The 259099-nt window shown below is 42.8% G+C and overlaps 4 protein-coding genes across 9 annotated transcripts; 1 reads left to right on the top strand and 3 right to left on the bottom strand.

The window, feature by feature from the left end:
• Nucleotides 1-11807: 11807 nt before the first annotated feature.
• On the bottom strand, nucleotides 11808-51311 carry RNF130 (ring finger protein 130). 2 transcript variants are annotated; one of them, XM_035105641.2, is made up of 9 exons: nucleotides 49968-51309; nucleotides 37720-37911; nucleotides 34350-34600; nucleotides 28314-28385; nucleotides 26152-26234; nucleotides 24649-24745; nucleotides 23834-24038; nucleotides 21054-21147; nucleotides 18660-18842 (listed from the first exon to the last, which is right to left on the bottom strand). In XM_035105641.2, the coding sequence occupies exons 1-9, from the start codon at nucleotides 50224-50226 to the stop codon at nucleotides 18827-18829; spliced, it is 1269 nt and encodes a 422-aa protein (XP_034961532.1). In that variant the 5' UTR covers nucleotides 50227-51309; the 3' UTR covers nucleotides 18660-18826. The 2 variants fall into 2 exon arrangements, with proteins under 2 accessions (XP_034961534.1, XP_034961532.1); XM_035105643.2 differs by lacking the exons at nucleotides 18660-18842; nucleotides 21054-21147 and adding an exon at nucleotides 11808-14329 and having other exon boundaries at nucleotides 49968-51311.
• A 14882-nt stretch (nucleotides 51312-66193) lies between these two features.
• FLT4 (fms related receptor tyrosine kinase 4) lies at nucleotides 66194-162990 on the bottom strand. Of its 3 annotated transcripts, none has more exons than XM_035105644.2 (30): nucleotides 162588-162990; nucleotides 131381-131477; nucleotides 126315-126589; nucleotides 117981-118093; nucleotides 116478-116640; nucleotides 115108-115247; nucleotides 113604-113775; nucleotides 112457-112574; nucleotides 110825-110979; nucleotides 107598-107760; nucleotides 100549-100690; nucleotides 95681-95789; nucleotides 93291-93650; nucleotides 92465-92611; nucleotides 90640-90771; nucleotides 90226-90332; nucleotides 89094-89229; nucleotides 88210-88314; nucleotides 84842-84955; nucleotides 83396-83484; nucleotides 82252-82408; nucleotides 80684-80778; nucleotides 79630-79752; nucleotides 78714-78825; nucleotides 77803-77902; nucleotides 77373-77478; nucleotides 76549-76688; nucleotides 74454-74574; nucleotides 73495-73580; nucleotides 66194-70455 (listed from the first exon to the last, which is right to left on the bottom strand). In XM_035105644.2, exons 1-30 carry the CDS (start codon nucleotides 162643-162645, stop codon nucleotides 70236-70238), a joined length of 4155 nt encoding a protein of 1384 aa, XP_034961535.1. In that variant the 5' UTR covers nucleotides 162646-162990; the 3' UTR covers nucleotides 66194-70235. The 3 variants fall into 3 exon arrangements, with proteins under 3 accessions (XP_034961535.1, XP_060127624.1, XP_060127625.1); XM_060271641.1 differs by having other exon boundaries at nucleotides 66194-70452; XM_060271642.1 differs by lacking the exon at nucleotides 162588-162990 and having other exon boundaries at nucleotides 126505-126589; nucleotides 131381-131402.
• A 14897-nt stretch (nucleotides 162991-177887) lies between these two features.
• Nucleotides 177888-195073, bottom strand: LOC118080416 (zinc-binding protein A33). 3 transcript variants are annotated; one of them, XM_035105647.2, is made up of 8 exons: nucleotides 193632-194921; nucleotides 193194-193469; nucleotides 191973-192068; nucleotides 186658-186891; nucleotides 184808-184827; nucleotides 183201-183316; nucleotides 182674-183038; nucleotides 177888-182589 (listed from the first exon to the last, which is right to left on the bottom strand). In XM_035105647.2, the coding sequence occupies exons 1-8, from the start codon at nucleotides 193656-193658 to the stop codon at nucleotides 182497-182499; spliced, it is 1227 nt and encodes a 408-aa protein (XP_034961538.2). In that variant the 5' UTR covers nucleotides 193659-194921; the 3' UTR covers nucleotides 177888-182496. The 3 variants fall into 3 exon arrangements, with proteins under 3 accessions (XP_034961538.2, XP_034961537.2, XP_034961536.2); XM_035105646.2 differs by lacking the exon at nucleotides 193632-194921 and adding an exon at nucleotides 194943-195073 and having other exon boundaries at nucleotides 177888-183038; XM_035105645.2 differs by having other exon boundaries at nucleotides 177888-183038; nucleotides 193632-194919.
• A 39109-nt stretch (nucleotides 195074-234182) lies between these two features.
• On the top strand, nucleotides 234183-251526 carry LOC118081541 (neuropeptide Y receptor type 2-like). Its single transcript, XM_035108035.2, has 2 exons — nucleotides 234183-234429; nucleotides 249533-251526. The coding sequence occupies exon 2, from the start codon at nucleotides 249585-249587 to the stop codon at nucleotides 250743-250745; it is 1161 nt and encodes a 386-aa protein (XP_034963926.1). The 5' UTR covers nucleotides 234183-234429; nucleotides 249533-249584; the 3' UTR covers nucleotides 250746-251526.
• The last annotated feature ends 7573 nt before the right edge of the window (nucleotides 251527-259099 follow it).

Genomic DNA, 259099 nt, shown 5'->3' with positions numbered 1-259099 from the left:
GGGAAGTAGGGCTGCATTGCTGCTATACCCTTTCGACCTGGGAGTAACACCCCCCTCCCCTCTGAAGTCAGTGGGGCCTTCTCATGAGGAGACCTGTCTAGGGTGGCACCGTCAATCCCGTTGCACCTGGCGAGACTTGGGAGTGTGTCGTGTGGTGGGCAAAACTGTGTGACCCCGCAGAGAAAGGCCTTCGACATCCGGGTATTTCAGTTGTTGCAGCTTGGAATCTGGGCCTTAAAAAAATTATTCCCGTTTTTGAGTTTGGGCTCAACCGAGTGTGGCATTTTGCAGACACGCCTGCCCTGTTAGCTGCTTAGGAACCAACGCCCTACTTGTTCTAATGTCATGGACGCACCAGGGCTAAGCTCAGCTGTTTTGCTACATGAGAGGAGGGGCAAGATGGCCACGGCCCCAGCTCCATTCCAGGCTGGAAGAGTTCGCTGTTGGCAGAGGCGCAGTTCAATTGCCCCTAAACAGCAGAGTCAGGGGGGATACAGGACAGCCTACCTGGCACATCAAGCTCTGCAAACACCCTGCTGTTTCTCCCTACCCCTAGTTGGGGTCTCTGCCTCACTCGGCTAATGGCAGGACCAGCGCTGAGTATCATATGCAACCCTAGTCATTTCTTCATGTGATAATAGGAACCCACTTTTAAACCAGAGTCTTCTGACACCAGAGAACGTCCCATCCCCATTTCACGCTGCTGAAGGTCCCACTCCAGCAGTGCATGCCAAATCCATTTGTTCTTCAACAGGCTTGTGCTGCACTGTTTTTTATTTTAAAGGGCAGGAAGATGGTGGTTCTTAGGGCTAAGGGTATTTTAGAAAACACTGTCATTCCACAAGGAGCTCAACATGGGCCTCAGCCATCTGAAATAGTAGGTAATGCATGTGTAGAAACTCACTGCTTATGGGCATGCATTTACAAGGAAAAACACGAGACTGGGTGCACTTACCTAGTAGTATGTGGCACTGAACTCAATGGGACTTAATTCTGAGTAGGTATGTCAGATTGTGCTATCAAGGGTGGTACCGTGTTTCCCCTTTTTTAATACGTAGTCATAAAGTAAGCCATGGCAGGGTTTTTATGCATTCGGGAAATATAAGACATACCCCAAAAATAAGACGTACCTTCTTGCTTTCCTTTAGAGCCTCGAGAGGCTTGAAACCAGTTGGGAGGGGGTGCATGAATTGAGCGTGTCACCAGGCGAGCCGCGCTGGGAGCCTCCCCGCTCTTCCCAGGACTTTTTTCCACTTGGGCCGAGCGCCCGGACGGGAAAACCCCTCGATGTCGGGAGCCCTGCTGGCCCCTTCCGCGCTGCCGGAATGTTGTGGGGCCACATGGCCCAAAGCAGAGCGGCGGCGGATGACAGGCAGCGGCAGGAGCCGCGCCGCCGAAACGTTCTGGGGCCGCATGGCCCGAGGCAGAGCGGCGGCGGGTGACAGGCGGCGGCAGGAGCTGCGCCGCCGAAATGTTCTGGGGCCGCATGGCCCGAAGCAGAGCGGTGGCGGATGACAGGCGGCGGCAGGAGTCGTGCCGCCGAAACGTTCTCGGGCCGCATGGCCCAAGGCAGAGCGGTGGCGGGTGACAGGCGGCGGCAGGAGCCGCGCCGCCGAAACGTTCTCAGGCCGCATGGCCCAAGGCAGAGCGGCGGCGGGAGGCAGCGAGAAGTAAAGGGCAGAACCGGGCAAAAGAGCTCGACACTTGTGTGTTGGTTCGCCCTGGTTCCCGCAGACCCCTTTCCGGCAGAAAAATGGCAGGGGCAACCGTGGTGGTGGCAGCGTTAACGGCGCCAGGAGGAGGCGGTGGATGCAGTCTGAGGCAAGGCGCTGCTCCGCTCGCCGCCTGGCTCAGCTCGTTGAAAGGGAAGGAGGGGAGCCAAGGAGGGAGAAAGCAGGGCGGGAGAAAAGCCTTTCCTCTTCGCTAAGTCCTGCCATCTCTGCCAGAACTCGGGCAGCGGGGGAAGCGGAGCGCTCGCGGGAGGCGAGTCGTCTGGGGCGTGTGAACACGACGCTGTGGCGGAGCGGAGCGCTGTTTTATCGGTGCTGTTGGGTGCTGGCGGGGAATTCCAGGTCTCCCTGAATTCCGCTCACAGCCCCTCCCTGCTCTCTCTCCGGTAAAAGGAAGAATGGGTGGGGGTGAGCTAACGTATGTGTCATGATGGTGGCTGGTGTACGTGTGAATCACTTTGCTGAAGAGCCCAGGGCAGAACAGAGACCAAGGAAGAGCGGGTCTCTCCCCCCCTCTGGCACTCCGCCCTTTGGGTCTTTAGGTTTAGCTCTGCACAGATAATAATAAGGGTAACCCAGGCAAGAGGGGAAATCGCTGCGTCTCTTTCCTCTCTGCTGGTGCCGGGTAAAGCTCCCAAGACCTCGTGTTGTTGCCATTGTTTGGCTTTGGGTTTCCTGCCTTCATTTGTAGCGCTGCTTTCTTAAAGCAGTGTACAGTTCTTACTAGCCGTAAGGAGGTACTTACAGTAATAATAATAAAAAGACACCCCCCGAAAATAAGCCATAGGCTTATTTTCTTGAGTAAAATTAATATAAGACGGTGTCTTAAAATGTGGGAAACACGGTAGTGGATGGAACTTCTAGAGATCCTGGGCATGGAGTTGAGCATCTGAAGAGAGCTATCAACTCATGCTAACAAAAACATTTTAAATGGATGTTGGGAATATCTGAATAAGCAGAGGAACCGGTATCAGAAAATCAGAACCATCCTTGCTTAAATAGAAGCAATTAGAGCATATGGAATCACAACTGGAAGGAAAAGCAGTCATCTTTCCATAATCAGGCAAAAAATAATCGCAAATCATATGACAGGAGCTGGAAAGGGTAGCTACAGGAAATAGTTGTAGAATAGGGCCATCCCCACTTTGCCTGGGCCCTTACTCCTTTAACAGTAATAATAGGAATTAAAGGCCCAGCAAACAACAGAGACAATGCTGCTCTAGAATGATGCCTCATACACCTGAGCTTCATGTGTTCAAAACCTGGGAAGGGGCAATGAATAAATATTCCGAGGCACAAGGCAATCTGATCTGAGGGAAAATTCATTCTTGATCACAAATACAGCACCATTGCCACCTGAGCTCATTCACTGCCACAGGCAGCATTTAGGTTTTGGCACACTACTACAAAAAACACTGTGTGGTGGTGTGCTAGTTTGGCACTGCCCAAAACTAACCACATGGCTGGCATGAGAACTGGAAACCACCAGGTTTCATTTAGGAATGAAGACAGGACTGAAATGAAAGTTGATTCCATCCAATGACCTGTCTGTGACTGAACATCTTTGATGTGCCAGCACCCCTCCCACCACTGCATAAACAAACAAACAAACAAACAAACAAACAAACAAACATTACATATATAGGAAGCACTCATGGAACAGGAAAAGTACCTTTTCCCCTCACCACGCTGTCATCAGTAGCATGGGCAGATAAATAGTAATAATAATAAAGGGCTAGCATGGTTTGTGCTGAATTAGAGTCAGTGTCTGATGCCATATTCCCTGCTGAACGACTGAGGCGACAGATGCTTTTACCTCATTACCTGTTTTAGAGCACTGCAATATCTATTAATAAGTTCTCATTCTTCTGAATGTAGTGGCACCTACACAGTTATTTCTCCACAACATTCCTGAGCTGCAACAACCCATTTTGTTTTAGTGCTTATTACAATTCTTGAAGCACAAAGGATTGCTCACCTTGTTGTTTTTCCTGAAGCTACCGTAACTTACAAAAGGCATGGATAAATCTTCTGAAATGCCTGGTGTTCACTTAAATGTCTCTCTGCCAGAATGACTGCATTTGTCAGGGCAATTCACAAAACAAAGCAGTAGATGGATTAAACATATCCCTTGGGATACATTAAACTAAGGCTATACACTATCCCTGATAAAATAGGGGAAAACATTTAAATTATATTTTGTGTTGCATATTGGCAAAAGCCACAAATCTTGGGCTTTATATGCAATCCTGTTCCTATCTCTAGCTATGCAGTCCCAGAATTGGTCTCTTTTCTGCCCTTTTCCTGAATAAATATTAGCTGCCATTTGTTTTAAGACTACTGAGACAATAACCGCATCATAGATGCACGTTCCAATCTGCTTCTGAGCTCAATTCAAAGTGTTGGTGATTCCCTTTAAAGCCCTAAACTGCTTAGGTATGAGATACCTTAAGCCAGAGGTTCCCAACTCACCCCACCCTCCATGGAACACTTAAAATATTGCTAAATAGGGTCTTAGTCAACAATTTAATAATTCTATTGTAACAATTGTAATGCAATGTGCTAGATGTGCTAAATTTTATTGCTTATTTTTATTTTAGTGTATTATTTTAATCCCATAGAATTAAAATTATTTACAATAAATATTAATATTAAAATCAAATTAATGGCTGTGCCATCTCCAGTCTTCAGCCACAAATCCACAGACATGCCTGAATGAGGCTCATAGACCACTAGTGGTCCATAGACAAGGTTTAGGGATTGCCCCTCCTTCCTATATTATCTTGCCTTACTATTCTTCTTAACTGCCTGCTGTAAAATAGCTGAACACCACAGAACACAAAATTGACTATGTGAAAGTACAGTTTGTGAAGTATCGTGAGATGCGAATCAGGCAGATGGGCTTATTTTTAATTTGTCCACTGGTTCCTTATCTGCCATGTGGTCACATGATATCTAAGTATAACAGGAAATAAAATGCAGGAAGAGCCATCTGAGATACCTAGAAGATAATTTTCTGTGTGTAGAAGATTTCATCTATTTTCTTGAAGCACTGGAGAACAGGTATCTCAGACTGTCTCACCAGTTGTGAAATTCTCACAAATACAGAGCTCATGGAACACCACTAAGCAGGCATAGGCTGTTTTTAAATAGCTTTTTATTGTAATGTATTACATTAGCAAATCCTAACGTAAAGGTATACACTATTAACATATCAGCATATACCACATAGCTACAATACAGTAGTATACTTACATCAAAATATGTAGACTAAGAATTTTTGTGGCTGCCAAGCTACAGCTTATCACACAGTTTTTAAAGTTTAGATTGTCAAGAGGGTGGCATACTGCCTGCACATGCCTAGATTAGAAACAAGGCAAATAATCCTTTTTACTTTGCCAGACCTCTAGTGGCTTGTTTGTATTTTTCGGCTCTCTGTTGTTCATACTGGTATAATTCACAATATGGCAATGAGGAATTCAAATACATAGGCCCTGCCATTGTATTTTACATACACGCTGTTTGATAGTTTAATCACTTTCACTCATCACATTGCAAAAGACCTGCTAAAAGTTATTCTCACTGCATTTTGTGCATAGTTAGTCTTGGCCTGTACCTGGGGATCCTGAGCAGACACATGAGCCTTACGTACACAGTTATCCACTTAATTTTCTATCTGGGCTAACAGTCTGAATTCAAGACTGCTGGTTGCAGTTACATGAGCTCAAATCGTGATTAAGCACATCCACTGAACTGTGTGCTGATACAAATGCAAACTGTTGGTTCAGCATAACTAAATATCCATACAAATAGTTTCTATGGATAACCACAAACCTAAGGATTGCATGCATAGCCCTTAATTGGCACAAAAAGGGAATCTAGCAGATATCCATTTATTTTGCTGCTAAGTTGACCGAACAACTGGGATACCGCTAGCTTTGTGCACTTCAGAGAAGTATTTTCTCCCAACATATAAGGCTTAGTGCAGCAATTTTAATCACCAGAGTGAGCAATGTGCAGATGTAGAGAAGAGAGGAAAGCATGACAAATGTTTAATTCTGGTGGCAGCATTTCCTCTTAAACCCACAAGTGTTGATTTCCACAAATATCCACAGATTTTCTCCCCCCCCCCTTTTCTTGGCAAGGCTCCTGTGGTTTCAGTTGCTGCATGACAGGAAGGAACTTAGCAACTGCAGCTCCCCCCACCCCCAAAATGACTACATCTTTATGCCAAGAGAAGTTGTACAAGTTGCATTTTAGCCTGGCATGCAGCTGTGAAAGGCACAGGAACTCTTTCAGAAAAAAGCTGGCAAAGCCTTCATATACAGCAGGGGTGGTGTAACTACCCCTGACCATTAGCCATACTGTCCGAGACTGATTGGAGCTGGATTCCAACAATATTTGGAGAGCTACAGATTAGCCATCCTTGATATACAGTGTCTGGATAAAGCCCAGGTATGAGGGTTATTCATCATGCTCCTGCTAATTATAACCACCACCATAGTATCTAAGACAGCACAGCCTAACTACCACATAGCAAGTGTCTCTTCTCTCCAGTTCCCAGAACTGAAAGAAACTTCACTGACCTTGGAAGTGGGGCAGGCAGAGCCATTCCAAAATAGATTATATGATAGAAAAATGGCAACTCTTTTCTCCAAGCTACGGAGCTGAGTGACAGTTATTTGACATGTGCTTTTTCTTAATGCAGACCAACCTCATCAGTGTGTTAACAAATGTGATAGCTGGTGTGTGTTTTTTAGGTTCTTATACCCTCTTACAGGGATTGTCAGAAGTGCTCAAATTACAGGGAGCTCGGAGAGGGCCTGGTCTCCTTCACTACTGTTTTTGGGAGAGTGCAGGGGGCCCAAGATCTGACTAAAATTGGGCAGTCACAGGAGTTGAGCCTTGTGGGTTTTATAAAGGACCATTATTCCCCCCCCCCAATAATTTGAGCAGATCTCAACATAATAAGAACATGGTTTTAGCGATCTAGATGCTTGATGGAACACAACTTCAATAGCTGGCATTTGCTAAAATCCCATCATTGACAAAACTGGCAATTCTAATGGGAGAAATCATTGACCCTTTATACTAGCGTAGACATACTGAACTCATTGGGACTACACCAATTTAGTGAGTCAGCAGATCATCCCTTTAAAATGCCATTTCACTGTATAACATTTAGGAGAGTTACAAGCATGGCCCATCAAGCATAAGTGAACAAACACTAAATAATAAAAAGAGAGGCAGACAATCAGAGTACAGATACAATAACAGATCACAACGCTTTAGCCAACATGGTCCAGTACACCAGAGGGCCTGACCTCTATAAGGAAAACTGGGAAGATATATAAGCAAACAAGCGAACAAACAAACAAACAAACATGTAAGCAGTTACATAGCACCATCCATGCAAGCTTGCCATTCTTAATAAATATTAATGAATGAAGTCTCACACTATTCCTGTGAGGTAGGTATTATTACCATATTATATATGAGGAAACAGAAGCATTGAACATAACTTGCTTGTTTAGCGCTTGGATGGAACTAGATATTTCCTGTTCAAAAACTCACTTGTTTCCCGCCTGGTGCATGTGAATCCCACACCAGATCATCATCTTTTTACTGAACTGATAGGAAAGGGTGCTAAGCCCCTCCTATAGCAAATGCACAGGTGTGCTAATAGCAATACATCATGTACATTCTGCTAATCCTGCTAGTTTCAGAAGACAGTAAAAACTGAGTTTACTGCAGGTCAGTTTTAACTGATGTCATCCCTCTGTAGTCTAAGCTGAAATATCAGGGAACCTATACTTTAAATAGCCACGTGACAGAAGGGAACTCAAGAGGTGCAGCTCCCCCACCCCCCACCACTGCAACTGTATACTAGGATAAGCTTTACAAACGGAGCACTGCCAAAAACAGGCTGTGCGGTTCAAGTGGCACTGTTTTAAAGAGAAGCAGCTATCCTTGTTACAACTGCACTACCCATTAGTGCAGTTGTGCTGCTTCAGTAGAACTATAATACACAGTTTTGACTGCACCAATCAACTGCAATAAATAAATACAATCTAAGAGGGTGTGAAGCCCTTTCCACACATATGGGAGTGACAGGAGGGTAGACAAGCCTTCTAACTGCAAATGTTTTACAGGCGAAGTACAGCTTGAAAATGGAACAATAAAACCAAACTACTCACTTGTTAGCTGCTAAATTTTGTACAGAAAGGATTATGCATACTTCATTTACCCCAATAGCACCTAGTTGAAGGCCATCCATAATATGCTGATTTCACCAAATAATTAATAGGTCAGTTGAAGAAAAGGTTAAGGGGGGGGATACAGCATTGTTTGCTTGAAAAGTTGCTATACCCGGTAAATATGTTTTTCTTTCCTATATAGGCCAAACAATAGGACTAAACGAGTTTCCATTGTTTAAACATCAGATGAATGCCTGGAGAGCTGATTTACCCCCCTTCTTCCCCACTAGATGTCACTGTAAACAACTGGACGTTATGGAACAATGATGCAGATGCTTTTTAGTTATTTTGTTTAATCTTTGTAAATTCACATGGGGCACATCAATGCAGTCTTGCTGCGACAACCGAGTCTTTGTATAGGCCTGCATGTTTTAAATATGTTGATATGCCCTCTGGATAGAGGTGGGCTCATAACAACTGTGAAAAACAGTATTATTGGGTGTGGCACACAAGTTAGAACATGAATCAGAAAGTGAGCAAGGGAAATTATTAAGTAGGAGGAATAATTAGGAAGCAACAAGGAGTGGAACAAGTTACTAAGGGAGTCTGTCACTGGGCATTTTTAAACAAGGTTAGAGAAATATTTTTAATGGTGGTTTATATGTAAATACACTTATTTAGGAGTAGATTAGATACCTTATGACCCTCCAGCTCTAAAATTGTACAAAACAAGCCTACCAGCTTCCTTTATCACAACCAATAAAAACACAGATGCCAAGGGAAAGTGGTTTGCCTATGGAAGGAAGAACACTAGCTGTCTAAAGTCCACAAATGAATAAAAATGCTCATCTTTAAAAGTGGGAAGGCACCAACTTTTACAATTCTTTTCCATGCTCATGCACTTTGCTGATTGCATTAGTCAATGATTATTTTTAGTCCAGGCTAGACTGAATACACCCTTCTCTTTTTGGCACAAAGGTGACAATAGTTGGATAGGGAGAGACTACAGATCTCTAGCTAAATTAACAGCCTCTCAAAACACACACACACACACACAAAACCACAAACCCTTCCCAGGATTCTGTGGGGAAGGAAAAAAATGACAATAGTGGTATAAAACAGACTTTCATTTATTTGTAGGGTGGCTATGTCAATGGGTTACTATTCTGCCTAACTAAAGTATTTGCACTCCTAAATCAACAAACCATTTGTCCAGTTACTGTTTTACCCACATTTTTGCCCTCACTGCAACAGTCTATTTGTATGTGTATGGTTCCTATTCCTATTCACATTTTTAAAAATCACATTTTCTTAGGGCTGTTTGTCTTAATTGTGTGTGCCTATCTCCTAGGAATTAAGTGAAACAGGCTTTTAATATACAGTACAGGCTTTTAAAAACAATTTGTGGATAATGGACTTGTTCATATATTAGCCATCAATCCTGTGAATACACTGGAGAAAAAGGTGCATATCAGCTTGGATAGCTCAGTTGGTTATGTGGTGGTGCTGATAATGCCAAAGTTGCAAGTTTGATCCCCATCTGGGACAGCTGCCTATTCCTGCATTGCAGGGCGTTGGACTAGATGATCCTCAGGGTCCCTTCCAACTCTGATTCTATGACTTGACATGCCCTATAACTATCCCTCCTCTCCCTCCCACCCCTGCCCCATGAACATAAGATGTGTCTCATGCAGAGGCAAGGGGAAATCATGTATAACTGGTTTGTGAAATCAAGTTGTGAAATTTGGGCCTTTTAGTGAAATGTTCGCTGTATGTGATGCGTGGTTTTATGTGGTGGCTGAGAAGAGCACATGTCTGCTCCTCCACAATGTGAAAATGCCTGTTAAGTGTGTGGACCAGACCACAGTCTGTCGTTGCTACAATTTCCTCCAGTTGCAATAATAAACCTCAGAAAAGTAACAGGAAAAGGAGAGGACGTAGCTTCTATCAATTGCTAAACAAAGCGACACTTAAGAATTATATGCATTCTTAACTAGGTAAATTAGTTATCATACACATATAGGGGGAAAACACAGAGCAAGGATTAACTAATTAACTAATCTTTCAAATGAACTGCCTGAAATCTTTGGGAGTGTAATAAATTTAGAAACAGACATGCCCCACCCCCGTGCCTGCATTACCTGTTTTTGTGTTACCTACAATAAGTAGCCACACCCAGATATTAATAAAATGCATGCTCTCTAGAAAGTTGCAGAGCAGGACCCAGTCTCTGTAGTTGGCTAGGGGTATTTTGTGCAATGCTGGATGGCAAGGCACATGAAGAATCCCTTTTGGAAGAGCCACTTTCTCACATTTTTTCCTTACATGGGATAAACTCAGAAGAAAAAGAAAACGTGTATAGCACAATTCCTGCATTGGGCTGAGTATTTGCTGCACTTTTTAAGTGAGAAGACTGAACAGCCATTTCACATGTAATATAAACATCTTTAAAAACTATGCAAGCTGTTTTTTTGCTTGGTGTGCAGCCAAATATAAGCAGGATGGGAGTTTTAAAACTTGTGTTTATGTACAAGCTGATTTCCTCAGTTGTCTTTTTATTTTTAAAATACTGTTTTTCACAGAGATATTACAACAGTGTCAATGGCAAAATACTAGTGGGTTCACAAGACCAAATCCATCTCAACCCCACCCTACCCACCCCAAATTTGGGCTGATTAGGTACAAACATTCTAGTCTTGAGAATGAATCAATGTGTGCTCACATCATGGGCTGACCTGTGTTCAAAAATCTTGATTATTATTATTATTATTAAAAAAGAAAAACCCATCTTGGGCTAAATAAGAGAGTGAATGATACTGTCAAGATAAAATATATGCCCCTGAACCTAAGTCACCATTGTTCTTAAAGGGTGAGACATAATACTTAAGTTAGCAGCTCAACCCCCTCCCCCACTGCATTCTCTCTCAGGATAGCAAAATATTTTATGCTTGGGAAGAAGGCCCAGTCTTGATGACATCTACTTAAGGAATCATTGAAGTTTAAGCAGCACTAGGCTTTTCCAAAGGGTGCTTTCTTGTGAATTCTGGGGGCTGGTTTGTTTGCTTTTACTGTTCAGAGGGGTACTACAATTTACAGCTTAGACAAAAGCCACATTTGAAAAGCTACAATTGAAGGCTTTTCTTGATTGCTGCCCATTCATAAGTTATCAGGACACAGAATATGCTCCAGTGGCATCTGTCAAGTTTCATCATGAGCCAAGACATGTTGAACGGCCACAGTAGGGCACAACATTCCGAGTCAGACAGATAACTCAATAGTAACTAGTTTGTTTAAGGATTCCATGTTTCCCTTTCATTGCTCTATTTTCTTAGCTTCAGACACCAATGCCTCAAATACCAAAGAGAAATATTAGTGTAGTGGCCAGCTGTAGCTCACTGAATTCTGATTGCCCTGCCTCATGTTCTAGAAACTAGAGAGGGCAGAGCATAGTTCAGTGATAAAACATAGGTTTCACATGCAGAAGATACCAAGCTCATCCATGGTAGCACCTCTATTTTAAAGCATTTGGGGCAGCAGGCCTGGGATCTGGGGCAGCTGGCAGCCAAAACAGGCAATATGTTGCTAGAGGAGCCAATGATCTGACTCTATAGCAGCAGCTGTTTATGTTCAAACAATAGATCTCTCCTTGATTTGGAGAGCAAACATTGTTTATATCTAGTAAACAATGCCCTAAATCATAAGTTTCCTTATTCATCTCTACAGAATGATTCCAGCTTGAAAATCAATTAAGTTAGGAGGAGGAGGAGAAGCCTGGATCTTGCTGAAAATGGTATAAATTTGGTTAAAATAGTGGCCTGTTAGAAACATGACTATGTCTATGATATTACCATTCACCCGTCAAAATGCAAATACAAAGGAATGTAATTACACTTTAATCCCATTGAAATCAGCCACTGACTGAACTACATTTTCTCTGGAATGGGCCCTCTGTGCACAAAGAATTGTTGGTATTTTTGCTTCCAATTAGCATTTTCTAAAAGTTTATCCAGTTAATATATTTTATTATCTTTCAGGCTATGGGCCTACACAGTGACCTTTGAACATTCCACAACATCCTGCCAAACATCCAGTCTTAAATACTTCAATGTTATGGCTGTAAGAATTCAGTAAAGTTCAGTAACAGTTCAGTTTTAAAATTAACTTCAGCTAGTTAAAATTTTAAAATCAGGTAAACTACTGTGATTTATGACATGTGAATAATTGCAGATGTATACAGTAGTTAATAAAAGGGATTGGGCAGGGGCAGAACCTGTTTTAGGCTTTTTAAAATCAAGATTCTAGGTATGCACTAAAAACTCTGCAATACGAGAGCACTTTACATACACTTCTTTCATAATATGCTGTCTTGCCATCAGAGAAGTGTATGGTATTGGCAGGAAAAATGAATGCTAGACTTTGTGTGTCCATTTAAATAATATCATTGTAATCATGAAATCAGTATTACTGATCTTCTCCACTAAATCATCTAACTTTCATTCACAATACTTCAAGACTGTGCTTTTAAACAGATTTTGTAAAGAATCTCTCACAGTTCAGTGGAGTACATTAAAACTTACCTGGCACATATAACAAACAAAACGGCTGCCAGTGCTAAGTCCCTAAGCTCTGTATCACCCAGTTAAGAATGATCAGACACGCAATATGGCCATCTCAGCAACACAGAAAGGGCATTCCTGCTAACGAATAAAGACTTAGGTTCACAGAGCTACTTTCAAGTCTTTGCATAAAACTTTCAGCATCACAACATTTCAGGGCAGGAGAGATCTTGTGAAAGCCCACTTTCTGCAGGAGAAAAACAAGACAATTTTTCATGTGTAAGCTGCCTGAATGGAACGAGACACCCACGCAACATTCCTTACCTTTTCTTTTGGTTTTTAATTTCTTCAACAATCAAGATTCATAAGAGCATTAAGCTTGTGTCCACACTACAAGGATACCACTTCTATCTCTACAGCAGCTCGGATTTGCAATGGGGGGAAAACAACTATTCTCAATCGTTACATTTTATGCAGCACCCACAGTAGGAAAAGCTACTTTAGATGCACCATCGCATAATTTTGTTCTGAATTGCTATTTTTTTTTGCTTAAGCAACACTGCCAACTACTTAAAAAAACACCCTATAGTCTTTGTTCTTTTAGCTGTCCATTTTTGCATCAGTTGGAAAGTTTATTTCCTACAGCCACTGTCCCATTCTAGTAAATATGGATTTACTCCTGGATGTCAAAGTAGCAACTGCATTTCCTCCATACTGGATTCATACTGTTGATGTCCTCTGGAACAGGTGTAGCTTCAGAAAAGTGTTTGTTGCTTCATAATTAGTTATCTCAGGTAAAAACGTATGAAGGATGCTTCCAGTTCTTTCAGTATGTAACACCAACGTACGGTAAGTGGCTTTTTAAAAATCAGAGTGAAAAAGTACACACCTTTTAAAAAAACAAGCAACAACCTATTTCTGATTCCTGGGTTCTTCTTAAGAAGTCTTAATCTAAAGATCAAATATTGGTTTTATAAATTTCAGCAGCAGCATCAGTCTGAGATTCCTTCAGCAGGAAGGCTGTAAAAATGGCTGTTTTTGTTTGTTGTTGTTTTTTGCATTCTTTCTAAGCAGCTTTTGTTCATATTTAACCGCAGCAATGAAGTAGGAACCCTCATCCCCCACCCTTGAAAAATCCTGTACGGATATTGCAGGCTGTAATGCTGCTGTAACGTTGGCTTCTTCTGCCATCAGCTTGTTAAATGGAAAGCTGGAACATTAATACATTTCTCATAAATCCCTTTGGAATGGGGATGTTCAGTGTAAGATCAAGGTTAGAATGAAGAATAACTGGAGCGCTTTGGGCATGTAGCCTACCACCTCCTCCATCAGGCAACTAAGCTGGCAAACACTGCAACTTTTTTTTTTTAAAAAAAGAAGAGAAATATCATGTGCCTACTCAAGAGAGGTGACTGTTGTACAAAATTAAAACTGAGAGTAGGGCAAAACCTCTAGCACACCAACACCATCCCACTGACACTGCTAATGACAGCTTGGTCACTCGGCAACCTCCAACAGCCGACTTTGTGCACACACTTCATCCGTTTACAGATGTCATCCTTGGATATTGCCTCAGCTGAGCTTCACCTTTGCAGCCTGGCAGCCAGGCACATGTTCTGGAAAAGGCAGCTCTTCTTCAGACAAAGGACACCCATGGAAGGAGTACACAACAATAGGAATGAGAAACGGAAAAGGAAAGGGGAAAGAGAGCAAAGCAATAAGAATGCAGATCCCCTTCAGGTCTTGTTCTCATCATACATGTCCAAGACAGGTTCAATGGAAGAGAAGTCATTCTCATAAACCAGGCTCCGAGGAGAGAGGGAGTTACGGTGAAAGAAGTGGCCACCTAGGAAAGAAGCAACAATAAAAAGAATCCTATTAGGAACGAGGCAGAAAAAACGAAGTGACTTTGCTAACAACAAAGTTTACACATTTCAATCTACTCATTTATACCAAGCTCACAGAAATGCAAAAGAAACATCAGTTTTAAAAAATTAAATAAATAACCATCGTTATCTGGCTATGTGAATTATTGGAAAATTAGAAAGACCTCTCTTTTTCCAGTAATAAACCCATTGCATAATTCTGTATGGACATTGTAATAGTACAGGTTTAATAAATTCTCGGCTGATGACATGTAGGTGTGATCTTTGGATGAAGGGCATTATACAAATTTAATAAATTAAATTAAATTCAAGGTAGCCTTTGTATGAAACAGTTGCCAAGAAGGGTCGCAAGGCTTGTGTGCAGAAGCATGCCACTTGTGTTTTGTGTTTCTGTTACATATTAGACACCTGGAAAATAGAACTTCTGCAATGTATCCAGATCTCTTTCATCGGTCACAGTATGAACAACTGCAGAGGGAATGCTCCTCCCCAACCCTGCATGAAAGAATATTTTGCTCCAACTGCCTGTTACTTGGGACTGCAGAAGCGCACTTTGCCCCTTCCCCGACACCAGGCAGATGGCCTATGATCACAAGGCAGGCAGTGACAGTCCTATCTTTAAACATATGTATAACGCTTAAAAAGTTTAGGTGTAGTGTTAAATATTAATACCATCTATCCTTTTACATCTGTTCAATAATCTGGTTACAGATCTGCCTCGTGTCACATTTGCCTATCAAGTTCTCTCTCTATTCGTTTCCTTCAACACAGACTGTCCATTTCCTCTTTTTTATTTGGGTCATTTCACCCACATTGCTCTGTACTCACCAATTCCTTGTAAGCTTCCAAGACATTTCTACCATCCCTCTCATCCAAACTTTTACCTTAGTAACACTCCCCCCCCAAAAAAAAGGCCCCACAAAGAAGCTGCTTATGGTACATCACTGGAGTAAGATGCTGGATAAAACAGATTTCTGTCTGCTGCAGTTAGTTGACTGACAGTCTAAATTGATTTCTATCAGAGGTTTGCTTTTCACTGCTGTGAAAGCAGCAGTATGGACTAAATTTAAACACAGCCATGGGCTTTTTGACTACAAATTGGTTCAATTTTCCTGATCTCTGTGATGAAGACTATATGCCTACTCTCAGAGTGCACTAAGAAAAAGCTGTCATCAAATCTTGCTGTTACTAGCATGAGGAAGGCAAACACACGTGTTATGTGCTTATTCTGTTGCCTTAAAGCAATCTGAAGCTTGCTTATAACTATAGTCTCTCCCTGCAACTCCAATTGCCGAAAATGGAGCCTAGTAACGGACATGCTGCCTTGCAAATTGAAGGTTCTCTTGCCTTTTGACTGGGTTTCAAAAGACAAGCCCATATCAAGAGATGCGAAAAGGACTGACCTACATACATTTTCCCCTTCTCCCATTCATTTAAAAATTCTTAGCTTATATGTTTGCTAGCAACTTCACTACATGCAATGAACAAAACAGAAATCTAGAAAAACTGACCAGGTTCACTATGCTCATGTTTCAAACGTTACAAAACTGGCTAATAACATGTACATGCAGGCATTCAACATATAAAGAACACGTTTTTTGAGCTTTTCAAAACAAAAAAAGGCAAAACAATGTTTTGAAAATTCATGTGGTACTCCCTTCCTCCTCAATTTGACTTTTTCACATTTTCTAAAGCAAAGTCACTTCCTTATTTGTGACATTTCTCTGAACGTTTCAAAGACATTTTGAAATATTCTATTATGGAAACGTTAATACACTTCATTTCTAATTACTAAAAGCTGCTTTCTCAGCTGACGGCTTCCTGACAGCTACAAATTAAGCTACTATTTTAATATAGATGTTGGCTGCTTTCCCAAGTTCAAGAAGTACTTTTAAATCCCCAGCCCCAATATTTCTTAAAAAGCATCATAAAAAAAGGAACGCCAGCTCCTTTTTTGATAGCTAGAAATGCAAACTGGCTTATTTTAATTAAACACAGTACTAAATTCAAAAGTAGGTTAAACTTTGATTGAACAAAAACACAAAAGGTTCTGGCTTTGGCCAGCTTATGCCTTTTTGTCTGCCTGATTCAATAGTCAATCTCATTAAGTCTGACATTAGCTTTTGGCTGGAAATCAAGAGCCCAACAGCTCTACATTCACTAACAAGGCCGCTGTGGATTTTCTTTATAAAGAGCTGAATGATTCTTACTCTATGAGAAAAAAAGAAGAAGAATGTGCTGTGTTCAATGGCTTGGAAGTGCAAGCAAGCACTACTACTGAAAAAGCAGCAGGGACATGAGATTTGGTGTCATTGACCCGATTTGAAATGGAAGAGCTTGCTGTGGAAGCAATCCTATACACCATTCATTTCCAATCACAATAGCTGAACACACTTTCACATTAGTGTTCAGTTTTGATTCCCTAAGAGAACAATTTATGATGCAGAAGTAGCAGAGAAGGGACAATCAGGTAGTTTGCAAGGAATAAATTTTATTTAAATAAACTTCTTTTCCCATCTTTGATAAAGTTAAATTTAGAATTGTCAGGGGCAGTTCTGCCACACCCTGAAACTGAGGTCTCCCTGCAGGAGGAGCAGAAATTGCCCAGTTGATCCCGATGCAGCCAGTGATTCTAAAGGGCCACTGGATCTGTATATCCTTGCCCGAATTCCTGGCCTGTTCGCAATACCCACCCAATCCATTTTCTCCAATGCCACAGGAGAAGAGTCAAGAGAGAAAATAGTATGTATAAATGCATGTATACCTATACACATTATACACCTATTCCTTTATTGATACATCATGTTTTTGACAAACACTCCATTTAACCCCAACAACAATGAAAGCTATCTAACCAGACAATTTCTTCTTTTCCTGAATATTTTGTACAAACAGCAGAGAGCTGAGGTAATTTAGCTTGTTCAAGCTTAGATTTTGCAATAATTTATCTAAAAACAGACCACAATTGCCAGGCTTTATATGCAGAAGTATTAAGGAATGAAAAACGGAAGACAAAACCATGTCGATGCCATGTTGTTGAATCTTGTATGAGAATAAAAAAAATCAAAAAATGAAACAACACAAGCAAAATGTGTATGTAGCCATAAAACAGAATATATCCGATACTTAGTATTTCCAGTTGTAATCTCTGAACAAATTTGGAGTCATAATTATTTAAGTCCCAAATACGTATTGCAAGTGGAGTTTCACTTATGGAAAGGTGATTGCTCACCTCTTCTTTCCCACTACAACCCCCAAAAAGCTACCCTTGAGGACTGAGATACCTTCAGAGCATTATTGAGATACAATACAGTGAGGTGGAACAAGGGAGGATTAGGAGAAATCAAGCCCTCCTTCCTTTAGCAAAAACTACTTCCCATTTACGTTAGTGTTTCATGGAAATCCATAAAGTGAGTGCCATTTTCTAATTTATAGGTCAGCTTTGGCTTGTATACTAAGTTAAGCAAGTTCACAGAAGGAATGTTTGCTACCCTGACTTCTGAAAAGACTCTGTAGAACAGGCACCCACAAACTCGACCCTCCAGATATTTTGGGACTACAACTCCCATCATCCCTGACCACTGGTCCTGTTAGCTAGGGATGATGGGGGTTGTAGTTCCAAAACATCTGGAGGGCTGAGTTTGGGGATGACTGCTGTAGAAGATCAAAGGGCCCTCTTGAACAATATAAAATGGGGCATGCTGGGCTATTAGAGGAGGGAAAGAATGGGAAACTTTACTCCTAGATAAGTTAACTTATCTTAGGATCCGACCTCAATTTTAGGCAATTTGTCCTCTCTGCAGCAGCACCAGGCCTGCACTCTATCTCCAACATTTATCCGATGAAAATAGTGACATCCTATTCCATACCCTCCAACATTTATCTGATCAAAATAGGGACATCCTAAGGAAAAGCAGGACATTCCAGGATGAAATCAGAAACTGGAATGGCTTCTGCAAATCCAGGACTGTCCCTGGAAAATAGGGACACTTGGAGGGTCTGCATCTCGTTGTTTAAGAGGGCCTTCTTGACTTTTCAGAGCAGCTTTCTGGGGAAGAGCGGGCATGCTGGCAGAAGGAAGGGACCTGCTGGTAAAACTTTCCTCCTGCAAACTTCTGTGTTAACTTTTAGTTCACGGAATTAAGCCTTGAATTTACAGGAGAAGTATCAGATCAAAATCTGATTCACGTCCATACATTGAATACAACTAGGTAGAAAAATTCACTGGATGGGGTGTGTGTGTGTGGGCACTTTCCACTGACAAGTGTATAATAAAATTCAATCTCAGAATAATTTTTTATGATTGACCTTTTATTGAGTCTTTTGTAATACAAAGCTTCAGCATTAGCAAATTATGAAAATAGAATGTACAAAACATATGCTTGTGTTACATGATCAAGAAATGCTACATAAAAATAAGCTGCTCTCTCTCCAAAGCGAATAGTCAAAGTGTTTCTTCAATACCATTCAGTTCTGTGGGAAAGTAAAAGAGATTATCAGTAATATTTTATTGTTGCTGTTTAATGCACAAATGTTCAAAATAAATTATGAGCAGAATATTTTCCCCATCTACCAAGTAAAAACAACTTGCTAGTGCTTTCAGTCAATGGGAAGGAAGGCATACAGCTATTCCTTTTTCACAAGTGGCAAATCCATAGATATTACAGTTAAAATAGATGGTTTATAAAAATGGGAAATAAATTATGAATTCTAGCTACCACCTTGACCTCCACACCATGTCTAATTTATTTACTAATTTATTTATTTTTTCGGGGGGGGGGGTGAAATAAAGAAAAATACTGTATGTGGACACAATATACAAATTTCCCTGGCTTCCTATTATACTGTGTCATGTCCAAAATACAATCTCTGCATCTCCTCCACCCAAAAGATCAGAGATAGGGCACTATAACATGTTCTATTTGGGATGCAACGTGGCAGAGAACAGAAAATGTGGGGAACTTGCACATCTTGTTCCAGCATGGCAAAGTAATGACTGAAAGTGGTTTTGGATATCTGTAGTATCTATTTGTGCAAGCATCATTTTTTACTTTTAGATACAAAAATCTAGGACGAACCTTCTAGTTTAATGCAGCTATTACCAGTAGGAAATATTGTGTGAAATCCCTAAAAAATATTGCAGTCTCTTTTCGGAAATATGAAAGCAGGCAACCAAAATGCTACATGAGTAGGTTGTAAGATTATTCCAGACCAGGGTGCTGGTGAACTAGTCAATTATTGTAAAATATGTAGCCTATAGACCTCATTCATATGGCAGTGTGTGAGAGCAAGCTCTGTGTTCATGCTGCTCACCACATGTAGCGAGAACCATAATTTATGAATGTACATTTGCTTGCAAATATATGTTTGCTGCATAATTTGTCCTCCTTACTTGCAGCAGACTGATCACAGGACAAGGAGCTACTAAGTACACATATGTTGGTGAACTCTTAGTTCACTCTAAATACTCGTCCTTAAGCTCTCTCCTATACTTCACTTCATGTAGGATGTACATCATTGTTGGATCTTTATCTCCCTGAGCAATCTTAGACCAGGCTATCTCAAGGATAGTTATGGTAGTTTCCATATAAACCTTTGAGATGTGCCTTGGAAGCCCTGCTCTCTCTGTGTGTCATTACCTCAGGCCATTAGGTTGGTGAACACAAGATTCAGTGGCTGTGTTTGCACAAATTCAGGCTTAATCTGTTTCATGCACTTGTACACAGCCCCTTTGCTTCAGCTTCACTTGTCTCTTCATGTGAGTAAGGAAACAAAGAATCTACTGTTGACCATAGCTTCTCTGGTTTGCAGGTAACAGGAAACTATGGTTAACTCTGGCTTCCTGATTTGTTTCCCAGCTTGCACAAAGAAATAAGTGAAGCAGGAGCAAAGAGGCTGTGCACAAATGCAGGAAACTCATGCACATCATACAACACAAGCCAGCACTTGCTTGGTGATGAGACTGTGCTGGAATCAGGAATTCAAGAGACGCTCCTCTAAACATAAGCTAAGAAGGTTTTCCTTTCAACAACTATTTAAAAACATACAGCACTAAGCCTTAACTTGATTCTTCATTGATTGCTGCTTTTAAATTTTTATCAGGAATTGTTTTTAAATTTGTGTTTTAGTGATTAAAATTATTTGTTCTATTGAATTTTTCATTGCAAGCTGCTCTTGGTTCTCTGGGAGCAGAAGAGAAATATTAAATAAAAAATAGCATCCTTACTACTCTCTGTGGCACTTCCCTTAAGCTTCCCTATTGGAACATACTTCCTGAATATAATTCCTATACAAATAAATAACATTCAGTTATCTAAATATGAACAGGCACTATCTAGGCTTGTTCACTCAAGTCCATATAGGCAATGATCCTTACAATTCTCCCTTAATGGTAGGCTTGCTAATATAAACTTAACCAAACAGGGAGTGCATTGCACACATATCCACACACAAAATGAATAAAAAGCAAGAGTGCCAGAATAGAAAGTAAATTTAAATGTTAATGCACATTCCCCTTTAAAAAATAAAAAAAATGTACCTTCCCTTTGGAAAACATATCCTCAGATGTTCTAACAATCTGATATTGCAACTTATCCCAAATCTCCTTCCTTTTAACTCTTCCATTCATTTCTTTACAATACTGCCATATGTGTAGGCACACTCACAATCTGAACATTTACTTACTCATTAGCATTTAAGCTAGCTGTGGCTTTGATGATCATGTAGCAAAGTGTAAGGGCACTCAGGAGGCCAAAGCTGGCAATAATAAACCATTCTTCTGTTGACAAAGGAAAGGGAGGAAATCACTCGTGGAAGGCTTATGTCAAATCGATGGCAACTGCCCTCAAAGATCAGAAGCAGAAGACAATAATTCTACTCATGAGGGGCACCAGGAAGTGAAGCTCCAGAGGAAAGCAGAAGGCAAAGAAGGTACTAAATGGAGGAGGCCAGCAAACAAGGTTATGGGGAGAAGTGAGAAAAATAGGAATGATACAATAATATTGATCACAGAGTCCAGACATTAATGATAAATGATTAAAGTAAAATGCAAAATAAGGAAAGCATAAGCAATTTTTTTACCTGCAGTTAAGGAATAAGACTACTTCCAAATGAGACCTGTATTAAAACAAATATGACAGCACACACAGAGACCCTGTATCATCTCTTCCACTCCTTTATCCGCAAAAAAGTCCTCTAGCACTTTTAAAAGGTAGAATTCAGCAGGGATTCAATAATAATGCAAAATGAAGTACCAGTATAATTTTAGTCTAAAAATATCACACAAAAGTACATCTTAATTTTTTTAAAAAGAATGTATTTTTTGGACATCATTTCTAATGGTGCATTCTTTGATTTTAATTTTGTGGCATAGGAATGTGTGCAATGTACACAAACTAAAATAAATCAGAAAAGTTTTCAGATGACTGTGCTTGAAATGTTGCATGAATTTCTTCTCCTTTATCATGGTCTCCATTTTAAATGACTAGAAAAGCAACAGGACTCAAGCCAAGTTAATATGCTTGTTTTTGAAGGTGGATGTATAGCTGTACATGTGTATTTCTTGCAACCAGCAGTATTTGTACACTGAGATTTAACCTATGTTAAATGCACAGTTATGTGGATATGAATATTAAGTAAGTCTTTCCGGTCAATGAAAAGAGTTGTCAATCAATTCTTAGACATGTTCTGGGCCTGCAAGCAATAATCAAAACCAACAACAATAGGCTGGGTACATTACCACTGCTCATTCTCAAGATGGTCAAAGTCACTATAAGATATATATCCCACTTTTAGATTATAGAACCAGGACTGTAGAAAGTATTCAATAGTAAGTCTCAATTTTCAGGAGGGATATTTTACTGACAAATGAAATTCTTCACACATAGCAATATGATAACACAGCAAACCCAACTTCTGTGGGAATATAACAAAGCAAAACCTGCCAGCACCAATTCCATGCCTGAAGTTTTTAAACAAATGTGTGGGAGGTATGGGGAATGTTAGGGGCAAAACCAACTCTTTTGTCAAAATTGGCAGTCTCCCATACTACAGAGTGCTAGTATATGTCACATTGGCCCAAATATTTCTCTTAGTTACTGGTCAAATAATATGCAAATGCTTCTGCTCAGGTGTTTTCACATATCTCCAGGTTCCACCAATTCATTTATAGTGTATGAAAGACATTTAGTTAGTAAAACTTCACATAACCATCAAGTCTGCAAATACAGTGGTACCTCGGGTTAAGAACTTAATTCGTTCCGGGGGTGCATTCTTAGCCTGAAACTGTTCTTAACCCGAGCTACCACTTTAGCTAATGGGGCCTCCTGCTGCCGCCGCCGCCGCACAGTTTCTGTTCTCATCCTGAAGCAAAGTTCTTAACCCGAGGTACTATTTCTGTAACCTGAAGCATCTGTAACCTGAGGTACCACTGTAGAGGACCTAAAGAAACTTTCATCCTTATTTGTTGGAGTGCATACTGCATTTTCCCCATAAAATAGTTTTACCTGTCTCTTAGACAGCAGACCCATGCAGGGCAGGGCGGGGCAGGGCAATCAGATACACTTGCCCTGGGCCTCAGAGCACTAAGCTGGTCAGGGGCCCCAGCCAGGGACCGACTGCTTTTTTATTTGAGTTTATTCTAACAAGACTTCCACCCCAGGCCTCAGACAAGTTCTGCACAGGCCTGCTAGGCAGAAAGAAAGAAAAACCATGTGTTGCTACTGATCATGAGGCAGACCAAACAATGCTTAGCACCAGGAAATATGAAAGTTCTACCCTTGAGGAGTTGCAGCTGAATGGAACAAAGTAAGGACTACACCGCTTCTCTGGGGCTTAGACTGTGCAAAAGAAGCAGAAGTAAAATTCTTATCTATATATCCAGTAAGGGTTCTTTAGCTTTTAGGACCTGGTACCGGTACTATGTCTTCTTTTTTGCCTAAATCATACTCCAAACAGCTAGTTCAACACAGATCACTGTTCCAGAGTTCATTTAATGCAAGGTTGTGTTCACAGATAGATTGTTGATTTGGCATATGTGATTTTCATAAACAATTGACATATGTGATTTTCTGATGGCACTCAAACTATAAACTGTTTGAAGACTGCATCAAGCCCAAAAATAATGATAAAAAGATGGCAAATATAATTGGACCAATCTAGATCCAGTCATGATGATTTGCAAACATAATTCACTGACAGAGAAAATTGTTAAAATACTTAACCATCTTAACTGTTAGCCATTTAAATAATTGACTTGTATAATCTATTTTCTTACTTGGGAATTAATTTTGAAAAAGATTTTGCTAAAGCTATTTCCAAGTTCATTGTCTTGATGTTCAATATGAGTCTTTTTCACTGTCACTTAGAACTAACAGAAAACTTTCATGCATGTTATAGTAATAGAGCATAAATCTGAAAGCAACATGAAACCTACAATGCTCAAATTAAAACCAAACTTCACTTACTAGTTACAGCAATATTGATCTCTCCTGTCCTTGGAGTCAGCTCCCCATCCTGTGGAAACTGTGATATTCCAGAAGTACGCAGGGGCTCAAGAGTGAGTGAGGTGTCACTGGTAAGGTCACCAAGAACTGATCTCCTGTTGCCTAGTTGGCCTCTGGTGAGCCTTTCCATGTCAAAGGCCATATTGTCAGCACATGGCACATTTGTCTGAAAACACAGCATTGGCAAGTTAATATATTTCCTTTTTGTAAGCTTCTGGCAAAATCATAAACACTTCAGAGATATTGTAAAATGTCTGCAGAAGGCTATCTGAGGGATGCACAAGCATCCAATAGTGACTAATGATGAAATGTAATTCACAGGAAGAAGCAGTTACTGCTGAGCAGCAACCAGTGGGACAGGGACTGTCAGCAGTCAGCCATACATCCAAATCAAAGGATTCAGTAATCCCATCATAAATTGTTCTGATGATAAATTGCATGAAGAGACAATTCCAAAAGTAATAGTGAGAGGCAAATATACTTGAGAGGGTATAGTTGGTAGGTCCAAACACAATATACTAATGGGAAGGCAGACACCCAGGGCTTGCACAATGCTGACACCAATCACTCTGTGCCTCTATTGAAATCCTTTTGCACCCAGTACCAAGGATGCTTCCAATATTTAGAATTGGAACAGCATTGCAATTTCATGCAAGAAAGGAAGAATGGCTAGTACCCTGGAATTCTGGTCCTCTCGTAAGTGACTTTACTGATTTATGAACATTTTGGAAAGGAAAGCTCTACATTCCTCATTGTTTAAATAAGACTTGACTCACCACAATTCCCAGAGCCTTCAAAATGTTCAGTTTACACATAGGACAAGTGCAGTGTTCACTGAGCCATGGATCCACACAGGTTTTGTGGAAAACATGTCTGAAAACAGAGCAGCAAAACAAATGCTAGTTGCAAAACTATTAATAACACCAGACATACTGGAGAGATCATAATAAGAACAATTATTAGGAATTTTGAACAATTTATTTTGGAAATTCTAATAAATTGGCAATCATCCTTTAGTTGGGTTTAATATACAACTCCTTAATAGGAAAGCTACATTTAAATCTTCTGAGAATGTATGGATTGCATATTTCACTTATAACTTCTGCTTGTGTTACATTTTTGTACAGAACATACCAATTTCAGGGGTTTTAAGTAACAGTCACACACATACCAAAACGTCATTTAGTTCCTCTTCCATTTTAGTGTGTGTGCATATAACAAGGAACATGGAAACTGAACTGGGTTATTTATGCCGTTCAATGCCCATTCCTTTGCTATATATTAAGATGACCACTCAAAAGATTCAGATAAAGACAGGAGGACACAGGACAGAAGGAAGAATAAAAAACTTCATGTGCATTTGTTAAAACATTTTATAGAACAACTGCATGATGTCAAATCCTTGAAAGTTTTGATATACTAAAAAAGTATATAGATCAGAAAAATAATACTTAAATAATTATGAAGGGAAGAAGTCAGGTAGTTTTATAAACTAAATACAGTAATACCAAATGGACTTAATAAGGGAAGTGAATGGATGTCAGATTTGTAATAATCTGAGATCCAACTTCATTGTAATTATTTAACATGTTGTGCCACTGTTAATTTCATGATGTATTAATATTCAAATGCACTAAATACATTTTAGTCTAAGTCTTTACAGATTCTAGCATTTCTTATGTGCTCTGTAGTGAAAAAGAAAGCCCCTTTCCTTCTCACATAGATACCACATACATTCCCATTGCTTCTGTCTCCTGCTTCCCAAAATAAAATGCCTTTCTGGCCAATAAAAGAAGTGGTGGCCACCACCCTACCTCTCCCTTTCCAGGCCACTGCGCAAACTAGTTCAAACATCCTCCATAGCGCTTTCAAGATTTCCTTCAAAGAGGAGGGGTTGCCTTCACAACCAATTAGAGTAGAAGGGGGTGGGCCTTCCCAGCTACAGGAAGTACTCTGCAATATGAAGGCCACACACAGGTCCCATCTTCATTCAGATATCAGTTTGAGCACCTTGGGAGTCACCAATAAAATTCTTCATGGGTACCATGATTGTCTTATTTGACTACCACCACATCTATTCTTCTAATTGACAAACCACTTTCTTTTCAGGCTATACTAAGCATCTTTCACCACCCAGGCCTTTTTGCATAGTTCTCTCACACTATTCTAGGAAATTGTATGCACACAAAATTGCAAAAAATTAATACACAAGTTCTAATGCGTTGAGTGAAGCCAAGAGTGACAAAAAGGATAATGGACTTAAGAAATTAGTGGCTTACTTGCATGGAAGAATGCGGACAACATCATTCTGCTTGTAACTTTCAATGCAAACAGCACAATGATCGAAGTCTGGATCCGTTTCCTAAAATGAACAAAGTGAATATTCAACCAATCTCTAGAGCAGACAGTCACAGAAAAACAAGGGTGAAAGTCATCTGAGCTGGAGGACTTAAAAACATGCTTACAAAGTGTGTGTTTCATATGTTTTACACCTCAATGTCAACAAGTAGGTCATGACATTTGGATCAAACTAGAGACCAGCAGTTAGAATACGGCAGGGGTGGCCAACTCCCAAGAGACTGCGATCTACTCACAGTTAAAAACTGGCAGTGATCTACCCCCCTTTTTGGGTTCAGGTCAAAGTAGTTGAGCTTTTTTTAGGGAGGAGGAGGGGCTTAGGTCAAAGTTTTTGAGTGTTATTTTTAGGGAGGAGGAAAGTGCCGTTTTGATGGACTGCAGAGCGAAAATATTGAGCTTTTTTTAGGGGAGCCATAGTTGTTGAGCTTCTTTGGGGGGAGCCAGTGAACTACCAGTGATCTACTACAGACGTCCAGTGATCTACTAGTAAATCACGATCTACCTATTGGACGTGCCAGGAATACGGGGCTGAATATCTGTGTAATTTCTTCTGCTCCTTCCAATGGGGGAAAAGGGGTGACAGCTCAGGAGTAGAGCACCTGCTCTGAATGTAGATGATCCCATGTTAAATCCCTGGCATCTTCATTTACAGGACCAGGTGATGGGATAGACCTCTGTCTGAGCCCCTGGAGAGCCACTGCTAACCTTGAGCTAGCAGACCACTGGTCTGACTTGGCATAATGAAATTTCCTACATTCTTACGCATTGCCAAATATAGTAACAGGTGAATTATATCCTGTAGTAAGACACGTGACCTGGTTTTGTGCCGAGACATGTTGGAAGTATGGTGGTACCATTCACATAACAAAAACTAACACAGAGATATCAACATTTTCAAATGTAGAGGGTCCATGGTTTGGGGTTTGAGAAACAGGAGTTCTGCAGTACTTAGCTAATTGGGAACCACTGTTCTAGAAGATTAGAGGGGACCCTCCCACCCTTTCTCATTTTTCCTCATGGTATTATACTCTTCCCTTTTCTACATATATACCGATGAAAATGAAAAACTGCTATATGGGTAAGGTGCTGTTATTCAGCTTCCTAAGCATCAACACTTTTACCTGTATAGGGTTTAATGTTTTACTCTGTTTTTATATATGCTGGAAGCCACCCAGAGTGGCTGGGGCAACTCAGTCAGATGGGTGGGGTACAAACAAAAAAACATTATCTACATCAGGGATGTCCAACCGGTCGACCGTAATCGACAGGTAAGATCCCTGGATGTTCACGGGCGATCACTGGATCCCTATCAATAATAGAATAATAGAATCATAGAGTTGGAAGAGACCACAAGGGCCATCCAGTCCAACCCCCTGCCAAGCAGGAAACACCATCAAAGCATTCTTGACATATGGCTGTCAAGCCTCTGCTTAAAGTCTCTGCCCCCCACCGCCCTTGCGCCCTCCCTCTTTCTTTGTTTTTGTTGACGAGTTTTGACACGGAAGTAGGCATTTTCATTGTGTCCACTTGTTATCGTTGTTGTTGTTGTAGGTGAGCGCCCCCCTAAAAAAACCCTCAACAACTTTGCCCCCCTCTAAAAACTTTGGTCTCTCCCTCCACTGATAATGGGTAGATCACTGCCAGTTTTTCTTATACTGGGAGTAGATTGCAGTCTCTTGGGTGTTGGACATGCCTGATCTACATCATGCAACATCTTGCAAGGAACATTAAATGCAAAACCTCAGCTCACGATGCTTGGAGGTAAAGAGTTTGATCTCTTATGTAGGCCTTGATTGCATCCCAAAGTATAGCTGCTGAAATGCCAGGAATATTATTACGTTTTTAAAAAGTCCCAATTCTTCCTTGCATTACCATACTTCTTGATTTTTTTACACAATAAACCATTTAATTTCAAGCGTCATTGTCTTTCTTGAATTTAATAAAGTGCTAAATATACATATGTAAGCACACTCCACAAACCAAAAGGATTGGGATAAATTGAGGGGAAAACAGACTTGCACAGATAAGCATTAATACTGTTCTCCAGAAAAATGTGACTAACATTTCATTTGTGTGACTATACCTTATCCCCTTTCTTCACTGTTCTTGTTGTCAATTTACCAACAGCTTTTTTTGCTGCATCTCCAAGACGACGCTGAATAAAACACAGAGAGAGTTATTAGATGTTAGAAAAACTGTGCTTCTTCCTCTTAAATCTCCTTTGGTTATATACTAAAATGGTGATTACAGCTTGTTCACTATACTCTGAAGAGTACCAGGTGCACAGTTCACGTTACTTTCAAAACTAAAGTCTCTTTGGGCCATAAACATCATTTTATGGGAATCCCTTTTAGTTGCAAGCAAGAACGTCTATGCTTAAAGTGCAGATTCACCTTCAACAATATTATCCAAGGCAATTGAGAATGGCCAGCCGCCAAGTGATTCAATAGATTTCTGAGACAGGTCACTTTGAATAGAACAAGCTCACATTTCCTTGCTTCAGTAACCAGGACTCCCAACAGGAGGATTAGGTTTATACAGTGAGGATCAAGCAATGTGTTAGCGTTTTTGCTCTTTAAGCTACTGTAATTATGTTGTTATTTAGAAGAGTATGCCATTACAGAGATGTTTCCTGATATCATCTTGTAGCTATTCTGGAAACATCTGAAACCAGAAATCTCCGAAAGGGAGTTTTTTTTTTAATTTCTCAAGTTTGTCAATAATATGTAAGGAGAGATTCAATTTTGTGTTAATCTCTGCTAGATGTATTTCTTTGCTTTATAGTGGGATGGATCCTGAGTGCCCTTTCAGCAAACAGAAAGGCACCTTCCATCTATGGAAAGGCTCCAGATACAATGAAGCTACCTACTAGAATGGGGAGGGGGACTTGCACCAATTTCCCCTCCCCCCTTCAGCCCTTTGCACCATCTCCCATTCTGTTCCAAAGGGTGCCTAAACCCTCTAGATCAGCTTTTTAGGGGGCACAAGGGAAGGAGGAATCAGCAATCAAAAGAACCATATTTCAAAGTAACATATGGAAAGGGTCAAATAAGAGGCCATTCCAGTGTTTGCATTCAACTGGAAGCTTAGGATGATGAAATGGAGAAGGAACAAGTGGACCATTCAGAACATATTCATTCATTGTGCTAAATACTTTGGCCTGCTTCTGTTTGTTTGTGCCTCTGGGTGTCTCCTACATTATCCAAGTATGTATACAGTATTTTATTTTTCTCATTGTCCATCAAATATGAGAAAAATAGGAAGCTCATCGGCATGGTATAGTTACATAGGCTATAAAGAGAAAAGCTAAAAGGTCCCAAAATCAAGCGTTTTCAGTATACTTCCACTCCTAAACATTGTCATACAATGTACAAGTTTCAACACATTAAAATCCAGCCAGCCCCTTCATAAGCCAATTGCAGGTCTCCTGCAACAAAAAGCTAAGTAAGACTGCCCTTTGTATGCTTCAATCAATACAGCAAACAAGCCAAACAGTCTCTTACTAATCCAATATTATATGGATGGTACTGTGAAGTGAAGAGAACCATTTACACTCCAACTCATTTTAATGCAAAGTTGCTTACAAAATTAGAAGTACACTAAAGGAAACAGAACAGCTGAAAGCCCAATTTAAAATAGTAAAACCAAAAGATCAACAGCAGTAGAACCTGCCCCAGTGGTAAACATCACAGGTATCATTTGAAAAGGTTTTATATATTTCAGTCAGTCTCATAATGGGATAATGGTCATCCCAAAATGGCAAAGAGAAGTATCATTTATTAATTTCCATTGTTTCCCCTAACCTAAGACATTATAAAATTTCAAAGCTGGCTGTTTTAACTACATATTTGGTTCAATAATGACCAAAAAGTTCAATAGTTCTGCTCACTCAAGGCAGCAATGTAGAATATATACTTTGCCAACTACTAGCTGTGAGTACAGACCAAGCCCAGTCTATTGCTAAATGCTTTCTTTGATTTCAGAATACATGTGAGTTGTAAAATGCATTATTGGCATATCAAAGCAAGCTTCATGATATTTAACCTTTTTCAGAAGCAGTAGTTTACTACCAAACTATTGTGTGAAGTCAGCAACAGACTTAAAATGCACAGTTATCCTATCACTTAGCAGCTGTTCCCCCCTATATAAAATAGCTAAGCTTTTCCAATTGTGCTCTAGCTGTTGCTACCTCTTCATAAAATTTTAATAAGACAAGCCTTTTAAACCACATAAAAGTTTTATCAAGTTTCTCCTGGCCTTTGTAAAATTCTGAAGGAAAAAGGTCTAAAGACTTTTACTTAAAGAGCAACTGTTCAGGTGTGGATTTTTAAAATCCAGAAATAGCTAATGTACAGGATTGCTACTTTGTCCAATCAGTTGCCTATCTGTTATGCTTCTCAACTGTCAAAAGTCTGGAATACAAAAGTAATGAAACAACATAAACTCACAGGTTATGAAGCAGAACAGAAAGTATCTCAGAACCTCCTCTTCTATGGGTGTTTCAAGTAGAACAGGGCAAAGTGACTATGCTTATCTGATAAAAGCTTCATTGATATAATTTCAACTCAAAGAAAATTTAAATATTATTGAAGCACAGTCGTACCTTTGATCCCAAACGCCGTGCGAGTCGAACGTTTTGGCTCCCTAACGCCGCAAACCCAGAAGTGAGTGTTCTGGTTTGCGAAGGTTCTTTGGAACCCGAACGTCTGATGCGGCTTCCGACTGGCTGCAGGAGCTTCTGGAAGCCACGTCTTGGTTTCCGAACATTTTGGAAGTAGAACAGACCTCCAGAATGGATTCTGTTCGACTTCCGAGGTATGACTGTACAGAGCATGGGTTGGCAAACTAAGGCCCGGGGGCCAGATCCGGCCCAATTGCTTTCTGGATCCAGCCCGTGGAATCACTGTGTGGATCAGCATGGGAATTCTGATCGTTTGGGCTGCGCCATTCCTCCCCCCACTGTGGTGATGGTGCCTCCTCCCTCTCTCCTCCTGGCCTCTCCCCGCCCTGCCTAGAGGAGGGAGGGGCCTGGGCTTTGTTGAGCCGCGGTTGGCTGAGTGCCATTTTAAGCAGCCCCTCTCTGGAGCCAGCCCTTTTGCGCCACTCATCATCCCTCCGCTGCTGCCAGCCCCTGCCGCTCGCAAGGCACAGGTAAGCAGCCACTGGGGCTCATCCGGTGCTGTGGAGAAGGGAGGGGAGAGTCAGTAGGGGGGATACCCCCAAATATAGACTGACCTGCCTAACGACAAATAATTACAATTACAACAAATAAAGGCTTGACATATCTTGCTTTGCATGTCATGCATCTATCTCATATATTGTTTTCACCTTTTAAGTTGCTTTACTGTTTTCACTTTTTAAGTTGCATTACTGAAATAAATGCACTTTTCAACGATATTCTAATTTTCCGAGTTTCACCTGTATATATAGCTTATTCCAAGCTGAGATATACTTTACACACACCCAATCTTCTCCCCATCGTGTGCATCCTACCAACAGGACCCTGCAGTCATCTCTCTGTTCTTCCCTGAACCCACAGAAACTGCTGGGTTCAGTGAAATTTTACTCAGAGTATACATACTGAAATGGACCTGGCTTAGTCATGTTCATTAATTTCAATGGGTCTACTCTGGGTAAAACTTAATTGACTACTACCCTGTTGGGAATGGTAGCTATTTGCTATATCTTCTCCTTTCTTAGTATTTAGAAGAAATGCCTATATGGCTAGAACAGAGCACAGCTTTTAAGTCGTTTGGACTAGTGAATGTTTGAGAGGAACAAACAATAGAGTTGCATAACAGTTAAAAATTATTAGTTTTGCATACCATCATGATTCTTTGAATTTATGCTCCTCTGACTGAAGTTAAATATTAAACTAAAATTGCATATTCATATTCATTTTGTTTTTCCATGAAATTATTATTTTCACATACTGTTCCTTATTTCCCCAATATGTATAATTTGCTGTTGATTTCTTTTGGATATTATTAAGCTTGTAACTTTCATAAGCTGAAATGTATTCACTGGCCTTCTGCTGATGTATTTAAAACCAATATTTTGAAACAATGTCTGGCTTCTCAGGTCCTGTTTGGGCACTACCCTTTTGTTCTACTGGGGCAAATGAGATGTTAAAATGATGTTCTTAAAGACCTCATTTCAGAATCCAGGCTGAGAAAAATCTTTGCCCTGCCTGGCAATAGGAAACAGTGAGCTACCATTCAATCAAAAAAAATTCTTCTTTTCCATAGCTCTGTAGACCTTGTTTTCAGAACCCCCAAATAAAGGCACACCTATATTCCCCCAATGCAATTTACCTACAAACTTAAAGATGAATGAGAAACACTGAGTAGTTACACACACACCATAAACAAGCAATCACTCAACAATTTATATTAGAACAGAATATTGTTAATAATTGTTGGCAATTTACAATGCTCCCAACTGGAGGAAAATGTCTGCATTTCAACTTCCAAATGGTTTATAGTATATTACACTGGAATTAATTCCTAACAAATGACACACTACATTTCAGAAAGATGTTTAAGGTCTAGTCTTCCATTACTTAAGACTCTCAGACATGTGAAGATTGTCCACATTTTTTAAAAAACAGCACATTATGGGAGTAGTGTTTCTAGGACTAAGGTGAAAATATTATTATTTTGTAAACTGCTTTGAGCTTGATTTTTTGTGGAAAGTGGCATACAAATAAAATGAATGAAATGAAAATGAAGGTTACAAACAGCAGCAGTTTAGTTATGTCTTATTTATTTTATTTATATACCATCCTCAATAGATCTAAGGGCAGTTCACAGAATACAGTAGGAAAACAAGTAAATGATAATAATTTTAAAAACCCAGCAAAACAAGAACACACCCTTTCCTACAGACACACTTAAAAGGCTATAGAATATTGATAAGCCAAAGTCCTGGTTGAAGAGGAATGTTGCTCAAGAGATTTCTGGAATCTAGAGGAAACTTACATAGCTTAGCTTACAAACTAAAACTAGAGGTAGTGATTATGTTCACCAACAGAGAGAGCAAAGTAATTCTTGAAGGCTGCCCTCAGTGATATTAGAACCAAGCAACTTAGTTTGGCTAACCCCAACACTGTAACGTAATTCTCATTAACTGAACCCCAACTGCCTGGGATAACACTTATGACCATTCCCAGTGATACCTGGGTGTCATAACCTGGGACCCAGGTGAATGTCATGACCTAGGGCAGATGTCAAGACCCTCAAGTCAGCACAGCACAGCATGCACCTATGCTCAAATCCTCTGTCACTATGCTTACACAACTGACCACAGCCTGCTAAGTGCTGAGTCTGCATAAACAGGTTCTCACAGGCACAACCACAACTTGTTGCCAAGCTACCGTATATGGAGATAAGAGCATATTTTGAACACACATAAAGATATCCAGTTAGGATAGTTAAACTTTTGCCATAATTGCATATTTTTCTGAAATGCTATAAAAGCTCTGTGAATCCTTCATTTGAGCGCCCAGTTTCTTTTGGGAGTTATCCAACCAGGTCTCTATTCACACTGCAGCATGCAATAAATCTGAACTCTTTCCAAGCGCGGCACAGTATTTGTGTTCTTTTGGCGGGAAGAATCTGCATTTTTATTTGTAGGTACCTCCTTTTTAGGTAACACCAGAATACTTCATTTAAAAAAAAAGAAAACAAAAAGTAACAGATCAGGAAAGTAGTTCAAAACAAGTTGAACATTCACCTAAGTTTAAGGGTTTTACATGAAATATTCCCTTTCTCCCCTACTCCAGAAAGTATTACTTTTGTCTTAAAAATAAAAATGGGTCAACATTTTGTGCAGGCCCATTTATATTCCCTTTAATACTGTATAATTTCATATGATAAAGACCTTCTGCAAAATACAGAAATATATTTTTTATCACAATATGGAACAGCTCACATGTTGCATGTATTAACTTTACAATTTAATTACAAGGGAAAATTAATATCCCACCCTTCCATTGTAGTCATAGCACTCAGGATGGTGTATAGTAGTTAAAGGCAGTTACAAAAAACATTTAATAAAAATCTACCTACATAAACGAAAAACCCCACACATTTGATATGAAGAATCAATAGATAGTTACCTGGTTCCGATCACGTGCACTTGTATATCTGATCTTCTGGATGAAGTAAAATATTAACCATGCTGAAGAAATTATCATCAAAACTATGAATGATATTGATACAAAGACAAGAGAACCACGGCTAAAGTTTTTGTTTGGATAGCGAGTTCCAACTGCTATTGCAATAATGACAGACATATTTTTCTCCAAGTAATTCAGAATCTCCTTAACCTTCAATTCTGTGATCATGACAGTGACAATGTCTCCAGTTCCTATCAAAAGAATAAGCAGAAGAAAACAATGAATCAACATCTGACATAACATGTATGTTTATTAAGAAGCAAATCATTTGGCTGTACATATACATTTAAACAAGCAGGTCTATCAAAAAGCTGATCCCCAATTGTAAAAAACAATATGAGATTAGCAGCCTCAAATTTTAGAAAATTAAGAAAGCAACATTATTTTACAAGCACTTTTTTATATGCACATCTCTTAACCAGCATCTGTTCACAATGATTTAATTTCAAAAAACACACATATGAACTATTCATGCTGATATCTACCAAGTATAAAGCAGTGAGACAAAAAAGCACCTATTTCCTCCTAAATATAGCAGTTTAGTTCTGAGGCTAAAGGAAGCTCAAAAACATTGAAAAGAATTGGCCAAGCTATACCTTCACCCATGAGTAAATGAAAAAATCACATTCCTTCTTGAGTGACCTAGAAGGTAATCAATGCTCCACTGGGCCAAGTATACAGGACAATATCCAACTAAGCAACTGAGTCATACTCAGAGTTAATCTTATGAAATTAATGGTCAACAATTTTCTGCTGATATAAATGAGTCAACTCCAAACATAACCAACATTGGATATAATACACAATCACTAGCTAGCTAAAGATTTAGTGACGGTTTTTGGTTTTCACTCAATCCAAGAAACAGAACTGAAAGTCCCAGAGTAAAATTCAATGAAACCATCCAGCAGCAATAAATAAAATGCAATTTTAATGGTAGAGCTTATTGGGCAAATTGAGCAAGAAAACTTAAAATAATGTTGTGTATATATATCTCCTGTGTACAGCATATCTCTGCCTAACAGATACTGGGTGAAAACAATGGACAACTCTGCCACACTGATTGTGAGCTATAAGAGCATTTTGTTTGATTACTGCTAGAGACAGAATGCTGTACTCAAACAATTGGTCTGTCACAGTTCTCTTGCTGCTCATCTACTCTAATCTTAATTTTTTAACAATTGCCACAAATAACCTAGCAACTATATTTTTCTCCCTTACACAAATCCAGGTAACATTAATTTAGAAGGCAACCATGGGAACTAATAAGTATTTTATACCTTTCTTTGATGCTTTAATGTAGCATTCAGGGACTATGAACTTGAATATAATGCATCTGGTCACAGGTCCACCTAGCCAGTAATGTCTATTTTATGCATTCATGCTTTTTGAGAAGCCCACAATTGGTGTTCAGGTACATGCTGGCTCTGAATCTGAAGGTTTGCCCAGAGCTAAAAACATATCACCAGAAACAAATAGCCTACTTGAATGTTGTCCATTACTGGACGCCAAGTATTCTATATTTTATTGCATTTTGCAGTGGAAAAGCTTCTAGCATTTATTGCTTACTTGACTACCCCTATTACATTAAGGCAGCTTAGCTGATCAGACAGTGAGGGGCAAACAAGCAGGTTTAGAAAGAAGCAGGCCAGGGCTGAAGGTTACAGCAAATCCAATGGCTACCTCAATACCAGCTCCCAGGGAACAACAGGAGAGAACTACTGACTTTGTGGGATTAAACATGTACAGACTAAATTATCGCCATAGAAATGCCATTACAAGCACAACATCCCAAAATATATACAGTAAATGGTTCTTGTATTGTACTCACAATCTAGTACCGTAACTATTTAACACATGGAATTATTAAATTATGATACAGTACATTCAGTATCATTAACAATGGAATACCTATAAAAGTATCTCTTTCAACATGAGGTCTTTTCATGTAAGAATAACTTCTAATTCTGAGGAGGGGGAGACTCTGACAAATTTTAACTTTGGTTGTTGCTGAACAAAAGTCCTACTCATTTAGTGATGTGCTTCCTCCAGTTTGCAAGCTCAACCTGTGTAAATATGCTTCCACAAAATCTCAATCAAGTTTCTGTATCACAAACACATCATCAACCCAAGGAAAGTGATTTTTATATTGAAAATGTGTTAAGTAGTTATACAATTGTGAATGCAAGCATTGTTTATGCGTATTAGTAAGTGTAAATGTGTTTGTGATGCAATTTCTGCTGGTGGGCTTTCCAGAGGCATCTGGTTGGCTACTAAAGGAAACAGGATGATGGATTAGTAATCTTATCACAGCTCATCTTATATTCTTAGAGATAAATAGGGTCCTAGGAACAGGTAACTGAAACGGGAAAGTAGAAAAGGAGAAGAATTATAAAAGCTAAGCTGGAAAAGATAATGTATAAAGATGAGAGGCACATGGCTAGGAGCACAAAAGTATGGAAAGCTGAAATTCAACTATTGATATGAAATACATAGCTAAATCTTTGGCTGCAGTCTTTATTTTAATATAAAAGTGCATATAAAAGTACTTGCTTCCTTGATCATTGGAGTGTGTTTGCACTGAAGATGACAGGGCTGTATTCTGTAAAAACAGTGTTATTTACAACAGCGTTCCTGGGTTTAAGTTCAGCCAATATGGTTTCATGTGGGGTATAACTAAAAATTAGATTAAAGTGTATGCAACTAATACTTGGCTGAGCAAGATTTCCAACATTATTAACCTATGTCTATGAAGTATGCAACTGAAGATTTCCCTTTGTCAGAGAAATAGTATACCTATTATAGTTCAACAGCGCAATACAGGCTCCAAGTCTTGCATTTTCAGATACTCTGCTAATGGAAAGCTGTCATAAAGGGTTTCTATAGATCATGTGTCTTTTGTAGAATGTTTGAGCACAGTTAATGCAATCATGCAAATATGCATTGGAAGGGATTGTTGCACAAACCATACTCCATATACTTATCCTTCTTCCCATCTAGTTTCTGTTACAGACTTTAAGCACATTGTTTTCTTCTCTATCACAAATAAAGTAGACATGACAATATGCTGTGGTCATGCAGCTAGTGGAGACTGCAAGTCTCAGCACTTTTCCCAGCACTTTTATAAATCAAAGAATGAATGACCAACTTCCACGCTTGATAATCACAAAAAAGACAAAATGCTGTTAACTATCCACCATGATGTATCTGAACATATCTAAAAACAAATCACAAATACTTTTAAAAGTCTTACAACATAAGGGAAATAAGGAAAAAATGAGGAGAAAGGAATATCTGATATCTTAGCCTTTACCTGGATGAGTCATGGTGACAGGCTCCTCACTTGACATATTATTGTAAATTACCACAGCTGAAGCATTATGTAAAGCTGCCCGTAATATTTTTTGTTTAAAGGTGCAATTTCCTCGCTGCAGTAGGGCAACCCACTGCTTGTTTGTAGGAACTGGAAACCGAGTTCGTGGATCACAGCCTAAACGATCTGAAACTAAAAAAAGGAAAGAGATGCCAGTTAAAGTTCGTTGATAAAAATATCTTAAAAAGCAGATCACTGGCTAAAATTATTCTCTAGTCATGAGACCAGAACTATTTGCAGAACCCAAAGCAATGTTTAAGCTAAATAATAATTTGCAAGTGTTAACCATATTTGATCATTATGATCATTACATTTAAAGATTTTTTTAGTTCCAGAATACCTACTAGTGAATATTTTCAATATCTGGTCAGAGGAATGGCAAAACGTTAGGATAAATTTGTTCATGTACTACTGTCATCTTGAGTTGCACAAAATTTATGTATATATTTAGAATCACAGAACTGCAGATTTGAAAGCAACTCAAAAGGTCATCCTGTCCAACCCCTGCCCGGAATGTCAGAATCACAGATGGCCATCCAACCTCTATTTAAAAATCTCTAATAGCTTAGTACTCCAATTGCTTGGTATAGGGACGCAGGTGGTGCTGTGGTCTAAACCACTGAGCCTAGGGCTTGCCAATTGGAAGGTTGGCGGTTCGAATCCCCGTGACGGGCTGAGCTCCCGTTGCTCGGTCCCAGCTCCTGCCAACCTAGCAGTTCAAAAGCACATCAACATGCAAGTAGATAAATAGGTACCGCTCCGGCGGAAAGGTAAACGGCGTTTCTGTGCGCTGCTCTGGTTTCGCCAGAAGCGTCTTAGTCATGCTGGCCGCATGACCCAGAAAAACTGTCTGTGGACAAACGTCAGCTCCCTCAGCTAGTAAAGCGAGATGAGCGCCGCAACCCCAGAGTCGTTTGCAACTGGACTTAACTGTCAGGGGTCCTTTTACCTTTCATCAATTGCTTGGTACTTGGGAGACAGTCCTATTGTAAAAGCTAGCTTATAAACTAAGAATATACAGTATAGAGGACAGAGCAAAAAAAGACTTTTATTTGCTATAGTTTGGTATGATTTTATTAACTATGTCAATGATTAGAGGGATGGTATCCGCAATATACAAACTACTACTCCAAAACCCCACGAAATCTCTAGACGCAATAAAAAAACAATGGGAAGATGACATAGGATATGAGATTGACCCCACTCAATAGACCAGAATGTGGTCTAAACCCCACTTTAAATCCATATCAGTGAAAAGAAAAGAACTCACTCTGAAACTCACCTACAGGTGGTAGCTAACGCCAAGAAAATTAGCACTAATACACCCAGGAACCTCACCAAAATGCTGGAGAGGGTGCACCTCCACAGGCACATATCTCCATATGGAGTGAGTGCCCCAAAATCCAACTATTCTGGACAACATCCATACGAGAAATAAGTAAAATAACCAAAGAAGTACTAGAAATCACCCCAGAATTGGCCCTACTAAACATCTTCCAAGACAATAATGCCCACTTACACCACAAAGAACTCACAACCCACCTACTTTCAGCAGCCAGAAACATCATAACCAGACACTGGAGAGACCTATCAGGAGTAAGCATGGACAAATGGTACCAGATAGTATGGGAAACAGCCTTACTGGAAAAATTAACTACTGGGTAATAAGCTGAAACTGACATGGGGACAAATAGGAGAAGACACCTTCACCCCAGTATGGATCCCCTTTATCCACAGCCCAACAAGGTAATGACAAAAATTCACCAACAGCATACAAATCAATATGGCTAACCTAATCCAAAACACCCACCGACCCCACTCACACATGAAAAACACATGAAAAGACCATCACAGCCAACCACAAATGAACAATCACACCCTAGGCCAGGGGTGTCAAACTCAAATTCATCGGGGGCCGCATCAGCAGTTTGGTCACCCTCAAAGGGCCGGTTGTATCTGTAGGACTATGTGTCCACTCTTTATTATCATAAATTATTGTCACTGCATTCAATTATTACTGTTTTTTGTAATAATGTAAGTAATAACTAGCTCTGAAAGCAGAAACATAGTCAGAATAATGGCAAGTAGATATTCAAATGTACAATTATTGTACAATTTATTGAAAAATGATTTTTGGTAACTGCACTGGGTGGTGGAGGCTCGCTAGGGTTTCATGCAGGACCTTTGCAGAGCTACTAGTACCTGGAGATGCTGGGGTCCTTCTGCATGCAGGACAGATGTTCTGCCAGTGAGCCACCACCCTTCACCAAAGGGACTGGCTGAGGTTGACTCACTGAAGCTGCTCTCCTGGTTCCAGGGTTTAAGGGCCAGAAGTATAAAGCAGCATCCTATGTTTCTGAGGAGAGGGAGAGGGAGGGGAGGGGAGGGGAGGAAGGAAGGAAAGAGGGGAGAGAAAGAAGAGTAGGAAATAAGGAAGAGAATAAAGAAGGAAAGAAAAAGAAAAAGGGAGAGAAGACGGAAAGGGAGAAAGAAGGAAGGAAGTAGAGGGAAAGAAAGAATAAGAATGAGGGAGAGGAAGAAAGTTGGGAAGGACGGAAGGAAGGAAGGAAGGAAGGAAGGAAGGAAGGAAGGAAGGAAGGAAGGTAGGTAGAAAGAAAGAAAGAAAGAAAGAAAGAAAGAAAGAAAGAAAGAAAGAAAGAAAGAAAAGAGGGAGCAGGAGGGAGAGAGGAAGGAAAGAGGTGAGAGAAAGAAGAGTAGGAAAGAAGGAATAAAGAAGGAAAGAAAAAGAAAGAGGGAGAGAAGACAGAGATAAAGAAGGAAGGAAGGAGAGGGAAAGAAAGAATAAGAACGAGAGAGAGGAAGAAAGAAAGGGAAGGGGGGGGTCGCCGCCTTGATTCAGCGCCAGAAAAGAGCGCGAAGGGACCCAGGGGCAAAAAGCATTTCCCCGGCCCCAGCTGTTTGTCGCGCTTTGTTGGCACGGCGCTTCAGCAGCAAGGTCCCACTGCTGGGTCCTGCTGGCTGGGGCGCTCGGCGGGCCACATGACGAGGTCTGGCGGGCCGGATTTGGCCCCCGGGCCTTGTGTTTGACACCAGTGCCCTAGGCCAACCCCAACCTCTCTCATCACCAAAGTAACACAAGCAAACAACAGAGAACCTGCACAAGCAACGCTGACAACAAACCCTACATATATTAAGTAAAATAGAAACATTGTCATCCCACCCACCTTCCCTCCCTGTCCACCTCTTTCCCCCTTTTTCTTCCCAATGTCTCAACAAATGAAACAGATTTGTAAAAATGATACATGGAAAAAATACAAGAGACATTGCACATAGTTTTTTTTAGTAATGATTTCTTGATTTACAAAAGTATGTCAATGATTTAAAAAACATGAGAAAGATCCCCCCCCAAAAAAATGTATACAACTTGATATGGCTAATTCAGCAAGATGTAATGGTCAATCTTTATGGTAGCTTTGAATCAGTACAATGTCCAATTGTGCCCCTACATGTATCAGAAAGGCAAACAGGCTGGCAATCTCTGTCCTCTTCATAGCTTCTCATAGAATCTTCCAATATTTACTGGAACTAAGGGATACTACCATACACCTTCAGTGCCAGACTCATCAATCAGCATTGTAAAGGACACAGACAACCATGTCAGCAAGTTTAATTGTCAATAGTTGTCCATTATCATCTGTCATCTATGATCAGTTATTTAGAATCCATTTCTAATGTATATTTTTCCCAAGCTGAGGACTCTGAATATATATGCTGGAAAGTCTCCATGGCATAATGAAAAGCAATTTAAGAGTAATTTCAAGCTTATACAAATCACTTATTTAAAAATATGTGATCTGAAGTCATTTATGTCATTTCACAATCGTACAAAAGGTCACTATATAAAATGTTTTCGCTTTTCAATAAAGTGCCAAATTCCATCAGCCTTGTCTATTTCAAATTGAAAACCACCCTCCACCTTAGCTCACTCAGAATGGATTCTTAACTTCTTGGGTGCAGCAAATTTGCTATGCTTTCCAGTTTTTCAAAGATTTTCAAAGATCATTTGGATCATTTAGAGCTAAGCCACTTAAACTTAATATTCCCTCTGATCTAACACTGCATGCAAAACTGCTATCTAAGGTCTTGTCTTTCAAGTTGGTTAATTCTTTTTTATTCAGTAGTGGTGTTCAATGCCTACAGCACAGGTGATGCTATAATACCCAAATACTCAACAAGTTGCTGTAATGCTCCAATACTCAACAAGTAGTGGATTATTTGGAGAAACTGGTCTGTCCCACAAAACATGCAGAAAATAGGATTTCACCATCCTATTAAGTATCCTTCCTGGTCCTTCCAAGAGCTTGCAATGAAGTATGCAACTGCTTATTTTCTGGTAGCTATTGTACCTGCTAGAAGCAAAATTTTCTGCATTTTCTATGTGTTACGTGTGAGAAACTTTTGAAGTTACACATGGCTCACTTGCTTAGTTGTGCTAATTAGAGAAAAACAGAAATCCCCAGGTGTCATCTTTTGAGCTACAGGAAATAGACTCTGCAGAAAAGCATGTAAGCTGAAGCAAAACTGTGCTCAGACAGTTGCATATTTATTTATTTTTGAAGTAATTTCAGTCCACAGAATTTTGGAGCATAATCCACCCCAAAGGAGAATCTAAATCTCAAAGTGGTACAGTACTTTGTTGTAACACTGCAACACATTGGTTACCAGCTAGCAGACAGTGCTGATCAGATGCTTCTTGTTACAGATGGCTCTCTTGACTTTTATCCACAACCGAGATGTACACATTATATAAATTTCAGGGGTGGAGGGAATCTAACATGCCTCTAACTAAATTGCAGGTGCACTTTTCTGTAAACAAGTTTCCCTGAAACACCTTTTCTTGACTACTTAAATACAGACTCATCCTGCCCATGTGACAATCTGTATTACTTCAGATTACAAATGGATGGATGAAATTGAGAATGTTCACATATTACAAAAGTACACAAATGGGTTGGTAAAGAATGCTGGTCACCAATGAAAGGAACCTGCCAGTGAAATGAAGCAAGATGACAATTCCCCTCCCCACTACAGGTCCCATGCCACCATCTGTTTGAGGATCCCTAATCCCCTGAAGCAGATGGGGTCGGGGAAGCAGGGAGCTATGAGAGGGAGGAGAATTGCCCCCCTCCATTGCCCCCTTCCCCATTCTGCTAGGAGATTCCTTCTAGAGTTCTAATCATCCATGGAGCTCACTGGGTGACCTTGCACCAGTCACTGTTTCGCAACCCTATCTCACAGGGTTGTGACGGTAAAAAGGGGAGAGAAAGAACCATATACATCACTATGAGCTTCTTGGAAAAAAAGGTGGGATATAAATGCAATAAACAAATAAAAGAAACATCTAATCTGAGTTGATATAACTGAAGTTTGGTACAGATATTTTTTAAAAAATAAACAAGCTAGTAAATGCTGGTTTGTTCATGTCCACAGAATGGAAGATGGCAGCATCCCAAAGCACCAGGCCTGTTGACAGACCAACTCTGCATTACAAAGATGACTGCAAATGTGACATAAAGGCTGGCAACATCAACCCTGCTGTGTGGGAATCCCTTGCATATAACAGCAGTGCCTGGAAACAGACAGTTAGGTTGTGTATCCACAGCAGTGACCAGAGAAGGAATAGGACCTCTGAGAGGAGCACAGAGAGAAGAAACGCCTTGGTGGACCTGCAGCAGCACAACTGGGTGCCTTCATCTGCCTGAGCTGTAACAAAACACATCTCATCCATACTAGTGTCTCTACAGCCATAGCAGGTGCTGTAACTCTCCGATTTGACTTCACCCCCAAAAGTGCACTCCTCCATTGTCCCCCGCAGATGCTGTACACCAAAAGAAGTAAACTCCTGATACTGTACAATGGATTTGATGTAGGCATTTCCTTAACACAGCGATGTTGTTCAATTTTAAGCTTATTTGGAAGTACGGTACTGTAAAACTGCTGCAATGGAACTTATTTCAGTGATGGTTGTATTGCATGGAAGTATTAGTTTACTCACTGTCTTTCAAAAAAGAGAAACCAGGCGGACCATAAATGTGCAAACATCCCACTATCACAGTGGATTTACAAGGTAATATTTTGTTGCAGGTCCACTTGTGTTGCAAAAATGCTGTATCAGTATAAAGAGAAAAGGCAGAAGCAGCACTAACACCTAGCAGCATACATTGCCTTCCCCTCACAATTACATTATCAAATTAACAATTTCATGTAAACATTCAGGTTAATTCCCTGATGAACATATTTTGTTTCCTCTCATTCTCAGTTTTACCACAAAATTGGGGACATGTATTAGATTTAACGGAATGTGTGTTCTCTGAAAAAAAAAAGTTTTTGAGAACTCATTCCTATTTTACAGGAATGTCTCAAAAATGTTGATTGTTGTGATTCTAAGCCAAGGATAGGGAACCAGTGCCTCTCCTGGTGTTCTTGGATTCCCATCAGCACTAGCCAGTATGACCAATTGTCAGGAAATAAAAGAGTCCAATAAGCTCCCCATCTTGACTGAAATTCTTCCGACAGATGCAACACAGATTTCCCTCAGTTATCAGTTTCAGCAGTCACCCAAGTTCTGGCTACAACTGAAATTTACTGAAGAATACGGAAGTACCATTTGCTTAATTCAAAGAGGAAGCAGCAGTGACTGCTCAGCAGTTATTTGCTTATAGTTAACAAATTCATTGTGCAACATCTTACTCTTTCCCTCTCCAAAGTGCTTGAACTGAAATAAATGCTTATAACATCCACCTGCTAATATCAAAAACCTTGCCCAAAGTATCAAGCAATATGACTACAGTACATGTGGTAGTTTTCACAGCACTGTGGAGAAAATATGTCCTAAAAAGCTTAGAACTAGAACACGCATTTATAAATTGAAACAGTTTTAAATTAGGCTACTTTGGAATTGGATGGGCAATATCAGAACATTTAGTCACCTGAGGCTCAAAGTACTTGTTAAGAGGAGTTCTACAATCCTTTCATCCTTGTGCTGGTTAAACACAAATCAGCCTGGGACAAGATGGCAGGGGTGGGGAGCTGCTTAATTCTTTCTCATTCAGTAGTTGTTTTAACTCAATATCATACATGTTCAGCTCCTTTTTAAGTTGTGAGAGAAAAGATGCAGGGTTCCCATATGTTTTCCCCCTATGGAAGAAAAGTAGCTTGGGGAAGGCAGTTGTGAGCAAAATGACCAGAGAGGAAGGGAAAACAGTTAAGCAGGTCTCCCCAGGCACCTTTTCCCACAGACACAAATTTGCCCCAAGCTACTTTGGGAATAAAACAAAAGTAGAAATGACATTTGTAATGTATATAATTTTTCCTCTAAGTTTTAATGTATCTTATGTGGGGTTTTTGGTTTGTCTGTCTGTCTGGTTTTAAGTTGCTCTGGGTTGCCCAGGGCAAGATAAAGTGACTAACAAATTCAATAAATAAGAGGAAGAAGAGGAGGAAGAAAAGATAATAGAATTTACTTAATATAGTTAAAATCTATGATACATAAATACTTTTAGCATAGTTTTCTCTTGCCAACATGTGCATGTGAGTGCAAATATTTCTGCTTCTGAACTATATTATATGAAAAAATGGGATCAGATCAATGTGACCAACATTTTAACAATCTTCACATCACCCTCAAACCACCCTCCATTCATATCACATAAGAAGTATAAAATATTCACCAGCTGTGTTCTGTCATCTCTTATGTTCTTTTTATCTTCACTTCTCACTTCCCTCTGTAGCCCCCTAGCCTCGTGCTGTGCCCCCCCCCCATTTGTGTGATTTTCACCTGCAGCCCCCTTGGAATATCATGGGGCCTCCCAGGGGGCCATATGGCCCCCAGTTAGAAAACACTGGTCTACACAAATAGCTGCTCTCTAAAAATCCACACATCCACGAAAAACAACTAAGCTTCAATGTGGTGGTTCTGCTACAATACTGCTTACTTCTGACAAAAACACCAGTTACACCCAGGCCAACCCAGAACTAGCTTCAGCTGTAATTTTTGCAAAATAACCCACTCCAGTTCTATTCCAGTAAAAAATCTTCACAAATACCAATACGTTTGGGGCCTTTATAATTTTCTTTTTCTTAAAGAGTATCTCTGTTATCTAATCTTGGAGGTAATGGTTTCCTTCAATTTGAATAAAGTTTTCCTTAAGTTTGATTTATTGAATAAAAACTATCTGATAACATTTTAAAGATTTTTCTGATACATAACCATTTATGGATTAGGATTCATCACATCACATATGATTCAAATTATTTTTTCCAGAGTGAACATTAGATATTGTCTAAAATACTTTTCCAAAGGAAAACTATTTCAGGGAATATCTAATGTTTTCACAAAACACAAAAAAACCCTGTTTCAAAGAACAAGCAGTAGAGATCTGCATCACATTTAACAGCCTTCCCCAACTTGGTACCCTCCAGGTGGAATGAGAAATACATACAAGAACACTATACAGTACAGTCATACCTCAGGTTGTGAACGTGATCCATGTGGGAGGCATGTTCGCAACCCGCAGTGCTGCGTCTGCGCACGCGTGTGACGCGATCCAGCACTTCTGCGCATGCGCGAGTGCCAAAACCCGGAAGTAACCCGTTCTAGTACTTCCAGGTTCAGTGTGGTCCGCAACCCAAAAACGCGCAACCTGCAGCATTCACAATCCAAGGTATGACTGTATAAAATTATTATAATAAAACAGCAGTAAAAAGACAGAACTTTACCTGGAAATGGAAACATGCAAATAATCTTAATACTCTTACCAATTGCAAATGCCTTCACAACTAGAGTTTATTCATGAAATTCAATTCAGTCACTTTACTGAAGTGCAAAAATTTCAGTCCACTACAACACACATAGGCACAATCTTTACTACCTACCCCAAAGTTCAGAGACAGTAAATTTGATGACAATGTCATTTACCTCAAGAACTTGGACTTCTTATGGAAATAAAAATGATCTAGATGGTATCTATCCTTAATCACAATGAATGTGATATCATGGTTAGACTAGGATCTCTGAGACCAGTGTTCAAAACCTCACTCGGCCATTAAACTAAGTGGCCCAGTCTCAACCTCTCAACCTAACTTCACATGGTTGTGTCAATTGAGTAAGAAGGGAGAGAAGCATGTACACCACCTTCAGTTACTTGGAGAACATGGTATATAAATGCTTTAATAAATACTAAAGACCCATTCTTCTCAGGCATAGTAACAGATCAAGAAACGTGCAAGTGCCAGCCCATCTCCACCTGACACTATGCATCTGCTCCTATGCACAGGACTCAATCTTTGCTTTACCACCACAAAATGTCACTTGAACATTTACTGTGGATGTAGAAGGCTGCATTTAGCAGATGTACACAACACACTGGCAAACAATTTCAAGTGCCTTTCCTACCCTTACTATGTATCTTGCTATGAAGCACCCAATCAGTGTGAAGAGTGTATTCATTTTCAATTGACTCACAACAGTGAATGCATGATATAAAAGGGTCACCTGGTACAACTATCGAGATCAGACATATTCAGGTTAACTGACACTCAAAATACTAAAAATAAGCTACATACAGCAGCTTACATGCCTATTCTAAAATGTGTGACTTCAATTTCACTCTCATATTAACTGCTTAAAGACAATGCATCTGATATAGAACAGCCTAAGTAGAGCAACACACAAGGAAAAAAATAAGGGGTAAATAGTTAATGGCTGCTGTGTATTTAGCTTTCCCAGTAAATGATCATCAGACCAAATTTTAATGATTATTTTAAAACTGCAGTAATTTGGAGGGGTGGAATTTCATAACCTATAATGCTGACTAACTAAAATTAGTGGTTTTCTATTTTAAAATAAAACAACTTTTCTAGCAGTCTAAAAGCTGTTTAGCCACACTATTTTCCATTCAGTATCAGAAAAGTAACATACAAACAACAGATGAAAGAATTGCTTTAAAACAGTCTTAAAATTATTTAAATAAAATAAAGCCAACTGGAATAGGGATTCAGTTAAAAAAAGTGCCCCTAAAAATTATTCAAGTTCTGGCTTTTTTAATTCCACCCCTCCCCCAAATAAGGAGAAACCTATTCCTGTGATGGAAAGAGGAACTGATGGAAAGAGTGATGGAAAGAAGAAGAGACAAAATAGATAATTTCCAGAGACGTAAACTGTCCTTCAGAGGCACAAACTGTTCATAAGAGAGGTGTGAAATGTCAGTAATTTGTGGACCTCATACTCACAGCCCACTCTTCCCAAATGGTACAATGCAGGAGCATTCTGTGTCCTGCTTTTTATTTCTCAATTGCTGTCCACGTACAAGATGCTATTCACCATGGTCCCCCACCTTTCAGTTTGGAGAACTCTATTTATACAGACTTTAGAGTTATCAATACGTTTATGTCATTCAGTTCATGTCCTGCAGACTCTGTCTGGCTAGAGTTGGCGACTGGATACAGACAAGCTAACTAAAGCTGAATCCAGATAGATAATTATGGCTGAAATGCTTTGTGCCCATGTCTATTCCTTGGACATTCAGATATACCTGAAACTAAATTGTACTATCAATAGGTCCTTAACAGTCAAGATAACACAAAATGAAGAACATCTATAACCTCAAACAACTATGTATTGTTTTCTATTAAATTTGTTCCAAATAATATTTTTAAATGTTTAGGGCATGTCATTCTCAGCATGCATGTAATGTTAGTTTCAGGGGACAAAAAAGGAAACACCTACAGTATTGAAATGAATTACACAAGGTTTTAAGCAAACTGTTAACATGCAAAGAGCACAAAAATAGAAGAAAATTAAAAAGAAGGTGAGGTATGAAGAAAAAATAGGAAGTAGAAAATAATACAGGCCTAAGCTTGCAATACTATACACATACCTGTATACCTAGGAGTAAGTCCTACAATGAGACTTGCTTATGAGCAGACATGCATAAGATCACATAACTCAGAGTGCTGACAATTAACTGCACAGAAGTACTAAATTAGAACCTATTCACCACTTAACGCTTAGGCTACATGTATGTCCAAATAGCAATTTTAAAAATTAGTTCCATAGCACTTTCCACTTTACAATAGCTATAACACTGCATACTTAATGTATGTCTTATGCTTACATTCCAGAGCAACCATTTTTTCTAAGCAAGTTTTCAACTGTGACAAAAAAATCAAGCTACTGCGTATAAGGATCTGATAAATATATACAAAGCACTCTTATACAACTTAAAACAAATCTTAAGCATCAATTTATGATATCAGGTAGAATAGAACTTTATTGCTCCAAGGTCCTTCAGAACTAAAAAGGTACCCAAGAGACTGTCAGGTTGAGATTTTTTAAAAAAAAGACTTACCCATGTATCTAAATTAATGTAATAGTAATTAATGGATTAACTTTCAAAGGACTAGGAAAAATATTCTTTTTATAGAGAGCTGCTATTGGCGGGATTGCCTGTTCTAGATGGAACTTCACTTTAAAGCAACATATTTATAGACTGACTGGCCTTAGTCTCAGCTTTGTTTTCGAGGGCCAGATGGCACCCACAGTCAGATTGCTTGCAATTAGTTCCCTGATATGTTGCTTACCTCCTTAGAGGGAAGAACCTTGCCACTATTATCACCCAAACCTGGAAGGCTGTAGAAATTTGCAGCAGATGCAGAAACCATCACTCTTGCCTGTTGGCTGAAACTAGTGTGATACCATAGTAGATTCTTATGTGGGAGGCTTAGAATCAATCTTGCGTTCAATGCCCTTGAATACTCACAAAGAGCCATTTCACTCACACATTACATGGCAACAAACTCAGATTTACTTCTGAGGGGCAACTTGACAGGCAGCTCCCAGCAGGCTGAAAAGCAGTGCCTATGATACATGTGTTTTCAACATGTGTGTATGTATTTTAGGTGTACACCTAAAAAAATGTGTAAAATTGTACTAGGCAAAGGTAAAGGAAATTGTACTACATTCACCCAAATGTACTTCACAGGTCAGTCCACAAACTGACTTTCATAGTTACAGATTGCTTAAATAAGGAATTACTGAAACCCAACCTGAACCAATGGGCAAAGGGTTTGATAGTTTTTGTGAAAATTTTTAAAGTGCACTGTAAGGAAAGCTTAACAAACCAAAGCCTCATTTAAACTAAAGAGAAAGAACCAAAGGAAATCCTTACCTCCATTGATTGGCAGAGGTGCCAGAAGTTGACCTCTGACAGCTACTTTGGGAGAATCTTGTCCATAGCGCCCACGCTCAAGTATCAGCAAAGTAGGTGTTGAACGATCAGGACTCAGTACAGTCACATTTATGAGGGCTGTATAATATGCTTGACTAGCATTATCTGCACTAGCTGGAAGAGCGTAACAATTAAACAGGACCAAAATGGGCACAGAGGATAAATAGCTCCAATAAGGCAAAACCCACTTTAGGAACATTTTCAGCCCTGAAAAATGTAAATTTTATCTTCAAAACGTCTCTTGAACAAAATATTATTGTGTGCATAAATGCATGTTATTCCATATCATAATAAAAAGGAATTAGAATCGCTAAAAGAAGCAAGAGAGCCACCCTGGGTGCCTAGTCCTTTCCATACATTCAGCCACTGGAGGAAGCTTAAAATGATATGGATGGTGGGGGAAAGGAGATTTTTAAATATATATATATATCGGGTTTTCAAAGGTAGAAACGAATCAGAACGAAGAAGCCGGGATAATAACCTAAGCGCTACAGCAGCTGCAAGGAAGACGACACACAACAGCTTATTCGAAGGAGACGAGGAAAGGGGGCCACTGGGATCCAAATGCTATAAAAGGAGAGGATGGGGCTCCAGAGGCCGAGCAGTCCGTCATTCGATTCCCGAAGAGAGGGACAGCTCTGGGCCTGGCCGCTCGCCTTCTGGGGCTTCGCTTTCTGCCAAGGAGATGGATGAAGAGGTGGGCAGAGAAGCGCAGGTGGCGGCGGTCGCTCCGGCGGGGCTTCGTATCTCCGGGGGCGGCCGCGGGGAAGGAGCGGTCGCCAGTCTAGTCCGAGGGGGGGGGGGGAAGCGGTCACTTAGCGTCGCCGCTCCACCCGAGGGGCACAGAGAGACAAGACAGCCTGCGGCTTGGCAAGGAGAGCGCTTCGGTGCCGCTGCTTCGGCCGCCCCGGAGCCTTCGGCCCTCCTCAAGCTTGCTGTCGGGTCCCGAGGAGCAGCCCAGTTTCGCGCGCAGCCTCCACAGACTCTCCCCAGCCCCAGGCGATCGACTGCGGCGGAGTCAGGAGCCGCGGAAGCTCCATGGAGGCCGACTCGGCTTCGGCCGCTTCGTGGGTCCCTCCTCTTCCTCTTCCCACACCACCCCCCTCGCTCAGTCCGGCCGCGCGACCAACAGCCGAAAGGGAGCTCGCGGCGCCAGCAGCCCCACCCACCGAGCAACCGTCAAGCCTTTCCCTTTCCCCCCTCAGCTTGGAAACAACCGCAGCCGGCAGCGCCCGGGCGGGTTCTTACGGCGGAACCACCAACTGCAACCTGCTGGGTAGTTTCTCGCGCCGCGTGCGCAGGCGCACTGCGCCAACCCGTTGCTCGCCCTCGCCCCCCCCCCCCCACGCACCGCCACGAGGAGGTGGGAGGGAACTCGAGTGAAAAGTCACACCCACTCCTAGGGGAGGGTGCGCGAGCGTTACAGGACTGAGGCAGCGGAGGCGGGGCTAGTTTAAAAATAGTTGGGTTGCGCTGGATTCAGAGGGAGATGCGGGAGCGTGGTCGCTGTTCTTGGGAAGCTGAACAGTCGAAAAGGTAAACGCTCAGGGACAGCTCTGCCTGCAAACCAGCTCCACATCTATATGTATCTTCTTCATATTGCTTTACGGCACCCCCCCCCCCCACACACACACATTGGACACTGAGGCAGGACAGGTGTGTATGTGCTCCCAACAGAAACTGCCGTCAAGCAAATCACTCCTTCTCTCAGTCCGTTTACCTCACACCGGCCATTCCATTTCCCAGGCATAAGCCCCCTTTTCCTTCCCGGATTATAATGTGCCTTCCACACGTTGACATAATAGTTCACTACACTCCTCCCCATCATTTAAGGAGGAAATTGCCTCACAAATTGACTTCTCTGATGAGAGCTAGAAATCCCCTCAGGCTTCTGTCCCGGACCCAAGTCCCCTCAAGTCTGCATAATTCACCTTGCCTTGCTCGTCTGACGGTGGAAGGGGCAAGCTCAATGCTAAAGCTGCACATTCAGAAGGTCCTGGGTTCAGCCCCTTTTCATCTCCAGGTAAGGCTGGGAAATATTCCTTTCTGAAAGCCTTGCAAAGATTTTGCCAGTTGGTAGACCAGGAATACATCCTTCTGATATGCCTATATATTAAGTTCTTTGTGAGTGCATAGTGTAAGCACGTCTCTTCTAGTTCCTTTTTAATAAGTTAAAACCTCATATGCCAAGTTCCGGTAGGCTACATTTCATTGGTGTTAAATGTGGCTTAAGCCATATCCTGATAGATATTGTCCCACTGGCAATATGCTGGCCAGGCAGTGGATTCACAGAAATGTCAAGCTACAGAAGCTGCCTATTTACCCTCTGCCAGTCTATCTATATAGCACCTTCTGCTCTGTCCCTCTTGATTCATAACATGCGAAAAGGTTGGTATTAGTGAAAATGGTCCTTCAGATTACTTGGATCCAATCCCTCTAAAGTTTTAAAAGTTAAAATTGGCAAATTGGGCTTGGAAAGCACACCAGCAACCAGTGCAAGTGGCACAATAATGGTGTCATATGACTCAAATGCTAGGACCCATAAGGATTCATGTGGCTACATTCTGAACTAGTTAAAAGTTTCTGAGTCATGTTAAAGGCAGCCCCCCCCAATCCCCCACATTTCAATAGTCAAGCCTAGCTTGCCCATGAGAACTTTCCAGAGGTTTCAGTTGGTGCACCAGCAGATACACCATATACATAAATAATACCACCACATGTAACAATGGTGAATTAGTTGTAATTTTGTTCAGATGCAATATGGAACATCCCATTCATGTGAATCTATCTGAGCCTTGAGATTAGTACGTATCTAAGGTCTTGCCTTGGCCCTGCCATTAACAGAAATACAGAAACAGGGTCCTCTCAGGTGGCTCCCTGACTGTGTATCTCACTCCCTAGTGAGATTTGCCAGCCCCCTCACTCACAGACTTTAGGTTTTATTAAAGGGCAGCCTGAGTCTGAAGGCCTTTTAACTGTCTTATCGGACTCCTGTTTTATAAAGCTGTTTGGTTTCCCTCCCCCCTATTGTTTGCTATAGTTAATTGGTTTTAACTTGTATTTATTCCAATTTTATTGTTTAAAATTGCTTTCTGAAGGCTTTTTGCTCTGAAATGTGGGTACACAGATAAATAAAATAAAATGCATGAAACCACTCCGGATATTTATGTCCTCAGAAATGGATGCCACAAAAAAATCCAAAAAGAAAACTCAAAAGCAACCTTCCATCTAACATTTATGACAGTTAAATGCACTGTTTTATTTTTTATTTTTAGTATTTGTTGCAGAAAATATTTGTGTTTTGAAGCAAATAACCACCTGTCTGCTCTGCAGAGACATGTCCTGCCTAGTTACCGTATTTTGGTAGCAGCAATGGAAAGCCCCACATTGAGAGCAATTATTAATCTTTAGCAGTGTGGTTAAATTTTTCCTTTTGGAGAAGTTAATGTGTTTGTTGTGAATGATACACTTGGTCACCAGTGCGAGGAATCTAGAAGAAAATTGCATTGTGCTAGTGCTAGTTTAATTTTTCCTTTAATGAGGGCCAAGATTACCTCCTCTTCTTGGGTGGCTTTCAACAAATGCAGTACACATTGTGAGTGCTTGTGAGAGCAAACACTGACCCACAGAGCCCACTAAAGGCATATAACTTGTGGATCTGAAAAATCCTCAGAGATGTCATTTATGAAAAGCTCTATAGAAATGTCAATATAATACAGGAAATGTTTTTGAAGCGGTAGCTGAATGTTCTGCTTTCACATCCCATTCCCCCCCCCCCCGCTTGGGAAATGCTAGGTGATGAACCACAGTGGGTCCACTAATGGCCTTTTAAGCAATCTGCAAAAACTCTTCATCCTTTACTCAGGGGACTATGCAGGAACAAAAATGACAAATATTCACATTTCACTAGTGTCCTTCACAAGAAATATTTACTGTGTCTGACCATGGGCAGATTGCTTGACAACGTTTAATGTTTTCCATGCGTCTGCTATTGAAAATAATACACTTATTTTAACAAAAAAATGGGTTCCTGCATTTATTCTGTCACAGGAACCAGGAGACAGCTCTGTGGGAAAACAGCTTGCATTTTATAGCAAAATTAGAACAACCTTATTAGTTCACGTATAGCCCACTTGCATTTGCTTTTACTTGAAGCTATAAGAAAATAATAGAGCAATAATGGACCGATCCATTTTCTATCATGGTAATATATTCTATAATGAGTGTTTGTTACTGGACATTCCATCTTGTATCTGAATTCACACAGGTGACTGTGACCAGCTGCAGTGCCTAGCAGATCTTGCTAGATCCTTCTGACTACAATGAAGATTTTTATACCTGTTACATACTATAGGTGGTCAGACTCTTGGTCCATCTAGCCTATTGCTGAGTATTCTGTCTGGGAAAAGTTACAGGTAGGTAGCCGTGTTCTTCAGATACACACTTCTTCAGATACACTTCTTCAGTGTATCTGAAGAAGTGTGCATGCACACGAAAGCTCATACCAAAATAAAAACTTAGTTGGTCTTTAAGGTGCTACTGAAGGAATTTTTTTATTTTGCTGTCTGGGAAAAGTTATTTCAGGTCCCAGAAAGAGATTTTCCCTATCACATTATTTATTTTCCATCTGGAGGTGCCAGGGGTTAAACCTTCCACATGTAAATTATGTGTTTTATAACTGACGTGTGGTGCCACCCAGTATCAGAAAAGCACAGAAACAGGCCTAGCTAAAATTATTGGAATCATAGAATCATAAAGTTGGAAGAGACCGCAAGGGCCATCCAGTCCAACCCCCTGCCAAGCAGGAAGCACCATCAAAGCATTCTTGACATATGCCTGTCAAGCCTCTGCTTAAAGACCTCCAAAGAAGGAGACTCCACCACACTCCTTGGTAGCAAATTCCACTGCCTAACAGCTCTTCTTACTGTCAGGAAGTTCTTCCTAATGTTTAGGTGGAATCTTCTTTCTTGTAGTTTGAATCCATTGCTCCGTGTCCGCTTCTCTGGAGCAGCAGAAAACAACCTTTCTCCCTCCTCAATATAAATAAAAAAAATTCCTTCAGTAGCACCTTAAAGACCAACTAAGTTTTTATTTTGGTATGAGCTTTCGTGTGCATGCACACTTCTTCAGACATCCTTTTATATCTTTGAACATGGCTATCATATCACCCCTTAACCGTCTCTTCTCCAGGCTAAACATACCCAGCTCCCTAAGCCGTTCCTCATAAGGCATCGTTTCCAGGCCTTTGACCATTTTGGTTGCCTTCTTCTGGACATGTTCCAGCTGTTCTATTCTGCTGTTTGGAATCAGTCCTGTGCACATGGCACTTTTCTGCATATGGATGGGCATCCATGATGTTTGATGTGAAGATAATGTGGACTTGGCTGAGCTATCTGCACATTTGTGTTAAGAAACGTACCATTAACAATAATTTAAGCACGTGAAATATCTCCTGCCAATCTTTTCTGATTTTTATTGCCTTTACACTCCTTTTCAGTATGCAGGCGTGCTTTTTTCCAGGATACTCCATTACCTATCAACAAACATCCTCACTTGTTTTCTTAGTTTGCTGACATTTAGGCAGAGTTCCCTGGTTTGGACATAGTAGGAAACTTTGACTTAATACAAACTAGACTCTTCATACCAAAGAAGCCAGTGCACAGTTGGAGAATGGATTAGCAGAGGAGAAGCATTAATTCCTGATGGTTGTTCCTGGCTTCATAAACCATGCCTTATGATGCTGGAAAGGCTCGATCAAACTGTGCAAATAAAAAAGGGTTACAAAACTACAATCCAGAAAGGGAAATTGCAAAATATCACCTATGCCTCAGGCACCAGAACAAAAGTACTAGTTATACAGAAAATGCCTTGCTGTTCCGCTATGATTGCTCAGAACTGGTCTTGTGCCTTCATTGTTGTAGAGAAATTTCACAGTTCTGCAATGAATAATATCTCCCAATCAAGTGTAACTTTATTGACAGCTCAGCTGTACTGTAAAATGACACCACATCAGTGGAGTTGACAGTGTTCACTTTTATGCAAAGCAGAAAATACTTTGGAAGAATGCTGCTTTTCTAAATGTGTAAATGTCACGGTAGCACCTTGTGTCCCTCATGCAAGCAGTAACACCAGAACTAAAATCAGCAGCAAAAGCTGCCTGCCTGTCTCCTTGAAATTCCTTCCTATGCAGAATTTATTAAATCTGTCTATAATATCAGCAGCAGGGGATAGAATAGCAGCAGAGGTGAATATAGAGCTTATGAATATCTAGAGAAGGGATGTAACGAATATCACAACAGTTTATATAACAGTTTTCACTGCATTTGGTTCCACTGGGTGACTGCTAAAGTTTTAGAAATGTTTTGGAGATGTATACAGTATTTTGTTTTGTGCTATGTAAATCTCTGAATAGCGGGATGTTCCAGGGAAATCTTATTCTATAGAGCAGTTTACTTTTGGCTAAAGTAACACTAGAGACTTAGTGTGGAATTTGTAATAAACTGCCTATTTACAAATGTACAAGCTGAGCAGGTGGGAAACAAGTGGACAAAATTATAGACTCAAGACACCATCATCCCAGCACACTATTACTGTGTAAAGATCAGTTCTACTGGTTGGCACCTTTTTGTAACATTTTGTAACCAATTTGCATTATCCATGGATTGGGTCAGAGTCAGAAGATTTTAGCTCTCTTGGTACATCCATTTTTCACACAGATTGAGCAAATACAGCCTCCCTCCAAGAAGGTGTGTCTACCTACAGTAGACTAAATAAAGGGGAGCAAGACTGACAGTAGCGATTAGCCAGTAAGGAAATATTGTATTTACTCGAATGTAATGCACATCTCTTATGGCCAAATTAACATCGCGAAAATTAGGGTGCACATTAGATTTGATGGCGCATTTACATTTGCCAGCAAATACATTTTTGGTTTCAAGGTTTTGAAAATTGAGGTGCGCATTGCGTAAATACAGTACATATTGTTCACTATCTACTATCAAACAATTAGAACCTAGAAGGAAAGCTCTAGCTCTTTGCTTAGCTCAACCGCACAACACAGCTGTAACACTATTATTTACAGCAAGTGGAAGCTGCAACAAAATGTTGCTGTCCAGTGCTCCAGCCAGTTAGTCACCTATGCTCCCTTCCAGGATACTCCATTCCAGTTCCCACTCTCCCTGGTCTTTTACACACACACCCCAATACACAAAAATTTGGAATGAAGGGTGATTTTAAATGCACTAAATAATAACGATATTCTGTGGAGCATAGGAAGTTGCCTTATACCAAGTCAGACCATTGGTCTGTTTAGCTCAGTATTGTTTACACTGACTGGAAGCAGCTGGCTAGGGTTTCAGGCAGGGGACATTCCCAGCCCTACCTGGAGATGCCAGTGAATAAAACTGGGACCATCCATATGCAAAACAGACACTCAGCCACTGAGCTACAACCCTTTGCTGTGACCATTGAGCATGATCTCAACTCCTTGGGGTTTGGGGTTGGTTGGCCTCAATAGTTTATTTTCTTTTTGTTCCTTTGCAATCCTCCTGGTTCTCCCTCCCTCTTGCTTTCCAGCAGCTTTGTTTTGGCTACAATCCTAATGACACTCACAGCTTTTTAATGTAATTCTTCAATGTGCTTACCGGTATGTACACAGATGGTGCTATATTTGTATGAAGTAAATAATTATATGACTATTTTGTTTCAAATGAGTCAAAGCACCTTATCAAGTCAGTCCAGCCATTCATTAAGAAATCAAAATGAGAAACAGGTACAAAAACACTGGGTGCATTCATACAACAAACCAGACAACTTGATGTACCGCTATTATTCAGAAGTAAATCTGCAGCACAGCTATACAATATACAAAAGCACAAACACTCCTGCATGGGCAAAGAGAAATGAAAGTAAATCTTACAATGGGAAATATTTTCACATACAGTACAATAGCATCTTGTGTGCAATTACTTGCGCAATCTCAACCTTGTATGGTTGAAAACTGGCTGGTTGAAATCCCACAAATTAATTGCACGCAAGGTGAAGAGCTTAAAAGCTCCTTTTGTGTTGAGTTTTCCTGGTGGAAAGAGCTTTTAAGCTTGCATACTAGGTTCTGGGATGCTCTTGCAGGAACTTGGAACATTTCTTTATTATTATTATTTTTAATCTTTATTGTCATTGTCCCCTTGCGGGATCAACGAAATTACTCGGTTGCTACATCCACTCAGCATTCCGCATAATCCAAAATTACAAAACCTAATTAAAAACAGTAAATGTAATACAAAATAACAAGTAAAATAAGATGACTTCAAAGTCCAGGCTTTCCATTTAAGGCCAGAATTGCTCTAGAGAAGAAACTGTTCCTGAGACGCCTCGTTCTTGCCTGCATTGTTCTATATCTCCGTCCCGATGGCAGGAGCTCAAAGAAATGGTGACCAGGGTGCGTTGGATCTCTTGATATGTCTAGTGCTTTTCTTTGGCACCTGGTGGTGTAGATTTGTTCTAAGGTGGAGAGTGAGCAGCCAATAATGCTCTCTGCTGTTTTAATAATTCTACACAGCCCTGCTCTGTCCTGGGAAGTACAGCTTCCGTACCACACACATAAACCGTACGTGAGCACGCTCTGTATGGCACAGTGATAGAAGGCAAGCAGCAGCTTTTGTGGAAGATGGTTTTTCCTTAAAATTCTCAAATACAGTCTCTGCTGCGCCTTCTTCACAAGCCCCCTTGTATTAACACTCCAGGACAGATCCTCCTGTAACTCAATGCCTAGAAATCTAAACGTTGTTACCCTCTCCACACAAATTCTGTCAATCAAAAGTGGCTGGTCCTTGTTCTTCTGTCTCCTAAAGTCCACCACAAGCTCCTTTGTTTTCTTTGTATTTATGAGCAAGTTATTAACTCTGCACCACTCTGTCAGCTGCTCCACCTCATCTCTAGAGTCCGTTTCACCCTCCTTATCAGAGATGAGCCCGATCATGGTTGTGTCATCTGCAAATTTGACAACCCTATTTCAGAGCTGGCACAAGAGCATCCTACCGGTAGAGCCCACTAAGCAAGGCAGAGAGCTTTTAAGCTTGGAAGGTACAGGTGGTTGCATGGAGGTAGTTCAGAACTACATGAGAGTGCGTATACTCGCTATTCTTGGAACATAACCCCCCCCCCCATACACAATTGTACTGTCTTTCTAATCAGGCAAGGGAGCATTCATTAGTGTTTATTACATTACATACTTTTAACTGGTGAACAAACTAAAGTCCTTAGGAAACAAAACACACAAATCAGTGGCAGATCTTTTGACAGAATAAAAAGAACTGAACTCTTCTTGACCCTTCTGTCCTTTAATTTCTTAAATCCTACCACACATACTTAATTCTTAGACCCCTTCTCTCTTTATACTAGGGCAGACCCCAGTCTCTTGGATCCAGTTTCTTCTATGTTGTCTTGTTCCACCTGCCTCTCTTCTTTTCCCCAGGTACAGCTTTTATTTCCATTAAGACCTTGTCATCCAAGAATCTCTCTGTAATCATCTTTTCTCTAGCTTGCATGAGCTCAGATTCTCTATGCCTCATCCCTAGTATCGTTTTCACTAGAGGAACATGAGTGCGCCTAAATGCCCAGACATCAGAACACTAGGAGATTCGGCAGAAATTAAATGACTCCACAATATTTTCTTTTGAAGAAGCATAATTCCTCTACGCTTTATGAACAGATATGATAAGTGGATAGTTCATAATAAAAAGTAGAAAGGTATATAGGCCATAAAAGGTTTTCCTTGATGCTAAGGATAAGGAGAAAATGAGGTCTATAGCATTTAAAGAGTTGTCTGGGAATACAGTAAATGTAAAATAAAATAAAATAAATAAACCAAGGGTGGCTCATGTGCTTTCCATTTACTGACAATCTAAAAGATAGCTTTAAGAGATCTTTTTGACTAAGAAATCCACATATCTGACACTTCTGACAAGCAATAGTGTGCTGTGCATGAGGCTCTGTGTAGAAGTAGCTGCTAAATAGAGAGCTATGATTCTTATTAATACGGTATATATACTGCGTATATGCCAAAATGGCTCCTAAACGGTTTACAACAATAAAATCAATACATCATTAAAACACACAATAACAATTCAATGCGCACCAAAACATCCTTAATTAAAATATGCAATAAAACAAACAATTAAAAAACTGTTTTTAAAGCATTTTTAAAAACCAAAGCACAGTTGAAACCATCAAACCAGAAGTTCAGTTCAGGGGAATGCTTGCCTAAATAGATGTGTCTTCAGGAGCTGGCAGAATGCCAATACTGATGGGGTCTCTTATATATCAACAGGGAGGGCATTCCACAACATTGCTGCTGCCAGTGAAAAAGCCCATGTTACCACAAGTCTGTAATTATGGCAAAACTAAATTGGTTCCTTCAGCCGATCTTAGTGCCCTTGCTAGGCAGTGAATAAGAATACCTTTTTCAGTTAACCTGGTCAGCTTATTTAGACTTTCTATGTAAGTATCTATCAAATTAACACTTTCTGAAACAATATGCAAAACAAAGCACAGCTTCAAAATTCACACATCCAAATTTAGCATTACATTTTGCCAACCAATATTTACAAAAATGCATGTATTAGGGGAAATTACTTGCACAAATGTGTACATTACTGAAAACTGTGTACGATTGTTTATTAGGAGAAATTCACACTAAAATGCTGGTGAATTTTCAAAATTTTCAACAAGTTGCTGCAAAATGTGGAGAACTGGATTTAATATTGGAAAAATGAGAATCTGAGACGTGAAATAGACAGATTCTTCCATCCCTACTCTGAACCAGCTGCAAAGGAAGGCCAACAAAGATTGCACTACAATAGTCCAGACAGTTTACCAATATATATGCCACAGTGACCACATTATCCATGCCCAGGAAAGCTTTGCTACCATAGCTCACCTGTTGGAAGGAGAAATGGTGTGTGTTGGATTGAATTATCCCACCCCAAACTGGTGGATGCTGCATTGCTGCAGTCCAAAGGAACAGTGCAAATGACTCTAGCATTCAGAATTGTGTGTTGGATTAAAGGTCTCACATCACCCTTTTGCATATGCAGGTGAACCAGACCAGAAGTAGTTTGCTCACCCCCACCAACACCACTACACTGAATACATCTATGTCAGTTGTTTGTGTGTGTGCACACATTTTGAACACAGGTGTGTGTTGAAAAATGCTTACTTCATCATCGCTTAGGTTTTCTGAACAAGAACAGCCATATTCTGGGGTATATTTTACGGCTGATTTGTTTAAGCTGGTAAGTACATGAGTTAAGTCATTCAAATTTAGTGTGGGACAGTTACTGGTCCAGATGTGTGTCTAGTAAAAACAACTGATTCTGATTTGCAAGTTTCAGAGTGATTTGCTGATTGTAATACTGATCAGTCACTAAAGCCACCTTGTGTCTGTCACACACAAAAGCACACCCTTGTACACTTCATAAATTAATTTGGAATAAGCACTGCCCATTATGTTCAAAGCTACGAAGGACGTGCAGTTGTACTTTGGTTTGCGAACACCTTGCGACTCGAACATTTTGGCTCCTAGATACCGCAACCCCGGAAGCGAGTGTTCCAGTTTGCGAATGTTCTTTGGAACCTGAATGTCCGACACGGCTTCCACAGCTTCTGATTGAGTGCAGGAAGCTCCTGCAGCCAATTGGAAGTTACGCCTTGGTTTTTGAACGTTTTCAGAAGTTGAACAGACTTCTGGAATGGATTCCGTTCGAGAACCATGGTATGACTATAATACTAACCCCATGTATCTGGAGGTAAAGGTAAAGGGACCCCTGACCATTGGGTCCAGTCGTGACCGACTCTGGGGTTGTGGCGCTCATCTCGCGTTATTGGCCAAGGGAGCCGGCGTACAGCTTCCAGGTCATGTGGCCAGCATGACAAAGCTGCTTCTGGCGGACCAGAGCAGCACACGGAAACACCAGTGGGCTAAGCCCTACTGAATTCATTACAGCTTCTCAGATGACCGTTAGGATTGCGCTGCTACTTCTCATTAGACACATGCAGGATTACACTACAAAGGGATTATCAACAATGCTTTGAGAGGATAGAAGGCATCCATACTGTTTAACAGGTCTGATTGGGAGTACAATAACCAGGGTTTTATAGCCCTAATCATACCAGTCAAAGAATGCTAAATGCTACTCTTTCACCATTTTTAAGTGTGCTAACAGTAAATCATACATATTAATTAATGTTAATATGTTTGTTTGGTTTTAGCCCACTGCATGTAATCAATCTGTGTTTAGAATTCACAAGCAGTCTAACATTCACATTCTACAGTAGCTGCAACCTCCAGACTACAAGGGGAGACCTACATAGAGTGCATTGCAGTAATTCCATCTTGATATTACCAATGCCTGGGCTGCTGTGGTCTAGAAACAGTTGCAGTTGTGACACCAACCACAGCCGGGTAAAGGCACTTTTAGCCACACAGCTCATCTGACCTTCCAGTGACAAAGCAAGATTCAGGAGCACATCCAATGTACCTGCTCCTTCATGGTATAGTCCCATCAGGGCAGGCAATTGACTGATCTCCTGGATCCAGAAGTCATTCACACACAGAGACTCCATCTTGCCATGATTCAGACTCAGTTTATTAGCCCCAATCCAGACACTGGGCCAGGGCTTGCACAGCCACTCCTGTTTACAGAGAAGTAGAGCTGACTGTCATCAGCCTACTTATGAGACACAGGGGACCAAGACTCCTAGCTGTCATGATTTGTTTTAAAATCAACCCTTTTAAGGAGTGTTATTATGAAGCAAATCCTGTAGACACTGTTCTAATCAATTCCATTGTGAGAAATGAGCCTTCTCCCATCTTTCAATGTTTGTAGACAATTAGTGAAGCCAGAGTTAGACTGATGAGTGTTCTAGATAAAATTAAAGTCATATACTCACCAGGGAAGATCAAAATAGTTTCAATATGAAAATGGAGAAAGGACTTTCTGGTTTATTTTGAAGCCGCTTTGAGATCATCCTGGTGAGTGTATGACTAATTTATCTCTACATTCAGACAATGGAAAAGAAACCTCGTTTCATCTTTCTAACTCAGGTCCAATTTAATGAGAAGCTCCCCCCCCCCGGCTAAGTATGAAAACATTTTTAAAAACCTTGTGAATATATATAAGGTAGTTACTAAATTCATATTAAAGGTGTGGCATCATGATGGGATCTTCAGTACAACCTGTCCTGCTTCCTTAGCCTAGTTTGAGTTGAACGTGTACTTCAGAAGGCAATAATGGATTTGCCAAGGAATGCAAGTGGTAGAAGACCCAACATTCTGGAGAATGCTTGGCAACCTTTGCCCACAAACACATGACTGTCATAAGGCTTCCTCTTACTGCAATAGTTCCTGTTCATAACAGCGTAGTATTGCTGTATCAAAATTAACACAGCAACAGTAAAACAAAGTACATTCTGGAACTGTGCTTGGAATTCTATTAAGTGCTATGGAAATATGGATTTTCTTTAAATTCACATACATCTGGTTATATTATGTATGATATGGGGGAGTGCATCCTGTCCATTTTACAGACTGGAAAATGAGACTAGAGAAGACTTATCCCAAATCAACACAGGGTATCTTTGGCACCAAAGAGGCCTGACAAAGATCTTGCAAGTTATAGATAACCACTCTATAAATAGCTCATCCTCCCTCTCAAATGTGAATTTGGAGCCTAAGAAACAATTCTTTATTCTTACCAGCCAATTTCAATTAACTCCATAAGTATTTTTTTCCACACAGGGGACTTTTCATACATCTTACTTGATTAAAAATGTTTATTACTCCATACAGACAACAGATGCATTTTTACAGTGCCTTTAAGAGGTTACAGCAGTGGCAGAAGATCCAGCAGAAAAGAGGTTACTTTTCTGTGGTTTTGCCCTACGATAGTCCTGTAATTTTGAAGTGCCTTTCTATATTTTCATGCTATTTAAGATTTAGAGTCTGCATTAAAATTAGACACTTGCCCATACCAAGGGCAAACTGATTCTTTCTCGGAGTTTCTCAAAACACTGCAAATCTATTCAAGGGAAATGGGAATCAGATGAATACTACCCAGACTTTTAATGGTTCCACTTAGTGAAAACTAGAAAGAGATATATTGTAGAATACAGTAGTGGTAAGGAAGCTGTGGTCCTCCAGATGCTGTTGGATTCCAACTCCCATCAATTTCAGTCAGCATGGTCAGTGATTTGGGATGATGGGAGTTGCAGTCCAGCAATATCTGGAGGTGCACAGGTTCCTCACCCTTGTTGCAGAAGAAATTGAAGCTGTAGCTTCACATAAACAAGACATATCCAGCAGGCAAGCAGCTTGTATAATCTGCATTACAGACAGGTACCAGTATGGTCCCTGATCCAATCAGAGTGTTGGGAGTTTCATTCAGGAGTAGAAGTGTTGTCAGATATGTTCTTTTAAAGAATGACTCAATCAGAATAATAATTTCGGAGTCATTCTTATCAGAGAATGGGGAAGTGAGAGTAACCCTTGCATCTGGAAGATAGCATATGCTTTAAAATGCTCTTTGAAACAACAGAATAGTGCACAAAGAAAAGTTGAATGCTTTGTTTTGCAAGTCTGTATCTGCTTTTATGTTCTTCTAGAATACTGCCCCACCACCATTCTTTCTGTTATTCATTTATATTTCCAGTTTTGCAGTAATTGTGCTTATGCAGCTGGTGTCCTAAACAGAGAAAAAAGAGTTTTTTCTTTGGAGATATAAAATCTGCACACTGTGGATGTTTTAAATTACAAATTTAGGAAGACAACAGTACCATTAAAAGACCATGGTGAAATGGGGTGCATCAATCACTTTACCCACCAAATAACATCAGGAGAAGTAACAGATTAAAAGCAATAGGCAAGTACCGGTAGTAGTGAAAGTGCTCAGAACAAGATAAAATAGGAAGGATGGTGAGGAGCTCCAAATAGTTGCTTCGCCAAAATTGTGTAATTATTTGGGAATTCCTCTCTGGGGATAATCTGTTTATATCACCTATTCTTTACAGTGAGCATCAAGAAATCGTAAAGAAACTGTTGTTGTTGTTTAGTCGTTTAGTCGTGTCCGACTCTTTGTGACCCCATGGACCATAGCACGCCAGGCACTCCTGTCTTGCACTGCCTCCCGCAATTTGGTCAAACTCATGTTCGTAGCTTCGAGAACACTGTCCAACCATCTTGTCCTCTGTCGTCCCCTTCTCCTAGTGCCCTCAATCTTTCCCAACATCAGGGTCTTTTCCAAGGATTCTTCTCTTCTCATGAGGTGGCCAAAGTATTGGAGCCTGAGCTTCACGATCTGTCCTTCCAGGGAGCACTCAGGGCTGATTTCCTTAAGAATGGATAGGTTTGATCTTCTTGCAGTTCATGGGACTCTCAAGAGTCTCCTCCAGCACCATAATTCAAAAGCATCAATTCTTCGGCGATCAGCCTTCTTTATGGTCCAGCTCTCACTTCCATACATCACTACTGGGAAAACCATAGCTTTAACTATACGGACCTTTGTCGGCAAGGTGATGTCTCTGCTTTTTAAGATGCTGTCTAGGTTTGTCATTGCTTTTCTCCCAAGAAGCAGGCGTCTTTTAATTTCGTGACTGCTGTCACCATCTGCAGTGATCAAGGAGCCCAAGAAAGTAAAATCTCTCACTGCCTCCATTTCTTCCCCTTCTATTTGCCAGGAGGTGATGGGACCAGTGGCCATGATCTTGGTTTTTTTGATGTTGAGCTTCAGACCATATTTTGCGCTCTCCTCTTTCACCCTCATTAAAAGGTTCTTTAATTCCTCCTCGCTTTCTGCCATCAAGGTTGTGTCATCTGCATATCTGAGGTTGTTGATATTTCTTCCGGCAATCTTAATTCCGGCTTGGGATTCATCTAGTCCAGCCTTTCGCATGATGAATTCTGCATATAAGTTAAATAAGCAGGGAGACAATATACAACCTTGTTGTACTCCTTTCCCAATTTTGAACCAATCAGTTGTTCCATATCCAGTTCTAACTGTAGCTTCTTGTCCCACATAGAGATTTCTCAGGAGACAGATGAGGTGATCAGGCACTCCCATTTCTTTAAGAACTTGCCATAGTTTGCTGTGGTCGACACAGTCAAAGGCTTTTGCATAGTCAATGAAGCAGAAGTAGACGTTTTTCTGGAACTCTCTAGCTTTCTCCATAATCCAGCGCATGTTTGCTATTTGGTCTCTGGTTCCTCTGCCCTTTCGAAATCCAGCTTGCACTTCTGGGAGTTCTCGGTCCACATACTGCCTAAGCCTGCCTTGTAGAATTTTAAGCATAACCTTGCTAGCGTGTGAAATGAGCGCAATTGTGCGGTAGTTGGAGCATTCTTTGGCACTGCCCTTCTTTGGAATTGGGATGTAGACTGATCTTCTCCAATCCTCTGGCCATTGCTGAGTTTTCCAAACTTGCTGGCATATTGGGTGTAGCACCTTAACAGCATCATCTTTTAAAATTTTAAATAGTTCAGCTGGAATATCATCACTTCCACTGGCCTTGTTATTAGCAGTGCTTTCTAAGGAAAGAAACTGCTATCTCACAATAAGGAAGAACTGGCCATGTCCGGAGGCACTTGGTTATTTGACCTAGCATGAGCAAATTGCCCCTCCATACTCACTGAGTACTATAATTGGTTTTCATTTTTTTCCTATTAAAAAAACCCCGTTTACAATTATTGGTGCATTAATGGGATTTGTGGGATAATACCTTCCTCTAGAATTGATATGGCCTTCTACCATTGCAGTTTGCTTAACGCTTTACAGAGTTTGCTACTATATTGGTAAACATTTCTTTAAATGCTTTATTTAAGCAATTGAAGCCATGTAAAATTAAGCAGATAAACACAGAGGCGTATCAAGGGTCTCTTGCATCCTTGGCAAGGAGCTGTATTGGTGCCCTCCCCCATCACTTTACCACAATATCATATTAGAAATTCTTACATTTTACACAACCAAGTACCCGAAGCATCCGGAGTGAGAGTGAGGTGAAGAGGAAGGGTGAAAAAAAAATGCACGCCTTTCTGTTGTGGTGTGAGAAGAACGGGAGGCTTCTCCAGCGTTTGAGTTCGCCGCAATAGCAGTGTCGTGTTGCCATATACAGTATATATATATATATATATATATATATATATATATATATATATACGTCATACACTCCATATGTAGGTGGCTTTTGCCCCTCCCCCCGACCTGGGCCCCTGATTTTTCGCAAACCCCTAATTACACCTCTGGGTAAACAGGAATATGAGAAAAGAGAAAAAAGATTATAGTTTTTAAAGTAAGTTATTTTAATGAACTGGAAGTACTACTGCTAGTTTAGTATTGCAAGAGAATAAAACTGGAAGTGGAATCTTGAATGTGGCTTCTTCACACATTAACACTGAGGGCTGCTTTCCTTGTGACATTTTAATCCTGTGAGAGGTGGATGCACACACCCCTCCAGATACACTCTGTAATTGGCCACTGTGAGAGGAGGATGCTGGACTAGATGGGCCTTTGACATCACCCAACAGGGTTTTTCTTATCACTGCAGGAACAATGTCACATTTCAAATGCTCTAATTCCTGGATGCTGTGTACTCGAGAGTTTATCCCCCATTAAATATCAACTGGTGCCTATAACAATAATACAGGATGAGTAAGTCACATATACCGGTAGATGCTCATAGAACACTAAACTTGTTATGGTTCCACACTGTCCCTTATATTTTTAAACTAGGTATTAAGTGTCTGCTTGGATGCAAAGAAATGAGAATGAATGAGAATTCTTTGCCTTCCTGCAAAGAAATGAGAATGAATGCTCAATGAACAGGTTGTTCGGTCCTAAGGCAGCTGCAACATGATCTTTCAGCTTTCCTGTAATCTGGAACACTTGATTAGATTAGATTTACAGCTTGCATGTGTACATTGCTCAGGGCAGAGGGACTTCATCTGCATCTGGGTAGTGATTCAGTGCACTACCAGTACATCTGAAATGGGTCCAGTTTGTGAAGTTCTCAGCTGTTCAGGTCAATGGGACTCTGCTAACAGTAAGAAGGAAGGAAATATTCCATGTAGAATTGTGTTTTCCATTTGTACACCATTTACATGCCTCTTTGAGTCCCCCTTCCCCTTTCTACAGAATATGTAATACACACACAGAGGCAGGAGAACTTCCACACCTGATAATAACTAAACCACAATTGTATACTTATGTAGAGAGGAAATGTAATAAAAAGGGGACAAGACATTGAGTGCACTCATAAAGATACAAATCAATGTAGAAAAGGCTTGAACAATGATAATTACAAATGTGTAAATGCATAAAGCCCTCTGATGGAGGAATATATATAATCTGGAGGGGGGGGGCATATGCCCAATATGAAACAAACAAAAAAAGCTAAACCAAAACTATCAGTTCTATAAACAGAAGCCTGGCCTGCAAGCAGAAATTCTTTCACATGGAGACACAATTGAGAGTGTGAGCCTCTGACACTGTACAGAACTACAAAGTGAAGTCCACAAGCTGGTCAAAAGCCATTTCATAAGACTTTCACAGACATTTTCCTATGGCAGCGTCCTTCAGAATTGGAGCTGGGAGGGAAAGGCTCGTAGGGTATGCAAGGGAACAACTACACAAACAAGTTCAGATTGACTCTATACTTATTCCTCATTTATGTAAAAAACAAAACCTCATTGATGCAATGGTTTACAATTAGAAGATGGAAAACTATGCTAAAGACTGTGTCAGGGAAGAATGCAAATGTGTGTAAATGTTTAGCAATATCCTCAAATTCCAGACTCAGGGCTGGGCTCAGCTAACTTGTGTGGAAGCCCACACAAGGAATTCTGCTAGCGCAATGGGTCTTTCTTCCCTTTGGTGCCCCATATCCTCCCCCAGTGGCTCAGGGATGAGGTGTCAGGAGAACCCCTGGAACAGTGGACAACAAGAGGACAGGATAGATTGTTTAATTAGGCAAGCAGAACAGCTTGCACTAACAAAATGATGGCCTGCATTGCATTCCTCCCATTATAAATAATGCAAATTAGATACATTTGCAGAAATTTACTTTGTACTATTCATTCTAACATATGATATCGTGGGAAGAGGAAGTAAGGATGTAGGAATTGGGAGGTAGAGGGACAGAACTAAAAACACCAGTTAAGGGTTTCATTAGATTCTCTATTACTATAAGGTTGCATTCAGTTCCACAAAGTTCCACACTTTGGCGTGGGATCATAAGGGACACTAAATTTTTGAAAATGATGGCTGCCAATAAAGAACATTTTATAGCTGCCCGGGGATTCTGGGGTGGGGTGGGAGATGACTAGACACATAAATGGGTTCCAAGTCTGTTAGTCAGTAGAGAGTGAAGGAAATTAATTTCCACCTTGAACTAGTTAACACCAAATCCCCCACTGCACAGAGATAAAGTGGTCCTCTTGTACTAGAGCAGCCAGTAATGCCATCACAGACATGGGAATGGTGATGGAATAAAATTTATAATAGGCTTAGTGTCTAACATAAATGAAATATGTAACACCATACAAGAATTAAGTATGTAATATATAGTTGTGTACTGATGTGTCTATAGGGAATGTCTATATCTAGCAAAGCAGGACTCTCCAAGTCTGGAAATACTGCTTCTCCTCCATTGCCCAAATTCATTCATTTGCTTCTTCCCCCTCCCATGATGAGATGAAACAAGAGCAGAAGCAAACAAGGCTGCATATCAGGAAGAAACTCAGCTAAGACACATCTATTTTTATCTGACCTGAAATGAAGCTTATTACGGCAAAGTATTTGAATGGAGGCTGAATACTGAGCGGAGGCTGCAGCTCTCTATGCACATCCATCTGCTGGCAGAACAGTCCTGTTTCACCCAGGGAACTGCATCCAATATCTAATTGAGGGTGGCAGGGCGGTGGGGGGCAAATACAGAATCAGATCAAGGAAGTGTGCTAGTGCCAAATGAAAGGACTATATCCCGCATAAAAATGCTTGGCATCTATCTTCACATCCAAGGAGTTCACCATCTGTTCCACAGGGGTTCCCTACGGTGGATTCCTCAAGGATGAAGGGAAAGTGGCCTCCACTGAACAAATGTAGAGCTGCATAAGGGGCGAAGTGTAGTCTCTCGGCAGAGTGTCTCCACAATCTGTTCTTCCCTTCAGTATTGGTCTGAAAAGAATGAAGCATGGAGGAGGGAGGGACTGGCTCCCTCAGTGGGTGGAGTGCAGCTGCCTTCCTCCGACTGTTCTGACAGTTCCCCATATTCACTGTTGTAAAAAGTCTGGCCTCTGAGCTGGGACTGGTACGATGGCCGACACCTACCCCTCAGGTCTGATTGATCCACTATTGATTCTGCATTTCGACTGGATCCTTTACTGCTGTTGGGGGTGGGAGAAGAAAGAAAGAGCAAGAGACAGGAAGTCAGTTCTTCTGAGTAAGAGATAGTATTCTAATTGACTGTCCAGGAAGAAAAAAAAAAGCTTCTTAGCATCAGAAAGCTCAGGGCAAGCACAACTAGTCATTTAGCAGGTGGGTAATCCTACAAGATGTGTGAAGTTACATGATAGAAGACTTCTGTGAACCTCCCTCAGACCTCCTGGTATAGGGCAGTATATAAAATTCATAAATAAATAAATGCAGAGAGCATCTTTCCAATGAGAAAGTGAAGGTGGTGCACCAGAAATGAGATGCAAGAATGTAGTTTTTTGTAAACCTTACTGCTGTCAGGAGCTTGATTTCCTATAGGAAAACTGGATTCAGCTACTGGCAGATTATCCCTAAACAGACTTACTAGAGAGTAAGCCCCATAGAGCTTATACGATTGCACTGTAATATCACTTGTTCAAAGCAGGGAGTTTCATTTTAAGAAACCCAAAAAAATAAGTATCTATGTATACTGATTTTCTTATTGCTTTTAGACCTACCAGCGATGTACCTCATGTTCACCACCAAGGATTCCATTGTTCTTATCCACCATTTCTATGGGAGGATTTGAACAAAGCCAGGAACCATATAAGCCAGTTAAGTATCACCAATGGTTTTGAATATCAGCTGAGTTACGCTTTGAGCTTTAATAAATCTTGTATTTTCCTGTGATTCTTCCCTCCTTGTCAGACTTCAGAAAGTCTGACTTTTCTCAGTAGTGGTTCTATTTCCACAGGTATAGATGTCTTTAGTGCTGCTCTTACATCTTTTTAAAAAGGGCGGAGTATTGACATGGGCAGTGACATATCAGAAAAGTGAACCTATTGCAACTCAGCACATATTCATTATAATTACTACAGTGAATATCATGTTTGACCCCATTTTTTGTTTATTTCAGTCAATCATCTTATGGTTACTGAAACATAACAGGATGTATATACAGAACAAGTGCAATACTCCTGATAGTATGGAACAGTGTTTCCCAACTGGTGGTCCGCGGACCCCCAGGGGTCCGCGAGCTATGCGAGAGGGGTCCGCAAGACTGGGACTCTGGCGAGGCAAGATGGCAGCGCGGAGCTCCTAAACTCGACGAATGTGCTAGCGCCGCCAAATCAGCCCCCAAACAAGCAGAAAGCCACCCAAACCGCAGCCGCTGCTGCGTGGGAGCCGAACCCTTCCCCCGCTGCCTGCGCCCGCTGCCTGAGGCTCCCGCGTCTGCAGGGGGGCGTAGTCAGCCCCCTGCACCAGCCCCTCCCCGTCGCCGCATCATACCCCTCTGCCAGCCAATAGGGCTCAGGGGGCGGAGTCCAGCTGCGGCGGGAGAATCTTTCCAGCTTCCTGTTGAACTTCCGGCGAGGCATTATTGGCGCGCGCCGCGGCGCCACCGAGCTCCTGAGGGCAGCCAGCGTGTTCGCGCTGCCCAAAGGGCTCCTGAGCCGCTGAGACCGCCACCGCCGCGTGCATTCTTGGCCAAGTGAGTTGTGACAGATTTATACCTCATTGATTTCAATGGGCCTGAAGCATGAGTTGGATTGGGATAGCTGATTGTGAGGGTCCTTTATTCTACGGCTACTGCTTTAGTTTAGTATCTGAACAGTACAAGTTAAAACTTGGTAATTTAATGAAATTAGGGGGCCTTTCACACCTCTTTCCTATATTGCCTTACTCCCTATAACAGGGACAAGTAAATAAGTATATTTCTCATTAATATCAGTTCTGTATATTTTCAAGTCATGAGTCCATCCATATTAGCCTGCAGATTTTTCTCTAAAAGTCCGCAGGAAAATTCACATTTAAACATGATTTTTTTTTAAGGGCCTTTCTCTCAAAATGCACATTTTAAATGTTATTTGCTGTCCAAATACAGTATGCATTTCAAGTACATGTTGTTGATGTATTTATTTTTTTGGTGGTGTTTGAGCCAAGAGCAGTATTGAAAGATTTGGGAACTAAACAAGCCAGTGGTTAAATTGGAACTGTACATTATTTCAATACTTGCATTTCAAAACAAGACCAGTGCAGGCTAAATCCTGTGTTTTTGACAGAATTACAAGCCTGGTAGATGAAGGGAATGCTGTGGATATAGCCTATCTTGATTTCAGCAAGGCCTTTGACAAGGTGCCCCATGATATTCTTGTAAAGAAGCTGGTAAAATGTGGTCTAGAACTGAAAATTAAAACTAACTGTATACTGATGGAGTACTCTGTTGTAACTAAAAAGACTCTTAATTTGGCTCTCACTTTTTAATTTTAGGATTAGGAATTAATGGGGGTCCTTGTCACAATAGCGGCTCGATGAGGGGTCCTCGAGAAAATTTTGTTGGGAACCCCTGGTATGGAAAGTCAATTGGACTTCACCTTGTAGCTTAGGAGCTCCCCATCTGGCAGCAGCCTAAGTCTCAATTATTTCAGTGGGAGAAACAGATAAATTCTCTCCCTGAAATCAATGGAACCTAGCCTAGTTTTATTCTATATGTTCTAAAAGTAGCCATAAAATAGTGCCTTGATGGTTTGAGTTGTCATTTGATGTCATATCCACTGTCGAATGCATAACAACTACAGAAACATTTCACATTAGCTGGGGAAAGAATCACATTTTCCCAATGACATTATATTGCAGTTTGAGCATTGGGAACATGTGACAATTACACAAGAAAAGTGTTTCCTTGAAAGAACTGTACCTTTGCTGCTTGATTGTCTGGAAAGATCCTTGATTTCCTGCTGTATTTCATGCCTTCCTCTCTTTATTTCCTTGCACAGAGTCAACTGACTCCACTCAAAAACCATTAAGCTCAATCAACCCTTTTTGTTACAAATGCCATCAGGAATGCTGCCGCCAGCAGCAGGTTACAGGAGAATGGATGCGCTTGCATTTCTGTGCTCCCAGAATATTTACAGGAGGCTGCAGTGAGGTTTTCTGCAGAGGACACCGCTGGGTATTGTATGTTACTGAGGGCTGTGAGATATAGCGAGGAGTACTAAATAACCAAGTACCTGAATGCACTTTCTTTTCTGTGTCTATTTTCTATCCTCTCAAACTCCTCAGATGCCAAAACCATCCCACTGTCTGTCTGATTGTCCTGCAAGGGAGCAGAAAAAAATAAAAAGTGTTAGCAATGCCAGCCTTGTTGAGCAAGCATTCTGAATTTTTCCCACCAGGAACCTTTCCTCTGATGGATGGAGACTGAAAAGCAAATATAGGGCAGGGAACAGCTGCAGATGATGAGCAAGAAGAGGTTAACTCAGCCTTGCAAAAATGCCTGTAAAACGTATAAGCCTGTACAAATTTGTATAAGCATGTTATAGAGCATGTTGAAATGAGGGGTGCTAAAAATTGTAACACAACTTCGGAATTCAAAAGATCTTTGGGTTAAATTAATACAATTTAGTTTTGATTGGTAAGTAAAATGTGTGTAAAATTGCATAGAAATCATTAAAAATGATTGCCAAGTACTTGTAGTTAAATTATATATTGGTATTTATTATTATTAGTTATTGTTGGTTGTTGTTGTTTTGTTGTTGTTATGTTGCATTACCTGACATTTTCAGAAGGTAAAATTTAAATTCTTTGGTTTTCTAAAAGCAGTATATGTGCTTTTGTATCAGAAGTATACTTACCAAACTAAATGTTGTCTAATCACAAAAATAATAGCAGATTTGAATTAACACACCCCACCGCCTTTAATACAGCAGATACCTTTATCTGGGATGTACTTGCCTAAATATAATGGGGATTGGTAGTCCCTGTATTCTATTTTTAGAAGCATTTCCTAAATACACACCTGGCTTTCATGCCAACTGTAAATCATGGTGTTACCAATTTGTGTGAATATTGAACTATGGCAGAAAACACAGTTTAACTTGTCTTTAAACTGCAGTAATGGACAAATATACATTGAGCTGTTTATTTTTCAATTTTTCCTTCTGGCTCACTATCACTTTACTCTACTCACCGGATGTGCTTTATACATGGTTTGTGTCATAGGAAATTCTTCAAAAGTCTTTATTCTGGATGGACACCTTATCTGATTCCCACCAGTTAAACAGCCAGGAAAAGACACACAGTTATAATATCTGGGAAAGGACATAAAGTAAATAGTGAATCAGAAAAGATACTGATGGAACATACACATTAAATAAGGAAATCTTCACTTTGTGCTCTTCCGGTCAGCCATACTGGGTCAGTTAAGACATAAAATTCTGCAGCAAAAAAGTAGCACAGTCTGAATGTGTTATTATCCTTTCCCCTTGCTCCTCAGGAAGTATGTTTAAGGCCTAAGTAGATATTGCACACAGATTTATGTAGCTTCAGGAAAGGAAAAGTGGCCTGGGAGAAGTTCTCAAGGGTGAAAAGCAGGTTGAGGGCTGGTTTTGAACAGGAATATGGATGGCAGGGAAATTTTAAGAATACCCCTCCCCCTGCCATTATTCTACTCCTAAATACAGCCTCGCAAGGCTGCTTTTCATTTAAGGGCATAGTAATCCTAACTGGGGCTGGAGAGCAGAAGGGGAGAGTGAGATTTTTATTTTTATTTTATTTTTGCTGAACCAGCTCCAGACTGGCATAGCTGAGAGGCTGAATAACTGTGCCCCTCAGGGAATCTGTGAGACTTCAGAGAATGGCACAGAGACTATGTGTAACCCTCCACCCATCCTCTGTCCCTCATCTTCTGTGGGTATCAGGTAAGATTGCACTCAAACACAGTAACATTAGGGCAAGCTGGTTCATCTGGTCCAGTGTTATCCTCTTGGACCAGCAACAGCAATCCAGGATGCCCAGCAGGAAGTATTGCACAACAGCTGTTACCTAATCCTTGTTTTAACTGGTGATGCCAAGGGTTAAATTTGTACCCATTCTGCTTTGTTAGTTGTTTTGTGATGCTTCCCAATCATGCTATTAGCACCTTTGCACTGCAACACAACCAAAGCAGGACAATCTCCACCCCCAGCTGCCACATCTGTGTCTGTGCTGTAAAAAGTTAACCATCTTTGAGCAGGAAGGTGTGGGCTGGTACCGACTAGAAAGCAGTATTACCATCCCCCAAAACTTGGGCAGCTACAAGCAGTTAATGCCCCAATACTATCATGAGCACAATAATAATGAATGCACAAGAAAAAAAGGATGTTTGGAGCACTGGCAGATGAAGGGGGTGGGGGGAGCCCCGGGTGCCATCCCTGGTGGGGTGCCATCATCGCCGCCCCCGTGGCGTGCACCGCACACACCCCGAGATGTGTGGCATGCTCCCGCGGGTGGCACACCACACCACGCTCCTGGGACACACGCTACCCCTGCGGGCATGCCACACACCAGCCATGCCCCTGCCGGTTCTCCACTCCTGGTGCCAGAGCATGTGCCAGTAGCTCCACCACTGGTTTGGAGGAACCCTTGCTACAACCCCCGCCCCTGAAATATTGTGATTATTTATTCCTTCATTTATTTCATTTATGAACTGCTTTCTGTGAAACATCATGAAGCGATAAAAAAAAATCAACATGTTTTTTTTTAACATAAAGACCATGCTACACATATATTGCACAGAGTGCCTGGTTTGGCCCTTAGAATAACCTTGGTAAGTACAGCAGTGATTTAAATGTAGCAACATGAAGCAGGATTCATCAGCTGTCACTGGGGATGTTGATGCTTTGGGTGGAAATGACATGTCTCTCTTCCTATGCCACCCCCATAGCTACTGTCACTTTGCATCTCCAAGATGATGGCAAATATTGTGTATCAATGGCCTTCATTTCTTAGTGCTTGGGGTACCCACCTTTTCTAGTCCAGCAATGTATATTATCTGGACATGTATAGAACAAATCTTGCTGTTTCATTATCAAACAACAGATAAACTGTATTTTTGGGAGGGTGAGGGGTTCAAGGAAGTCAAATGCATAACATCCATGAAAAGTAGTTATGGCTGAAAATATTGTTCTTCATAGCCTAATGATATAAAAGGGTTTGATGTGAGACAATACTGCCTTTCTAAAAGGCTTTGCTTTAAGGTTGGCCAGCTCTCGGCTTGACTCTTCCAGGATTCAGCAGGGACTTACCTTGCTGCTATATTATGACAGTGCATCCTCAAGTCAAATTCTTCCTCATCAGAATTCTGCTGGATGGAGGAAGCTACCTGGGAGAAGCCATCGTCTTCAGAACTCTGAGAGTCATTAAGTGGGATATAATCCTTCCCTTCCTAATGGGAATGTAAACAAGTAGTTATGTGCCAGGAAAATTGAAGAATTTGCCAGAAGCAGCAGCAATGAGAGTGAATAGTAGTTCTCCCCCGCTCCCATTTTCTCCTCCAGGAAAAAAGAGGGTAGCTGTTAACGGGTGTGCAAACACATACTTCTGAGGAATAATGGGTAGATGAATTTCATAAGGAAAGCAAATAGATCAAACTGTTTTATATCAGAAAGTGAAACAATGCTTTCATCTCCCCATCTCCTGACTTGCAAATAAAAGGTAAGGACACCCACTTCTGTCATCCAACCCATTTAACTATTTGCTGGTGGCATCAACTCCACAGTCCAATTATACCAAATGTCCTGGGATACAAGACAGGCAAGGGGTACTAGATAGGTAAGGATATATATTTCTGAAACAATTTCTGGTTTTAAGCTTTCCCCCAAGCACTATTAGAAAAACACTAAGGTAAAAGAGGGCAGCATGTGTGCTGAAAAACCTCTCTGAAGAGAGAGAGAAGGAAAGAGATTTGATGCTAGTCTTCTAAACTTAATCACATTCAACTGTCAAAGTTGGGCTGCCAGACAAAAAGGCTCCCCATCTCCACTGTATCTAAATGTTTACGAAATAACTCCTTGCACATAGCGGACTTTTGCAGCTGGTTTCTGAGCTATGATTACAAATGAGAACTTACATGCTGGACGTTCTCCTGAAGAAGGTTCCCCAGGATCTCCACCAAGTCCGAGAATGTTGGTCTTTCCTTGGGATCACCATACCAACAGCTTAGCATTATACGGTAACTGCAAAAAAAACCCAGAACAAGCCTTTGCATAAAGCTGATCAATCTCTTCATCCTATAACTGTCAATCAAATACAAAGCTAGAATTTGGAAACTGATGCAAAGGGAAAGTCTCTCCTTAAGGTAAATGCTGGACTTGAGCACCAGCAGTGTTACTACAGAAGCAAATGAAACAGTTTAAATGGCTATATCATGGTGAGCCTTCAGCACACTAGCCAAAGCATAGGAAGAATGCTTCAGACCCTGGGAACCTCTATGAATCTATATTTTGTTGACTACAGTATTTTCTTTGCTGCTGGCCATGTTTTCAAGTGCTCTGACTCACATTTCTGCAGTGGCATATTCTGGAGCTCTCATCCTGGTGCCATCTTTCAGTCTCTGGCAAAATTCTTCATTGATCTGGACTCCAGGGTACGGGGAGGCACCTGAAGAAGAAAATCCACAGATCAGGCAGGGGCATGAAGGAAAGATGAAAGGGAAGAAGGCACTATTGCATCTGCAAAAAAGCCCCATCTGTTCTTTAACACTGAGAGAACTCACAGAGATATCCCCATTTTTCTTATATTGTGTGAGTGCTCATCTGTCTCACCTGTTATTTTACACTCACTTTAAGGAATCTGAAGTAGCCTACTTAGACAGGGCCAAAGCTACAAGTACTGTACTGGAATCAAAATGTTGCTCAAGAACTAGCCAATACTGGTTCAGATCTTTATCTATAAAACTGGAAATTATGCACAAAAAGGAAAGGCTAACTTTCTGTAAAGAAATTCTATAGAATTGAAACCTAGTTGATAAATTTGAGACAGGAGGTTTCTGGGATATGCATTCAGGGGTGCTAAGATCCAAAAGCAGGCATTGTAATGCACGAAGCAGGTGTGCTGCAGGTCACATGTAGCAAAGTGTTGCATCTACCTGCTCAATGGGACTTCCTCTCTTTTTCCTCTCTCTACCTCCCCCCAAGCTCCCTCCTAATTTACTCTGGATGGTTAGAGGACCCCCCCAACAGATCTGGGGAGGTTGCGGTTCATGTGAAGAGAAAGAGTCCTATTGCTTAGGTGGAAGTCCTTGCACAAGCATGACAACCCAAAATAATTAGTAGAATAGATGCAACTGGAGTGGTAAGGTAGGAAAAATAAGGAGATTTAGGGGGCCCTTCCAGCAACCTATCTTCAAAGTCACATGCTTGTAAAAGTATGGGTGGCCCAGGGGAGAGTTCAACTATTCATCAGTGCTCACCTAGTGAGAAGATCTCCCATAGGAGGACTCCAAATGACCAGACATCACTCTGGGTGGTATAGACTTTGTCAAAGATGCTTTCTGGAGCCATCCACTTTAGTGGGAGGCGAGCCTATGAAAGAGAAATAAATGTGAACGGCTATTACAGCTCAGAAAAAGGTCAATAGCAACTAAATAAGAAAACCCACAGAAAAATCCCTGAACATCCTATAGTGGCTCATGCAGACAGGCACCAAATCAAGTGAATATCTATTTAGGTGCAGATTTGGAAGCTGTAGTCTGATATTATCTACCTAGATCAGAGGTGGTTAATCTGTGGCCATCCAGATGTTGCTGGCCATCAGCCCCAGGCCAATAGTCAGGAATCATGGGAATTGCAATCCTTAGATGCTTGGGCTTCATTCACTCATTAACTCAATGAGGTTATGAATACTTCCACAACAGATAGAAAGCTGATGTTTTGCACACTCATGTTTCAAAATACTGTATACAAAGTGTAGCAATAAATAATTGTGAGCAAAAGCCCTTATAGGGACCTAGGCTTTAATTCAGTTGGGGATGCACAGCTAAACAGAAAACATATGAACATCTTTCAGGTGAGGGAAGCATGATGTTTATTGCAGATGACAGGTGAAATCAAGTAGCCCTACAATACAGATGGCAAGGCTAAGTGCTACCCTCTATACTGTCTTTCTCTTACATGGAACAAAATGCATATTTTGTGCCAAGGAAGTGCATTAGACAAAGCCTCTTAACCATTTTATTTCTCTACTCCATTCCTCTTCGTATCAACTATAAGAACAGACGATAAACACCCTCTCTGTATTTCAGTAAGAACTGGTCATAAGCAAACATATACTGACTATAAACTTTTAAAGCCGATTCCAGTTCCCCATATCCATGACCCACAACTCACGCTGCCCTTCCTGACATAGTCAGGATCCTTATAGATGTCCCGAGCCAGACCAAAGTCACAGATCTTGACCACATTGTTTTCTGATAGCAAGATGTTGCGCGCTGCCAAGTCTCTATGGATGCACTAAAGGAAAAGGAAAAAAAGGGGAGACAGCATCAGGAATATAGATTCCAGTGTGGAAATAACAGGTGGAATATCAGAAACTATGAACAAGTACAGAAGTCTCATTCAGGCCTTTTCTCTCAAAGTAAGTCAAAAGCAGATCATTGATCCTATGAAGATATTCTAGTAATCCCCGTGTTCAGGACAAGTAATAGCTCCTTTGGGGAGTGCTCAAAGTCACCCAATGTGAGCAGACAGGGCTTGAAAGCATCAGCCCTCTATTGGAATACAATCACACAATGGCAGCGTGGATCAATTTTCCAGCCACCCATGCCCTTATCCAGGATACTCCCTTCATTTTCTGTTCCTCTTCCCCAACTGTCTGTCTGCATCCTGTTGTCTCCACTGACCATGCTCCGTCTTCATTGGACTGTTTTGGGATCCACCCCCTCCCTTTATGGATTTTTTTATATAAAAAATGTACTTCTGCAAACCTTGTGACTGTCCAAGCATGCCACTACCTCCCCCTCGTTTGTGGATGGCGCAGTTTTTACTACACACTCAGAGAACAAGATCACAATTAGCATACACGGTACTGTCTCTCAAATTGGATGTACTAAATATCATCCACCATGGCTTAAAAAACATGGTTAGACTGCTCCTTCTTGAATGTGTATAAAGTGTGTACATGGCCACGAGCACACCTTGTGGCAGCACAAATTATGCAGTTTGTGAAGTGGTACTGTCTTTTGCTTGCCCTGAATCTACTGTAAGTCCACTTCACTGGATGACTCAAAGTTCTAGTACAAGAGAAGGAGAAATGCTTCTCTCTGCCCATTTTCTTCACACCACAACAAATTATTTTATAAATCTCTTATTATATCCCCTCTGTTAAGATCGTAGACAAAAAAAGGGGGGGATGGGAGTCAGGATAAGTATGTGGAGTGTTTACCTTTCTGGAAGCTAAAAACTCCATACCACGTGCCACCTGGAAACTGTAGCAGATCAGATCTTCCATTGTCAGAGGGCTCTGCCACAAATCATCCACTGTACAAATGTGCAAGAAAGGAAGTTACATTCTGAAGGTTTGTGGCAGAGAAAAAGACAACTATCTCCAGGTCAGCCAGCTTTTGCCTAGACTAAAATGATTTTCTTCAGAGTGTCCTAGAGAAATCTTAGACTTGCTGGCTAAGTAGGGACAGATAACTGGGATCAGTGACGGCAATCAAAGACAAAGCTATGCATGGTTAAGTACAAGGCGTAACAGAACTTAAGCCTGTGTAGCTGTATGGCCGATATTAAAAATGATTATCATTAACCATTTGTGTTGCTGAAAGCACAGCCTGACTTTATACAATTGATGAGGGCTCTACACTGTGGACATTGTCTCTGCATAAATGGAAAGGTGGTACTGACACCTGCAGAGTTATTAATTTAATTATGAGAGACACTTCAAGCAGATGTGAAGTCTATAGATGAGAATAAAGACAGGGCTTAGTATTTTCCCGATGAAGAAAACTGTATTTCAGTGCCAGACAGATAGGAAAACTGTCTGCCTCCAGGAAAATCATTTTACTTGGCTGAGGTACTACCTGATTAAGACACTGCAGATTGCTGACCTTTGTAGATTTATAAACTTGCCATTTGACCAGGGGCTAATCATCTTTAGATAGTCCTGTAGCTTATTGTGGAAAGTTTTATATATTCATGGGGTAAGAACAGTGGTTTACTGTACTAGGAAAGCCTAGGAATAATTCTCTTTAGAAGGGATTCATTTGCTCCCACAAAAGCTTTGGGAGACTAACAGAGAAACAGGAAAGGTCTGAGAATTGGATCTATATTTACTAATCAACATTAATCACATGTATTTTGTATGGCTGTGATTGATTTTGTTACTGTCCTAGTGTAGTGCTTAGAACAATTACTATTTATGTTTGTCCAGTTGTAAAGCTGTATAAAACTCTTTAATTTTTACAAATATTGTTAGTATTCAATGTTTTTAATGCCCTCAAAATTTCTATACAGGGCACACATTTAAGTTGCACATGATATACGGTCACATGACTGCCTGCATCAGGCCTCCAAGAGAAGGTCCATGGCCCTCCATGACTTTGTTCCATACTCTCTAACCTAGATTTTTATGGTCAAGGAACAGAATGCAATCTTACCCTTTGCACCTCTCAATAAACTTAGTGTAGGCTGCTGTGCAGGATATACTCCTCTGCACTGGTTACACAGACTAGGGTCGCTAAGGACCAATTCCCCCAGCTTCCTCTTCAGTGCATTCTTTTTGGTTCCTTGAGTTCTTCCCACCTTGCATGTGAACTGTGATGAACACCCATAAAGTCTGGCTCCCTCCCTTTCCATCTGCTTCCACATCTCTAAAAGGGAACATTATCCACTCTGCCACTGGCCCAACCCTCACGTGTGCTTAAAGAAATCCTGGGAACTTTCTTTCAAGTTCCCTAAATGTCAATTCCTTGCTCCCCTGCGCCCATGAAGATTCAGTGAGTTCTTTACCTTCTTGTATGAGTGGTGGTGGCAGTGTTGCCTGGCTCTTGTTCATCAGAAGTCTATTAAGAATTGCACTGTCAGTGGTACCAGACCGACTCCTTCTGTCTGCTCTGACAGCTTCCACGATAGAACGAACTTGGACGCGTAGTCGGGGAGATTTTTCCTAGGAAGCACACCCATCACAAAGATTACCATGAAGCAGAGTGTGGGCTTATCCACACCCCAGGGAAAACCTCTCTTTAGTGCTCAATCTGAGCAAACAGCGGTTTGGGTTTCCCCCAGATTGCCATTTGTTCCGATCTATTGCTAAACATTGGGTTTTCCTTTGAAAAGGAGCCGGGACCAGGGGAAAACTGCTTGAATCCGTACTTTTTAGGCATGGCACAAGTGGAAGTGTGGGAAAGCCTTCATGCTTATGCTGCAGTGATTCAATCTCAGCTCAGGTTAAGCAGCCCAGAAGCTCCAACCTCCACTTAGGAGTGACTGACTAGAAGCGGAGAAGCAGACCCAGGTGTCAGAAGGCTCATTTGTTACTGAGCTGTACAGTATTATGGTGAACATAAGGAGAGCCCTGAACAAATGCCCATCATCTATTCTAGCATCCTACCAGATGCCCCTGGGAAGGCTGCAAAGACAGGGCATGTGGGCAGCAGCCCTCTTCCAACTGTTGTTCTCCTGCAACTGACATTAGGAGGTATGCTGTCTATGGGCCTCATGGCAGGGGAAAGTGTGAAGCAGAAAGAGCAGAGCAGGTGAAGAAGGATGCTGGATCCTGCCTCGTCCTGTCACTCTTAACACCACAACCCCCTTCATCTCCTTTCTTCAGCCCAGGCCCCTAGATTGCATGTGGGCCTAGCGGGGGGGGGGGAGTGATTGGGGGACACAGTAAAGGAGGCAAAACCTGTGGGCAAGGGCAGGGGAAGCAGCAGCAGCAGCAGTTTTCCAGCTCCTCCTCTACTTTAGATTGTTTCTGCCACTTCACAGTTGTACATCAGAACTATGTCTAAACCTCAGCCTTTTTATTTATACACCAAGCCATAGAGTTCAGAGGGACTGAAACATTTAATTATTTAATTATTATTATTTTATTTTCAGCCTATCCTTTGAAAACAGAGTTAGGATTATTGCCAAGATAATGTCAGTCACATACCCTATAAGGACTGAATCCTTCCCGTTTGGTCCGCAGATAATTGGAGAGATTTCCATATTTACAGAATTCAACAATAACCATGAGGGGACCTGCAGTAGAGAAGCCAAGAAGAAAGTGTGTTTCTTTCGGGAAGGATTAAGTGTAAGAAACTTTGGATTGCCTTGTCTTTCACACCCACTGGCGGAGGAACGGGGGGGGGGGAGAGCGCACCGCCCCTGGCGGCATGATCCTGGTGGGGTGCCATTGTGGCTGCCCCACTATGCTGGGCGCCACGCCCTCGCAGGCGGCGCGCCCCGCCCCCAGAACGCATGCCATGCCCCGGGACGTGCGCCATCCATGCCCCCGCCTGCTTTCCACCACCCCGCCAGAGCTTGAAGCTCTACCACTGTTCACACCAAACTATCCACATGATATATACCCTGTGCAAGGCATTCGTCTAGCTGCATTCCTCTCTAGACAAGCTTCTGAAGGCCACAGGGAGTGGTGGGCAGGGCCAGGAGCAAAAGTGGGTGGAGCAAAAAATGTTAATTTTTGACACCCTCCCCATCAGGGTGAGCAAAAAGCATGATCAGAATTTAAATATGCATTATAGCCTGGTAAAAGCACTCAAGGAGGAGGCAGAGCAGGGGCGTCAGAAGTGTCTCAAGGGACAGACAGAGAGGCCTGGAGGGCCATATTTGACCTCTGTGCCTGAGGTTCCCTATCCTGTTGTACAGGGACAATGTGGGATGGCTCTCGCAAGCTGATCAAGACAGTGGCAGCAGTTGCAGCCTGGTGTGGCACTGGTGCCAAGGGTGGGAGGTCATCACACCACACATCTAGCTGATGTCAGCAAGGCATAAAATTTGCCTGCATTACTATCCAGCAGCACAGTCCAGAACGGATATCCCACCCACCCTCTCTGTATTTTATGGCTTTGCCCAATGGGAAAAGGGCAGCACATGTACAGGACCCTGCTGTTGAATTTTTCAGTTGTATTCATGAGCAGGAAGGAATTTGCCTGCAGATGTATCGGGCCAGTTTGGGGTTTTTTTTTTGCCTTCCTCATAGCAAATGTCACAACTTTTGTGAAAAAAGGCATTGGGTTGGCTCCTTAGTCAAAAGCTTGGGCTTGGTATGTGTTCCACCCCCCAAATACCAGGATAAACTCAAGGTAACCTGGTAAAGGGAGTAGGGTTCTGTCCGAAAGCCTGGACCACATAACATCTTGAATGGCATCCTGGTGGGATTTCCTTGTTAGATTTGCATCAGTGGAGGGTATCCTCTCACCTTGTCCGATTCTGATGGTGATATGAGTCAGCAATTGGGTTAGCTGATTCAGGATCCATGCCCAATGCCTGTGCCCATAGCGTTGCGACTATTTCTATCCCAAGCTGGTGCCATGTCTTTCTAACCGCATTCACACTGTTAATCCCCTCCTCCCCGGCTTTGGCCTGCAATATTTACCATTAGGTTTGGTGCAGGCACCCAGCAGGTTAACCACATTCAGATGGTTTCCTATATGGATGAGGATCTTCAGCTCTGACATAAGCGCTTTGTGTTCACTTGCAGTAGCTCCCTCTGAAAATAATGTTACAATTATCCCTTAATTGCCACTTCTAGCATTCTAGAAAGCACATACTGGTATCTATGTTTGTCATCCAAAACCATTCCTGAGATAGATAGATAGATAGATAGATAGATAGATAGATACAGCTTGCTTTAAGAAAACGTTTGCAAATGTTACATTGTAAAGCTTGATATGATTCATCCAAAACCATAGCTGCCAAGTTTTCCCTTTTCTCACGAGGAAGCCTATTCAGCATAAGGGAAAATCCCTTAAAAAAAGGGATAACTTGGCAGCTATGTCCAAAACAAAATATTAATTTCTTCATTAAGCATCCCATCTTCTAAGAGAGAGGAGAGGAAAGCGTAGTCTTTGCAACTACATAACATGGACAACTTCTCTTGACAGTAAGTTTTTTTGTTTGTTGACACCAGTGCAGCAAAGGCTTTGTTATTTAAACATCTGCCTCTTTGGGAGTAAATGTACTCACTCTAAACTCAATGAGACTTGCTTCTACCGTGTTTCCCCTTTTTTAATACGTAGTCATTAAGTAAGCCATGGCAGGATTTCTAGGCATGTGCGAAACGTAAGACATACCCCGAAAATAAGACATACCTCGGAGAGGTTTGAGACCATGTGGGAGGGGGTGCATGAATTGAGCGCGTTGCCAGGCGAGCCGCGCTGGGAGCCTCCCCACTCTTCCCAGGACTTTTTTCCACTCGGGCCGAGCGCCCGGACAGGGAAACCCCCCGGCGTCGGGAGCGCTGCTGGCCCCTTCCGCGCCTCTGGAGCATTGTGGGCTGCATGGCCCAAGGCTGAGCGGCGACGGGAGGCCCGCTGGCCCTTCCGTGCCGCCAGGGCAACGGATGGAGGCGGGAGCGCTGCTGGCCCCTTCCACTCCTCTAGAGCGTCGTGGGATGCATGGCCCAAGGCTGAGCGGCAACGGGAGGCGTGCGGGCCCTTCCGTGCCGCCGGGGCAATGGGTGGCGGCGGGAGCGCTGTTTGCCCCTTCCGTGCCTCTGGAGTGTCGTGGGCTGCATGGCCCAAGGCTGAGCGGCAACGGGAGGCGTGCGGGCCCTTCCGTGCCGCTGGGGCAATGGGTGGCGGCGGGAGCGCTGCTTGCCCCTTCCGCGCCTCTGGAGCAACGGACGGCTTTTTTTTCTAGCCGCTTTTAAAAACAAGGTGCTGGACTGGAGGGACCTTTGGTTTGGTCCGCCTGAGCTCTTTCTGTTTAAGCGCGGGAGAACAGTTCTTCGGAGAGGCTCTCCCAGCTCCCGCCTTGGGCTCTGCAGCACCACCTTCCACACAGAGGAAGCGTGAGAAGCGCAGCTGCCGAGGGCCCCGCTGACCCCCGCGGAAGCCATCACGCCCCTCCCTCAAAGCCATGTTGTGCCGGAGCAGCCCAGCAGCTTAGCCGGCAACGTCTCGCCCCGCTCCCAATCCGCCTTGCCACCCACGACTGGGCCATTTCAGATTCCACCCCACTCCCGCCCTGCCTCCTCAGCCGCTGTGCGATCGAGCCCCCGCCAGCCAGCCGCCCAAGCCTGGCTCCTTGAAGGCTTCGCCTTAGCAAAATCCCTGCCTAGGCTGGAGCTGGGGGAGCCTCGCGCCATCGCTTCACACACCCGCTCACGGCGCGTCCCAAGCACCAAGCTACCCTGGCGCGGGACCTGCCCGGTTCCCGCGTGCGCAGGTTCAGGCCGCGGCTTCGGCACCGAACGGACGGTGACGGGAGCGCTGCTGGCCCCCTTCTGCCCCGCCGGAATGTTGTGGGCTGCATGGCCTTGGCACCCGGAACCGGCAGCTGCTGCAGCGCCAAGCAGCGCCCCGAGCCAGCGGCCTGTCATAAGGTACCGACTACACTTTCCTCCCTTCCTGTGTTCCGAGAGCCAGTCTCTGCAAATTCCACCCTTCCTGTCTGCCTTATAAGACCAACGAGCAACAGAAGGTACCGTAATAAAATAAAATAAAAACCTAATAAAAAATTAAGACATCCCCTGAAAATAAGACACCTTGTGTTTTTTTGAGGAAAAAAAGTTATAAGACGGTGTCTTAAAAAAGGGGAAACACGGTAAGAACACATGCATAGGCTTGAACTTTAAGAATATCATACAATGTAGCCACCATCAAACATTCACTGGGCCTGTACGGCAGTGCCAGTACATTAAAATGTGTCATGCTCTACTATTATATAAGTGAAACTTAAGAAAGCTTAAGAAACATTATTACAAATATGGGGTGGAATTCAGTGTAGTGCTAAGTTCTACTCATGCAGCCAGACTTCCCAACCCCCCCCCCCATGTCCCCTAAGCCAAGTGTGGATGATCCCTACCTGAATTGCTCTTGGCCATTTGAAATTATGACTACAAACATTTATGGAAAGCTCTAATTTCAAGGGGTTTGGATTCTTTTTGGTTCTGATTGTAACAGATGGAACCACAGCTTAAGGCCTGACTGCAGCACCGTGGTTAATTCTGACAAACAGTGCAAGGAATACCCAGAGGTTTTCCTGAACAGCTGCTATACGAAGGTTCCTACCTGGAGAATCTGAGCAACGCTATTCTTGTCTATTGAGATAACTATTCTATTGTTGTTCCATTAGAGTATGTCACTTACATCTGTTTTCTCCTTATTATCGTCTCCATTATCTCAGCTGAATTTTTCTCTCCTGTAATCAATCTCTGGGCACTGTAACATTTTGTTCCGAGACTCATTGGCCCACTGGGAGAACAGAGATGACAATTTACCTAGTGGTAACTTACCATGGTATTGAGTACCCATCTGATAAGCAAATAACAAAATGGTTTTTACTAATATAAACAGCTGGCTTACCAACTGGTTCCATGTATACTATAGTAAGTTATCACTTGGGTCATCTATATTAACCGGTTATAGAGAATCCTCTCTGCCCTCATTTTATTGGATCTGATGTTGATCTGACTTTTAGAGCCTCTTTAGGTCAGCTCTGTTTGAAGAAGGCCACCTTCCTCTCACTCCCTGCCCAGCTGTATTGGGAGGAATGGGGCACTCTTTAGCAGTTACTGACTGACAAACAGTCAAAGGCAAAGAAACTGAAGATTCAGAAAGGCTATAGCTAATTACTTCTACGGAGGAAGATCAGCTTAGTGGATCCTTCTGGCAGAAGAACATATTGGGGGTTAGGGTTGGGAGGTGATGAGGAATTTGCTTAAATCATGGGGAAATGAACTTCCAGAAAGAAAAAAATTAACCAGGTGAATGTTACACTCAAGTCATTTATCACACCTACCTTTGAGCATTTTTACTGCCACTGTCTCACAGCTGTTACTCTTATTAATTCCAAATGCAGAGGCTTCCATCACTTTCCCAAAGGCTCCATGGCCCAGGACTTTACCTGAAAAAAGAAAGTGTGGATGGGGGGAAGGGGGGAGAAGAGAGACAGCATTTTTTTTAAAAAAAGGCCAGGGTGCGGATGGAGGAACTCATTATATATAGCTATTCAAAGGTCCCACAAAACGGTCATTGAATGGGATCAAAAACAAAAAAACACACACAAAAAAACAGGAAACTGGGACAAAAAAGAAGAAAAGGTGTGAAAAAAGGAAGAGGAAAGAATGGCATTTTCACCATCTCCAGGTGGCTGTATTTTTAGAGAGAGGGGAGGAAGTGAGACAGACGCAGAGTCAACAAAGCAGAGGAAGGAAACAGATAGCGGAAAATGAGGTGTCGTTTGTTACTGTTGACCAGAGCGCATGGGAAAGGTGAGGCTATACTGCATAGGTATGAGAACTTCATCATTGTTCCATCAATGCCTGCATTTCTGGCAACCCTACAGAGGCTGGGTGCATGGCCTGTTCTAGAATGTGCTGTGTTCTGAGACTGAATAGACCAGGTATAGGCAAACTCTGGCCTTCCAGATGTTTGAGACTACAATTCCCATCATCCCTGACCACTGGTCCTGTTAGCTAGGGACGATGGGAATTGTAATCCCAAACATCTGGAGGGTCAGAGTTTGCTTATGCCTGGAATAGACAATGGCTTCTGTAGTTATTTTGTGGGGCAAACCGACTTTCGTAAATGGCAATTAGATTTGCAATGGCAAGCTAGAAAGGGGGGGGGGGAAGGAACTACACATATTATTCACTTAGCAGTAAACAACATGCTGAACCTTACTGAGTTGAAGTCGCTCCCGAGGGAATTCCCATTTGCTGGAATCATAGGGCAGGTATTCACATTGCTCATCCAAGGGAACTTCACCTGGGTCCATGATAATAGAAAGGTAGCCCGTCTTGATATCTGCATGAGCAGGCTGCAGGGAGGGAGAGATGCTGGTGAATCTTGTTTTGCAATGGGCCCATATTACTGTGCAATTTTCCTCATGTCTTAAACCTATACATTGGGCTTTGCTTGACAAAGCAAAAGGGGAAAGTAGATGGTCTGACTTTTCAACATCCATCTCTCAGTCCCCCATCCCAATAGAAATGGGCCCATCTTTGAAAGAAAACTCTTACTATTAGCTCAGGATATATTGCAATTTTATCCAATTCCCTCTAAACCATTTCCTTCACAAGAAATTGTACACAAGGGTTCATCCTTCAGCAAAACTAACCAGGCTGTTGAAACAAAGGAAATTAACTCTACAATTCTATGATTCTATGGGTCTGAAGTTATTTTTTTAAAAAGAGCCCTAATTTATTTTTTACATTTATATACTGCCTTTCTGCCAAGGCATCCAAGACGGCTTATCCTTGGTTACCCTCCCATGCCAATGCAATTTGTATTCAGTGGTGGTTGCCAAGGCGATTTCTCATTCTACTGGAAACCAGATACTTCTCTACCTTAGGTGAGTGGGGCGAACTGCAAACATAAGGCAGTGGAAATGTAGAGGGGAGAGACAAAACCATCCTATGGCAGGGGTGGGGAACCTTTGTCATCCCGAAGGCCACATTCCCTTCTGGGCCACATTTCAAGGGCCACATGCTAGTAGTGGGTGGAGGGGGATTTTGACCTTTGTGTAATAGGCTAGTTTCTGCATAAACTTGTACAGCCCTCTCTCTCGTCCATTAAGACTAGCAAAAGGCACTATCAAAGTTCAAGGACACTTTCCAGCCAAGCAAAACCACTTGAAGCATGAAGAATGGCCAATGAGGAGATGTGGCCTGCAGAGAGGGCAAGATAGTCATTGAAGGCCATATTTGGGCCCCAGGCCTGAGGTTCTATGGGATCTATGGGATCATCTCTTGCTCATGATTCTGTTTGCTGTTCACCAAATCAGGCTCTATTGGAAGCATCACAGGAGACTTACTCGCTTGATGTTACAGAAGATGAGGATTAAGAGAATCCAAAAGAAGATAGCAATGACACCTGTCCCAATTAAGATCACAATCTCCACATTGGTCCTGTCATCCGAACCTACAGGTCAGAAAGAACCACATAATAATTAGCAAGAGAATGAAGTTTAAAACAGGCACATGACAAAACCAAGGGCATTTTAAAGAGACAGCAGAGGAAACATTGTTGAGAATATTCTAGATTTCCTTCCAGTTGGGATAAATATATGATTTTTTTTAATAGTTTGGGTTAAGGAAGATGAGTCTTGTACAGTACTGTTGTCTCGGCACGGTCTTTATTCTGATGGGATCCCTCTTTCTTTCTTTTGCTTTCTTTCCAAATAACATTTCCCTCTACAGGCTTAGGGGGTTGAAGTTAGTAATAGTACCTTCTACAGAGACACTGGCGGAGGAATTCACACAACCCTTGGCATTGCAGACACTGCACAGGTAAAGGCCAGCATCCTCTTCTCTCACCCTCTGGATACTCAGCCTCTGATTGGAATCTGCCAGGTCAATCCCTGAAACAGGCAGAAGGGGAAGGGCTTTCAGGTGTGAACTAGTGGTGTCTAGGGAGGGCTGGGATCCTCAGGCCTTTGGCCCTAGTTCAAAGTGGAAGCCTGGACTAAAATTAGAGTATGGAAATCAAACTGGGACCAGTCCTTTTCACCACTGCTCACCACATGCTGTTGTAATCAGCACTTGGTCACTTTCATATGCCTCATCGCCCAGCAATGAAGTAATATTTGTGAAAGAAAAGCCCCCAGATGCAGTACATGTACATAGTTCTCACAAAAGGCAGTGTGCTACTACGGAGATATAAACAAATCACAGGTCGTGGCTTCATAATTCACAGTTCTGCAACTCTAATTTCTGCGGCTCTTACAATTCCCAATTTTCTTTTGGAGTATATTTTAGCCCACCTCATTATGGATAAAAGTCAGAAACTAGTTAGATAGCTCCTGAAGGCTGTACAGATAGAAAAAGCTTGTGGGGGTTCTCCGTGGTCAAAGAGTATAACATGACACACATTAATGGTAAAGTAACAAACCACAGAACAAATTTTTTTCTCCATGATCTTTATGGCATAAATCTTCTCTAAGAAAGATTTTTAAATTGATTGGTTTGCCACTGCAGGTCAGTAGAATGAAACTGGGTTCCAAATGCACCGTTTACTTTGGTGAATGGGGACTGCCCATGTAGTCAAATATTTTCCTGTAGCTTTTAAGCACACAACTGATGGAGTAAGCTGTTTAATCATAAAGTTATCCTACCCCACAGCTATCGGAATTTCAGTAGCAAAAACAGAAGTTACTGGTCAAGCATTGCCTGTGGGTCCTTTACATGCATGCAAGTAGTTCCTTGGGTTTGCTGCCCATATTTCCCAAGGGATGGGGTAAAGGTACATGAGGCCACATGATGCTGAAGCTAAGCAGGTCTGGGTATGGTCAGTACCTGGATGGGTGGCCTCAAGGATTCCACATGTATGCTGCCCGGGGTTCCACAACGGAAGAAAGGTAGGATATAAATGTAATTCATATAAATGTAATTCAATTTAAGTTTAAAATGAAGATGCAAGTAATTATTTTTGTGGGGAAGAGGAGGCTTAAATCAAACTGCAGGAATAACATTTGTGTTGCCTGCTTGTTCTTCAGAAACATCTTCACAATCTTTACAGTAGCATAAACTTTTATAATTGCTCTGCTCCTGTGCATTAATTACAGTTATAACTGATAATGCCTCTTGGTACAGGTTTGCAGATACATGTACACAGAGGAAGCAAAGCAGGAAGTATGGAAAGTCTTTATTAATTAATTACACCCTTGCTCTAGTCTAGTAGGCTTGTGCTGGCACACATGGGTTGTTCTCCACTCTCATTTTATCATCACAACAACCCTGTGAGGAAGGGTAAGCTGAGAGAAAGCAAGTGATCCAAAATCTTCCAAAGAGCTTGATGGCTGGGTGGAATTTCCTTGTACAAATCTAACACTCTGCTCACAATACCACATTGGCTACACCAATGTACTTGTGTTGGTATGGCACCTGGAATGTTATTGAACTGAATGTACCAACACACTGTTGCCTGGGCGTACAACCCAGCCTGAATTTGAATTTGAACATCCCAACCCAGAGCCTTGCAAGGCTCCACTAGGAAGCAGGAAAATTCATGTGCCACTCATCCCTCCCACCCCAGATATCTTTGACCAGCCATACCTGAGACCTCTTCTACAAGCTTCTCATCCTTATACCAGTTGATGTTTGGAATGTGTGTGCCATCCACTTTACAGCGCATCTCTATGGAATCACTCACATTCACCAAGATGTTTGACAGGTTCTGCTTCAACCTGGGGACCTCTAGAGCTAAAAGAGGGACGTTACAATAAATGAAGGTAATCAACCACAAGAAAACAGTTTGACAGGACAGTAAAGAAGAAACACTCTATAGCAGGGGTGGGTCCTTCTGACATAGCTGGACTACAGCTGTGACAGGTGGCATTTTGTTAATCATGAAACAATATTTGAAATTTTAGTAAGAAGTTTAACAAGACTCCTGCTGTTGCCAGTATGAGACTCCTGGAGTGTTCAGGACCACTATGAACCTTATTATTGTAAAACTGGATATTTTATATCATGTGTCAGCCTCATAAAAATACAGAAATAATAAATCAGACATATGAATGGATGCAATTTTATTTGGCATTGGAATTATTACTTTCTCCTAGTCTAAGTTTCTCCTTTTCTTGATGTTTCTCCGGCTATTAGGGCTAGCACCTGCCCTTATTATTTCTTTTGGTGAAAACCTATGTTGTTTCAGGATTCTAACAAGAATACGTGATGCAAAAAGAAGTGCCTTCTGGATCAATCTGTGGCTCAAAGATTATATCTCAATCTAGGCTCCAGCCTAGTGGCTGGAATTCCCTATAGCCAGTGCTACCACTGCTTTGTCATGGCCAAACATTCTCTTTTCCATACATCCTTCAGCATCATGAAGTCCTGCCAACTAACCTGACTAGTACAGTACTTTCAGAGTGGTCCTTACCATGCACAGAGATGTATCTTTTGTGGCAGTGCTTTTCGCTGTTCTCCCTGTTTTGCACTTCGCACACATAGTCCCCTTCGTCCTCTAGTGAGATGCTTGGAATGGTGAGTGTCAAAGCAGCGTAATTGGAGTTGGGTTTGAAATGCAGCTCTCCTTGCATCTTTGTCGCATAGTGGTGGACATTCTTGCAGTCCAAGACCAGCGGGTTGCCCTCTTCATCATGCAGTGTCGAAAGGTTGAGTCGGTACCACTGCAGGTTCTCATACGTGTAATTGTCAGCATTGCAGCTTAGCCTCAGGTCTTGCCCCTCAATGGGTTCTTCTGAAGGCTGCGATTCAATTTCAAACCCATTTGGGATGGCTGGCAGGAAAACAAGACAAGGAAACAGATGTGTGCTGGAATTGCAAAAGCTGAAATACCAGTCTCAGGCTGTGCTTATGGAATTCTATTCTATGCACTCAAGGCTGTATGGTTAATGAATGGGAGAAACCACTTACTCATATGTGTTTATTTAAATGCATGCACAATGGTCGCTTCAAATATGCTGAATGAAAGGTTTGGTGTTGTTCACACACAGAGAAGAATGAAAAAAGCCACCAATGAATAAAGCTACAATCCAAACACTGATAAGAGGAAATCATTACTATTATACTATGATTTAGTACAATATGATTTATGATTTACTATTATACCATGGGTGGCAAGGTCAGGGCTGTGTTGGCACACCAGCAGAGCCACTCTGGAGCTCCCACCGGTGTAATCATGCAGCCCCAACCTTGCCACTGTGCTGCTCTACTCTGGGAAGTGGAAGTGACACCAGTGATCAGGAGGCTGACTCCATAGCACAGTCCACTGGGTACTCCTGGGAGTTGTAGTCCCAAACCTGGGAGTTGTAGTCCCAAACCTGGTTGAAGAAATCTGTTAAAGAGACAAAACTCCAATTTTCTAAATAATGAAACTAGGACATCACAAAGAGTCTGTTCAGCAACAGGACACTAGAGGGTGCTACTGCACCATGAACACTTGGGAAATGCATGCTCCAGCATTTTCATGGAAGAGATCTTTGATCTCTTCACTAGCAAGTATCTGCTCACAGGAAGCATGAGGAACTGGGTTTGTATTTTCTCTTTTCTAGCTCCAGGACATCTCTTGCACTATGCTACTCTTTTTTGCAGTGGAAACCAGCCTGGCTTTTTAACATCTCATAGTGGATATGTTTTATTCTGGATGCAGAGTTTATTAAGGAGGCGGAGGCCTATGTTTTTGTTACAGATGAAGCCAGTTTGAAATATGAAATCCCAAATCAAACAATGAATGCTCAAATATAAACATCTGCAAAGTGAATTTCTCAAAAGGGCCTGGAAACCAAGCCTTATGAGGAACGGTTGAGGGAGTTGGGTATGCTTAGCTTTGAAATGAGGAGAGTGAGAGCAGATATGACAGCCATCTTCAAACATCTAAAGGGCCAGGGCCAGCTCTAGGGGTAGTCTGCGTGGCGCGGGACGCCAGGGCGCCGGCCCGGTAGGGGGGCGCCGCCCGCCCACCAGCCGCGGCAGGAAACGGAGCAGGGCGGGGGCGCCGGAGCGACCTCCGCACCACGGCACCAGGCCCCTGCAAAGGGCTGTCACTTGGAAGATGGAGCAAGATTGTTTTATCCTGCTCCAGGTTAGGACCCAAAGTAATGGCTTCACGTTACAAGAAAGGAGATTCCAACTAAACATCAGGAAGAACTTTCTGACAGGAAGAGCTGTTTGAAAGTGGAACAGTCTCCTTCTAAAGATGGTGGATTCTCCTTCCTCGGAAGTTTTTAAGCAGAGGTTGTATGGCTGTTAATGATGCTTTAGTTGAGATACCTGCACTGCAGGGAGTTGGACTAGATGACACTTGGGGTTCCTTCCAACTTTACAGTTCTATGATTCTGTGAAATCCCAATTTGAAAACTCATCTTTCAGCTACAAAGCTCAAATTTTGATCATGATGAAAAATTGAGGTGGCAAATGTATGGATCTACTGACTAAACTATAAGAACCAAAATTGGAGATTTACCCTCAAAATCAAAAAGTTTTGACAAAGTTTGAGGGAACTCCTATATTATTAAAAATCTGATGATCTGAAACTGTACAAATTTTGAAATCAGAGAAAAAAAATAATTCACCACTAGCCCTTATTAAAAGGTCCATGTCTTCCAAGTGATCTGTATCTTCACTCCCTGAGGAGGCCATATATACATACACAGGGTGCTGTCTGATTGTGAGCACATCATGGCAGTAAGGCTTTTAAAAAAAAAAAACACTCATGAACCATTCAAAAGGTCTGTGAGCGAAGGTCAGATGCAAAGACAAAGGATTGACACCCCCCCCACACACACATACATGCTTTATGATACTCACTAGTTACATAGAAATAGATGAGCCGTTCATCACGGCCAACTTTGTTAGAGGCTGCACACTTGTACATGACAGAAACGTTGGCTTCTTGGATGATCAGTTTGCTGACCGTCTGTTAAAGAAACAGAATGGGCAACATGAATGACATTTAATATGTGGAAATGCAAGACTTCTCAGCTTCTTACCAACCTTCCAGGAACGAAGAGGATGCTCTAGCTTCATTCTTATGCTCTGGGGAATTGCATGATGAAATATGTAAGGGTATGTTTGCATCACTCATTGAAATTTTGTCCGGTTTCTCCTATCTCTGAATTTTGTTTCCACTGATAGTTTGCTTATCATTCAGCATTGTCCTATGATCTCCATTCACCACTTCCCCTACTGCAATGCTGCTGTTGCACTGAGACACTCCCCTCAATAAAAAGGGTTAAATCAGGGACAGCAAACTTTATTTATGTGCTGCCATTCTGCTTACAGGGAAGTAGGTTGAAAGGGGGTTAGTAGCCAAACACAAACAGATGGCGCATAATGACCTGACACAGAATTTTGGAGAAGCCAAGGACAGGAACAAAGAGGTGTATACCAGACAAATGCCATCTTTTGTCCCTGTTTAAAGAGATGTATTGCAAACTATAGGAAAAGCAACAGATGAGAAATATATGGGTGGGACCACTAGGCTTGTCCACACTAGAGTTCAGTGTGTTTGCAGCTGTTTGCATTCCCATTTAATTTGCTGATTCCACATGATGTCACCCTCAAACAGCACCAATCTCAGTGCTTCCCCCTGTAAATTTGGGTTTACACAATACTCTGATAAACTGGGGAAAATTTGGCTGCAAACCCCTTCACTCAGGGTTGCAGATCATTTGTTTGGGTGTCTTTTGGATGGGTAAATCAATTGTCACTTTCTGCCACTGCCCTTTCCATGCCTGCTACTTCCTCGGTGCTTTCATTGCTTTTCCAGCTGTGCCCGTAACTGTTTTTGGTGCACTCCTGAATGAAGGATTCCCTCCACCCCCAGCTTTTGATCCCACAGATTTGCACTAAACCAGAAAATTGCACAAACAAAGCACATGAAAGAATTTCTACACCAATTACATTGAGCAGCCATCTGAAAAGTGGGTGCTGAAATTTAATAAATGATTTCATTTCTCTTCCAGCATCCTAGTAATAGTGAATCAGGAGCCTAGTCGTGTGTGTGTGTGTGTGTGTGTGTGTGTGTGTGTGTATTCTTTTGATCCCTTAGATTTGCACAGAACTAGAAAATTGCACAAGCAAATTTATGATTGCCTGACAGTGTGTTTTTGCACTCTTGAGCAAAGATGTTAAAAACAAACAAACAAGGTGCACATACAGCTACCTGCATGCATGCCCTGTCAGTACTTAACTGGCATAACAGAATCAAGAAATTAGAAGGCCACAACAAACACAAAGAGAATGCCTGCTAGTATGAATGAGAAAGACTACTCCAGTCTAATTTGTAGGGTGGGGTTGGATTAAGAGCTAATTAATGCTCAAATGTCCACTCTAAGATGGATCTGCTCTGCTGACCTTTGCAGATCATCTGTGGAAGGATAGCTCCAGTTCCTTTAATGATATATGCAGTGGTCCACAAAATGTCAACACAGCTGCTGGCTAGTGCAATTAAACCAATATAATATTTAACAAATTCTACAGTACAGAACCATGCAGAGGGAGGCACAATGTCAATCATCTAGATTTAATTCCTATTGCCTCCAATTTGTCTTATAACCTATGCTTGGAAATTAACTATTCTGGTGTTATAAGTCTATTCCACCTATCCACATAGAAACTACATAGCAGTGGCCTTCAGTCTGTGCTCTAGGGAATCCTTTTTGTAAACTGAAAGGCTGGTTAGAAATTCATTCATCAAATGAAATCAATTAAACCAGGGAAGTTTATTCCTCGTTTGTTGTCTTGTAACAGACATTCCATCAGGTTGCAATGAAGGAGGGAAGCAGCTCCATCAGGTTTCTCCCCGCATCAGCGGTTATTTAGTAGCAGCCATTCCATCAGAGGAAGAAGAAAGGAAGCAGAGCCACTTTTGGTTCTTCCTCTACTTGAATTGGTATCAAATGAAACAAACAAATTTAAATACTGGTACCCAGAGCTGCATCTAGGGACCTGTTCATAGACAGGAGACTTTCCTAATGTTCTGGAAAATGAGTATCAATTCCATTAGCAAAAGTTTTGAAGGCCAAAAGACTAGCTATTTTCTTATAATGGCATACTCATACTATTAAACATATAGTCCACCTTTCCACCGGATATGGTTCAGGTAGCTAACAACCATAAAATAAACAAATGCAAAAATGCCATCACATTTTGGAGACACCACTCCGGGAGCATTACAGCTTTCTTTCCCAGAGCCCAAACATTTGAGGGGCTGACTGGAGGAGTCAGAATTGTTATTTACAGATGTTTTCTATTCATGCTTCTTTCCCTACTAGTAACGGGGTGGGGCGGGGGGGAAGAAATAAAGAAATATATGTGGCAATGGATCCTATAATGGACAAATCAGGGGGTTGAAGGAGAGAAAGAAAAGTAAAAGAAGTTAATGTAATATATGTTAAATTAATATTCCAAATAATATCACCAAATATGACTTGTCTATTATTAGGATAGGTTCAGAAAACAAACTGTCTCTTGGTACAAGCCATTAACACAGCCTGAATCAGAGCAGGAAACATGTCTCTCTCCTTCCCATCATCCTTTCCGTTGCTTTCCAACTCCTGACTGAAATTGGAATAGGAAGTGATTTTAGAGGGGCGTATGAAAACAGGAAGTGACTTCAGGAAACTGGGAACCATTTGTTTGTTCTTTAGCCTGCATCACTATTATGCACGCGTGTTTGGTAACTGACATTGTCACCTAGAACAGGAAACTAGTCACAGAAAAGCACACATGACTCTGGCATTTATACAGGGAGGTGGGGGGTGGAATGAAACAGCCTTTAAATGCCAGCTAGTCATGCATCAGGACTGGAGAGAAAGGGAAAAAAATCATTTCAGAAAGGAAATATAGTGTAATATCGAATGGAACCTCACACACTTCAAAGCAACACTTCATACACTTGGATCCACATATCTGTACTGGAATAGTGTACAGGGCCAAACTGTTCATAATGGTAGCAGTCCATTGAGTCTGGTAGCTGAATCGAGAGAAAGTAGGGGGCAGGTGAGTGGGGCAACTGAAAGCACATCATGAGCAAGAGGGAAGACTTGGACTCTTGTTGCCTATGGTTTTTTACCCCTTAAATGTCCTACCTCAGCTGTCACACCATCCCTGAGTGGCATTATGAAATTCCCACCAGGAGAACAATGGCTGAAGCACAGAAGTTTGGGGGGGGGGGGGAATAAGGATATGAAAAGGGTTCTCCCAGCCATTCCACATCAAGTTCTCAATTCCCATTCCCACCCACCCCTTATATTTAGCCGGACCAAGGTGGTTGTGCCACTGCAACATCAAATTTAATTTTCAGTAGTTTCACTGAATCTAGCTTAATGTGGGACAAAGTGTAGTTTAATAATCAGAATGCTGGCCTGAGTCTTAAGAACAGTTGTGATATATATTCTCATGGAATGGAGTTTGGAATAAATATTGTAGGGCATCTTCTGTGGTGGCACCCCAGTTATGGAATGTCTTTTGTCTTTTTGGCACTAACTCTAAATTCATGTATTTCCTCAGTCATTTATATGATTTCAGCAGTGAATTTATTTTGAAGAATGAAGATTGCTGTTATTTAAGATATCACTAACACCAAATAAATATGGTTCCTGCTTATTTTTATGGTAGTTTGGAATTTGATGTATTTATGTTCAGTATTTAAGTTCAGGTTAGAAATATTTTACATAAACATATACATATACATACATACATACATACATACATACATACATACATATTCATTGCATTAAAATATTCCACTGCACTCTGCCTTCCATTCAGCTTGCTCATAGATGATCTCATTCCTCTATGAAGAATGCTCTGACTCATAGAACTGTCTTTAAACAACCACAGTGGACAATACCTTCTAATTTAATAAAAAAAATTCCTTCAGTAGCACCTTAAAGACCAACTAAGTTTTTATTTTGGTATGAGCTATCGTGTGCATGCACACTTTGTCAGATACACTGAAACAGAATCCACCAGACCCTTCAGAGGGTGGGGGGTGGGGGTGATGGGAATGGGTGATGGGCTGATAATTTAATGTTCACCTTTTTAATCACTCTATTGAATAAGCATACATTCAGTACTGAATTCACTGAAAGCAATGTAAATTTATATCAATATTATCACTGTCTCTAGTATTCCTTCCTTTGCACACTCATACGTTTGTCCCCAAATTTGCCAGAGCCATTCACAGAAATCTGGTTCATTCTTAATCTCTGAGTAATATCAGCCATATTAAGAGTACATGACAGCGCTGGAAGTTTCACATTATGCAGCCTTCATTTCTTCAGTGCCACACACCCCTCCCCCCCGCTGCACTGTGAACTACTTTTTATTTCATGTGAATGTACGCTATTCAGAAATGCCAGTCTTCACATTTTATACCTCATTTTTCTCTCTAGTATCATAATTGGTAGTAAGGATCTTAACAGGTTATCCAAAACTGGCTTTGGTTTTTCATATAAACGTATAGATAAGACAAAAACTGATTACTAAATGTGTAGTAATCATTTAGCTGCATAACTAACTGACCATATGATGGAAGCCAACTGACAGTTTGGCTTCATGTTGCAAAATCAGCTAAAACGGTTTGGCCTGAGAAGGCTCTGTCTCATGAGCTCGAGGTGCTTCTACCTCTTTCCAACGCAGAAAGGACAAAGAGAAACATGTGGCCTCACCTTGTTCCTTCCTTCCACAAACTCTGTCCAGGTGTCAATGCTTTCAATGGCATTCACAGCATCCAGCTGCGACACATCCTTCCAGTCCTTACACTCGGGCATCCGGTCTCGCTGATGGCGCCGGACAGTCCTCCTCCTGCTACTATTCATCCAGAAGCCATGAAAGAAGAAGAGACCGAGAGAAACAGGAGATTTGGTTAGCCAACAAAAGAAGTTATTGAGAAGATTACAGGGCATTAACATACAATGCTGCATATAATATAATTGGGAGGAGAGGGAAAACGCCTAAGGGGGAGCACGAGATGGCCTTATAAAACTTTGCATGGTACAGAGAAAACGGACAAAGAGAAAATGTCCTCCCTCTCCCATAGTACGAGAAATCAAGGATAGCCAGTGATAGCAAGAGAGTCAGAAGAGATGGAATATAAGCACTTCTCTTCATGTAGCGTACATTTCATGTGGTGATAACCACTAGCTGAGATTGCTTTTAAAAGGGGTAAAAAAATGCAAGGGTATTTCATACACCCACAGCTATCAGATTGTTATATGGAGCCAGCAGCAGTTGGTCGGGTGGTGAGGTGCAGGAAGCTTAAGGTGGTGCAGGCAGGGTGATGGTGTGACAAGACCATTGGACTGGCTCCTTTGTCATGCCTGCACTTTTAAGCTCCCTGCACTTTGCCCCTGGAACCCTAACAGTATGGGGTGCCAGTGTCTGGGGAGCAAAAGCAAAAGAAGAATATAGCCTTCATGCTGTGCTGTGTGCATGCATGTGTTAAATGTATGGTGTGCGCACAACCTGAAAGAGTTTTTAATGTGGGAGGTCAGGGGATTGATGGATTGATATGCATCTAAGGGACATTGACTGAGAGGTAGAGAGAGCATGCTACAGGGTGTGGTATCCTGCAACATGTGTCAGAAGGTGTCTGCTGGAAAGTCGGGTTCAAATGTAATGGAATGTGGGTACCTGGGTAAAGTGTCTGGCACTGCTGTGTATGCACTAGACCAGGTATGGACAACTGGTGGCCCAAAACGTTTCTGAGAGTGTTGGATAGTTCTGGCGCCCAAATTAACATCTGGCAGATAGTGTGCTCCTCCACCCAAACAACATGCCTTCATTAGAGAAGATGAGGGGGACAGATGTTTAGCACACTTAGTGTACCATAACAAGAGTGAGAATCTGTTTAAACAACAGGAAATCATGATGAAGCCTCTTGCATCCTCTGAAGCTGGGATAAGCATAAAGATTCTGGCCTTGGGAGACAGTGCTAATAATTCAACAGCTCCTCTTCTTCCTGACAAGGCCACAAAGCATTCTGATGGGACTGGAAATGCCCTTGTTTCCTCAGCCAGTCAAACAGTACGTTTACGGCATCAGTATTTTTATAGATGCCCCACTTCCTCCTGGGTCAATAATGCTTCCCTGTCACATTCCTCTCTATCTTAGAGGCCTCTTTCTATCTTTCTGTCTCAATAATAAGAGACCTTTGCTGTAAAATGCCCTGCCAGCAGTACCCAAAGGAACAGGAGGCAGCTTGTCTCCTGCACAATAACCATTCAAACAGAGATAGAGGTCATATAAATTGTCATTGTTTCTAAGGGCAGTTCCACAACTACTTTCACCACATCCAGAGTCTGACACACCTGGTCAAACAGTGCCCCCATGAGGAAAAGAACCTCTAGCAGTACCGCCTCTTCCAAACTGGTGCATGCTGAATGCCACTGCAAATCACCATAAGCTTCTCCAGTCAACCAGCAAGAGAAAAAGGGAAATTGTGGGGCACCCTTAGGGCATGACCCCTTAGGGCATGACCTAGGGCTTGCCGATCGGAAGGTTGGCGGTTCGAATCCCCGTGCTGCGGTGAGCTCCCATTGTTCAGTCCAAGCTCCTGCCAACCTACCATTTTGAAAGTGTATCAAAGTGCAAGTAGATAAATAGGTACCACTCTAACGGGAAGGTAAACAGCATTTCTGTATACTGCTCTGGTTTTGCCAGAAGCGGTTTAGTCATGCTGGCCACATGACCCAGAAAAACTGTCTGCCGACAAACGTCGGCTCCCTCGGCCAGTAAAGTGAGATGAGTGCGGCAACTCCAGAGTCATTCGCGACTGGACTTAACTGTCGGGGTCCTTAACCTTTACCTTTTTAGCAGCCTCCACAGCTCTTTGGGCTACATTGCTTGGGACAGGGAAAATAAGCACCCTGCTTCTCAGCTATTTGAAGCACAGATACAAAACAATCTGAGAGAAAACAAGCAGTTCAAGCCTTTCTTAGTAAGCTGCCCAAGTTTACTTCACATTCTCAGAACCGTTGCACTACGGGATTTGTTTTGGAGTTAAGATGCTGATGGCCAGTAAAATTCTCATTTATGTTTCAATTCTGTGTTAATGTTTCCAAAAACTGTTTCCCTCCAAACACCTATTTGTGGACCACTTTGTTTCCTACTCTTGTTCTCTCTTTCTCACACATTCTTCTTCTCCCAATCTAATGGGATTTCTTATCTCTCTGCTTCTTGATGTAGTCACAGGCATCTCGGAGTCCAAAACTTTTTATGAGTCTTTGTACCATGTAGTATTACAACAGCTCCATACATTCTGCCTTATGACTTTAACTTGCTTGTATCTGCTACTTCTACATTCACTCAGCTTTTACTGATGCTTCATTGCCACTTTGATCCAAATATGATCTTGGGATCACACAGGGGTGTAGTGTGTGGGGAGCATGGCCCTGGGCACAGTTTTGAGAGGGGGTGTGACTAGGTGCCCCTCCCAGACTCCCTCATTGGGCCTGGCTCTGGCTCCTGGGCCAGGTCTGACCCGGGAGCCAGAGAGGAGGAGGATAGTCACAGCAGCAGTGTTGCCGCCCATCTCCTTGGCTGGGCAGTGCTGTGTGAGGAAGCCGCCACGGCAGCATTCTGGTGCCTGGCTAGGCCCAGCAGGCTCCCTCTGCCCCCACCCCGCCCCCTTAGGCTAGGCCCACCTAGGCCCCCGATTTAGGTGGCAGGAGCATACGTTCCACTGCTGGGGTCACATCCTGTTCAGTCACTTTTGTAGGCTTTCACACTTTACTTTTTGCTATTTCAAGCTTCTGCCAAGGTCTTTGTGGAATTTACTGAAGTAACGTAAGTTCTTTGTGTGGGATAATCAGGCTCATATAACCAACTTGCTTAAGTCTAATTAACACATGAAGGGGTTAATACCATAGCTGTTTTGCCAGGCTTAGTTTTGTCCACATCCCCTCACCTTGGGAGGAACTAGATAATCAAGCCTATCATTTCTTCCTAGTCTGTGGGAGAAGCTCAGCATGTGAAGAGGCTAAGCTTAGCACATGGATCTAACAAGCCACTCTTGAGTTCCTATACCAATAATTTGGGAACTTTCACCTCTGTAACTAATCTAGGTTTTACTGCCTATGCAACTTTTTCTGTACTTGCCCCAAACCTGGATTTTGGCATCTAGGGAATTCTTTATACAGTATACCAATTTTTTCATTGCACCAACACTTTGGGGTCCAAACATATTCTTATCTAGTTTTATTTTATTTAACAGCCACTGGATCATCCCACTCTGACTATTTTTTTTAATAAAAAACCCTCTATTAGCACCACCAGAACTTTCTGAGGTGCATGAATTATACAGCGGAACTAATATAGATTTGTTTTTATGAGATATTGTTATGGTAAGCAACAAGGGCATTGAAACACATCTTTGTAAAACTTTGTATCAGACTCCCATCGATCTTTCTAAGTCTGTTCCTGTTAAATAGAGTATTAAACTCCTTAGATGCCACTTCCTACCTAGACATTTTCTGGCAGCTACATAAATTTTCTGCAGGAAAAAAACCACACACACATTGAAAACCTCAAAACTCTGCCATTGTAATAATTTCTGCCTCCACTGTCCCTGCAGACAAGCAGCAGGCAAGTTTCGAGTTCTGCCACTAGCATGCTCAGAAACAAATCCCTTGAAGAGGGTAACAAATCTCTACAGTTTCCTAAGATGGTGCAAACCATCAGGCAAAGCAGCATTTGGTTTGATAGATGTCTGTGAAGACTGAAGAGCCACTTATTTATAGGCAATTCTTCATGTTGGACCACTGCATTTCTCGTTCTTTTTCTGTCACATGGCTGTGTTGAGTCCACTTTACAAATTGCTTTTTCATGCAGCTGCTGGCCTGTTCATGTTTGTGAACAATTGCTTCTCGGCTCCACTTTAAACTGGGCCTAGACACTAACCAGTTTTCAGACACCTAGGGCCAAACATGAAATTGATGCAGGAGTTATGGGATCAGGTTCCCCAGCTTTTAAAAATATTTATAAGTAGCCACAGGGTCCCTCATTCAGATTGTCACTGCCATGTTGTGGGAAAATGGTACTGTATTTGTTTTGTTTTTTAACACCCCCGTGCCCACATTACATTTCCCTGATTTAAATCAACCCTGAGGGCAAAAATGTACACTTACCCACACAGTACTGCTATGTTCTCCCTTCCCAAACACAGCAGTTTCAATCCAAATATGAGCCCTCTGTAGCTACTTGTCTTTCTTTGCAAAAATGAGACACCCAGTTCTTGAATCTCCCATGTCATGCCTAGTTTGGTCCTAAGCCAATAGTTCAGTCCTCAGTGGCCAGAGAAATCAAAGAAAAAGCACTAGCAGGATAATTCTATGCAGGAGTAATCAGCAACATTTTTACATATTCAACACCAGAAGAAAAACCTGTCTAAACCCCTGCTTTTAACCCTGCTCCGTGTTGCTCCATGAGAAATCTAAAATGCACCCCCATGGCACAATTAGTTGCTAGAGAAGCATGGAATCTCTTTTCCAGTAGTCAGGTTCATGCCACTCCAGTCACACCCATAACATAAGGAGGGAGCATTTTGTGGGCCAAATGAACAGCCCCCGTGGAACTAGAAGATGCAGGCAGGAGGGTGAACCTCATTGTTCACTTCACTCTTATGATTTAAAAACTGATGCTCTTGCACAAGGACCACCATTTATACTGCGGGTGGCACTGTGGGTTAAACCACAGAGCCTAGGGCTTCCCGATCAGAAGGTTGGCGGTTCAAATCCCCGTGACGGAGTCAGCTCCCGTTGCTTGGTCCCTGCTCCTGCTAACCTAGCAGTTCGAAAGCACGTCAAAGTGCAAGTAGAGAAATAGGTACCGCTCCAAGCAGGAAGGTAAATGGCATTTCCGTGCGCTGCTCTGGTTCGCCAGAAGCGGCTTTGTCATGCTGGCCACATGACCTGGAAGCTGTATGCCGGCTCCCTTGGCCAATAACGCGAGATGAGCACTGCAACCCCAGAGTCGGTCATGACCGGACCTAATGGTCAGGGGTCCCTTTACCTTACAGATGTTGGACAGCACGACATCTCTGAGATCAAGGTGATACCAGCTTATTATGACATTTGAATTAGGTTAGTTTTTATTCATAGGTTTTAAAGTGAATGAACAGACTGCATTTAGCTCCTGGCCAACATGATGGCATTACCTTCAAATGGACAGGTACTCACACCACTCAGCCTAGCCATTTTCTCCATGTCACAACAAATGTTCTCCAAAAGGCAGTGTGGATATATATTGTCCTGTATGTGTAAGAAGCCACTGCACACAAATGGTTTCATTTCTGTTATGATAAGTTGTTTTAATCCATTTTTAACATTGTGTTTTAATTGTTGTAGCCTGTCCTGGCACCTTAAAGTGAAGGGCAGGCAAGTAACAGCAGCAGCAGCAGCAGCAGCAGCAGCAACAACAACAACAACAACAACAACAACAACATGGAGGCTACCCAATTTGGTTTGGGTCCAAATCCAAATTTGCAAGGAACAAATAGGAAAATAAAAAACAGTTTCATTCTTAATGCACTTGCATTAAATTTCAATGCTTAGTAGCCCCTTCTGAGTGGATAAAGCCTGCCAAATTACAGAGAAATAGTCCTACTAGTTTTTGTACTATAAAGGCAAAGCTAAAGGACCCCTGACAGTTAAGTCCAGTCACAGATGACTCTGGAGTTGCGGCGCTCATCTCGCTTTACAAGCCAAGGGAGCCGGTGTTTGTCCGCAGACAATTTTTTCCGGGTCATGTGGCCAGCATGACTAAGCCGCTTCTGGCGCAACGGAACACTGAAACCAGAGCAGCACACGGAAACACTGTTTACCTTCCCGCCGGAGCATTACCTATTTATCTACTTGCACTTTTGGGTGTGCTTTCGAACTGCTAGGTTGGCAGGAGCTGGGAACGAGCAACGGGAGCTCACCCTGTCACAGGGATTTGAACCGCCGACCTTCTGATCGGCAAGCCCAAGACGCTCAGTGGTTTAGACCACAGCGCCACCCGCGCCCATGTGGTTTTTGTACTGGGCACCTTTAAAAACAAAAACAGAATTGTCTTCTTTTACCTTTTGGAAGAAGTGTATGAAATTTGTTCTCTTGTTTGCCTTTTCTGAGAGGATGTATTCTGGCACTTTTTAATCTAGCCATAGTGGTTTACCTGCAAGGGCAGGCTTTTCCATTTTAGGATGGTCAAAAAAGAAATCACTTAAGCTCCCCTCTTATTTTGTATGCAATCTGTATGCAAATAGCATACACCAGACAGCCCCCTCTTTGTAAGAAACCTGCCAAAATGTTTTTTGTACTGGGTGCTTTTTGAGGATGGGGAGAACTAAAAGGGATTTTCTTCTCTCCCTCTGGTTTTGTGGGCAACTATTTTATTATGAATATAATAAAACATACTTTCCTAGGGACACCTCTACAACATAACCAACTACATTTCAAATATCTAAATATGTAACTTAAGTGCCCCAAATCCCACATCGGTTTGGGGCGCATTGGAGAGATACCACTTCGGTTCGGAGACTCCTGAAATCTGTCCAAAGCGGCTCACTTCAGTTCCCAAAGCAAAGTGGCCCACTTTGGCATTCATCCAATGCAAATCCCTAGTGACCCTCTTGCGGTGACCATCTCATATGCATTTGCATGAAGAAGCATGCCAAGGTCTTCCTCCCTTGCTGCAGCATTAAGAACACGGCAAAGATCAAAGGAGGCCAGCCACTTACAGATTGTGACGGGAGAACATTGGGCAGGGTGTCCAAGGTCTCCACTGCCACTGGATCTTCTCTGGTGCTGGGATGCCATACACAGTGCAGGTGAGCACCTGCCGGCTTTTACGGGAATAGATGTTGGGCGAAGTTGCTTCTTTCTCATGGATTTGTGGAGGAACTGAAATAAGAAGAATGTTGATGCATCAGCCTTGTAAATAATAACTGTTCTGGGATGGTTGCCTGTGCTGCTCTCTCTGCCAATCCTCTAATCACCCACACTATCTCCCTCAATCTTCTCCCTCCCCTCCCAACCTCATGTTGCTGTTGCTGTGTAGTAGTAATTAGACTCCTTCCTCTCCCTTAGAATTGCTCTAGGTTCCAGCAGCACTGATGTCACTGCAGCTTACCTGGGCAGGGCTGGAGTGGGGTAGGGTAGCAGCAATGTCAGGGTGGGATCACCTGATTGGCTCAGCTGGTGCTCCTGTACAGCCTCGACCTTCATTGCTGTGTTCTGTCCAAAAGTGGCTCACCCAGTGGGGCGGAGCTGCAACACTCGCTTCCCAGCAGCAAGGTTGTTGCTGCTTACCAGGTGAGAGAGGGGAAGGGATGGGCAGGTTCCATACAGGTAAGGTGCAATAGAAGCAGCAGTGTTGCTGGCATTGTGAGGGTGGTTCTGCGGCTCCACCCCAGCCCACAAGCCAATGCTGGTGCTGCCTTCCAGCAGGATAGCACTGTAGAGGCAGTGTACGTTGGTCTTTCCCTGCCCCTGTTGGGAGTCATGGTTTTGAGGAAGAGAATGACACATCATTGCTTGAGGGCAACTATTACACGTGTTACAGGAGAGCAAGCAAATGCTAAATTACCAGCAGGTAATGTACAGTTACCTGGCACACCTCTCATTTAAGAAATTAGCTACTAAATGCAATGGATAAAATGACCTGAGCTTAAGTTATAGGTGCATTTAAAGTATGGCTGGGTGGGCTTCAGGCTTGCGAGATCTACTTTGTTTTCTACTAGAACTTCAAGGCCCACCAACCAGAGCCAGGTGCAAATTAGTGGATCAGGTAGGTGGATATAAGTTCAGAATTAAGGAACAAGGAGCCTCTGAGCACATGCTCAGTCTAGGAATGCATAAGCAGTTCCCATAACCAAGTCCTTCACACAAAACACCCATTCATTGGGTGGAATTCAATGCTGCACTTCCAAATGTGCAAGCATTTCAGCTTGCCGAATGATCTCCCTCTTCTCCCTCAATGTGCTGTTCTTGGAGTTCTCCAGCCCCCTCTGAACCAAGTTCATGGTGGGTGGGAGGAGAGGCGGGGAAGTCCCATTGCACAAGCAAAAGTCCTTGTTCAGGGCTTCTGCTGACAGGGATTGTTAGGAGAATCCTGCTCCTGGTGTTCTTTTTCACCTCATTTGGTGTATGGGGGTGAGGATGTGCAGAGTTTAAACTGTTACTATTGTTAGACAGCTGGGAATCAGAAGCCCTTGCTGATCTACTGCAAATCATCCAAAGGTCTGCCATTAGATCCCAATCTACCTTCTGCCCAATCCTATTTTAAAACACTGGGAAGTTATTTTCTTCCTCTATAAACACTACAGTGATGTGACTGCCAGGCATGTTATGGATGCTGGACTAGCTCCAGGCAAACTCACTTATTGCAATTCTTTATTGTGCATTGACATCACGGAGTCAGAAGATTGCAAATACTTTGGTAGCCTGAATGAGGACCCCCCCCATTTTACTCCTCATACCCCTCCCACATTTCACTCTTCTGTCTGCTGCTATTGAGGGCCGAATACAGGGGTCAGCAACCTTTTTCAGCCATGGGCCGGTCCACTGTCCCTCAGACCATGTAGTGGGCTGGACTATATTTTGGAAAAAACAATGAACAAATTCCTATGCCCCACAAATAACCCAGAGATACATTTTAAATAAAAGGACATATTCTACTCATGTAAAAACACGCGGGTTCCCAGACCGTCTGCGGGCCGGATTGAGAAGGTGATTGGGCCGCATCCGGACCCCAGGCCTTAGGTTGCCTACCCCTGGCCAAATACAATGTGACCCAGACTGGTGGTGCTGAATCCTTACAAAGCAGAGAAGGGTGGGGAGGGGGGTTTTAATGTGCAGGATGGGGGGGGGAGTGAAATTGTTTTTCCCACCTCCAAATGATCTTTTAGCATTTCCTTGGCAGTGGTAGCAAAGCCCCAAGCAAAGAGAACTTTGTTTAGAATGCAGTGTCAGTGGGGGTGAGAACATGGGGGTGGGGGAAGATTTCTGTTTCTCCCACCTGCCTGCACTAAACCTTTTTATATAGGGATTTTAAAGGTAAAGGTAAAGGGACCCCTGACCATTAGGTCCAGTCGTGACCGACTCTGGGGTTGCGCGCTCATCTCGCATTATTGGCCGAGGGAGCCGGCGTATAGCTTCCAGGTCATGTGGCCCAGCATGACAAAGCCGCTTCTGGCAAACCAGAGCAGCACATGGAAACGCCGTTTACCTTCCCGCCGTAGCGGTTCCTATTTATCTACTTGCATTTTGACATGCTTTCGAACTGCTAGGTTGGCAGGAGCTGGGACCGAGGAACGGGAGCTCACCCCGTCACAGGGATTCAAACCGCCGACCTTGTGGTCAGCAAGCCCTAGGCTCAGTGGTTTAACCACAACGCCACCTGGGATTTTAGTGGGAATCAAATCCTGATTGCCATTATGTGCAGTCAGAAATGGTATTTGAACAGAGGGTCCCCCACCATTCCAAACCTAAAACTCTTTCCTTGCCCTACTCATCATATTTTATTTTATTTTTGATTTTTTTTAAAAAAAGCACTGACCCTCAGTGGCATTCATTTTATAACTTTCTGATCTGAAAGGACAGAGCAATCCCAGAGGGGGAAGGATGACACAAACCGATAAGGAGTCATTCTAGATGGAATGTGATCCTCATTGTTCAGCCTTGTGTGGGGAGAAGAAGGGTTCCAACCCTTTTGCCCTTGCCATGTTCCCAGACTGAACCAGCTCCCCTCTTGCCAATGACAGCTCCCCTCCCATTGTGAATAGGATGCACATGGGGCCAATTTGGACTGGGGCCCGGGGGATGGTGGTTAATGACTATGGCCTTCATCTATAGCATGGACTTGTTAAAATAAACAACCACAAGGCCAAATGACATCAGGTACAAACATCTGTCAAACTGCACAGGGTTTCAGGACATTCTTCTCCCATTAGTCCAACCTCCTTACCATTGACTACCAGCTGGAGACTAATGCTCTTCTCCAGTCCAGCTGGCCCATTCTTCAGAACCAACGTGTAGGAGCCAGAGTTCTGCTCTGCCACATCCTTGATCTGCAGGGAATATTGAGACTGCCTGTTGGAAATTAACCTTCCATCCTTAAACCTGGGCAGAAGCAGAGAGAGAAAGAGAGAGAGGTGTATGTGTGTGTGGATTAGCACATTCCTCCCAAAAGGCAGTTACAGGGCTTCAGTCCACAGCAGGAGGCACTTCCTCAAAGGGAGACCTCTCACGAATTCCTCCCCTTCCAGGAAAAGTTTTCTGCATTTTCTGGCCAAAGGGAAAACACTGACAACTGCCCAAGGCAAAATTCAGCTGTATAAAATGCAGGGGCAATTAGGTTTGGTTCACACTGTAATGTCAAATTACTTAATTTGCATTTCTTGAAACAATACAAGATCTCAAAACACAGCTTTTCTTCAAAATCCGCACTTCTCCAAATTTTGCAATGCATTATCAAACCAAAGAATGTGTAAAAAATGTATATAAAAGGGTAAATATGTGCATTTAAAAATACATATGTTTGTGAAGATAACATCCAAAAATGTTACGGAAAAATCACAAAATTGTGCATAATAGGTAAAATTACATACAAAAATGTGCATATGAGAAGTGCATACTAAAATTCTGATGAATTTTCATGAGGATTTTTTTTAAAAAAATTGTAAACTGAAATAGAAATATGGAGAACTAACCACGAGACTGGGGGAAAATGAAAAAAAGGAGAGAAATTTAAATTGACAGGTGTGTCCAGATCTTTTATGAAATGACTCTTCACTGCCTTGTGGTATCTTGCAAAAGCGCCATTTATGGCAAGTCACTGCTACATAGTTGAGCAAGGGGCTGAAGTGAAGGGCTTATACTACTTATAATTTTACACACAGCACAAGCTGATATGACAGAATGAAATGAGTGTGTGAGAGATGGAATCCATTTCCCTAACTCTGCTTTCCTTGCTTTCCTGTCAACAGCTGGCTGATCAAAATGAGATCAGGATATATGTGGCACCCCCCCAGGGAGCTCAGCTATCATCCCCTCTGACTGGGACTGAGGTGCAAGTCTAGACCCAAACACTTGCCACCTCAGTACCAGATTCCAAGACTTTCCCTTAGTCAGGAGGGCCTCAGCTTTCTGAAGTATTAACAGGTGTTTACATAGCCACAGGGAATGTGAGACAGCACTTGTGTGTGGGTGGAGAACATTTGTGTGTTTGTGTGGCGTGCATTTGCAAACAAAGCGAATGATGAGAAAGATTGTTTCTCCCTGCCTCTAACATCTGCCAAAACTCTGGAGAAAAGACAAGGAAGAATTTTTATGTCTCCAGTGAAAAGAATAGCCTGCTTTGCTATACAATGTTAAAATGCTGGGTAATGAGTCAAGCTTAAAAGGATCACAGCAGTCCAGAAGAATCGCTCAGCTTTTGAAACAGACCTCCAAATCAGAACCCTCAAGCCATGTGGGAGGGCAGTGTCACTCCTCTCACAAAATCGATTTCAGCCTTTCTCCTCCTCTTTTTCCCTTCTCTACAAAGCTCTGCCCTGAAGCCTGCTAAGCCCATATGCTAAGAGGGGGAGTGCATTACCACTGGAATTCAGGCTGGGGGTAGGCAACCACTTTCACCGGCAGCTTCGCCATTTCATCTCCTGCTGTTGCTTCAATCACTGGACCCTTCCTCCACTCCACATTGATGAAGGGTTTCTCTGTGAAAACCAGACAGATAAGAGAGAAGAATAAGAAGAAAGCAGGGTGAAAGCTGTGAGATGAGCATGCTGGAGCTACAGCAGAGATTAGATAGCATTAATCCATATACATAGTAGAAGTATGCACTGCTCGGAAAGAAACATCACGTATGCACAGGCGCCCATTAGATACTGAATCTGTGTATCCATGCATTTGTGCAGGCATGAGAGCAGTTGTTCATCACTGATTCACAGTTTGCTCTGTGAAGGTACAGGGACCTGTCTTTCTTAAACGTTGACAAAGGCTACCATGCCTTATCCTGCAAACAACCTTGCATCGGATGGAGATTTTAACTAACACTTACCGCTACTTTTGCCAGAACTTTTCAGCTCAAGTAAAAGTTTTCTTTGTATGGGTGGTGGTTAGTTTATAGTTACTACCTATCTGAAGAAGTGTGCATGCACACGAAAGCTCATACCAAAATAAAAACTTAGTTGGTCTTTAAGGTGCTACTGAAGGAATTTTTTTATTTTACCTATAGAATGACATAGGTATAAGGAGGGCAAGTGGACAGTTTCAGCTGCTATAAAAACAGCAGTTCTTAGGGGGCGGGGAAAGGGAACATCTGTTCTGACATCTCAGTGATAATATGGAGTTTGGTATCAGTACCACCATGACTTAACTCAGAATCATGTCAGCTTACTCCTGGGAACATATCCTTTGCTGTTGTCAATCTCTCTCTCTCTCTCTCTCTCTCTCTCTCTCTCTCTCTCTCTCTCTCTCTCTCTCTCTCTCTCTCTCTCTCTTACACACACTTACACACACACACACACACACACACACACACACACACACACGTGTTTTCATATGGCAGGGATCAGAGGACAAAAGGTCAGTCTTCACAGGAATTTCTTCACTGCTTCCTTTATCTTGTCTGATCTTCTCCACTGTTTCACAAAGACATCAGCTGCCTTTTAAACTGTTTACCACCATGCTAACACACCAGAAGCACCTACAAGGTTTTCTTATCCTGAGTTAATGGTTTTTACCATGTACGATGACATCTATGCTCTCCTTCAAGTCTTGCTCCCCATTGCTAGCCTTGCATGTATATTTTCCCAGGTCTTGTAGGCTCACATTTTGGATGATCAGGATGCTGGAAAGTTCAGTGTGTGTCTGCTGGGAGCGCCTCTCAGGCAGTTCTGTGACTTTCCGGTTCATCTGCCAGAAGAAGGTAACAGAAGGAAAGGAATAAACATATAAGATATTAGGAAATATAAAGCTTGGAGGACGCCCTCCCCACCGCAGCAGGCTTCCCCAACCTGGTGCCCTCCTGGTACTTTGGACTACTCACATCAACCCCAGCCGGAATGCAAGCAGTCAGGGATGTTGGAATTTGTAGTCAAACAATACCCAGAGGGCACCATGTTGGAGGAGGCTGATTTAAAAAGGGAATGACAGAGTAGTCAAAAGCCTAATCCCAGCTAGTAAAGGAAACTAGTAAACCACATCAGCTTGCAGGTGGAGCTCAGATGACTGGATGTTCCTTCATACAAGAGAATTATTTGTGTATAGGAAAACCATAATTTCAAGGAGAGTTTTAGGCTAAAATACTTTCTCTTGACATGTTAGCTTGCTGTGTGGAGGGATATTTTGTGCATGCATAGAAGAACTTCCAGACATATGAGGTGTTGCACAACTGTGTGGATGTGAAGTGTGAACACTTCTGCAAACACATATAACTCCCAGATAAGGAGTCAGGAAGAAAAAGGAGAGATGAAGATGAGCATAGGCAAGTCTACAGGGTGGGTCAATACGGGAGCAAAGACTCTCACTGTGACTTGGAGGAGGCAAGTCTCTTTTTTCTATCACCCTAGCTTGCTTCCCCAAAGAAACTCCTGCACAGGAGTCTCCCTCTTGGTAAACCTTTAGTCTCATTTAGCCTGCTCAGTGAAATGTCCCACAAATGTTGGGGATGGAGCCTATGGAAACAGCAACCTTTGGGACAGGGCTGGGGTACACGTCTTTCTCTACGCCCATTCTTTTAAACATATGAGTAGGGCAGTTGTGACACAGGAAGCTGCCTTTCACCAAGTTAGAACCATTGCTTCCTCCAGCTCAGTACTGTCTACACTGACTGACAGCATCTCTCCAGGGTTTCAGGCAGGGGGAAATTCACAACCCTATCTATGTTGTGCCAGAGAGCTGCAACCCATCCCAGCCGTGATAGAGGTGTCAGGGATATTGTGAACACAAACATGCCCCAAACTGGAATGAATTGGCATGTACTCAGGAAGGCATTGCTATTTCATTTTTTTTCTCTGCGGGGAGTAAATTTAGGGGGAAAGGAAGGCTGCAAGTAACAAGGCAGAGAGTACAAGGAACATCAGATGGGACTATACCAGTGTAATTAGGTTTGTCAACTATGCATGAATTGGAGTGTGTGTGTGTGTGTGTGTGTTCCGCTTCAGCTCCATGGATCCAAAATTAAAAGTAGTGCACACAAACCACCCATAGAAGCCAAAACTGTATAAGATAAATGTCAATTCCTACCTGTTTCGCAGGGTAATCCCACTGGAAATCAACTCCCGAATTAAACTCAGCCCATACTGTACAGTTGAGATATAGTTTTTCTCCCACTAGAAGCTCCATGGCCTTCCTTGGAAACAACTGGATGTCATAAAGTTCATTCCCTGGTGTAAAAGTAAGGCAACTACTTAAACAAATACAGTTTTTCCTTGGGGAAAAAACCAAACAGAACTCTTGCTACAAAATTGTAACAAATTTATAAAAATAAAAAAAATCAGACCACACAACACAGGCTCATTGGTCTAACATGCCCCCCCCCTATATTTGCTTAGCTCTGTAGCCATTTGTCTGTGTTATCAAACTACTGTGGTTCTGGGTGGTCAAATCCCCTGTCATAAAGTTTGTTGATTACTTCCTTATTCAACTGTCAATTGACATCCTACAGAATACAGTATAGCAGGATATATGCAGGGAATAGGAATGAGGGTGTGCCATATCAAAAAGTGCATTTTGAACAAGGAATATGTGCCCATTTTAAGGGGTAATGATGACTGCCATTGTAGACAGAACAGATAGAATGTGAGGGTTTATTTGCACCCAAACATTGCTTATTTTTATTTTCAAACTTTAATTTCATTCCATGTCATCCTACCTTATTCTGAAATGTTCTCTGCTGCCACAAGTTGCCTGTTCCCAAGATTGTGAATGCATGTGTGTTTTGGTTTTTAATATGTAAGAGTTAGTATTTTTACAATTGTACTTAGGCACAAACGTGCATCTATCAGACTTGTGGGCAGGGCAAGGTCATGTTGGAGTGGCAGCACCTCAGACAGCTCCACAGTGACTACTTGTTCTGATGATGCCTGAAACCCATCCAAGTCTCCTACCTTTGGCTTGGGTGCCAGGTTCTGCCCTCACTGAGATGGATGGAGAAGTTTAAAGGGACAGTCCCTGTGCCTGGAGTGATAGACTACTCAGCCAATGCCTATCCACATCTACTGGCATCTTTACCAGGCATGGAGACTAACAAGCCCTTAAGAGTAAGGGCAGGTGTGCTGCCATAGGGGCCTATAGCTCAGAGGGAACTGGAGGCGATTGTCTGGGTGATTAGGTCCAGAACCGGTGCCTTCCTCACCTTTTAAATCTATCCCTCAATCATGGCTTGAAGCCATGGGCATGACAAATGGAGCTGTTTGTTGATGATGTAGCAGGCAAACCAGAGGCATTTATAATACAAAACAAGCCTTCTGGTCATAGCAGGTTTCATAATCACATGACAAAGGGACTGCAGCAAGAATGGTTGGAAGCCTCATGTGTGAAAAATGGTTGTTGTACTGCCTGAGCACTTTTAAGAGGTTGATTGTTACAGTGACTGACTCTGTTCCAAAATTCACCTGCAATGTGGACAAGGAAGAAACTTGATTTGCGGGGCTTCATATCAATGAAAGTTTCGCACTCAACAAACAAGGAGTCCTTGATCAGGTGAGTGGGGACCAGCATTCCTTTTTTGTTGTCCCAAAGAATGTTCTTCCCGTCTGGATATATGGGAGAGGTTGTCTAGAAACAGATAAATTATTTTTTAAGAGACGTGCAGGGTGATATCATTACTGCTGCATCCCCCATTTCTTTGAAGAGCTATTCAAGACCAGTTCCAATATTTCACACCTGACAGGGTGGGGAAATCCCTCCAAACTTATAGAGAAGCTTTCCGTTACATTATGTGACCCTGTGGTTTTTTTGGGGGGGTGGGGTGGGGAGGTTGTGGCCTTTTTCTACTGACACCCCCCAACATAAATCCAAATGCACTTCCAATGAAGCTTTGGCCATGTGACTATTGTGATTCTAGGAGAGGAAGAGGCAAGAAAAATGGCTGAGAGGACAGCTTGCCCAAAGAGTGAAGGAGACAGAACTACATGGCTAGAAACACAAGGCATGAATTTATGACACTGGTGAGATTACATTGTGCACATGCTGCCATTTCCCTCAGGTACAGAAATTGGTTCTGGCCTTCCAGGATTAATGTTTCTCCTTGATTTCATGAGAAGTGTAAAAACAGCAGCAAATGAAGCAATGTGCTGGTCCTTTCCATAGTTTCCCATGACTCTTGTAGGATTTCAAGCATTGTTAAGAACTTAAAAGATTGCAGCTCATGCATTTTAGCAAAGGGCTGCTTCACATACTATATTTGGGTGTGCACCAAATAGGTTTTAAAACTGTAAAATGTAAGCAAAGATGTATTTTCAAAAACATGCATCATACAGGTACAAACATCAGGGGCTATGGTTGGATGCATCTCCTAGAAAAGTGTATACTTGGTGTAACAGTGCATGTGAAATGGTTCTCACAGCCTGCAGAAAGTGGAGTACGACCCCCCAGAAAAGGAGAACTGCATAAATTGATGCTGGTGTGCCAGAAAATGAAGCCTTTTCCTCCCCTCCATAGGAGTTCCACTTCCTTCTCCAGATTATAATACATTATAATGCTGGAGTATCTCTTCAGAAAAGATCATTAACACTGTAAAGTGGGAATGGGTAATCTGTAATGTTGTTGGGACTGCTGCAGTTCCCATCCTCCCCCTGACCATTCGCCATACTGGCTGGAACTGATGAGAGTTGTAGGGCAGCAGGTTTCCTATCCCTGTTTCAGAGCAATCTGAAGGGACTCTGAAATCATCAGCACATGGGCGTCCAAAATGGGGGAACCACAACTGTTACTGGGAAACATCCACAGGGGTTACATCCAGGGATCTCATCCAGATTTGCAAGGACAACACCTTTAGTGGGTTTCTTTCTTTTCTGTTTTTCTTTCACACATACACACCCCCAGGTGTTTTCTCTGTTCCCCTTCAGACTGAAATAAGGCAGATTCCTGAGCCATCCCGCAGGGAGATTTCTTACCGAGAGCAAAGTGATGTTAAGGTCTGGAATAGATACCAGGCATGGGACCCAGATATTCTCCTTCTTGTAGATAAGAAGAGCCTCTGGTTTATTGATAAATGGCCGCTCATAATCTGAGAAAGAAAGAAGAGCCGCAGAATTGAAGAAAACAAGGAAAATACAGGTCCCCCCCCCTGCAGCGTTTTTTAAAATGAAGTTAGCTAAAATCCGCAGGACATTGTACTGAGTCAGGTACAAATATGAGATGGGAAATGTATGAACAGTCTTATTGTACAAACCTATACATGCCTACTTAAAAATAAGTACCACTTAGTTCAGTGGTAGTTACTCCCAGGCAAAAAGGGCTATAGGATTACAACCTTAGGTTACCATTTCATTTAATCATCATCATCATCATCAGCAACAACAACGAAAGGGCACCCAGAAAGCAAAGGGAATCATAGTAAACTTTAGGAAACTGCCTATGTTTCCATTAACTCAGGCAGCAGACCTGTGTATAGCTATAATATGTTTAGCTGTTTTTTGTTAATTTAGGTTGTCTGCTTAATTCTTATTTTGAATTCAGTGCTCCATGCCAGTATGTTCTAGTAATCACTTCAGATGTATAATGGACAGAGTGCTTGATTTGAAAGGGGCAGATCTGGATTCTGCTCGGCCGAAGTGTCTATCGCAGAATAACCTATATAGGGTTGTTGAGAGGACAAAATAGGATAGCCCCATGTATACCTTTCTGAGCTCCTCAGAGAAAGGACAGGATGCAAATTAGTTAAGTACAAGTCTGAATATGGGTACTACTGCTAATCTCTTTAGCATGAAATAATGCCTTTTCCCAATCTTTTTAGCTTCATAACTCAGCAATTTTCATGCCCTGACTTGCAGAACAATAACATGAGTCAGGAAAGTAGGCCAACTGCCTTTCATGTCTGTTTTTTCAATCCAATTTATCAGCAGCCAAGCTTAGTATGCCTCTGCTTATTGTCTTTCTTGACATTAAGAGAAAACTGTTTCCCCCACAGAAGCATTCAAGAAATTTTTATTGCTCCTTTCTTTTTCAGCATATTTGGAATTAATAGATAATACTGCAGTGTGGAATTTTAGAAAAGGGAATAAGAGTTTTTTTGGGGGAGCGGGAGCAAGCCATACGATAGCTCAATGGCAACTTGGATTTCATCCGGCCATATTTCCTTACAGAATTCCTGTAGTTAAGGCTGATCTATACAAATCCATTGTTGTGGCCATGAGCTTAGCATAGTAGAAACAACAAAACCCTTATCCCCCAAATTCCAATTAAAAAACCACAAATTTGAATGCTAAAACGTAGACACAAAGAAAGCTTCAGAGAACCTTCTCCACATGCGTGGAGAGGTTGGCAATCCTCTCTAACCCACACAGTCATATCCAGTGTCAATGTGGACTCCAGATTCCAACTCTGGCTTTAAAAGGCAGAAGAAGAAAAATGGACGGTGTTTTTTAAAAAAATGTCTGTCACTCACAGGCTACAGTGAAGCTCACCACCTATGCATGACAACTATGTGGGTGTCCATGCGGTGCTCTAGCATTGCCCCTAAAGGCAGAGAGAGTGCTGGACTCAGGCCTTAGGCCCTTTTAAGGTTCTAGCTGCTACCATCATTATGGTTAGAGATGAGCAGAATGAATTATCTACTCCCATCCTACTAAAATACCAAGGAAGTACCTGTGAATGGTATTTGGGCTACCTATTTTTTGGCTAACACAAACAAAATAACCTAATGGAACAATTTGGAATGGAAGATTTCTCTTTTCTCCTGCATAGAACCATAAAGGGATTGTGTCAGTTTAATTGGTATCTTGGTTTGTTTTCCTCGTACCATATATTTTAACTCAGTGAATATTAGAAACTGTATGATTTTGGCATTTTAATTTGCTTGTACCAGATCTGTGATAGTATAATAAAACTTACAGTAGTGGTTAATTATATGCCCCCCCTCTCTCTGTCACACACACACACACACACACACACACACACACACGAAAAATTGTCATTTGTCTGAATTTTTTTTAATGGCTGTTCGGTATGGAGGAACATAGGGAACTGCCTTATATAACAAGTCAGACCATTGGTATACCTAGCTCAATAAGCTGATCTTCTACCCCTGACCCACAACCATTAAATGTAGAGATAAAACAAGTATAAACTTGGTAGCAAGCACTTGGAGGAAGGCACTTCATGCCTTTGTAACAATGACACCCTTGAGAAATTAGAGAAAGAAGGGAAATTTAAGGTGCAGAGAGACATGATGCAAATTGCGGAAGCTATCCTAGGAGGTCAGTGGCAATAAATGCCACTGACCCATCCCTCTGAAAACTCAGATATCAGATCACAGTTTATGTACTTATTACATTTATAACCTTCCACTAAGAAGCTCAGGCCAGCTTCTTATCCTCACAACAACCCTGTGATGGAGGTTAGGTTGAGAGATAGCAGCTGGCCCAAGACTATACGTATAATGAATGAGGTTTTGAACTCAGGTCTTCCTTATCCTAGTCTGACATTCTAACCACACTGCCTCCCGCTGTTCTTCAGAAGTTTGTAACATATACACAAATCTCCAACTTAGGCCCCTGTTATACTAGCAAAGAGCAAGTTAGCTCTAAATTGAGAGAAGAAACCCATTTCACCATCCTACAATTGTAGCACGAGGTCATGATTGAGACATATTTTCATGGGCAGTGTTGTACATCAGCTTCTTTGCTGCTAAGTGCTCCTGACTAGAGGTTTTGGATTTTATTCCATCTCTGTGTTTTTATATAAATATTCCTCCAGGATGTATTTGAAGAGCAGCCACAGATGTTCATAGCAAAGACCAAGGGCAGATTAGATTAAGAGAGAACTAACATTCATGAGGGGAAATTCCTGCCAAACTTCTAATGCCTCTGGCTATTGTTATTTTGAGTTTGTTATCGGAGAATGATTTATTTTAAAATACCAGCAACAGTTGCTCAGCTGGCAAACCACAGGGCCTCACTATTAATTGCCCATATTATATTTAGACTGGATTCTGAATATCCAAAGTCCATAATCTACACTAATATCCACATAACCCAAAAGCAATTGCAATTTCTCTTTGAACATAGACTCCCTGTTTTCTAAGTATTTGAAGGGTGGACAGTTACGGGGGGGGCACATGTAACTTTGTGGGGGACATGCTTAGGAGAAAGAAATGATGTATGCATGCATTTATGCATGTGAGAAGAAGCAATAATGAACGTTATTATGGAGGAGAAAGCTAAAGTGTGGCTTTGAGTTTGGGGGCTGAGGTATGGGGAAGGACTGGGGGTCAGTGCAGCATGAAGACCCTGTCCATCAGCTTATCGCATCTTATAATTTCAAACATCTGGGGGCTAATTCACCTACTGCTGGAATGGTATCAGGACCACGTCTGCATTCCTGGTTCCCGTGGAGCTTCATGTTTTAGCATTCATAGAGAGGGGGTCACCTGAGTACCAACAACATTGTCCTTCCTCTGAGGTCAATGATGCTTGCAAGGAAAGTTGGTCTGAGCAGCATGGGAGTCTACCATGTGGTTGTGATTCCCAACACATTTTGGCCAGATATTCTGGTCCAAAGCGTAGCAAAAATCAAGACCACCCATGTATGGATTGTTGTGCAAAAGAAAAATCAAGTAAGTATCAATAAGCTGTATTAATATACTGTTGTTTACTTTATAAAGTAAAGCAGCATTGAGGGTGGGGAATTTGGAGAAGAGACCCGGCAAGGCTTAGGGTTTTTTTTTCCTTCTTGCTCGTTCCTTCTTTGTTCCAAATTGCCCACGCAGGCACTTTCTGTATCCTTCTCTTTGCAGTTCCAAATGCAAGTTTGCCAGAGGGGACAGGCAATTGGAAGTGTGCAGGGGGAAAGAAGCTAGGAGAGTGATTGGAGTGGAGAAGTGACAGAGAATGCACAGGTTCCCCTTATAACAAAGCTGGGCAAACTGCTGGCCCTCTAAATGTTGTTGGACCACAACTCCTATAATCACTAGCCACGCTGACTGAGTCTGGTGGGAGTTGGAGTCCAACAACATCCTGAGGGCTACAGGTTTCCCCACCCTGCCTAGTGACATCACAGATGATGTGCATCTTCTTGTTGATAATTGTAACCACCACAACTATAGAACTAGAAGTGGCCTGAACTATGTGCCAGGGTAACCATGAATGAAAGTGCCAATGATATTTATTCAGTAGCACCTTAAAGACCAACTAAGTTTTTATTTTGGTATGAGCATGCACACGAAAGCTCATACCAAAATAAAAACTTAGTTGGTCTTTAAGGTGCTACTGAAGGAATTTTTTTATTTTACTTCGATCCAGACCAACACGGCTACCTACCTGTAACCAATGATATTTATGTGAGTCTATCTTGCAAGTAAAAGTCCATATCATTCCATTATAAAATATAATTTCACAAAAGCCCTCAGCCAAGACTCTTAAGAAAATAAGATGAGGCAGAACACCAGTGGCAAAGTCAGTCACCAATTCAGATGTTATGTTCTGCTTTAATTTCTCATTACTGCTTGTACAGGCAGATTTTTGGCACCAAGATTTAATCGTAATACTGCATTGTCATTTTTTTTCTGGTGCTTGTTAATCTGTGTTGTGGGTGGGTAAGATTGGTAAGCCACAACACCCGATTAGTAGGTCCCTCGATGTTGGGTTCAATCTGGCCAATGGGGCGCAGTCCAAACGGATTGAGGGACCTATATACAGTGGTACCCCAGGTTAAGTATACTTAATTGGTTCTGGAAGTCCATACCTGAAGTGTACTTAACCTGAAGTGAACTTTCCCAGTGAAAGTAATGGAAAGTGGATTAATCTGTTCCAGACAGGTCCGCGGAGCACTTAAATTGAAAGTACTCAACCTGAAGCATACTTAACCCGAGGTATGACTGTAATTGGTTCTGGAAGTCCGTACTTAACCTGAAGCATACGTAACCTGAAGCGAACTTTCCCGTGAAAGTAATGGAAAGTGGATTAATCCATTCCAGACGGGTCCGCAAAGTACTTAAATTGAAAGTACTCAACCTGAAGCGTACTTAACCTGAGGTATGACTGTATGACCCATGCATGTGACCCAGAGCTTCCTCTTTTGGCTCGTGCATTTGGAACACCCGCCCACCTTTCCCTACTTTTAGGGCATTTTGCGCTTGACCTTGCTATGCCATCGTGTGTCATCTGTCATTGGGACAGGGACGCGGCAGGAATTTTCCCCACTTGGTTGATTGACTGTTGCCATTTGGGTTTCGCCTGCCGCGTAGCAAATCTTCATAACTTGTAAGGTTGCGAATAGGCACTGGTTCAGGTGATAGGGATGGGAGAACGCTCTAGCCATCCCTATGTGAAGGGTATTCCGTTAAAGGAATCCAGGGACTCAAATGGTTTGGTCAACCCCTGAAAGGGGGTTGTGCCCGTGCCTGAGTCCAGGGGGACATCTGGGTGGCGAACATAGTTTGTTCCTGGCTTTTTGCCTATCCAGGTGTTCACCCTTGGCTGACCTATGCTGGTGCCCTGGGTAAGGGAGCTAGTTGAACCAGATCCTATGCAACCACTCACTTTCTGTAATCAATAAAGTCGTGGCTAAAATTTGAGTCAAGTGTGAATTTATTTAAGTGGGAGGTCTCTGGGTCTGAACACGCACAAAACCCAGCTGGGTATTAGGATTGCTCCTTCAAGTTACATTACCTAACCACTTTTGATCATACAAACAGAACTGGTGAATGGGGACGAAAGGTTAGGATTTGTTTTTTGGATAAGTGGAATACATGCTTTAGAAAGTGTTCTCAGAATCCTACATCATCTGTGTTTTAAAGAAATCTAGATAATTAATATGTCCTCACAGTCACAAAAATCACAAAGTACTAGTGAGGTCTATATGAACAAGAGAGTCTAGATTTTTACCCCCAGTGCACAATCTATCCTGATTTTAAACTAAAATTATGCTTGACTGACAGTTAGGACATACTCATCAGATGATTTTAAGGCTTTTAAAAGCAGAAAATGTAGCACATCGTGACTTCATTAACTGGCAAAAATCTAGGGAGTTTGGAAGGTCCAGCTATATCACACACAAATTATGATTCAGGTGCCAGAGGCAAAACAGCATGCAATTGGGGAAAAGAGAATCTCTGCCTCCTACAACCTCTCTAACTCCAGCACTACAGTTTTTCATCCTTCTCTGCTTCAGTTTTATTCAAAACAGCTCCTGCGTTTCACCCTTCCCTTCCAAACAATTGATTTAATTTCTCTCTTTAAAGAAACAACAACCAAAAAACCTAGACAAGGCCACTGCTGTGGTTCTAGGGTGCCATTGAACTAAAAATTCCTGCATTCCAGCCTGACAGAAACATTCACCCCAGGCACCAGTGTAATTGAATCCCCTAGACAGAGCCTATAATCAGAAATCCCACACAAGAGGATGAATACGGATTTGTTCTCAGCAGAAGACTTGACACCCCTCTTCAACTCCCCTGGATTTAATCATCGTTATGCAGATGAGAGAGGAAACCAGAATACAGAGAAGCATTTGCAGGCATGAAGGATGACCAGGTGCTAGAGATGGGTGGCAGGAGGAACCTCAGAACTGGTGGGGATGGGGAAACATCCAATTTCTCTTACAGATTCCTCTATATACTCTGGGGTTCCCCCCTTCTCATTATTCAATTATTTATTTCATTCTATTCATGAATCATTAAAACAACTCAAAGCGATTTCACCATAGAAACCTAAACAATAAAAACTATTTCATGTATGTCCTTAGCCTCTATCACTTTGTGCTGTGCACCACCATCATTTCTTATGCCCAGGGCAAAGGTAACATCCAAGTAGTCTAGAGCAGCCTTCCCCAACCGGGTGCCCTCTCTCTCTTTTCTTTTTCTTTCTTTTTTTATTAACATATAAAACACATACATTTACATTTACACAATACACATACACAACACACTACCTTATTTTCATAACATAAAACATACCTACATTACTCCATATAATGCCTACCTATACTATGCATATCAACATACCTACACACCTACCCCACACGGAGTCCACCAAGTGACTTGACTTCCAGCCGTTCTTGTTACGCTACTTTATTTTTCCAACTAGCTTAAACGCATTTCATTACAGTATTTCTTTAACCTCTTCTTCTATCTTGACTTTACTCTCCTTTCACTCTAATCGTTTTCTGGATTCACTCAATATCTGTCAGAAATTCTACTTTTTCCACGTAAATTTTGATGTATTCCTTAAAGATAACCCAACCCTTATTCACTTTTTGTACCATATCTCCTCTTATCCTCCGGTTAGTTTGGCAATATGGAAGTATTCCATCATTTTAGATAGCCAATCTGTTTTAGTTGGGACACTGCTGCTTTTCCAATTTTTGGTAATCAATAACTCAATAACCTTGCCACCGTAGACATTACTACAGTTTTTATACATTTTTTCCAGTCTGACCGGGGTCAGGTACCATCTGTAAGGTACCAACTGGGTGCCCTCTCAATGTCTTCTACACAATAAACCAATAAACACAGTGTGCCTGCATAGGCAGCATGGAGATTCTGAGTTTCAGTCATGATGTAGAATTCCTGCCCCCTACTGAAAATAGGAGATACTTTCAGGTAAACATGCATACAGTTTTGCTGCAAATAGGTTGGATAGCTGCAATTGCAGCCTCTCTTAATACTGCCCTTCTATCTGATGCAAAGGTACAGGTGGTGCCCCTCCAGAACAACATATGCGGCTATGTATATTTAACGTAATTCCAGGCTGCCTAGATCCCTGGTGTTCTACTGGTGGTTGGGGACCACGACTGGGTTGTGGCCTGATCCAATGTGGGCCGAAACAGCAGCAATACCAGCATGCAAATATATGGCACAAAAAAAGAAAAAAGAATTGGGTCTCCAAATGCATGTTTAGGTTAAAAGTGGGTCTGAAACTACTGACCTAGGTAACAGCATGATGTAGGAACTCAGTATCAACGTTGCAAATTGACTGCCATGCCATGATAGAGTAAGTCAGGATAGAGGCAGGCAGGCAGGCAAAATTGCACATGGGCACAGGGCACTTGGCATCTTACATCATTTGAAACTGTGATAGCCTTTCCCTTTCAGAGGACAGTGTAACCTCTGTCTCTTCACAATGATTTTAACTCCAAGTGGCTTTTCCTTAAGCAACCTGCTATGTAATACAGAGTTTCAAATTTAAAAATATATATATATTTTTTAAGGCTATAATGCAGTTTGGCCAATACGTTCTTCCACCTGGAGTTCAATCTGTTTTGGCTGTGCAGGTCTTTTACCCTCTTACCTCTCACAAATACATAGGTGCTGACTGCAGTGGTGCCCTCGATTTTGGCTTTGATGTACTTGTAGTAACAGCGGTAGTAGCCCGTGTCGTTAGCCTGAGTCCCTGTCAGTGTCAAGACCTTGCAGTAGGGCTTTGTGTCAGTGCCCTCACAATCCTCTTCCTTGACTGTTTGGACACCGTCGAGACTCACCAACACCACTGATTCGCTCTCCTTCCCAATCTGGATGGTGTCCTCTTGGCCTCCAGGCCACGACCACTCCAGGGGGTGCTGCCCTCTTCACCAGAACAAAAGGAATAACAGAAGCCGAGTTAGATGTGCTACTATGGCCTTCTATAATAGGTATGGCATTCTAAAATTCTTTTACTTCTCCATTTCTAATGTCCGCATTGCAAATTTAGGGATTCAGCTGCATTCTTCCTCTAATACAGAATCATAGAATCAGAAAATTATAGAGTTGGGAGGGATCCCAAGAGTCATCTAGTCCAATCCCCTGCAATGCAGAAATCTCAGCTAAAGCATCCATTGCAGATGGCCACCCAACCTCTGCTTTAAAACCTCCAAGGAAAGAGAGTCCACCATCTCCGAATGGAGTCCGTTGTGGACTCATTAACTTTGTCCTGTTTACATGATCTTATTTAAACTTAGGGCAGCATTCTATTAATGAGTCCCATCAACACAAGGATTTCTGCTTGTACAACTGGATTTTCCCTCCCATCATGTGCACCCTGCATCCTCCCCAAATCTGCTCTAGGATTTAGGGGGGACATGGGGGAAAGAGAGGGGGATAACATTCTGTTGTGAAAGCAGAACTCCTTGCACTGAAAAACAACTGCCTTAGCGCCACGCTGGATTTCATCCTTATTTTAAATTTCCCTTAACCTAGACTAGTTCAGACTTCTTTCATCATATGGCTTACACAGTTCTTGTTTTCTTGCAAAATCGGAAAACAGTTTGAGTAGAGTAAGGCCATGTGCACACATTGCCAGCTTAAAATGCAGCAATGCCATTATTCTTTGCTGTGTTTCAAACCATATATGTGCACTGCTGTACACATCAGCATGGTTTGATGTGTATGCCAGCTGGCTGCTTTTTGTCCACACCAATGGGCAGAGACAGGCCAGGGATGTCTTTACCTGATGAGCAGTTCTCAATTTGCATTGAAGCTGGTTTTGGAGGAAATGCATCTAAGCAAAGTATTTCACAAGAAACCACAAGATAGATTTGGATTGTGGCTAACATGTCGTATGTATCCTGCTTTCCAAATCAGCGGTAGGAACACACTGGATGAAGAGTAAATAGGAGTGTGTACACAGCCTAAGTGTGACAACTTCTCACCTGTGAAGAAAGCTTGACCCTTTCTATCTACCACACTAAGCATGTAGAAGTGAGAAATGTTTAGTGTATGATTCTCAGCATTTATTATTATTTATTACTATTATTTGTTACTATTAAAACAGCATATACTGTATATGGTTGTTGTTCTTCCCCCCCCCCCCAAAAAGTGTCACAAATTCAATGCCATGCATGGAGAGAATTGCAGAGTTGCAAAATGTTTCATTGCTTTGCAAGCTTCTCCACAGTCCAGCACTTCCAGGGTCAAGCCTGTCTCCCAACTTAGAGCTGGAGAAAGAGAGTGGGCCTGCCTTTGCAGTTGTACTGGACCTTGAAGGTGGGTGAGCATTCCCAAAGTACAGATGAGATGCCACTCATCATCTGAGAGGAAGAGGAAAAGTGGTGGTCATATTTGTCTGTTTACGAAGGCTGACAGTCCTTGTGTCATCCAACTCACAGAAGTATCCCAGTTAAAGGCTCCCAGCTTCTAGAGATGCTGATAGTTTGGAAAACTGACAATCCACAACAGCAAATTTCCTCCAGGCACTTTTGCAAGGCAGGCCCATCCTGTTATTTCATGCCACGAATTATATTTGGCTACTGCTTATCTTTGCTGGACTGTGTGTGTGTGTTCATATTCCTTCTTTTCTGTTGTGGCAATTACAAGAATCCACTGTACAGTCACATTATCAAACTGCAGATAGCAGAACTTCACACTTCTTTCTGAACGTTGACTGATTAGGTACTTGCTTTATCCATGTTGTACAAAGTAAGGCCTGGTAGTACCAGCTTCTTATGCATCTCTTATTGGAGCTCAGTTGTCAGTTTCCATATGCTCTACTTCTCAGTTCTTGAATAAGAATTGCATGCATCTTTTATATCCTCTCTATAATGAAGCTGCCCAAGGCATGTTTATGTAGGAATTTGTTTTAAATCTTTTCGTTTAATCTAGGGATGCTTGTGAAGTTATCCTCATATGAATTTCTCCAGAGATTTTTCTCCAGGGTTCCAAATTACCTAATCATGTTGGCAGAGCTGCACTGATTAGTTAGTGTTTAATTTTCTGGTTCCCCCCCCCCCGGACTTTCAATGGCCATTTATTAGTTGCCAATGTGCAGGCACTGATGAAATCATACCACAAAAATGAATCCTGATGTGACTACTGTACGTGAACACATCCAGATTCCTTTTCGCACTGTGGTTTTATCAATGCTCATGTGCCTATATATTCATAGTTGAAACCACAGAACAAAAAGCCTGATGCAAGTGTGCAATCGCATCGAAACTCCTTTTCATGCTGTAGTGTAATCAATGCACATGTAAGTTTCTTCGCATCAATAACTAGCACAGGACAGGTTGGAGATATATCCCAAAGATCACAGAAAAGTGAACATGCTCAAGTTATGAAACTAATTTGTATAAATTCTCCAAGTTAAAGTGTGAGGCATGTGGAGTGGAATCAAGGTCAGGATGATAACAAAATAGAATGGGGAATATCCAGTCATTCTGGATTCAACGTTTGGTCAGAAACTAGCAGTTGGTGCACTGTGCATATTCTACCACTACTTAGTAAATGAAAACCAGTATCATATTACATGTGCAAACAGGCAAAAACTTCAGAGGTTTGCAGAGAAAGTTGGGATGGTTAAGGTAAATTTTAATGCTGCTCACAAGCAGCAGCCAGAACATTCTTCTTTGAGTTACAACATGGACAAACAAATCTATCTCCAATTCTCCAGTGAAATCTGAGGAGAGTGTTTGCTTCATACTCATTTGAAATAATTGTGTTTTATTTCAGAAATATCCTACTGGCTCCTCGGAGCATCCTCCCAACCATGTTTTCCCCCACGGCCGAGATGTTGCATATTTCTGCATTTCAACTCCCCCGGCTCTCACTAATGTGAACCATGTCCATTCAAGGATGGTCTATGCTCCACAGGAGAGACTCTTGAGGCACAGCTGGGCAAGATTAAAGACGTCTGAACAAGCAAGAATTTGATTCAAATTAAGCAGCTGTTGCAGGGAGAAGGTAGTGGAGATGATAGTACTAGGTAAGTAAGAATGATATGGCAAATCTCCTTCTTGATGAAACCATTTCGCCCACAAGGCTATTTTCCCCATGTGCCCTACAGCTTGACATCATATACAACATTTAGATGTGGAGCAAGTAAAGAGATGCCGCTTCCTACTGAAAGCACTGTTTGCAAGCAGCACTGATCAACTGTGTCCATACACCCCTGAGCCATTGTCCTCGCTGTTTGCTTTCAAATCACCCAGATAGAACAAGCAGGGATCTTGGTCTGTGGGGTTGAGGCACCAGGGACTGAACTTCTACACGCAATGCATGAGCTCTACCACTGAGCTATGCTCTTCCACACCATTGAAAGTTAATGAAAAATGCGGGAGCCGAACTTTGGGGGAGGTAAGCGTTGGTGGGCAGAACAGCCATGCTATTGATGAAGGATATGGGCCCCATTCTTTTCCAGTGATCTGTTGACCAGCTTTAAGTTGCATTGAATATGTGGGTCTGGAAGCAGGAGATAGGAATACTTCCTTCCTGCTGTTTTCATCCTAGCCTGAGGCGGGTTTCTGGTCATATCCCCCTTGAGATTTAAAGATGAGCTGGCTCAAAACAGAGTTAACTGCTATTTGGGAAGATTCCCTTGGATAACTCAAAGAACAGATCAGCCTCTTTGCTTTGGCAAGGGCAGCGTTGCACATAAGAGCTCAGACTGGAAATAAGACACTTTCCTGCTCCCTGTAAGCCTCTGTCAGATAAATAGAGATATAACCTTAGCAAAGCTGCTGCTCTGTCGTTGGAAGGAGGCAATGAAGGAAGGGTTTTACCCAACATGCTTAGGATAAGGGCATATGTGCAAAAAGGTAAGTGGGTACATAGTAGATTGCAGATGTGCACTCAACCATACTAAACTATGCTACCTTTTTCAAGGTGCAGATCAGGGTTTCCTGGGGAGGAAATGAAAGGCAACACAGGCTTTAGGTAGAAGGAATCTGTGGAAAGTGCAGCTACATGACCACATTGCCTGTGCATGCTTGAATGGGCACTAATTTTTAAGGTCCCGGCTGCATGGTTGCCTGCCACTGCAAAGACCTACAAACCTAATTCCTGTTCCTTCTAAGTAAATTGGTAGAAAGCATGCAATACTAAGATGGGATTGCTCTTTGTCATATGATTACACACTTTTGAAAGCCCTTTTCATTTCCAAAGTGAATTGCTATGTGGGCTGTTCAAGACTCTTTCAGCATGCAGAGTGAGTTGCAATGTTCTTTGGCACTCAGCCATAGATAATATATGCCCTCGAACTTGCTTTTATTGTTGCTTTTTTGAATTTTGGACCTCAGGTGAAAATAATGCTAATTCCATGCATTTTCTTGAAAGCGTACTAAAATCCATTGGTCAAATATTACTATAAGCCCTCAAGTGTCTGTAATCAGTAAATGTGGAGGTTGTGATCATAATGTATAGTGTTACCCCTGATTGTATAATAGGCTATGATTGACAGCTCTTGGCTGCCCTGACCCAGTATTCCCCCATCACAAATGGAGAGCCACAATTCTATCCCAAGTATTCATAACCAATCAACTTAAGTTCAGCTTTTCCACCAGTCCAGAAACCAGAAAGAGGTTTCCCACTGAGTGTCTTTGAAAAGTCTTTCAGAATCTTTGACACAACAGCTGGCAGCTGTGAAAGGCACTGTTCTTTCGATCTTACCTGCAAGTAATATTCAGTGTGTCCTTAGCGTTGATCACGTATTCTTCTTCTGTGATGCTGAGAGTGGGTGGGGTCATAGAATAGCCACTCACTAGATCTAGGGAGAGAAAGAAACAAGTTCATAGTAGAGAACAACCGTCACTCATTATTATCTACGGTACTCCAGTAGTTCTATTAATCATCCATCATAAGTTAACTAGGTTTGATATTTCAAGTTTGTCTAAATTTCTTTTTTATTCACTTTTATATGTGTTTTTATATTGTTGTTTTATAGGTTTTAGGTTGGGTTTTTCTTTCAATGTTGTAATTATACACTGCTCTTTTTTAGGGCTTATCCCCACTTACCTTTGGCCCTGCTATTTCCAGACACAGGTCCACACTTATAAAGCTCAGTGTCTGTGTGTTTTGTTTTTTGCCCCAAACTAGAGAAGGGAAGGCCTGGAAAAAAACTGAAAAAATGGGGGGGCAGTGTCACCCCCCCATTTTTCCAAATGGAAAAAACAACTTCGGGGGAAACTGGGGGGAAACTGGGTGGTCCCCCCCAATTTTTCTGGTTTTTTCCAGGCCTTCCCATCTCTACCCCAAACCCACTCTTTAGTGCTCATCTGGAACAAATGTCAATTTGGATTGACATTTGCTCTGATTGAGCTTTTAAGAATGAGAGGGGAAAGCTGCAGAGCAACAAAAAAAAAAAAGGCGCTCAGACACGGAGTTTTAAAGTGAGGATTGTGTCTGGAAAGAGCAGCAGAAAGGTAAGTGTGGATAAGCCCTTAGGCTGCACAAAACTTAGAGAGCTGCTTTTTTAAAAAGTGTTTTATAAATAGCAAATAAATCAACACTGGAGGAAACACTTAGTAGTAGTATATCAAGATTTGCTTCATCAGTTTCAGTCTACTGGTTATGAGCATCCTGAAAAAGCAAGAAAGATCTGTCACCTTAAATTCACACATTCTCTTTTACAAAAGGAGAAAATATCTGTAAGCACTTGAACTTATGTTGATTCATATCCCAGTAACACTTTTGACTGCGACTTTAATGAATGAGTTAAAAGCAGTGCAATATCCCCTTACTGTATTAATAAATGATAAGAAATAAATTACACTTCGAACATCTATATACATGGTGCTTTATAAGTAAAACAGTATTTTTTCCCCCAGAAACACCATGGCCAGAGGAACTTAAAATATTTGCATGCCTTGGCCACTGCATCCTATATGCTTACAACAACAGTGGGAGGCTGAGGGAGAAGGCAATCAGGAAGATAAAGGGCATGCCCCCCCCCAGGTTAAATTAGAATCTGGGAAAGCAGGTAAGAGGAATACCAGGGAATCAGAAGAGAGAAGGCATTTGGGGAGCAATTTCCCACAGGCGGCTGAGAAACGTGCAGGGCAGCACCCAGGTCATAAGAATGACCTGTCCAAAACCTAGTTTTGTGTAGACATCCTTGCTCCTTTTAATTGTTTTACACTTCCTTCCTGCCAAGAAGCCACACAGACTGTGGTCATTTGACTAGGTATATCTTTAGAAACTGGGCTGGCATCAGCAGTCTCGCACTTCTATCTCTGGCGGACATGCTTGTCTCCCAACCATGCTTTTCCTGTAGAAGCGGCCGGAGTAATACTAGCAATAATAGGAGCGGCAGGAGCCACAGCAGCAATACAGAATTGCAGGATGGAGGTGGATCCCTCACATCCCACTCTCAGTTTGTTATTATGGCTCCCCCCCCCGCCCACTTTGCTCACAACATTTGGAATCGCGATTTCTAAAGTGTGAAGGAAGGGTGGCAGTGGAGGGAACACACATCACCCTATTGCTATGGTCAGAAACTCTTGGGCTATATTTTAGACAAATTTTAGGGCATGCTCATATTGCTTCCATTTAGAAAACTTTACGGCAGTTGACAAGGACCCAGATGTAACAAGTGGAAGTTATAGCACACACACCCCCACTGTTCATTTCCCACAGTGGGCATAGGTAGGTCCAGGGGGGCCAATGAACGGTCTGAAAGCACATGATGCTCAGAAGGTCTGAGTCAGATCAGCACTCTGATAGGTCAGCCATGGGCCTTGGCATACAAGTACCTGGACACTTGTCAGATACACAGTTGTGCTGGTAACATAGCTACTACAGAGGCCAAGTCTTATGTGTTGAACATTTGACTACTTAGAGCAGTGTTTCCCAACCAGTGTGCCTCCAGATGTTTAGGGACTACAACTCCCATCATTCCTGACCACTGGTCTTGCTAGCTAGGGATGATGGGAGTTGTAGTCCCAAAACATCTGGAGGCACACTGGTTGGGAAACACCGACTTAGAGGTCAAAATAGTAGAGAAAGCTTTGATCAGCCCATTCAGTTCAGGCAGTGTTAAGCACCAGGAGCAAATACTTATCATAGGTGGATGAGTTTCTGACTTCTAGTTTTCAGAGGTTCTTTCTCCTATGCAAAACGTTCACTGTGCAAAACTATCGAGGTAGCATCCTTCATGGTGGCTTCCGAAAAAGCAAAACATGTAAAGTAAAGCAAGAACAGACCCTCAGTGGTGCACTTAGCACGCGGCTACTCAGCAACAACCAATGAACTGTAATAAGAGAGGAATCAGATGGAGAATCAGAGCAAGACTGAGCATCCATGTACACACGCACAAGGCTGCATGTGGATGTGTGAGGTGGAGAGAAGAAAGATTATGTGGATGGAGAAGGCACTGGGCTGAGAGGTTTGGCCCTATATACACGCAAATTTCCACCACTAACTTTAAAAGGAATCAGGGTCATGGTTACAGATTTTTATTGCCTTCTACTTTTTGAAGTCCTTCTGGCTTTCATTTTCACCATGTTATTTAAGAGGAAGGGCTTTAATTCTTTTTTAATGGTTAACTTGTGTCTTTCATTCCTCATATCATTCATCAATTAAAGCCACACCCAAATTCAGCCCCTGACACTCCAATGGAGTTAGTGGCCTGAACTGTTAGGCCCTGAAGCTAAAAGCAAGAGGAATGCACTGCTCAGTTGAGCAAGCGTAGTCTTGGCTCCTAGTATCTGGAGGCTTTGTTCTGTCTGCCAAGCTACACATCTAATTTTCAGTATTGTAGATCTTTGAGCTTTGTGAGCACTCTGACATGTGCACACAACTCCTGCATTCACATTTTCCACCTCATTTCAATGTGAAGATGACTATGGCCATGTGCAATGAGGACCCCTCTCTCACAGAAGTGCATGTAGAACATCGCGTACATCAGAAACTCTCTTAGTGCAGACCCAGGTCATTGAGCCTGAGTTTCCGCAGCCACCACCTGCCATGAATTACTATGGGAAGGACTTGGCAGTAACAGCAGAAGATATGTTCTGTGTTTATGATAATATTTTGTTCCCTTGTTAATTATGATGTTTTAAATGTACATTTTATATTTGACTTCCTTTAGTAATGCTTTCTTTTGAAATGGTTAAGATTTTTTTTGTGAACTTTGCTGTGCTAAATGTGTTTTCTGTAGTTGACCTCCCTTGCAATGTTTTATTTTGAAATCTTTAAAATAATATTTTGGCTTCCTGTTAATTATGTCACTTTTAATGTATACTTTATTATTTGACTTTCTTTGGTAATGTTTATTCCGGATGGTTTTTATTTGATGTTTTAATGTGTTGTAAACCGCTTTGAGATTTTTCTGTAAAAATATAAAGTGGTATAGAAATGAAATGAAAAAATAATATATGCATATGTCTAGAAGTAGCTGGAGTGGGAAGTTGGCTGTGATGCAGTGTACGTGAAACACCTCCCCAGTCTCTTCAGAAGACATCTGAAGACAGCCCTGTTTAGGGAAGCTTTTAAGGTTTAATAGATTATTGTATTTTAATATACTTCTGGAAGCCGCCCAGAGTGGCTGGGGAAACCCAGCCAGATGGGCAGGGTATAAATAAATAAATAAATAAATTATTATTATTATTATTATTATTATTATTATTATTATTATTATTATTATTCTCCAGGTAAGGGTACATTTTGAGGTGCAGAATGGGGATTCAGTCCTTGTGAACATAAATAAATAATTCCCTCCATAGGAAAGCCTGGGGCACTGGTGCAAAACACCTTTATGAACATGAACAAGGCTATGTGGCTTGAGCACATGTAATCCATGCTAGATCCTTTCCCTGGACATGAAGATTCCTAGTTCAAGTCCTGCGTCCCTGACATTGAGATGGAATTGCAAATGGAAGATGGAAACTTGTTCTAAACTTGTAGTACAGGATGAAAGAAAACAGAATGATTGAGTGGGAGTAAGAGAAGAGGTACAGATGGAAAGGGTTAAGCATCTCTTTTTTTCCTCCCTGAAGCTATCACTTAACAAAACAGTTAGACTGAAAAGACAGAAGGGGTGGGGAAAACTTTGGATGTTGCACAAAAAATGTGTTCTGTGTTAATGAAAATTAATGAAAGCATTTTTGTGAAATCCCATGAAAATATAACCATTTTGAAACAAAAATAATTCCAATCCGTCCTGAATACAAATCTTTATATCCAATTTACTGCTGGACATATCTGCCTCCAGTATAAATTCTGGGCTCCAGATGGCTAGACACTTTTGACACAGGAACAATTTCACTGTCCCTCAGTACATGTTTAGAGGTGTGCTGAGGAGAATCATAACAGGCATTGAAATCAGTGTACTAAGGGCTTGAGGACACACACACACCCCACATTGAAGCAAGACATTATCACATGAGAGAACAACTTGCCTCTAAAACATGGGGCCCTGCAGCTGCATCCTAAAGAAACTTACTGAGATACAAGCCCCATTACTTCTGGGTAAACATAGATAGGATTACATTCAATGTGTGCGTGTATTAGGAAGGTAATTGGTTCTGAAGGATGACAGCTCTAAGTGTCGTGGGTTAAGTACCCACTAGATAGAAACATATGTGAAATGTCTTGGTTTCTCATATTTAAGGCACAACACCGTCTTGCTTTGCACACTAAACCAGTGTTTCCCAACCTTGTGCCTCCAGATGTTTTGGGACTACAACTCCCATCATCCCTAGCTAGCAAGACCAGTGGTCAGGAATGATGGGAATTGTAGTCCGAAAACAGCTGGAGGCACAAGGTTGGGAAACACTGCACTAAACCTTTCTCTATGCTGCCACGAATCTTGCTGCTGGGGCTACTTTGTTGGAGCTCTCAAAGAGTGTAGCCACATCAGCAGGAAGATGGGGAAACTGCAGATGTAACCATGTCACTCATGGCTCTCTTGCGAAACAGCTCTCCTCCTTATGAATGCTGGGATTTATTTATTTATCTATCTAACACATTGTTAGAAACAATGTCCCTGCCAGCAACTAACCCATGCTGCTTCCTTTAGGTAAAGGCAAAACATGCAAACAATGGTTGGGGGCAGAGATAGGTGCTCCTCTGTTCTGCTCATGAGAACTGATCAGAGGGCTGGGCACAAATATTCTTGTCCCGTAGAACAGGGTGGAGGATACAAGGAAGGATGCAAAATAACAAAAACTGAAGACACCTCTCTTAGCTTTATGACCTGTTAGGCAACAGCATTATACTAGGGTTGCGGGGGGTGGGAGGGGGGAGAGAAAGAAAATGTACGGTCTGTGCAGGTTTAGGTTCTGGGATTCCTGCAGATGTATCCTGTCTGAGGCTCTCCACAAGTACAACAGGAAAAGGAACAAACTATCCATTGGAATACACCATAACTGCATTTATTGTACTGGGGGGGGGGGAGAGATGCGGGAAACAGAGGATGACACAAACATCTGTAGTATTGACCAGTCATCTTGGAACCACCCTTCTTATCAATGTGTCCTACATTCCTTGATTCATCTTTTGTTCCCTTTAAACTGCTGTCTCTTGCAGTAGTAAAAAGGAGCTTTCAAAATAAGTTAGTGACAATCGTAATTGCTGCTCTAGGTACATTGCCTCTGAAATAATCTGGAAAAGCACATGTTAAAATTAAGGCTTGTTATTCTGATTCCACATCTGAACGGTTGGCCCTGTTCTTGAGCATCCTGGCATCTCATTCTTAAGTAATGAGCTTGTGTGTTTTATCTTCTCCCCCATTCCCATTCTTGGCTTCAAATAAGACTTCCTGGTTTGTTAAGCCATGGTTTACAGTGATGTCAACCTGGGAAACTGATTTAAGTGCTCCCTTCAGATCAGGATAAGTTTCTGAATTCAGACATCACAGGAAACTATGTCTTAACAAACCAGGAAATTTCTCCTGCAGCTAAACATACAAGAAGAAGAAGAGGGAAGGTTTCAGAGTAGGGAGTAGTGGAGCTTTTCACTATTCCTACACATGTGAATCATGGTTTCTTGGGCTGTAAATATACTGTAACATTTAAAATTGAACCAGTAGCAACTAAAGATGTAATGTTGCTTGAAGGCGTTGGAGGAAGGACCAAACCAGATGCATGTGTGTTTATAGCATTCATGCTTGCCAGTTTGGCTCTAAACTGATGAAACCTATAAGAATCAAGCCTGTTCTTGCCTTATTCTCTATACTCTGCTGCTTTAAAACTTTTTCCCTTCAGCCTAGTTCTGATAGTAGAAGTAAGCTGGCTGGAGGGGAAAGAAAATTAAAGCAGCAAAGCATGTGGAGTAAAGGAGAGGGCAGGTTTTGTTCCTGTCAACCATGTGCTTACTGTTTACTATTAGATTCTAAAGGATGACTGAATATTGCTTTATGTATTTGCTATACATTATTTTAAATTTATTTTGACTTTTTATATTAGATCAGATTGTTACTATTAATGTTTGATGTTTTTATATATGTTGGAAGCTGCTCAGAGTAGCTGGGCCAACCCAGCCAGAAGGGCAGGGTATTATCATCATCATCATCAACAACAACAACAATTACTGCTTCTTTAAGACTTAGAAATTAACCCTTACCCTGACAAACCCATGTTCAATAATCACATGTACATCCAGCTTGATCCCAAGAGCAATAGGTATTCAAAGTGTTTGTGATACTGAGAAATAAGGCAGCAGCATTCTAGGGCGTTAAAACATCTGTTAAATCAGGCTTTCTCAACCTCGGCCCTCCAGATGTTTTTCGCCTACAACTCCCATGATCCCTAGCTAGCAGGATGATGGGAATTGTAGTCTCAAAACATCTGGAGGGCCGAGGTTGAGGAAGCCTGTGTTAAATTCAGCTGAGGGGCAGTGAGTGAAGTTCCTTAAGAAAAAGTGTGAGAGTTAAAACAGGAATAGTAAATGATTAGTACATTAACGGCTGTTGTTGTTTATGCTTAATTGGTTCTAATTATCATTTACAACTTCATGGGTCTCCACCTCTTCTCTAAAGTCTGTCAATGACAGGGTGTGACATTGCCAGTTCATCACACCAACAACACAGGTTGCTATGCTGTGATCTAAAGTGTGCTCAAGTGTGAAAAAAATAATGGTGAGTGGTGGGATATCCATTGTATGGTATTTTGTACTCCTATAGTTTGGAAATAATTATTATTCATCAGTTACATTGCAATTTTTAAATGAAGAAGATGCTTGTAAATATTTATCCTATATATATCCACAACAATTATTCAAAAGTTACAATAGAAAGCCAAAGAAGGCTCAAGAGATTCCCTTAGGTGATCTCTAGTTGAACTCATGACTTCTGCATTCAAACATTTTATCTACTGGACCATGCTAATTCCCTGCTTAAGTGAGAAGCAACTCTTTAAAACAAGAGTGGCTAATATCTGGCCTAGGAGCCACAAGACACCCCTCCAAACAAACTTTCTCTGTCGTTCCCCCCACCCACCCATTTTTGTTGCAACAGCAGCAAAAAGAGAAAAAAAGACTAAAGTTGACACTGCACTAGAATTCCATGACCCTGATGGGATGGATCTTTCACCCCTTATCAGATTAATCATTTGATAACTGGGGAGACAAGGTCCTATTCAGCTGAGCTACTTGGATCACCTCAACAGATGGGGCTGTGAGAGTTTGTGGTTGACCAAGGGTGCCCTCAGGTGGAAAAAGGGACCATCTCTGCTCTAAAACAAGAAGCCCCTTAAAATGATGGTTGTCTGGCAACAGCTGGGTGCTTGAGCGCATTGGGTAGTCTTTGGGTAGTCATTTTGCTGTTACATTCATAGCTTTGGAAGTAAACACAAAGGCAGGATCTGATCCTCAATTTTTTTAAAAAAATCCTTCTTGCAGATTCATTTGCAACTCTATTCCATCTAATCCAAAATCACCACTTCCTTTTTGCATCGACACTTTGTATAGTTGACCCCACCAGGTTGAAATTGTCACTGGTTCCTGCAAAGGCACAACCAGCCCCTCCAGACGGTTGATTTTTCGCAGGGAGGTCTGCTATGAAATGGCGGCTGACTGACATGCAGGTGGTTTGTGTCTCAAGTAAAACCCCAAGGTGTGAAGGAGATACTCCTGCTAGACTATAATGCCCCTCCTCTCTCTCCAAGATTTATATGCTGTGACCGTCATCCTTTGGGTTTTTTCTCCAAAGCCTCATGGAGAAAACCAAGTGAGCTCATATGCATACATGATGATGAATTAACATATAGCATCCATGCAGCTATAAAAAGTATGAGTCATTGTGTCTCATATGTGTATATATAATTCTAATATTCACATACTATTAACATGGAGAAATAATTAGTGTAATTAAAAAGGCATGTAGCAACTCCAGTAATATTTGTTTTCTCAAGATAGCTTCCAAGAGAGCTGGCAGCAGGATAGTAAAATAAACACAACTGGATTGATGGGACATTGAAAAAGGAAGCAGAATCCTGCAGCCGCTGACACCTTGTCTATTTCTGGAAAACTGGGTTTCCTATTCCTATCCTTGATCTTTCAGTTTATGGTTTTTAAAGGGGCAAACTGCAGACAAGGGTCTTTATCCAAAGTGGATTCATTGTCTGCCATTGCTTAAATGTACTTGTCACCAAACGTCTTCTATTAATTGAGATTGTTGACTCAAGATATCTTGTGCATAACCATATCATTATTGGCATGTTTCCATTCCTCTTTGTTCTTAATATGGATAGCTCATTGCTGGGAAAGGGGGGATAATTTCCCTAAAACAGCATTTGTTAATGATAGCAACATGCATAATCAGAAAGAGTCCTTGGTGTACTGACAGGTGAGTAACAAGATTTAGTGGTCCAGTTACTCTTTTTTTTGTTCACTGTAATTTGTTTTTTACTAAAACAAAGGAAAAGGGGGTGAAAGTGAACACCCCACCTATGTTTTTAGTTGATTTTTAACATTACAGAAAACACCCCTGTGAACTTAACAACATCAAGATATGCACAGGTCATGAGTTGTAAAGAGAGAGAGAAAATGCATGCTTGAGTTCTTTCGGGGGTACCTGTAGCTGGGTTAAATTTGTTGCGGCAAAAGCAAAAAATATTGTAGCACTTTTAACTATTAGCAAAAGCTTTCATGGTCCACACGCCACTTCATCAGTTCATGAAAGCTTAAGCCATGATACATTTATTCCTATTTTTAAGGTACCACATTACTTTTTGTTTTTTCCCCTGGAATAAGTCTTTTGGTTGGGGTTCTCTCTCTTTTAAAACATGCAGTTACTTTTTCAGAAGCCCCTCATGTAACCCTTACTACTCTAACCTATACATAAGGGAACTCAAACAGATTTATCTGCAATGTTGTAAATGAAGATCTTAAGAAACCACCTGAAAATGTAACAGCTGTAATATTTATTATGATAAGCAAAACTCATTTTTTAATTTGCATGTGGATGGCAGAGAAATCCGTGAATATCAATCTGAAATCCTCCAATGGGGCCAAATTTTGACTAATGCTAAAGTTGGAAGTTTTGAAGAGGATTATCATGTTTTTCCTCAAGGGCACCATTTCAAATTTTGGTGGTAGAAGTGGGGATAAAGTTCATCGCAAACTTCAAGTCCTGCTATTGAATATATTCAACACCAAGTTACAAAGAAGCATTGGGCTTTCACAGAGATATTGATGATAAATGATTATGTAGTCATGAGAGGAGGGGCATTCTTCCTCCTGCCCTCCCTAAGTGGTACCTATTTTTCCATTCATTTGATTCCTTGGACTTAGTGTGGAACATTCAGATTGCTCCGTGACAGCACGGTTTCTTTGCAGTTATTCCGTGCCATTGTTCTGGTAGTCCCAGTTATATAAAGTATATTCTTGATGCAACTTGATGCTTATTGCAAGCAAAAACTGATATACATTTGCCATGGATTGTAGGGCTGTGCCCACACTGTCATCGTAATGCAGAATTTGCAACAGAAATTCATGCAAACACTTTATAGAGTTTGCATAGTGCTTTATGATCTGTGACTATTTGTCCTTTATAACCTGGCTATGCGTATGAACCAGAGGAGCCAACTCCTCGGGGCGAAAGTCCCTTCGCCCCAATAAAAGATTTGAGGAGGCTGCCCCCCCCAAGTTGATGGACATTGCCATTCAAATGGTGTGTGCGTGCTGTGTCTTGTGATCGATTATGTGGGGTGGGGTTTATCTGACACACGCTTCCCAATATTTTATTCAAGTTGGCACCCCTGGACTATGAACCCTTACCCCACAGCATAACATTGGCCAGTGACTAGTACATTTCAGAAACACCCTTTGCCAAACTGACAGGTGAGTAAAACAATTGTTACGTACAGTACTGGTCCAAGGATGTTGGCAATTCATTGTAATTTGCCAAAGGCAAATTGTTTGAGTGGCTTACACAGAATTCTTCCTTTGTCCTTCCTGGTTATCCCCTGCCCTTTATTATAGGAGCCTTTGGGTTTTCTTTTTTATGATAAATTTCTGTGCTTATCTTCTAGACGCTACGTTCCTACCCAAGAGCAGCAGATGATATGTACCGGTTGCCAGTTTGCTCCCACTGCTCTCCTGGTTGTTGCATGTGCATGTTATTCAGGGAGGGGGCATTTCCGTAAAGTCAACCCCCGGCTGCATGACTGTGTCCCCAGCTCCACATACCTATCATCACTCAGCTGTCACAGCTCATGACAGCTCAGTCTAAGAAACTTTCACACTTAATTCCATTTATGCATTCTGCAGTTTCGAAAACAGGTGTTTGGTCAGAGCCAGAGGGATACGGACTCTTTGTTTTGCTAAGTGGGAAGATCACAGAAGCAAATGGGAGCTGTGTAGAATTTCAAAGCTGAGGATGAAATAATCAAGACCTTTCAGAGCCATTTTTAAAAGCTTCCCTTCCTGCCAGCAGGAAATCCTCTCCTGCATCCTCATCACTACATCTCAAAATGCTTCAGCATTTTTTGCACTTCCCTTTGCCTCCCTCTTGGAGGATTTGGCAGATCTGCTGATTCACAGAGTTTCCTCTCAGCGGAGTTTTTAGTCCACACTCTATGCCATGGGTAGGCAAACTAAGGCCCAGGGGCAAGATCTGGCCCAATCACCTTCTAAATCCGGCCCGCAGACGGTCCGGGAATCAGCGTGTTTTTACATGAGTAGAATGTGTCCTTTTATTTAAAATGCATCTCTGGGATATTTGTGGGGCCTGCCTGGTGTTTTTACTTGAGTAGAAGGTGTGCTTTTATTTAAAAGGCATCTCTGGGTTGTTTGTGGGGCATAGGAACTTGTTCATTATTATTTTTTTCCAAAATATACTCCGGTCTCCTGCTGAAAAAGTTTGCTGACACCTGCTCTATGCCCTTTGTGCTGACTCCCTTTCCAGTCTGATAATAACTGAAACCATGGACTGGTTTTGAGACAGGGTTAGAAGAGGAGACCCTAATTATTCTTCAAGTCCACTTGGCCCTTCTGATTGAAATAACACAGGCGTGGTAGGGAACAGGATCTGGTCAGCCAGATCTTCGGCTCCCATACTCATGTGGGCCACTCTGACAAGTGAGCAGGGGCACCCACCTGTCAATCACCTGACCCAGCTTTTGCAGTCTGGTATTGAACTGAAGTCAAGCTGCAAAGGAAGATCCAAAATGAAAACAGGGCTTGCAGGCACTGCCCATCAGCTGATCGGCACTGGATACAAACCTGATTTTCAACAGGGAACAGCAGCACAATTCATGAACGCAGCCAATCCCAGCAGAGTTAGCAGCTGGCAGTGATCCGCGAAAGATTTATTTTATTTTATTTATTTAGACATTAGTTCTATACTTGCCATCAACCATTTAAGTTTACAAAACTTAAATTAAAAAAAACCCTCAAACAAAATGCCTTCAAAAAATAAGCTAAAACTAATAATATCTATGGTATTTTATAAAATTCAGGATAAAACCATCACAGAGTAGTATACCATCACTATAAAACCAGCTTTAAAAGAATGATTAATGTCAGAATTGAAAACCCAACAGAGCATTTAATTGAAAGGCCTGGGAGAATAAAAAGATCTTCACCTGGTGCCAAAAGATGCTACCAGGTATCAACTGAGCCTCTCTGAGGAGGGCATTCAACACCATACCACCCCCTCTCTCCTGTTCCCCTTCTTTTCTTCCCAACCCTATAACACCAATGTCTGACAACAAATGTAACTGATCTGTAGAAAACACAACCTGAAGAAAGAGACAATGCATGTGCTTTTTTAAATGAGAAAAATATTTAATAAAAATAAGTTGTTGGTTTTTTTATAAAAAACAACAACAACTGGGCCCTCTTCCTCATGACAACCCACCCCACTTCATTAGGCAAGAGAATCAGCAGAAGGTGTTGCATAACTTGGAGAAGTTCTGGCATAGAGAAGAGACCAGCAGCGACTATGATGTGAGAACACAGTTTTAAAACTGGCATTTGTTCTAACCTCACAGTCAGCAGATGGTGGGGAAATGGGAGGTGCAAGAATCAGCTTTGGCCTAGGGAATGGAATCCATTTTTAAAAAATAACAAGGGAAATGGCATTTCCCTTCTCAAGCCTCCTTCTCCCCCTGGTTTGCCTCCAAGTGGATCTCTGAGCATTTCCAGATATTAGTGAATAAGTTGGCAGCCAACTCAATGTCTAGACGGCCTTTGGGGTTTGTTCCTTGTGTCAACAAGAGTAGAGGTTACTGCTGACTAGTGATGTCAGCACCAGAAGTGTCAGGACGAGGCCACAGATTTTGCCTTCCTGGTTCAAAATATGTGTGTTCTTCCGCTTCTCTTTTGCAGATGTAGTGGCAGGAATTGTACCTCCACCCTGTCCTGCACCAAATCATTTTTCTATAAACACAAAGTTGGTCCACACAGACAAACAACTTCCAAGGATTTACTGTATTTCAGACTTTAACAGCCACAGCTACCCCAAAGTGGTCTCACAAAATAGAGCTACATTTATAATTTGGGGGCAAAAAAGAGGTAAAACCAACAGCACAATAGTGATGCTACTTGATAGATATATTTGATAAAACAGCATTGTATCACAATTTCAGGAAATATAGCTATCAAGCTACCATTGTGAACCTATAAAGATCTACATTGTTTGGGCTCTAAATGTCTTAAGCAGAAATAAAAGACAAACAGGGCTCCATTCACTATGCCTGCTTCCACAACTCCTGTCAGGCAATCAACACCAGCAAGTACTAATTCAAGCCCATCACTCTTGTTTCCCCTCTCCTGTGTTGCTTCCTTCACCTGTCCACTACTGCCTCCACCTAGAGACCATTAACAAAACACCCTGCAACCAGCGTTCCATTTCAGTAACCCAGATACTGATGCTTTCTATAGCAATCAGGAGGAAGAGGCAGTGGGAGCAAGCAAGGTAGTGAGAGGGAAAGGGCAATGCTGGCAGGCTTGGACCAGAGCTCCATTTGTTGATGTGCTTGTCTGACTCCAGAGCAACTCTTTTCTCTCCAGTCTGAGTGGTCAGCCAGGCTAGCTGACTTCTTGATGGTGTCCTCCATGGGTCCAATTGATACACTTAGGGCCACTAGTCCAGTGTTTCCCAACCAGTGTGCCTCCAGATGTTTTTGGACTACAATTCCCATCATTCCTGACCACTGGTCTTGCTAGCTAGGGATGATGGGAGTTGTAGTCCCAAAACATCTGGAGGCACACTGGTTGGGAAACACTGCACTAGTCTGATCTACCCTATGTTGACTCCCCAACTCTGAAGCTTGTTTCCACACAAAAAAATGTTTCCGGGGTGCTGTAAGTTTCTACAAATACAGATAAGAATGAAGACACGTTTATTCTAACTTACTTATATATATTTAGTTTATTTAAAGTATAGATACATAGATATACAGCGTTCTGTATATCTGTTCTGAGTCGTAGCAAGCGAGTGAGAAAATTTTTCAAGTATACTAAATACACATGTAAACAAATAAATCCACACCAGAGGCATACAATCAAATTATATTGTGTACTATTTTTATAGGATCAGTGCTAATATCTTTTTTCTGTTTCTCACGGGGGCATCTGACAGTATCCCATGTGTGCTCCACATGGGGTTAATTTTAAGTCTTCCATCACTGTCTTGCCCCGTCTCATACAAGATTAATTGCTAACACCCTCGCTTTTAGAAATGTATAGCTAATGTATAGCTAATAGTCACACTTTTGCCATAATTTACAAGGTGTTGATTATAACAAGGTCAAGTCTGCCCACCCAGTCAGAGTTAATCATGCCGAGAGTTAATCCAGAGTCTTTGTTCATCCCAAGTGATGATAAACAAAATAAGTAAAGGATTAGTTAATGTCCTCCAACCTGCTCCACATGGTATTAATTAAACTGTGAGCTCCCAGACCTATCCTAAAATATTCCTAACACGGACAATGTCCAGCTCCTTTCCAAAGTGGAATCTACTCCACAACAACAATATAGAGAAGTTTTAAGATAAACGGCCACCATTAAATTAAAATTCTGAAAAAAACTACTGAAATGTTGTAAAGTCTGCTCATTAACTACCGGTAATTAAATAAGTATCTCAATATAAGTGATGTTTTGAAGATATGGAATGAAGATTAGAGCTTTTCCCAGCTAAATGACACTTAGAAATAATTTGTGGTCTGGAAAAAAATAAAACTGTATTTATACAAATAAAGAAAAGCACTAAACCTCTAGGTGGAACTTCAGAACATCCAGTGTTGTAAGCAGCAATATTCACAACTTTCCCTACTCAGAAAGCATAGAGGGCAGGTTTTAATCATCTCACTTTAGACCTCTTTTTCTGCAGATGCCAGCCTCCAGACACATTCTGCATTAGCTTCAGCTTCTAAGCCATCTTCAAGGGCAGCTGCCCATAGAGCACATTGCAGCAGCCCAAGCAGAAAGTCACTACAGCATGGAGAAGTGAGGACATTCTCAGCCTAGGAATGACCACAGCTGATGTACTAGCCTAAGGTTGACATAAGCAGGCCTAGTCACAGAAACCACTTGGGACTGCACTGACAAGCTGAAATCCAGAAGTACTCCCAGAGTCCTAAACCTTTGTGGGAGTGCAACCCCTTCCAGAATAGGCCATCCACCTAATTCAAGGACATGTACTTATCCTTTGTTTTGGTGTATGCGGCGACTAACTAGGTGGCCTAAATGAGAGCCCAAACAAATTTGAGAGCTGCTTCGTGTGGCAATGTAGGCCTTACAGAGCAGGTGCAGCACCCTAAACCTGGGCTCCTCAAAGTTTGTCATAAAGGACCCTCCCTAAAATAACAAAGGGTGGATGCAGATGGCAGTCAACTTCAGAGTTGGAATTGTCACTGTAGTCTGGGGGTACACGGGCAGATAAAGTAAGGGAAAGTGAAGGTATCAGTGCTTCCATGTCCCCAAATAATGAGGTTTTTGGAAGCTAGAAGTCCACATCAATAACAGGCAGAGGTGGCAGCTCCTTTGGCCTTTTGGATTAACAATAAAGACAAGCAGCACCTACTGCATAGACACCCAAGTTATACTGACGGATATGACTATACATCATGCTGGCCAAGATGAAACACACAACTGAAAGGAATTGGTTACTGGGCTGAGTGAGCAGATGTCATATTTCTCAAACCTACCAGCTGCCCATATATTCTCTGGGAGGCCCATCTCCCATCTGAAAACTGTGAAACTATTCCTTAAATATAGCTACTAGAACAACATGGTGAAATTTGGTCTCAGCTTTAATACTTTAGGGCAAGAGTATGGGGAGGGGAGGCAGATGTTTTAATGCTGTACATGAAACTGTCATGAAACCACTAGCTCAAAATGGGCCATGCCAAGAATCTAGGAGTGCCTGTTTTATGGAGTTGGGATATTTTGAAATATGATATAATAATACGGGAAATCTGGCAACTCTAATTGTTCCTTGAGACAACATTATTATAGTTGGAGAAAGAGACAAGAATCAGTTTGCCTGTTTAGGTTCCTCAAAACTCAACAAAAAGCCCACCCCTCCTGGGACTGCCTTGGGAGATAAACAGAATGAAAAAAACCTTACAAATGCCAAATTTATGGGGGGTGGGGGAGTCTGAGGCCCTTTATTCAGAGCCAATAGTGCAAAACGAACAAAAAACAGTACAGCACCTTAAAGGACAACAAATTTATTATAGCATAAGTTTTTGTGGACTACAGTCCACTTCATCAGATGCATTGACAGGATAACACTTCATGCACCTGAACTCAAAAGCTTATGCTATAATAAAGTTGTCACAAGACTTTGCTGTTTTTGCTAAAGAAAACTAACACCCCCACTCCTCTGGAAATTGTTACAGTGGAACACACCACCACAGGCAGTTCATTTATTCTTACAAAACTCAGGCAGAATTAAAACAAGGATTAAAATTCATAGCCTGAATTTGGCTGGTGAACTTTTGTGCTCATGCCAATAGAAAATGCAGCTACGTACTAAGAAATCTGAGGGAGGTATCAGAATGCTCAGGGCGACCCCAAAGTTTGCCAAAGTACAAACAATATTTAAAAGTCCACAAATGCCAAAATGGGGCAACCCCATGCCCCCAAACAGCCCAATGAAAACTAAGCATGCTCCATGATCACCAGGAGCCATGGAATGTTGAATGTCAATTGGAAAAGAAAAATGGAAAACCAAGAATGGAAGAGTAAGAAACAATTGGTTTGCTTGAGCCCTTAGCAGATTTTAGGAAGCTGGAGGAAGACACGGTTAACTGGCTGGCTGGCCCCCTCCCTCAACAGGAACACTACTGTTAGATGTGTGTGAGAGAAAATATATTGCAACGTTTTGTTGTAGGTCCCATTTATACACCTAATTTCATTCTCAACACTTATAAAGACTACATTGCAAGGAGGAGATGGGTAGTCCTGCATTTCTTGCTTGCTCCAAGTGCTACAGAGTTCTTGTTGCCTTTCCTGGTTGTTCATTTCCTGTAGAATGGAGCTGAACCCAGCAATACCACACCCAGAAAAAGGTTGCATCCTGAGCCCTACAGCATTAGAACAGGCAACACATATCCTGGATATCCTTCCTTGCAGCAAAGCTTTTGGTAGGAATGCTAGGGAAATGACAACCCCATGTTAACATTATCCCCGTGAGGTAAATTAATAAGTATAATTGTACTGGATAATTTGCTGTGTAACTATAGGTCAGTATAATTTCGTCAAAAGTTTTATGTACCTTTTTAAAAAAACAAAAACAAAAAAACCCCACCACCATTGTTATTTTCAATTTACAATAAAAACATCAAACTTCCCCATGCAGGCCAATTATATAACCTATGCATTCTTCATAAAAATAGCGTAACAGAAATTATAACTCACCCCTTCTCACCTGGCAGGGAGAGGGGGTGCCGTTTTCTGGTTTGCCTCAGGTTCCAAAATGTCTTGGGGCAGCCCTGCAGGCAACCAAGATGTGACAGAACAATATAGCACTGATATCATAAGAGGCAGAACTACAAGCTGCAGCCGTTAGGAAACCTGATGGCTGTGTGGCTGAGGAATATATAACCTGACCTTTCTAACACCTGGCCTTCCCTTGAAATATGCAGCATTACCGGCACATTGCTAGATGTTATGAATAATATTTAGTGTTTAGAAAACAGTAGTGGGGAGGGGGGGGGTGCAGTGACACCTCTTCTTTGTAATATGTTTGCCATATGTGGAAGTCCTTGAAGTAAAATCAAAAGGCATAAGGAGAGAGAGAGAGAACAGTAACCAGGCCTTGGCAAGTTGCCAGCTGCGTAGCGCCCTCTAGGATTTTGCCAAGGGAACAGCGTCTGTTCCTTGGGTCCTCCTGGCTGTTTATCTGTCTGCGTTTCTCTCCAGCCCTCTCCAGGAAACTCTATCTCATCATTCCCCTTACTTTGCTTCGGTTTGACTTCCTGAGTTCTCTTGCCAGGTTTACCCTTCATCTTCCTCCACACCTCCCCCACACCATAACTGCTAGGCCATGTTTGCATTTCTCTCCCTGTCAGCTTTCCTTTCTCTCCCCCCTGCCCCACCGCAGTGCCCTTTTCCTCCCCGGCTCCATCCTCTCAGAGAGGAGATGTCCTGGGCCAAAGTTAGCCTGTCAGGTAGCCACATGTCCGGCCTAGAGCCACCAGGTCAGCCAGGGCCACCCTGCAGACCTCCTCTCGGATCTGGGCTGTCAGCAGCCTTTCCATCCCCTCTGCTGAGCTCAATATGTGCTGCTTTTAAGTTAGAGGGGCAGGGTGCTCTTTGCACATCTGACAGCACGTGCTTCCTTTTGGATCTGGCCTGCCGACAACTGATGGCAAGGGGGCTAGCCATCTCTTTCTGTAGGACTGCCAGTTCTCTTTACAGTAGTTACATCCATCCCATACTTCCCAAGCACTCTTTGCACCACACATGGAGAATCCTGGGAGCTGGTGCTGGGAACGTAGGTCCGTGAGCTCAGTGCCATTACCAAACTACAGTTCCCAGGATTCTTTGTGGAAAACCATTTACCATTAAAGCTGAATAAGTACTTTAAATGTAGGTGTGGCCTTTTTCTATTAGTGTTCCTGTGACTTCTTTTAACAGCTGCCTGACAGAGAAACCTAACAGGAGATACTTCATCTCCATATTGGAAAACACTTCATCTGTTGAATTTGTTCACATCACAAAGGTGTGAAAAATGCTGGAGCATTTACAGAGAGGTGAGGAGGTGCCATCCTTGGTTTGGTCCTTGATTACTTTCATTACTTTGGAGTTCATTACTGGCTAAATTTATAGCCTTTGAAACAGACCATTTCTCCCCAATGTGCAAACATTATTCCCTATTTAGGTTTATAAATGCATTACAGTTTTCTTGAATTCTCTGGTGGAGAGATGAGCTATAATCATAGCAGTATAGAGAGCAGTATCTTGAGATGGAAAATGCTTTGATCATATAATTAATTCTAAAAGGAATGTACCGGTATATCTAATATTTTATTCTGCAGCCTCCCAGGATTGAAGTACTTCAGTTACCTCCCCCTTTAATAAAACAATCAAATAGTGCAACCTTTGCAGAGTACAAATCCTGATGATTACAAGTTCAAAGAGACAGTTAATGAATGTGCACAGATAACTCGGGCATCTTAGAACTACTAATAATCACAGGCAGGCATGAAATTCATTTTTCCCCTCTAACAAAAAATATGTCCATTGAAATGCCATGCTGTGGCTTTCTCAACAGGCTACCTGTGTTCAAATCAATCATATTTTCATAGTTAAAACTTCAAGTTGAAAATATTTTTTTATAAATGGTTTGCAGGCCATCATAAATTGCCAATCTTTCTTTTAAAAAATCTTCTAATTCTACTGATTGTTGTTTTCCTATTTAAAATGGTTTCCATACACAATAACTCAAACCCTAGAGGCGCTAGCAAGTAGAATACAATAGCAGGGAAATGTTTATATATGCTAATGACTCAATTAAGGATGGTAATTACTAACAAAGATGTTGTACTTAATAACTGAGTGTGCTTGAAAGGGATTGAAAATCAGATGAACTAGCTGGTCTCATTCATTCAAGATGTAGCAGAAAGGTATAGGGAAATCCACAACAGTGTGGTCTCCAAAAACTCTATAATCTGTTGTCTTGATGAATTAATTGGACACCTGGTTTGGATATAACACTAAACCACAGTTTAGTGTTATAAAAATGGGCCTAGTCTCCCCCTGGGCCCATGTACCCCCAACTGCAGCTGCAAGGAGGAATTCAGAAACTTTCATTTCTACCAATTTGCGTGTGGACTGGAGACGTTTTAACCACCCCCAAGAAATAAATTCAGACAAGACTCAAATTTTTGGTTTGGTTTTTTGGCATAATTTAGGCCACAACTTTATTGATTCCAATCAAGTGAGTGGTTGCATAGGCTCTGGTTAGACTAGCTACCTGCAGCCCTGCAGGCAGTGCTGACTCTGGGCAGCAACCATAAGTCAGCCATGGGTGAACACCTGGGACAGTGGCAAGCAGGAGCCCTGCTAGGCCTCCACCCAGATGAGCCCTAGACTCAAGCTCCGGTCAGAACCCCTCACAGGGGAGACAAACTCTGAGTCCATGGATTCCTTCTTCAAGGAATACCCAACGCATAGGGATGGCTAGGCATCCTGCCATCCCTATCCACCTGAACCAGAGACTATCTGCAACCTTACAAGTTGTGACGATTTGCTACACAGCAGGGAAACCCAAGTGGCACCAGCCAATCAGCCAAGTGGGGAAAATTCCTGCTGTACCCCTTTCCCAACGACAGGCAACACACGATGGCATAGCAAGGTCAAGCGCAAGCCCTGAATATAGGGAGAGATGGGCGGGTGTTCCAATGCACTGAGCCCAAAAGAGGAAGCTCAGGGACACGTGCATCATCTTAAATAGTGGTCCCTCGATTGCTTTGACTGGCGTCTCTCTGGCCCAATTGCTCCCAAGGTAGAGGGACCACCAATAGGGTGTTGTGGCCGCTCCAATGTTCCCACCCACAACACAGGGTCTGGTTGCCAGGTCGCACTGCAACACGTGCCCTCTTGTTAGGGAGGACCCGATCTGCTGTATCAGTGATGGATCTGAATCTGAAGCAGAAACTTTTTCGCAAAGCTTGGTGGTTTGTATTCTAAAGCGGATGATGCAGTCTCTCTTCTCTTAAAACTTTATAAAACTGTAAATGCAGTGCAAGCAGGAACTTTAGCCACCCATTTTTAATCAAACTTGTCAGTGCTAACACATATTTTTGCACTTGGGCAGGTAGCATAGAGCTTGTGCAAGACCATTTATTTATGATTCCTTTTATCTACTCTTGCAATAAAACATGTTTTCATTTGGATTAGGGAAGGGGTTAGTGAGAGGTCAATGCTCGTCTAAGCAATCTTTCCAATTCATAGCAATACTAGCTAAACAGCAGCTAAGCCAGAGTCTCCAGTCTATTACAAAGAAAGTATTACATTTCTCTTCCAGCCCCCAAATTAAAAGAATATATTCCAATGCTAGCTAATTTCAAGCCATCTCCTACGGATACATTCTTTGAAATGCCACCCAGGTCTTGTTATTGCTGTTGAGGACAGAGAGCTGGGGATTCAGTCGGCATTAGATTTTATTTGTCTAACCAGCTGGGGGTGGGGAGGGGGCTGTAAATACTGGGAAATGCCAAGCCCTGGGAGCACAGTCCTTGTCTGACTCTGCCACTGAACTGCAAAGTCAGGAGCAAGCAGAATGCCAAAGCTACACATCAACATGAGGCAGTGGATGTTCATTCTTCGAGAATGAGGAAGGCACAAGGTACTAACTTAAAAATACACACACACACACACACACACACACACACGTTTTCCTCCCAAATATATTTTGGACAATACTTTGGGCAAAGCCCCTCTTTCAAATACTGTACCATCTCTACTCACACTCCTTTTGGTAAATCTTACCCTGCTTCCTTAATTTGTATTCTTATCTCAAGGATATTTCCCCTGAAACATTAATACATTATGAAGAAACAGAGCCAACTCAGGGCATTTTGCTGCCCAAGGTGGAGCAATAAACAGACACACACACACACCCCTCAAATCAAGGTGCATAGTATCCAAAGCCAACAAAGTTATTGGGTATCTGAGGCAGAAAGTCTCAAAACCAAGTCTCCCTTTTCCTGGCAGTAAAAATAGAATAACAAACTAAACAGAGAGAAGGCAGGTCTGGCTTAGGTGTAAAGGGATGGGGATGGGTTTAGGGCCAGGTGTAAGATGAGAGGAGTTGAAAAGGGGAAGCGGTCAGGTAGGGGTTGGTGAGCAACCGAAACAGTGGTGCAGTCCCTAGTATACAGGCAATCCTCATTTTTCTGCGGGGGGGTTACATTCCAGATCCTCCCATGTGTTGGCAGAGCACACATAAGCCTGCCCATTCTGCCCTTTTCTGTGATGTCTTTATGACGTTTTGGGGTATTTCCAGGTTCGGAGCTGTGTGTATGTCATTTGGGCACTCATAAATCGGTTGTTGCCTGTATAAATGAAAATATAAAGGATGATCCAACCGGGAAAATAAATATCATTTTATTATTATTATCATTCTATTATCAGGCACCGGGGAACTGTTTAGGGGATTTTGTTGTGGGGGGTTGCTGCTGTTGTTGATGCTAGTTTTTTACATCTTTATACTGGATCTTATGATTTCTGTGGAAATTGTTCAGTTTGGTTGTGTACTTTTTGAAGTTTTGTTTATGACTACTTTTCTTATGTTTGTAGTTATGCATTTTTATATGTTGTAATCCGCTTTGAGCATAGTTTAAGCTATGGAAAGATGGCATGCAAATAAAATGATTGATTGATTGATCAGAAAATCAAGTTACAAGGCTGAAACATTTGGTTCTCAAATCGCATATGTATTTGAATTGTACATTTTATAATTTGCAATATAGACAATATGTCTATATTGCAAATTATAATTTTATAATTTGCAATATGTCCGAAGGACAACTAAATCCTTGTATAAAAGGTAAAGGTAAAAGGACCCCTGACCATTAGGTCCAGTCGTGACCGACTCTGGGGTTGCGCGCTCATCTCGCATTATTGGCCGAGGGAGCCGGCGTATAGCTTCCAGGTCATGTGGCCAGCATGACAAAGCTGCTTCTGGTGAACCAGAGCAGCACACGGAAACGCCGTTTACCTTCCCGCTGTAGCGGTTCCTATTTATCTACTTGCATTTTGACGTGCTTTCGAACTGCTAGGTTGGCAGGAAAATCCTTGTATACTTTGGCCCTAATACAGTCAGGCTTAGTAGGCTTAGCCATAACTTAACTTGACCTACCTATTTCAACAGGACTAAAGTACAACTATTTCCTCCTCTAGATTTAGGGCCTAGATTCCAAAAGAGTCTTGGCTGTCCACATCATCTCAGTTTTACCTACGTACCTACTGAAGTGGAAACAGTGCAATTTCAACCTACTAAAGTGCAATTTCTGCAAACTTCTGGTTTGCCAAACGTTTTACATACCCCAGACCCTTTTAGAATGTCATACCTTGCAGTGATTCCTGGAATTTTTATTCTCAATTTCAATCAGCCAACAGTCCCTCGGATGTCATTGAGTGCAGAACAACAAATTTAGGATTTAGCCTAGTAATAAAAACTTCCTTCCTTCTTTCTGTGGAACACCCTGTGGGGCATTGCTACAGTATGTTTCTTTCTGCTCTGTCTACATCTCTTGAGACTAGATCCATCAGCTATTCTGGTTGGTCACCCTTATTCCTCCTTGCAGGTGCTGCTAGGGTTAAAACTGCAAGGAAAACAGGACAACCAGCAAGCTGGAGCAAATATGGTTACTCTTTGGAATAGGCAGTGGGCTCTTCCAAAATACGTAGGCTATGTAGTACATATGAGTGACTTAAAACACAATGAGACAAGCCCGCCTGCTGGCAAGCATATCTTCATCCAATGCACCTTTTCCCTCGGCTGCAACTCCCCCAACTCCTATCCATGAAGCTGTCATCTGCAGATGTGGATTGTGGCTAATGCCAGGTGTACCTCCAGAATGAGAGCACACTGGAGCCAGAGTAAATGGTAATGTACGCACAGCCATTGTTGGACATAAGTCACTTATTTCCATCTTCCCTTTTAGAGGTTTATTGAAGCAACCCAAACAATCCTGTGCACTGTTAATACATAAAGTCGGGGTATATGTACAATTTAACTCAGCAAGCAAAGTCAACAGTGATGCAGCAGCGGGTATTTACAGAGGAGAATCAGAGGGCGGAAGTGCTTAACCCTTCCCTACAACCATTCTCCTAGACTTGTTGCCTTTGGAGCCAACTGGGCAAAGCAGGGAGCTGGGAGAGAAATAGAGGGGTGGGGAACTGGTGGGAGAGAAGGGTTATGGGGGACATTGGTGAGCTGAAAATGTTTAAGCACTCACTCTTGCCCAGTAACACTCCCTTGCTAATGCCCTGCCTACCCATGCATTAATAGTACTAGGCAAACATGACACTGGGAACTTGTGTTTGCCTACTAATGTGCAGTTTACAATTCTGCAGCCAGAAAAACTTACATTTGGTGAACAACATGAGTTATGCTAATTGGATATGTTTGCAAAATTGCATGCCCCATCTTGTCTTGTTTTAAATCTGGAGTAACTTTGCCCTCTTCAGTGAAGTGGAAATTGGAGTACGTTTCCTATCTCTTATTTCAAACAGCCTTTCTTGTTTTTGTTATTTTTAATGTATCAATCACCACATGGAAAATGAAACCACTGATACAGAAATGCTTAAGCTTCAAGTCAAAGTTGGGCAAACACTGGTGATCATAAGAATGTCTATGATGAATTTCATCATAGCTACCCCACAAATCATCAGTGCTTGCCTAGCTCTGACCTGCAGTTTAAGCTGTTCTGTTTTGAGGTTTCATTTTCCAAATGGAGATTGATACACGCAGCAGCGAACTGTGGTGCTTGGCTGCCCGGGGCGGGGCGTCACCAGGGCCAGCGCCTCCATTTAGGCAAACTAGGCCATGGCCTAGGGCGCCGAAATGGAGGGGGCGCTGTTGAGCCTGCCCGCCGCCTACCGCCTGCTGGCGCCTCCACACGCGTCGCCGGAGACTGGCGGGTGGCTGCTCGGCTCTGCCCCTAAAATGGAGGGGCGCTGGCAAGCCTGCCCACCGCCTGCCCGCGCTGCCACCAGCGCTGGGAGCAATGAGCGAGTGAGCGGTGGCGGCGGCAGCGCCCATAGCTGAAATCTTCAGCTATGGGCGCTGTTGCTGCCGCCGCCACCGCTAAAGAGCTCACAGCGTCCCCTCCATAGGCAGGAGGCGCGCGAGCCAAAATGAGAGCTCCATGTTGCTCCATGAGAAAATGGCAGAAGTCAATACAAATAAAGTGGAGTTGCTTTTATTGGAACTATATTTACTTCAGCAGTTCTAATATGGATTTGTTTTGTATGTAACTATAAACGTAGACCCTAGCACACTGATCATATCATGTATGGTGAAAATACACCATGTATGGTGAAAATACACGTCCGAATGTTTTGTTCATGCTGCTTGTACACAGATTCCTTCTCGACTGCCACTCACTTCTTACAAGCCCTGCGTCACCATGCCATTGTTATTGCTGGCCTTGCTGACACATTGTCACCATAAGTCAGTGGAAAACTCTGCCCGGGCCTGGACTCCAGCCAGAAGGCTCTACTCCAGGATCCCCCTCTCCCCTTGAACTCCTCCCTGAGTCAGCTGGCTCAACCGCCCACAGGGGGGGAAAAACACCTCCTTGAAAGACGTCATCATTTCATAGTTGGATTATTTTCAGACTAGAAATGCAGTGTGATTTGTGTACAAGTAAGTACACAACACACTGAAGTGCAGATACTTTCTCCCCCTAGGAAATGTTTATTAAATGGCCAGTGTCAATCATGCCCAAGTTGGCTGGGCATGCTGCTCTCCTCCCCCACCCTCACCAAAATGAAAACTGACCCATTGCCTACCTAGACACCCATCTGAGCTGTTATCAGGCTATGACAGTTTCCGCCATCGGATTCCTCCTGCCCATCAGGAAAGCTAAATAAGGACCGCAGTTCAGGCGGCTGCAGGAAGAGGGGAAATGCAGGACATCCGGCCCAGCTGCCAATTTTTCCTTTCCCATGAACCACTGCTGACCTCCACCAGCAAAGGCTTGGACATCATGCCTGGCATCATAGCTAAGCATCTTCACTTAACCCTTTGTAGGCTACCTGTTAAAAGGCAGGGACCTGCAGATACCTGGATTAATCATAGTGTGTGACTCAGTTTTACATAAAGTTCAGAGAGCGTAATATTGGCACAGTTTGATCTCCATAATGTATCACCCATCTTCAGTTCAGTGCATCCCTATCTCAGCAGTGTATAAATTTAACCCATTTGTAACAGCAAACAGTTGACTATGTACCTCTATTAAGTTCATGCCAGGAAGTTAAGCATATGCATGTCTTGAAAGCATTAAGTGATTATTTTATCTCCTTATAGACTGGTCTACAGTTGCTTGTCTATGTGACAACTATACTCACACACTTCCAGTATGCTGAACAGGTTATTTCCTATTATGAAGCCATTAACGGAATAAACTGACATCTGGCGAACTCTAGGCTTACTACTATGAAAAGGTAATCCCTGTATCCTTTAGAAACTTCCTAATGTCTAAAGATAAATTCCAGAAGTTCCACTCTTTTTCTGTGAATAACATATTGTGTTACTACTTTTTCCTGTCTGATCAGATAACTTGGGTTGTTTTTTAATGGAGGAAAGGGGGATAAATCTTTGCTGCAAATTCATAACACAGATGGAGAGACGTGAAGAGGCATTATTCATATAGGAGGAGTAACTGTGGAAAAGCAATACTGTTTAAAATATTGGAAATAGTCAGAAGGGCAAGTGGATGACTGCAGAATGTGAGGGGGGCAGATTCAATAAGTTAGTTCGCCAGCTTCTGCCCTTATTGCATTACACAACTTTGCATTCTTTCATGTCTCTCCAGTGGCTGGTGATTCATGATATCCTTGTGATTTTGCAGCAATATTATCTTTGTCTCTCTTTTTATGAAGGGCATCAATGGACTGTAGCACAAAAACTGGAATTCCAGTTGGACACTTGCTAGCTTGTTTTGGATTTTCCATCATCTCTTGGTTTGGCCTCACAGCCAAGTAGCCACAACTGTGCTGAGCTGGCTTTGAATGTCTTAGTCAAGTGTAACATGAGAAGGTTATTGCAAGAAGAAGAAGAAAACTAAAAGGACTGAGGAAGTATAAGGTACAAATCTCTCTTTGTAAGCTGTCTGTACTCACAATAGGAGCATAGGAACCTGCCTTATACCGAGTCAGACCATTATAGCCTACACTGTATTGTCTACTTACACTGACTAATAATGGCTCTCCAAAGTTTCTTACTTTTCCTGAGTTTTACCAGCCCTACTGTTGGGGGACTCTGTGGGTGCAAAGCATGTGAGTATATGTAGACTTATTTTTGTGCGGGGGGTAGAAGCAGGGGCGTAGCTAGAGGGATGCGGTAGGTGCGGTCCACCCCATGTGTCCCCACTGAGGGGGGTGACAAAATGGTGGGCAGCACTCACCACTGGGTCTGCAGTGTGCCCGAGCCACGCGTCTCGGGCACCCACAGGCTCCACGATGTCCGCCCGCTGCCTCCCCCCCAGCTGTAGGGTGGCTGAGGCCCCATTCCCCGTGGTGTGCCCTGACCCTATGGTTGCACCGCGCCCCACCCTGTCTCTCCCTATGCTCGCCACGCCCCATCCTTCCCTATGAGTGCCGTGTGCCCTGTCCCTATGGGTGCTGCATGCCCCGTGCCGTCCCTATGGGTGGTTCGCCCCACCCCTATGGGAGCGCTGCCCCAGGTGCCCAAGAGGCTTCCTCCGCTGCTAGGTAGAACCAGGCTTAAAACACGGAGCCAGCCTAGCCACTGAGCCTGGCTGTGTCCTTTTAATGATGAGGCACTTTGGAGGAGCAATGATACCACTGTGATTCATTAAACACCATTACAGTTTTGACCTTAGGAGAAATCCACCAATGGGACTAACACAACCCACCTCATTAGCAGCTTGAAATAAGAAACAAAGGTTTAAGACAGCCAGAGGCAATAAAAATCCTGGGATTAATTTAAACAGTCACTGGATATCAGAGCAGCTGCAGAAGTATTTCTATGCCCACAGAGGAGAAATTATGACCATGCTGCAATCCATCGGAATGCCTAGCACCAAGTCCCAAGCTACAAGGAGCAGGGGGTATCTGTTTAACACATTGTGTCAAGCGTCCTCCTTGTAGCAGGTGCTGCGGCAATTGGGGATCTATTGGGGAAAAGTGCGGCAATAATATATTCCATATGCCCTCTGCAATCATGTCAGCATGCTCCACTACGTCTGCTACAAGGATTTGTCTGCCTTCCTCAGCTACATTCCTGGAAGCGGTAGGTTTGAGTTTTACTTGGCCTCGTGCCAAAAGGATGCTTTTAGCACTCTCACTGTAAATGGAGACTTGATCCATGGAGCCGGGCAAGTCAGTATGATCTGCAGTCCAGCTATGTACTGCAGGCCAAATTAATTGGTGCACCCTTAACCAAGTGGCTGGATGGGCCTGAGGAGAACCAACTGTGCATGTTTATTTACAACTTATCATACAAAATAAGGAGGCAACAAAGAATGGGCTTTGCCCCATGCTGGTAGGCATTGGCGTAGTGTGGGTTGCTAGTGTCCAGGGCCTGACAAGCAAGCAAGGGAGGGAAAAGGACAGAGTACGCATGCACATTCAACTGCCTAATGGCACCCATGGCACCCAGGAGATCACAGCCGCAGAGATTAAGATAAGAGAGGTAATTCCACTGCCTGGAGAGGACACTTCCTGGTTTGCATGGAGAAGCCATTTTCAACAGAACTCAGCAATGGAAGCATGCAGCTGTATTGAAGCAGCACCGGGTGTTGAAATGTTGCACCCCTAAGAATTCTGCACCTGGGGCAACCACCCCTGTGATTCCCACCCCACACATTACACCACTACTGCCAGGGGCTGATGAGATCTGTAGTCCACCAACATCTGAAAGTCTACAGTTTAGACATCCCTATTATAAAGAGCCCAAATACAGGAGTCTGTAAACCTGCTCACCCAAAACACAAGACTTAACATTTCTTAACATTGTGTGTGATGATTAATTAAACCCCGCCACACACCATTCTTCCAGGGAATATGTATGGATCTCCTCTTCTCTCCCGATTTACCCTCTCGATAACCCAGAGAGATAGGACAGGCTGACAAAGTGACTGGCTAAAATCACCTACCCCACCCCTGAACTACGGTGCAATACTGTCTGGATGTAAAAGGAAATATTTACAAATCGAAGCTAAGTATGCCAATTGTGTCACCTGATCACCAGACATTCATGATAGTATAAGAGACAGATAAAGAGTATAAAAAATTGTGTGCCATTGAAACTAATGTGCTCCAAAGTCACCAGGTGAGCTTCATGGCTGAACATGGGTTTGAACATCACCACCATCGGTTTTCTGAACACATTCAAGCCCCTATGCCAGATTTATCTCACACCTGTTTATGCTGCTGCTGTTCTTCATTTCTTTATAGCTATTCATTTAGGAAAGGTGGTGTTCTCACTCCACACTGCCCTCCTGCCTCACAGAAACTCTGGTCCTTATGAAGGAAGCATTGTATCAACTCAGTTCTCTTTGTATCAGTACATGAAAAACCAAGCATGTGTGCTGTTTGTGTGCACTCCACCCCAGAGGCAGCAACCCAGTGTGTACTAGCCTTATTCAGACCCATTAGGCTAGTAGGAGAAAGGTAACATCACCCACAAATAATTCATCACAGTTTCCAATTCCAGCTGCAAAGCACTATGCCTTAAAAGCACCTTTGTCGAGCGGCAAATGTCTGGACTTGCAATGCACATGGTGCTGCATTCTATACCTCTCAGAGATGCTGCTCACTTGAGACCCTGCTTTTAAATCACTTTTTTTGTGGAATAAACAATACACCACAACAGTGATGAATCATGGAGTTGTGATGATAGAAAATGGTCTTATGCTGCAAAAATTGATCTTACCGCATGCAAAGCTTCCTGCACTATGACTTTTGCTGTGGTCTCTCTGGTTCCTTATAGCCTCCCACCTGAACGTTAGCAAATCATGTATCCTCCTCCACAGAAACATTTTCTGCATCTCAGCAAATGTTACCTACAGCTTTATTTTATTAGTAGCTCTGACACGCAGGCAGACCACCTCCCTACTCCCAGGTCTGACAGGCATCTCATGCAGTCTCAGCCAGTAGGAAAGTCCCACTCAGGGGTGCTAACTTGAATAAAATATTGGGGGGGGGAGGTAAGCCCTTCCCCACATAATCAATAGCAAGATGCAGCACACACACACCATTTGAATGGCAATGCCTATCAATGGGGGGGGGGGCTCCAATATTTTATTGGGGGAGGGTGAAGGGACCTCAGCCCCTAGGAGTCAGCTCCTATAGTCCCACTTTGTTCACCTTGTGACTGCAGCCCTAGTGTTGGGCCAGTCAATGTGTTTTGGTAATAAATGCAGTAACTTGAACCAACTTATGTGTCTCGGTCTGCATAGACTATATATCACAGCACACAAACAACAGGCAATGCATTAAAAAGGAAAAGAAAGGAAAAAACCAACACAAAGGCAGGATAAACTGTACAGGATCACACCAGAAGGCACTTCCTGAGGAACCAGCGCAAGTTTGATCCCTGTTGCGGGGTTAAACCAAAGGGATGTCTAAAGTCCCCTTTCCTGCCCAAACTTTGCGTGCAGCTGGAGGAAAAGATTAGTCACCCAAGAGTGCCCTCTGGTGGTGGAATGGCGCTCGGTCATCCAGCTGAAGTCGAAAAAGATGAACAAGTAGTCGAAGGAAGCGGGTACTGTACAGTACTGTACTACTAAGTTGGCAGATGCTTTGCCCGGAGAGCGGCGGAGTTGAACAAAAGAGGGAAAGGGATGAGAAAGGGAATGAAGGGACAGAGGAAGAGCGCACAGCTGGGGTCTAAGAATCCAAAGAAGCGATAAAAGCGGGGAGAGCTGAAAAGTGGCAAATATTATTTAGAGAAGAAAAGGAGGAAAAAGGCAAGGTTGGGGGCCGAGGGCACGGAGAGCGTACAAGGAGCAGCAAAAGGGCGAGAGGAGCCAGGGGATGCCCGTCCTCGCCGGTGCCAGCCGGTCGGGAGCCGCTGGGGCAAGGAGGCGCACGCGGGCGGAGGGAGCGCGGAGTTGCTGGGTTGGAGCTTTCCGCTCCGGTTCATCCCGGGCGCAGACCGCTCCGTCTCCCGCAGCCAGACGCCGCCACCCGTCCCGTCCCATCCCTTGCCAGCCCACAGCAGCTCTTCGGCTTGAGCGGCGCCGCCGGCGTGCGCTCCGTCGAAGGCGCGCCTGCGCTCGCTCACCTGCTTCCGAGACGATGCCGATCCAGAGCCAGAGGGAGAGCGTGCACACTCTCTTCATTTCCAGCGCCGGGGCGAGGGCCCGTCGCGAAAGGGCTGCAGCAGCAGGCGAAGCCACGTCTGGCAACGGTGGTTCTGCGGTTGCTTCTGCTCGAGGGCCGGCGCAACGCTGGCCGCTCTCGCGGCTCCTTACCCCCGCGTGGCGCAAGGCTGTGCCTCCTCCGTCCGCCTAGAGCAGAGTGGACGCGCTCTCTCGGTGCCTCAGGCGCGCTTCCCTTTCCTTTTCCTCCCGCTGCCGCGAGCAAATCCCGCTGGAGTGGCTTGGCCAAGTTTGCCCCGGCGCAGCAGCTCGGCCAGGAGCTGCTTCGTCTTTGCGCGAGGCGGCCGAGCCGGTGTGAGGGGCGGAAGGAAGGCGGGAAACGCGCGGCGGGGGCGGGGAGCGAAGGTGGCGGGCGGGCTGGTGGGCGACGAGGGCAAAAGGGGGGAAAGTGTAATGGGGGGGGGCGAGAAGGGCACCGAGTGTGGGTGGGGCTTGCTGGGTCGGAAAGCGGATCTTCTCCCACCCCCACCCGCCAAGGGATAGCGGTGGGAGACGGGGGTGGGCGTGGGGAGAGATAAAAGCTCTTCGACGACTGGGTGGACAGGAGCGTTAAGGTGTGTGAGGGGAGCGCGCGCAATTAGAGCGAAATTGGCGGGCGGTGGGGGGTTCTGGACCGATGGGCTCCCCGTGGGAAGCCGAGAAGTTTGCTGAGGGAGGTGATGGGCAGATGCAGCGGGCAACGTTGTGGGACGGGGGAAACGCGGCAAGGAGCAGGTGAGAGGCTCCACCACCGCCTTGCTATTATTATATTTTAAAGGCAAATGGCTTCCTCAGGCAAAGGGCCGGGGCGCGCCTGGAGTCTACAATACAATAAATGAGCAATTTCCTGACACTGACATTCGATGAGGGGAAAGCTTCACCTGTTGGATTTTATTTTATTTTTATTGCCGACGCTGCCAGTGTTAGAGAAGCAGGAGCTCTGCCAGAAAAATAGTGGCAGGCGCAGCCATAGAATAATGTGCTTCCTTGCTTATATCCCTTTTCACTCCTGGAACATGCTCTTCCAGTTCCTGCTGTGCTTTCTGTGCAAAGCCAGAAGCACCAGAAATAGTCTTCTTCCATGGGACCACGGGAAGAGGGGTGGACTCCACTACCTGCGTGCAGACTTTGTGATTCTGTGACCTTCCACGTGGATAAGCATTGCAACCTATGCCTTAGACTAGGGTCACTGTTTCCTGTAGTGGGTGAAACCACTGAATAAAGAACCCTTCAAAGGTGCAGATGCTATTTAAGGTGGGGGGCGGCGGATAGACATGCTTTCTCTCATGAGGAGCCTTTGGGGGTCTGCTCTGCTTGCCAGGCAGAAGTGGGCAGAGCAATTAATGTGACGGTTCTCCGTTTGTGCAAGTAAATGCCAGAGGCTTCAACACACACCTTTTCCTGGGCAAGCAAGAGGCTTTACCATTTACCACAGAGCGAGAACTCATTCCAGCAAGGCAAAAGAACTGGAAGAGAGGTCTGAAGAGGACCCCCAGGACTGAGGTCCACCATCCCTGGTATATAAAAAGTAGTGATGATAACGCAAAGGCAACATAAGACATATAGATAACATAAATAGTGGGTAGAGCTGATGTCAAATCTCTGCCCAGCCTTTTATCTTAGTGGGTGACCCTTGGGCAAGTAATGATCCCTCAGCCTAACCTGCCTTTCTGGGTTACTGCGAAGATAAAATCAACCCTACACTACTCTTCATTCCTTGGAGAAAGAGAAGCATGCAAATGCAGTGCAACCACAATCACAGTAACACAGAGCAAGTGCACAGATAGGAATGCATAGATATGCGGACAGGGGCACTAAGTGATCCTATAAAATCATACATGCTCACTTTGGTTCCATGCTAACAAACACAATTGCCATGCATATTGCCAGCTGCAGAAAAAGATTAGTAGGGGGGGGGGGTCACCCAGCCATACAAATGTGCAAATCAGGATAAACTTATGGAAAGCTCTATGTAAGTATGTATATCACTTTGCCACTGCATGTCCAGGTACATACACATGGATTCATATGTGTGTCTGAAACACACAGAGATAAGCACACACTGTAGCTCTCACAATGTAAAAGAGCATTTTAAACACATGGGAGTCATTGAAAGATCTCTCTCCATCTGCAGAAACCAGCGCCTCGGGGACCTGACCTGCTATTTCCTCCTCCAGCTGTTTGTTGTTTTGTTTCCTTTCCTCTCTCTCTCTCCCTCTCTCTCCCCACCCCCCATTTAGAGAAGTCTGCTTTAATAAGTGCATCACTAACCTTTCAAAGCACAGTAAGGACAAAGGCAGCCCAGCTGTGCCAAGGATCAGGACCACTTCTTGGCATCTGTGGCCAAGCTGCTCTTTTGCTATGATTACTTAAGAGCAGTTGTGCTAGAAAACAATTCGTCCAGTAGCCTCTTGCTCTAGTTGGCGGAGAATACAACCAACTTATTCTAAAAGGGGAGCTTATTACTAATTTCATTTCTTTTTGTTCATGTGGACTTACAGGTGTTGACAGGCTGTAAAGTGCAGGCTTTGTCCACCATTCTTATGGGATGTTATCCTTTTGTGGATGTCCTGCAGAGAAGACAATTATTCTTAAGTAATTCCCTGATGGCAGATAACAGAATTCCGGCTTTTTAGAAGCTTAAAAGATTGAAGGCCATTTCACACTTTGCATAGAAGGCATGTTTCCCCATGTGCCCACCATGTGTCTTGCAGTCATGTATGAAAGTTAAGATATGCCTCTGTAAACATATGGGGATACTGCATTGGGGGTTCTGCTGTGGTTGTCTGTGCTCTCCAATATATATCTAGTGCATCATTGCAGGTGCAAATCTCTTCAGGAATAATGGTGATCACAGCATGGATATGAGGAGGCAACATGGGACACATATTTGGCTGGGTGCAAAGTAGCTTGTAGCTGTTACCTTGTGTCTTGTTTATATCATAATGAGATTTGCCACATCAAGCCCTCCTGCATAGATTTAACTATTTCTGAATGGCCATTATTATTATTAGTAGTAGTATTAATATTTTTCAGTATATAGATCTAGTTGCCAATGGCGTATATAATGTCCAGTTTGTCCCTTAATCCCCAGAAGTATTAAATATACTAAGAGCCTGACCCTATGTATGTTTACTCAGATGTAAGTCCCACAGAGGTCAATGTGGCATCCTTCTGACTGAGTGTATGTAGGAATCCAGCCCTATATGCCTGTGTAGCCTCAATCTACACCCTTCTATTTCTGGATAGTCCTATTAAAATCAGTACAACTGCTTAGGTACCGTATATTGTGGATTGCACTCTGACCTTGAGTTTCTCTGCCACAGCAAATAAATGCTTTATTGGAGGTGGATAGGCAGGGGACACAGTGAAGGCTGGTTTGCTGGTGCCTTGCAGAGCAACATAGATTGACAGCACTATGCCAGAGTATCATGTCCTTTATTTTCTGCTCCTGCAGTGGTTGAAAGACTGCATGTCACAGCAGAAGGCTACAGTGCTCCTGACTTTGACTGGGCGACCAGCTCAAACAGAGCTTTTTGCAGGGCAGAGTCTTGTGTGAGCCACCTCAAACATTGTACCAAAGAACTAATGTAGGTTGTATGAGAAGAAAATGGTGGGGGATGTGTGTACAGTATTCAACTAACTTTGTACCTAAGTTAGTCATGGCCAGGAATTTCAGTGGGTTTGCTCTGAGTTAGTTGAATAACACCATCTATTTATTTTTAAACAGAAGAGGGAGAAAATACCAAAATGAAAAGGGTAAACATTACAAATCAAAGGCAAAAAGCCGCACACAAATATCGTTCAATTATCAGCTTGTAAAACGTTGAGTTCTGGCTTTGTATAAATAGACACGGTGTCATCTTTTCCAGATTAAAGCTACAACAGGCCTGAGCAATTGGGACACTAACCCTTTCCTTACAATGTGTATCTTTCATAGAGTGGAAGTGAGAGTGGGCAGGTGGCTTAGCTACACCATTTTTTATCAATGATATGACCTCGTGGACATTGAAAATGACACCGGGCTGAGAACCACATGCTCAGTTTTTCCAAATGGTAGGAGTAGCTTGTGTTTTCAATGTCTTCCCTAAACCAATTCAAATACACATCATTCCCTCTTTCTCAAAACCCCAGATAGTGATGAAAGTGATGACTTGCGGGTATTACTGGAGCTGGGGTCCAGCAACAGCCTATAGCAGGTTTTCCGCATCTATTACACAAGAAGTAAAAGATTGTTCAGATTCAAAGGCAGAAATAAGGGTTTTAAGCAACACATGCACACTGTGGTTCTTTATCTCTCACATTCTCCACAGATACACTCAAAGTGGCTGAATAATAAAACCATAAACCACACAATAACTTATACTGTATAAGCAAGAGCAGATTATTGAAATGGCCAAAAAAAAGCACAGGAAAAACAGAAAATCTCCTGGCAAATGCTTTTTACAGGGTCTTGAGTAAAAGATAGTCTATGTTTATCATGGTATATAATAGTGGATAAGAAGTTTATTCACTAACCAGTTGACTTCATGGATTTTCCTAGAGGCAAAATTATAGTAACTTTTATCATTGACCATAGCAATCTTCTCCACCTGGAGCCCTCCCAAGGTCAGACTGCAACTCCTGTCATTCCTGACCACTGGCCATGCTGGTTGGAGCAGATGGGAGTTGGAGTACCATATGACACTGTACATTGAAGGAGTACAGTCCTAACACTATGCACTCATATATAGTGGCTATGTGAATTGAATTGAGAATCACTTCCTATGTATATAAAAAGTAAAGGACCCCTGGATGGTTAAGTCCAGTCAAAGGCGACTATGGGGTTGCGGCACTCATCTCACTTTCAGGCCAAGGGAGCCGGCGTTTGTCCACAGACAGCTTTCTGGGTCATGTGACTAAAGTGCTTCTGGTGCAGCATGACTAAAGTGCTTCTGGTGCAAGGGAACACCATGACGGAAACCAGAGCACACGGAAATGCCGTTTACCTTCCTGCCACAATGGTACCTATTTATCTACTTGCACTGGCATGCTTTTGAACTGCTAGGTAGGCAGGAGCTGGGACAGAGCAACAGGAGCTCACCCCATTGTGCGGATTCGAACCACCAACCTTCTGATTCGGCAAGCCCAAGAGGCTCAGTGGTTTAGACCACAGTGCCACCTGCATCCCTTTACCTTCCTATTTATGCCACCAGTATGAATGTGGTGAGTCTGAGAGACATGGGAACTGTTTTCTGCAACTATTAATATTTCTGCTGCAATTTGTTTCTTTCTTTGAATCTGGGTTATGATAATGTCATTGCATTCCCTAACATTGCAAGATATATTCTGTTTGCTTTATTTTTCTTCATCAATTTTTAATGCATCTATGGAATGGATAGAAAACCTACCACTTTCTAGGTCAGCCTTCCCCAACCAGGTGCCCACTAGAGGCACCCCTGAGCATTGTCCATGATGCCTGGAGCTGATGGGAACTATAGTTCCACAACTTCTGGAAGGCCATAGATTCCTCATCCCTGTTCTATAGTATCCCCCACTCTCCCCCACCTAACTTCTAAGCTGAAAGCCACTGCCTCATATAGCAAATATTCTTTGGTCCAATGTGGTTTATGCATGACAGATTTCTAGTCTGTCATATCTTTACAGCACTTGAGGCAGACGCTGCATTGTGATATTTTCTCCCAATGCCCTGTCTGCTTATTTGACAGCAGTCTTCAGGGAGCTGTCCACAATTAAATAATATTCTCTCTTCCCATGAGAAGACCTACTTCAGAACCCAGAATTCTGTTAAGGACAGTTAAGCCTGTCGAGGGTTTTTTTGTGTACATAATTGTGCACTTGTTAAGCATTGCGTTTTATTACCCATTCTCCTAGCCTTGAGAGGTTCTCCTGTGCACATTTTAATCGCTTTGCTATTCATTCCCTTTCCAGGCCATTAGTCAAGCAAGCCTTCGGAGACGAGAAAACACATTGCTTCAACACCTATATTCATTCCGCATGTCACTGCTGGTGAGGGGCTTCAGTCGTGCCAGTCGAGATGACAGTGGAGTCTGGAAGGATGCCTGTCAGCAGGGGAATGCTCTAACAAGTTCCATTAAAGAACAGCACAAAGGTCACCTGAGTCTCTTGGGGTGTTTCTTGCACAAAAACAAAAACAGCTACTCAACAGACACCATGATCAAAGAAACAATATGAATTTTACAAACAGTGGAGAGGCGACTGTACGTCTACAGAACTTAGGAAACGCAAGGCTCAACTTCTTTCACTTCAGAAAAAGTTATTCATGCCCAGATGAACCAGCAGACTTCTCTATACAAGCTTCTTTTCTGATTTAGCAAGAGGGAAATGTACTGGATTTCATGTTGGGCCATTCTTGTTCTCATTTCTCATGTATTAGATCAGCTATAGTATTCGCTACTGCCACAGGCTCCTGGGCCAGGGTGAGCAATGTCTTGACACCAGTCATAAATGAGACAAAGACCTGGAAGGCATTCATAGAAAGCAGGGGTGGGGAAGGCACCAAAAGCAGCTCTGGCCTTTTTGCCCAGTCTTTCATAACTACTTAAGAATAGATATAACTTCAGCATATTCAATGAAGGAGATCTTCATTGTAACATCCAGGCACATTCTCAGCATATTGTTTTCTCCTCTTTCCTATTTCCTCTGACACCTCCCATGTCTCCCATCAACTACTAGGGCCTGCCAGAGGAGCCTGACGGCTTTGCTCCCCCAGTTTTTCTGCTGCTGTGCTGAACTGAGCTAAGCCATGGTTTGGCTTAGAGCAGGGGTGCCAACTTGAATAAAAGATTGGAGTGGGGGGGCAGGTAAGCCCTGCCCCACATGACACAGTGGGGGGCCCTCAAATATTTATTGGGGGGCAAAGACTCCTAGGAGTTGGCTGCTATGGTTTAGAGTATCATCAGAGCTCAGGTTCATGATTTAACTCTCTCCAAACCATGACCTGTAACCAATGTTTGCATTAAGGTTTGCTATTTATGGTTTGTCTGGGAGAGCTAAACCATGAATCCAGGTTATGACGACATGCTAAGCCATGGGTAGGCAAACTAAGCCCAGGGACCGGATCCAGCCCAATCACCTTCTATATCCGGCCTTCGGATGGCCCAGGAACCAGCGTGTTTTTACATGAGTAGAATGTGTCCTTTTATTTAAAATGCATCTCTGGGTTATTTGTGGGGCCTGCCTGGTGTTTTTACATGAGTAGAATGTGTGCTTTTATTTAAAAGGCATCTCTGGGTTATTTGTGGGGCATAGGAATTTGTTCATATTTTTTTCAGAATATAGTCCGGCCCCCCACAAGGTCTGAGGGACAGTGGACTGGCCCCCTGCTTTAAAAGTTTGCTGACCCTTGTGCTAAGCCAAACCATGGCTTAGCTCAGAGTAGCACAGCAGCAACCTGACCAGAAGTGGAGCAAAGTAGTTGCAATCTCCTCTCTCCAGGAGCGCACACATGTGCTTGTCTGTGCTAAGCCATGGTTTGGCTTAGCATTACCTGCAAACAAGTTTACCACGTCTGTCTATCTATTCCAGAACCATCTACTCTGACAGGCAGTGGCCCTCCAGGGTCTCAGGAAGAAGGTCTTTCACATCACTTGATACCTTTTATACTTCCTGTCTCTTTGAGCTGATGTTGAGGCTGAAGACTGAAATGCCTTCGTTGCTCTGTTTGTGGCACCAATATGAATCTTTGTACAGTGGTAGCTCGACTTACGAAGGCGATCCGTTCTGCGGCGCTCTTCGTAAATAGAAGTCTTCAGTTGTCGAAGCATCCGCTTTGCACATGCACGAAGCGCGACTTTACACTTTGCGCATGCGCAGGCCGCGCGCGCCGCTTCTGCACAAGCGCAGAACACGCACGGAGCGAAAAGACTTCCGGGTTTGCCGACTTCGTAAGTTGAAACCTTCGGAAGTCGAGGCATTCGGATGTCGAGGTACCACTTTATGTGAAGACTGCCCAGCCCCCACATAGTCTGGTGCTACAGTGAGTGCTTTACTGGGCTGTAAGGAGTGAGAATTAATGCAAACATTCATATTGGGAAAGAGAGGTAACAAAAGCGTGACAGAGAGATAAACAGACCGAGAGATGGGATATATTAAAACACCAAAGGAAATAGAGAGTCATTCCATCACTGTGTTGATGGCAGTGGAAAGCAAAGGGTGGGGGATCATGAGAACTTGGCTTCAGTTCCACATATTTATCTGCTCTCTTGGCAACTGAGTAACATCTGACCCTCAATAGTGCGGCTGTGGGGAGGGGGGAATTGTGTTCAACCTGAAGGACAGGGACAAGATGTCACCTGGCAGTACAATCTGTTATATGCAAAATGGCTGAATCGCACGCCATGCAAGCCTATCACCAAGGTCTCAATACCCAGCTTTACCACACTGCCACCTAATGGCGGGAAGCGATTAGACTTTATTTACACATAAGCTGTAGCAGGAACTCTTTGTTGTTATAATCTGAAAAATACTGCCCCTGACAAGCTCAGTATGACCAGTTAACAACATAAGGTAAAGGATTGAAAGTGCATATTAGTTACTTGCTATTTTGAGAGCTGAGATTTATTTATTTTCTTACATTTATATACTGCCCTTCTTCCATCATGGAACCCAATGGCTCCCAGGCAGCCTTCTATCCAGTCACTAACCAGACCTAGACCTGTTTTGCTTCAGCAATGAGCTTCATGTGCTTTCAGACGACACCTGAGACATGAGATGATGCACAATATTCTTGTTATCTTTCAGGCTTTTTGAAGTAGCTAATTAGGAAAAGTGAGGCAGCTTAATACTGAAATCAGGGTAGCAAAACAACGCAGAGATAAGGGGGAAGAAACAGGACATATATAAAGTGTGTGTGTGTGTGTGTACACACACACACACACACACACACACACACACACACACAGAGTACAAATGGCCACACTTTATTTGCATACATACAAAGATAAAGAGAAGAAAAATATTTAAAATATTTTTGGCAAAAAATACCACCTTTTCCTGGTTTTTTTTTTTAAAGAGAAGAGTTGACGGAGCATTGTCCAGTTTTATAATGATACTGTACATGAGACTTGCAAAGTGAACAGGAAAATCTTTCAAACCCCAGTACTGCCCTGTCTAGAATCACAGAAATGTTTTGCTACATAGGGTCTGGTAGGCCACACTATTCTAGGCTGTCTCCCCAAGGAGGTCTGATAAATTATGTTTGCCCTCAGTCCTTTTAAAAGGCAGTTCTAAAGCATCCTTCACCAACCTGGTGCCTTCAGATGTGTCGGATTGCAACTTCCATCACTGTGCTGGCTGGGACTGATGGACAGAGGCATACCTGGGGGGTTGGAAAAATCGGTCCCTGCTGATGGCACAGTCCTGGGTGTGTGTGCAAAATCCACCTATCAGACTATAGATTGTATGATACATGTGTATGTAGCGATGCACCACTGCTATCACAGCAAGATCAAACATAGGAGAAGTTCCTGTCCTTCTCACCGCAACACAAAGGCATGTGGTAAACTGATTTTTAGGTTGTCATTGCTAACTTAAGCATATGAACCCACAGAGCTGCATTGCAATCCTGTGTTTGGAAAAAAATAAAAGGATTTGCATGATACCCAAAGCAATTCTCATTCTTAACAGGGGGAGCGGGGGGTGGGAGTAAGCGCACATCATGGAAAAACAGGAAAGCTTTGGGTTATTTTTAAAATGTGTTTCAGTGTAGGACTAGGTGACACATAAAAGTTCATGAATGGTGCTTGTTTCTGTAAATTTTATTAGATTATACAATTGCCCCATACATCCTCTAACTACAGACAAAAGCCAGAATTTCATCTGCACATACAGTATGTGAAGCGCACTATCCACCAACAGCACAATCTATTTATTTCAGCCACATTGCCAGCTCTGAAAGGGGCTACAGAGTCCGAATTATGGTATCACCTGGGGTAAACAGATTAATATATGGATATTTTGACATGTTGGCAGGGTTTTGTTTTGTATTTTTTTTTTAAAAAAATGCTTGTCAGCATCCCATTTCCTCACAGTGACCCCAGCAGGGGCTTCAATGTGCTTCCTCCCCTTCTGACCCAAAGAGCATTCTCTCCCAATACAAGTCTCTTCCTTGTATGGGAGGCAGATGGGTCAAGGGCATATCCCATGGAGCAAAGAAGAAGTGCATGCTGGGAACTGGAACAAGTCCTTCCAAGTCCATTGCACAGGGAGTGTGCATAAAATTATGTCCCCCCACCCTTTTTTAAAAAAAACACCACAAAACTGTTTAATGCTCTCCCAACACCACAATTCGTCATTCAAATACAGAACACTCTTCCAGAATCATGTAAGTTTGGTAAGAAAAGGAAACTTTCTAAACCTGCCCCTCATTTATTCGTCATCAAAACATGTGCTTAGCATTATTTCCTTCCCATGATGAGCCGGTGTGTTGCAGTGCCCAATTGCCCTCCATAAAATTCCTGCTCCATAAATATGTTAGGCTACCATAGAGCGCCTGGTTAGCTGAGCGATGGAAGAAAGAAAAAAAAGGAAGAAAGGTGAGCGGGGCGTTTGTTTCTTTTGTCAGAAGTGCTCAGGTCAGGAGATGGATCAGGGCAGCAACAAAATATCATTATGGAGATTGTGATGAGCAGGTGATTTTGAGATGATGAGAGGCGGCAAATATAATCTGGTCAGTCTTGAGAATTTTACATCTTGACTTGGGGCGTGTGACTTGGGTTGGCGTTTGTTATTCTGTCACAGGCAGCACAATGACTTGGGCCAGCCATTTCCAATCCCGCCTCCTTTTAAAGCAGAGGTTGAAATTATCTGGTTTCTAAAAAGCAGAAGTTAATATTGTTTTGTAAAGTCTTTGTGAAGGTCAATTTATATAAATGTGCATCATAATCATATTATTGCTGTTAACAAAATGCCTGCAACAGCAGCAGCTCAGTGTGGTGTAGTGGTTAAGAGCGGCAGACTCGTAATCTAGGGAACTGGGTTCGCGTCTCCGCTCCTCCACATGCAGCTGCTGGGTGACCTTGGGCTAGTCACACTTCTTTGAAGTCTCTCAACCCCACTCACCTCACAGAGTGTTTGTTGTGGGGGAGGAGGGGAAAGGAGATTGTTAGCCGCTTTGAGACTCCTTTGGGTAGTGATAAAGCGGGATATCAAATCCAAACTCTTCTTCTACTCTTCTTCTCACAGTTCTCAACAAGCTCTTGCGTCTGCAACAGCCAGAACCAAATCACCCAGGCTAACCCTATATCACTGTTGTGTTGGTACAGCCAGGAAAGAAAGGGAAAAAAGGACTTTCTTTTCTTGTTCCTGAGAGATTAGATTTAGTCTTGCTTCTGCATATGTGTGGGTCAGCCAGCTTCTTCATTGAATTAAGCGGTCTTCACCTTTTATTATAGGCTGCAAATGGACAAAACATCCCCAGGAACTTTATTTTTCCCTTCCCCACAGGAGATCTCAAACAAACAACCCCTTTGCTATTCTGTTTTCATTTCATCTGTGGCCAGCAGGCTGTAAGGGAGCTAGCTCTGTTCCAGGATATCCACAGATGGAAATGGGTTGCATAAACTCCCTGGGTCCCGCACAGGCAATGCTGGGTGGTGGAGCTACAAATGGCTTCAGACTCTGGAAGGAACAGGCCAAGACTCAGAGCTGTTGTTTAACACAAAAGAAGCTGATTCTTGGAAGATGACACACTAGCATAACAGCCCAAGAGAACGAAAAATCAAATAAACACCCAGCAGAGACTCTCCCACCGAGAGTATTCCTTCTGTCCAAAAGCAGCTCCCATTCTGATTTGTACAAATCATACACAGCAGACGCATACCTTGGAGAAAACAGATGGTGGCCTATTGCATGGTCACTGCAGGGGAATGGCAGACTTTGGCCATTTGGCGAGCTGAATGTGACACGTATACTTAAGCTAATACAGGTTAGATCAGCTCCTCCACGTAGGATGTTTTGAAGCAGCAACCATGGGATAATGGCCCACTCTTTTTACCTCCTCAGAGGGGATATGGTTTGAAAGCATGCGAAGCTAAGCAGACCGTGTGTGTGTGTGTGTGTGTGTGTGTGTGTGTGTGTGTGTGTCAGTGCTTGGATGGGTGGTTGCCTGAGAATCACATATACAGTACACTACTTTGGGTTCCATTCAGTAAGGTGGGACATAAATGTAATGAAATAATAATAATAATAATAATAATAATAATAATAATAATAATAATAATTTATTTGTACCCCGCCCATCTGGCTGAGTCTCCCCAGCCACTCTGGGCGGCTTCCAGTCGAATATCAAAACAATACAGCAATAGCACAATTACAAAAGTCGCAAACAATACATAAACCACATCAAAAAATACACAACCGAATAGAAAACAATTTCGACATAAATCAAAATCTAAAACTAAGAATACATCCTTAATACAGTTTAAAATAACATAGGTAAAAAATAACAGGAATTTAAACAACAAAACAAAAGGAGCCCTCTCTGCCCAGCAGCAGCAGCGACAACAGTCCTTTATAAAGCCCATCAGGCCCTGCCCAGGCCAGGTGGTGAGTGGCAGGGGAGTCCTCCTCTGGAGGAAATGAATCAGGAGCAGGAAAAGAGGAGCTTGGCTCCTTTTGCCAAGCTGCTATGGTCCTTGTTCTTATCTCTTAAGATCTGTGGGTTGTTTATTTTGTGGCTGGGAGGTGCTGTTGCAGTGTGCCTTCTCTCCACTGTCTGTAACCCACATCTGTATGGAATATGGGACTTACGGAATGCTTAGCTCACCATCGAGGGGTGATAAGAGGAATAACAAAGGAGGGGCCTTGACTCTCTATGGTCTCAATTTATATCATTTATTAACAATAGTACAGTAATCTCCCTTCTGTCTTACAGCAGCCACTTACAGCATAAATTATCTTAATGCTTCAGACTGAAGTCTACCCTGTAGATGCAAACTTATTCAGTAATGCACAAAGATTTTCCAAGTTTGTTTTGATGCCATGTGGATGATTCCATACAATACCTAACATCTGTACATGTACTGGTCTTGGAAGACAACACTTTATGTTTGTTAATTGTTTTTAAATTTTTCAATGAAGTTTTTTTTTAAAGGGAATTTAGCCTGTATTGGTACATGGATACATCCACTCAGTTTTCTTCTTCATCTTCTTCTTTGGCGATCACTCGTAGCCGAGTAAGATTGTCTTCCATAAACACGATTCCTTCCTCAGTGGGGACATTGGTTTCCAGGCGGGAGTTGATAACGGTGTGGATTAGCCAAGCGTGCCTTCCTCTTAGCATGTTTCTCCCTTGCGTCCTGAGATCGAGTTGCTTCAAAGCCCATGACACCTTTGGTAAAGGCTACTCTCCAACTGGAGTGCTCGCAGGCCACTGTTTCCCAGTTGTCAGTGTTTATACTACATTTTTAAAGATTTGCCTTGAGACAGTCTTTAAACCTCTTTTGTTGACCACCAGCATTACACTTTCCATTTTTAAGTTTGGAATAGAGTAGTTGCTTTGGAAGACAATCACCTCAAAGAGATCCCCCCCACCTTCAAATAATACAGTATCTGCAACACACATTCTTCCATAAATTATTCTCCCCCACCCAATCTGGTTTGCTATACACAAAGTCAGCAACTCTGTCAACTTAGAGACAGGGACTTAGCTCCATAAGAATGGGTTAGGTAAATCAATTGAATCAATCAAATCTTTATTATGCTTGATCAACCATTAAAGTACAAAAGAAAAAGTAGCATACAATCACAGCCTCAGTAGAACCAATGATTAATTATTAAAAGTGAAAAGTTGGGGATTCACAATCATAGCAGGTAAAAGGGATATTAATTACAACATTCAGATGATGAATGCCACCTGTTTGGTCATAGTGCTTTTTTTCTGGGGATACACAGGGGTACGCATACCCCTAAACATTTTGTGAATCTAAACATTTTGTGAATCTAAGTTTGGCCTCATTGAGAGGCAGTATTTCAATATGAGTAGGAAAATGAGAATACCCCTAAACATTCCCCCCCCCCGGAAAAAAAGCACTGGATATTTTAGACCCCTCAAGGAAGACACTCGAAAGGGTCTCTAAGGATCAACCAGGAAACTGCCTCCTTAGGAGATAAATTACACATTCCTCCACCCATTATGGGTTCTCTAACACTGGCAGAAGCTTCAGTAGAAGACCTAAGAGTGTTTCAAACTCTAAATGATTACAAGGATAGTATCTGCCATTGAAGGGAACTTTGGTAAATCTGTCATCTAGGATCTTGGAGGGCAAAATGTTAAAATATGTCAACAAACTCTTCTGTACTTAAGTATTGTTAGAAAATTTAGATATGGCTTACATGTGTCAGAGGCAGACTGAGCCAAGGCCAGGTACCATGATGGTACATGCAAGGAGATGCATGGACATCTGCAGGGGTATTTGAGAACAATGCTCCCCCCAAGATGAACCACAGTGCCCTGTTTCTCAGCTTCCACTTAAAAAGGAACAAGCTCCTACCATTTGTAGAACCTCAGAAATGAGAAAAGCTTAGTACTTTTGTTTGCTGCAGGAATCCTGCTTCCTTACATGCTCCAAGTCATTACTAAAATATTCCAAATTGTGCAAAAACAAGCACATCGAGTTATCAAAGCCCCAACAAAAATGGGAACCTGCCCTCAAAATAAAACAAGTAGTAACAAATGCAAAAGGCAATGGGGCCGACAAAAAAAAAGTGTGTGTGTGTGGGGGGGGGGCTATATGGATTCAGCGAACAGAAATTCAAAATTCAGATGTGCTATCTCAAATTGACGCTATATGGATTCAGCGAACAGAAATTCAAAATTCAGATGTGCTATCTCAAATTGTTTCCTATGCTGTCCTAAGAAATAGAAGAGGTGTAGCACATCTGAATACAGTGGTGCCTCGCTTAACGAAATTTCCGCTTAACGAAAGGATTTTTCGAGTGGAGGTTGCCTCGCTAGACCAGGTGTCCCCAGACTTACCCGCCTTTGGGCCGGAGGGCGGGGGAGTGTGCGCGCAGTGGGCCAGAGGGTGGGGGACTGCGGGCTAGTGCGCATGCACAAACCCATTTACTGGCGCGGTGGCGCGCTTCCAGGCCGGAAAAATCGCCGAAAATTGTTTGTGCGCATGCGTATGGGCCTCCCCCGACCCGGAAGTGCACCAGAAATGACCTCTTCTAGGTCAGGAGAGGCCCATACGCATGCGCAGAAACGATTTTCGGCGATTTTTTTCAGATCTGGAAGCGCGCCCTCTCGCAACGCGTTGCAAGAGCGGGCGGCGGCAGCGGGCGGCTGGGGTCGTCGTGGGCCGGATTGGGAGGCCAATTGGGCCGCATCTGGCCCGCGGGCCGTAGTCTGGGTACCCCTGCGCTAGACGAATTCGTTTTATGAAAAATTCGTCTAGCGAATCGCTGTTTCCCATAGGAATGCACTGAAATTCAATTAATGCATTCCTATGGGCAAAAAAAAATCCTAAAAAAAATCAATGCATTCCTATGGGATTCGCTAGACGAATTTTTCATTATAAGAAAAGACCCGTGGAACGAATTAAATTCGTCTAGTGAGGCACCACTGTATTGAAACAGTGTCCTCTGAATTTCCCCGAAGGAAGCCCACTTGGTTGGATCAATACCTCCACCACACTTTTTGTCTATTGCACTTACTGCTTTTGTTCACACTTTGTAATCAAGCTTACATTCATTGATTTCACATACATTTGGCATGCTTCATTAAAATTTTGAGTTGTAATGAGGACAGGTTTGGGATGTGAATGTACCATTTCCTATTAGGTTGCATCTATGCACTGGGAAAGTGGGAAGGAGCCTTCTCACAAAGCCTTTGGGCCCTCCTGTAACACTTTTAAACCAGATTGATGAGCTTCTGGGAGATCCGCTTCATTCAGTGCCAGGGTAAAATAATAGGACACTGCCAATCCCTGGCTGCTGTTAAGATTAGATAACTGTGACCAATCTATCAAGTACAGTATCTTCAACCAGTGTCTCACCCCTCAAAGCTGCTGGCTTCTGCCAATGGATATGTTTGTTTTGCCCACTGGGCCTGGATCCACCAGGCTTGTTGAAAGCCTTGAGCTACAGAAAGGCTCCGTATAATCTCACCCATTAGAAAGTCTGCTGACAGACGAGGGTTTCTTAGCCAGGAGGTGATCCCCAACTCCCCCCCCCTTTCCTTCAAGTATTAAAGCAGCTCTGAAAAGAGTCCAAACCTGTCACTCCAACCTCAGTCTTAGGAATCTAAACAAATAGCACAATCAGGCGCCATTTGTTACATTCCTCAAACGAATGGGACTCTCATATTTCATTTTGAGAACAGTATTTTTTTATATTTAAAAAACCCCAAAAATCAAAAGTTGTGGAGAATAGCTCTAGCAGGTCAAGGAGAAGCAATGGAGCCTGAACAAGCACATTGTGCCTCTAACCCCTGTGCACTAAAGCTGCACCAGGGAGGCTGTGGGGCAAGATCTAGATGGGATCCTGCATTTTCAAAACTCAGTTGAACCACATTGCAGGGGTGGAAGCAATTTCAAGCAGGGAAAGGGGGGCAGGAGCTAGCTGACCTCTTCTTGCATCTACTGCCTCCCCCCACCCCCTATCCATTCACATGGTGTCCTGGCCAGGCTCAAAGACTAGAAATATGCCCCCAACAATATGTGTGTGTCCTGGGTAGTTAACCCACAGGTTAGATTCCAGCTCCCATCTGCTCCAGCCAGCATGGCCAATGGTCAAGGATGATGGGATATCTGGATGGGCACAGGTTGGTAGCGGAAAGGTCTAGCACTGATTTTGGTCCCTGCTTTAAATTGCCACTGCCTTCATTTAAAAGGTGTTCAGTCAGTCACATCCAGGACCGGATTTAGGTTTGATGAGGCCCAAAGCTAGTGAAGGTAATAGGGCCCTTTATATGTCCAGCTGTCCTTTGTCAACAACAAATCGTCACTGTTTTTTGAGTTGAATATGGTAATTTATGGACCTAATAGGTATCATAGGAGCCTACCGGTACACAACACAAAACACTGTTTATCTTATATTTTGGGAATGTACATCCAGGGTTTTTTTCTTTAATTTTTTGCGGGGCCCCTAAGTGAGTGGGGCTCTAAGCTATAGCTTGTTTAGCTTATACGCAAATCCAGCACTGGTCACATCTAGTGGGATCTCTCATGCAGTTGTATGCTTAACACAGAGCAGTTGTGCAATGGCTTCACGCGCATGGGTTGCATGAGATAGGCATTGAATCTCTCAGAGTGGAAGTGTCATGACTATTCAACTATAGATCCATGCTTGTTGCTGAAGCGCATTATCAACAAATACCTTGCAAGCACAGAAAAGCAGATTCACGGCTCTCAATGACTTGAAAGCAGTCTTTGACTCTATCCCTCCCTAATGCCTTTTGGAGAAAGTTGCAATCAGTAGGTATTTATTTAAAACTGTTAAGCTCCTTCATATGGATGTATTCTGGAACAACTTTACCGGCTAGAACTGGGTTAAATGACCAGTTTTCAAATAGCCTTTCAGTTGCTAGGGATGTACTTTTAAAATTGTTTTTAAAGGATGTAGTGCCCTTCTCAAAAAGCAATCATCTTTGTACTGTGAAAGTAGGCTGCAATAGGATAGTTATCCTTTTATTGTGCTAATGATGTTATTTTAATTTCCAATTCACAGGTTGAACTGTGTAGGCTGCTAAGATGATTTAGTTTGTATTGTGATAAAACCAAAATAATGGTTTAATACAGAGTGTATAACTGGACATTAGACGGGAAAATATTCAGTCAAATACTTAAGTTATTGTGTTCTATCAGTTGAGCAGCTGGTCCACCCAGTTTTGCAGACTGTTGTTGTTGTTATTTATACCTTGCATTTCCCCAATGGGACTCAAGGCAGCTTACTATAAGAACAGCTAAAAACAGAAAAAATAAATTTAAAAACAAGTAAAAATTAATAGAATTAAAACTATATTTATATATACACATATTTATATTAAAACTAAATTAATAGTTTTTCAACTCCATTAATTTAATTGTACACTGTCAATTTTTTTTAAACTACTACTGTCAGATTTAGTAAAGAATTCTAAAACCCTTTGGCAGAATTTTGGATATTTTATGATCATGCAAGTCTGGGGGGCATCGATGGAAGTTACTGTAAAATTTGAATGACAGATTTGTAAAATTGCTGTTACTGTAAAATTTGACTATATTAGTGGCAGAAGGAGGACAATTCAGCCTGCTATACTTTGAAATAGCTAATCTTGACAAGCAAATAACTTTGTTAACCCATTCTATATGGCTCCTGACAAAGAAAGGCTGCTGCATGCTAGAACAATCTTGGAAACAACTGGCTAAGAATTCGATGCCAAATATGAAAGGCATGCACCAACTGCTGAGCATCAACGCCATCACTCAGCGCGTTCTGTTAGCATGCAGAGCCCTCTGCTGGCAAAATGCAGCCCTGCACCAAGAACAGGAACTCCTATACCCTCTGAAAAAACACCATTGCAAGAGGAAATTCCACTCTTCGTATGAAGAAATTCTTTAGTGTCAACACTGGATAAAAGACTGATTGATTGAGCATTTTGTGCACTGCTGCAAAAACAATGACAGCTTGTGAAACTGAAAACTCTTGGAGAAGAATAGGCAAGCATTTATTATTATTTTTACAAAGCGGTACGGCAAGAGGATGTGGTAAATACAATGAAAACAAATTGTGGCATCCCGGTACAGGCCAAAACTGGCACAAAGGCCTCTTGCGCATCTCTTGCCAAATATAGAAGCTACTCTGAACTACTGTGCTGCAACACACCAATTTGTCATCCAATGGTTCGTCCATGGAGCATAGCTCTGTCAATACGGACTTAGTCCATTAAGGTGCACCGATCCCAATCCTCTCTCCTCCAATCTGCCATTATTGTTGCCACTGTTAGGTTGCACTGCTTTATTCAGCACCGTTATTCAGCACTTCACTGTGCCCAGTCTTATTTTGACAATCTAATTTCTTCCACAACTACCGGTAGTATGAACGATTACATTGTGCTGTATTATTGGATGAGTGTATGTGTTGCAGAGCCTGGGGGGTAGTTTAAGTGTGGTGTAGTGGTTAGAGTGTTGGACTAGGACCTGGGAGACCATGGTTCAAATCCTTACTTGGCCATGAAGCTCAATGGGTGACCTTGGGCCAGTTACTGTCTTTCAGCCTAGCTTGCCTCGCAGAATTGATGTGGAGATTAAACGAGGAGGGGAGGGAACCATATATGTCACATTGAGCTCCTTGGAGAAAAGGCAAGCTATGAATGCAACCAACAAGCAAACCATCCTTGTCTCTGCCATTATCACTCTTGGCTCCAGCTTTTCTACACCTGTGTTTTTGTACGTGTCTGTAAGTCAGAATGTAGGTCAGAATGTCCAATGGTTGTGGCTGTGTGTGTTACTGACCCCTAGTGCTTTGGGCTTCGTTCCTATCTTATACAGCTGGCAGAAATGACCAGGCAGCACCATCCACAAAGCACAAGGCCCTTTAAGTACACCAAACAGAAGAAGGCATTAACCTGGAGAAGGGTGCGTAATTATAATTAGGGGAAAAAATGAACCAGAAACTGACTAATTCTTCTTAATCATCTGCTTTAATATCTATTCTAATACATTCCATCATGCTGATATTGTTTTATGCATTCTAAGAGGTGGTGTTCATCCTATGAAATGGAAGAGTGGGTTGTGGGTTTTTAAAATCTCTTTGCAAAACTCATGCGTCCCCAGGAAACAAGAGGGACCTACCAAGTCTTGCTGAATGGAATCAGACTTCAGGATGTTCCTACAGGTTCAGGTGGCAGATCCTCATGGGCTCTGTGTTCTCGCCATCGCCGAAACAAGTGCTGAAGAAAGGGAAGAACCTGCGTGCCCTGGCCTGGTGGAAGGTGAAGAGAAGGGACATGTCCTCAGCATTATAAAAGGCCACCTTCCTTGCCCTGCAGTCCAGCAAGACACCTACTTTTCTCAGCAAGCGCCCAGGATTCAGGCGCACCCAGGGAGCAGTTGCAGCCCAATAACGAGACTTCTCCCGTAGCCGTATAGCCCAGTAGCCATTCTTGGGGCACAGCTTGACTCTTGCTGCCCGGTCCACTGAGTCCGCTGCCACTCCCAGGTCCCACTTGGTCTTGGTGCCCACCCAGACCTCCCAGTAATGTCTTCCACTCTCAAATGACTCCTTTGCCAGCACGTTCACACACTGCAGGAAACGGCTGGGGCTTCTGGGTACAGACTGGGGCGTCTTCCTCTCTGTCACTGCCGTCAGGTCTCTGGAGAGGACAAGGTTAGGGTGAGCCGATTCAGGGTCCAAGGTCAGAGGAGCAGGAGCTGTAGGAAGAGAATATACCGGGATTCAGCTATTAATCAAATTAATGATAATTCTAAGAAAGAAACTGGGTAGGGTGTCGCCAAACGAGTCTATGAACTCTGTTCTGTTCCCATATCACCAGTATGCTCTGTTGCAATGGGGACGGACGGACGTTGACTCACCTGTGCAGATTGATTTCAGCATCCTTCTCCAAATTATAAACTGCAGGGGTCCGTCATACCGGTCCTTGTGCTGCTCTATATTAAAGGCGGTCAACTCTTTCACCTGCACAGCTGGCCTGGAGCAGAAAGAAATGTCTGCTGAGCAAAACAAGATTCCAGATAAGGAAGTTCTGGAGTTTAGAAAGTGACTCCTAACCAATCTGAAAGTGCTTCAGCCAGTGCTTCAACAATAAAGCAGTTGCAGCTTGGCCAGTGCCATTTGCTTAGCACACATAATGGCAGGGATTGTCCTCAAATTATTGTGGGGGCCAAATCATGTATTTCCCCCTTTCCGGGCCATCACAAAAGATGTGCCTCTCCTGTCCTTGTAATCTGAGTACTCCCTGGGATCCTAGGTCAAAGGGCAAAACAGTATCTCTACTGAACAACCCCTCTCATGCAGGTATTTGAAGAATGAGGTATCTTTGGAAAAGGACGCAACTCCTAGGGGTTTCAGTGCACCACCTTGGAGTGGGGTGGATTCTGACATAAGCAGGCCACTGGTTCTCCTCTGCCTTAGTGGCTAAGTAGCCTACTGCCTAGAGAGACAGAAGGTGGTCGGCCACAAGTTCCATGGAAGCCAACTTCCAGAATGGAAACATGCATGATAATAAAATAGAATCCACCAATTTCTGCACAGTACTCCATAGAAACATTAGCCAAATGCCCTAATTCTCCTCAACATTGACAGCAGCCAAAGAGCAGTCTCAAACCTATCTTATATGGATGCATTTGCTTTCCTTTCTCCCCAGCAAAGTGATCTGGGAAAATGAACTGCTCTGGCAATCTTTCAGCCAAGAGGCGGGATATGGCTGTGCATGCAAGATTCACCCAACTTTAGCCATTAGAGAAGCTTGACAGCTCCACAACTTGAGAGAGCGATAATCATTTTAAGGCAGGCCACCAAAACACAGTCCCTGGGGTAGCTCATTAAACCTGCCCCCTCCCCTTGCCTTCCCAGGCTACAATAAAACAAAACAAAACAGCAAAATTTTCAAGCAGCTGACAAACATTATATGGCAGGTGATGTGCATTCAGCTTGGTGACTTGAAAAATTTATTTAGGCTCATTTGCCAACCCTCCTCGTCAAACACAAGAAGAGGCCAGCAGGATCAGTCCAAAGGCCCCGATTCCAGCTTCCTTCTCCCACAGTGGCTAACCAGATGCCCACGGGAAGCAGGCAAGCAAGACCTGAGCACAACACTCTCCCCACCTGTAATTTCTGGCAACTTGTGTTCTGAGGCTATTACATAAACATTGTGTCTAGTGGCCCCAGAAGACCATTCGGAGTATTTCCTTAAGGTAATGTGGGAGAACCTTATGAAAGCAGTTAAATCCTGGGTGCACCTCAGTGCTTTTGGATTTACATCCTGAACCCTGAGGTCAGCACATCTATGCAACAATGCCCAGAAGGAGAGATCTCCTATATTCCCCAACAGCTTCTCTCCCAATAATTATTTTCCAATGCTTTAAAAGCTACAGTGATAACAGTTGTCCCCCCCAGCTGAGTAGGTAAAATAAGAGGCTCATGAAAACAAAAGCTGCTTCTTTTCTTTCCAGCCACGTACCTAACAGACACTTTTTCCACCTGCAAAAAGAAAAAGAAAAAAAGAGGAGAAAATTAACAAAAACTCTCACTTAATCCTTATTGCAGCTGCTCAAGTAAACTCTACTGTCCATTTCTTGCCTTTGTACTGAAGTACAGACAATTAAAAACATAATTATGGCCTACAATTTCAAGTGGCTGCCTGGGATGTTGCCTTGAGTTGCATGACGGGTGAAAGTTGGGGTATAAATGTAATATAATGAATGAATGAATGAGGTGGCAGCAAATTCTGAAGGGGTATGGGCTAGTTCTGATATATAAACACTGGCTTCTGTAAGCAAAAGAGAGATGCAAGAGAAGGCAGGTTCCTCATATCACCAAGACTGAAAAGCCTGGAACCTAGACGGTATCATTCTCAGCTGTCAGGAGAGCACGCCATACACACATAACAACATTTCCCTAGTCATATTATACCTCTGGCCCGCAAAGAGGCTGAAAATATGCACAATCTTGACTGAGAAGTGAGGACATACATGTACTTGCCTATCAAAACAAATGATAACCCACCTTTTGGCTCTAACAAGCACCCTCAAGGCAGCTTGCATTTAAAATTTCAAAATTATACAACCAGTAAAATAAAAGCCAAGGTAGTATCACCATCAGCCACCCCACAGGAGTCTGATGATGGAAGGAGATAGATAAGGAAAGGAATATTTGAGACATTCAGAAAAAAAACCACAGGTATTTTCATGCAGACCTGCACAGCACAGTATGGTCCGAAGCCACACAATACAGTAACCTTGCTGAAACTAAGCACTTCATCCCTACTTCCAAGAGCAGCTAGTTCTTACGACAGAACCAGTCTCCAAGCCCGAACTGCTTCTTCATGCCTGTCAGAGGTTAAGGACCATGAATCTCACAGCATGCACCAGCAGATCCTGCTGGAGAAGCAATCTCAAACCTCCTGGCAAAGGCTACCTCGGTCAATTCACGGCACAATCCTGCTGCAGTAACCGTGGCAACCAACTACGGAAAAGCATCACGCCAAGCAACCAGCAATAGTTCAATCTTAGTGGGAGATGGAAAGAGCTGCCTCTTACCATGGGGCAAGAGGGGAGGCTGGGGGAGAAAATGGCAGGCACAGGTTTTCCTTTATGTGGGAAGCGGCAAATAGGAAGCTGAAATGTTGGGGGGCTTTGTGGTGAGAGAAGTGTTCCAGCCACTGTCTCACCTCTGTTTAAAAGAGAGGGAATTGGGAGGCTACACTTTTAATGTCAGATCTCTTTACATCTCAATGCAAAGGCTAACAGTCATTTGCCTTCTATGACAATGTTATCTGGCAGACATTGACAAGGCCTCATTCTGGTCTAGGGCAGAAAAACACATTACAGTATTGACAGAGACAAACATTTTCAGTCCGGAGTTTAAAAGACTTATTTGAACACGCATTCCCCCCCACCCCACAAACCACACACACACACACCAGGACCTAGTCCTAATCCCAGGTCTCACTGCATCTTATACAAAGGCCGAATGGTCACCAATTAGAGATGCTGCCACAGTGGATTTCCTGCACTAGCAAGGGGTTGAACTAGATGACCTCTGAGGTCCATTCCAGCTCCGACTCCAGGATTTTTTAATCCTTGCCCAACTTCCTGAATGCATAGAATGAAGTACAAGATGACACCCTTGCTTGGTAAATCAATCGATAGAAAACTATAGCATTGCCAGTGTGCAGTGTGATACTTGTCTGGGAATGTGGAGAGGGTGGAGCCTATGACTGAGAAAACATGTGAGAAAATACAAATCTGCCTCCGACACCCATGGCTCAAACTCCTCCCCCCTCAGCCTTGTAAGCATGACGAGTCTCACCTCCAGCAGCAACGAGTTCCCCAGCTTATCAAGCTTTTGCTGAATATGCTCCATGCTCTTCTTCAGCTCAGTTATCGCCATACTGAGACGTGTGGCATCTCCGTCCAGCTTCATCAACCACTGTTCTTCCTCTCTGGCCAGCCCCGTCAGCACAGCTCTCTCTTCCTCTTGCAAGATCTGATGAAGATACTCAAATTCTGCCCGGATCTTGGAGTTCACTTCACGAGATGTTGTCTGAAACAGCAAAAGGCCTATGTACGAAAGCAGCACGTTCAACCGCATCCACAGACTTCTGTGTATTTCAAGGAGGATTGTAAAGCGAAAACATTTGCGGGACAGAAAACACAATAAGGTGGTGGTCAATGGGAGAGCAGCTTATGGCCCTTCTAACATAAAACATTTGCATCCTTGTTCATTGGCTCCATAGCAATTTTTGCTGTCACAAAGCTAGGCTGCTTCCATAACAGATGTGTAATCGGGAATTGCCATCCATCATTCAAGAACTGTTTGCAAGAAACTGCTGATGCTGTTTCATTACAATACAATTTTTCTTTGGTCCTCCTGTCTTTTTTCAGGACTGACTGGTGGCTACTGTTTGGCCCCTAAAAACGTAACTGCATTGCCAGTCTTTTCGGCATTGATTAAACTTTTTCAGAGCTGCTACATTTTTAATTAGAAGCTTCCTCGTTATGGCTTATTCCTCTGATCTCTTCCTGCTGAGTGTACCTGAGAAATTTCTGATAAATTGCCTCAGGAGTTGACCTTATGTAATCAGTTCCAGAGATGTCTGCTGTTTCTATCCTTCAAAGCTTCCTGCAAGAGCCTCTCTCTCTCTCCATGCTTGACACAGAACTCAAAGAAGAGATAGGAGCATTTTCTGAACTCCAGGAAGGTTTGGAAACGGACAGACATGACAACTTTCCTTCTCCACATAAGAAGTGCAGAGGGAGAGGCAGAGTCTCAGATAAGGGGGTAAAGAGTGGAAGAAAGGCCTGCTATTTCTTTCTCTTTTTTTATTGATACTGCAGCATGAGTGAGAGTCTGAGATACTCACTCCTCTCCTGTCAAATGGTACTGCTGATGCCCATCTCCGCTATGTGGAGTGCAAAGACACCAATTTGAGCTGAACTTTGGCCACAGGGGCTTGTAGAGATCAGAAGCACTCCAGAAGCCCATCCTAAAAGCAGCTTCTCAGCAAGATGGTCTAGAACAGGCACTCCCAAACTTCAGCCCTCCAGATGTTTTGGACTACAATTCCCATCATCCCTGACCACTTGTCCTGTTAGCTAGGGATCATGGGAGTTGTAGGCCAAAACATCTGGAGGGCCGCAGTTTGGGGATGCCTGGTCTAGAATTTGAAGCAGAACCTCTAGCAACTCACCAGTGAGAGCACTTGTAAATTGTGTAGTGGAAAAGCATCTAAGTCTGAAGAAGAAAAAGCATATAATTCTGAAGAACAATTTCACAAGGTGGAATGTTCTATCCAGAGCCCACCAGACTGAAATGGAGTGGTGTGTGCTGCCCCTATTCTTGGACTGGAGAAGAATAACCAGAAGCTCCCTCACCTCTTCTGTATTCTTGGTAGCACTGGGTTATTTTGTATTGACTATTCTGTTTGTAATAATTGTTTAGATACACTATATTTTTAATATGCTAGTTGTGATAATTTTATGCCCATTAAAATTGTCCATAGTTATATTTTATGTTTCTAAAGTAACAGAATGACTTTCAATCTGGAAAAGATGTAGCATTTTTTTCAATTTTTGTGAAAATTTCAGTTTTTTCCAAAAAAAAAAAAACAACCCAGAAAAAAACCGTTTTCAGAGCTTCAAAATTTCCGGAAATTTTACATCTCTAATTAGAATGGCTGGTGCAGGATAATCCATTTGTGTCTCTAATCACACTGCCTTTGCCTCCCGGGAAATTGCTAACTATCCCCACCCCAAACCCATGGGGGTATACAAATAGATAAGAGCATAAGAAAATCCTGTCTGGATCAGGCCGAAGTTCCATCCACTCCAGTTTCCCATTTCCTTCAATGGCCAACCAGCTACCTCTGAGAAGTTCACAAGCAATGTAAGAATCCAAAAGTCTGCTGACTCAAACAAATGGAGGATCAAAGGGGAAAGCATGTGTGGAAAATGCTTGTTCATATCCTATTTTTAAAAGATCACCCAAGCTTTCCCTTGGAATAGACCACAATTCCTGACTTCATATACAGTATAACAAGAAACTGTGGTTCAGTCAAAAGTGAAAGTGAAAGCTTTTGCTCTCATCCTGTCATGTGCAAAGAGAGAGCTAGCATGGAACAGTGGTTAGAGAGTATTGGCTAGGACCTGGGAGACCAGTGTTCAAATCCCCACTCAGCCATGAAACCCATGGGGTGACTTTGGGCCAGTCACTGTCTAACCTACCTCACAGGGTTCTTGTGCGGATAAAATGGAGAGGGGAAGAAGTATGTACAGTGGTACCTCGGTTTATGAACACAATTGGTTCCGGAGGTCTGATCATAAACTGAAGCGTTCATAAACTGAAGCGAACTTTCCCATTGAAAGTAATGGAAAGTGGATTAATCCGTTCCAGACGGGTCCGCGGAGTACTCAACCTGAAGCGTACTTAACCCGAAGCATGGGTGTAATTGGTTCCGGAAGTCTGTTCATAAACTGAAAAGTTCATAAACTGAAGCAAACTTTCCCATTGAAAGTAATGGAAAGTGAATTCATCCGTTCCTGATGGGTCCGCGGCGTTCGTAAACCGAAAATTCGTAAACCGAGGTGTTCATAAATCGAGGTTCCACTGTATGCCACTTTGAGCTCTTTGGAGAAAAGGTGGGATATAAACAGAGTAACAAATAAAGGAGAAGAAAAGGGAGTGTGAAAGTCAGAAGGTCACCACACTGTTTAGACAGATGTCTGAACTGGGTCATTAAGTGGAACAGTAACTACATATTGTTGCAACTGCAACCATTTTCTTCCATTTCCATGCCATAGGTGGCAACATTATTGCATGTGTGCACATGCCACTGAGCACTAGCAACAGCAGTTTTCCAGAACAAGCAAACTCAATGCATAACATATGAACACATAACCATCTCTTATCTGCCCATTTAGTCAGTCTTCAAAATAAAATAATAATGAAATCAACAAACTCAGTGTGTGTGTGTGTGTGTGTGTGTGTGTGTGTGTGTGTGTGTGTGTGTGTTCTGGTTGCTTTCAGATTGGCATTCTAGGCATCCCTGACAATTGTTTTAGAGTGAACTGTTGCATTGTGTCTCCTCGACTGTTGAAAAGGCCACAGTGCACAATGTGGTCGGAAAGAGCATGAGAGGCATAAACATATAAAGAGTGCACCTAAATGCTTTCAGGGGGGATGTTATCTTTCAAATGTGTACTATGTTTAAATATGACAATAATTGTAACATATCTAGCATAAAAGGAGGAAAGAATGAGACATGCGAGATGGGGATCCTTTTTAATCAAAGACTGGCAGCCCTCCAAAGCTAGCGCCTGCTCAGGCCGGATATCAGCTGCTTTTAGCAGTCACTGAACCATCTGGCTCCTGTCTAGGACTTGCCCTACCAGCTAATGATGCTCTACTAAGTGCTCACATTGCCAGGAGTCTTGATGACATATTTCTTTGCTCTGAGCAGCAGACAGACAATTTTACTAGAGATTCTATGGAGTGCTGTTTTCAATTAGCTCAGCACTGCTCCCTTTGGACTTTTAGAGCTGAACAAATAATTGTGAATGAAAAACACAACTTGCGGGCAGTCACTAGTGCCAACAACCCTCGAAGTTGCTAATGCACAGAAGTCACTGGGAAGACACAACCCAAGATGTTAGCCAGGCACTACGCTTAGTTGGCAAATCCCCAGCTGCAAGCTCACCACATAAGAAGTGTCTGCTGGATCAGGCCAGTGGCCCACTGAGTCCACCACCCTATTATCACTGTGGCCAAACATATGCCAATTGAGAAAACACATGAGCAGGACCCGAGCACAATAGCGTTCTCCCCTCCTTTGGTTTCCAGCAACTGGTATTCAGAGGCATATTGCTTCTGACAGTGGAAGGAGACCATATCCCTCAGGGTCCGTAGCCACAAGCAGCTTTCCTCTCCATGAATTTGCCTAATCCTTTTTTAAAGCCATTTGCATTGGTGGCCATCACTGCCTCTTGTTTGACTCTGTGCTCTGTGAAGAAGGACATCTATTACACCAACACTCTAGCCCTAAGGGGTTTCCGTTATTCCACTCTGCATGGCGAGTGAGGTGCTACCCCACGGCGAACATGAAGAACGCCCAACCCTTCCTTCCTTCTGACTTTGAAGCTGTGATGGTGGAGGTGGGTGGGGGCTATCCAAGCAGCTGTGTGGCACTCCCTGCCACCTGTCTGGCTAAGAGCTGTTTAAGAACAGCTTCATGGTCAGTGTAACTCCCACTGCGGTCCTTACTTGCTTTGGTGCTGGAGAGGCTGAGGTGGCTCTAATGCCCCTGCCTGAAGATGCTTGGAAAAGACTGATGGGAGTGGTGATGGGCATTGTTGTCCAAAAGCCCTTGGGGTAATCCCATCTTCCTTGTCCATGACCCTGAGAAGCTTATAGAAAATCAACTTGTCTTGTTTAATTCTGTGTCATAAACCCTGGTGTACAAAAGCTTCCCTCTATTATTTAAGAGGCATTTTGCTTGTTTCCCCCAGAAAAAACCCAACAGGTTGGATTTGACTAAGCGAAATCTGGCATGTGAAGCCTGGTGACGTGGGGTTGGGGGGAAATTTGAGGTTCTTTGTTGAAGCTTAGTGGCTTTCAGCTGTCTCTCTCTATACCACTCCCAAGTAATTTCCCTACTGCTCAGCTCCCTCTGTGAAAGTGCTGCAATTAGAGGTATTAATCTTCTCTTCTGCTGAGGTGCGTCAGCAGATCAATGGTTATCTGGGCAGATAATTAGTTTGCGCCAACCCCAAAGCAACTGTCATTTATTTGGCGGCTTTATCTTTTTGCCTGTGATTTAAAGCGACCATTAAGATGGGCGGTCACAAAACAGCAAGACGCCCCAATTGCAGTCCTGCTGATTTGATAAGCTTGCCGAGGCCCAGCTTTTAGCTGTTTGCTATTTTTGTCCATTCTTTTCTCTAGTTAAGACTCCCCAATCGATCTCTTCCAGCCCTTTCTCACCGGCAATACAAAAGCGCGACACATGCCCCCCATCTCTTCCTCTTTAGGGAAGCCTCCACTTTTAGAAACTTTGGCATTTCTCATCTGAGCAAGCCAACATGAAACAAAACCGACCACAGAAGGAAAAGTAGGGAATGTATTGGTACCAGCAGGGTGCTGATGTTCTCTTCAGCTGCATGCTTCATCCTCATCAGCTTCTCACACTCCACCTGGCAAGACTGAAATGCCTCTTGGAGGTGTGTCTAAAATGAAATAGATGGATAGATAGAACACTTAATCATTATGTGTGCAACAGTCTCTGCCTATCCATTTTAGAGCCAGGATGGCATAATACACAGAGCAAGGATGCAAAACTTCTGGCCTGGCCTGCTTTCCCACCTCATAGGGTTGACCAAAGGGCAAAATGAGGTAAGTCCTACCTCCCCGAGTTTCTTAAATAAAAGCCAGGATACTACCCCTAACAATAACTGCCATGTTCTTTTTCTCCTTTTGGATTGACTTCTGTAGCCTCATCTTTCCTGTTCTGCCATTACTGCTTGATCAACTACCCTTTCCTCTTCTACCCACTTGCCAATCCCAAACCTCAGTTTTCAATAATCCCAGCTGTAAGTAAATTAAGCTATGAGAGCATGACTTACTCATTGTCACTGACTTACCTTGAAATCCACAAAGCTGAAAATCCCACACTAGGCCTATGCTGGGAATTTACCTTCCCAGAATATTTGACATGCATTTTAGCCTTTGTGCAGAATCAACAGAATATGAAACCCGTGACCTTTGATTAAGCGCCTCACATGATGTGGTAGTCCAGTGCAAACAATAGTGTTGCAATGACCCAAGACAGCAAAGAGGAATAACTACAGAAAGAATACAATCAGCCATTGGACTGAAACTCCCAGGGAGTTAAGAGGCTGGGGTAGGACGGAGTAGGGCAAATTATGCAGGGGAAAGAAGTCCACTGGGCTCTGCACAGCCAAATGACAGGCAAGCCATCTGCTGGCAAATTGAGCTGGAAACAGGGAGATGAGATTTTAAAAAGACACACAAAAATCTTTGTCAAAGTGCTATCTGTCTTTGCTTCAGAGGCTGCAGGGGAGACTGCTTGATGGGAGATTCTGTTAGAATCAGAAGGTGACAAATGGAATTTTCCACTTGTCCAGAATTCTTGGTCCAAACAAGTCTGTCCCACACTTCCTTGAATCTTTCTGTACAGTCCCAAGCAACCCCCTCATACAAAGTACCCCTGCCTAGTTCATATCTGACCATCCTGTTTTGTGGATAAGTTGACCACCTGAGAGAAATACCAAGCCCCACAATCCATTGAGGGAAGCACTCCAGGAGGAAAGGAAGTAATAATCACTGCTCACCTGCATTTTTTTCTTGTGTTCCTCAGAGGTGCACCTCCGAACTGTCTCCACTACTCCAGAAACAAGGTACTGGGGACGGAAGGACCTGGTGGGGAACTTTTGCCGGCATTGGGGGCAGGTGGCAACTTTTGAGCTCCTATCCCAATAGCTCTGGATGCACTCCCTGCAAAAATGGTGCATGCATTCCAGCATGACTGGGTCTCGGAACAGATCATAGCAGATGGCGCAGGTCAGCTCTTCCCGAAGGCTCTGCTCCCCGCTCCTATGGGCCATTTCCTGCACAGACACAAGATACATTCCTCACTCTACCTGCCACAAACCCACAGGCTTGAAGAAGAAGAAGAAGAAGAAGAAGAAGAAGAAGAAGAAGAAGAAGAAGAAGAAGAGGAGGAGGAGTAGTAGTAGTAGTATGGATTTGATATCCTGCTTTATCACTACCCGAAGGAGTCTCAAAGCGGCTAGCATTCTCCTTTCCCTTCCTCCTCCACAACAAACACTCTGTGAGGTGAGTGGGGCTGAGAGACTTCATAGAAGTGTGACTAGCCCAAGATCACCCAGCAGCTGCACCTGGAGGAGTGGAGTCGCAAAACTGGTTCACCAGATTACGAGTCTACCACTCTTAACTACTACACCACACTGGCTCCAAGGTCCAAACCTCTCCTGCAAGTTCACAAAAACCTGCGGTTGCAACACATGCAAACAAGCCAGCTCTGTGCACGGTTCTGTTGCACACTCACACTAAAATGTGGCAGGTACAGAAACAAACAGCTTCTGTTTAGGCCAGGCACCCACAAACTCGGCCCTCCAGATGTTTTGGGACTACAATTCCCATCATTCCTGACCACTGGTCGTGTTAGCTAGGGGTGATGGGAGTTGTAGTCCCAAAACATCTGGAGGGCCGAGTTTGGGGATGCCTGTTTTAGGCCTTTAACAGCAATAATAAAACAGCTTTAGGACGACCTCTACAAATTCAGATGTGCCAAGGAGAAAAGCAGCACCAGATGCATTTCTGCCTACTTCCATGGTTCCCAACATGGGGCACACGCCCCACAGGGGGGAAATTTTAATTTTAAGGGGGGCAATTCGAGAATGAGTTCGACCTAGTTAATGGCCTTTTACACCTCCTCCACATGAATAGGAGTTCACTTTTTGAATAGTAAGAATTATTAGTGGGAACCACTGGCCTACACACAAAGGCAGTGCAGTGCTTAGAAAGGGTGCCCTCCATACGTTGTTGGTCAACTCCCATCAGCCCCAGCCAACTTGGTCAAAATCAGAGATGAAGGAAGGTGTAAGCTACCCCGGCTTAGTATGTCAGACAAGGGCCCAGGAGACCAGGGTCCACACCCTCATTCAGCCACAAAGGGTGTGACCTTGGGCCAGTCACTATCTCCCAGCCTAACCCACCTCGCAGAGTTGTTGTGAGGTGAAGATGGAGAGAGGGAGACCATGAGCTGCTTGGAGGACAGGTGGGCTATAAATGTAATAACAACAATAAATTGCCACCTTAGCAGCTGCCCTACAGACAAAAATGCAGCATGTGGAACGCACACCTCCACGGAAAGGAAAGCAACACCTGTCGAACTGCTGCTCGTTCAAGGCAAAAACGAGCCTTTACGTCGGAAGCCCCACGGAAGGCGCGAGGCAGTCAGTCGGGAGAGCGGGAGACCCCAACTCCCCCCCCCCCCCTGTGCAGGCCACGGGAGAGGGGAAGGGCTGCCTGCCACCGAGCCCCGGCTCCGCACTCACCGCCTGACGGGGATGCCGCTCTCCTCCGCCGGAGCCCCCACCCGCCGGCCGCTCTCGCGCTTTGGCTCCCCGCGCGCCACGGACTCTCGGCCCAGGCGCTCCAACTTTCACTTCCCCTGCACTTCCCCTGAGCGACGGGCGCTCCCCGCCAATTGGGGCAGGCCTTGGGAGGCTGCGTCGCCCTCCATTGGCCGGCGAGGGAGATCTGCTCCGCCGGGGCCCTCGGCGGGTCTCGAGAGCTCGACTAGGACGCGAGGCGGCGGGTCAGCTGCTGATCCAGGCTTGCCCTTGCTGCAGGAGGCGAAAAGGGCCTGTTTCGGCACCTGGTTGTTGTTGTTTTCATAATCTTTTAAAATTGATTTCCAAAGATATAAAACATACAACATAAAACAAAATCCAAATATCGAGATTACTCTGAATCTCCTGACCCCCCCCTTCTTTCCATGGGTCCTATTTTCAACTGCCTATCAGTACTTCTCTCCATTTTTTCATCTTCCTATGTTATAGATATACGTTCTGTTACCTTACTAGTGTATTTAAGATCCTGCTAATGTTTTGACCTGTTTACAATGATTTTGTATATATGCATTATAAACACGGGGAAGGCGCCCACCTGGTTGTTTTTAGGGTGGAGATCACCTTGGTGGTGGCGCGAATCGATTCATCAACGCTGGCGGTGTCGCTGAGCAACTGATGGTAGTGGTAATAAAAAAAATAAACACCTTTTCACCATTTCCCCCCCCCCCAAGGAAGGAAGGTTGTTAGAAAGTTATGCTGTGGCATTGATGGTTCTGATTAATGGGCAGAAGTACATGGGAAGAAGCCCCTTCATGGATCAATGCCTTGTCGTGGCGAAGGGGCTTGAATAACTCAGAGAAGCTATGAGCTATGCCATGCAGGGCCACCCAAGATGGACAGGTCATAGTGGAGAGTTTTGACTAAACGTGATCCACCTGGAGAAGGAACTGGCAAGCCACTCCAGTATCCCTGCCAAGAAAACTCCATGGACAAAGACAACAGGCATATAAAAGTTATGACGCTGGAAGATGAGCCCCTCAGGTCGGAAGGCGTCCAACATGCTACTGAGGAAGAGCGGAGGACAAGTACAAGTAGATTCAGAGCTGATGAAGCGGCTGGGCCAAAGCCGAAAGGACGCTCAGTTGCGGATATGCCTGGAAGCGAAAGGAAAGTCCGATGCTGTAAAGAAAAATATTGCATAGGAACCTGGAATGTAAGAACCATGAGTGGAGGTAAGCTGGATGTGGTCAAAAATGAGATGACAAGAATAAATATCGACATCCTGGGCATCAGTGAACTAAAATGGAAGGGAATGGGCGAATTCAGTTCGGATGACTATCATATCTACTACTGTGGGCAAGAATCCTGTAGCAGAAATGGAGTGGCCCTCATAGTCAACAAAAGAGTGGCAAAAGCTGTAATGGGATGCAATCTCAAAAATGACAGAATGATCTCGATACGAATCCAAGGCAGACCTTTTAACATCACAGTAATCCAAGTTTATGCACCAACTACCGGTGCTGAAGAAAGTGAAATTGACCAATTCTATGAAGACCTACAACACCTTCTAGAAATGACACCAAAGAAGGATGTTCTTCTCATTACAGGGGACTGGAATGCTAAAGTAGGGAATCAAGAGATAAAAGGAACAACTGGCAAGTTTGGCCTTGGAGTTCAAAATGAAGCAGGGCAAAGGCTAATAGAGTTCTGTCAAGAGAACAAGCTGGTCATCACAAACACTCTATTCCAACAACACAAGAGACGACTCTACACATGGATATCACCAAATGGACAGCATCGAAATCAGATTGATTATATTCTCTGCAGCCAAAGATGGAGAAGCTCTATACAGTCAGCAAAAACAAGACCTGGAGCTGACTGTAACTCAGATCATCAGCTTCTTATAGCAAAATTCCAGCTTAAACTGAAGAAAGTAGGAAAAACCACTGGGCCAGTAAGATACAATCTGAATCAAATCCCTTATGAATACACAGTGGAAGTGAGGAACAGGTTTAAGGATTTAGATTTGGTGGACAGAGTGCCTGAAGAACTATGGATGGAGGCTCGTAACATTATACAGGAGGCAGCAATGAAAACCATCCCAAGGAAAAGGAAATGCAAGAAAGCAAAATGGCTGTCCAACGAGGCCTTACAAATAGCGGAGGAGAGGAGGCAAGCAAAATGCAAGGGAGATAGGGAAAGATACAGGAAACTGAATGCAGATTTCCAAAAAACAGCAAGGAGAGACAAGAGGGTCTTCTTAAATGAGCAATGCAAAGAAATAGAGGAAAACAATAGAATGGGGAAAACCAGAGATCTGTTCAAGAAAATTGGAGATATGAAAGGAACATTTCGTACAAAGATTACCATAATCAAGGACAAAAGTGGTAAGGACCTAACAGAAGCAGAAGACATCAAGAAGAGGTGGCAAGAATACACAGAGGAATTATACCAGAAAGATATGGAGGTCTCGTACACCTCAGGTAGTGTGGTTGCTGACCTTGAGCCAGACATCTTGGAGAGTGAAGTCAAATGGGCCTTAGAAAGCATTGCTAATAACAAGGCCAGTGGAAGTGATGATATTCCAGCTGAACTGTTTAAAATTTTAAAAGATGATGCTGTTAAGGTGCTACACCCAATATGCCAGCAAGTTTGGAAAACTCAGCAATGGCCAGAGGATTGGAGAAGATCAGTCTACATCCCAATTCCAAAGAAGGGCAGTGCCAAAGAATGCTGCAACTACCGCACAATTGCGCTCATTTCACACGCTAGCAAGGTTATGCTTAAAATTCTACAAGGCAGGCTTAGGCAGTATGTGGACCGAGAACTCCCAGAAGTGCAAGCTGGATTTCGAAAGGGCAGAGGAACCAGAGACCAAATAGCAAACATGCGCTGGATTATGGAGAAAGCTAGAGAGTTCCAGAAAAACGTCTACTTCTGCTTCATTGACTATGCAAAAGCCTTTGACTGTGTCGACCACAGCAAACTATGGCAAGTTCTTAAAGAAATGGGAGTGCCTGATCACCTCATCTGTCTCCTGAGAAATCTCTATGTGGGACAAGAAGCTACAGTTAGAACTGGATATGGAACAACTGATTGGTTCAAAATTGGGAAAGGAGTACGACAAGGTTGTATATTGTCTCCCTGCTTATTTAACTTATATGCAGAATTCATCATGCGAAAGGCTGGACTAGATGAATCCCAAGCCGGAATTAAGATTGCTGGAAGAAATATCAACAACCTCAGATATGCAGATGACACAACCTTGATGGCAGAAAGCGAGGAGGAATTAAAGAACCTTTTAATGAGGGTGAAAGAGGAGAGCGCAAAATATGGTCTGAAGCTCAACATCAAAAAAACCAAGATCATGGCCACTGGTCCCATCACCTCCTGGCAAATAGAAGGGGAAGAAATGGAGGCAGTGAGAGATTTTACTTTCTTGGGCTCCTTGATCACTGCAGATGGTGACAGCAGTCACGAAATTAAAAGACGCCTGCTTCTTGGGAGAAAAGCAATGACAAACCTAGACAGCATCTTAAAAAGCAGAGACATCACCTTGCCGACAAAGGTCCGTATAGTTAAAGCTATGGTTTTCCCAGTAGTGATGTATGGAAGTGAGAGTTGGACCATAAAGAAGGCTGATCGCCGAAGAATTGATGCTTTTGAATTATGGTGCTGGAGGAGACTCTTGAGAGTCCCATGGACTGCAAGAAGATCAAACCTATCCATTCTTAAGGAAATCAGCCCTGAGTGCTCCCTGGAAGGACAGATCGTGAAGCTGAGGCTCCAATACTTTGGCCACCTCATGAGAAGAGAAGAATCCTTGGAAAAGACCCTGATGTTGGGAAAGATTGAGGGCACTAGGAGAAGGGGACGACAGAGGACAAGATGGTTGGACAGTGTTCTCGAAGCTACGAACATGAGTTTGACCAAACTGCGGGAGGCAGTGCAAGACAGGAGTGCCTGGCGTGCTCTGGTCCATGGGGTCACGAAGAGTCGGACACGACTAAACGACTAAACAACAACAACAACAACATGGGAAGAAGAGCAGAGTCATAGGCAGAAGCAGGATTTAAACATCCACAACTATGTTCTACCTTCAAGCATATTTGGGCATCATCATATGTACAGTATGTGTGTGTATGTATGAGCGCAGCATTTTTTTATCTTTTGTACATATCTAACAACAACAAAAATTCCATAACAACAATTGGATGGCTTTCAACAAGGAAAGTGGTAGGAAAAGGAAATGGAAAGTTTGACCTTGTCTAAAGTTTGTAAGCTTTGTGCAAAACCCCCAGAATGAATGCTCAATAAACAGATAATATGGAAGTTAACAAGTCATCTTATACTTTTTTTTTCTGGGTTCATTTAATCTACAAGTGTCTGTATTTCCATATACCTGGGGAGTTCTCTTATTTGGGGGGGTAACTATTTTGCATCCAAGCTGCTAGGCATTCAACCATCTTACATAGTTGAAACAAATGGTACTGTTGTTCTGCTCAGAATGCTTTCTCAGACATGAGTCGCCCACTGACTAAAACAGACGGGATGTTATTTGGGCAATCAGTAATTGCTGAGTGATCACCTCTTCTTATACCAACCTGCCTGCTCATTAAGATCAAGCATGGAAGTTCTTATCTGTATCTGGTGGAAGCACAGTTGGTGTAGGCAAGAAAGAGGTCATACTCTGTGTTTAGTGAACACAACAGGCTTCCTAATACCGTGGAACACTTTGTCTCATGAAACTGTCCAATCCCCCGTGGTTGTCTTATGTCAGTTGGTTAATACTTTTTTTTTTTTAGTTCAAGCAGGCTTTTAGCCTGCCAGGCAGATACTGTAAATGTTTTATTTGAAGGTTGTGTTTTACTTGCTGCCTCTGCCTCTGCTGCATTTTGTTTGATAGTGACATGGTTTAAATTATTGTAAGCCATGCTGAATAATGCATATGTGTTAGAAAGGCAGGGTTAAAATAAATAAATAAATAAATGTGTGAATGACTTTAAAATAAAAAAGTAATTTGTGGTTGCGGGTTCCCTAATTGGGATCAGGATCGTCATGTGGGTAGAATGGGAGCTTTAACTTGTGCTTTGGCCATGGTCCCAAACTGGAATCCCTCCACCACACTCATAAATCTTTTGACCATAGTCATGTTCTGTTTTAAAAGTTACAAGGTGATGTACTGTAGCCCATTGTCCAAGGGAGGCCATCAAGGACTAGGGTCCTAATTCTAAGACATAAGTCTTCACTGCACTCTGCCCAATAGGCAGAGGTGGTTTTAGGGCATCACGGCTAGTTCGGTTGTACTAGAAGCAGAGCCTCGGGGGTGCCACAGGGGGCACTGCAATTATGATGTAGAATGGAAGGCGATAGGTGTGGGCACTGCTGAAATTTGAGACCCCAAGGTCCATGGGCAGCTTGTTGTTGTTTAGTCGTGTCCGACTCTTCATGACCCCATGGACCAGAGCATGCCAGGCACTCCGGTCTTCCACTGCCTCCCGCAGTTTGGTCGGACTCATGTTGGTGGCTTCAAGAACACCGTCCAACCATCTCATCCTCTGTCGTCCCCTTCTCCTTGTGCCCTCCATCTTTCCGAACATCGGGGTCTATTCCAGGGAGTCTTCTCTTCTCATGAGGTGGCCAAAGTATTGGAGCCTCAGCTTCAGGATCTGTCCTTCCAGTGAGCACTCAGGGCTGATTTCCTTCAGAATGGATAGGTTTGATCTTCTTGCAGTCCATGGGACTCTCAAGAATCTCCTCCAGCACCATAATTCAAAAGCATCAATTCTTCGGCAACCAGCCTTCTTTATGGTCCAGCTCTCACTTCCATACACCACTACTCGGAAAACCATAGCTTTAACTACGGTATACAGACCTTTGTCGGCAAGGTGATATCTCTGTTTTTTAAGATACCGTCTAGGGTTTGTCATCGCTTTTCCCCCAAGGAGCAGGCGTCTTAAGTAAATCAATACAAAATACTTAACTAACTGAGGTTCTGCCCCTCCCAACAGGGCCGGCTCTAGGTAGAGTCCCGGTGGCGCGGGGTGCCAGAGTGCCGGGCCGGTAAGCAGGGTGCTGCACGGCGAAGCCGCGCGGAAGCCATGCTGCGCCCTGCGAAGGCGCCGGAGCGACCTCCGCCCCTCAGCGCCAGGGCACGCGACCTGCTCGAGACTGCCCTGCCTCCCAACATAAAGCCTGCCCCCCTCACATAAGTCCTGGCTATGCCCAGTGGTGTTGCAATGGGGGGCAGTGCCCTCTCTGTGCCACATCTCGGGGCGTGACAAGGCGGGCCCCCACCGTGGTGGTGCGAGCAGCCATCACGCCGCCACAGCCACATGTGGAGGATCTTCCGTTCGCGCCTGAAGCCGTGAGCAGAGGATCCTGGCACTGTCCGTACGGTTCTGGAGCGCCGGCACTGGCAAACCGCTATGTACAGTGCTTGTGCGGCATCACTACATACGCCGCATGCGTTGTATGTAGCACTGCTGCACATGTGCGCTACACAGCGGTTTGCCGGTGCCGGCGTTCCAGTGCCGTACGGACAGTGCTGGGATCCTATGCTCGCAGCTGCAGCTGCATGTAGAGGATCCTCCATTCACGGCTGCAGCAGTGAGCAGAGGATCCTGGCACCATCCGTACGGTGCTGGAGCGCTGGTGGTGGCAAACCACTACATAGCGCGCATGTGCGACATTGCTACATACGGCGCATGCGTTGTATGTAGCGATTCCGCACATGCGCACTACGTAGCGACACCCTGCCCCTGGGTGCACGTCATGTTTGCTGCTCCGGGTGCCTGAGTGGCTTCCTCCGCCACTGACTATGCCCATGCCACCACTGCCATAAGGGCAGAGTTGCAAGTGCTATACAGTCCAAACAAATCAAGGTCAAGCACAGAGAATCAGTCTAGGCCTAAACATGAACTAGAGATGAAGTTGAGCAGTAGTTCAGGGTCAATAGCACAGGGAATTCTGGCAAGAAATAACACAGCAAATCAGGGAAATGGAAATCCGGAACAAGGAGCCAGTAACTGGAAGGCTCAAATGGGAGGCATTATATTATCCAGCCCAAGGGTTCTTCTTTTTGATGCTTTTCAGCCTCCACTCCACTGCCTTTTTCTTAGTTCCTTAATGCCCATCTGTACTCCATCTAGCTAGGGCATTCTTTCCTCAACTCTATCTCTGCTGTAGGAACTGCTTAAGCACATGGCCTAAGCAAATGTGCCTTGGGTAGCTTGGGCCATTCGTGACAACAAACCATGTCATTATTTTCTATTTTTGTACTGGCGCTTTGAGCAGCAAAGCTATCTCATTCACAGTCTGCCATTGTATGTGAATAAGCATTTGTATTCATTAAGACTGGCATTTATTGGTTTTTGCTAATTTCCCCAAATTAAGCAAGGCAATGTTGGCATTCACAGAGTAATCATGTCCTGCAGTATGTGTAGTATATTGAATTGGAGCACCCCACTCCTGGAATCGACAAGGAACATGGAAATGCTAAAGTGTACATGGAGCAGAAAAGGGGGCTTGCTTTTTTTGTAGCACCCCAGATTTGACTAAAGCTGTTGTGCCCATTTTCCTCTGCGGAACAATGTGAGATAAACTGGCAGAAGTGCACAGGAAACAAACAGAAGAGAGGCATAGGCAGGCAAAACAAGCAAACATCCCATATCCTACCTTTAAGCATATTTGGAGATCACCATTTTTTTAGCAGAGCATTTCTGTCCTTTGAACATAACAGAAAATAGCCCCATAATAGTCCCCACCTCTATCCACCATTATCCCCGCACCCTCTCCACAGATTTATAATCCTTTACCAAAATGAACCATGTTTTAAGTAATTCATGTCATATACTGTTAAAATAATCTTGCTGTTTAAATGGCATTTCCCCCCTTTACTGCCATATCTAATAAAGAGTCTTTGTCTACATTTTAAAGTTGATGTTTAGTGAAATTGTGAAATTAAATGTTTGGCTACTATGGTAGCCCTTAACAAACCACTGAAATTCATTTGTATTTCCCATGTGTAAAGCAAACACCCAAGAATGATTTTGGAAGCAGAGCATCTTTAACATTAATGTGTCTTGTACGTGCAGTACCTGCACAACCCATGAGGTGGCAGCACAGGAAACATGGTTAGGCTGGCGAAAGTTAACTGGGGGCAAGATCTGCCCTTCCTTATGCACTTCAGCCACTTAAGTGAAGATACAGACAAAAGGGATCTTTAAAATCCTCTTCCCCAACATGAACAGTAACAGAGGGTCTCTTAGTGTCATCCATTTATGCACTTCCGCTTCTTGCTTCTGCTCCACAGTAATGAAATAAACAAAGTAAAGAAACCATCTGAGATAAATGAAGGGGGGTTATTTTCTCCTTTTTAACTGAGCAACACACCTTTTCAAGAAATATCAATTACTCTTAAGAGCAGGAAACATAATGACTGCAACACACAGGTACTACGTCTAGAAAGAGAACATCCGCTTCCCTTTCACAAAAGAGGGGAAGCTTAGGATGGTGGGTTTATATAAAAGGATGCCGAGGGCAAGGCAACAGGCTGAAAGCATGCCAGGATGTTTGCACTAGCCATGTCCAGGTGTGTTCTCTGCCCAACAAAAGCTGAAAGTATAATTTTGACTTGCCACCCCGGTGTCTGAGTGGTGCGAGATTCCACAGGTTCCAGGCGCTTACCCATGGCTCATGTTTCTTTTTGGAAATGAGGCGCAGAGGAGAATGTGGTGTTTTATGATATAAGGTTTATTTACACATACTGGTATATACAACCTGAACCTATTAACAGCGTCAACACACCAAGGAGGTCCTGCTTCTCTCCTAGCCACAGCCTTACGGTAGATTCAAGCCAAGATCCAGCATGGGGCGATCTCTCTCTGCTTTCTAGCTTTCTTTTTCCCCTAGGTGACATCACACACCCCTTTCAACTCTAAACTCTGGCTGGAGAAGGGGTCCCACCAATTTGCTGTCTGGCACAGAGCCCTTTACTCTCTTAATGGCCCATCACCCAGGCAATCACCTGAACACAGAAAACTAGCCTGCCTTATTTAGTTTATTATTATTATTATTATTATTATTATTATTATTAATTTATTTACAACATAGTCCTCAACAACTCATACATACAAACAAACCCACCACCATTGACAATTTAATCATCAAAATTAAACTCCTATCCCCTTACATAAAGAAAACAAACATAAAAACAAAAGACTCCCTTTATCCTGTAAATGGCCTCCTTATTTACTTCTTGTATACTGTTTCTTTTATATGTGATTATTACAGTATTTCCTAGTTATGACTTTAGAAACAGCAAAGTCTCCTGTAGAAATTAATCGAAACAAGTCCAGGTATATATTTTGGGGCACTGTTTGGTAAAGTATTATCTGCATTTCCCCCATTCTTTTTGAAATTCTTGTGTGGGTTGTCCCCTAATTGTCTCTGTTAATCTGGCCAGTTCAGTATACTGTAATCTAATAATTTATCCTGCTATTCCATTTTTGTTGGCACAAATTCTTTTTTTCCAATTTGTGGCAATTAAGGTTCCCGCTGCGCCTGTGGCATAAAGGAATATTTTCTGATCTTCTTTTGCTATACCTGTGTCTGTTATTCCTAATAGGAAAGCTTCTGTATTTTTCACAAAGTTATATTTAAACATTTTTAAAAGTTTATCATATACTATATCCCAGAAGCTTTTTATTTTTTCACAGGTCCACCAGATATGTATAAGTGTCCCTTCTACTTTATCACACCTCCAACACAGGTTTGCTTTTGTTTTATACATTTTAGCTATTTTGGCAGGTGTTAAGTACCATCTATAAAACATCTTGATTAAATTTTCCTTTAGTGCTTCGCAGGCTGTAAATTTCCAATTCTTTTTCCATAATTCTTCCCATATTTAGTTTTTAACACTTGCTGGATCCAAGAATTCCAATTGTCTGGCACCCATCTTAACACCCCAAGCTTTGATTAAATTCTAACACTTGCTGGATCCAAGGATTAAAGGGGCCTGGCACCCACACAAACTTATAACAACATGTCCCCAACCTTCAAGTAATGCTAACTTTCTACAATGAGGTTCAGGTTTAGCCTACCCCAGGCATCCCCAAACTCGGCCCTCCAGGTGTTTTGGGACTACAACTCCCATCACCCTTAGCTAACATGACCAGTGGTCAGGGATGATGGGAATTGTAGTCCCAAAACATCTGGAGGGCCGAGTTTGGGGATGCCTGGCCTACCCACTTGAATTTTCTCAGAGCCCAATCCTCTGCTTGTTTGCACAGACCTAACATCTTCATACGATCCCTGCTTGGCAGGGGGTTGGACTGGATGGCCCTTGTGGTCTCTCATACTGAATTGCAGCTTCTAAATGACTTACGACTTTCACACTTAATGCCAAGCTTCAGTGAAGTTGGTGAATGCCTTTTGTCTTGGACCAAACTATGAACTGTGGATGTTACATTTGTACCAAATGTGCTGGGCTAGGTAGGTGGAAGCACTACTGATTTAAATAGGGAAGCAGTAGAGGGAATGGACATTGCATGGGGGATTCTCAGAATGCCATGAATAAAAGCAATCTAATTATTTCTTTGAGCAAAACATTGTTTGTGTTCCACATTAAACATGGCTTGTGTCTCCTCGCTCTTATTTGCACCATAATATGCAGCACCTACCGGTACTGATCATCTTGTATAACTCATGAGTGGGCTAAGTGATCTCATTTTATTTATTTCTGCTTTCTATCATTAGGCTGTATTCTTGCTGGGAAGTGCTGTAGTTGTTATTCTTGTGCCATTATCGTACACGGTGGAGAAGCATACAAAACTAAACTAGATCCCATCTTTAAGAAAATACATTCTGAAGTAGATAAAGGAGAAAAGCAAAGACAGAATGGAGAATTCAAAGGCTAAAATGTGAAAAGAAGCCACTACCGTATGTACCAACTCTAATTAAAGTGATGCTATTGAGCTGCACCATGCAGTCACATACAAACAGCTTGATCACACATGCTTTTGATCAGCAGGAAAAAAGGATAGGATCCAGCAGTAAACGTGCATTGGGGCATCTCATTACTCTGGTCTGTGCCCTGATGGAAAAGAAAAGGGGCTGGTGACTTATTGATCTATTCAAAATGCAAATAAAAACTCCCTGTCCTATCCTGGCCTGGATTAAGGATGAAGCCTACTTTTTAATTATTATTTCTGTCTGTACTGAAAGTTTTAATAATTTTGCTTATGAGTGATATTGTGCCTTTTATTTGTAATGAGTCTGCTGTTTGACCAATGTTGGAGTCTGTTGGGATGGGCAACCATACTCTGTTGTAGGGCAGATATAAACAATTAATTTTTAAAAAATTACAGCTAATGTATTTATGCTAGTGTTGTTATATATGAAAGGTAAAAAGATTACAGGTTTTTAAGATATTGAAGTTATAAAGAACACAGCTACACCAAGCTCCCCGCCCCCCCAAACATGGATAGATAAATTCAGAGAAAATGAGCCGTAAATAATTATGTGAGGAAGGAAGAAATCTTTCCAATTACCTTAAATGCAGATGCCATTACTGTTGGTAATTCGAACTCTAGCATGACACCATGTTGAATTTGAAATACTTTAAAATAGGGTTGCCAATGTTGTAGTGCTATGGGACTTGTGTGGGAAGCAAGTCACTTTTTTTGCATTTACCAGCTGCATGAGATGCAGAAATCCAACAGGGTAATCTTTTCCATCTCTGTATCTGCATGGCGTGAAAAGCTTCAGCTGCTTCTCTTTGTTTGTTTTGTTTTCATAAGCTGTTAAAGGTACAGGAGCAATGCATTATATATATTTGACAAACGTATGCTCACCATACTTCAGATATAATATGTAAAAAAGGACAGGGCTTCTGTACCTTTAACAGCAGGATGAATATGTCATTAAAAAACCAGCATCAGCTGAAATGTCCTCTCTTGAACTATTAAAGGTACAAGGAACCCTGTACCTCTAGCTGCATAGAATCATACAGTTGGAAGGGACCCTGAAGGTCATCTAGTCCAAACCCCCTGCAATGCAGGAATCTTTTTGCCCAAAGTGGGGCTCGAACCCATGGCCCAGAGATTAAGAGTATCATGCTCTACCAACTGAGCATTCCCACATAGCACACTAAATATGGATGTAGCAAAGCTGTGTAAGCATTTCTGAGCAAAAATCCTGTTCACTTTAATAGAGTTTGTCTGTGAGCTATACGTGGTCATTGGAAATCAGTGATAAGAAGAATAATGGGAACCCTGACATATCTGAAATTGATCTTAACCTGCCAAGTCCAGAATGACTTTTTAAAATGAATTGATTGTTCAATAATGCAAGTTCTCTTCTGCTGGCAGGTGGCTTTGTCATCCTAGTTTATGCTTCACTCTTGAGATGTCTGGAGTAATAAACACCTTTAGAGCAAAGAGCCAACCGAGCTTAGCTCATTGCATCTTTGAATAATCCCGTGATTTGTGTGACAATATTTATCTCAGCCTCCTGCAATATAGCACAAGCCTTCTAGCATTCTGTCCAAGAGAACTGTCTGCAGACAGATTAAAAATAAATACTGACATTCTTTTTTAAACATTAACAGGGTTTCCATAGGATATGTTATCGTAGGAATAGGTCACCTTTCTTTCTTTCTTTCTTTCTTTCTTTCTTTCTTTCTTTCTTTCTTTCTTTCTTTCTTTCTTTCTTTCTTTCTTTCTTTCTTTCTTTCTTTCTTTCTTTTCTTCTAGAAACACACACCAGTGCTGAGAACAACCAGAGGCAAGCAAGTGGATGGAGCAACAGATATGACTTATCTTTGTACCGTATGCTACATTCCAACCACACAAAAACCACAGGTTTCTACACGCAAGCCTCTCCATGCTCTGCCCTGGCAAAGAAGAAGCATTATTATTACAGTTCAAAGACCTGTTCCAGCCAGGTAAGCACACCTGCGGGCAGTGGTGACTGCTGCCCATGGGCAGAAGCGTAGTGACGGAGGGGCGTGGGGGGCGGTGCGCTCCCAGTGACAGGGTGATGGGGGTACCATTACTCTGGTCTGTGCCCTGATGGAAAAGAAATGGGGCTGGTGACTTATTGATCTATTCAAATTCAAATAAAAACTCCCTGTCCTATCCTGGCCTGGATTAAGGATGAAGCCTACGTTTTATTTATTATTTCTGTCTGTATATAAATATTTAATAATTTTGCTTATGTGTGCAACACCCCCAAATCCAGTGAATGGCAAAGCTGCTAAGCTCTCCGCTCTCCCCCCTTCCCCGGTTCGCTATAGACTTGGAAGTCGCGGGGTGTGTGTGTGCCAAATGTTACCCTCCTTCAGCTTGAAGGGGGGGTCACACATTTGCCCCCCGCCCCGTGACTCTCCATGGGGCGAGTGAGTGAGGTGGCCTTGCCCAGCTACAGGATCTGCTGGGAGACTGTACCATTAGCAGCTCATGGTGCGGGGGATGCCCAGTCTTTCCCCAAACACTATTATTGAGCTTATTCGCCCCTGGAAGCTTTCTGCTTTAAAGCTGAAACACAGATCCTGTAGCTGGGCAAGGCCACCTCACTTGCCCCATGGGGAGTCAGGCTGAAGGAGGGTGACATTCGGCGCCCCCTGCGACTCCCAAGTCTATAGGGGGAAAGGGGGAGAGCGGAAGCAGCGCTTTGCAGCTTTGCCGTTCGCTGGGTTTGGGGGAGTCGCGGGGGGGGGGCTCACTAAATGGTACCCCCATCACCCTGTCACCAGGAGCGCACTGCCCCCCACGCCCCCCCTGCTCATGGGACTGTTAGGACAGAAGACAGGGAGCCCACCAGTAGGTGGAGCCAGAGCCAACGGCAGGTGGAGCCAACTGATTTTAGCTTTTGTCCCGTCTTCCTCCCTGCTGAGTTCTACAAGGGCAGCACTGAAACCAAGAAGGAAGTTGGCAGGCATTGCCACCCCCTGGACTAGTTGTGGGTAAGAAGGTTGGCAGGTGAGGGCAGGTTGAGATTGGAGGACCAGTGCCTCCTTCACCCTAATGGGCCAGCTTCTACCACCTGCAGGCTGCCACCAACGCAGAGCTCCCCTGGCTTTGCCATTGCCTCACCCCATCCCACCCCTGTCCTGGCGAATGTAGCACTGCTGTCAGAAAGGGGCCAGCGTCACCCTGTATCCTCGGGCACTGTGACTGCTTTCAGCATGTACTGTACATGTAAAGCTTATGTGCCAAAAAGGTTGTGACCCTTTAAGAATCAAAAAGAGGAAAGGAGACCGCAAAGGAGGCCTTTCACAAGTCTTCCTTGCAACACTGTGTTAACGCAGGTTTTTTTTTTGGGGGGGGGGGAGTTATATATGATGGTTTCATAGTGCTTTCAAGGAAAAGGAGGAGACACAGGGATGCAGTTGCCCTTCCAAATTACTTGCTTCACCTCAGGTACATACTCAGTCCTTATGACAAGCAGGGGTGGCCTATCCCATTTTGCCGCCTGAGGCGAAATGGGAAGGTGCAGCCTCCGTGCTACCCTCCCCTGAAGCCTTGCTTACCAGGATCCTGTGGGTGTGGTGTCAGCTTCTGTGTGGTTCTGGTGAGATCTCGCCACCACAGTTGCCTCTCCTTTCTTCTCTGGTGGTGGTGGTGGTTGCTCGCAGGGGCACTGCCCCTTGGATTCTGCCGCCTAAGGCAGCTGCCTCAGTCTGCCTCATGGATAGGCCTAGCAGGGATTTGACCCTGGAAATGTAGGGTGTAGGGCCTAGAGCTGATTTTAAAGTATGGTCCAAGCCTGAACTAGAGTAGAAACTGTGTACCATGCATTTGTCAACTGATGGCAAGTTATTTATAACTGAGATTTCTAAAGAATATCTGGCATTTTGCAATTACTTCTAGTTTACTATCAGTTCAAAACCTCCCCACACTTCAGAATACTGATTGTGGGGGAAACCATCAAATGCTATATAGCTCTTTGGACGCATTAAACATAATTTTGTTTGTGTCAGCAGCATACTGTGGGAATAAAGTATGTATCTAGAACAGTGATTTTAATGGGCTGTCACCTCATTGCTTTCTCTCCCTCTGGCTAATCCTTCCACCACAAGGCTTGTGCACCAGCTGTACATGTAGATTTGTTTTTGTAGGACAGGGATTGATGGTTAAATCTGCAGATTAAAACTTAAACCTCCTATCCCATATATGTGGGAGAGATGCAAAAAGTAAGCAGGCTGTGAAGCCTTTTTAGCAGAGTAAAACACGTGTACGTTTTGCAGCTTCCTAAATCCTAGGAATAAGGCAATTACACATTTTAATCCTTTTTATTTGTGGTCTGTTGACCTCTGCTTCTTCACCCTGCTGCAGAGACATAGCTGCCAAGTCTCCTGTTTTCCCTGGGAAACCCCCGTTTTTAAAGCCGTTTCCCGCTTTCATCCTGAATGGTGAAATATCCTGTAATTCCCCCGGATTTCTTCCAGTGCCGCTCTGCCCATGTCTGGGCACCGGAAATTGGGCAGCGCTGGCACCGGAAGTTGCTTCTACGCATGTCTGGACGTGCGTAGAAGCGACTTCTGGTGCTGGCGCTGCTGATCCCGTATTTTTTCTAACCGGGACTTGGCAGCTATGTACAGAGAATGAACCACATGTTTTTAGCAAAATAAACAAAAAAGGTTTACTTACATTTCAATGCAGGCAGAAAATACAGTACAGGTAAGAAAACTTCATAAACACAAAATACAAAAGATGGCTTCAAAATAGGCTGTGGGTGTCTGGAGCCCCCAGACACATGTCTGATCAGTTTGGAAGCATGGTGGGGAGAGAGTCTCCTCAAAAGCAGGAGGAAGTAGAAAGGATTATCTCCTTTGTTACAGAATTACCACCTAGAGAAGGCAATCACACAGAATGTCCACTCTAAGAAGTCTCTGTGTACTAGCCCTGTGCTTGTCTAGCAAAAACATGCATTTGTGAATTGGCTGCAAACCCCAGTTTCTATCCATATTTTTTACTTCCAGAGCTGGCAAACCACACAATATAGCTTATTTAGGAGTGAGTCCAAAACTGCATAACAAAGAGGCCTTTACTCCTAAGAACCACCATAGATCTCAACACTTGGCACTCCAAGGGCATTTATTTGGTCACATTTTTGCTGAGGTTGTAAATAACTTACAGCAAAGTGACCATCTCAGTTGCAATCCTCCAAAGATGGAAAAGTCCCATTACAGAGCTGGAGCATTAAATTTTAAAAACTCAAAAACCCAACCAAGCACCACTCTCAAATTTTCCAAAGAACAAAACCAGCAGAAAGTCTTGTGGCATATTAAAGACTAATGGTTTTATTGTGGCTTAAGCTATCATGGACTACAGCAGGCATAGGCAAACTTGGCCCTCCAGATGTTTTGAGATTACAATTCCCATCATCCCTGACCACTGGTCGTGTTAGCTAGGGATGATGGGAGTTGTAGCCCCAAAACATCTGGAGGGCGCAGTTTGCCTATGCCTGGGCTACAGCCTGCTTCATTAGATATATTAAGTATTACCCTTAGCAGATAATACATGAACATATACCCTGGTGTAAAGGAAGAGGTATAAATATTGGAACTAAAAGGATGCAAAATGCAAGAGGCACTGTTTGTCATTCAGTCGTAGTTCTATGTAAAGCTAAAATCTATAAGCACAGATAAGCACAGAAACCATTTACAGTACAACAGCAGCACTTCACAGGATTAGTAAATTCTTGTTATATAATAAAGCTTTGCTGTTATAATTTACCACTTGCAGTGGGACAAAAGGTCTTCATCCCAAATGAATACTAAAAACTCCTGGTGATAAATTCTGGTTCAGCAATTTCATGTTGGACTTTCCCTTTGATTTGTCAAAGAATAATGGCTTTAAGGTCAGCAGAGTGTCCTGAGAGAATGAAATGTCCTCCCGTGGGTTTCTGAATTTTGCCAGTCTTTGTGTCAGATTCGTGTAGCCTTTTACCTGTTTGTCCTATAGACAGAGCAGAAGATTGCTGTCATGTGATAGCACATAGCAAGGCATTTTGTTATATTAGCTTTAAAATCTGGTCCCAATTTCAGAGTAGATCCATGTTAGACCAGTTGGTTCATGCAAAATGAAATCAGTTTTCTTCTTTCATGGGCAAAGAGCTCAGGATTCTGAATAACGAGGTCCGAAAATACTTTTTTTAAAATAATAATAATTAAAATAACCTTTATTGAATTTAAAAGAATTATAAAACAAAACAGTCAACTAAAATTCCAACAAAAAATACACAACAACCAAAAAATATACAAATAAACAATCATAAACATTCAAATAAAACTTATCCTATCTTCTGCCATATTTATCGGTCTAGCTTCTACATCTTCATTTCAATATCCATATTCATATCATCTTATCCCGATTGACTTCTCCTTCTCTTCCTCCCTGGCTTCAAAGTTTTTAACTTTCCCACTGCATCCATTTACTTTCCTCTTGGGAATTCTACAAAATATTCGTTTTAAACCCAAGTTCTTGCAGATATATTCCGAATTTTTCCGAAAATACTAATGTCTTTGGCAGCAGCAGTCTTAACAGAAAGATGGAGTGTCAGCCTCCGTCTAGAAGGATTTGACTTAATGCTAATGGGCTTCACCCAATATCCTTTAGAATTGTTTGTCCTTTGTTGTAAACAGTCTCATAGCAGCGGTGGAATTCAACTCCATAGAGGCCATAGAATATAAAAAGAACTGCTCTTGCCTTATAAAAATAAGCAACACCAGTATATAATGTGGAGGACTCCACTGTAATTCTAACCCATTTCCATAAACTGTTGTTATTATAGCTGCAGATGACTGGGTGATGGATTTGCTTAGCTCCCCTAACACCACCGTTCCCAAGTCAGAGCTGCACTGTGGACAGTTAAAGCCTTTTATCCTTTGTATAACTTAGAATAAAGTAAACATTAAAGCCTTGTTAAGAGGCCTCTTTCAGAACTGTTGCCTGGCTGCTCAGTTCTATCCAGCTGTGGCACACCTGTATTAGGGCAAGCGGCAGCCTGTGGAAGTGTAGTTGCTACGGAAATCGTAAGAACGAACATAGAGCTCTGCTGGATCAGGAAAAAGCATTCATGTAATCCCTCGCTCAGTGGCCAGTCAGGTGCCTCCAGGAAACTGGGTGTGAAGGCAACAGTCCTCTAAGGCTGTTGCCCACCAGCAATGAATATTCAGAGACATAGGTCCATCCTCCATGAATTTGTCTAAACTCTTTTAAAAGCTATCTAAGCTAATGAACATCAACAAACCTTGTGGCAGTGAAACACATAAATCAATTATGCTTTGCATGAAGGAGCACTTTTCTGAATCAACCGTCAATCCATTTCATTGGATGACCCCAACTTTTCCAGTTGTAAGAGAGGAGGGGGCAGAGGAAAACACTTCCCTCACCACATTTTTCATTACACAGAATTTTATGCCTGCATACCAATATGATTGTCCCTGCAAATAAAACTCACACAATATATTGTTACATGCTACCCCACTCTCTGAGCAGTGCAAGATTCCAAGGGTTCGTGTTTCCTTTTGGACAATGAGGCACAGCAGATACTGTGGTATCCTTATGGTCTATGGTTTATTTACACACATATACAACCTGAGCCTGTGATGGAGGGGCTCACAGCATTAACACCCCCAAGGGGGTCTTGCTTCTCCCATAGCCACAGTCTTGGAGCCTGCATAAATAAGTGATGGCCCTCTGTCCCACTGCCCATCTTGCTGCATTTAACCAACTGCAACTATTTTTCTTCCAGCCCACAACATCCCTAAATGCAATCCTAAAGACAGCTGCTCTCCTTCCAACTCTAAAAACTACTTCAAATGTTTTTGTCCCAATCCCTTTGTCTCCCTAATGACTCTTCTTTAACAAGCCATTACCAAGCTGGCTCCTGGCTTGTATTTTAACATGCTAAATCCAGTGTCTGGTACCCAGGAATTAGAAGGAGTGGGTCCATGAATTATAAGGGGAACCCAGGCACTCCACAAACTCATAACAATATGTAGCAGAGAATTTTACCGGAGGAGTAGTACAAGCTATGGAGCAGCTTCATCTTTTCAGTTCATCTGGAAATTTACTCTAAATAAATGAGTGGTCATTAACTGTTGAGTTTCATTAATAATTTAATTAAGGGGTATAAATCAAATTGGTTGTAAGAAAATTCAAATTAGGGCAATTTGCTTATTTAAAAAGTATCCCTAAAATTTGTTTCTGCATGGAAACAGGCTAGATGAGCTGCTGTGTGGCTCTTCACTGTAGACTCCCCTCCTTATGATGAAATTACACATTGCAAATTATGTTTTCAACGCCAGCTCCCACCTTGTTTAACTTTTTAAATTTAATTTCACATAAACAGATAGGTACATATGCCTTTTTATAACCAAATGAAAGCAAGACTTTTTTTTTTAAAAAAAATAACAATAGAAAAAGAAAAGAAACAGGGAGGAAAAACACAACCAACGACTACCCTGTAAGGGAAACAAATCCTATTTCTATAATGATTGATGATGGAACTTTGGATCCTGGACTTCCTGCAAAAATCTGTAAAAAAACCCAAAAATGTTCCAGAGATCCATCATCAATTATCACTGTTAGCTGGCAGGCATCAAGTATTTCAAATGATGGCATATCTCGTCAGAACAGTGTGGATATGGGGAGTAGCCTCATATTTAATTGCCTCCTCCCCTTGTTTGGTTCAATTTATCCCATGCCTGGCCATCATTACAATGTGCTTTCCTACACACAAACCCCACAACCTTTAACATGGAAACACATGTAATTATTTTGAAGGGCCAGATGTAACTGTGGCGACGCAGGACTGCATTTCTTAAAAACACAAAATAAAATAGTTTTTCAAGAATATATGACAAGCAAAAAAGAGCAATGTAACACAATGACTCTTCCTTCCTACTAATCTTGCCAGTAGGCAGGACTGCATTTTTGACACTTGGTGCTGCTGCTAAAAGCAACTCCCTCTTTCTGTTGATTTGGAGCAGGGTTCAGGTACAGGGAAGAGGTTTAAGCCCTCCTGCCTCCATACCACAGTTTAACTACTGCGTAAGCTTTGTGCCTGCTATTAGCCACTAAGGTGAAAACATACATATGCACAGTACAGGCGGCTGTATGTTTGGCTTTGTAGAGAGAGGAATAGGTGTGTCTTCTGAGTTGGGGAGGAAGGTTAACCACCTCTCTCTGTGTTGCCCCATGCCAAATTGCCTCACTCCCTGGTTTAACACAGATAAAGCACATATCTTGGAGATGCATTCTGTTATCTGTTTTGTTTCTTAGAAAAGAATCCCTCTTCTCCACAGCTGCACTGATGGCAGGGGAGGGAAATTGCTGGCAAGGGGCTGTCCTTTGGGGTGACAGCTCCTGCGATGTTTGTAGTGTGCCCTGCCACCCTTGGTGCTCCTCTGTGTGTTTAGTTCTAGAGAGGTACACTTTACAGATGTAGAGCTTTTGCCTGGCTTGGCCTCCTTCCTGCAAAGATCACAAGCTGGCCTGTCAAGGAGTCTGGCATTTTAATGAGAGAGATTTACCATACCAGCCCTTCGGTGGACAGTTTGGAATCCGTGTGAGCATTCCATGTGGAATCCTAGCGCTGCTTTGATCTCGGCTGCAAAGCCAATGTTTTCTGGGAGTACAATATGAGATAACCTCTCTGCTGTTTGCTTAATTTGTTCCAAATTTTGCATGTATTGGTCTGGCATTAGACAAAGCATGGGCATTTCATACATGCTGTGTACCAAACACTGCCAGCCTCAAACAGGGAAACCTGTAGATGAGGCTCTGAGCTGTTAATAGGATTGCTAGCAATTTGCTTTCCATGTAGCCTAGTGTTCTCTTCCCTGCCCAAACTTTTAAAAAACCAGTTCTAAAATGTAAACTGGGGCAATTCTAAAAGGGCTAACTGAATAATTATACATACAAATGGGAACCCACTAATCCCCCCCTTGCCTTTTGGCAAATTAGCAAGTACCTTTATTGTAATGGCTGCATCATTCCTGGGAGAAGTGCAAGGCAGGTGGAGAAACTTCTAAAGTACAAGAATAGACAGAATAAAGAGATGAAGTCATGCGGTTTTATTTGTTTATTATTCTTATTACACTGTGGGTTCCACCAGAATCAATTAGATCCACATAATATCCCTCTGTTTGAAGCCTCATTGTTGATCTATTTGTTGTCCCCATCCCACAACAGTGCGTTTTGAAGGCAAACCTATTTTGCTGCTTTGTCTCCAGCTCTAAGTGAGATAGAAACAATTGTTCACACCTCTTGATTTTTCACCATTTCATCTCTCAGTGTCTGATGACCCACAGAATGTATTAATCGATTGCACTGGAAATTACTGTGTTTGAGATGAGCAGATTATATTAAAATTTCCATTTGCAAAACTGGAACCGTGGAAGGCTCATGCATATATGCAAGTTGCTATTTGATGCTGCAATCATTGAGAAGAATATGGATGCATGACCAGCCCACTGACTCATATTGTGTTACAAATCTAAACCAATCTGAAACCCTAATTTGCTCTGAACTGTGGCTTAGCTAAACTTTTAGAAGGCTTTCTTGCTCATCATAAAACATGGATTTAATGCCTCCATGATTACTTTTTTAAAATGTTGATGAGACGTTTTTAATTTTAAATGTTGTGCACCACAGCAAAGATATTGCTAGTATCCCCAATATAAGTTGAAGACAATGTTAAGAAATGAAAGGTCAGAAATGGGGCAACATCCTCTTTCAGCAAGGTAATTATAATAACAATGACAATAACATCTCCAACACTGTGCTGTGATGTATCCCTACAGGAATTATCACCATAACAACAAATCTTTGTATAAGATGGAATGAGAACTAAAAACCAAACACAAGGAAGGTTACAGCTAAAATTTAAGATACCCTTCTTTTGTAGTAACAATAGAAATTTAAAACAAGTTTATACAAGTTTGTCCAGTTATTCTTTTGATGATCAGAGAGATGCTCCTTTGAATTCCTTTGAATTCAAGGCAATTGAGTCAAGGTTGTATGATACAAGATTTCAGCCCAAGGTTTGCCTTAACTAGATTTGGGGCAGAAAACACTCATTGATGCTGGATACAAATGAATATTATTTGAGGTTAAGCTGCTGTGGAGGTCTTGTTGTATACAGAATGCTGAACAATTTTCTGTCCAAGGTTAAACTCCATGAAAACCAGCCCTGCCACTTTCCAGTAGAGGTCAACTGTGCACTGCAATAATTGGATTCCACCTGAAGTGTCCCAACCCTCCCTCCAATTGCTGCAGTGGTTTTGTAACTTAAAATAGATTTGGGTTAAAAAAAGAAATTAATGGCAAACAAACGCAAAAGAATTATATGGCAATTATTTATTTATTTTATAAAGTGGACTAGGCATCTGAAGCATGCTGGGAGGTGCCGAACATACAACTAAAGGCTGCAATCATATATAAATTTACCTGAGAGTTAGTCCCAGTGATCTCTATTTGACTTACTTCTGAGTAAGCGTTATAGGATTATTATATATTCCCATTAGAATCACTGGGAAGCACATCTGCCAAATGCATTGTGCAAGTTGTTAGAAAGTGAGCTGATTTGAGGGACATTTGCGTTCAGATTATCAGAGGAGAAAAATCTAAAGGCTCAGATGTTAGCACTTGGCTTCAGACACTAATGAACTCTGTGAATGGCTGCAGTAGTCATGGGAACCAGAGAACACCAAAAGAGCCTATATTTTATTATGGAGCTTGATAGTTGCTTCTCTGTTAATAACCCAAAGTGACAGACAATAAAACAGAAAATTAAAAGTATATGTTGATAAAAACATTTTAAACTAGTAGCAGCTGAAAACCAATAGCGACGCAATACCTATTAAAAAAAAAAGCTTTCCAGTAATACTTCACTGGAAGTAAATTCTCACTATGTTTCAACCTGCTGATTTTAAAAGTGTTCTTTTTGGTACAGTTGCTTCTACAGGGTGATTGCCACAACCGTGGAGGCCCGTGGTTACATATTTCATTATGGGCTCTTACCTCACCTATAATTTTAGTGCTACTTATCCCCACCCTTAGATAAAAATATTAATTTGATAGCTAGAGCACTATATGGATGCAGCAGAACTTCTAAAAGAAATTGTGAGTGTACAAATTGTACATGCACAGGAGTGGTACGTGCAAAGAACTGTCTTTCGGTGTCTTTCCTGGCTAGAATCCAGGACTCCTTTGAATTTATAGAGCAATATTTTTGGAAGAAGTGAAAGAGATAACTAACTTGATCAGCAAGGGCAGTGACTCAAGAAATTCAAGGGGAGAGGGAGAGAGAGAGAGAGAGAGAGAGAGAGATCTTCAAAAGAAAAGGCTTCATGTTTCCTACAGTTTTTCCCAGGATTTTTGAAAACCAAACCTTTACATTTTTCTTCTTATAAATTAATTGATCGGATGCCTTGGTGCCCAGGTTCAGTGCCAAATTGTAAGGGGGGGCAGAGAGGGCCCACTTCTCCTATCATGAAGTTGGTTTGTGCAGCACAGTGGTGGAGGCAGCGTTGTCCTCTTGGCAGTGGTGGTTGTGCACTCAGCAGGGCAGGGATAGGGTGAGATGGAGACAAGACTGGAGAAACTTTGGGTTGGCAGTGGTGCACCTATGGGGCCACTGCCAACCGAGAACTCCCCCTGAGCCTCCCTCGCCCTGCCCCATCCGTTTCCCTGACAAATGCAGTGCCATTGGACAGCACTGCCACTGCTCGTTTCCTGAGCCACCACTGGATTTAGGTGCATGCAAGCCCCTTGAAATTACTGGCCTTCTGGGAGCAGGTGCACTGCCTCCAGTTTAGGTGCCAAAAAAAGGTCAGCCTTCAACAAGCACCTGCTCAGCAGCAACTCACGCTTCAAATCTTTTCAGAGAGAGCAAAGCACTTTGGGAAATCCTAACTCTCTGCCTGTCAATCAAGCAGCTTTTCTGAGCCACTGAATCCAAAGGACTCGTCAACTTACACTTCACTAATAATAGCCCTGACTTTGGTCTTGTGAAGAGCTGTCATTTAGGCAGTGTTTATGCCAGCAACATCACCCTCCCAATCTTCTTCTGTGCTGATGCTGCCTCCATCATTACTACTCCACGTCTAACTTATAGAGTTCACTTTGCTTCCCTATGAGTAATTGCTACATGCAGGCTTAAAGATTACACCAGTCAGGAAGCTCAGGAAGAACTTTACATCTTTTTCCAACCAAGAAACTCCTGGTTTTACCCAGATGCATCTAAGTCCAGTACAGTACTGACTGCTACGGAACTGGAACAGAACCTGGTAGCATGCCCAGACCTCAGCAACTGAAAGAAAGCTTCGCAAAACAGCTCAGGAACTCCTGCTGTAGAGGCTGGAATCCCGACTGATAGACTGATATGGCTTGTGATATTCTGCCACAGGAATCAATTTTTCCCTGATGCAAGAAATTGCCATATTAACTGACAGCTGATCTAATCTACTGCAGCTCAGGACCAGCCCATCTGGAGCTTCCAAATTTAACCTTTTGAAGTCTGGTTCTCTGTTCTTTACTTTGTGCTTTGTGATTTGCAGTTATGGAAGACACTCTCTTTCCCCCTTTTTACAGCTGCAGGAAAAATCTTATTCTTTTATCTGCTCTGTATGCTGGTTTTGACTGTTGACACCTGAGTGCTGCCAAACATTCTAGCAAAAGTATATTCTGTGTATAGATCCCTCTAGTTATGAAACTATACAGGAATAAGTTTAAAAAGACACTGGCAAAGGGATTTATAAATTCTGGTCTTGAGTAGTTGTATGGGTGTTGTCGTAGGACTGAAAGGGATACTCGAACAACTAATCTAATCTATTTTCTTATAGCGCCCGGTTGCCCAGTCCCAGGCGTGCACGAGGGTGGAGCTGGCCGGCCGCCTCAGCATCTCTCTGGCTCGGTCACCCCCGAACTCGCAGTACATAACCGTCTGCAGCAAAAGAGCCTGCTGCAGTGCTCTGGCCGATGGGTGGCCTCTTCCCGGGACTCAACTCTTGGGCCCTGGACTCTCGGCCTGGCGCCCCTGAGAGCCCGCACCCCTAGTGCCTGTGGGTAAAGGTAAAAAGGTAAAGGGACCCCTGACCATTCTGAACAGTGACTGACTCTGGGGTTGCGCGCTCATCTCGCATTATTGGCCGAGGGAGCCGGCGTATACCTTCCAGGTCATGTGGCCAGCATGACAAAGCCACTTCTGGCAAACCAGAGCAGCACATGGAAACGCCGTTTACCTTCCCGCTGTAGCGGTTCCTATTTATCTACTTGCATTTTGACGTGCTTTCGAACTGCTAGGTTGGCAGGAGCAGGGACCAAGCAACGGGAGCTCACCCCGTCGCGGGGATTCGAACCGCCGACCTTCTGATCGGCAAGCCCTAGGCTCTGTGGTTTAACCCACAGCGCCACCTGCGTCCCAGTGCCTGTGGGTAAGACGGCCCAAAAACTGCGGGTTGCTGCCGCTTACCAAGAGAGGCAGGAGTGAGGCGCAGGGAAGTTAGCGTGGCGTGGCACGCGGTGACAGGAACATCCTATGCCTTTAGGACTGTGGAAGAGACCCTGCTCATAGTTCTGTTGGCATCCGTAGCTCATGGTGCAACAATGTGGTGCAGGGCCTTCTCTTTTGTGGCACCTCAGATGTGAAACTCCCTCCCCAAAGAGATCCAGCTGTTCACCATGCTAGTGGTTTTTAGGTGTCAGATTAAGATACATCTCCTTACCAGTGCTGTCAACTTTCCCTTTTTTTACAGGAAATTCCCTTATTCAGCGCCCTTACTTTCATATCCGGGAGTTGACAGTCCCATAGGATTCCTTATCTTCAAATCTGGGGGTTGACAGCTATGCTCCTTACATTGGAGTAAACTGCCAAAAATGTATAAATCAAAATCAAATAAGTGTTGGAAATGTAAAGAAAAAGAATGTTCTTTTTATTGTATATGGTGGTCTTGTAGAAAGGTTAAAGCTTACTGGGAAATGATATATAATGAATTGGAAAAGATGTTTAAAATAACATTTGTAAAATAACAACAACCCAGAAGCTTTCCTTTTGGGAATTATAGGGACAGTACTACCCAAACTGTATAGAAATTTATTCATGTATGTGACTACAGTGGCAAGAATGTTATTTGCCCAAAAATGGAAAGAAGAAGTCCCGACAAAAGAAGAATGGGTACAAAAACTTATGGAATACGCAGAAATGGCAAAACTTAATGGGAAAATAAGAAATGAAGATAACAATCTTTTTATAAAAGAATGGAAATGGTTTATTGAATATTTACAAACAAACTGCAAACAGGTAGGAATAGTGGCAGGATTATTGTAATAACCTGCAGTTTTATAAGAGTATACATTTAAAGTGGATGAATAAATGCTTAAGTTAATTTGTAATATGCAGAAGATATATAAAATAAATTTAAGGCACTGCAGAAAGAGGGGGAAGGAAGTCGAGTTTTGAAATGTTAAAATGATTATAAAATTATTGAAATGTATAAAATTGAAAATCATAAATAAAAATTAAAAAGAAAAAGATACAGCTCCTTACATTGACACCTGAGATGTATATTCTTAAGACACATGTTATTTTTGTGATTGTAAGTTGTTTTTAATGTTCTGTTTTAAATTGGGACTTTAGGGTGATGGGTGGGTAATACATTAAAATAATAATAATAATACTTATCCAGGTATATTGATTTGGCTGATGTAAGGGAGATTGCTGTGGAATAATCTGAATTTCTGATGTCTTGATCTTTTGATGCTTTGTATCTGGTAACTGTTTTATGAATGCTGCCATTCTTATAATAGTTTTACTAAGATTTTGCATGTGAACTTTTTTGTATGTCTTTTTTTCTAGTTGTTAAATTGGAGGAAGGATGGAGCACCCACCCGTCCCCGGAGGTGCACTCCATTGTCTCTCGAGATAGATGGATACCAACAATATCACCAAGGTCAGAGAGCTGAGGGGTCCACCGTTGACGGCGATTGAAAGCAGAATGTACGGAAATATCAGATCAGAGGGTTGGCAGGCAAGGAAGCTAACAAAGAAATGGACAAGCAAACGGTGAAGGACAGTTAAGGCAAGCAAGGTCAGAGTTACCTGTCTCCTAGAGACCTGATCAGGAAACATTTACATCCAGACCAGGAAGATGCTGTTTGGGGTGGTTGCCACTGAGGTGGCAGCGGTCGTTGCACTCACTCTGAATTAGGTCTGTTTGTTTTCAGCGACGTTGTTATGAGACCGTACTTGGTCAGCTATGTGACAATGGCACTGTTACCAGGATGAACAATTCTGACTTGAGGAGAAAATAATATGTGAAAACTGCAAGCAATTAGGGTTCCACCCTCTGAACATCTCTTGAAGAGAGGAGGGCCTCAGATGTTGATCATTTTGGGATTTATGAGGGGAAAGACTGTCCTTAAGTTACTGGGGTCCTTAAGGTAAATGGAATAAATAATAATAATATAGAGTTTGTATCTTGGTTCTCTTACAAATATATGATAGCAGTATAGCTTGAAGTGCAAACTTTATTAATGAACACCTCCATCAACTCCTTTCTTTTCCTTTCTCTTTCTCCTCCATCCTTCATGGCTTCACCACCTCTTCCTACTGGATCCTTTGGGGGACTAGGGTTGCCCGAACTCAAGAGTCTCCAGCTTTGCTTGGCTCCTTCCAGGTGGCAGGTGGGGGGGCTTGAATCTCCAGGGGGACAAGAGGCTCTTTTTAAAAGATAAGAAGACTGTGCATGTGGTTTGCAAGTGTCATTAAAAGCAGTTCACAAGAGCAGTTCAGAACAAGCACAGGAACATCTCCTTTAGTTGAGGTTTCTACCTTAATTTCCAACCTGTGACATATTTGCTCCTTTGTTAGACTGCGTGAGTTTTATTTGAATGACGTGCTCTCAATGAATGGAAAGCACCTTGTTTCACCTTCTTCCTATCATAACCACCCTAATTTCCTTTTTTAAAAAGTTTTAGTTTTTATAATATTTATCAGCAACCTCTCTGGCATAGGGAAGCATCAGTGCTGGTAGGTCAAGGCAATGTGGGCAGAGCACCTGCCTTAAGATGCTGGCTGTGGATGCAGGGTCTGAAAGTGATGAATGTTAGACTATCACTGGAGAGGGATATCAATGTAGAACATAAAGATAGTCTGTAAATCCTAACCCATATGTTAGAACTGAAAGCTCTTAAGACCAATTTATTCTATGCTACATATAATCAGTTTCTGTGTATTCCCCCCCCCCCTTTGCTTTCTAATCTCCATTTCATTCCCATTGTGCTCCTTCCTCTCTCACACACACTTCTTTTGATGTTCCTTCATGAACGGTGATACCCGGAACTGAACACAGTGTTCTCCATGGAGCTTTTCCAGTGGTGGTATTGTTATTTCTTTAAACTTTGATATAATATTCATACTGCATCACATCATTGGCTCATGTATCATTTGATAGCACAATATTCTGCCACATTTCGGTCTGTCAACATAGCCCCTTATTGCATCTGTGGGCAATTTTCTTAAGAGCGCTCAGAAACAGCTGAATTAATTGCATTCGGGCATTATTGTGTTCAAAAGGGAAAATTTCTTCAGTTATGTGACGCAATTTCTGCCTATCTGGAGTAAGGCTATGAAGAGCTTATATGAATATTATAAACACTTGTTGTGATAACATGCACCCACAGAATTAAACAGATGGAGAGGATGCTTTAGAAATATTTGCCAGTCTTATATAACTGAAAACTAGCTTTGTGAAGAAGTATTGGACTCAAAAATCTTGCTTAGAAGAGCTGTGTGACACTTTTCTCACAGAGGCAAAATACAGTCACAAATTTCACCACACAGAATCAAGATTAGCCTCATACTTCTGCTGATTAGGGCTCAACTTGAGGCAGCTAGTAGTTCTATGGAAAATTGTATTAGAACCAAGGACCAGGTACAAAGGTCTAATGCACAACATGTGGTCCTCCAGATGTTGTTGGACTAAACCTCCCACCATCCCTGATCACTGGCTATGCTGGCAGGGGCTGATAGAAGTTGCAGTGCAGAAACATTTGGAGGGCTGCACCCCTGGTCTAATGTGTCCTTTCTGCAGATCACATTGGCTTTAAGCCCCTACCCAAGAATCCCTGAGCCTTTGGTTGTCTGGGTCCGTGTTCAAATGCTGGAAGTAAAGGTAGGGGGTCTACAGTAAAGCCAAAAAGCTCCACACCTTGGCTGTGCCCAATTTTAGCTGAATCATGCTCCTCACAGACCTCCCTGAAAACAGCAATGGGAGACAGCACAAAAGATAAAGGGGAAGCTTCCTCCTCAGCCCTCCTCTTCTATTTTAAGTCCTGCTCTCAGTAAATACCTCTCCACTTACATCCGTTGTGAAGCATAGCAGAGATTTAGATCAAAAGAAAGGCACATTATCCTGAAAAACTGACTTGTTTTTCAAACCCAATAAAAAGACCTTACAAGCTCAAGCAAACAACACCCCAAACAACTAGACAGACACACAACTAAAAATTTCTCCAAGTTCTTCAAGTTGAAGAAGAGTGGAAGGATAGAACACCCGCCCACCTCTCCCTACTTTAGGGCTTGCACTTGACCTTGCTATGCCATCGTGTCTTAGGGCAGGGGCACAGCAGGAATTTTCCCCATTTGGCTGATTGGCTGGTGCCACTTGGGTTTTGCCTGCCACGTAGCAATTCGTCACAGCTTATAAGGTTGGCGGATAGGCTCTGGTTCATGCTGATGGGGTGGCAGGATTCCTAGCGAACCCTATCCATGGGTATTCCTGTAAAAGGAATCCTAGAACTCATTGGTTGGTCTTCCCCAAGCAGGGTTGTGGCGCTTGTCATGGCTCCCATCCCAGGTGTTGACCTGGCTGACTCATGGTGTCGCCCAGAGTCCAAAATTTGAGTCCAATCTGAATTTATTTCTAGGCCAGGTTAAAGGGTCTCCACACGCAATAGGCTTTATGATGCAGCTAGGCCTTGAGCCCATCTGCACCAGCCTATAAGTTGCTTTCCAGACCTGTTAGAAGTAAGGATATTTATTACAAATCATTCCCTAATTGATCAAGGAGGAAAGTTATAGCTAGCTGGCTGGCTTTCTCACAGTACAGACTTTCATGGGGTTCATATAACTAATTAGAAGCACAGGATGTGACTGGTGCTCTCAGCATGATGTTGAAGGAACACAAATTCAGTCATAATTACTTTACAGTACAAAGAAGATTAAAGATGCTTGTATGCATCCCGACCCCACAGTGAAGGAAGCAAAGATCTGTAGACAGCGTCATTGCAGAAGCATTTGGTTAGTCTGAATGATTGATTGATTATGCTTTTAGACTGGTTTTCATTCCAAAGAATCACATGGTAGTGGTGGGGAAGATATATATATTAAAAACACACACACACCATTGTGCCAGGTATAGGGATGTGGGGTTGAAAGAAGGTGGTAGTATGTATTATCCATCACAATGACTTGCTTAGGTAATCTGGCCTCCCTCATCCCCTTCTAAAGCAAGACTTTGTGAGACACGATTTCTCCACGAGATGGGATGTTTGGTGGAAAAGTTATAATAACCAGGTGAAAGACGAATTCAGATTTTGTACTGAGTCAGACAATAGTTTTTCAGAGGCATGCAGGCAGTTTTTTCAGTGCCCATGTTTGCTTGCTTTCTGTTCTCTGGCCAAATTGGGGTTTTCAGTCCTGGCTGCACCCTTGGAAAGCTGAAACAAAGAAGAATGGTCACTATTTCTGCAGCAGTAGATGTGATTTTTGACCACATCCAGCTTACCAAGGTTCATGGTTCTTACATTCCAGGTTCCTTCGCAATATTTTTCTTTACAGCTTTGGTCTTTCCTTTCGCTTCCAGGCATATCTGCAACTGAGTGACCTTTCAGCTTTGGCCCAGCCGCTTCATCAGCTCTGAATCTACTTGTACTTGTCCTCTGCTCTTCCTCAGTAGCATGTTGACGCCTTCCGACCTGAAGGGCTCATCTTCCAGCGTCATAACTTTTATATGCCTGTTGTCTTTGTCCATGGAGTTTTCTTGGCAGGGATACTGGAGTGGCTTGCCAGTTCCTGCTCCAGGTGGATCACGTTTAGTCAAAACTCTCCACCATGACCTGTCCATCTTGGGTGGCCCTGCACAGCATAGCTCATACCTTCTCTGAGTTATTCAAGCCCCTTCACCTTGAGCCACCCCAGGTAGTGTGGTTGCTGACCTTGAGCCACCCCAGGTAGTGTAGCAATTTATTGATTTCCTGGACCCAGAAACCCCTCACCCACCCACTTTGGTCTTTCAAATTGTAGTGGTGCCCTGTGTGAGGCAAAAATACGTTGCCCCAGCACTTCTTGCCTTCTGTCCTGTGTGTGCACACTGTGTCACAGTTGCGATGCCCTGCAGCTCTGTCCCTTGGTTCAACACCCAGCACAGTTTATTAACCCTCATCCAGCCCAATGCTGTATGCAGACACCAGTCCAGGGCCTTTTCAGCCATCCCTGATTTAGAAATTACAGAGAATTAAAGTTGGGTATCGTGAGTAATGATGCTTTTGAATTATGGTGCTGGAGGAGACTCCTGAGAGTCCCATGGACTGCAAGAAGATCAAACCTATCCATTCTGAAGGAAATCAGCCCTGAGTGCTCACTGGAAGGACAGATCCTGAAGCTGAGGCTCCAATACTTTGGCCACCTCATGAGAAGAGAAGACTCCCTGGAAAAGACCCTGATGTTGGGAAAGATTGAGGGCACAAGGGGAAGGGGACGACAGAGGATGAGATGGTTGGACAGTGTTCTTGAAGTATCAACATGAGTCTGACCAAACTGTGGAAGGCAGTGGAAGACAGGAGTGCCTTGTGTGCTCTGGTCCATGGGGTCACGAAGAGTCGGACATGACTAAATGACTAAACAACAAGATGGGATTACATTTTGGAGTGTCATATAGTGGAGCTTTTATGAGAAGTGAATGGTCTGGTCAATGCTTGAATTATGGGGGAAAGATTTCTTAATGGAAATCTTGCCTTTAATTCTCTTCTCAATATATTTATTGATGAAAACTTGCTACCCAGGTCTTCAATCAAATGATTTTCAGGGTGGTTTTCGCTAGTTAAAAACATAGCAATAAGATTGGTCCAAAATTGATAACAGTGGTAGAACTGCAACAGCCTCAGCTTAAAACTATAAAAACCACCAGATCTAAAAACTCACTAGTTCACAAAGTGCTGTGCGAAGAAGAAGAAGAAGAAGAAGAAGAAGAAGAAGAAGAAGAAGAAGAAGAAGAAGAAGAAGAAGAAGAAGAAGAAGAAGAATCACCTGGTGCTGAAAAGACATCAAACTCGGTGCCAGGCAAGCTAGTATTGGGGTGCCACCACTGGGGATAGAAGAGATGTAATTCAATATCCATTTAAGGCCAAATCTATCGAATTCAGACTTTCTGAAACAATACGTAAACTGAAACACAGCTAGCTTTCAAATTCACAGTTACTGTAACTGAATGTTGTGATGCAGTTCTGCACCCAACCAATGTCTACATCTACAAAAATGCAGAGAGCTCCATTATGTTTGGTGCTGCAGAATTAGGTGACATCCATGCCCATATAGAGTGCTTGTCACACAGTTAGAATGTCTTCAATTACACCTGCCCATTCATCCCCCCCCCATCCTCCCACACCATCATTTGACTCAAGGTTGTACAGGGATTTCTAAAATAAATCCAGGTCAGGGTAATTATCTGTAACCTACAATCACAGCAGTGTTGAGCACCACAATGGCAAATCAATGCGTTGGCAAAGGTTTATGACCTGTGGCACAGCTTGCAGCGGATTTATATATTACGCAGATCAAGAGGAAATTGAGCTTGACCAGGTTTAGTATCCTCCAGCAATAATGAGAAGTGCTCCTTGGTGATAAGTTTTTTTTAAAATTCTTCATCTATTTCATTTGCTGGTGTAATGCTCTATGGCCTCGTGCACATAAAACAAGAAGATCATTGGTTTAACACTATTGAGAAGCTTCTCACTGTCCCCTTCTTTGCAGCCTTTTTTTTTTTTTGGATGGGCCAAAGCTGTGACCAGGAGTGGTTTCTGTGTTCCATCAGTGCTCCATGGTGATTTCTCAATATCCCAGGCCCCTTGACCCTGTGTAGCTGTGGGAGAGGTGGAAACTCAGACTTCCCCTCTGATTAAGCAACTTGGAGTCTGCAACAAAATATGATTGGTTAACTGGCCAGAAAATTCAGGATTAGCCCCCCCCCCCGCCCCAAGCATCTAATCTTTGGTTGATAAACCCTCCACTGGGACCCATTCTAGCTGTGGGAGAAGAGAAAGGATTGATTTAAAGGTCATATGTAGTCTGGCAGAAGTTTCTGCATAAATATTGCTGGCACCCAAGCTGTCAAGATTCTGTATTGCGCCACTGCCGCCACATTCCCCAAATTAATAAGAGTCCTTCTTGCTTAACTCTCCCTACCCCAGACTGCTCTTGTGACTGAATGAAGAAATGCCATTCCAATTAAGGGGGAATAAGTCCAACAAATGGTTTTGGGTATGGATAATTTTTTTTGTCACTGAAATGAGCAGAAGGCAAACCTATTATTCCATTTTAGGATGCTGCGCCTAAATAAATCTGTGGAGTGATGCAAGTTTCGATCAGCATGTCAAATTTGGAAAAGAAACTTGCAGGTTCCTTCTCCTTTTGGTTACTTACAAGTACTTTGCATTTTGAGCAGATTTTGAGGGGGTGGAGGGGAAAAGAAGGATGGGTAAATCCAGTCGCACAAGGGTAAATCTGTTACTTGAGTTGAACGGCCACTTTGCATAAAACCCTTCAATTCTCATGAAGAACCCAAAAACTGTGCTCATTGATCAAAATAAAATAATACAGAAATTAAGCAAAATTCCCTGTACTTTACTTTCTGTGCATAATTTATTCTGCTCCTAATGACACTGAATGCACTGAGGCAATAGGAAAAGGGAAAGATGAGGAAATGAAGGATAAATGTAGGTAGGGAAAGCTATGTACTGGAGTCCTAGGCTGGAATTTCTGCTCTGCTTTTGAGTTTTGGCTGGACATTGCCTGACATTCTCAGCCTTTTCATGTGGCCACAAAGACTGGGAACTTGTTTCTTAAAAACCAGAATTTGGATTCTGAGGAGGCTGAATACCATGCCAGGCCAGAATCTGATCCTATTGATGTAGTCAACTTCAGGATCCACAAATTACACACACTTCATCAGATTCTCAAAACTTTATTGGCATATGTACAAGATTCCAGTAGGGTTCAATTGGTTGGTTGTTGTTTTTTTTTAAAAAACACTTTACAGCATAGTATGGTGCAGTGGTTAGAGTGCCAGACTAGGACCTGGGAGCTCAGAGTTCAAATCCCCGTATCCCATGAAGCTCACTGGGTGACTCTGGGCCAGTCACTGCCTCTAGCCTAACCTACCTCACAAGGTTGTTGTGGGGTTGAATGCATGCCACCTTGAGCATATTGGACAAAAAGGTGGGATATAATGCAGTATATTAAATACTGGTGAATAGAATAGAATAGAATAGAATAGAATAAAGGCATGTAATTATATACATTTCTACTCAGAAGGAAGTCCCATTGAGCTCAATGGGGCTTACCCCCTCGCAAGTGAGAATAATGGATTGCAGCCTCAGTGTTTCACTTCTTCTCTGCATCACTTATTACTGTAGAAAGCAATTTACAAAATCTTCTGAAATCAAAATCTTGCCATCAAACTAAAGTATCCAAATTAAATAATGTATGCAAATTTGCTTTAAAATGCCTGAATTGTTTTTAGTGCCTCCCAACATCAGGACATGGAATACTATGTGTCCTTTTTCCTGGTACAGAGTTGTTGCCTTTCCCCCTCCAAATATACCTGGTAAAGTTGAGAGCGTTCAGAGAGGCTGCCTGCTCCCTACATGTGTCCTATGTAGCATATCTACTACCTGCAATACGGTGAGGGGACGCACGACCAGCTTTCTAGAGGCGTATTCTTCAGGCACACATTTGAATGGCTGCTAAATGGTATGTGGCAGACCCGGTGGAGAAAAGACCTGTGTATATTTGTTTTCTCACACAACCTTGTCGGGCCATTAAACTTTGGATCATTAAACTTCATTGTCTTTAGATTATCTCAAGTGAGCACTCATGCTCAAATGCCTTCTCTCAAGGGGCCAAAGACTGACATTCAGTTATCTTCTGCACAATGCTTACAATATCCAAGCAGCCTGCCAGGTGGATGGAGACAGAACGCCGATTCTGTACTGCCGCGTAGTCTAGCTGTTGCCAGATGGGAGGTACGGCTGCTTAGGTCTGACAGCGCATATGGTTAGGGTGCTTGGAAGTCTGCTGTGACATATTCACTCCTTGCTCCTGGCTATTCCTACAGAGCATAACAGACTTGGGCAATCTCTAGGCGATCCTTATTAGGGGTACATATGGTCCCATTTGTTGTGAATGCACTCACCAGAGACTTCTGAGTAATGCTTGCCTTGTAAATTAACAAGTATGGTTACGGTTATATTTGCTGCATATGCTCATTTGCTGAATGGCTGGAGGCCGCAGGTGACTTGAAAAGAGATGCTAATGTGCTAAAGGGAAGGATAATTGCATTTTGAACATGTTCGCTGCTTTCTTTTGTCTGTTGCACCATCTGGCTCCTCTCCCGACAAAGAACCCCTTGCCAGGTTTCCAGCAACGATCCCCTTGGAGCCAGACGCTCGCTATGCCTAGCTTTGCCTCCTTGGCAAGGGTTTTCAGAGTGAGATGCACCTGAGTGCATCTTGAAGCTATGTCGACTCATGTTTCTTAAAAGCAGGTGAAAGCTCTGCATTCTTGGGTTGTACGTTGCACATTTACCAGGGCTCTTTTCAGCAGGAACTCACCGGAACTCAGTTCCTGCAGCTCTTTGGTGGACGCCATTGCCATGATAAGAGAGCAAGAGCATACCTCTTTTCCAGAAAAATAGCACTGATATTTATCCTCTCAATACTAGACTGGGGAAGGGCTGTAGTTCACTGTGTCTCCAGGCCGGGCCAGCAAAGATTCCTGTCCAAAGTCCTGAAGAGCTGTTGTCAGTCAGTCAGCAGTAGTTGGTGGGACAGTGCAGGCAGCTCAGCACTGCCCACCTCACTTCCCAATCACTGCCACATACTAGGGGAGAGAGAGGGCAAGACCAGGGCTGGATTTAGGTGTGATGAGGCCCTAAGCTACTGAAGGTAATGAGGCCCTTTATATGTCCAGCTGTCCTTTGTCAACAACCAATTGTCACTGTTTTAGACTTCCGGGTACGGATTGAGTTTGAGAACCAAGGTACCACTGTATATAGAAATGAGCAAACCAGTGATATTTTAGGGAGCAGGCTAGCAAGCGGGGCCCATTACTTACATAATAGGCCTAGGACCCTCATACCCACGGGACCGCCTCTCCTGGTATGCCCCATGGAGGATCTTACGGTCTGCAAATAATAGCATCCTGGAGATCCTGGAACGCTTTGCCACAAGAGATCAGGGCCCTGCGGGATTTGACATCTTTTCGCAGGGCCTGCAAGACGGAGTTGTTCCGCCAGGCCTATGGTCAGGGCTCAGCCTGATTCTGTTGGGCAAAATACACACCAACCGAGTGGCAACAGCGGCAGGGTTGACGAAATAACAAAGTCGTCTTCAGTATCTTTGCTTGCTTTTATTTACAATTATATACACCACACTCCTCTACTCCATTCCTCTCATTTCACAATACATCACCACCACACCCATGAACCATTTGGGTAGCTTAAATACAGAATTCAAAATAGTCAATTACCCAATCACATGACAGTAAGAAAACTCTACCTTCAATTATTCAAATTAGCAAAAGCTCACAGGTGTGTTACTATTCAGATCAAGGTTACAAGCACACATCTCTGTGTAGCACCATTGACCACATCAGTCTTAAAGGAAAAACCTAACAGACTCCCCTCCCCTTTTTGTATAAGAACTAGTACGAAAGGGGCCTCCCAGCATTCTCACAGGCCCATATAAGATCAGCGTACACAGTTGGGCCTGATGAGCATTTACTGTTCCCAACCCAAATCCTGCGGAAAGCCATCTAATTCAGATTTTAATTCTATCCTGATTTGTTTTTAAGAGGTGGTTTAATTATTGTTTATATCAATGTTTATATTTGATGTTAGCTGCCCTGAGTCTCGGCCAGGGAGGGTGGGATACAAATAAAAGTTGTTGTTGATGTTGTTGTTGTTGTTATCATCATCATCATCATTACTACTACTACTACTACTACTACTACTACTACTACTACTATAGGAGCCTACACAACACAAAACACTGTTGCTGTATGTAGGTTTTATTTTATTTATTTATTTATCTTATATTTTGGAAATGTACATCCAGTTTTTTTTCCCTTTAAATTTTTTTGGGGGGCCCCAAGAGAGTGCGCTGAATGCTGCTGCTGTTGCAATCAGTTTAGATAATACTGAGCTAGATGGCTCATTGGTCTGACTCAGTATAAGGCAGTCTCTTTTGTTCCTAGATTTCAAGCTGAAGAGACTGGGCACTTGTATCTCTGCAGGCTTTGCTGGCAGGAAGCTCAGCTGCATAGCTTTTATCCGAAAGACTACTCTTTCTAAAGATCTGTGGTTGGTTGCTATGCTGACTTTCAATCTTGGGTGAACTTCTGCTTCATACCACCTCTTTCCCTGTTTCTTTTTTCTTTATTTATATTGCTTTCTACCTAATAACAGAATAATTGAGAAACAATGTGGTTGCCGTGAAATATATATTTACATGTTACATCTACCAGGGTTAGGAGTGCACACAACCCCCTTGAGAAATTTTGATATACTTATCAAAATGCATTCTTTTCTTTCTCCCCCCCCTCTTTTGCTTCAGAATTCCTTGAATCATGTGCTCTGGCAGGAGCTTCTGGTTAGTTTTGAAATTTCACATGGGGTGAAACTTGGTATCCATTTTAGGATACTTATTTATGTTATCCAATTCACCAGGACATCATTCTTTTTGTTGTCAAGTGTGCTGCTACAATTCCTCCAAACTTTTTACCAATCTTCCAATTTTCCAATGGGGCTGCCTCATACACAATGTTGTCCTCACCAAAATGCCACCCCATATCCCCCCTCCCCATTTAATCTGGATTTACCATTTCTGCAGAAAGTCTAATCAGTAAAACACAAAACAAAACAGGAAATCAGGATTAAATTGGGGTGGGGGAGATATGGGATGGCATTTTGATGAGGATGGCATTGTGTAGATGCTGTGAAAAACTTGCATATGTGAACCCACAATCAACTGTGGAAGTACCCTAACTCTGAAAAAAGGTAAGGACAGGGTATGTGTGTATATCAGCATAGTTCTTAAAGGTGAGATTCATGTTCTCAGGATGTACTAAGGACCTATGGAACTAGGCCCGGTCCACATTGCTTTTCTTAAATAAAATAAAATAAAAGGTTCACATGATACTCTGCATTCCATGCCCTTATTTCTGGCACTGTGATTGCTGCCCAATCCTAAGCATGTGTACTTGAAAGTAAGGTGTATGATTTCAATGGGAGTTCCTCCGAGTAAGTATACATTGGGTTATAGCAATGAAAATGTCATCCCCTCCAAATGAAATCATGAGGCTTTGCAATCAGAAATGCAGTAATCAAAGAAATAAACAAGTGATTCGAATAATGCTGCCAGATGCAAGCACATCACATACTGTAGGAAACATGCTATGATATGCTAATATGCAAGCAGACCTAAGTGACTTACTGCAGATATACAACAGCTAGGAAAGGGTAATACCTAATGTGTATTTAAAAATATTTATCACGTAATGAGAAGGCATAGACAGTGGCACAAAGAAAAGGAGGTCTTGTCCAGGGCTATCAAGCTGCTCAGTACCAGGGGCAAACCTAGCACTGATCTTCTGAATGCCAACTAGATGGTGCTCTAGCTGATGTGCACCATGCTATCTGTAACCTATATTTCATTGCCAGAGAATCTGGTTTGGTCACCGTCATTGGATGTTTTAGCTCAGTAAGAAGCCCAGTGGGGGCTGAGCAATCCCTAAGCAGCAGCAGCAACCGCTGGCGCTTTCTCTCTCTCCCTCCCTCCCTCCCTCCCTGTTTCCCTGTGCTTTGCTGTTGGTTAAGCACACTCCCCCTCTCTTTCAGCATCACAGAGCATCCAGCTTTGAGGGGTAGGGATTGTCAGTCATGTTCAGAAGTCAAAGCCTCCCTCATCACCTTTCTCTTTGTCAAGAATGAAGCAGGTTCTTGGGAAAAGGGCACCTTTGTAAATGGGTAGGGGTGGAGGGCTGCTCTCTGAAAGTACAGGTAATTACTTTGAGAAAGTGCTTTTGTCTTGGCCACCACGAGATTTCACAAAGTGGAAGAAGAGTGCAAAGACAGAAACAAGGAGCTTGGTTTGTCGCAGCAATGAAACAGTAATTTCAGGTAAGTGGCTTTCCTTTTATTCATTATCCAGGAAGGACAATTAGAACTGGGGTGGGGGGTGGGGGCATGCTTTTTCATTTTCTGTGAGTCTTATTTTGTTGGTGGGAGAGAAGAGTTTGTATCTTACTGTGCAGCTGAGAATTAGCATGTTTTATCATCCCCTGCCATCACTTATAAAACAGCATTCCTGTATAGCTAATTTTAGTCTGAAGACAGACAATAGTTTTAAAAAGAGTTGAAGCTGGGAACATGGAAGCATAGCTTCACTGTGGAGCCATATACCCTTATTTCTTTAGTCTCTGGTTAAACATGTTTTGCAGGTTTTTAAAAGCACTGCTACACAAATTTGCAAAACCCATGAACTGAGACAATAGGGATCATTCATGTAGTGTCACTTTTTCACCTTTTTTTTCTCTGAAAGAAATATTGTCTGTTGCTAAGCCTCAGGTGGTGGTACAGAGGCATGTGCTACAAGCAATAGTGCTAGGAGTTTCAAAATGTTTGTGAGATGAGATGGAGAAAGATGTGCAAAAGGTGGGTCACTCACTGGTCAGCATATCTGGGTTCTTTCTGTCTCCAGAGCACAGCACAGCAATGTTGGAGGGTTCTGGTCTCATTCACCTTCCCAGGCAGCTTTTGTAAAACAGTGCAAAGTCTGATTCTTCTGGTTACCGACTAGTTATAAGTACTCTCCTTTATCTGCAGATGCTGGATTTACAGAATGAGGGGAAAGGTTCTTGCTGGTGCACCTTGGCATGCTCTTTTGCCAGCTACATTCAGCCTGCTTCTGGGCTGCATCCTACACATAGCATTAAAAGAATGGGCCAGTTCTTGAGCATTCTGCAGCCTGTAACAGCTTATGTGTAGCAGTTAAATGCAACAGAGATGGAGTGACTTTTCAAGAGACTCCAGGTGCTTCCAGATATTGCAAATAGGCCGTTGAGATATCACAAGCAAGTCATTGGCAACAGGTAGTTTTAAAAAAACCAACTTACTGGATTTCCCTCAGAAAGGGAAAACTCAGGTTCAATGGTAGAAAAACTTGGTTTGGCATTTTGATGCCAACGATGTCATGTGAGCACAGCAAAAAAACCAAACTTGCATGCACGAGGAGCATTGATTCCACAACACCACCCACCTCTCTGTTGGGATATACAGCACAGACTTCCTGCTGTGCTTTCTGCTCTCTATTTCCTTCCTCCATCACCATGCTTGTCCTCCCTTTGCAAAGTGCATGGCAGATCACTTCCACAGGCATAACTCTTGACTTATTCCTGGCAAAGAAAGTATTTAACTAGTCCAACTGCATGGGAAACTCATGCTTGAGGAGCAGTGTGGGCATAGGTTTTAAAAGTGAACCCCTACAAGTGTTCCTTATAATGGAAATACCAGATGCATAACCTACCCTACGCACAATTCATTTGCTGCCCACCCTGTCCCGTCCCCCCCCCGCTAGACAGCTTTGCACTTTAAGTGCCACCAGAAAACAGCTGTTTTTCTTGCACTTGTCCTAAGGAGTGAATCCTATTGAGCTGAATTTCCATGAAATGGCATGCTTAAGAATATCTGGTGTTATCTTCAAATGCATTTCACAAGCATTTGATGCCCATGAGAAAGAAAGAAAAAGCTTGCTCAGATGGAAATATCTGGGTTGAGTTGGTTCAACAGAATAAGGCTATGACAGATGCCATGAATATAGTGTCGGACACACAGCTCTTTGTTTTGCTGGATTTATAGTCCAGAAGTGTGAAGATTTGTTTCGGTTTTAAGCACAGGGCCTTTGGCTTACTGAAGATTGTGTTCTGTGGTGTTCCATTTTAACTTGCAGTTTATGAATCCTCCATACTTTCCCTTTGCCCCTCACTTTCCGCTGTCTCAAAGAAGCATCACACACCTAGCAAGGAACAGCTGTTTCTGTTGATCCCTTGAGCCAAATGCTTGACATGACGAAACAGCACCGATTTGAAAAAAGCAGAGTGCTGTCTCACACTAAATGTAAAACATTGTTGTTGCAATCATCAACAAAACAACATAGCTGAACAGAGAGTGTCGGTGGCTGCCCCCTCCTGGCTGTGTTGTCTGGATCTTTTCACAGAGTATCCTGTCTTCAGAGCACAGCCCTATCTCCCACCTTTCCTTTGGGTGGAGCTTTTGCCGCCTGCCCGAATTAAAAAAAAAATGACAAAGAACTATCTAAAAGGTGTCAGGCAGCGATCAGATGATACCTTTGCGGTGAGTGATTTAGTACAAAGCAATGTACACAAAGCCATACCAGGCAGACATGAGGTTCAAAGTTGTGCAAGTTGTTATAGGACTGCTATCTAAAGCCCTCATTTGATCTCACAAATCCCTTGATCTGCTATTTGGACAAGTAGGGATCATTCAGTGCTGGTACTAGCGTAGTTCCAGATTCCCATGTGGCTCGCAGGTGTCAGATACATCAAAACAATACAAAACAATACAAAACAAAACAAGGAAGCTCCCTTAAAAGCTGTATTCTGCCACTGGATTTCTGAGCCATCTGGGACAAATCACTTAATTAGGCTTCATCATTTTACCTCCCTGGCTGTTTTCTCTTGAGGTCCTGGCAGACACAGACATTCCGCTAAGTTCCTAAGTGCTTTTGAGGAATTGCAGACACCGTAAGACTGTACAGAGAGAGCAGCTGTGCTTTGAATATCGCTGAAGAGCGACCCAGTGATACTATGTGAGAGGCACTTTCACAATGCACCCTCAGCTTTTTTGGTCAGAAGTAAATCTCAATCAGTTTGATGGAACTTGCTCCCTGGTAATTTTTCAGAAAGGTGAATGATGATGATGATGATCAACAACAACAACAACAACAACAACAACAACAACAACACACACACACACACACACACACACACACACACACACACACTAACATACATACATACATACATACATACATACATACATACATACAGGTAAAGGGACCCCTGACAATTAAGTCCAGTTGTGAAACGACTCTGGGGTTGCGGCGCTCATCTCGCTTTAAAGGCTGAGGGAGCCGGCGTTTGTCCGCTTCCACAGACAGTTTCTCCAGGTCATGTGGCCAGCATGACTAAGCCACTTCTGGTGAAACCAGAGCATCACATGGAAACATACATACATAGAAATGAATAAAAATGCAGTATCGCAGCCTTACAGTGCAATGCTACCCAGAAGCAAATGCTCTTGAATCCAATGAGACTTTCTGGCAAGTAAGTGTACATGGGAGTGCAGCCATGTGTTATCAGAGTACATGCTAAGCAGCCCCTCCAACCACCTGGAAAGTCTGAGGGACAAAGGAAATGAAGACTAGGAACTAACTGAATCCTAAGTCCTTGCTCAGCACTTCTGGAGAGAGTGAGGTGGCTGCATCTCTCCTCCAGTGGGTGGGGGTCAACTGTAGTGGAGAGCCTCCCTACCGAAAGCAAGGGCAGCTGGGAAGATACCACCAGCAGAGTTCTTGACTGTATTAGCTGGGGGTGAGACAGAGCAAAACAGGGCTGGTGATGGATCTGCAGGATCCAAAGCCAGTTCATTTCTGTTTTACCAGCATGTCAAGCTTCCACCCTGGTGAGCAGGAGCTGGAGGGCTAGAATTGGTCTGCTTGGAAACAATCTTATGAAATGTTACCTGTGAGTAAGCTTGATGGGGCTTACTGCTGATCTGAGTAGACTTGCAATGCTAATCACATTTTCTTCTTCTTGCTGGGACCTAACGGTCATTGGTATGCTTCCATTTCTGCCTGCCACATCCACCAGTACACAGTATTTCTACAGATTTCTTCCAGGATCTGAGGTAGATAGCATTGCACTCCTCCCTGGTGCAAAAAGTTAGCTAGTTGTCCTTAAGAAATATATATTATTCTCCGCATTCCCTCATCCTCTACAAGGCATGTTTGCTATTTTAAAGGTATCCCTTACCAGCACCCCGAGGGAAGGGTGAAACAACTGGTGTATAATTACTGCAAGAGTAATAATGAAAGTTGTGATAAGAGAAGGAAATTAATTGCCAGAGGAAAAGAAGCCAAAGTGATGACTGGGAGGGCATGATGGAGGTAAAGGGAAGCTGTGAATGTTTAATTTGACACACAAAGATGGGGAGTTAGCAGCAATTTAAGGCTCCTCTTTTATTACTATAAAAAGGCAAAGGTAGATAAACAATATTACATGGAGAGCAGCACAACAGTTGGAGAAATTACCCTGAGTTGGAAGGAAATGTTATGCCTCTTTGTACATTTTCATCCCCAAAGCTGGTGATGGAAATGGCTTCCATCTCTTGATAATCACATATGAAACAGAGAAAGGAGGTTGGAACAATTCAAACACCCTTATTTCTAGCTTTTCACTGTTGATAACTTGTGATTGTAAGGGGTCCTCTCCTCTTGATGTTATTTTATTCCAGTCTATATGCTCCTCCCATTCCATTCGCAGGAGGCAATCAAAACTTACTGCTCTTGGGAGGAATTTTTAAATTAAAGTGCTGTGTTTCTACAGAGTGTGTTTTTTGTTATCTCTGCCCCTTTCCCTTGTTTATACAAGCCTTCTGTCACTAAGCTACTGCTACCTTCCAAGTATCATTCCAAGTAACACATTCGGGTAAAGCCCACAATTTGTAATCTACAGAGTAGGGCAACTATAACAAATTACAGTTCCCTTAGTGGGGAAGATGCTTTAAATAGTGCAGGGATCCAGAAAGCTCTGAGATGTAGAATTAATGTCCAAATTAATAAATTTTTATATTTGGATCAAAAGAAAATAAAAAAATCATTCCAGTAGCACATTAGAGACTAACTAAGTTTGTCATAGGTATGAGCTTTCATGCGTATGCACACTGCTTCAGATACACTGAAACAGAAGTCACCAGACCCTTATGTATAGTCAGAGGGTGGGGAGGGGTATTACTCAGAAGGGTGGTGGGAATGGGTGATTGGCTGATAGGAGTGGTGAACCTGTAGATGACTGTTCTTGCAGTCGTTAACAGTCGACTATAAGGTCCGTATAGTTAAAGCTATGGTTTTCCCAGTAGTGATGTATGGAAGTGAGAGCTGGACCATAAAGAAGGCTGATCGCTGAAGAATTGATGCTTTTGAATTTTGGTGCTGGAGGAGACTCTTGAGAGTCCCATGGACTGCAAGAAGATCAAACCTATCAATTCTGAAGGAAATCAGCCCCGAGTGCTCACTGGAAGGACAGATCCTGAAGCTGAGGCTCCAATACTTTCGCCACCTCATGAGAAGAGAAGACTCCCTGGAAAAGACCGTGATGTTGGGAAAGATGGAGGGCACAAGGAGAAGGGGACGACAGAGGACGAGATGGCTGGACAGTGTTCTTGAAGCTACAAACATGAGTCTGACCAAACTGCGGGAGGCAGTGGAAGACAGGAGTGCCTGGCGTGCTATGGTCCATGGGGTCACGAAGAGTCGGACACGACTAAACAACAACAAGGTGCTACTGGAAGGATTTTTTATTTTGTTTGGACTGCTTCAGACCAACACGGCTACCTACCTGTAACTGGATCAAAGGAGAATGACAAAAGCCTGAAGAGGTTGACAAATATGGCCCCCCTTTAATAGTAGTTACCAAACATTGACCACACAGAAATAACTTTATTTACATTCTTGTGGTGGGCTTGCCAATCAGAAAGTTGGTGCTTCAAATGCCCACCATGACAGGGTGAGCTCCTGTTGTTTGGTCCCAGCTCCTGCCCACCTAGCAGTTCTAAAGCATGTCAAAGTGCAAGTACTGTAGTTAAAAGGTACTGGCGGGAAGGAAAACGGTGTTTCCATGCGCTGCTCTGGTTCGCCAGAAGCGGCTTAGTCATGCTGGCCATATGACCCGGAAAAACTGTCTGCGGACAAACGCCAGCTTCCTCGGCCTATAGAGGGAGATGAGCTCTGCAACCCCAGAGTTGTCCATGACTGGACCTAATGGTCAGGGGACCCTTTACCTTTTAATTAATATTCAGCTGTATCACTTGTTATGCCCATTTAACGATATCAAAGGTGGAGAGTATACCAACCATGTTTTCATACATATATGAATCTGTTGTCTGTTGACAAAACACTAACTTCTTAATTGCTTACACACACACACACACACACACACACACTACAGTTCTGGTTAAAGGATGGTTCCAGTGCTACTGTAGAAATAAATCCAGAGTCAAAGCAAGCAGAAATGGAGAAATTCAAGCACAACCCAGAAACCCCGTGGTAAGCAATTAAAGCTACAGTGTGTTGTGGCAAAAAAAAAAAAAAAAAAACCCAACCCAGCAGAGCCCTGTGGCACCACTAACACCGAGAATTGTATTGTGACATAGATTCCACATCTTCAGTAGGGCAGGATAATTGAGGCAGTGACAGATCAAATCTGGAGCATTAGCAGGAGGCTTTCAGTTATTGCACAGCATGCCATGCCATGAGGTTAGAGGCTCAGGAAATTATCAGGAGAAAGCCTTGCTAAGAAGGGACTGCAATCCTCTCCTGAAGTTATCAGTACCCTACCCTGTTGCCTTTAGAACAGCAGCAATCATTAAAAAAAAAACTGCTCTGAAGGCCTGAATCAAGAGTCAACCTATGATCTAGGCAAATATTTACTTATAGTAGTAAATATTTACTTATTTATACTTATTCACATCAAGAGAAAATTACCAGAAAGTCTGCTACCTCTGATGGCAGAGGAAGTGTTGATCCAGCACTAGGGTAATTTCTGATCCCATGCAGATATCAGTAGATCATTATGCCACCAATCACACCCCTAAGGGAGATCGAGAACTTTTAGGATCATATTACTAGGGCAGATCAATTCTACATTAGGGTGCTGTTAGTATTCAATAAACCTTGTAGTTTTGCAACTGTTCAGATAATCCAAGCTCCACCTTCCATAGATGGCATCTACCCTAGAAGTGCATATGCCCACTAATGTTATCACATTTCAGTTGTACAGTAGTCACAATATCAGCAATTCAAGTCCTTTGACTTTGTTGTCTGAACTTAGATTATTAGCATAATGGCTTCTAAGCTGTTTCCCTCTAACCTTACGGAGTACCTTAGCCTGATTCTCCAGCCTATATCAAATATCATCAAAACATATTATGAGATCTTACTCAACTTTAGTTGACCTCTAAAGTACTTTCTTGGCTTTAATTAAACCCATTGCTTCTTTAAAGTCTATCATGTTGGAATCTTATTCCGTCCCATTAAATGCTCCACTTATTTGTGTAACGATCAACTTATTTCTAGTACAGTATAACGTTTCTGAATCATGGGGGCTCACGTTCCTCTATTTCTTTTTAAATCCTTCTAGAGATGGTGGCTAGACATTCTAGTATTCTTTGTAATGGTACTTTGTTGCATGGAGGAACATTATCATGCTTGCCCACAACTTGGGAGTCTGAACTAATCCAGTCCAAATACAGCCTGTGTACACATAACCAGATTAAAACTGGGCTTGGGACTGATACTGCCTAGATGGATGGCCCCTATTGGGGGACTGCAACCCTGTTGCTCTTACTAGATTTTTCATGGGCTTTTGATACTATTGACTATGGTATCCTATATTGGATCCTCTACAGGAGATGGGTTTAAGGGGCACTGTTCTGCAGTGGCTCTGGTCTTATCGCCAGAACAGATTCCAAAAGGTAGCGTTGGGTGAGTGCTCCTTGGCCCCCTGGTTATGTGGTGCCACAGGGCACTATCTTGTTTCTGAAGGTATTTAACATCTACACGAAGCAATTGGGAGCAGCCATTAGGAGTTTTGGAGCAAGGTGTTTACTCACAATTGTTGTTGTTGTTTAGTCATGTCCGACTCTTCGTGACCCCATGGACCATAGCACGCCAGGCACTCCTGTCTTCCACTGCCTCCCGCAGTTTGGTCAGACTCATGTTGGTAGCTTCAAGAACACTGTCCAACCATCTCGTCCTCTGCCGTCCCCTTCTCCTTGTGCCCTCCATCTTTCCCAACATCAGGGTCTTTTCCAGGGAGTCTTCTCTTCTCACGAGGTGGCCAAAGTATTGGAGCCTCAGCTTCAGGATCTGTCCTTCCAGTGAGCACTCAGGGCTGATTTCCTTCAGAATGGATAGGTTTGATCTTCTTGCAGTCCATGGGACTCTCAGGAGTCTCCTCCAGCACCATAATTCAAAAGCATCATTACTCACGATACCCAACTTTAATTCTCTGTAATTTCTAAATCAGGAATGGCTGAAAAGGCCCTGGACTGGTGTCTGCATACAGCATTGGGCTGGATGAGGGATAATAAACTGTGCTGGGTGTTGAACCAAGGGACAGAGCTGCAGGGCATCGCAACTGTGACACAGTGTGCACACACAGAACAGAAGGCAAGAAGTGCTGGGGCAACAGATTTTTGCCTCACACAGGGCACCACTACAATTTGAAAGACCAAAGTGGGTGGGTGAGGGGTTTCTGGGTCCAGGAAATCAGTAAATTGCCTGCCATGGTAAATGTATAGTTTGAGAGTTCTCCTGGATCCAGCTCTGTCACAAAATGATGGCAGAAGAGTGTGGAGTTTGGCATAATCTGCTGGCAATTGCTGACATAGCTTTTAATTGATATCTAATTCCCAGTGCTTTTTTCTGGGGGGATGCATACCCCTAAACATTTTGTGTGTGAAGCTAAGTTTGGCCTCATTGAGAGACAGTATTTCAATATGAGTAGGAAAATGAGAGTACCCCTAAACATTTTTAAAATAAAAAAAGCACTGCTAATTCCTCTTCAAAATGTGCCACAGTGATTTCCTTGTGACAGGGAGTTCCATAGTTTACCTTTCCTCCAGTTGGTTCTGGAGGTATCATGACTCAGCAGAATTTGCTGACCCAGAGGCTCCCATGTGGAGAAAGCTTGTTATTTTATATTTTAACCCCCATACTCATGCCTTTCAAAGTATTTTATTCATCTCTGTCATTTACCCTTCTCTTCCCCTTCAGTTTGTGGGGAGAAGGAATAAGGTCTACATTCCCTGATCTCTCTTCTCTGCTCCTGTTATGCACACTTATTCCTCCCATAACAGCTTCTCTCTTGGTATGAGCTTTCATGTGCATGCACACTTCTTCAGATACACTAGAAACAGAAGTGTCAGACCATATATATATATATTATATATATATATATATATATATATATATATATATATATATATATATATATATAGGGTATATATATAGGGTATATATATAGGGTGTATATATATAGGGTATATATATAGGGTATATATATAGGGTATATATATAAGGTCTGACACTTCTGTTTCTAGTGTATCTGAAGAAGTGTGCATGCACACGAAAGCTCATACCAAAATATAAACTTATTTGGTCTTTAAGGTGCTACTGAAGGAATTTTTTTATTTTGCTTCGACTCAGACCAACACGGCTACCTACCTGTAACTAAAGCTTCTCTCTGTTATCTCTTCCTGAGGACCCTTTCACCTCAGAGAAGGAAGACTATCTCTTCCCACCAAACTCAAACCCCTCCCTCTCCTGGTCATATTCATTCAGTCTCACCTTCTTTTCCTCTGTCCTAGCACATGACACATGCAAGCACATGTGCACACACCAGTTGCCTATTTCCTAGCACCACTGCCTAGTGGCTGTTTGTTTTTCTGAGGCGGCTGCCATTTTGAAGGCAGTGAGGGGAGGCATCCTAGCTGAGAAGGAAGACTGGGCTGTGGGAAAGCGAGTAAGCGAACAAGTGTACATGTGTGTGTGAGAGAGACGGAAGGGGGCAGAAGATGCAGCAGCAGCAGCAGCAGCAGCAGCAGCAGCAGCAGCAGCAGCAGCACACCACTAAACACTTGCTGCTTCTTTTCCTCTTCCTCTGCCTCACCATCCCTTCTGCCTCCTTCCTGTTTTTCTCCTCCTTCCCTCACACTTGACCAGCAACTCTGCCCATTCCTAATCTCTTTTCTTTTCTTCTCTTTCTTTCCTCCCTCCAACTTCATGCGCTTCAGTCTCACTCTCTAGTCAGCTCCCACTCATGAGTGCCTCCATACTCCACATGTGGGAAGCTGCTGATCCCACCCCATGGGTGGGATGAAGAAGCAAGGAAGCACTGGGCAGGCTGAAGGCTGCAGCACTGAGGCCAGCTTGAAAGTGGGTTGAGGCTCACTGTTGATCCCTAGCTCACAGTTTGCGAAACCCTGCTTTGTATATCCACTGCATTAGCTTAACTGTCCTAGTATCACCTTAACTGTTTGGCCATGACCCCCGCTAGTTATTGCTTCCATGGGAAAGAAGACACATGAAAGTACCCAAAATGTTTACCACCAAAAGTTTAATAGTCTCTTAGAGCTTTTACAACTATATCATGTCACAAATGAATTCTTCCTCCTGTGCCGGTCAGCAAGACTGCTTAGCTGTTGCTTGATTCTTACAAAACACCAGCAATTTCTCCATCTACTCGAGGAGCCTGTCTGGCTACAGCTTAAAATTTCAGCATGTTTTCAGAAAACGTGGTTTCTGTTTGGGTGAAATCCGCCGCATGATATTAACTAGTCTAGAAGCACTGCAAATTATTTTTGATCACACTTATTACTTTGCCTCATTTCTGAAATGCATTAATTAATTCTGAAATGTTAGCCTATTTTTTAAAAAATCCATTAAGACACTTAAAACAATTAATCCGAAATGGTCCGAACAATAATTGTACCTCTGACTGTTCTCTAATTGTTAACTTTTAGAAATTGCAGGAATTGTTACTTTGCAGCTAATTGTTTGAAGTGGGGGGAAATATGAAGAAGACAGCGGAGCAAGCATAGTTTGCTGTGCAGCCTTTGTCCATTTCAGCCTACTTGCAAAGGAGATGAGGAAATCAAGCACAATATCAGATTCATAGTATCATAGAATTGTAGAGTTGGAAAGGATCTTGCAGATCATCTAACACAACCCCCTGCAATGCAGGAATATGCAGCTGTCCCATATGGGGATCGAACCTGCAACCTTGGCATTATCAGCACCATGCTCTAGCCAAGTGAGCTATCCATGGCTATCAGCATGTGGAAGTCAATGGGACAGTCAAGCCAAATACAGCGGTAAAGGGAATGGTATCATGGAAACACATGGAGAAAACCCGCAGTTTACTGATTTATTTTTGCATGGTCTCAATATATTTTACTGGATAAAAGGGTCTTATAGACAAACTATCAAATGCTCACACATGTTAAGACATCCTGTGTTGCATCAGCTTGTCTGTATACCTCAGTGTTTATCCTTGGAACCATCAAGAGCGATCTGTGAGCCAATAATATGGTGAGGAAGAAGCTCAGACCAATCTAAATCAGGGTGGCGGATGTGGATGAATATCTGCAGCTACATTGCTCATCTGAATCCAACTGAACTAGCCAGAAAGAGAAGGATAATTTTAGTCATTTAATTTGTCGTTGTTGCATTTTTATTGCCAGGGTGGGGGAAATGTGCTTGTTGGGTTTGTTGTTGTTGTTGTTTTTTGCCTCAGGTGTCGAAATGACTTGGCTGGCTTTGGACATTATGCACATTGACCTTGGGGGTGGGGAAAATGGGGTTCCATTTGCCACTTCATATCAGGCAACAGAATGTCTTGGGTCAGCCCTTGGTCAGATGCTCCTTTTGATGTGGAGCAGTGATGTGCTACCCAGCCCACGCCACTAATGAATGCATGACTAGAGCTGGATTGGGGCTGGATTACTAAATTTATATACCACCCTTCATCCCAAGATCACTTTATCAATAAAATATAAATGTGCTTAACTTGGGCTAGACCTGCAACCATGGTACTGAACATAGCTTGGTGTCTGTAGGCAATACTTTTAATGGTCAGTGTGGTGGTGAGTCTATTTCACGATAACTTTTAGATGTACCAGTAATCCTAGACAACTGGGCACCACAGTTCAAGAAGGATACTGACAAGCTGGAACGTGTCCAGAGGAGGGCAACCAAAATGGTCAAAGGCCTGGAAACAATGCCTTATGAGGAACGGCTTAGGGAACTGGGTATGTTTAGCCTGGAGGTTAAGGGGTGATATGATAGCCATGTTCCAATATATAAAAGGATGTCATATAGAGGAGGGTGAAAGGTTGTTTTCTGCTGCTCCAGAGAAGCGGACACGGAGCAATGGATTCAAACTACTGTACAAGAAAGAAGATTCCACCTAAACATTAGGAAGAACTTCCTTATAGTAAGAGCTGTTCGACAGTGGAATTTGCTGCCAAGAAGTGTGGTGGAGTCTCCTTCTTTGGAGGTCTTTAAGCAGAGGCTTGACAGACATATGTCAAGAATGCCATGATGGTGTTTCCTGCTTGGCAGGGGGTTGGACTGGATGGCCCTTGTGGTCTCTTCCAACTCTATGATTCTATGATTCTATGAACTCTGGCTAAATATGGCCACCACGCTATTCTGCAATGCCTAAAGGGAGTTGCTACAAAAGTAATTTGGTAAAATCAGAAGTGAACTCAGCTATCATATTATATATCTCACCATGCAATTACCGTAATACCCATTTCCCTCAAGCTTGCAAATGTCCAGTATGGCAAGTAGTGGGGGTGGAGGGTGGGAAATGACAAGAAAAACAAGCCATACCAACAGTGAAACTTAGCACATGTTAACACGCAAATTTGTGGCCATGAGGGTTAAATACACAGGACAGTGTGGGAGCCTTTGAAACACAATACCCAACCTTAATCCCATATGTCACCAACTTTTGAGTTCTGTCGTGAGTTATTGTTCATTCTTTCTGAAAAGTTTGGGTCAATATGACCCCTACAGCACAAGGGAGGCTTGAGCCAGAAGAGTGTTTCTGGGCAGCAATGAAGTTGAACTGACAGTCTTTATCCCCACAACTGTACAGAAGGATATTAATTTGTGTTTCATAGAGAATCTACTACAAAAGTCACCATCCCAGATCAACCCATTGGTGTTCGTCTCTGTGAGCCAGTAATATTTAAGTGAGGAAGGAGCTCAGACCAATCTAAACCAGGCCCCTTCCTCCCTTTCTCTCTTCGCATACAGCAGAGTTTAGCAGCCAAGCAACATGAATTTCTGCAGCTGCTCTCAAGAGGGATTATGAACTTTGTTCTACCAAGTGATGAATGGACAAAGGGACATTTATTATGAATTGTGACATAACTTCAGCCTTTGTCACCATCTGGTCAGCCATTTTCTCCCCCCACCCCTGTTTGTTTAAGGAACCACTGCATGCATTTCACGGAAAAACACAAGAGAACTGCCACATGGTGAAAATAGATGATCCAGCAACAACCAGGTCAATGATATTTGTGGACCAAATTACTCAGTTCCACTATCTTTAAACTAGTTGTTTGCAAGTTGCCCAGTGATTTCACTAAGTCTTCATGATCCAACTGTTGAGGAGTGTAGCATGTGAAATGCATAAACGTTTCTATTGAGAGAATGAATGCAGGTTGCTTAGGAACAAATGCAAAAACACAATAATCACATTTTCAGGTTCACATAACCTTTCTTCAGGCTAAAATGGAATGGTCAGAGCAAATGTTTGGAACGTTCCAAAGGGGAGTGATAAGCAGCTGGGTGTGCTGGATGATGAGATAATTATCATCTGGAAACTCAAGGCGCATTGGGGATATATTCATTTGAGATGAAGCTTAATGGAAGTTGTAAATCAGAAGCTGTGTCTAGCTCTAGGAAAGAAACATTATCTTGTTTAAATCTGCATCTTGGAGCTTGCTCACTCGTGCATGTAACTCACTTGATTTCTTATCACAACCTACCGTCAAGTTATGCTAGCTTCATGAGTCCAATTGTTTCCCAGAGTATAGCAGTCTTTCTTCCTATCCATGGCTACTTTAGCAGCATCATAGGATGATTTAAATCAGGGAAATTGGGTACATTGTCCCTCTTCATTTTATCTTAAAAAAAAACCAAACCAAATGCTGTGAGATCCACTCATATCTTGTTTGGCAATGACTGATAAAGTTACTAACCCTAGCATACCAATAATTCACTGATTCAGATTAGGGGGGGGGGAATTGAATTCTGTATACTACAATGGGAAAAGTTTACGGTTCCAGAAAGTCCTCTAGGCCTTCCATTTGACAGCCCAATCCTAAGTATGTGTATTCAAAACACAGCCAGCTCCACCTTTGAGGGGGCCCTCAGCTACATGACCTGGTGGCTGCAGCACTCTGATGAAACAACTTTTAAATCTCCCCAGCCCAGTTCCCCCAACAAAGCATCTCTACAAGGTGTTGTGGTAAATTTAAATGGCAGCTCCCAGATCCCTACTGGGAGCAGCCATTTAAATTTCCCACAGTGCCCCAAAGAAATGCTACTTCAAGGGCACTGTGGAAAATTGAACACACAGCTCCAGGATGTAGCTGATGAGCAACCAGTGGATCGGACTGTCAGCCAAAGGGCCAGGCTAAGTGGTGGTGCTCAGCCCTGCCAGGGTTCTGGGCCCAGTGGGTACCTAAGGATGCTATGTGACTCAACTTTGCTTCCCACTGTGTTATTTCACCCAGGTAAGTGTGTGTGGTGGAACTGCAACTTTATGTCACCCCCATGGGCAAACTGCCACAGATTCTATTACCTTCCCAGCCCTTTATTGATTTATATATTTATTTGTATTCCTTCCCCATCCTTCTCTCAGATTGAATTATTCTGACAAGCAGAGCCCATGTCACCAGAGACCACGGAGGCAGATTGCAGGCCAAGGGCTGCCTGTTGTTAGCAGCTAAATAGAAGATTTGGTTTATCTGATTTGATCAGCATGACATTTGAAAGGGTCTTTCCAACCCATTCAATTTCAGACAAATAAAGTTTGTGAAGTAAATACATTTTTAATGCAAATAATTCAATTGAGACGAGCCTCTTAGATCTTTGGTCAGTATTAATTTTATCATGTGGATAAAAATGGGGGGGGGCATCTAACTGAGTCAAAGAACAGCCATGGAAACTTTGTATGGAAACTATGGACAATGAATTTTAATTGAAAGAGTGTTGGTAGGACTTTAGGGATGGAGCCTAATTTGAAATGCTCTCTTGGATATGCCGTTGAAACCTGAAATATCTAGGGTTTCCCCTCCCTCCTATCTAAAATATCCTTTTTGTGTGTTCTTGTTTCCATGTTCACAGGTGGAGTTGCAAAATCATTAGCCCAGAAGTGAAAATAAGCCAATAAATAGGAATGGGGCTGCTTGATCAAGCCAACAGCACTATCATCCTGGAAGAGCATAACTTGGATAAACAACTGCCGTTCAGCTGGCATGCAAAGGGCTTTGCCACCCCTAGCCAGGGGCTTGAAGGATCCAGTAATGTTATGATGGACAGTACCAAGATCCCGGGAGTCCAGATCATATTGATAGCTGCCTACTCCCTAATCATTCTTCTGGGATTCTTTGGCAACTCCTTAGTAGTCTACATGATTGTGAGATACAGAACAATGAGGACTGTAACCAACTTCTTCATAGCTAACCTGGCTCTGGCAGACTTGATGGTGGACACGCTCTGCTTGCCCTTCACTTTGGCTTACACTCTGTTGGATGAGTGGAAGTTCGGGGCTGTGCTTTGTCACCTGGTCTCCTACGCTCAAGCTTTAAGTGTCCATGTGTCTACTCTCACCTTAACTGTGATTGCTCTGGACAGGTACAGATGCATTGTTTTCCATTTGGATAGCAGGATATCCAAGAAGGTCAGCTTCACCATCATCGCTTTCACGTGGCTGGTTGCCGCCGTCCTAGCCAGTCCACTGGCCATCTTCCGAGAGTACAGGTACGAAGAAATCCCATCCATCAATCTCAGAATCGCCGTCTGCTCTGAGAAATGGCCTTCTGAAAGCAGGGACGCCACCATATACAGCTTATCCATGCTCCTCTTGCAATATGTCCTCCCTCTTTCCATCATCTGCTATGCCTACATCAGAATATGGTTCAAGCTGAAAAGCCACATCAGTCCCACTGCTAGGAGTGACAGTCACTGCCGGAGGAGAAAGACCACAAAGATGCTGGTCATGGTGGTGGTGGTGTTTGCAGTCTGTTGGCTCCCCTTCCATGTTTTCCAACTTGCCGTTGACCTTGACCTGGTGCTCATCTTCCATGACTATAAACTTCTTTACACCGTTTTCCACGTGGTGGCCATGTGCTCCACTTTTGCTAATCCTCTGCTCTATGGCTGGATGAATAAGAACTACCGCAATGGATTCCTCATGTTCTTCCGTTGCCAGAACAAGCCGGAGAGGCTCTATACAGAGGGCTCGGTCAGAGGGCGGTCTTACACTTTCCGAGCCACCACCTTGAATGAGAGCATCAAGCACTCGATAGTCAACGGGCAGCTGCCCACGCCAGTTTAGGACCACAAGTAGCTGCACCTCCACAAAGGGGCAGGAACCTAGGACTAAAACTCATAATGTGTCATATTGCCAAAATAGTGTTACTTGTCATAGCCCACATGGGAGCACATTGTCTATCTGTCCAAACAAAGAACCTCATGCACTGTCTATTTTGTCTCATGAAGCAAGTTAACTAAACCTTGCTTTGAGTTCTGTGTTGCTTGTTGCATAAGCAGCACAAACATGTTGTTCACAGAATGCTTTCCATTCAGTTCTACCATAATCTGAGAGAGGAGAGAAATGGTGAATAGGACTGGTTGTTTTTGGCAGCCTTCCCCAACCTAATGCCCTCCTGGCATTTTGTACTACAACTCCCATAACCTCCAGCATGGCCAATTGACATGCTGTCTGGGTCAGATGGGAGCTGTGGTCCTAAACATCTGGAGGGCACCAGGTTGGGAAAGGCTGGTTTTAGGCATCCAGCGGGAACGAAAGTATTTGCCTCCAGTACTGCTAGCTACAGGACAGTATGCTATATATATTAAATGCACTGTATATTCTTTTAAATGACATGTCCTCCTGTTCTTTTGAATTTCTCATGCCAAAGGCATATTATTATTTCCAGTTTTAAAGACTAAACAATTCATGACTCATTGTGTGCAATTTTAAAAATACGGTAGGTATTATAAAACAACTGAGAAGCAAAGGCTGAGTGTTCAACACATGGATTCAGCTGACATACTAACTAGGTTCTTCTAGGTTTCCAGACTACAGTGGTAGCTTGGGTTAAGAACTTAATTTGTTCCGGAGGTCCGTTCTTAACCTGAAACAGTTCTTAACCTGAGACACCACTTTAGCTAATGGGGGCTCCTGCTGCCACCGCACGATTTCTGTTCTCATCCTGAGGTAAAGTTCTTAACCCGAGGTACTATTTCTGGGTTAGCGGAGTCTGTAACCTGAAGCGTTTGTAACCTGAAGCGTTTGTAACCCGAGGTACCACTGTATCACAAATGATACAAACTGGAATGGTTGCTGTCCAGAATGGCAGCTTTTCATCTAACCGGAAGTACCGATAATGGTGTCTTGAGGAAGTGATGTTCATACTGCATCCTACGATCAGCCTCTGCTTGCACTCCACTTCCAGCTCAAAGGGCAGTACAGTATTTAAAAGCTCATTTCTTTTTAATAAGGCACATGCTAATTTTCTTTCTGGGCAGAAATTACAGGCTGTCCTCCCTGGCTCCTCCTTCTTCTATGGAGTCTTCCTTTCTTTCTAGATCTGGTGAATATGTGTTTGTGTGTGTTTGCACTGTGTTTGTGCATGGATTCCAGGGCCGTCTTTACCCAGGGGCAGAAGGGGTGCAGTGCTCCCAGGCGCTGAATTCTGGGGGGGGGGGGCAAATGTATACCTACTGTATACCAGTCCCTCTTGATCAGCGGCAGTGAAAAGCAATGGAGTGAAAGTCCCCGCCCTCATCCTCTGTCACTCTGTTACTCCGTGGTGTCAAATATTCCCGCCGAGTCAGAAAACAAAAGCAGTAATTTCCGCTGCATCGTTGTTACAGGTGAGCAAATTTCCTCCCCCCAAAAAGCTCAACAACTTTGAGTTTGCTCCCGTCTCTAAAAATCTGGGGATGGCTAAACTAAATTTGGGGGTGCTGGGCAGATGGCTCTGATGGAGTCACCTAAACGCATTCATAATTTTGCCTTTTAACATAACTTCCCTTTTCGCCAAATGTTTTTGAGTGGTCCAAAACATTTTTTTAAACTGTGCTCTCTGGGTGGAGAAGGTATGTATGCACAGGAAATAGGCAAAACATTGTTCCAAGACAGTGAAGGCCAAACTGAAGTGCCATGTGCCAGGTAGGCATGTTTGGAATTGAAATATGGGGCACAATCTACTGGAATTTCTGCTTTCAAGTGAATGGAACTTTCCTGTCCTTAAAAGGTCACTAATAGGACCAAACTGCACTTTACATTAAACACATAGTTTGGTGATGTGTGCTTATTTTTAAATCTTTAAATAGCACAGCCACAGAATGTGTGTGAGATAAGCATTGGAAATACAAGTGTGTATGGTTGAGCCAATCCCCCTGCACTCCTGAACATTCCCCAGCCCTATTAAAATTGGGGGGGGGGAACAAGCACCCTTTGCTATAGTACAGACCATTTTATTCTATTTTTGATGTCATTTGCTCACTCATTCATTCCTGAGAATCTAGATGATGGGCACTTCTAGACTGTTGCTATTTTGATAGTTGATTTGGTGCTTTTGCATGACAAATCCATTCCCCCTTCCAAACTGGAACTTTCTGCTATAAGGAACATTATGAGAAAAATGCTCTGGAAAGTGTAGGATAAGACTTAATGCAATAGCATATAACAAATCAGAATGAATGTTCAGGAAATAACTGACATCGTCCAACCTTCCTGCAAACTTCCCGTGCTGTGCCCATTATCACCCTAGATTTTTCAGTTCCTGTTCTTGAAGCGATTATTTTATCTCTCAACATGGTTTTAACACAATTCCTTCAGCCTGGTGTCAACTGACTGCTGTGCTACTGTCTCACAATTTAAATAGTTTGTGGGGCTGGGAGGCACAAATCCTCCTTCCCTTGATTTCTCCCTTTTATGTTTTTGTCAGAAAGGTAGCCAAACTAACTTGAAAGGAATAGGTAAGGAAAGAGTTGGTACCCGACTAGTCCATCAGGGGCATACCTCCCATGACTGAGCAAATACACTAGGGGGATCGCCTATGGGTGCATTTTAGCTGCCCTATTATCCACTCTTGAAGAAATGGAGGCTCAGAACAAGAAGCAAAGTGGGAGGACAAACAACAGTGCCAACAGAGACAGCCATCACCTCAGGAGAAAGATCTGGGGAAACTCCAGTTGGCAGGAGAACCGGAGAGGGTAGCTGCAGTAATAAAAGTGTTCCAATGCTGACACACACAAAAATGTTCATTTGAAGGGGAGAAGGGATATCGAAGTTGGGGAATATCTTCTCAGAGTATCTGGAATGGTAGTGGCAGGGAGAAGGGATGGGTAGCAAATTTCCAGAACATAGCTATTTCTTTGCATGAGGACTATGCCACATGCAGCACAATACTGCTATTCCTGCAACACACACACACACACACACACACACACACACACACACACACACACACACAGAATATCCCATGCACCTGCCTGTATTGAATGTCTGTTTAGCAATTCTGTTGCACCATCATGCACCACACACCAGGTTACTGCTGCTGCAAGCTAACATATGGTGTCACACATATTCTGCATGCATATTTCCATGACAGCAAGGACATGCCAAGAGGAAAATCACATGGGTTTGGCGAAGCAGGCAGCACGAGACTACTAGAAGTGACCTGTCACCAGACATTGCTTCTAAGGGTTTCTTCTTTCTTCACAAGGATAGTAGGATTTGTAAAAGTAAGTGGAACGAGGACCTAATGACAAGGTCAGAATTTAACACCTCAATGCTATTTTGTCTTAGTCTTGTATATATTCCACTTGAACATACTAGTTCAAACATGGAGGCTCACTAATTTCTGAGAACTTCCAAGTTCTGAGTTCTACTAAATCCCTCATATGCCATTAGTTCTAATTCCATTAGTTCTGTGTGCTAGATTTCCAGTGTGCTACAGAATCAGTAAGTAGATGAGGGGAGCATCTTCACTTTGGAATTCAGTACACTAATCCATTGAACGGAGGAGAGGAAAGCAATAAAATAAAATAAAAATAGTAATTTATTCAACGTATATCCCACCTTTGCTTCTGAAAGGATCCAGGATAAATCATGAAAAACAAAACAAATAAAAATAAATTAAAACATTTGGGGGGATTAAAAACATTTTCTACCAATGATCTTGGGGTTGCCAGAAATAGTGTTTGGGTAAACAGGAATGTTTTTAAAAGGATTCCCTGAAAGTCACTAAGGAGGGAGTCATTCAACAAATGGGGAACCACCACTGACCAGGCAGGGCATTTGTTGTGACATCTTTAATAGCTCATAAAAAGGAGATATAGGTTCTTCAGGGGTGGAGGTGGGAATGCATGTGGTATCATGAATATGAAACATGGTCTGGACTCATGGGGTGGAGGAAAAATATAGGAATCCACCATATATTGAGCCTATCCATTAGTCCCTCCATCTCAGCATTGCCATGCTGACTGGCAATGACTCTCCAGCGTTTCAAGCAGGGCTGTCTCCCAGGCCCCTCCCTGGAGATGTGGGGGAACGGAACCTGGGACCTTCATTATGCAAAGCAGTTGCTCTGCCACTGAGTTACACCCTCCCCTCTCAGGAGAGAGAAATAACCTATATGCCCCGCCTCATCCCATGACACAATATTTCCACTGGATTCATAACATGCATTAAAAAACCCAGCCTATACCACTTCTTTTTTTAAAAAAAAATTTTTTTTTGAGACTATGACAGGCAGAGAAGCATATTTTTAACTTTGCCATCAAGAGAGGCTTGATTGCCACCGCACTCTTTTTTTTTAAAAAAAAATATTTTTATTAATTTTCCAATTAAAACCAATTATATCACATTCAATATTTCAAATTATACACATATATATATCAATCAAACCGAATGTTATGCCAAATCATCTAAATAATTTATTTTTGGGTTCCCATGCTTCAAGAAATTGGGAATTCCTCGCAACTGTCCACTGCCGTCTTATTTCTAAAGTTCAAATCGTCCTCCAAGCTCATAATATTCCAAATCTTCCCCTTACAGTCACCTAGATGTTTTCCACTTTCATCCGATTGTTCCAGCTGCTGAGATAAATGTCAAACGAAGTTTCACAGATGTTCTTTCTCCTGTGTGAGTTAATCAGTCCAGCCTCCCCATAAATCTTCTTAGTGGAGCTCCCTGTTGCGACGGAGTAGCCGCGCCATCTTAAAAGGCTCAAATCACTTTCATTTTCTCTCATAGCCATGAAGATTTACGATTTATTTATCTTTATAGAATTTACAGCTTTTTCAGGCAGGAGACCCAAACATCCAACCATGAACTCTTGGTAAATTAATGGATCTCCTTGCCCTATAGCTGAACTTAGCTTCAGGTCGCTGCTCCAATTTAAAGTGCGTCACAGCTCATAAATCCTCCGAACGCGTCCAGAACTCCTTCCGTCTGACTAGGGGGGGGCTTTTCTCCTCGGCAACTTCACATCTTTAAGAAATATGCTCAGTAACAACAGCTATAAAGTTCAACTCACACAGTCTTTTGCTTCTCTTTCACTCCAAACAAGCCAGGACATCGCGTCCGGGAAGATACGAGGCAACAATATGAAGAAAAAATAAAAACTTGCTTCCCTTATCGCTCCGTCCCCATCAATCCTTCTTCCAGATGCCGTACATTCTTTGACTCCTCTCGCTCAGCAGCATAAAATTCTCAGCAGTAAACAGCGCTTCTTCCCCTCCTTCTGAAGTATGTCCATAGATTTAAGCCTAATTATCTTCTTTAACCATGGAAATCCCCGCCATGCAGATTAGCGTCCGGGAGTCCTGGCCGTCGTAAGTGCTCAGCCCAAGCTCCCCCCACTCCAAAAACAGTCGGAGTGGGTCTGGGGGCATCGCGGGCCAGCGGCCCCTCTCCGTAACCCCCGGAGAGGGTAGGGGGTTGCCATTTACTATTGCCACCGCACTCTTAACGGCCTGTCACTTGCGTCATTTGAAGCCTGTGCTCAACCAGGTAGAAAATGAATTTCTCCCAAATGGAAAAATAAGACTTCTCATACCTTCTTAACATAGAGGAAGAAAGAGAGAGAGGAAAAGAGAACTATATTTGCAACTCCTGACTATATAAAACAATAAGACAGGACTTACTTTGCCCCAGAATCAATTTCTGGTGCCAAGGCTCAATTATTGAACCTATCAAGCAAAATTATATGGAAGTTTCCTTCATGAGGCTCAGAGTGCATTTTCTTTCAGACCTGAGTAATTGCAAGGCAGATTTCATTAATCAGTTATTGGAGGAAGGATTTTCAAATCTGAGGGATTAGGGGAAAGGTGCTATCTTTTCCCCTAAGCACTGAGTATAGAATTTGCCATACTGTGTCAGACTATTAGTTCTGCAAGGGTAAAGTTCTGGAAAGCAAAAGGAAAGAAACTTATTAAGAGAGACTTGCTCCAGTGAGACCTATTGCAAAACTCTGATCCCGAGCCCTCCTGGCTCCTGCTGTGAGCTAGCTCTCCAACTCTGTTGTATGCTGCCAGGCCAAATTAATTTCTCCAGTCTCTTCATTCTTTCTGTTGTTTGCATTCATTTGTTCCCATCTTGTAAAGGCCACAAAACAAAACACAGCTTTCCCATACACAAATCAATGGGAGGCAGGCCATTCTTTAGAAAGGCTATCATATTAATGGTGGCTGCCAATTGCCAGGAATCCTTGGCAGTACTTGGCACAAGCAGATACTGTAAGAGAAACCCATACATACTCTGTGTAAGGCCCTACAGATGTGGAAGAATTCCCTATCAGCCACAGCCAGCATCATCGCCACAGTCAGAGATGGAGGAAAGTGAAATCCAGCCACAAGCTCCTTTTCCCTGGGTTAGGGAATACCCGGTGATACAAATTGCATATTTACATCAACATCTAGGCATTCTCATAGGCGTTTCTAGAATTCTCATTGTTTCACTTCTCACAAAGCTAGATCTTCCAGGGAAGCAAATCTCTGCCTTATACATTTTAATCTCCCCCCTACCCCCTACCCTCTCCCCAACTTCCCTCGTTTTCCTACTAGTTTGGGTGCCTGGTGCATGACCTGTGGATTCAGCTATGTTTCTCAGAGAAGAATCATAAAATCATAGACTTGTAGAGCTGGAAGTGACCTCAAGGACCATCTAGTCCAAACCCCTGCAATGCAGGAATCTCAGCTAAAGAATCCTTGACAGATAGCCATCTAACCTCTGCTTAAAAACCTTCAAGGAAGGAGAGTCCATCATCTTCTGGGGTATTCCATTCCACTCTCAAACAGCTCTTACTGTCAGAAAGTTCTTCCTTACTTTTAGTCGGGATCTCCTTTATTGTAATTTGAATCCATTGATTCAGGTTCTACCCTCTTGAGCAGCAGAAAAGACATTTGCTCCATAAAAATATCAGCCTGTGCAATTTCTTTAAATTTCTATATGCAGTTAGCTGGCTTCCTTCATGTTAAGACCTTGAAGGAAGCAGTATGCTGACAAGTTCCGTGGATGTTAGATGTTTTTTTATCCGTCTTTTGAAAATCAATAAAAACACATTGAAAGAAAAAAAGGGATGTTCTTTTATCAGGCACAAGATGAGGGTCATACTTTCCCCCCACTCATATTATACTCTAGCATTTGGCTCAGCTGCTAGTTGTGGCTGCTGCCGTTGAACCACCATCTCAATAACCTTCATGCACCTGCCTCCTATTAAACCTCCGCTGAATCATTTCCACAATGTGGGGTGTCACAGGAACACCCTGACCCTGTGTATACAGGTTTGTCGTACGTACAGTTTGTACATGCACAGGCTCTATGCAGGTAAATCCCAAGTGATTAATCTGCATTAAGATTGTACATAGTATAATTTCTTGGCTGTAAACACATAAATAACACACACACATATATACATAAAAGCACACACATAAAAAACCACCACCCCCATATAATAATTCCTGTCCCCCTTGGCCAAGGACTATGTTTCACTTCCACCAAAATGACTGGGGATGTTCTATTTGTTTCTGAGGGGGTCAGGTTGATGTCAGAAGCAATGCACGCAAGGGCTCTGTACTCCACATTCCATTTGCATGGCCATGCATCTTCCTCAGACTCACAGAGTACTATTGTGTTTCTTTTTTAAAAGAGGCTTAAAGGAGTGGAAACTATTTTGATTCATGCATAAACATTTCACAGAGCTATTTCATACTCACTAGTGCTTGTCAAAGTAGTGTGTTCAGCCACATCTATAATGGATCAGAGCTTTCTCTCAGCTGTGACGGACAGGGAAGCAAATGAGTTTCCTATGAGCTAGCCAAAGGTTTTGTTATTTGACATTATAGTGGTACCTCGGGTTAAGAACTTAATTCGCTCCGGAGGTCCGTTCTTAACCTGAAACTGTTCTTAAACTGAGGTACCACTTTAGCTAATGGGGCCTCCCGCTGCCGCCGCGCGATTTCTGTTCTCATCCTGAAGTTCTTAACCCGAGGTACTATTTCTGGGTTAGCGGAATCTGTAACCTGTAACCCGAGGTACCACTGTATATACAAAGCAGCTGGATGTACAACAATAAGGAGATGGTGCTATGAATGAATATGTTGCTGGAGTAATTCCTCCCACCTTCCTCTGCTACTGTATCTCCCTTGTGTCTGGGCAGAGAGAGAGAGAGA

The sequence above is a fragment of the Zootoca vivipara genome, chromosome 2 (genome assembly GCF_963506605.1).
Source record: "Zootoca vivipara chromosome 2, rZooViv1.1, whole genome shotgun sequence".
In the NCBI taxonomy this organism is placed as follows: domain Eukaryota; kingdom Metazoa; phylum Chordata; class Lepidosauria; order Squamata; family Lacertidae; genus Zootoca; species Zootoca vivipara.
Note: the sequence above shows the minus strand (reverse complement) of the source record. Positions and strands in the feature narration are given on the sequence as shown.

Bases quoted from the DNA above. Each gene is read 5' to 3' on its own strand.
- RNF130 (XM_035105643.2), bottom strand. From the start codon at position 50,226: ATGTTCCTAAAGTGGGTTTTGCCTTATTGGAGCTATTTATCCTCTGTG. The intron at 34,601-37,719 runs GTAAAGGCTAAG...TTCTTTTGATAG, and splicing joins TGTCACCATGACTCATCCAG to GAACTGGAGACATTGTCACT. The intron at 24,039-24,648 runs GTGAGTCAAGTC...CTGTGTTTTCAG, and splicing joins TGAAGGCTCTGGGAATTGTG to ACAAATGTGCCATGTGCTGA.
- FLT4 (XM_035105644.2), bottom strand. From the start codon at position 162,645: ATGAAGAGAGTGTGCACGCTCTCCCTCTGGCTCTGGATCGGCATCGTC. The intron at 83,485-84,841 runs GTAAATATTGCA...TCTCTACTGCAG, and splicing joins TGCCTGCACCAAACCTAATG to GTCCCCTCATGGTTATTGTT. The intron at 74,575-76,548 runs GTAAGTCCCTGC...GTCCTTTCCCAG, and splicing joins TGTCATAATATAGCAGCAAG to ATATTATAACTGTGTGTCTT.
- LOC118080416 (XM_035105645.2), bottom strand. From the start codon at position 193,658: ATGCTAGCCGCTTTGAGACTCCTTCGG. The intron at 184,828-186,657 runs GTGAGACTCGTC...TTCTTTTTGCAG, and splicing joins GGAACTCGTTGCTGCTGGAG to GTGGAAAAAGTGTCTGTTAG. The intron at 183,039-183,200 runs GTGAGTCAACGT...CTCTTCCTACAG, and splicing joins GCTGAAATCAATCTGCACAG to CTCCTGCTCCTCTGACCTTG.
- LOC118081541 (XM_035108035.2), top strand. From the start codon at position 249,585: ATGGGGCTGCTTGATCAAGCCAACAGCACTATCATCCTGGAAGAGCAT.